The sequence below is a fragment of the Thermobia domestica genome, chromosome 7, assembly GCF_964235325.1.
Source record: "Thermobia domestica chromosome 7, izTheDome1.hap1.1, whole genome shotgun sequence".
In the NCBI taxonomy this organism is placed as follows: domain Eukaryota; kingdom Metazoa; phylum Arthropoda; class Insecta; order Zygentoma; family Lepismatidae; genus Thermobia; species Thermobia domestica.
Genome location: NC_137460.1, coordinates 186099213 through 186343005, shown reverse-complemented (window position 1 = coordinate 186343005; position 243793 = coordinate 186099213). Strand labels below are relative to the sequence as shown.

The window sequence follows — 243793 nt, the reverse complement described above, 5'->3', positions numbered from 1 at the left end:
TTTAGGGCTAAAGGAGATGTGTATATATATATATATATATATATATATATATATATATATATATATGGTGCCTTCCATTTCAATTCAGGCAGAGCATGTACCATCACCATTTCAGATATTGTTGAAACTTTTTTTTATAGTAACTAGACATGTTTTTAAGAGACCCATATTTTTTGGTTTTGTCGAAAAAAAAATTCCTGCCAAGTAATGGGCCGTCAAAGACGGGGAGTACAAATTATGAATTGTAGAAAACATGGAAAATGGTCAACTTCGGAGCCCCACCATTCAGCTATAAAGACAGGTAGAATTATAATTCTTGTTGGGGAATGTACACAGGGATATAAATAAACTATATTTTATTATAGTTTGGCTTGCGCATACGTATCTTTCTGTACATAAATTAACAAATGAACGTCAATTTATCTGAAAAGTAGAAGTTTGGGAATTTTTTTTTCGAGCACTTCCGGTTCGAATTTTAAAATTCTGTTTTTACGGTTGGTAAGACCGTGTTACCTGCTTTCCGAAAAAAAAAAATGTATCGCTTCTGTGTGCAACCATTTCGTCGCAAAAAATTCAAGAAATTTTCAAAAATCGCCAATTTCGGGCGCCATTTTCTCGAAAACACCATTTTTTATAAAATTATGAAATTTTGTCAGATGGTTCAACTTTACATGAATAGTAAACACACCAAATAACATTCTCGACCAATGCTTCATGAATTAATTAGTCTTTTGAAGTTAGCGAAGTTTCGTTAACTTTGATGTCACATTTGGCAACACTGGAAACAATAAAAGTGCAACAATTTGATGATGTTTGTGATTCACATTCACTAAATGAAGAATAAAAGTTTTTCCTGACTACATTTTATTTTGATCCATAAGGTTCTCTGAAAAAGTAAAATTAGCTTGCCTCCTACTCGCCCGTTTTCTTAAAGCGAAGTAATCTGAGGTGGACATTACGATTACGAAACACACAGATTTTAAGTTTACTTGAAACGGCCAACCAATAAATTCTGATTATCTATAAAAAGCTTGAACGATTACCTCAATGATGATTTGGAATGCTCCAAAGTCCCAATAACTGCGATGTCATTACAGTGATCGAAAATGGACAAAGAAATTTACGGACTTTTTAAACAGAACAATCCTAGTATAAGAATGGGTCACTCGGAATTTTATAGTATTCAACCAAATGGGTCCCCAACCTGCGAGGGAAGTGTGTGCAGAAGAATTCCTGAGTATAGTGCAATTACAAACTCCGGGTATTACTCTTGTTTTGTTGCCAGGAACTGAATTCGACAATTTTCGAGAGAGAGAGAAAATCCAAGAGTGGGAAAGTGTGCGATCGGTAACTGGTATTCAATGAAGTCACCTTTGGCTTTCGGAAAATGGCGAAGTTTTTATGGCAGTAACGGGTCACCATGAACTAACTTCATGCTTCCCCCAAAATCGAGCTTCTGCAATTCGAAGTGTAGATTTAAGAAATCTGCAAAAAGGAACTTTTGTTACATGCATATATGATAACCAGTGGTGGGTGGCAGAAATATTATGAATAAATCATGAATTACGTGAAGTTGAAGTGCTGTTTATGCTTCCACATGGACCTTCAACAAGGTACAGGTTTGCAGAAGAGCATAAGAGAAGTGAAAATAAGTGTTTTGTGACTATCGAGAATATGCTACGAGTTGTGAGTGCACCAACACCTATTGGAACATCTGCAAGGTTACATGCTCTTAGCGAAGAAGACACAAAGCAAGGAAATGATTCCTTCGTGTGAAAAACAAATCAGTGAAATTTTGTTTCCAAGACCATTTTAAGTGAACGTAAAATTTATGTGTTTCGTAATTTCTATCTCAGATTACTTCGGTTTAAGAAAACGGAGGAGTAGAGGGAGGCTAATTTTACTTTTTCAGAGAACCTTATGGATCAAAATAAAATGTAGTCAGGAAAAACTTTTATTCTTCATTTAGTGAATGTGAATCACAAACATCATCAAATTGTTGTACTTTTATTGTTTCCATTGTTGCCAAATGAGACATCAAAGTTAACGAAACTTCGCTAACTTCAAAAGACTGTAGTTAATTCATGAAGCATTGGTCAAGAATGATATTTGGTGTGTTTATTATTCATGTAAAGTTGAACCATCTGACAAAATTTCATAATTTTAAAAAAATGGTGTTTTCGAGAAAATGGCGCCCGAAAGTGGCGATTTTTGAAAATTTGACAATTTCTCGAATTTTTTGCGACGAAATGGTTGCACACAGAAGCGATACAAAAATTTTTTTCAGAAAGCAGGTAACACGGTCTTACCAACCGTGAAAACAGAATTTTAAAATTCGAACCGGAAGTGCTCGAAAAAATTCGCAAACTTCAACTTTTCAGATAAATTGACGTTCATTTGTTAATTTATGTACAGAAAGATACGTATGCGTAAGCCAAACTATAATAAAATATAGTTTATTTTATATGCCTGTGTACATTCCACAACAAGAATTATAATTCTACCTGTCTTCATAGCTGAATGGTGGGGCTCCGAAGTTGACCATTTTCCATGTTTTCTACAATTCATAATTTGTACTCCCCGTCTTTGACGGCCCATTACTTGGCAGGATTTTTTTTTCGACAAAACCAAAAATTATGGGTCTCTTATAAACATGTCTAGTTGCTATAGAAAAAGTTTCAACAATATCTGATATGGTGATGGTATAATTTTATTTTGTTTTGTTTTATTTTATTATTATTATTATTATTATTATTATTTTGCCTGAGTTGAAATGGAAGGCACCATATATATATATAGTTGAGCAAGGACTGAGAAGCAAGATAATCTTACCAAGTTTTTGACTTCCCCTCTCTAGCTAACTGTCTGCATTTCCGTTAAGTTCATCTGTCTTAAGTGAAGGAACACGTGGTTCCGAACCGAAAATAGGTACAATAAATTCCAATCGTCACCCTATCTGTAAGACTAGTATTGGAGCTCCTACTCCTACTAATTCTTCTACTCTACACTATCAATATACAGAGATAGGTGTCGAAATAACGGTATCTAAAACCCTAACAATTATATATCGTTTCATTTGTCTTTATTGAACTGAGTATCAAAATAAGGTATTACGTTCAACCGACATCCTGAAAAAAAAGTGACAAAGTTCTTAAAAGTGTCACAAGGTCTAACTTTGTAAACAGAGTTAACAATATGATTCCAACAAGTCATCCACATATTCATTTCAAAAATAACGTCGTTTGAAGATAGATTTGGCTTTTCCTGGTCCCCGACTGTCCTGTGGAAGATGCATCCAACGCTTAGGTACCTCTTCATTTAGGAGGTCAAATGTCATTGTCAAGTTTGGATAAGTACTCCTCCAAAAATATTGGAAGGTAAAATATTTTTGGCAACTATGTATTGACCCAAGTCAAGCCGCTTTTCTCGAACTGCTTCGTGAATTGATATTTCTACTACTTCCAACGTACTTAATAGTCATTAACAAAAGCACTTATGAAAACTGTAATACCACATACTTATTCAATAGTAAGTGTTGTTTAGCTTTTAGTTTAGAAATCTAATATGTCATATCTAACACTATACACACAAATAAAACTTTTCCATATTCTCAGATATTACTCAAATTTATTATTATCATAAATGTAGTAATGCCCAATCTGGCCGTCACCTTGCGAAGTAGCATGCAAATCCCAGATTTGCTATTTGGGAGAAGCTCACCTAAAAACAAACTCCTATATTCGCAAAAGACTCTTGTTTTTTTTTAAATGAAATTATCCTTATAGGAATTTCATGTACAAATAGTGGAAACAGATATGCTTTATCCTTCAATACCATCCTTCCCCTCTAGATGCAGCTTTGACTAAAATTTATCCTAACAATTAAACATTCATTATTAAAAAAAAAAATTAAAAATCTTAATTGTTAATGGATGTGTTTCAACTAACTTCCTCTTTACCTTTTCCCCAAATCTCAATTTCGTATTTTAAACCATCCATATGAATACCTCAGAATAAAGAAATAAATATTAGTGATATTCAAAACGAAACGCATCCAATGAAACAAATATGCATCAGATCATTTTACCAAATTTTTACTAAATCTTATACACAAAAGAACTAAAATTGAGAGACATGCAATATCGTAAACATTCTGGGATCCCAATATAAACATTTCTAGATAAAGATGGTTATCAAAATAGACACAGCGTTGGACTACCTTCAGAACAGCTCCAGTGCGACGTGAAACGGATTCACAGAGGGCGTAAGTGGTAGTATGTAGAAAGTTACAAGCTCAGCGTGCAGTGCATCACTCACGTCGGTACGAGAGAATGAAAGGAGAAATCTGCACCGGATTTGGGACCGGGATTAGACGGAGTCACAGGGGGTATTCGACTTCATCCCCTTGTTCCTCAAACCACAGGTCAACAGCCCAAACTATGTGAATGGACGTATTATCAACCTGGGATCTGACGTCATTGCCTGGAAACAACATCTGGACCATGTCCCTTATAATGGCGATATAATCACAAGCTATGACGCGGCTGGTTAGGTGTCAGCGCAGTACCCCGCAGGATATTGGGGCCCATAGAATTACAGACACACTGCCATGTTTCATTGTTGAGCGGAGACATTGCTGATCATACGCTTCATTCGGCATCCGCCACATACAAACACGGCCCGTGGTTCCAAATAAGGTTAACGATGATCCATCTGACTACATCACACATATCCAGGCATCAGAGTCCATGTCATATGTTCATGGCACCATTGGCGTCGTGCTAAATCGTGACAGTTCCTCATCACCGGTTACACCCTACATCTATGTCATGTAACTCGCGGTAAACTGATTGCTGACACATGCTGTGGGAAATGCTGTTTGAGTTCCTTCGTCACTCTCATCACAGTCACTCGACGGTTCTAAGTAGCACTCCGCATTAATGCTTGGCAGGACCTTTACCGAAGGTTTTCTTCCTACTACTGTTCCTCTTCGTTGATGTGGTATTGTCGTAAGTTTTATAGGCCATCATCATCTTGGACACTGTCGCTTGAGACACACCCAACACACCTGCGACTGTCGTCACGCTCGCACCACATACCGAACGCCAACAATTTGTCTTCTTTGGAAATCTGCACATTGTCATTCTATTGCTTTTCACGTAGTAGTGCGTTGTCCTAACACTCCACCACCCACATTCAGGCACCGTGGTCACCGCCTGACAGTTGTCGACTCAGACATCTGACATCTTTCCACCTCGAGGTGCTTCTATTATTTTGATAATCATTTGTATATTGGTATTTTCTTTCATTAAATTAGTAAAACGCTTACAAAGTGCGATACTCTTCAGGGAAAACATTGGATTTGGTATGAATTATGTTTAAACGAATTTTCTCATTGTTAAATTTTCACCTCCATGTGTGTATCTATTGCGCAAATTATGAACTATGTCGAAAAAGTGGCTAGTTTACGTTTGATAAGTTTAGAGAAGAAACCAATCAAAGATTATTTTAGAGCAGAATAACTCCCAATCTTTGAATGAAATTATTAAGATATGACACTATGTGTGTCTGCAATATAGTACAAGGGAAATAATATGGAAGCCTGGAAACCGTGAAAGTGGAAATATTTTAAATGATGAAAGAAAATAAGTTTACAAAATTGGAAGTCTTACTATTAGAGTCCAGATTTTTATGTAATATCAACCCCCTAAATCTATATTATAAAATTGAAAGCGACTATGTTCATGACTCTTAATCTCTTGAACCGCTCGACCGATCTCGATCAAATTTCCCATGTAGATGCGGTTCTGGCCTCGGAGTGTTTTTAGCTATTTACTTTGACAGTAGCACTTAGGGGAGGGGGAGGAGGGGACATAGAAAAAATTAATAAAACTTAATAACTCTTGAACCACCAGACGATCTTGATCAAATTTTCAATGTAGATGAGCTTTGGGACTGGGATGATTTTTATCATTTCATTTTGACGGAGCAATGTAGGGGAGGGGTGAATATATAAAAAATCAATAAAAATAAAAATAAAAGTGACTATGTTTGTGAAGGGGAAATATATAAAAAACAATAAAAATAAAAATAAAAGTGACTATGTTTGTGAATTCATAACTCTTGAACCATCCGATTGATCTCAATCAAATTTTCAACATCTATGAAGTTCAAACTTGAGAAGTTTTTTTATCATTTCATTTTGACAGTAGATTTTAGGGGAGGGGCTGGGGAAAAAAGGAAATATATGAAAATGAATAAAACTTAATAACTCTTGAACCACCCTACCGATCTCCATCTAATTTTCAACATAGATAAGGTTTGGGCCTGGCATGCTTTCTTCATTTCACTTTTACAGTACACCGAAGGGGAGGAGAGGGGGGAGATATATGTCAAAAAAGTAAAAATTAAAGTGACTGGTTTTGTGACTTTATCACGCTTAAACCACCCGACCGATCTTTAAAAAATCAACATAGATGAGGTTCGGACCTGAGGTGGTGTTTATCATAATCACTTTAACGGAAGAACTTAGGGGAGGGGAGAAACCCACAAAAAATAAATTAAACTTAATAACTCTTGAACCACCAGACCTATCTTGATCAAACTTTCAACATAGATAGGATTCGGGCCTGGGATGTTTTCGTCATTTCACTTTTACGGTGTAACCTAGGGGAGGGGGAGATAGGAGATATACAAAAATCAATTTATATAAGACTGAAAGTGACTATTTTTGTAACTTTCAGACTATCCGACCGATCTCAATCAAATTTTCAAGATACATGAGGTTCGGATCTGAAAACATATTTGCAATTTTACTTTAACGGTAGATTCTAGGGGAGGGGGACGTATAAATAAAAACTAATAAAACCTAATAACTTTTGAACCACCCAACCAATCTCTATCAAATTTTCAACATATATGAGGGCCGGGCCTTGGGAGTTTTTTATCGTTTCACTTTGACGAGCCAACATAGCGGAGGGGAAGAGGAAGATACATATATATATATCTTTAAAAAATAAAATAAAATGACTGCCTTTGTGATTTCATCACTCTTGAACTACCCGACCGATCTCAATCAAATTTTCAACATACATGAGTTTAGGGGCAGGAATAGCTTTAGGCTATTCAGTTTGACGATACAACGTAGGGGAGGAGGAGGGGGAGAGAAATTTCAAAATGATCAAAAATGACCGATATTTGTGTTTAATCCATATTTTTCGGGGTCGATGTGAGAAATAGTGACACTTCTGATGCTGTTTTGAATACAAGTGCAGCCCTGATAGTTGGGGAGGGGGATAAACATTTGAAATTGATCGAAAATGACTAATATTTTTGTCGAATCCATAGTTTCAGGAGTAACTATGGAGATTAACAGTGACAATTCTGATGCCGTGTGTCGCAGCAAGGAGGAGGGGGATGGGGAGCTATATATAATAATAATCGAAAATGACCTATATTAGTATCTAATCCATAGTTTTCGGGATCATTCAGATGAACAGAGACATTTCCGATCCGGTTTAAATCTAAAATCATCCCCGCCATTTGGAGGAGGGAAAGATATATATATATATATATGAAGAATGAGTCAGATAAAACTTGGCCGCTTTCCTCCCACCATATTTTCTAGTATATAAGATGAACATTGGCAGCACTGTACATATGCAAGGACAAACTGCCGATCTTACTCACGAATAGAGTGTCAGTTGTGAAGTGCGCGTGGTGTGGTAAAGAACGATGAGTCAGTTAGAAAAACGAAAACTAATTGTGAACAAATACCTCGAAAATCCAGGTTTGTCCTTAAATAAATTAAGCAAACTCGTAAAGTACCCTCGGTCTACTGTGCAAAATATAATTAAAAAGTACACACAAGATTTAACTGTTGAAAGAAAACCTGGCTCAGGTAGAAAACCGGGGACTAGCCAACCGAAGCTGGAGAAAAGGGTTACTGCATTGCTGCGTCAGAATCCGAATTTATCGGAAAGAGCAGTTGCTGGTGTGGTCAAAGCGTCACAATTTACAGTGCACATAATTAAAGCAAAGAAAGGTTTACGATCTTTCAAAGTGCACAAGGTACCTAACCGAGACGAAAACAACAACTGACGGCAAAATCCCAAGCAAGAAAACTCTATGATCAGTACCTTACTCAATATGAATGTTGCATTATGGACGACGAAACCTTTGGTGTCGCTGATTTCAGTCAAATTTCCGGAAAGGAGTACTACGTGGCACTGAAGAGAGGAGATGTGCAGGATAAATTTAAACAACGGAAGGCATCCAAATACCCTAAAAAAAATATTTGATTTGGCAAGCTATTTGTTCATGCGGTATATATATATATATATAAAAAAAAAAAAAAAAAAAAAAAAAGCAAGGCGTTCATCACAACACGGACAATTAACAGCGAAATTTATACAAAGGAATGTTTACAAAAACGCTTGTATCCATTTGTGATGTCACACAGTAACTCTGTTTTCTTTTGGCGAGATCTTGCTACCTCTCACTACCCTAAAGCAGCCACTGATTGTTATAAAGAAAAGGGTATCGTCGCAGTTCGAAGAGAAGCAAATCAACCAAATTGCCCTGAACTTAGGCCAATTGAAAAATATTGGGCCCACATTAAAAGAACATTGAAAACATCAAAAGGGAAGGCGACTGACTTGAAAACTTTTCGTCGCAAGTGGACTGCAGCTGCCAATCAAATAACAGAAGAAGATGTGCAAACTCTTATGAAGCGGATTAAAACTAATGTACGAGCATTTTTCCATAATTAGTTCTTTATGATATCTTTTGTGTTTAATTTTTTTTTTTTTTACTTTATAGTCAACTAAGTATTAAAACGACCTTTCTTCTTTTCATTTCTTACCTACTTTTTTGGTCAAAGTTACTGGCCAAGTTTTTTCTGACTCATTCTTTATATATATATATTATCGAAAATGACCACTATCAGTGTCGAATGTATAGTTTTTTTGATCCCTTAGATGAACAGTGGTAGCTTCGATCCCGTTTAAATCCAAACCCACAACTTGGGGGAGGGGGAGGAAGAGATATTTAAAAATCATCGAAAATAACTTATATTAGTGCTGAATCCACATTTTTAGATCGCTGAGATGAACGGTGACATTTCCGTTGCCATGGCCCGCAACATGGGGGTGGGGGATATATATATAAATAAATGGTCAAAAAAGACAGATACTACTGTTGAATCTATAGCTCTTGCGGTCGCCGAAATGAACAGTGACACTTCTGATGCTATTTAAGTCCATTTTCAGCCCTGACACTTAGTGGATGAGGAGGGATGACATTCATTAAAATGATCCAAAATGAGCAATATCAGTGTGTATTTAAATTATTTATTTCAACTCAGCGAAGCGGGTAATATATGCTAATATGTACATAAATATGTAATAAAAATTGCTTAAAAATGTAAGAAATATGTAACATTATATAAGAATATGTAATATTACATATGTTACATATTTATGAAAATGTAATATTAACACGCGTATGAGTATGCAATATTTAAACGAATTATTAAAATAAAAAGGAAAATCTACTACACTTTATCCTGCTTAATGCAAGTCCCCCAATGAAGTGAAATGCTTGAACAGCTGAGACAGCCATACGTCACTGACGTGACTGATTGCAGGATAATGAAAATGAAAATAATGAAAATGACGCGAATGAAGGAAAATGTGAATCGGCTCGAGAGAAACAGGAACGCCCCGAGAAAAGCAATGCATACGGCATTTGTACGTCAGAAATCTCATGTGGTTCGGTGTGGTCCCGTTTCAAATCTAGAATCTTTTACACTAAATGCGCATCCACCACGGCCCAATCTTGAAATGAATTATACGCAATATACAAATTTAAATACTAAAAGCAACTTAAGAAGAAATGTATTGTTTTATATGTATTTATTTCATGAAGGAAAAAGCAGTCCTATATCTTTTAAACAAGCTGAACTAAGATTGAAGAATATTTCCACTAATGAACACTTTTAATTTGAAATAAAGTACTTACAAATGATGTGTCTGAAGTTCAATTGTGTTGTTGCACAATGGGTTACAGGGTACATTTCCAAATGATCAGAAGTTAAATTTTGTCGGCGATCGGATAAACTATTCTTGTATGCAGAGAATGATCTCTCCACATCACACGAGGTAACAGGAGAATGTAGTTGGGGGAAATATCTTCAGGGGGGGTTCTTGTTTCACCACTGAGAATCTCGCACGCTGCCAATAGGCTGTCGTAGGCCGGGTTTCTTTCCAGCACTTTATTTAGTTTCTTTCGAACTTTTTCTCCTACATCTCCACACATACCGTGCAGCAGTCTCTTTGCATCCTCTATGATTTTCATGGATTCCGAAGAGGCCACCCAACAGTCTCTAGCTTTTTAATGCTTGTAGGTAGCCAACCAAAATTGCTGTCTATGTATGCGATATCACACGCTACTTTTGAGTCTTTAAACAGTTTCTGAGCAATGGCAACTGACTCAGCAGACTCCGATGGAAATGAATGAATAACAGGCTTAATTTTTTGAAAATGTTCATTGTGGAAATGTACTGTCTATATCCAAGTGCCCCATCGCGTTAGCACAGGCTCCGGAGGAAGTGGCACGTCTGGCAGTTGATCTCTGTAAACTTGAACACATTGTGGCGCCTTAACAAACATTTTTTTCGTGGAAGAAACTAGTTGATTTACTTCGCAAAAGTTGTCTCTCACCTCTTCAGCAACACGCTGAAGAGCATGGGCCATACAGGTGAAATGAATTAAGTGAGAATAAAAAACTGTAAGTGCTGTAGCCGCTTTTAACATGTACGCTGCACTGTCTATATAGAGAACAAGGACTTTTTCTTCCTGAACTCCTCCCTGCCACAACACTTTAAGACCATCGTTTACAAAGCGAGAAATCGAGGAATGATTCGTGCGTTCCAGCAATTTACCCGCAATAAGATAGGATTTAGATGGAGTCTTCACTTAACTTTCCAATCACTAAATTTGCTACATAACGTCCCAAAAACGTCTGCTGTTTCGTCCACAGAAATCCAAATATATGAACTACCTATTTCTGCCCTAATGGTATCTATAGCTTCCCTATAACAAACTTTGAGATAACACTTTCGAAGAGTGGATTCGTCAGGAATTCGATGCCCGCAGTACTTCTCCAGAAAAGCACGGTATTTTAGCACTTGAACTTTGTTCCAAGGAATGTTTGCTGTTATCATTGCTTGGCACAAGTCTTTGAAAAACTCACTCACTGAAGTATCTTGCATTTGTGTCAAGAGTATTTTTTTTTTTTTTTTCAGTTCGCAAATTTTTATTTCTTGCATGGAGTGCACTTCGTACTTGTTGTTCTAACTGAGATTTTATTGAACATCCAATTTTTTTTATCACACACTTGGCACAACACCACTTTACCGTCCGTAGTAAACGCATCATCGATAGTTACCCACGATCGCAATTTTGCGGATAAAGTTGAGGCAACCGGAGCCATTTCTAACTTCGACGGTCAATACAGAACACGTGCGTTTTGCAACTTCCATACTACAGTACTGTCCTCCTGTCATTCAGTTGAACAAGTGAAGTTCTTTGAAAGCTTAGGTTACCTGCTATGATATTGCCATTGTCGCCAGCTTCTTGGAACGAACTCTTGCAGTAAATTCCTAGAAGCACACTAGCATACAGTTTTAACTTGAATTGCAGGATTTGCTTTCATCTTTTTTCCCGTCCGACCGACCTCCGATAACAATCAAATAGACTTCATTTTAGAAATTTCCTGGCCAGTCGCCTGTCAGGCACGTCATCTGTCTTCCTCCATAGTTGAGAATAAAGGGCGCTGCTAATGTACCCCGGAGGGAGGATTTTTACTTGTTTCCTCTTATATTTCTTTTATTATCGGCGAAAATTCTGCGAAACATGGTTTGACAAATAAAAACAAATAAAAAAAGAAAAAGAGACAGAGAGATATTTCTCTTTCGGTAAATAAACGAAAAGATAGACACGACAAAATTGAATCTAGATGCAAGCCTTGCACAGTTGGAGAGTTTATTTTTTTTATTTTGAATTAAAATTTCAGTAAACGCAAAATTTTAAGACAGTTTTATGTAAAAAAAAAAAAAAATCTAGAAACCATAGAAATATGTAATATTGGTCAAAATATGTAAAAATATGTAATATGAAACTTGAGTTGAAGCACCCTACAGGTGTGAATCACAAACATTTAAGGATTTGATGAACCTACATATGAAGGAAAAAATATGTAATTACACACAAATCCGGACATTACTTATTATAGACAAATTCTTATACAGATTTTAACTATATTTTTATTACAGACGCCTTTAATGCATATACTGATCAGAGTATGCACATATGACATTGAAAACGAAAGGAATTAACCTTTTGAACTGGAAAAAAGTACCCTGCGATTTAGATACAGTACGCCTGACAAAACACAATAAAAATATGCAACTTGAGTCACTGAATCTGTCATCTATGTTCACTGGAACTTTGAAGCAAGGTTCCCATTAAACTACGTGGAAAGATAACATTCTCCTAGAAATTAGAATTAACCTTCCTACTCATATTGGATGCTGCTACTATGGTATAGATCCTCCTCCCACCAAGATAGGAAGAATTGAGTTATTCTGCTACTTTCTAATAACTAAAGTAACAAAGTTGAACCTTTCTCAAAAAAAAAAAAAAAAAAAAAAAAAAAGTGAATGCGAACAGTAGATGGTGTAAGTATCTAAAGAAGTTCCAAGACTGAAATATACTTACTTGATTTAAGTTTGGATAGTGTCCTCTTTAAAATATTCTCACTATACAGTAATACAGAATGGTTCAAAAATGTGGAAACACCCTAATAACATTGCAAAATATAACAACGTAGGTAAGAAATAGCGGTAGGGGAAAATGAACACATATCAGTGTGGCATCCACCATCTTGAGTTTTATGCAACTGTCTTGAATTGAAATCATAGCATGTGATAAGTCGTTTTTAATCGCAAATTTTCGTAGAAATTGATGGCACTGTTATTTTTGCTCTGCGCTCACTGTTACGAAGTTATGACTGTTTCTTTGTTGTGTCCTGTCATACGGCAAGGACCACTTACTGTTCAGAACATGTTCAATGTGTTCTCCATTCCAGTCGACTGTCAGATACATTCTGTTTTCAGTCACGCAAAACCTTGCGCAAAGTGTCAGCTGCAATGTTAAAACATGCTTACATAATTCGATCCTTGAGATGCTAAACATACCTAACTTGCATCGCATACACAACAAACTTTACATCCGCATAAGTAGTAATCCACTGGGGTTAGATCAGGGGAACAAAGTGGTCATTCCACATTATCTCGCCGACCAGTCCACGTATTAGGAAACTGCTAATCGAGGTACTCACGGACACAGCTACCGCAATGGGATAGGGCGCCATCGTGCTAAAAAAAGTTAAGGACGACCCATCATCCGACAGTAGTGATGAAAAAATGTCTTCTAACATGCACCGAAAACCCATCGCCGTTTAAGTTCTGTTGATGAAGAATGGATCCACAACACGAGTCCCCACCCGCTACACCATATTATCTTGTCGGGAACACCTGCAGATGTGTGAAACCAATCCGGATTACTATGCGACCACTATCCCACGTTCTGTTTAACCTCGCCCGGCATGTAAAAGCTTGCTTGATCAGTAAAAAATACGTCAGAGGCGAATGTGGGGTTTTGTCGTGGATGCTCTGTACCCACTGAGCAAATTCCAGACGAGGATCTTAATCAACTTCTGTAAGGTGTTGGTAAAGTTACAGCTTATAAGGGTGCAACTTATTCCCTGACGTAACACGCATGATTGAGGTGCGACTAACACAACTTTCACGGGCTAAAAATGCACGTGCTTCTCTTGGGACTTTACTGAATGATGTTAACACTGCTCGAGTTGTTCCCTGGTCTGTTATTGTGCGTAGTCTACCTGTTTTGGGTCGATGTGCCAGTTTTGGAATTTCTTCAACACTTCGATCACAGTACAATTGCTGATGAGAGTCCTTTCCAGATGACGGTGATTAAAATCATCTGCAGTCACTCTGGTTGTTCGTTCTCCAGTGATCAACACAGTCTCAATGTGCTCTCCATGCTTCAAGGCCATCTTCTGCTAGTAACTCGCCTGTAACGATACAAAAAATGAAACATAACTTAGTTATGGTTAGCACTAGAACAAAAATAATAGCGCCATTAAATTTCCAGGAAAATTTGCTATTAAAATGACGTATCACATGGTATGGTTTCCATTTAAGACAACTCTGGGACATTAAAGATGGTGAACATCACTGCGATGTGTCCTCAAACATTTCCCTCATCCCTATTCTCCATCGACATTGTCACTTTGGTTATATTTTGCAGCGTTTACCACTTATTAGGATGTTTCCACACCTTTGGATCACCTTGTACACCGATCCTAGCTCGCTGGAACATGTTATAGAGATTCTGTTCTTGAAGTGTAACATAGGACTTATGATTCCCGCTGAATCTTGTTCACGTTCCCTTTAGCTGCAGCTTTATCTTCGGGGAAAGGAAGAAGTCGTAAGCCAAATCTGGCGAGTAATGATGTTGATGTGGGCACGAAGCTCCCTTGTTGCAAAAGCCCAATAAGAGGATGCATTGTCATCATGGAGCAGACAATTCCACGTGCCAGAGCTCAGATCATTTTCACTGGATATTCTCCATCAGGCATCAAGAACACTGCAACAGAACTTGGCGGACACGGTCTTGTTTTCGGAAGCGAATCTATGGGGGTACAATTCGTCGAATGTAAAGCCCGTGGCGTTTGGTCGCGCTGCAGAAGTACAATTTATTAAACTTTGGTATTACTTTTAACATAGATTCATTATTATTTTGCTTTTACTAATTACACTTCCTTTCGCAGACATTATTTTCCATAATGCCGAATATACTGGAAATAGTACTGTCCATATTTATTTGTGTACTTCTAAATGTTTTTTTAAGGACTTAGATCTTTTAAAATCCTTACTACATAGGTGACATAGAAATGGCTTCTCAAGTGAGTGTATGACAATATGACTTTTGAGAGCGGTTGCCTGTGCAAATGACTTAAAGCAAAAGGAACAGCGATATGGTCTTTCACCAGTATGAGTTCTCAGATGTCTTTTAAAACTGCCTCTGTCTACGAAAGATTTTGCACAATGATCACAGCTAAAAGGTCTCTCACCTGTATGAGTTCTTAAGTGATTCTCTAAATTAAACTTCTGAGAAAATGATTTTGTACAAAACGTACACGTATATGGTCTTTCACCAGTGTGTATCCGAATGTGTTTCTTCAGGTGTTCTGATCTTGAAAAGGATTGGAAACATTGCTGGCAAGTATATGGCTTTTCGCCAGTATGGATTCTAAGATGTATTTGCAGAGATACTCTCTGAGAAAATTCCTTTTTACACACTTCACATGTATATAGTTTCTCCCCAGTGTGAGTCCTTAAATGTGTTGTCAAGTAACCTTTCCTGGAGAAGGCTTTTGTACAGTAAGGACATGCATGTGGTCTCTCGCCTGTATGTGATCGTATATGATAATTAAGATGACTCTTCGCTGTATAAGCGTTATTACAAAATTCACATACAAATGGTCTTTCACCTGTATGAACTCTTAAATGAACTTTCAGGTCATATCTTTTGGCAAACCCTTTATTACAGTACTCACAAAATATTTTAAACTTTTTACAAGCGGGCGTATTATGCTTATATTTACCATCAGATTTTAAAGGATGTCCATGAATATTAGAGTAATCGTTTGATGTAAGTTTCTCCACGCTGCAAGAAGGAAGAAAAAGAAAGATACACTTACAAATGTTAATTCACAATTAATAATAATCATGCACCACGTGATTTCCAACTTCACCACAGAATAGTACCACAATTTATAAATATAGTCAAGCACAAAAAAATAGCATCACTGAGAACAATTCTGATATGCATTGTATTGAATTTGTGTATAGTAAGGTCATTTAATGTATAAAACTTAGGGTTTTCTTTTAATGTTCATATGTGTACTATAGTATAAGCACAAGGGGTCACTATTAGAAGAATATATATATATATATATATATATATATATATATATATATATATATATATAGAGAGAGAGAGAGAGAGAGAGAGAGAGATGGACAGATAGATCGATCGTCGGAAGCGTTAAAGACCACCAACTCCTTGGTTTCTCGTGTTGGTAATAACATCTTTTGTATATGTTTATTCATCTTTCCAGTACCAGACAAATTCCACTTTATTTCAATTTTAAGGGAGGATACCATTGTAGTGATTTTTAAACACATTAAAAGACTTACCTATTACACTTTTATATAATTGTATGGCTTAAGAATGTGTAACTATTTGGGATGGAGTGTCTTACAGCGAATTAAAAAAAAATATCTAAGAAACTTTTGTGTGAGAAAATTATGACATGTAACGTGGGAGTTCTTGAGTTTCCAAATTACCATTTTAGTAAATAATATCTATTTTTAAAAAGGCAAGAAAAAACGAAATAACTAAAATTGAAATCTACTTGGTATGGTCTAAAGATGATTTTTCTTCTTCTTGTAAACTTGGTTGCTTCCACACTAAGCTACAAAGCCACAACTTAAAACTGCAAAGTGCCATTGCTTTATGCTACACAAAAGATCGGAAAGCGTTATTGCTGTACATCTTGTATCATTTTAGCGGAACCCTTATTTCCCGTAAGATTTGTATTAGTTAATGTTTGGCCATATATATGTAACTAATGCGTGTAACGAAGGATATGCAGGCTTCATTTGGGTTTGTTCGTGAATATATTGAAGTGATGATATCGATAAGTTCACTTACGAAGTGCTGGTTGCAACATATTAATACAATCCTGTTAGATAAACGATAGAACCTGTTCCTCGGACACTGATTCATTATCAAAAAGCCATTACTATCCCTTACTCTTTTCATTCTATGGTGATAAAACCTGAAACCAAAAATCGTTAATTTGAACCACTTCCAGCTTGAAAAGACGGTTAGGAAAGGAAATAGAACCTACTGTTGGGAAGCTGAATCGATTGCAAAAAATCGCTTCTCGGTATCTCTTACAATTTTTGCTCCACGGAAATCAGTGTTGAAACCGAAAGTAATAATAAATTAAAACCGCTCCGCTTTCGGTGGAGTGTTGTGGGTTGTCATGATATGGAAATGGCTAATTTGAACTACTTCCGGTTTATAGAGGGTTGACGGAGGAGGTGTAACCCATTGTTGGACGCTGAATCGAATGCAGAAAACTGCTTCTCGATCTCTCTTATCGTATTTGCTCTGATACCTGTCAATGGACAGACAATGTTATTTTATGAGAGCTCTAACACTTCTGCTCAGCATTTTTTGGAAATCTAAAAAAGTAGAATTGATCAGATTAATATGACATTGGATTACCTTTCGCCCTCAAAACAGCTCTGATGCGACATGGAATGGAGTCATTGAGGTCGTGAGTAATAGCATGTGAAATATTACCTAGGTATACCATTCTACGTCAGTTATTCAGTACCATGATAGAGGGTGGAAGCGGGAATTTGCGGAGGATTTATGTTATAAACAGATTATAGATGTTCAATTATGTTAAGATCCGGAGATTGGGCAGACTACTGAAAGTGTTCAACATCATTCCTATATTTAAATCACCCTGCATCAGCTCCAATTGTGTGAATGAGACCATTATCATCATGACATGCACATGGTACATTAAAATAGCGGCATAATCAAGGACAAAAATCCGACCGGTTAACACCCGCACAGGACCCACTCAAAACCCAGAAAACCCACAGCTTAACGCCCTACGCTTATGATCTTTAGACTAAAGGAGACACATGATTACTGAAAGTTAATGATTGTGAGATTAATTTTTTGTGCTCTCCCACCGGAAATCGAACAAGGGACCATGTGCACCAAAGGAACACGAGCTAGGCATTAGATCACGAGGAAGGGCTTCTTTTCCTTCGAGACATTATTTACTAAATATTAGTATTTTGAATAATCTGTCAGTTTTCAATCAATGGAAATTACCGTGAATTGGAAAACTATTAATATACTACTATTAAATTCTTAATTATTAAAAAAAAATGGTAGATCAAGAATTTACGTTAAAAGATTTTACACTGATACTTTTTAAAGTTACACTGATACATACCTGAATTCCTCTCGTTTATCTCCCTTTATGCATAGTTCATTTTCTACGCGTAAGAATTCAGTTGAATACGTCATTTGATTTTCATCTTTGAAACAGAAACTTGTAGGTGCAGTTTGGCAGGTAGAAGATTCCAAAGAATCATGTTCCTCGTTTTTTATATCTTCATCGTAATTGTACTCATGAATTTTCACTTCTGGTTCGACAATAAAGTTATACTGATCCTCATCCTCGTCACTTTCAGCTTGTTCTGTGTCCTCGTGTTTCAATTCCGATGACCAGTAATCAGGATGACAGTTAACGCTGGAATCATCATCTTGGCCATCTACTACCTCCTCCTCCAGTACTTCACACTTTACAACCACCTCCTCCATGGTAATATTTTCCTTTAATATCACGTAATATTCTTGGAAATCATACAAATGAATTTCTGTAACTGAAGAAAATAATAAAATCCGTTAAAACTCATATTTGAACGAAGACTATTAACGATGGGTATGTTTTTGTTTGGAAAAATGGAAACAGACATTTATTTTAAAAACAACAGACCACCAAAATACCTACGAGAGAGAGAGAGAGAGAGAGAGAGAGAGAGTGAGTGAGTGAGTGAGTGAGTGAGTGTGTGTGTGTGTGTGTGAGAAAAGAGAGAGAGAGAGAGAGAGAGAGAGAGAGAGAGAGAGAGAGAAAGAGGCCCCTGTCGTACATGGGGTCCCTGGTTGAATTCTAGCTGAGCCAGGTGGACTTGCGGAGGCTCGTTTCCTTACACTTCCTTCATTCTACTCATCATCCATTAAATCATAATTTTCTCACTTAAACCTTGGAATATTAACATGGAAGGTATACATAGACAGACAGATAGATATAGATATTCCTAGTAAGTTTGACTGCATGAGTTAACTTGCAATAAGTTATACTGTACTAGCATTTTTAAAGAAGCCGCACAAATGAAGTTTCATCTAAACGCTCACGTCTAGCATGTCCCCGTTTTTATGTTGACTCTATAAGAAATAAAAGTACAACTTTTCACAGAACCAACCTCTCAGTTTAAGTTTCCTAGTTGAACTTGGAATAAAGTAAACTGTGGTAATACCTTCAGCGGATTTGAGGAAGGAAGACTTCACAATATATAACAATATTGTTGGTTGATTGGATTAGAATTTGACGATCGAGACTATAGGAGATGCGAGCCTACAGTTTAAGAAAGAATCTGAATGACGGCAATGCGTTCATACTTCAAGGCTCTTCCACCTGGAATCGAACCCGAGACCGCATACTAGTCACTAGACCATTGGGGAGGGCAAAACAACATTGTTATAGTATTACCTGGAGAGGATAGCAGTGCGGTTTCTGGCGGAGGGCGCTGCAGTTGTGTTTGTTTCTAGGCAGGCATGGTGAGACAGAGGAAGGGAGGGTGTCACTCTGCAGTGTATCCAACGGCTTTTTAAAAGTTGCAGTTTAGATGTTATAAGTAGCCTAATCTGTTTGCGCTAATAACGAACGCCATAAATTATATCATTTTTATTGAATGCAGGAGTAATGCTGATGTATTGTGGGTAGTGACTAGAGATGCAAAAAACCCGGCTTTTTTGAATCGATGTTTTTTTTTCACATAAAAAGCTGTCTTTTTTGGGGGAAAAAACGAGAATTTTGGAAATTTTGGATTTTTTCATTTTCATGATTTTTCTATCTAAATAGCTTTCTTATAGTATATTCTATAGTTAGATAAGAATTCCATAGCCTAGATGCCATATTTCGCTCTAAAATTCACCATCAAGATGGATGGAGCACATGTTTTACGAATTAAAGCGAACATGAAGAATGAAGTATTTGAGGGCAATTTTAGAGGCTATTTAACTTTATTTTAACTTTTGAGTTATCAACATTTTTTCTTCTCTAAATCATTTTAGTTTGTCATCCGTGTTTCATTTCTAAGAGCTGAGTACTCTAGCTTCTAGCGCAAAACCGTACTTTCACATTTCTGTTATACTGTAACTGTGCAATGATTTAGCAATAATTTTCCGGATACAATCTTGAATACTAATTTATACAAATAATCAGTAGTGGATTGAGAAAAGTACTTTGGGAGGGGTTTCTCTGATTGTTTCGTTTTCTAAAATGTCCTAATTTTATTTGGGAGGAGCTTGAAGTTTATGAGTACAGGCATAATATTTCGTTTCGTTGATATATTTAGCGATAATCTTCCGAATACAACCTTGAAGATCATTTTATACTGAGAATCAGTGGCGGATTTAGAAAAGTATTTTGTGAGGGTTTTTTTTCTTACTAATGTTTAGTTTAATTTTTATTTGATGGGAGCTTAAAGTTTGAGTAAAGGCATAACTAATAGATAGGAGAAGGTGTTGTACCTTTGAAACAATGTACCTTTGAACACTTGTGCTTTTCTCGAATTCAGAGCTATCTAGGTGCAGTGATTAAAATTCGTTTGAAAGAGTAAATGAAAAAAAAAAAAAAAAACTCTACAAACGCGTTTGGCTGTTGTTTACTGAGTGTTGTGCCGAGTGATGTTCCTTTTAATTTTTTCACCCCCAAAGCGAAGATTTTTTGTAGTTACCTTTTGAGTTTTGTGCTTTTCGGTTTTCGTAACTTGTGATATTTATTTGTCCAAACTTGGGGTAGAATCATTGGTGAATACAGCAATATTTTGTTTTAACTTCTGTTCGATATTTAAGCTAGTGGAGAACTTTTTTTCGTAATGGTGACCCTCTTGTACCTTTAAACGATAAATAATACTGTTTAAAGCTACACAATGTAAGTAGTTAAAACATTCCGTTAAAACATGTCGTTTGTTTTAGACATTCCGTAATTTTGGGGAACAGGCTTCAGTCCGAAAGACCGTCCCCCTAACCTTCGCAAAACCGTCACTGCTTGTAATTAGTAATAATAACGATTTAAAAACAATATGAAATGAAGTTGGCCAACTCACAGTACACGCACTATTTCTACTTCACAGATGGAATGAAGAAAAGCTTTCTCAGAATGGTCGAATGCTGAGTTGAATCCCGGACTTCCCGATAGAAGCGCAAAAGCTCCAGTCAATCATGTTTGTTGTGCAGTTGTATTTATCTTAACTTAAATATATTCTGTAGTTCTTTTTTTTTTTTTTTTTTTTTTGTGGAGGTGGGGTGGGGAGAGTTCCATAATGATATGAAAGGTGTGAGCCAAGAACATGGTAACTAACAAATTTTCAATTGCTGAGTTACGCAACACCAGATAGATAGCAACGCATACCGCTTCGTTTAATCCTTCATGTATAGTCTTATGTGAAAAATAAGCTTTCCGACTTTCAAAATGGATTGTGCAGCAGAAAATTTCTAATTTCTTAAAATAGTAAAATTGTGGGTTACCATGTTCTTACCTCACACCCTTCATATGTTGAATCCCTCTTGTTAAAAATACAGAAAACTTGAGGACTGAGTAAACCGTGATGGTGCTTATATAAAACTGTAGAATTTCAAGAATATACAAAACCAAAAGCTCTAGATGGGCAGCCTTTAAGTGTATCATATAAATCTAAGTATTTTCCTTATGTTTTATTTTAATTTTATTTTATTCCAAAAAGAGGGTATGGAATATTTTGAAGTAAAAATACTACATAGAATTTTGCTACTTATTTGAGTATTTTTTTAAAGAAGTATTTACTTTTAGGGTTGGCTGGTTTAAACCAAAATAAATAAATAAATAAAAAATAAAAAGAACGAAAAATGCAAATCGTGTGAACTTCACTTCATGGTGACGTTTCCACACATCAAACCATCTGCATTAGTTTTATTTCCTTTTCACCTTTTAATCAAGGCGTCCCATGTTCAATTCTCGGTCGAACAACAACCCTTCTTTCATGCGTAAACAAAGTAGCGGTTCGGATGTAATTGTAAGCGAAAGTCTTCTCCTTGATAACCTCGGTATTACGTAAGGATGTTAAGCCTGAACATACGAAACGAAACTAAATTTTATATTTCAGCATGCCTGAATGCCTGTTGTTTTATAAAGAAGCCAAGGTTGCTTAAATATATTGATAGAAATTGGCAAAATTTATCGATTGCCTACGTAGCTTCTAACATTAACTTGGATTGTACTTTCAATGATATGTACGTACTAAATTTGTAATTTAATACCTCAGTTTTAGCGTACTAATTATGATACGTTGACCTTTAAATTTTACATGCAAAGCAGTAACAGGATTTTTCCGTTATTGTTTTACATTTAGAATAATGACGGGATTTTCCCGATGGCTAGGGCGGGAGTTCTCCAATTTAAGAGATTTACTGACCGGACTTCTTTAAGTTTATGTGACCTCTTCCAGCATAACCCCGTTGTTGTATAATAACACCAAGGCGAAACAAGCTTATTTCTGTCAATATGTAATATAAATACATAAAGCAAAATATCTAAACCCAAAATACCTGGTTTAAACCAAAAAACTTAGTTTAAACTCCCCCCAAAAAACGGGTTTTTGGCATTTTCAAAAACAACCATGGTTCTTGCCAAGCCTGCTTACTTTTGTATGTAGGAGGTTAAAAAAAATCTTATTATATACGTTCGTTAATCCTTCGGAATTCATAATGTAAATATGTTGAGAAGTAAAATTGTTTGAAATATCTTTTCGAAATTCATGTTTTTTTTTTTTTTCGAGGTTTTATATTATTATCGGCATCAACCACTAATTAAATGACTTTTTGTGTTATAGAGAAGCGAAACAAAGTCTGGTTTATCAATTTAAAGCAGAATTTTCAAAAAAGCCCAAAATTTCCCAAGCAAAAAAGCGAAGCAGAAAAAACCGAGTTTTTTTCCAAAAAAGCCGGTTTTTTTCCGAGCCCTTGCATCTCTAGTAGTGACACATGCATGGAAATTACCAATTTAAGAACAACATGGCACAATTGACAATTCAATGAGCTTCTATCGTGCATTAAGCAGACTGTATTAAAATTGATTACGTTCTTTCGACTTAACTATAAAACAGGAGCAACCTGTAAAACGCAGGAATGACGATGTCAATGACTAAAAGATCAATTAAAGGTTGATAGCTTAGAGGCTTGCGCATTACCTTACAACTGTAAATTTAAATTAAGTTAAGACTTACGATGCTTGTGTTTGTTTTAAGTGTATGTTTATCGGTTGACAAATAAATTATTTTCTTGAGTTTTAACCAGGAAAGAATTCCGATATGTTTCCACTCGAGCACTGTGAAAGTCCTATCCGTTTGTCTATTGGCTAGCGCATGTACCTTTGCTGTACGTGGTTTTGGTTCGATTCCGAGTGAGGCCAAAACTTAATTTTACAATCCTTCACTTTCATTAATTACCTGTCTCCCATACTTTAAAGGGTATTATCATGGGACGTTAAACTAGAGAAATTTCATTTCATTTTTTTCGAGGAACGTGAACCTTTTGGGGGAAAAGGAGGTAAAGAAGAATTTTTTCCCTCGTTTTTTAAAGGACTATGAAATTGGATAGATTGCCTTTCGGGATTAATTGTGAAATTTGATGCAGTGCATCTTGCTTTAGGGATATTATTGAAGTATATGCCTTTAGTAGAGTTGAAATAAAAGTATTGATAAAACAGTGTACGGGTAGTGTAAGCGTAACTACCACTGCTTCAGTAAGAATAAGTTCACAACTTTTATTTACTAGGACAGAAAATTCCTCTGGCTCCCTTTGAATTTCTCTTTTTCACACACAATATAATTCTGAAACTTGGGGGCCTAGTGTTATCTTTGTGCCTGTAATATATAATAACGCTGATGCTTTATTCTAGTTAACATCTTAATGATATTTGTTGATTGACTTCAGAGGATTAAACTTGATACTTTTAAAAATCTTATGCAAGTCATTTTGTTATTGAAATACATACTCACTCTAACCAGTTTCAGAAACAGAATTAATCTTATAATAACATAATGCATGTAAGTTACCCTGAAAATGTATTTTGTATATTTTATTTTTTAAAACGTAATTCAGAGATTTTTTTTTCTGAATTTCACTGGAGTTATAAGGAACCTTCAATTGCAGGGCCCTCTGCAATAACAAGGTAAGTCGAGTTACCACGATTCCTGGTAAAACATAGATAAAGAAGACGTGTGGATTTTCCTTTTCTGTCACCTCTAGTGCATATTCGAAGCGTCTGAGAAAAACACAATTCATCTGCATCGAGTCGCCGTTTCCCGATGCGGATAACAGAGGGCGCCGCTGTTTGCGGCTAGTGAAGCAAGCACTGGTAGATGTGAGGAAGTGACGCGACGTGTCTATAACTTTGTTTCCAAGGTCAGTTCAATTGAAAGCACTGGTACGGAGACATAGTTGACCATTTTGTTTCGAAATGGACAAAATCGAAGCAGTCGAATCAGAATGACAGAAGCGGAAGAGATGAAAGAGAAAGATAAATCGTGAACTCTGCCAAAAAAGTATAGCAAAATCAGGGCGAAATGCAGTGTTTTGTTCCTTTCCTCGATGTTAATATGAAAGTTCAAACAGTGCTGTCAAAAATCAGGATATTGGAATATTCGAATTTTGAAAAATTCGAATTCCGGACATCCGAATTCAAATTTAAATCCGGATTTCATATGTCGGATTTGAAAATCGAAAGTAATGATTTGTAATTCGGGTATCATATCCGAATCCGGTTTTCGGATTTACTAGTAAATCGGGCAAGGGAGTGGAGATGAAAACCCCCCACATGTCAGTTTCGGAAACATATAGTGGTATAGAAGAAAAGGCTTATTCCATACAGACATCACTACTAGACACCATTCTGTTCTTCCTCAAGAAACCAGCCAAACCGTGAAATGAAAAATTCAAAGGAGTATGTGGAAGTTCTGCTAAGATTTGTCACTTTTGCAAAGCAGCAGTTTACAAGAACATGAAGGTTTTATTATTATTATTATTATTATTATTATTATTATTATTATTATTATTATTATCTGTACACCCAGATTCTGAATCTGAAATGGACGTATCAGATTTGGAGTTTTAAACAAGGCTCACGACAATTCAGTTTCCAGATTTTGTTGCCTACAACACTCAGTTTATTGATTTTTTTGTATCTTCTGTCTTGCAATACATAAACGTTGTCACACACGTTGTTATGTGTCCCTACTGTCCTTTTTCTTTTCACCATTGGTTCAAATTATGCAATAACCAGGGACGTAGTGTCCATTAAGGCTATAAGGCTTAGAATATCCATTTATTTATACATCAGCCTGAAATGTTGCTTTTGGACATTGATATAATTAATTTTATTAAAATGGATTTATTTTATGATGCATTGTTTAAACATCACGCAAGAATAGATTGAAGCTTCTGGAAGAACGCATTGTAGGCTATGGGACGCTAGCCTTCCTCTTTTCTCATATAATCTTGAGAATGGGGCGGTGCCAATCGCTTTCCCGTCAACCTCAGCAGACGAAAACCATGAGCAATACACAAATTCAACACGATGCAACGAAAGTGGATGAATGTTGACTAAAGGTTAGCCTTTCGGGTGTTTGGGAAACAAAAGTGACAGGACGCGGTCTTGTAAGAAAGTATAAAACAGAGAGACTATGAAAAATTTAGGAGCTCGCATTCAGTCACAAGTTCTGACAAAGAAAAAAAAAGAGAAAGAGAATAAAAATCTTATTATGAATAGTACTAAAACATCAGGAACCTTACTGCGTACCGGTTTGTGTTATCGCAGCGTAAATTTTACATTTTAGTTGGCGATAATTGACATAGCAATTATAACTGCTTGTTGCGACCCGCAAGTTTTGCGAAGATCGATACTGAATGAGGTCTCAGGTGAGGTATAGTTTCTTTTTTTTTTTTTTTTTTTTTGTACTTTCAATTTAAAAATAGTTTTTTTCTGTAAAAAAACATCAATTGACTGTGAGCTGCAGCACTACTGTTTTCCATTAGTATGCTGATATGTGTTGTTGTGGGTAATGAGCTTAAGTTTGTGTCTATGATTTGGGGAATTTAAAATGAAGATATCCCTATATCCGTTTTTATTTGTTTCTTTGAAATAGTAATACAGTGTATGTGTGATATGCGAGTATCGAATATGTAAGGAAACCGTATATGTAAGGGAAATATGAAGCAGAACCGCTGTTATACTTTTTCTTGCATTGTATGAAAAATATATTGCATGAATTAGCATTTTTCTATCAAGCAATACTTTTCCTTGCATTGTATGAAAAATATATTGCATGAATTCGCATTTTTCTATCAAGCATTACAGCCAGGTCCGTGGTCAGAACAAGGGCGGGATAGTTTTTTTTTTTGGGGGGGAGGGGGCAACTTGAATTCATTTTATACTCATATATACATACAACAAACAATTGCAAGTTTCAGGGGACTGGGCCCCTCCTAGTCACCCTCTAGCTACGAATCTAATTTCAGCCTACTTATTTCAAAGCTTCACGCTACGTTACTGGCAATAACAAGGTAAATGCTCACTTTTCCATCTTTGTTTTTTTAATTATTCTGCATTTTTGGTATTCGCCATTTTATGCACCAAAGCACAGACCAGGTGCTGCACCACTTTTCCAAACAGGCATATATACACAGATTTGCTCCTGTTAATTAGCACGTTGCACTTTAAGATTATAAGCTTTGTAACTGAAAACCGACATTTTTCTCTTACCCTGTTACTGCAGATCTTTCAATTCTAAATCACCCCACTTGAAACTTTAATCAGTCTACCTCCGCCCCAATGCAATATTGGGTATATTTCTTTTAAATAAAATTTTCAAAATATGGCAGAAATAATGGACTTTTTTTTATTACCAAACCAAGCTAAATAATGAAGGTTAGATATGAGAAAGTTATCTGTATGTACCATCTCAATCAGGGGTGGATTCAGGACTCCTAGGGAGCCGGATAGGAGTGTATGGTGAAAGATCATTAGTTTTCTCTCTTATCAGACGTTTGTAGCACATCCGAATATGATCTCAATACAAAAGAATTTTGTTACTCAAGACACCGTTTAGGAGATCACATGATCCGACATGGTCGTCATTTTGGAGACGTCTTATCTCAAAACTACACAATAGAACTTGCATTAAACAATGAAAGCGCAGTTGCCAAGTGTATAACTTTGATTCACAAAGATGAACTTCGAAGTTTTGGTATTAGGAGTAGAAATTCATTACATTCGAATGCTACTCGGGTTTCGATAATGCACCATAACATACCATTCAAGAAAATAAATTTCCTTCTCCCAGTTCGGGAAAAGAAATTCAGTAGTGGCTCCGGAAAAATGTTCCATTACATTTGATGACCAAATGATTAGAAGAGAACTCTTAGAAATTGTACGACAAAACAGACCACAATCTGTATAATCAGCTGATAAAATGTTGAAAAAAAATGGATTTACTGTTCTCAGGCTCCCTCCTTATCTTTGTGACCTGAACCCAATAGAATTAATCACAGAAGATCACAGCTGTGAATACGTCTAATATTCCAATAAGTAAGCTCAAAGAGGTTATTCGAAAAGCGATCAACGTAAATTTATGAAAAATCGACAAGATGAACATTGGTGCAGAGATGAACTAATGGAGGAAGAAATCGAAAGGATTGTAATTAATATTAGGATTGTCAGTAGTGACGAAGAGAGTGATATGGAATGCTGTTCTTCAGAAGGTAGCAACAGTGAAACCGAGACGGCCAGTAAAGGGAGAATTGATAGTTCAACAGATACGGCAGAAGAAAGACTATCAAGTGGGAGGTGTCTTTCGGATTAGCTTATATTTTGTAGTTTCTTTATCATGTTTTTTCTTTCTTCCTTCAGACGTATGTATCATTTCTTACTGACTTGTATCAAGCTAATACAGTTATTACTTAGATGGTGCAGCTTAAAGGAATCATGATCGTGGTTGTTTGATTTCTACTCGCTTGCTCATAGAGTTGCCCACAAGAAAAGATGAGAATTCGGGTTTTCTCGTCTCGTGTTGTAAATGTTTGCAGAAGTCTCGTCTCGAATCAAAATTTTCTCGTTTCGTTTTGAAAATTTATCTACAAAATGTGTCCTGATTTTCATCTTTCAAAATCCTTCCATGTTACGACGAGTTCACGAAGGGTGTGATAGAACAACATTTAAACCATATTTATTATTGAAGTATATTGTGTACTAGCTCGAGTATCTTTAATCGTTCATAGATGCTCTTCATTGTGTTCGTACTATCACTTTATCAATTATTATTATTATTATTATTATTATTATTATTATTATTAATCACCTAACACTAAACAGTGCATGAGAATGGGATCTAATACTTGGTGAATTAAACTTACCGTCAAGACTCGAGAGTCTTTTCGCTTCACTTTACATTTACGAAAGAAGGAGCGTCTACAGGGACCAGCATACCCTATATTTTTGAAAATGGCTGATCGTCTATCTACCAAAAGTTCTAGTATTACTTCATTTCATATAAGTGAATTCAGGCATTTTCATTATGGATGTATGCAATCCTTCGAAACAAGGAGACATTTTTCTTGTAACTACTCTTCAAGTTTTTTCTCCCCTGAGCTTCTCTTGAAATTGTCCCTATGCATATTTTATAGACTTAAAAATACTACGGAGAGTCACCAGAAAATAATGAGTACACATCTTACATGTCCTCTCGTCAATAACTTCGGAACGAATCGAATCAACCTATTTTAATTCAGTTTTTTTTTTTCTGTCTTTTTTTTTTTTCACAGAGAGCATCTGATTCTTTGTACAACACTGAGATTAGTTTATTCGCAAGTTATTGCCAAATTAATATGGAGGGTGTACGTACTCTTTTTGCGGGCTACTTAGAATGTTCTGGAAATATCTTTCATAACTTTTGAAATTGTTTTTTAACTTGAACATATGCGTGAAATGGTATTACGAACAGGACAAAAAAAAAAAAAAAAAAAAAAACTGTGATCCGGTTAGAAACACTGCTGCTTGCATTTTAGTTACAAAACCTGGTTATCGCATTCGTTTGTCGGTCAGGATATACAAGTTACAGTCATAAAGTAAAATGAAAACAATGCACTACACATATTTGGAAATGAAATGAAATCTTTGAGTTTTACGTCCCACCGCTAAGCTAAAGGAGATGGTGATGATGAGAAATGAATTAAATGGTGAAATAGAGAAAGTGGAAAGAAACGGGAGAACTCCGAGGAAACCCACGCACACCGCGAGCTGGGATCGAGCCAGAGACCCCAAGAACCAGATATGAACGCCAAATCACGGATTCACCGCACCCCCTTACATATACTTGGGACAATAAAGGTTTGATGAGTTAAATGTCCCGTTCAGCAGCGAGGCTATATGAGATGTGGACCTACTGATTAACGTGGAATCCGAACCACATGTGGTCCCACTGGGAAGGAACGTAAAACTCATGTGGTTCATTTTAAGCTCTAGGTAACAAGATTTGCTTCTATGTTCATGACCCAAAGAACGTTGAAATATACATATGAAATGTATTCCTTCCTAATATAAAAGTAACCAAGAAAGTTCTGTCGCTTTTTGAAGAGGTCTGTGTTCAATTGACCCTCACACCGTGTGTTGAATGCGAATGGGGATAAGACGAAGGTCAGTTGTTGGTGTGGGCATATCCAACACACTATGAAATGAAATGAAATTTTTGAGTTTTACGTTCCTCGGTTATGCCGGCTAGTCTAAAGGAGACCGTGATGATGAGACATGAATGAAATGGTGGAATGAAGAAAGTGGAAGGAAACGGGAGAACCCGAGGAAACCCACGCACACGATGTTTATCCACCACAAAGTTCACTTGGCGGAGACTGGGATTGAACCCGGGGCTTCTAGCACACATCCAACACACTATCTGGTTGTAGAAGTTCAGTAACACCGTGAACTTGCGTAAGGACACAGAACATGGAACCTCCACAGAGCGTCATAACGGCGTGTATGCTGTACGAGTTCAAACTGGGGTTAAATGCCGCTGCAACGGGACGGAACATATGCCAGACTTTTGGTGTGGGTGTTGTCACTACGTAGACAGTGCAGCGGTGGATTAACAAGATTAAGGACGGTGAGGAAACACTCGAAGACGCACCACGTGCCGGAAGACCAATACATGTACAAAATGAAGATCTTCAGGCAGTAATTGAGACAAACAGTGGCCAGGTATGTGAGGAACTGGAACTACAATTCAGTGTGAGTGGAGAAACCATTCGCCAGCAACTCCATCAACTTGGGAGGTACTACAAGTTGGATCGATGACTCGCACATGAATTGACTCCGAGCCAGAAGGTAACGCGAGTAGACACCTGTTTCTTTACTGTCTCGTCTGATGAAGGAGCCATTTCTGGACAGGGTGCTAACATGTGATGTGAAGTAGGTACTGTACGAAGCTCTACAGCACCGTTGCCAGTGGTTAGCATCCCATGAACCGGTTCCAAAACAGCCGAAACCAGCACTGCACCAGAAGAAGGTTCTCCTATCTGTTTGGTGAACTGCTCGCGACATCGTACATCGGAAACTGCTACCAGCTGGTCAGAGCATCAATGCAACTGTGTACTGTCACCAGTTGAGTCGTGTTCAAGACAAAATTCTGGAGCCAAAGGGATCCTGTCTGATGAATCGCAAAGGGGTCCTCCTGTTACAGGACAACGCTAAGCCCCACATGGCTAGGATGACCCGGGACACTATTCTACGCACGGTTTGAACAAACCCAACCCACCGTGGCCTATATGGGTTTTTTCGGGTATTTTCTGGTTTAATTGGGTATTTTCGAAATATTTCAATGTCTTTGGGGTAAAAGTGTTAAAATGTTATTTATATTTCAAGATTGTCATTGTCGCAACTTGCAAGAATTTTCTGTTCACTACTGTTTTGAAAAAAGTGGCCGCTAGTTTGAAATTTTATATTGGATCGACAAGAAAATCTATATAGCAAATTTAGAATGTCTCTTGATTCTACCCTCAAAATTTCAACTTAGAAGTCCGAAAATTGCAATCTGTAGCGTGGATATACGCTAGTTGAAAAATGACCTCCATTTTGAAATTTTATGTTGGTATGCTGTCAAAATCTATGCAGGAAATTTAGTGTGTCTCCTGTACCTTGAAATTTTAAACTTATAAAACCGAAAGTTGTATCTTGTAATATGTGTGTGGTACAGGCAGTCAAACGAACAACTGTAGATCGAATCATTCCAGGAGTCTCAGTAACGTTCGCCAAACACAGTATGAATACCAAATATATTAATTTAAAACAAAAATATAATTCATATATTACAAAATAAATGTTTCAAAATATCTTATATAGCAAATATTTTCCAACGTAAAATAAATAGTATTATTGTTGAAGTTCACTTTCGATACTTTGTGCGTTCAATTACTGGAATTTTTCGAGCACTTTTTGCAAGACGGTTCTTTCCCAAAAATTAATTTAAAACAATTAACAAAGATATAATTCATATTTTACAAAGTAAGTGTTTCAAAATGTCTTAAATGAAATTAAATATCTTCCAGCTTAAAATAAATAGCTTTATTGTTGAAGTATTCACTTACGATGCTTTGTGCGTTCAATTGCGCGAATTTCCTGAGCACTTTTTTCATGACGGGTTTTCCCCGAAAATGCAACTTTCTTTACTGTACATCGACACTTCCACTAGTACGGAAGTTTAAATTCAGTACCTGAAATAGTAGGGTTAGATAGTCTTCGGAACTCCGAGCATTAAGCTTCTTAAATTTGACAAGAATTTTACGCTATTGCTGGTGTTGATTCTACAGAATGCTTATTTGAAGAGTAGCAACTAATGACGGAACTAAACTGTTGTTGTTGGAAAGCCAAATTTTACTGAAGAATACTTGTGTTACCATCTAATATATGAAATAATACTAATAGCTTTACTAATGTATTTACATATTTACTGTTGGTACAGGCACGTATGGCCTTAAACTCGTCAAATGTATGAGGGATAACGTCCCACGGCGTCGCCGAGCACACTATTCACAGAAAGTATTTTCTAAAATATAAAACTGCATATTTTACTTCAACTAGGCTATAAGCACAATTCATACATTAATTTGTTCTATAATTATCTCAAGCTGAGGTTAGCTTTTTTTATTCATTCAGTGCATTCAGAACTTTATATAGGTCTAACATTGAATGTTGTTGTATACTCGAATATGAAAGCATCTAATTCGTCCAATGGAAGTCCAAGACACTTTCAATGTGATCACCTTAGTTGTACTGATAATATACTAACAAAAAGCTTAAAAACTCAAGAGGGTTTTAATTTTTTTTAGGTGGGTCCAACCCGAAAAAACCCGGTGGGTTTTCTCGAGGTGGCCCACTTGGGCAAACCCTAATTCTATGCCTTAGATGAGAAACATTATTGCATCTGCCATACTCCCCGGACATTGTACCGTTCGATCAATTGTTCCATTCTTTGGACAATCCCCATAGAGTACGCCAGTTCAAATCCTTAGTAGAAGTGCAAAACGCACTTGATATATTCTCCACTTCACGGCCCACGAAGTTCTATCGCGATGGCCTTCCAGAACATTGGCAGAAGGTCGTTGATGCTGATGGGGACTATTTTTGATCTTCCAGGTACTTCGTAGGTAACATATCGATGTTCGAAGGTAGTGGGTGAAGAAGCGAACAGAACTTTTTTGGTTATCTTTATATATGGCATTTTGGTCAATTTTATCACGTACTTATACGGTAATATGAAGTTAAACCTTGTTACTTAACGAGAATTCTTGTTCTCTCTCTCTCTCTCTCTAAAAAACAATGAAATGCTATCGAAGTATCCCTAGTAATCGTTCTGAATATTAAAGAAAATTTAAGTGATGAACTAATTACAATTAGGACCTACTTAAATTTTCTATGGAAAGCGTAGATTGGTAAGCAACATTAATTTCCTGTATAATAATTTATCTTTGGTGCACCTGAAGCTTAATCTGAAGTTTTAATTTACTTACGTACAGCATTTCACGTGAATATATTTCAATGAATATTTACATGTTACCAAATGAACACATTACTGGAATTAAAATCATTATCGCTGAAATCCATAGAATTTGCTAGTTTTTGGTGGAATTTGAACAGGAAATTTAATGATCATAGGGGAAAATCAACAATAGTAAGAAGTATTAATGAATTAACATTTTTTGAGAATCTCAAATATTGAAAAAACTGAGTTATTTAAATTTTTGCTTCATTTGCTATATATTTACAGTAATTTTCAAATAAATGGGCAGCTCCTCTTCTAACACAGTAAAGTAAGTATAAGGCAATTATTCATTACCTCCTCAAGGTTCCTTCTGCATGTCTGACTTCAAAGTAAAACAAAATAAAACAGATGTTTCCAATGCAATGCGATCATTATGATCATTTTTCTGGCACTTCTTTCTCTTCATTGGCTTCTGCATAATTTCACCAATTAGGGTTACTCTTCCTTCGAAACCTAATAAAAAACACACTTTACTTGAGATCTTATAAGACAAATTTGTTTTGAGAATCAATAACAGGTCTATAAAAAATACGCACGATTTCATACATACTTCAAAGCTTGCATGATTAGCATGGCTTACCAAATTACATTATACACCAGGTTATATATTACACACTCATACGCTTCTTATGCTGTTCGTACATGCTCAAAGAAAGCTTAAACAAGACTCTTATTCACGACCACTCTAAACAATTTAATATTAAAAATGCCATTTTTGTCATGAATTCAATTTGTTCAAGAGATTTTGTTTCCGGCCTGTTCTAAACAATTCAAGCCAAGAGCATTCAATAGCCAATTAGCGCCCTGGTTGATTACAGGAAAATACAAAACAACTATGTTGGCGTCAAGGGACAGAGCGGCACTTGTTGAATTAATATATTTTTATGAATCTTTTCTATGTTTATATGATGTTCAACTTTAAAGTGTGCATTATCATAATAAACACAAACAAAATCCGCGTTGGAAGATATTGCGAGTATATATATACACAGGGTGTTCATGAACTATGTCGACAAACTGTAAGAGGTGATTCCTCACATCACAATAAGAGAAAAAGTTCATATGGATCTATGGCGAAAAGTGCCTAGGTTCAGAGCTAGGGCTGTCCAAAATCGCGAAAAAGCAAATTTCAGTGGACCCTATTTCGAATTCCAGAAACTGTATATAATGGTTCTTATCAACATAAAGGAAGCCACTCATACACAATCCAAAAATGCATATGTTATCAATTGTCAAATAGGTGGAGAGGGTATTCCCTACAGAGTGTAAATTCTCAGATATGTTTTCAATAGAGTTTTTAGATATACCCTGACTTCAAGAAGGGTCCAAAGTAGGCAGGAGATAAATCTTGACAACAATGGACACTCAATGCTTCCGAGGGAAGGCGGAAGTGTTAGGAACCGGCAGCTCCATGTTTCTTTGTGTTCGGAATAACGTGTGATGATATGCATTTCGTCACGGTATATTTCACATTTTCTTCACTTATAAGCGTGAAAGAAAACATCACACCATGCGTTTTCCCAAGTACGAGAGACCGTGCAGCTGACAAAGTATTCCGTGTTCACTGCTATCAAGGCTTATCATTGCCTACTTTGGACCAATCATAAAGTCGGAGCATATCTCAAAATTCGGTTGTTGGCATGCCTGGGAATTTCACTCTGCACGGAATAATCCGTACACATATTGAACATTAATGAAATATGCACATTTGGATTGCGTATGTATGGCTTCCTTTACGCTGATAAGGATCACCATCCACCGACTCCCGAATTCGAAATATGGCCTCTTGAAATTTGGCTTGTTCGTGATTTTGGACAATTCTAAAACTATGCACTTTTTGCCATAGGTCCATACGAACATTTTCTATTATTTTGATGTGAGGAATCACCTCTTAAAATTGGTCGTTACAGTTCATAACTCACTGTGTATATATATAACGTTTTCTCCTTTAGTAAGATGTTCTGTACTATTATTACCCTGTCGTATGACTAATTAATTGTGTATAGATTAATAATGTGCGTGCAAATTGCGTTACGATAGGATAATTGAAAATTATTACGTGATATTCTATTATATAAAGGTAACAAAGAAAGTTCTGTCGCTTTTTGTGGAGGTCTGTGTTCCAGCGTCCCTCACACCGTGAGTTGAATGTGAATGGAGATAAGGCGAAGGCCAGTTGTTGGTGGGGTAAATCCAACATAATACCTGGTTGTGGCAGCTCAGTTACAGCGTGAACTTGCGTAAAGACAGAGTAAACACAGAATCTCCACAGAGCGTCATATGTATGCTGCAAGAGTTCAAACTGCGGTCAAACAAGTTTAAGGACGGTGACGATACACTCGAGGATGCACGACGTGACGGAAGACCAACACATGTACAAAATGAAGATCTTCAAGCAGCGATTGAGGCGTACAGTGGCCAGACATGTGAGGAACTGTGACTACAATTCAGTGTGAGTGGAGAAACCATTCGCCAGCAACTCCATCAACTTGGAAAGCACTACAAGATGTGTCGATGGGTCACAAAGGATTTGACTCCGGGCCAGAAGACAACGCGAGTAGACACTTGGGTTTCTTTGCTGTTTCATTCGAGGAAGGAGCCACTTCTGGACAGAGTATTGACACGTGATGAGAAGTAGGTCCTGTATGAAGCTCCACAGTGCCACCATCACTAGTTAGCATCCCATGAACCGGTTCCAAAACAGTCGAAACCAGCACTGCACCAGAAGAAGGTCCTCCTGTGTGTTTGGTGGACTGCTTGCGGCATCGTGCAACGGAAACTGCTACCAGCTGGTCAGAGCATCAATGCAACTGTGTACTGTCAGCAGTTGAGCCGTGTTCAAGAACTCAAGAACTCCTGAATCGCAAAGGGGTCCTCCTGTTACAGGACAACCTAAGCCCCACGTGTCTAGGATGGCCCGGGACACAATTCTACGCCTTGGGTGGGAAACACTATTGCATCCGCCGTACTCCACGGACAATGTACCGTCCGATTATCACCTGTTCCATTCCTTGGACAATCACCTTAGAGGATACCAGTTCAAATCCCTAGAAGAAGTGCAAAATGCACTTGACAACTTCTTCGCTTCACGGCCTACCACCCTCTACCGCGATGGAATCCATGGCCTTTCACAACGTTGGTAGAAGTTTGTCGATGCTGATGGAGACCATTTTTGATCTTCCAGGTAGGTCGTCGGTGACATATCGATGTTGGAAGATGAAAAAGCAACAGAACTTTCTTGGTTACCTTTATAATATATGGAGATATTTCATCATAGAATTCACTTATAGTACCTTAGAAGTTGTTTCTTAAGGTAGAAATTGCATTTAATGATGCAGATTAACTTTACGAGTGCTTTCCTTTAGGCTATAAATACGCAACCAGACGTATACCACAAAAACGAGTGTGCAAAAGCACAAACCAACTAGTACTAGCTGGCCACTAAAAGCAAGAATGCTATTTAACCAAGTCAGAACAGAAGCGCAGCAGATGACCCCGCGCGGGGCGTATCATCGACGGGGGTATCCGCATAAACGAGAATAGTGTAACAAACACTTGATATCAAATTCATTCATTTTAATATTACAGAAAACGCTTGTTAACACGACTTTCTTTTTTAGCCTGAGTGCTTTTATTCCCTCAGCACAAAGAATCCTTAGAACATTTTCAGGCGAAATGTCTACACCATATTCAGCTATTGTTATGCTTAAATCTCTAGATGTTGCGTTTCTGTTTCCCAGAGCCAATCTTTTTAGTTTTTTGATATCTTAGCGATAGCTCTGGATTTCGCCCACCCTTCCCAAGCCTATTTTGCTGATACATTTGCTTCTTACTCATCGCAACGAAGATTTTACTCACAGATTTTTACGCTACCCCAACTCTAATAGCAATTTGTCGTTGTGTATATCTTCCTTCCGCCAAAAGTGTTTTGACAACTTTCATTTTAAGCGACGAAAGATCTCCGGCTCTTCAAATTATGCCACGATTACAAGACTTCATAGAATAAAAGATTAATACACAAGACATGTCAAGATCACTTTAAACTGGCCCATTCGAACTGTTGAATGCTTTAAATGTCGTAACTGCTTATGATTGCAACCACAATACTTCAGATTGTAACTTGTTAGAAACAACAATAGCTGTCTACAAATGAAAAACTACTTTCAGAACTCCCTCTCCTCTACTAATGCCATTTGCTGTCCAACGGTGATATCACCACTTCAAGTGTACAGTAAACAAATGAAGGTTCCTATATTGGTGGTTTAAACTATTAAATTATATGTTCTAGAACTCCGAAATTACGACTGCAACATGAGCTTTGCATGTTTCGAGCGTGAACCTAATAATTTGAACACGTCTGTAAGATAACGTGCATTGTTGCAGGGACCGAAATCTTGTTCATGTTGACCGAGTGTTCGGCTTAAGCGAGTTCGTGTTAAGGGGAGTTTACTGTACTATAACCGTTGAAGGAAGGAGAGGAATAGGAACAAGAAGGATGGAATACTTGATACTTTTCTGACTAAAGTATATACTTATTTATTAAAATCAAAATAAGTCGTAATAGCTTCAAGAACTAAGAACGTTTCTTCATCAGACGTTAACTGCCAGAAATATCTTCATAACATTCTATCTATGAAGATATTTCTGCTATACTCTGGTCAGAAAAATATTAAATATTTATTTAATATAAAATACCAATTTCCAACATCGTGTTGAAGTGCTCCAACAGTAGAAATTACTATCGCAGACAATTTTCTTTCATATGCACTCATTTTAACCGTAAAATTGCCATTTTTGTAAGGGAATATCGGCTAAGTTTGTAACGAAAGTCTGATGCAGATGTAAGCCCAAAAGGTAGAAAAAAATAATTATGTGTCATTGTTTCGTTTGAAATCTTGTAATTTCGTTTTTTTTTTTTTTCGTTTTTTTTTCCACTCTTCGATGCGATAACATAAATAACATCAAAAGCCACTCATTGCCTCGTCGTACTGATCCACAATTTTGGGAAACTGTTCGAGAAACTTTTCTTGAGTAAGATTCTATTATATATATATATTACAAAATACTTATTTTAGGGCATAATTTTATACCTAAGCAGAATTGTACTTTTTAGAATTTTACGCTAATCTAACCTACACTTGATGTAAAAGGGCCAAAACAGACAAAATTTGGTGGCGCAGGTAGAAAATAAACTGACATGTTTTCTAAATGCTCTAGGCAAATGCCTGCACAAAGTTAGCAAAGAAACTCTAACATATTAGCTCTTCATATGCAAGTCTGAACGAAATCAATGTGCAGTTTCACTTTCGCCTGTTTGCCACTTACGATTACTTGCTTTCGACCGTCAGCTATTAACAAGTATAAAATACGATTCAATGTTTTTATAATCGTGTATAACTGGTTTCAGTTTCATTTAAGTCTCTTGTTCAAGTGCCTTGTACAGTATATCCTTGAACGTGTAAATCTGAAGAATTGAATGGTCTTGTTCGAGCCTTCCTTGTCCTGTACTTTGGCAAACGAGATATTGCAATTCGAATAATTTATATTCTCTCACTGAAATATTTTCAATCTGCACAATTTCTAAGCCATTGGAGGACATTTGTTCATGAAACATCAATTTTTGGTTATCATTAATCTACTATGATTTAACGTTAGATCTTAGTTTACATACAGAATAGAACTTACAAGATGAAAAATTATTTATTTTGGTACTGGTTTAGTTTATGGGTCTACAAATTTGTAAAGTTTACAGAAGAAATATTGTAGCATTAATTCAAAAGAGGAATAAAACAGTAATCATAAATATACGGAAAATATACTTGTCACATCCCTAATTGTGTTTTATAAAAGTAATCCAAAATATAGGGACATGTAATAATCCATAAGGAAACTAAATCCCTATATCAATGGTGTGTTATGTCATGACCCATAACGATAAAGCTACCCAAAAGCCAAGGCATCAAGTAAAATGAAGAACAGTTTCCACTATCCTCGTTTACGTGCATACATACCGTCGCTGATACGCCTGTTCTTAACGGATTCCGTGTTGCCGCGCGGGTCCTTAACTTCGCCCTATATTCAAGTAACTTGAATACAATTCTTGCCCTTTTTGGCAATATTTTAGACACGCCACTCGAAATAATTTTTGAAAAAGTATAATTCTTTTATTGATTTCCTTCCTATTGTCTCTTAAATGATTTGCACTGGGCGATATGAAAATATCCCTATATAAAATTCAACAGGGCCATCTGAAGCAATTGTTGAAAAATTAGTTGTCTTACCATTTACGTATAAATGCGGCGTCCGGATTTATGGCATAGAAACTGGAGCTAAAAACAAACTAACCTGTGCTAGGTAGCCAGTTAAATGCACCCATGCTATCTAAGTCAGGGCAAGGTGAAGCTAATGAGCTCTCACGGTAGAGCGGGATGCATCTGAAGGGAGCAGGCGCACCAGCGACGGTTGGTATACGTGTGAACGAGGTATGAAAAAGTGGGGTTTTGGCAATAATATAAGTTTTAATAACATTAGTCATGGTTTCATACTAGTAATGTGAACATAAATTACATCTTTACACTGCGCAGAAAAGTATCACCGGTAAAAAATAGTATCTAATACAGTCATCTTTCATATACACTCATTTATCCGTCGTACACTACTTGTAGTGATTTTACAGTAACCCTACATTTATGAACCTAAAATGCAGCTCTATTACCTTGTATTTACGGATGGCATTCAGTATCTCTTCCAACTCTTTAATTGGCCTATTTTATGTCGAGAACAGAACCCAACCAACCCTTGCGGGACGTCTAACCCGTTCATACTACTACTAGTAGTACCACTGTTCCTACTCCTGCTACTACTCCTACTTCCTACTAAATATCAGCTGTATTTAATTATATCGCCTGCAAATATTTGTTCTTTATAAATATGTCTTTTCATGCCAAGTATTGAATTTTACCTGTAAATCTTCCAAAAATACACTAGCACCTTTTTTGCCAAGTTGATTGGTCATTTTCGTACTGTTTTTATGATATTTGTTCGCTCGAATGGTGTGTTTATACGTACAGCAGTTAAGTCCTCTTAAAGAGAATATGCAACTCTTGCAATAAGAAACAATTTATAAAATACAAGTTGATATTAATGAAAGAAAGTACATAAGTCATGAATTCATGTATGAGACTACTAATTAGGACTACAACTTTATTCAAAAGAAACAAATAAGTACTTCTTCTCATGTGCAAGTCTAAATTAAATCTACACCATTTCCAATAACAATAATATAAACACAAAACTGTTCATTCACTGTTTGAATTCCCAATACTTTCACACTTACAATTAAAACAAATGCGGTACATTTATACAAATTAAAGTACAGAAGAGCTAGTTCCATAGAATAAAAATGCACTTTGCTAGTAACAGAGAGAAAATATTATTATTTTTTCTGTGTATCTATAGTTCATAACTGCACTGTGCACTGTACTTCATTTGGGCACTTCCAGTGTTGCGAACAGGTGACTTCAGAAAGTAGCTAAGTTATGCAGGAAATAAGCTAAAAATGCCTGAACTTACCTAAATTTATAGCTACCACAATTTAACAATATGTAAAAGTAGGTCTATGTAAAATGTTTCCGAATCTTAGCGTGTTAACTTAAACTATACTGTAATATTCATCCTAATATTCCCAAGTCAAACATTTACACTATTCACATTGTACGTACAATATGTATACGTACAATATTTTTGCTCACGCATTGACTAAATTACTGTGTCCAATAGGAATTTCTACTATTTTTTTTTTCATTTATTTTAATCAAAAAGAACAGTATGCGGAATAAATAAATAAATATTTTATATAAGCACTATTGAAGTAAATCAGTGGCGGATCCAGGGGGCGATCGCCCCTCCCAGAAGAGGAAAGTTGTTTTTTTTTTTTAATTTTATATATAAATAAAACCCATACCAGAGTTTGGAGCTCTATATTACCCTTCCCCCCAGAAGTTAGTCCTGAATCCGCGCCTGAAGTAAATGGACTTTGAGAAGTCCTTTCCGATCCGCTCACATGCTTCTTGTGTAAAATTGACGTAAGTGAATGGTATGAGATTATTAAGGGATTATCTGGATCTAGAACTAATAGTTTGATTTAGAAAAAAAATAACACTTTTTTTTTGTAAAATTGCACTATAATAATTTGCTTTCGACATTTATACCGAAGTTGGTCATCCGCCTAGTTTTTGGTTAAAAGCGTAATAGGTCCTAATTGATTCCTTTGTATACCAAAGTTTAACATTTAATTCAAATTGTATTATCGTTGGAGCGTTAGCGAGTGAAGGCATGTTAGAGCCCCGCAGGGCACTCAGATTACTGTCTTGGGAAAGAGGATCTGTGACCTAGAACCTTGCCGCCATGTTGGTTACATTGACAAGTATAACTTTCTGCAGGTTTTTTTTTTTTTAGTTATGTATTACAGCATTTTCTACAATTTATTTTTAGATTTATTTTACTTACTTTTACTAGATTTTCCTGATTATCACCAGCCATGTTTACAAAACCAATGCTCATTACATTCAGATAATCCTATTATGAGGTAACCTTGCGCCAGGGCCGTGCTGGGATACTAATGAGGGCGGTGGACAAGTCTACTAAAAGGGCGCCCATACAAACAGGAATATATATATATATATATATATATATATATATATATATTAGGCGATTAGGGGGGCAAAGGGGGGAAGTTGCCCCCCCACTTTTTTGAAGTAAACTATTAAGGCATATAGTTTCATTCGGAAATGTAAAGTTTTTGTATGTATTACTGGTTCATAGCAAAAATGGTGCCATATAATATTTGCCGTTGCGTGAGTACGTATTGGTTGTCTTCCCGTTGAGTTAAGAAAGCTACAGGAATTTGGTTTTAATTGCCACCGAAAATAACTCTAAAATTACCCTATTGGAGCACAACAATTCCAGCATACTTTCACTTCTTCTTACAAGGGCTCGATATGTTAGTCAGCCGCTTTGAAACTAATTGAGAGAACATTTTGCAAAAAAAGAAATTTTTCACAAGTTATTATTTAATTGCACAGAAATTGACAGTTCCTAAAATGTCTTTTCTTCAATTAGTAAGGAATATTGATTAAAAAGACAGTAATATGAAACAACTTGTACCTTTTCTATTATTTTGCAGTGTAATATAATAGTGAAGTGGTGTGTTTAGGGGTGTACGAGTGTATATACAATTAAATTTGTATCCGAGGATGCCTACCATCCAGCCCTACTAATCGAATATAAATATATTAACTTTAGAAATGCTAAATGTACAACGAAAAGCGAAGTAAGAGATTATAATTTTTTTAAAGCTGACTTTGATAAACTGTACCGCGAAATATCACAAACAAATTGGGAACCTATCACAGGTAGTTTGACTGTGGACGGCTCTGTGGATTGTTTCTATAATATACTCTATTCTATTTTTGACCGGTGCATTCCGAAAAAAAGAGCTAAATTCAATTATCCTATTTGGTTTTCAAGTGACATAATTAGATTAATTAAGAGCAAATCATATCACCATAAGAAATGGAAGCAGGGTTCTTGGGACGCACTGTATCACTACAACAAAGTTAAAGAATTGAGAGCTCTTTCGAAAAAAGAAATTTCCAAGGCATACAATGCATACTTAAACAACTGTGAGGCCAATATTATAAGCAATCCTAAGACTTTCTGGACGTATGTTAAGAATAAAAAGAGTAATTCGGGAAGTAATTTGTTTCACTATAACGATCAAACTTTGAGTGACGATGCTGCTATTGCAAATGCATTTATGGCAAATTTTCAAGTAACACACAATAAATCAAGTTATAATCTTATTCCTATGCAGCAATATAATAATTCGGAAATTCTGGACAAATTAAATATTAACTTTATAGACATCGAAGATGTTGAGAATGCTATTAAAAAACTTAAGCCATGGTCATCTTGTGGGCCGGATAAAATACCACCGTACATCATTAAAGGCTGCTCAGAAATACTGAAACATCCCCTACAGGCTATTTTTAACAAGTCAATAGCTTCTTCTACGTTTCCTATGAAATGGAAGATTGGTGACGTCTGTCCCATTCCCAAGACAGGTTGTCCTACTGACCAAATAAAAAATTATCGACCGGTAACACTGCTATCTGCCCCATCTAAGGTATTTGAAATTATTATATATGAAAAAATTTACTCACATGTACGGTCAGTAATATCTCCCTTTCAACATGGTTTCATGCCAAAGAGGTCAATTGTAACTAATCTCTCAGAACTTACACATTTTATGGCTAATCAAGTTGATAAAAAGGAACAAGTAGACGTAATTTATACAGATTTCTCCAAGGCGTTCGACGTAATTAATCACGATATACTTCTAAGCAAACTTGTGACATTCAATTTTTCACGAAACCTTCAACAATTTATAGCGTCCTATCTTTGCCAACGCAAACATCGCGTTCGATACAAAAATATTCTAACTGAGGAATATGTCGTAGACTCTGGTGTGCCTCAGGGATCGAACTTAGGACCTCTATTATTTATATTATTTGTTAATGATTTACCACCTGTAATAACATCCTCCCACAAACTATTGTTTGCTGACGATTTAAAAATCTATCGTAGTATCTCCACGGAGTTAGACGCTATTTCTTTCCAAGCGATATAAATTCTATTTTCCAATGGTGTGAATCAAACAAATTGCTGTTAAATATTAAAAAATGTAAAGTAGTATCATACACCAAGAAAATGAACTATGTCCGCAATGTGTATACTATTAATCAAACACCAATTGAAAGAGTGGATTATATAACTGATCTTGGAGTCACTCTGCAGTCAAACCTATCATTTGATATTCATGTCAACAGAGTAATTGGTGAGGCCTTTAGGAACCTTGGCTTTGTGATGAGATTAGGAAGTGATTTTTCTAACACCGATGTCCTCAAAACATTATACATTGCCTATGTAAGATCTAAGGTGGAATATGCAGCGATAATATGGGGTTCTGATAGTAAGAAATATACATTAAAATCGAAAACATTCAAAATAAATTTGTGCGCTTTTTAACATATAAAGAAACAGGGATATATCCGAAATTTGAGAAGTATGAAGATCTTCGAAGCAAATATTCATTACAATCACTTGAAAGCAGGAGGACTCACTTCATTTTATCTTTCTTACATAAAATAATACATAGTACAGTAGATTCAGAATATTTACTATCAGAAATCAAACTTCACGTCCCACATAGAGCAACCAGACCCCATAATAGCATATTCCATCTCTCAGCGCAAAGGACTAATGCATTGGATGTATCGCCTGTCAGAAAAATGTGTTTATTGTATAATAAGTTGTCAGAAAAGCACCCAGAGATAGACATTTTTAGCTATAGACAGAATTTTACTCAAAATAAATAAGATGTAGATCATGTTATATGTATTTTAAAGTATTTTGCAATCGTATTATTTTGTTATCATATGTGTATTTTAAATTATATTATCATGATGGAAAACTGTAATTAGGCATCCGCCTGTTGTTTTCTGAAATAAATAAATAAATAAATTTAGTGAATTCAATATAATTGTAGGTTTTAGGGTAATTTTGTGTAACTGGAGTGTGGAGTGATTCTAAGTATTGTGTTTTAATGTGATAAAAAAATAAAATAAAAAATAATAAAAAAGTGAAAACTGCAACTAATGGCAACGAACATGTTTCGGGAAGCTGCATTTTTTTTTTTAAGGGCGTTGGCACTCTACTCAGAATTACTAAAAAACGCAATTTATCGAAATGATCTGAGTATATAACATTATAGCAATATATTTAAAAGTAGTAATGATTAATTTTATGTTGATATAATCAATATGCGCTTATATAATTAATTAATAATTAATTAAAATTTGTTCCAATTTAGTGCAATAATTAATAAAAATTTCGTTCCAAAACTTGAATATGTTATTCCCTGATTATTATTGATTAGAATGAAATGGTATTAAATTTTTCTTGAAGCTTGATTTGTTTTCAATTATGTTAAGAACTAGATATTGGAATGAAAAAATGCAACTGAACTGCACACCACAGCGCAAATCCGTTTTTTGATCACTTATATTTGTCGAAAGAGGCCAGCGATCTTCAACATTTATATATCGTTCTAAACACTGAAATGTCTTCTTCCTCTCGATATTATACTTCATCATGTACTACCAACGTACTTTATGTATTTCGAGAATAAATGAACAAAGTGTTAACATTTTAAAAGGAACATCTGTACGCTAGCGCCACTCGCATTTTCGACGGGATGTTCTACAACTACAAGGTCCTACTATCACCTATTTCGCAGTGTAGCTAACGAGTTGAAGGTGTTACCAATCAGGCGTGAGCTGATATACTGCAAATACATAATGGCTCGTAAACGACCTTTATCAAAAACCAGAAAACGAAATAAGCGCTCAAAATCTGCTCGAGCCGCAGCTAAACGTCGCAAAACTGAAATTGTTGTTTCTGTTGATGATTCTTCTCCATGTTATCAAGAACAAGGAACCGCTGAAGATTCAAGACAGCATGATGAAAGGTAAGATTGTATATATATATATATATATATATATATATATATATATATATATATATATATATATAAGCTTCGTGTTACTGGAGTTTGTTAGTAGATAACTCTTTATATTCGTTTTACTTATTATTTAATGTATATTTACATTATTTTTGTCTCTGGTTTTTAATTATGTTTTGTTTTCGTTGTTTAGCATCTGTTCTCAGTACCTACCAGTTTCTATATACAATCTAATATATTGACTCACTATTTAGATTGGGACGGAATATTGTATTACATTTAATACTCTCTCACTGTGAACCAAATAAGGGTACCATTGTACTGTAAGTTATTTCAATAAATTAGAGTGCTAAGAACAGTGGCTCGCAAGGATACCCGTGAACCGTACGCCATACCAGGGGGGGTCTATCTTCGAAATCTTGGTTTACGTAGGTATAATATTTGTCAATTAGGATCGGACAGTAAGCAAGATATAAATAATGTTGACGATTAAATAATATAATAATATTCACATGTGAGAATCATTTTCGTTCTGAAATATTCCATGGTACGTATAAAATTTGTGCATGTCATTTTGTTCGATCTTTAGCGCAATATAATAATAATTTATTGTTAATGGACTAGAGATTATGTGGAATTAATTATGATGATACATATCATGACAAAGAGCGATGTATACGAATATGATGTTGATTAAAGAGAAGAAGTACGATTATAATTACATGCCACTTGGTCCTCAAACATATTTGTCAAATAAAATATTTACTTTTGCAAAACTGAGATAGGCAGCTTCATAACTGCGTAAACTGATGAGCAACTAGTTATATAATGCAGTATAACTATATGGATATTGTTCATGGGTGGACAACTTCACACTATCCCTCCTCTCTCTAAATTATTTCTAGTATAAAAGAACTCTTTCGAAAATAATAATTTTAGCAACTAACCTAAACTAACGATTTGAGGTGAAAAATCTGAAAATCGGACGGGTAAGTGTGAAGTTCCTTATTTCATTAGTTTGAATAATAATAATAATAATAATAATAATAATAAGTGTCATCTATCAGTTATGAGTACATCCTAGCTCGTAAACGATACGGAGGGGAAGAGATGAACGAAGAATTTCTCTGCTTTGCACATCACGTGACTGACTAGCTTCGGGTTAGAATTCCAAGAATTGAGAAGCAAGCAAGCAAACGAGGGGATCTGATAAGACTTTTTTTTTTTATTTGTGCTGCACAGAGGGTTTTCACATTGGAATTGGCATGTCATTTCTACTCCCCCTCCTGCCGGATTGGTTTTCCTGTCTTGTTCCGCCAAAATGTTTCTAACTTGTAAGTGTTGACTCAGCCGCGGGCATTTCAGGTGCCATAGTAGGGTATCTGTTTCGCTTTCTTTCTTTCAAGGCATGGTAAAAACGCCAGTCGGGAATCATATTCGCAAGCTCCCGCATCGTAGGCTATGACTTGAATGATTTTTTTTCTCTAGAATTTATTTACATGTTGTACTATAGCAAGCAATTTATGCAGCTATTTAATTCACTTGGGTACTGGCTACTATTTAATTCTACAGCGGAAAAAAGTTGTGTAGAAACCAAGGATGTAGCTAGGGGGAGCACGGGGTCCAAATCTTGACTTGCCTTCCAAATATTTAAACTAGTATATAAATACTAGTTTGCTATTTATACTACTAGTTTAGTATATATGCCCCCCACCCAAATCAGAGCTCTGGCTACGTTCCTGGTAGAAACTAAAAAAAAAATGTAATTGCTGAGAATTTTGAACGTCCGAAAACGTGATTCGCAAAAAAAAAAAAAAAAAAAAAAATTGACGCGCAGTTACCAGCTTTGATGATTATTGCATCACAAAAGTGGTATGATAGAAGAAAAAAATCATTCCTCAGTGAGATCCGACTTTTCCAACTTCTAAAATGTGGAATTTGCTATTTATTTTTCTATAGGAGTATTTTTTTTCATTTGCTCAGAATTTTCTGGGATGGGTTGGGTAAGACCCCCGTCCATCTGCACGTCTCTATATATATCACGTAGCTATCATTGTATCACAATGATGCCTCTGAAACTTCTGGATTAATTTTAGATTTCCAAACTATGCTATGCATAAGAAATTGAAGTCCTTTAGAACGGCTGTGTCCGTCCGTCTGTCTATCTGTCTGTCTGTCAACAGGTATCACAGCAAAAACAGTAAGAGCTATTTTCATACAATTTAAACGGCAAAAACTATCGACAAGTGGTTTTCGGGAATCGATTCAGCATCCCAGGAACAGATTCCATCTCCTTCAAAAACCTCCTACTTAAACCGAAAGTGGTCGATTTTTACCACTTCCTGTTTCAACAGTAATAGTCATAACCCAGAAACGATAATATCTAGCGTCAAACGGTTCTCAGAAATCGATTCAAGGTGTGAAGGAAACAAAACACTTCGACTTTTGTATTTCCACTAAAACCGGAAGTGGTAGAAATTCACTACTACTTCCGGTTTCAATATTGATTTTCATTGACATAAAACTGTGAGAGTTATCGACAAGCAGTTTTCAGAAATCGATTCAGCATCCTAAGAATATGTCCTATCTCCTTCACCAATCTTCAAGTTAAAACGGAAGCTATACAAATCGGCCAATTCCGGTTTCAACAGTATTTGTCATAACTCAAAAACGGTAAGAGGTATCGACAAGAGGTTTCTGAGAATCGATTCATCGTTCCAAGAATAGGTACAATCTCCTTCGACAATCTTCTATTTAAACCAAAAGTGGTAGAAATCAACTACTTCCGGTCTCTACTATTTTCAGTTTTACTATGTAATTTGTATAGTTTGGAAGTCTACCGTAGTTTCACACTGTGGAACGATACTCACTTGTTTCTTCTTTCAGAGACAATCGTCAATCGCAGAATTGATATGTCATGCTCCACTAATTGAAATCAAGCGAAATTCTTTTAAAATTCTTATAATTTATGTGTGGATGGATACACATTGAGTAAGTAGAGAAAATTACGAGAATTTCTGGGAGCCTATCAGTTTTGTGGATTCATGTAATTATAAAATATGTTTCAACTCTACTATTCCAGGTTGTCTCGAAACTTCGTTTTTACATATTTCGCAAACATATACCTCGACAAAGATAATTTTGAAGGATATGTTTAATAAACATTCCTTTTAATATTTGTAGGAAAAGTAGCTATTTGTGCTTACAATATCGCTTCACCCTGTCCTGTTTCAAGAATACTTTACATTATTTTTCCTATTAGGTCAGTTCAGATGAAAGTACTTTATTGAAGTATCCTCCCGCGGACAGCATAGGAATTCGATTTATGAACCGTCTAACGTCATCCACGTTCGGTAAAGTTGTGAAACGTAAAGATCACACTTCGTGCTTCGTAATGTGTTGGTGAAAGACATTTTACACAAGAGAAATCTATCGACACCATCAATAGAATACGGAAGAAATCATGAAGATGTTGCTCTACGAAAGTTTGCGGAGGAGAAGAATGTGACAGTAGAGAAACGAGGATTATATATTGATTCTAAGTATAGTTTCTTAGCTACTAGTCCAGATGTTAAGAAATATTTTTCAACTTCTTTGTTGATATAATATAATAATTGTTTAACTCTAATAAGTACTGTTTGTTCAGTGTGCTATAATTAGAGGTATTAACTGAATCTGAACGAAACCAAACCACTTCCTTTTTGTTTATGGAAAAGGGACAGACAGATTATTATATTACTTTAAAAAAAATCTTTTCATTCTAGTCTATCAATTAATTCCCTCCTAATCATATTTCAGGATATGTAGTAGAAGATGATGCGTTAGTGGAAGTAAAGTGTGTTCCTTCACTCAGAAATAAGGATGTCACTGAAGAGATAAAGAAAAAGAAAGGGGCATTTTTTCTTAAAGCCCTTCCAGACGGAACTATAGGACTAAATACTAACAGCGACTACTACTACCAAATTCAGGGCCAGTTGAATATTACAAAATTAGACAAATGCTTTTTAGTTGTATACATTGATGATAAGTCACCTTTACACATTGTGGAGGTAAGAAGAGATGAAGAATTATGGGAAAATGTTATGCTACCGAAACTTATACGTTTTTTTAAAGAGTGTATTCTTCCTGAGATAGTAGATTCTATGGTACAACGTGGGATGCCCTGCAGAGACCCGGAATATATCCTAAGTGCTCAAAGCAAGATCGCCAAGAAAAAAGACAATGATCGAGCAAAGATGAAATAGGTGTAATAATGTACATACTTACTGCAACGAATTTGTGTTCTAAATAATCGTGTTTAGCATGTGTATATAATTATTGTTACTATTATTGTATATTTGCAGTTCGTTAATTACTCTTGTAATGTTTTATAATACTGCTTGTATCGTCTTATTCGAAATGCTGGAAAATGCCATGATTTACTGGATCATGGTTAGGAAATATAACCATGTGTGTTTATTTGTTGTTTTTGTATTATAGTTAAGCTGTGTATGTATTTGAATTTGTTCATGTTGATGTACTTGTTAATATTGAATAAAGTAACTTAGGGTATTATTATATGATATAAAGACTCAAAATAGAGAACTAAGAATGATCTAAATAGTGTAAATAATTTATAAAATGAAAATTATCATTGCAACACTTTATTTTTACTCAAATATTCTGTTACATATTTTTTATTCACATAGACTCTTATGTACTTATGTTACTCTCAAATAACCGCTTAACATTATTTCCAAGTTCCAAGTTTTTAAATGTAGTTTATAATGTAGTAACTGTATTCTTGCGCTGAATAACCAAACAATCATACCATTATTTGTATTTTAGTATAAATAAAGAAATCGCTAGTCTGACTAGCCCCAGGTAACTGGGAAAGCAGCCAAGAAGACATTGTACCAGTGTTTCTCAAACCGTTTGGTAACAACTCCCAAAATCGGTAAAATATCAAGGAGTTTGTAAGTTTAAAAATATTCATTCGTAAATGACTTTGTGACATTAGTATTATACAAAGAGGAGACGTCGTAACTTTTACTGACTTCTAAAGCGGGTCTAGAGGTAAATTGTTTGAGAATCACTGTGTTACACATTCTTGGCGGTCACAAGCCCGGTGAATGCTGAGCGACAGTTGCCGATTGCTTTTCCTGTCATTTGTATTTTGTGTATATCTTTATGTAGAGAGGATAGAAGTGTGAAGGGGAGATCGACCAGTAGGGTCAGTGAGCGCGAAGTACGTCAGGGAAGAATGAACATGTCCGCTCTATAGGACGAGTTTTTTGGAGTGAGTGACAGCTTCTACACGGGGAGGGTTACTGATCGGATCGCGCGTTGAACAGAAGGATGGGTATACCACCATTGAAAGAACTCCCCCGCCACGGTTAGTGCTATAGATATAGACTGCTGCTACCAAACATGTTCTTCTAATTACTTGGTTCTCAAGACAAGTTTTTGGGCCATTCTTTTTCCTTGAAATCCCATCCTTTCAATTCGTATTTGATGCTTTTGTATTTCAAGGCCACAGAAGAGGTTTCTATGGCTTTTTTTTTGTTATATTGTCGTTTCAAAATTTTATTAAATTTGATAAATAATAACAAATGATATATATAAAACCAGAGTACCCAGACGACGGTGTATGGCCCTGCACCGGCCCTAACCAGGGGTTTTCCCAGAATTTTGTCTCGGGTTCTGTATTTTTGCTGGGGGAGTTTGGATATTGATGCATGGAGGAACAACATAACGTAAACGAAATTACATGTGTGATAAAATAAGGCAGAAAAAACATTTTCTAACAAGTACACCTTCTCCAAAAAATACTTTTCATGGCTTGATCGAGGGCTATTTCAGAATTGACTATCTCTACAGGGTACCCCTGGAATTTTCAATTAAAGTTTCTAACATTTCTTCATACATTTACCCAGGGACGTACGAAGAGGTTGGGTACTGGGAGCCCGGAACCCCCCTCCCCGAAATTCCGACTTTTTTCTAAATTTAGTCTAACTTTAGGGGTAATTTTACACATTTTAATATAATTTAACCTTAAATTGTTTTCGGACCTTCCGAAATGATTTGGACCCCTTCCACAATAAATTCGTGCGTACGTCTCTGAGGCAAATACAGATACTTTATCTTTAGGGGTGATATGAAAGGCTATGTATTTTTCTCTGTATCGATCGATGAATTATGGCAACAACCATTCAAACTATTGAAACAGATCAACGTGAAGCTTCCACCACAGCAAGCATATATAACAGGCACGTATCCAGGTGGGACCTGGGGGCTCATGTCCCCTCCGAAACTGAAGCACGTTTTTAATAAACATACTTTTACGTTTTTGAGATTCTTTTGTTTCAAATTACTTCGAGTCTGTCAAAATTTTGGTCAATGTGTTGTCGTCTTCTTTTAAGTCCAAGAACATACCGTGATACCATTGCCCCTTGGTGGAATAAAAAAGAACACTTTTAAATAGGATTAAAATTTCGTTTCTGTTCTGTTTACAACTTTAAATGTAATAGAAGTATACACTCAGTGTTTTCTTGTTATTCTTGTTATATGCTATCGCAGACATTTTCCTTAGTTACATATCTCTCGGAAATATTTGTTTGACTTTCTTTGTGCCACAATACAGTTCGTTCAAACTAAACTGGTTCTTATAATGAAAAGTAAGGAAAAGTTTAAGCAAGAATAGAACTGTTGCATTATATTATTATTTTGAAAACAAATTGATATTTTAAAACATTAGAATTACGTGCTTACGAGACTTCCCCTTGTCACCCCTCCGCGAAAAGAAAACCTGGATAAGTGCTTAATATATAGTGATTAAATTCCCATCAAGTCAAATAAGTTCTCATGTATCCGAACTTGATACATGTATTCAAACTACAGACCAGGAGAGCATAACGTGTTCTACAAGATAAAATTTTGAGATGACCAATTTCACATCACATCACATCAGGATTGTGAAGACAAGGGACGTACTCAGGGAATGGGTCCGGACCCCTCCCCCCCAATATCCCGACATTTTTGTAAATTTAGTCTAATTTTAGGGGCAATACAAAGTTTAATATAAGAGTCCCCATAGCCCTTGGTTATGTGCCCCCTGGGCCGCAAGGCTTGTGGGGGCGCAATTTACGCCTATGTGTGGCATATACTATTGGGAAATAAACTATTCAATAAAATGATTCTGACAAGTATTCAGTGACATAAATAGAAAATATTTTGTCCAGCAGGATAAGTGGCGTAACAAGATGAAGGACCAAGTGAGGTGCCCCTCCCTCAATTCTGATAGAGTTTGAGGGGCGTCAAAGGTACATAAGATTAATTTTGCAGCCCTCAATAAAACAAAAAGGAGGCAATATTACAAACAAAAAAGTAAGTATATTAGTTATTTCTTTTGTCGGCGCTGACTGACTACGGTCCGCCTTCGGTAGAATCTTTTTGTACATAAAGTAGTTACTATATAAATTTTCTTTGTACTGTATATGTGAAATGAACCCTCCAAACATAATGTATAAATAAACATGAATAAAAGAATAAATAATTCTATGTAATATTGCAGTCACGGGAGATGTAAACATATGCCTTACTCCCTTTATCTATCTGTTAGGGAAGCGTAATAAAATAGGTTTCCCCCGACATTTTAAACTTCCTTACTCGGCTGAGTAGTGTTTTCTTTTTTCCTCAAAATCAGCTAAACGGAACGTTTTCCTTCTTTAAAAAGTAGTATTACTGTTTTATTACAAACAGTAATAGTTTTTAGGACTATATTGAGGAATAAGAGCTCAAGATTTAAAATTATCGCACTTTTTCGTACGGTAATCGGGTTTTGATGTACATCTGCGGACAGCCAAATTACTGTACAATTTCCATCTCTAAATCGAACAAAATCTGTTTTTAAATACATTAGTATTTTATTTCGTAACAGAAGAAAAGACTTGATGGGTTGAAAATATAGAAATATTGGGAACAGAAGGAAGAAGTTAAAGGGTTACTTACAAAAATAAAAATAACGTAAGTGTATTAGCGCGATATTGCACTCATTGGTACGCGTTTTCGTGCACAGAGAAATAATAATAATAATAATAATAATAATAATAATAATAATAATAATAATAATAATAATAATAATAATAATAATAAAACGTATCAGATACTCCATAGAAACACATTATATACCAAGCAATACAGAACAAGTAATCATTTCATTTCTTCCTTTTCTCTACTTAAATGTATTTAATTTACTGGTATTTCGTATTCTGAAAATGTACAAGAATGAAGATAAAACAAGAAATTCCCATTTATCAAAAACTTTCAGTACTTTTTTTTCCTTTTTCTGAGACTTCAAGGGGGTCCGAATAATGATGAGAATCTTGAAATTATTTTCATTATTTCGATCACTGGTTCTTAACAATGGCTTAACGCCCCCACAGGCGTTTTCCTTTCTAAACGAGGCTTGGAACAAAAAGGGGCGATTGGAGGGTGTTTGAGATTTCATGACATGTTATAGACTGTTTTCTTATTATTAGACGAAAACTATGACTTATTTTACCAATACACACAAACATACACGTATAAATATACAGAAGAATTGTGTGTATATATAAAACAATTATGTTCTTTATGTTCATTATTTGTCAACTGATTTGACTGTATTTAACACTTTTTCATTATTGAGATGGCAACATCGAATTAAACAACAAACATTTTCACACACGTTTTTGCGAGCGGAGGCAAGACCGACTGCGATGCTAACTCCATCTCTGGACGGAGAAATAAAACTCGTGAAAGTCCTTGGCTGTTAATGTAGCATATGCTTGAGTATTCGCTGTCTTTCATTTTCTAAGAATAATAACATACATTTAATAGCATGTGTGGAATTAAAAATTAAGTTGTTCATTAATCACAGTTTTAATGTAACCTACGAAACAAGTTTCATTATTCATTACTATGATTAATATCATCCTTTCTGTTTATTTGTTTTGCAAATTTGTTATTAAATAATCTGATCAAAGAATTTTCTAGGCAGAATTTTAAGATATTAATGAGCAAGGAATCAAATTTCTTCTTACACTTTGTTGTTTAAGACTGCAAAGAGCTAGTACCTACACCTGTTGCTCTTGTCAATTTACTTAATAAAATATGAAATTCGATATACGGTATTTTAACTGAAAAAGATAGTATCCTATTAGTTATACAACCTTTCGTCAAACAAAGTGTTAGAAACAACCAGGAAAAATAACATTGATATACAAATATTCAGATCATGTCTTGCCCCCCCCACTTTTAACGTCCAATCGCCGCCACTATATATATATATATATATATATATATATATATATATATATATATATATAGAGAGAGAGAGAGAGAGAGAGAGAGAGACTTTGAAAGAAAGTATGAGTGCCATTTTATATCAAAATCACCACCAAATTTGTTTTAATATTAACGTAAATAGCTCACCTCGAATCGAAATCCTCTTTACTAGCGAAAAACGTTTTAGTTCCTGTAATAACATTTTTGTCAAATAAAAAGAAGCTAAACGTATCAACAATAGTACGCCAATGGACGTAGGAGGTTCATTGCCGCATTTACAAAAGCTCTCCATTGATTTCTGTCCTTAGCCAACTGAACCCAGTTTCTACTTTATATTTCAATCTCTGCGAGAACCATTTTAATATTGTCCTCCCATCTCCTCTGTGCCTCGGTCTTCCTAACGGTCATTTTCCTATTTGGATTTCTAGTTACAACTTCGAAAGCGTTTCTGATTTCTTCCATTCTGGCTACATAACCTGACCATTTGAGCCTCCTAGACTTGGTGACCCTAACAATGTTTGGTAAACGGTATAAAATTATGCAGTTCCTCGTTATGAAGTTTCCGCCTTCCCCCATTTCCGTTCCTTTTGAGGTTCAAATATTGGTTTAAGAATCTTGTTTTCAAATACTTTCAGTCTGTGATTTTCCCTCAGAGTCAGTGACCGTGTTTCGCAACCATACAGCACAACAAGCATGATTATCGTTTTATATTTTGAGCTACAAATTCGTCAACAGAATTAGCGACAACAAAAGATTTTTAACTGAATAATAGCACGAAATCCCTGCTTTCAGTTGACATCAATTTTTTTAGTGATTATGGTTTTGGTCTGTTAATAATGATCCAAGATATTTGAAAGTATCCACTTTGTCGAAAGAAAATATGATTTGGTATTTTAACGCATCCATAAAATGCAGTATTACGATCCCAACAAACTTCCATTTATTTACTTTTCTCTGCATTTACTTCTAAGCCTATATCCCTGCAAGCGTTAATTAAGATTTCTGCATTCCTTTCTATTATTCTATCATTTCCTATTAAATTTACATCATCAGCATACGCCATAACCTGGCAAATACAATTCAGCTCTAGGACCTGATTGCTGTCTTTGATTTTCCTTATAGTGTTCTCCAGAACAAAGTTAAATAATAATGACGACAACGTATCTCCTTGTTTCAGGTCATTCTCAACATGAAAGCTCGTGATCAAGAATTTCTCTACTCGAACCTTACTTTGGGATTCATTTAAACATATCTTAAGTAATCTACCTTTTTCGGTATTGCAAATTCTACGTATAAGCATGTTTTACAATGTTTCCCTCCTACCAGAGTCTAAAGGCAATAATTTTGATGTGCCAGGATGTTGTATTCTCTCATTTCTTTTCAAGTAGACCCTATTAGTCGAATGGTAAATATCTGGTCGATAGTTGATCGATTTTACCTAAATTCGGGCTGAAAATCTCCAATAATTTCCTCTGCGTATGGAGTCAATCTTGCTAATACAATGTTTAAGAGGATTTATTGGATGTTGACAGAAGAGAAATGCCTCCATAATTATTAAATCTGTTTTGTTGCTTTTATTCTGAACTGGAACAATGATTGATTCTCTTCACTCTTGTGGTAATTCCTTCTTGTCCCAGATAAGGAGAATGAGTTTGTCTATCTTGCTCTACAATTTTTCCCCTCCACCTAAAATTAAGTCAACCAGAATTTCGTCTACACCCGAAGATGTGTGTTTAATTTTTTAAAATAGCGATTTCTATTTCTGTGTGGTTAGGTTCTGGAATATACGGTTTTGTTGCATGCATTTCACTTTCTCCACGCGCATTAGTTTTTGGCTATGTGTTAAGCAAATCGTCAAAGAAATCTGTCCATCTATTTAAGATGCTATCTGTATCAGTGAGACCTGCTCCTTTAGGTTTCTTTAATATATAAGCACGAAGTTGATAGCCTTTCTTAAGTTCGTTGATGCATTTATACATGTCCCGAATGTTTTTGTTTACACTATTATCTTCAAGTTAATTAATTTTAACTTTCAAAGTCGTGTTTCTTTGTTCTAAAAGTTTTGAAGTTTTCCGCCAGATGACAATGAAATTGTATGTGGTTATTTCGTTCGGATTTTGTAGCCAACGCTGTTTCTTCTGTTTTCTCTTCTCTGCTACTTTAGTACATTCCTGGTTGAACCATGGTTTGTTCCTACGTATTTCTGTGTGACCCAATATTTCTTTTGCTGAAATTTTAATGTTATCTCTAATTTCAACCAAGTATCCTGAACACTAGTGCACTCCGAACCCTCTAAAATCGAGAATCTATTCGACACTTCAATCTGGCTCCCCTCTCACCTGATTCTCCTCTATTTAGAAAAAAATAAACTGCTCCGTTTTCAGATATTACATATTTCCTCTATTCAACGATAGTCTGTCTCTTACTATCACGATCAACTCCTCTGAATGACCGAACATCAGTTGTGCTAGACTGTTCTTTTCTATCTACTAAAACATGATCAGTTTGAATATGTGTTTTACCATCTGATGAAGTCCAAGTATATTTATGAATTTCGCAATGTTGGAATTTTGTAATCTTCACGATTAGGTTTCTGGATATTGCACAGTCTAACGCCGTTGTCACAACCTTCCTTATGCAAACATTTATTCCCCATAATCGGTTTGAAAATACCCTCTCGTTTTACCTTCGCATTGAAACCGCCTAACAGAATTTTCGTATGATATTGCAGGAGATGATCAAATACCCGTTCTATTCCTTCGTAAAAATTGTATTTTTTTTATCGCCATCGCCATTTTCTGTTGGTGCATGTGCATTTAAAACAATAATATTACACCACCGACCCTTAAGAGAAGTAAAAGAAAATATATCATTAACAAATTCAACCTATGTAATTGCTGATAATACGTATTGGTTTGTGGAAGGAAAGCCCTGTTTCTAGTTGGTAATTTTTAATTTGTTCTCCGTAAAAGAACGTAAAATTTCCCGACTTGACTCCTCCATTTCCTTCTCATCTAATTTCCTGATATCCCACTAGGTCCATCCTCTATTTCTAAAATAATTCTTACAAATTTTAACGTGCCTGCCCTATAGAGACTTCTTATATTCCATGTTCCAAATCTCATGTCGATTTTACTTTGCTGAGTTAGTGCCAAGTTATCAGTTCTGATCCGAGGATTCTGCGAACTTATCTGAACAATCCTTTTTTTACAGTATGAGGTTGTTAGCCTCACACCAAATTCTCAAGCTGGATTATCACCCCTTGTCTGTCCGCGACTGCTTACTCAGTATATTCGCAGCTAACCTCTGTATCCCAGAGGCCTTCTCCTCGATCCACAACCTGAGGATGCGCCATGCCGTGGTGACAGGAAGACTACATTTTACGGAAATTAATACAGCTATATTTCAGAAATACAACAGGTACTGATTATCTGAACACTGCTTTAAAATACACAGGAACAATCAATATGCTCGGATATATGGATGCATATTAAGACTGAAAGCTTCGATGTCGTAAAAATCGTAAATTAGAGGCTAGTGTCAGTGTGGTATTACATAAATGCATCGTATGTTTGACTATCCGAACTATTCTTGATGTATCACATTGTTTCGTTTTATAGATATATAACTTTATAATATTTTTGTAAGTGATTATACTCTTTACCTGTTCTTTGCCAATAGCAACTGTATGAATTCATAATACAAAACTGAAATAAGAAGAATAAAATAAAATAAAAAATAATGTGATATTTCGCAGGGCATCTTACGTAATGGGCGCCTTGTATTCTTCACAGGTTCTATACTACCAGTCAGTATTTGAATTTATTATACAAAGCTGGTATATAGGATAACTAAAACCACTTATCTATAATGTGATGTTTCGTAGGGCGCCTTATGTAAAGGGCGCACTGTACCTTACACGGGTTCTTTGAATAAATATACAGTAACTGTGTATATTTATTGTACAGAACTGTGCTATACAAAAGAGTAAATAAAATCGTTCATCTTTGATGTGGTCTCGGAAGGGCGCCCACTGCACCTTTCACGGGTTCTTTACCAATAAAACTGTAAAAATTTATTACTAAAAACTTGTACCTTTATTTATACTGTGATATTTCGGAGGGCGCACCGGGACACGTCCCGGTGTCCCGGTGGGCCAGCACGGGCCTGCCTTGCGCCAAGTAGTTCCCTCCGTCTGCCAAATAGTTTCACGTTTAGAACCGTTTATATAACAAAATAAACACAACTTTCGCTCTTCTTATACATTATCAAACACACAAACAAACACATTATTAATTTTTTCGCGGTAAATTTTCAAAACTTTGCTAGAAACGGATGACCAATTTTGGAACTTAACTCTTGCTTTCTACCACCCAAGTTAAAGCACAGTCAGTCTTTTGAAAATGTTAATCATAGCACCTTTTAACTGAATTGGTTATGTTTGATAAGAGTGCACTATATTCTACTAATTTTTCCAGATACAAACTATAAAGATGTCGAATCAAATGTATTATGAGTGATTTGTTTGTTACCAAATTAGCTTTGCTCTACCACAGGAAATTTTCCATGGCTTCCACTTTAAGCTCTTATTTCATGAAATATAATTGGAATCATAAAGGCCACAATTACTATTAGCATACACAGGCCCGTATGCAAGGGGGTCTAGGGGGCAGGGTCCACGTAAGTATTGGCTGCCCCCTAAAATTTTCACGGTAGGTTGTCAAATGAACCATAATATGGTTGGATCGCCTTCCCCTAACTTTAGCCGGCCCCCCTCCTACTTTGGGCTGGCTACAGGCCTGAGCATACAGGGTGATTCACTAGGAAGTGGAAATACTTTGGGTGCTGATAGTATGGATGATCTAAGCAAAAAAACAGTTCCCATGAACATAGATCCGATTCTCAACAGTTTGCGAGCCGGACGTCGGTCACCATTTTGGACACTCCTCCACAGAAAAATATTTCTTGCTCGGTACGTAATTGCCGTGCTGGAAAGTGCCAAAAAGGTAAGAAAGTTGTCTTTCGAGTAGGTTTCCTTAAAAAAAAAAAAAATCATCAACTGACACAAAATTTTCCCTTTTCTTATAAAATTTTCCCGTTTGTTGAGTGCACAATTCCTATGACAGAAGTTACGTGATACAGTTAGGGCAGATTTTCATGCAAGCGTGCATTGCGTTCGTTGCTTGCGATTTCTATGTGTAGCCAACAGAAAGTTGTTATACGTAGAACCATATTTAACCCTTTTAAATTTTGGGTTTTTAAAGGCAATTTTTAGGCTTTCGGTCAAGCAGCTACAGTACCAACACTAGTGATGGGAATTCTGATTCCTTTCTGGTATTCAATTCCTTTGGATTCGTTGAGTTCAAGGAATCATAAAAAGTAATGACTACTTTCGTTACTTTGATTACAAGGACTCATGTTTCCCTCTGAATCCCTGTACTCAGTTGCCTTTTGGGTTTCTTTCCCTCAATCAGTGTTGCCAATTAGGGGGAAAAGTCGCTAAATCTAGGGGATTCGCCTTCCAGGATAGCGACAAAAAATAATTTTTCCATTAGCGACTTTTTTGGTGATTTTGGAATGACGATTTAGCGACTTACTTACAAATCTAGCGACTTTTGTACTGCGAAAAACTTATCATAAAATAAGTACTATTAACTAGAATCAGTTCAGATATATGTTTATTTTCCTTTTGCTTACTTGAATCAGTTCAGATGTTGACGAGCTGGGAAAGTAGGATACGTAACATTTATCTGGATATTCCCGCTTTGATTGCTGTTATCTCTTACTTTCTAACGGGGACCAACTCCAGTTTTTAACGTCCTTTAGTTTACAGAGCTTCCGTTTAGAGGCACAAATAATGCATTAACGATAGCATACAGATTATCTGTAGAAGCGTGAGTAGAAGTGAAGTAAGATTTTTTTTCTAGATCTTTAATTTTGTTCGTTTCTCTAATCTCACTTTTGACTTCGTTGAAGCAAAATTGATCATAATGTTAAAATTATATAAAAGTGAAATTATTGTTAGTTATACAATGGGTCTTAGAGCATTTCATATACGTTCTTTTAGCGCAAATAGCAGGGTTGGCTGGTTTAAACCATGGCTTAAACCTTGGTTTAAACCAGCTGCTTTTTCAAAAAAACCAACTGGTTTAAACCAAATAAATAAATAAATAAATAAAAACGAAAAATGCTTTAAATCGTGTGAACTTCATGGCGACGTTTCCACATATCAAACTATCCGCATTACGTTTATCTACTTTTCACCTTTTAATCAAGGGGTCCCGTGTTCAATTCTCGGTCTAACCACAACCCATCTTTCAAGTGTAAACCAAGTAGCGATTTGAGGTGTCCCTTTAAGCGAAAGTCTTCTCCGTGATAACCTTGGTATTTCATATGGATGTTAAGCCTAAACATACGAACTGAAACCAAATTATATATTTCTACTTGAATGAATGCCTGTTGTTTTATAAAGAAGCTAAGGTTGCTTAAATATATTGATAGAAATTGGCAAAATTTATCAACTGCCTACGTAGCTTCCAACATCGACTTGGATTTGACTTTGTTTTAATTTTATTGAATGATATCTACATACCAAATTTGTAATTTAATACCTCAGTTTTAGCGTAGTAATTATGATACGTTGACCTTAAAATTTTACATACAAATACACTTGAAGTAATAACAGAATTTTCCCAATGGCTAAGGCGGGAGTTTCCGATTTTTATATATAATTCTGGTATAATGTTTTTACTTGTGTAACTGTTTATCTTTTTGTCCTTCTGAAATGACTCTGGACAATTGTATTAACAAGTAGGCCTATGTAAAGATCAGTACAACGTATTTTTATCAGGAGTCATTCGTGAGTGAGTCGGCAATCGCATTTGTAACCAATTAGTCCCGGTTTCGTGTCCAAATGGACAATTTCTCTTGGATGTAAGTCGAGAAGCGGTTTGGATTCCGGTTTAAGCTTATGTGACCCCTTCCAGCATAACCTTGTTGTTGCATAATAATACCAAGGCGAAACAAACTAATTTCTGTCCATATCTAATATAAATACATAAAGTAAATTATTTAAACCAAAAAAACCGGGTTTAAACCAAAAAAACCTGGTTTAAACCAAGAAAACGTGGTTTTTTGGTTTTTTCAATAAAAACCATGGTTTTGCCAACCCTGGTAAATAGTACTATGGCTTGAATTGATCACGTATCTTACATTATATATATAGGCTACTAGCAGCGTTCACCCCGCTTCGCTGCGGTCACCCCGGAACGCAATAAACTTTGTTACTTAGATAATTTTTACTTTTTCGCTTTCAAGTGATATGATAAAAACCATAGAAGATTGCAGTAAATCTTAACATTATATCGCCTGTCATTTATGTTAACCCGCCCCGCTTCGCTGCGGTCATCCCGGTGCTGGCATATTGTAAAAGTGTCTGTAAAAATAAGCAAATCAATTAAAAAATTTTAAACAGAAGATTCAAGCTATTTTCCGCTGTATATCGCCTGTCATTTATGTTAACCCGCCGAGTGACACGGTCATGCGGGTTGCATATAAATACGTTTATTTTTACCTATGATGAACTAACAAAGGATTTGTGGACACCTGAATGGTCAATTATCTCAAGACACTGGTAATTAAAAATTAAAGTGATATGATAAAAACCATCTAGGGTCCAAATCCTAATAACCCCCCAAAAATGAAAGAAATTGGTTCAGCCGTATTAGCGTGATGAGCGGACAAAGGATTTTGTACGTTCTCTTTTATATATATAGATATAAGAGGCAAAATTCCACGAAAATTTTTTTTAGCGACTTTTCACCCAAAATTGGAGTCACTTCGTCTCGTATTTAGCGACTTTTTGTATCAACTTGTTGGAAACACTGCCCTCAATTCTGATTATCCGCACTCAAACACGTTTTCAAAAGCTTGCTCCTCGCTTTTGCCAGTGTCTTCAGTTACAGTTTGGCTTCATAGTAATTCGTATATCTTCGACAGCATACTATTCATAAAACAATCAAGTAGATTTCTGCTTCGGGTGAATGAAAGGGGGAAAAGGAAAGAATATTTTTAGGCAACTGACTAAAAAAAAATAGCACCTCCCGCTCCATCCTCTTTAGAGGGAGTGACACCAGCGAGCGGTGCAAAATAGTTGTTTTCATTCTTCCTTCCTTAATGAACACCCGACGCAGAACTGCCATATGTTTGATAGTAAGTCTGCTATTGTGAATAACTGTGGGGCGGCTAAATAAAACAAAGAATGAAGGGCTGTATTTCACTGTATTAAATATTTTTTTTTTTTAAATCGTATTGGTTATTTACATGAATTTGAAGTGAATTAACATAATATCCTTCGAAAGTAAGAAATTATCGGGAAAATAGAATGAAATTTGAGATAAAAAATGTAGAACGCAAAACTTTCTGGCCTCCACTACAAATCAAGCCTTTACAAACAGCAGCTACAAGCAGTGTGCGGACTGCGTGGAGAATACCGGGGAATTCCTCCCCCGGAAAAATTGAAATCTCCTGTGATTAAATAGAAATTGGGTTCTGCCCTCCCTAAATAAATTAATTCGCATACTGACTATAAGTGACAAATTCGGCAAGGTTCAAAAATTTAAGGTACCAGTACTTTCTGCGCAAGAATTGTAAGAGTTTACCCGCATAGCGTAGTCGCTAACACTCTCTCGCCTTTGGTGCGAGCGGTCCCGGGTTCTATTCCCGGTGGGGACACTCGATCGAAAAAGTGTAAAATCTTTCTGAGGCCAGCCATTGTGATTGGTTTTTCCTGGTTTTTCCTCATTCACACCAGACAAATGCCGGGATGGTACCTAACATATAGGTCCTAGGCCGCTTCCTTTCTTCCCCTTCCCTCGGATAGCCAAGGACGTCATCCCTCATGACTGGCTAACTTGGCCATCCATGCTGAAAGCCCAGAAACCTAATTCCTAATCCTATAATCCTAAGGATGAAATAGAATCTTTGAGAGCCGGTAATACGTCGAACCGCCGGTAATATTTTAACATTTTTTCTTTCTTTTGTTTGTTATTTTATCAAGAATGAAAGCAAATACTGCAATGTGAATAACCATAATCACAGATAATGGTGTTATGCACCAGAAAAGATGCATAAAAGCAACAATTAGCGTTGATATCTGTAGACATTTGCAGTGTTACCACAAATTATGATTCAAAAAATCTATGTGACGAAAGCGACTAGAACAATGAATTCAACGGCATTAAATAATAAATTGTGATGTCTTTGCTGTATTTTTAAATATTACATCTACTTAATTCTAATAATTGTATTTCAAAGCGATTTTGCTTATTACAAATGTAATAAAAGCATTATTTAACAATTAGAACACAGCCGTATAAAGGATTCAAATTGAATTGGAGCTGCGCAAAATAGCAACAGATGGAGACATTTTGTTTCTGTGGCTATGAACTATCTGGTTCCTTAAGCCATAACCGGAAAGGGAGCTAGCATGTAGTTATCCCCCTACTAAATATAGCTAATATTTATGTTACTAAAGCTGATCAAATGTTAAAAATTGTTGGTCATATGTGATCAAACGATTGACATAAGAAACAGTCGAATCGGAGGTGTAGGAGGACTGGCTCCGGGGCGTAAATAAGGGCCCCGCAGACCCCACATTGCGAGCGGCCTCAATCCATCAGAGGGTCCCCAAATCGTGAACTGGGACGTAGAGTAGGGGCCCCGCTCCACGCTGTCTGCGGGAGGGCCCCCAAGCCTTTAGTTACGCCACTGACTGGCCCCAAATTTTCTAACCATTATTTCTGTGTTAGTAAAGTTGATCAATTGGCATCGAAAAATTCCGAATCTGGTGTGAAGAGGGGACTAGCGTGTAGTTTGTCCCCTACTAAATATTCCTTTATTAGTGGGCATTAATTTCTCTCTAGGCCGTCGAATAAATGAATTTCATTGTGCACTTTGGTTCGTTACAAAGATCAGGGCTAAAGTACGTAATTTGGGCTTGTAATTTCAGGTGGCCCGATAGTGTAGGGATAACGTAATGGCCTTATAAATAACACAGTTATCTAACATAGGTTCAAATCCTGTTTACCCTAAAGTGAATTTTTTACAAAGTGATTGTGAAGAATCGACTTGTCATACTGGACAAGCAACACATAAGAATGCAGAAGCAAACACCTGTGTCATGATAGAAACGATTTACGATTATTGGTTGGAAAAGGGCAAGGAAATTACCAGGACATTCCAAAGACATCATTGATCAGCAGTATACAATTTTCCTGTTATCGTTCTCAGAAAGAAACAATACACCATTAGTTAAACAAAGTTTGGCTAAAGCAATCGGTGGTGTAGTGGTAGCGTGATAGACTTCCACATGGGAAATCTTGGTTCGATTCCCCATCAGGTAGTATGATTTTTTCGCATAAAATAATGGCTGCAAACAGAGATTCATCTTCTGATGGAGAACTTATAAAGCATCACTGGCGATAATTTGAGTAAACAGTGTGTGCGTTCTACATCATACACTGCAATGATAAGTATGTTTCATATTTATATTCGTCCCCCTCCTTCTCTCTCTTTCTTGACGTTTCCTTATCCTGTCTTTGCATCTGTCACTTCCCCCCCCCCATCTCTCTCTCATGCACACACGCACTTCATGTTCCAAAGTTAAAACGGACCAAGAGCGCGATATACCTGGTCTGGAGAATCTAATTAACTGGGAACTTCGGCGTCATGTTTTTCGTGCTGTGGGGATTACATTCCCAGTCCTGGTCATCTCTGACAGAAATACTGTTTAAACGCAAGGGAATAAGTAAAATGTCTTTTTTATGCTCTGGGTTTCCGAGTCTCAGTCGAATTAACGGGTCACTGCGGATTTGAATCCTCGATCCAGTGGTGGTCTACATCATCCGACTGACACAATGATCTGTTTGAACTCTTAACGTGTTCACTCCATATGTGCAAATTACGTTATATCCGGAAGAGATTAAATCAATGCTGGGTGTTCGGAACAGATAAATCTACGGAAAAGACTAGACAATGGTAACCTCTTTGGTTATTTGAAAACAGAATTTTATTTATACTACTTCGACACAAAATTTGTTTCCATCCTATAATTCAATGTGTTTTATTCAAGTTGAAATTTGAAACATGCTACATCCAAGAGGAACATAATCTTTTGCTTTCAAACATTTGTAACTTTTCATTACGGTACAGTTTTGACTTTTAATATAGGGTATTTCTGATAGAAATTCGGCAGTAAAATAGCACTCTTCAATTTTCTCTTTCTTTCTTTCTTTTTCTTTTCTTTTCGCTTTTTTTGTTCAGTTTGCATTAGTAGTGCGAAATGGAGGATATGACCAAAGCTATCTATTGGGTATATAAGAATGTGTTTTGGATCAGCACGTCCAATGAACACTACCGAATTTGCAATCGAACCACACGTAAACAAAGCATATGTGTTAAACATTTGACATTATCCTAGATGTGTCTCGGAGATATACAGTTCTACTGGAAATTGAGTATGCTATCCATTATGAAAGTGACATAATGGATGTTTAAAGCATCCTCTATATGTTCGAATAGTTTGAAAAATATGTGAAAACAAACGTTATTTTTATATTACTGTTGGATTTCTGGAAACGGAAACTTTATAATGTTAGGTTCTTTTCTTATTATGTTTGAATTCCACGATTTTATCTGTTCTCCCTTTTCTTTTTCTTTTTCTTCTTCTTCTTTCTCTCTCTCGCTCTCTTTCTCTGCCTCATTTTTGAATCTCTGTGTAATAGACATCCATTGGTTTCAACTTTCCATTGTGTGTGTTTCAGTTTCTCCCTACATCACCCTGTGAATCTTGTTTCGTCACGGTTTTGTTATTTCATTTTACCGAAGCTAATACATGTGTAGTTTGAAATTAGAATTGCGCTCATGTTGTTAGCTAATTTTAGTATTGGGGAGAAGAAACGAGGAGAGACAGAGAAGGTCCCTTTACCTGACACGATTATGGGATAAGAAGGTGTATATTGGATGACCTAACTGCACGACGTTAGCTGTCGCATTTTTTTGATGCGGAGTGTACAATCGGGACGATTTTTTTTTAAATCAATGCTTCAAGAGTAAGCAACGAACAATCGACTTCGAGCAGGAGAACAAAACAAACTAAATCTTAAGCTTGCAATCAAACCAATTCGCCGAAACATAACTTAGCATCTTCAAAACTGGTTACCCCCAGAAGAATTTCCGAAGTCCAAAGATCAAAAGGAGTAATTTAAGAGACAGAAAGGGAGAAGTTTAATAGTAACAGACACTCCAGACAAGAAGTAATTTGCTGAGAAAAGAAAAATTAAGAAAACAAGAAACAGGAAACGAGTACAAAAGGAAAAAAGACGCTTTTTTGACTATGAAGTCGATCCAGATGAAGAAGAAGAATTGGTAAAATTAGCCTCATCAGACGGAGAAATTGAATTATTACCCGAAATTGGCCCAGATGATTTTGAATACTACAATGGAAACGTAAATCTAGATAGGAGTGGCCACAAGGAGGAACACGACGCCAATGACGTCATTAAAATTTATGATTTTTCACGGAAGTGGAAAAGGTTTATGGACGAGCTGGCAGTTGATGAAGTAATAGCTGAACCTTAAAGAAAAATTAAAGTTGATATTTACTTTAAGATAATTGACTCACTGACTGCTCAATTACTAGATTGCTTTTGAAACCAATCCTTGGCCTTAACGACCCAAATGGCTTTCTTTTCCCACGATTGACTTAACAAACTGAATGAAAAAAAATGAAAATGAAATGAAATCTTTAAGTTTTACGTCCCACGATTATGCCAGTTAGGCTAAAGGAGACGATGATGATGAGTAATGAGTGAAATTGTGAAAGTGGGAGGAAACGGGAGAACCCCGAGGAAACACACACACGGTGTTTTTATCCATCACAAAGTTCACTTGGTGGCGGCTGGGATCGAACCCGGGACCCCAAGCACCAGGTGAACGCTCTACCACTGAGTCACCGCGACCCTCAAACTGAATGCGTCTCTAGTGAAATATGATACAAGAATTGTGTGACTTGTACAATTTTGATAGTGAAGAAATGGTAGCTGAGCTAGAAAAATTTTCATTGATTATGCAAGGCCTCACATTACAACATAGATATTTCTGATTTGTTACCTAAACCAAAAAATCTAAGATTTTTCAGCAAGAAAAGGGCAATAGTAGTAAATTAGACTCATAAGATACTCAAGAAGAAGCTTTAGATAGAGAAGAAATTTATGATGAAGAGAAAGACAGCATGGAAGCAACTGTTAAGCTCTGGATTAACACTTTGCTTCCCAAAGAATGAATTTATAAAGAGAAAGAAAAAAAAACTTCAATGAAACATATGTTTATTATGATAATAAAAGAAAGAATGTTACAATGAAATTTTGGAGCAATAATTACAATATTGCCAAATGTCGTGGTTTCACTCTGAAACCACTGGGCAATAACTGCTATTATATTTTTACTATATTAAAGTAAACATATTGCTAAATATTGGATGATACTAATAGAAAAAGCAGTACCGGTAATATCACAATAATGGATATATTGGGGCAACATTTACAGAAACCAAATGTGATTGATCTTGCAAACACCAGGCTATATATATAGCATTGCACTTTCTTATGGTGGTACTCATCAAAGTAGTTCTTATGTTGGTTTTTATTATATAGAGTTCAATATTGCAGGTATTGCACTAGGGATGGTATCGAGACGAGACGAGACGAGATCAGCCTTGTACAGTCTCGGTCTCGTCTCTGTTGATAAATAGCGGTCTCGGTCCCGTCTCGAGTCAAAAATCGCCGTTTCGGTCTCGTCTCGGTCAACAGATACTTGTCTCGATCTCGGTCTCGGTTCGAGGACCAAATCTCGGTCTCGTCTCGAAAGTCTCGAAATAAATATTGTAAAATTAAAATTGTGAAAATATTATTATCGTACAGTCTGTCGCTTCCGCTTCTTGTTTTTTGCCTTCATTCTTGACAATTATGGTATGCTGTGCCTCTTCATAGCTAATTTGCTAGGGCTAATGCTTTCCATGCGTGTGTTATAAGTTCAATCATCAGTGGATATATCATATCTGGGATAAAACTCTAATAGTAACCCATATTTCACTTTTTAGTAATATACTTAGTCTCATATAGCCTCAGTACTGCCTATATAATTAAACTCTATTAAATTAACTCCCTTTTGTGGGGACAGAGCGTCTCTACTTGAAAATTTGAATCCAGGATACTTTTTAGCTCTAATGAAGTTTCTGCCGAAATTTCAATAATCACGAAGCAACCTAGGAACACAGCATTTTCTCAGTTCTTTTTTCATGACATTTAATCTTCTTGGAGAAAAAGATCGCGAACCCAAATTTGAGGCTGTGAAAAGCACGAACTATTTAAGTATTACATTTGATTCAATCCTGATTGCTTTCATGTGGAACAGCGTCACAAATTATTCGATTTCTGAAGATACAACTCAAATTTGGAGTCACGTATTGATTTCATTGATACTGAGGGTAAAACTGCAGATGGAATTTCTAAACGAAGTTCAGGGTGCTGGACTTAACATTCACAACTGCAGAGGCCACGCGATTGACAACCAGGTTACAGTGCCAGGTCAGTACTCTGGAGCTTGTATTTTGATAGAGAATGCAAATTCATTCTCTGCAACAATCATTCCATGAATCTTCTTAGTGTACACGCTGCGCACATTAACATTCTAACAGTTACTTTCTTTGGAATAACAGAACTTTTCTTTGTGTTCTCTAGATTTCGTCGGTGGAGTACATCAGATTCGATTTGAAACACGAAAGTGATACTCAGTATAGAGCTCAAAAACAGAAGCTGTGAAGGCACTTTCTAGTTAAATGAATCAGGTTATGGTGAGCTGAAGAGCTGCGTGACACCTCAATTTTTGGAAACATTTGATACCCGAGGAGGTGTAGCTGTTTTTCTTTCAAACATTCATTCATCTAACTTCTTTGCTTTGTTCTATTTCTGGTACAAGTTCTCCAATATATTGATCGGATTCAAAAATGTCTGCAACCCAAGGATATGACTTCCCATCACGCTCTATTTCAGTTGGAGAACATAGAGAACACAATTGGTATTTGGAGACTCAATCTGCTTGCATACGTGCAGCAGAAGAAAAATATAGAGAATGGACTGTGACACAGGGAGTATGCCTGAAGAAGAAGCAAGTGATGAACCTTGGACTCCACAAGCCGATGTAAAGTGCTCATCAATCAAGTTCTAGATTAAATCAGACGCCAATGTGTGACCGTTTTTCTCACATGCGAGAGTTAATAATATATTTGAATATTTCTGTTCTGCTGCTGACTTCGTCCAACCAGAGGAAAATGAAGATAAGTTGAAAGCGTGTTGTTCTGATTTGGCATTATTGTATTCCCAATTACCTCAACAGTGTAAAGTTATACCATTCATTCACTATGCACATACGATGCAAAATAGCTGCATTTTTTCTTAGAAAGCATCCTGAAATATACATCGTCCTTGGCGCGTGAAGTCTATAAGTTTAGTACCTGCACTTGAAATTTTGATTATACTGCCTATATCTGTCGCGTTGTGTGAACGATTATTCACTTAGAACAAAATCGACAGAATCGTACTTGCATTTCACTATAAGCCAGGAAAGATTTAGAAATCTGGTTGTTCTTTCTATCAAGTATAACATGTCATCGGCTTTCGATTTTGAGGGTATAATTGAAACTTTCACAGCTACCAAAGTACGAAAGGTTTCTTTCTGAATGTTAATGCAAAACTATGCTAGCGAGATAATAGTACGGTAGTTCGAAATATCATGCATCAATATAAAACTAAGTAATCTTTTATGCGAATCATACTTACTCCCTTTGTGGCGAACCAACTCCGTGTGTGGGGGTTTTCTCGGGGTTCTCCCGTTTCCTCCAACTTTCTTCATTCAACCATTTTCACTTATTTCTCATCACCGTCTCCTTTACCCTACACGGTATAACCGTGGGACGTAAAACTCGAAGATTTTTTATTTTCATGCATACTCCACATTGGCCCCATAAAACTACAGAATTGCATTTAAAAATTTTAAAAATGAAAATAAAAATTTTGGAAAATTTACTTTTCGCAAAAACGATTAGCAGTATAGCAGTACGGTAGTTGGAAATATATCATGTTACAATATAGAACCGAATAGTCATTTATGCAGTTCATCGTACTTACTGCACATAAACTGCATCGTTCTGCATAAAAATTCAAGAAAATAAATATATAAACTTTCTTTTGTCTCCTACATACCCTGTGCTGATTGCTGGATTATTATCATCACACAGATCTGTTCCTCTATCTAATAATCACTAAGTCATGACTGTCCTCAAAAGGGTGTGCAAAACGTTATGCTCATAAAGACAGCGATTCTTTCTCTATTTGGTCACTTGTTGAGTTGATTTTGATTTTAACGTCCCTTTCAGCAGCGAGGCTATATGAGACGTGGACCTACTGATTAACGTGGAATCCGAACCACATGAGCTCCTACCTGGAATCGAACCCGGATCTCCCACGCTAGAGACGCATGCGCTAACCGCTTAGCCACGAAGGAGCTCATTTGGTCACTTGTGCGTGAGTAATGTTAAGGTAGAAGTGGTGTTTTTGCAGCATTATCATCAAGCAAATCTTAAACAAAATGTATCGTTGCTAGTTTCTAATTTGTATACATAGTCACATAACGGAATAACGTTCATTAGAATAGCCTTGCAAATCAAAGAACCACAGTGAAAATGCTAGAATAGTTACTCAATTAAGCAAAACATTCCACAAACTGCGCCCAAATGGTTATTTCAAACGCACGTAATCTACCAAAGTTAAGTCATTTTCCCTTTCCAGTGCATCCGTTCTATCTCGTTGATGCATGTACATTTGATAACGCATCACCAACTATGAGATCAAGTAGGAAAGAAAGAGATATTAAAGAATAACAAAGAGCTGTGAAACATGCCGCCATGTTGGAATGGAGTCACAACATAGTATTATGAACTTGAAAGTAGAGACAATTTAGTGGAGGAAGATAAATATAATGGAAATGTTAGTCGGTAAGAATACAGAACTAAGGAAGAGAATTTATACAAACATAATTAACTAAAACAAAAGGCTTAAAAAGAAATTAACAGAAAAAAATATGGAAGAGTAATGGTAATAAAAGAACATAATACTAAGTGAAAAGTATGTAGGAAAAATAATAAAAAATAAATATAAAATAAAATGATTGATAGACGGAAATAGCTGCACGGGAAACGAGAGAAGTGATACAAAGTATAATAGGTTGCTAAAATTAGTGTGTGTTTGTAAATGAGAGGGTAACATAAATGTCTTCCCACTTCTTTCTGACGTACATGGAAAAAGCTAGGGGAAAGGTTTTAATGCTATTTATACAAGGTGCTGTCGGCTGTACCATTTTATGTTCTGGGGCATGTAAATAAGGAATTAGAGTGCTCCAGGAGTATCAGTGACTGTTCATACGGATCAATAGAGGAATTCAGCCAACATTGAAAGCTGAACAGTGAATGTATTTTAAGGTGTAAGGTTGGATTAGAGCATTCGCAACCACTGGAATGCTCGAAGATTACGTTTTCTCTGTAATGTAATGTTGTAAAGTCAAAGGATTTTCGATCCGCATAAACAGTTCCCAATACCCTTGTATCGCTTAAATTTTCCATCTATCTACCCCAAAATACCAAGTCATTCCAACAATGCATTCAATACTAGCAATACAACGCATTCAATACTAGGTATTCTCAATATCCTTCCCCATTCTCTTTCGTTCTCTCAGATAGCGATGGGAACACATCCTATCTGCAAACCGCTCTCTTGTTAACTCTCTGGTACTCCATCTCACTACATTGACTTCCTATTTCATACATACTTTTATCTTCGATCACTCCTTTTCTACTTTCTAAATATTTTTTTTCTGTGTACGTTTCATGTTGAATTCTCTCTCATTAATGATGCCGTGCATTGTAGGAGCGAGCGAAGTTTTATTGTTATTGCAGATTTTTATAGCCTTACTCTATACCAACTTGACTATAGTTTATATAAAAATATGATTCTTTTTTTAAAGGAAGTATTCGTGGAAAAAATTTCTTAAAAATCACAAGGTTGGAACTTCATTCACTCGCTCATTATTTGCTGACATTGTGGGAAAGTGTGATAAAACATATATACAATTTTCTACCAAAATATAATAATTTTTACGAAAGGTATCGTAGAACATTACCTAAATCGCTTGGAAGGAGGAGGAGGAGGGGGGGAACAAAATTAACTTCTCTTCTTCATTCTCGACTGATTTTAAGCCCAAGCACTGCGTATGACTGAAAAGTTTCAGAAACATATATCCCATTTCCCAAAAGTAACATTTTTTCTTTAAAGAAAAATTGTGAAACATGCTTTCTGAGAGAGAAAGAGAGAGAGAGAGAGAGAATAAATCCATCTCTTATTTTTCAATGATTTTAACTGCATCCAATAGCAATCACTAGAAAGCCGTATCGAAGGAAATATGTCACATTGCTTTGATATTAATAAAAAGGAAAATTATCATGGAACATACAGTATTTATTTATATATTTTTTGAAGGGTAAATTCGACCTTACATTCTTGACAGACTTTTCTTTAGTTCCAAGCAGTGGAATGACTGAGAATCCTCCAAGAAAATATACGCCGTATTGCATCAAAATCGAAACATTTTGCTGGGAGTTTTCAAAGAAACGTTTTCTTATCAAATTATTTAAATAAAAAGCTTCAAAAGTCGGCAGAATTTACCTTTTCATTTACCTATTTTTAATCAATTTTAAAATCAATGGATGGCCTAAAGAAAATACGCAATATCAAAATCGAATAACGTTTAGCTTATACCAGAAAATCGCGTTATGTATATATATATACAGTAGACTTCCGAGTCTCCGGCCTAATGTGGCCGAAGGGCAGGCCCAGATAACAAAAAAGCCGGATAGGCCGGAGTCCTATAACTATAACTGTACGTCCTTTACAGTTATAACCAGGAACAACGGCAAGCGTACTGTATTGAGGTCCATTACACACTTACAAAAAAATGAACAAGGAGCAGAACACTGCTTTTTCCCTGTCACAACTTGTATTTTGCACACGACACGTAGGAGGATCGTAGCAGACGCCCAGTTCCAATGCATTGGCAATGTTACCAATGCAACGCCTTGCCTTCCTCATTTAATTACGACAAAAGAAAACTAGGCCGGATAGTCGCAAGCCGTATACTCGGAAGTCTACTGTATGTGCAATTTTGCTCCATGGGATGAATTTTATCTCTTAATTCCTGATGGACTGCAACTCCAAACAATTGGGTTATTTCAGAAGGCAGAAGAAAGGTACATACGAAGTTTCGTTTAAATCGGATAAGTCTGAGGTTATTTAATACTTGCTTTCAATTGTTGCTTTTCTCTTTATTTTACATATACATTTCCTTCTTCATTTATTATTCTTCATCATCCCGCAGTCTTATGGACCAATCCATCGATTCCTTTCATCTTTCTCAACTAAATTTTCTACACTGTCAATATAGCAACCTTATCAAATGACTGTACTCCCAATACGTCAAGCATTGGGCACTTCACAGCTATTTTTTGTATGTTAAATATTTCTTGTCTTGTAGGTTATTCATTTTCCTGCGTGTCTCCTATAGAAATCATTCGTTTCTCTCCTCTATGTTATCCCTCTCGTTCATAAAGAATTATCTCCATCGATCGTCCTTCCAGAGCTTACAGTTCACCTTGTAATCAGAAAAAATGTCGCTATTGCTTCCAAACTTCGTAGTGTACCTTGAAAATTTTAAAGAATATTCTGAAAGCCCGATATTCTCCGTGACTTGCATTAATAAGAGGTAGGTAGTGTCTTACATACTATAAAATGAAAAGATGAATTAAAAGATCATAAGAACATTTTCTTAATGTACAACTACATACGTAAAAGATGTACATCATAGCAGAACATTAAATTAGTACATATACTTGCATCATATTAGAACATGCAACAATGTCCACACACACTACACACTGGAAACGATCTAGAACAACGTTATACCGTAATAACCTTTCAATATTAGAAAGGAAGGAACCTTCATTTGAGTAAAGCAACATCTTACCTCTTAATTAAGTTTTAGTTTAAATATACACATTATTTTAAATAAGTTCATTCCCACACAGTACATATACACCCGAAAGACGTTCAAGTGATACGATATGAACAGTCATAGGATTTCGAGATTCCAAAAAATATATACCTTGCTCGCCTTTCGGAAATCCTGTGCTATGGAGCTGATTGGTTACAACACTGGCATTCAAAAAAACTTACACTTAAAAGCTCTCCACTTCATCAAAACTATAAAAAGTATATACACACAATCCTATTCAAAGAATCGGTCATCTCTTCTTATTCCTCTTACTATTCGTGTATTCACATCATATACAGAATGAGTTAATCAATAGAAGTATAGCACAATTGAAACCGAGGGAAACAAGGCATCTCTGAACAATGTTTATTGTTTTGTAAAAGCCACTGACCATCTTTAAGACAAAAATAATTAACGTCAAATTTAAAAATATAAAGCAAGAATCCATTTTAAATAAATCTTCGTCGTAAAATACAGTCATTAGAATGAACGAATAAATATATTAAAAGACTATTGAATTCTTTTAAAAAAAATCAAAACACTGGTCACATTGGTACTTTATATACCATGAAAATTAAAGCCGTTTTAATGACATGTTGTTCGTAAGAGTGATGACTTAATAATCAATATCCTATCAATCCCTTTCTTCAACATCTCTTTTGACTAACGGAAGTAGATGCTCAAGCCTTTTCCGCTCTTAACTTTAGCATGAAAATACAAAGAATAGCAGATGGCTCACGCTGCCTTCTCCCTGAATAAAATAACATCAAAACACCTCTAATAATGTAATTTTAGTAGTAGTTTAAATCGAACTTTAGCCATTTATTTCCCATTGATATTTTGGACTTGAGCATGATTCTGCAGCTGATAAACATCTCAAGTATATTGTAAATTCCAAACATACTGACACTTTCCTGCTCTTTCTAGTATTTGAGCAAAGATTCGAATAGTTGATATTCCCATTTCCAATAGACTTAATGATATCTACCAATTGTTCCAACAGTATTACAAAAAATATAATTTTAAGAAATTAACTGACATAATTTACAGAATACCTACAAGACAATATAAGTTCTCCCTTCTTTATTTTCACGATCTGCTTCACCAGTACTGCTACTGCCACTTGCAGCCAATGAAGAGACCGTAGCATTATTTAACTGTTCATTATTAGTTGGATTCGTTGTTGGTTTTTCCAAGTTATGAGTTTTCTTCAAATGCGCTTTAAGGCTACAACTCTGAGAGAAAGCTTTCTGACAAACATGGCAAACGAAGGGCTTTTCCCCGGTATGAGTTCTTAAATGAATTTGTAAGTTCCCACTCACCGCGAATGCTTTTTCACAGAATCCACAGCTATATGGCTTTTCCCCGGTATGAAGTCGTACATGACATTTAAGTGATCCACTCTGAGAAAATGCTCTACGACAATACGGACAAACGTACATTTTCTCGCCCGTATGAACCCGCTCATGAATCTGAAGATTTGATCGGTGAGAAAAGATTTTAGTACAAAATCTGCAGTTATAAGGTTTATCGCCAGAATGAAGTGCCTTTGAGTGCCATTCAAGACTCTCTTTGTCTAAAAATATTCTATCACAATATTTACAAATGTGTGGATTCACTCCAGTGTGTGCCACCAAATGGATATTAAGATTTTTTCTTCTTTTAAATACTTTAGGACAATACCTACAAGGAAACCGGTTTAAGTCCGGGTGAGTCTTTAAGTGGATTTCAAGCTCTTCCCGACCTGGGAACTCCTGACCACAGTGTTTACAGAACAAGATCTTTTGTGGTTGGCTCTCCTTAAATTTTCTCTTAAATGGTTTAGCATTTTTTCTTCTGGGTGACGTCTTATTGCATAGATGACATGATCCATTGTTCCTGTTCTCATGGCGACGAGACTCATCTTCCCCGTTTGCTTCTTCACCACCATCGCCACGGGTGTGTTCGCAGTGATTTTCGTGGCTACAAAGAAATTTAAGAACAATTTAATCAGATATTTATCTAACAAAATTTACCTTTAAACAATCATTACACATATAAAGAAACTGAAAAATAAGTCCATACATTTGCCACTATCTAACGTTTTGAGAAAAAAATATTTTCAAATAGAAAAGCGTCATATGGCTGAGAAAAAAAATTACTTATACGTAGAATTAAGTCTGCAATTTCGCTCGTAAAGGTGGGACTCAGTCCTCACAGGACTTCCAAAAATGACATGCAGACAGAATAATATCAGCAAAAAACTATTGTTTAAACTGTGAACCATATTAAATAATTTGTGAAGTGCTAGTTTCGACTTTTATAATCTTTTCTGATAACTTATTATACAGAGCATTAACTTATAACTGGGACTTTAGTTTTTTACGGATTTCATTGAAATTTATTTATTTTTCATCGAGGTTACCTATAAACGAAATATAATGAAAGCTTAATACAATGATATTCCAATTTTGAAGAAATAATCAAGTACCAATGGGCTGGCTACGTGGTATGTTATGAAAATAGATACTATGTATGAAATAATGATAACAGGTTTATTATCCTGTAATAGCAAAAATAAATCAGTTCATTGAGATTTTACAGAGAGAGTATGATGCCTGTACTACGAAAAGGGAAACCAGATAATGCAACCAAATTTTGGGTTGGTACACAAAGCATAGATGGAATAACATACAATCATTAAACTTTGGATTTTTGTATATTTGCATGTTTTTCTCCTAATGCGATATCCATATGCCTATATATATATATATATATACACAATAGTCATTGTCAAAAGTCTGAGCACACTAACAAAATACACAGTATCCATACAAATCCCTGTTTATTGGACTTGTTTTGCAAAATAAACATCAACGAAAATATACTATCCTGTCTCCATTGAGACAAATTTATCGAGGAAGGTTTTACAAAATAAACATGATTGTTTATATAAGAAAACGAAAATAAACTACCCTGTCTCCATTGAGATACATTTATTGGGGAAGTCTGCATTCATCAAAGTGCTGATCCTTAGCTTTGAGAAGAGCTTTACAAATCCCAAGCATTTGCTTAATTTACCCAACTTTTGCGAAGCTATGAGATTCTAACAGCTTCGAAGAGTCTTTCAAAGATCTTCAGTATTCGTTCATGGACTGTAATATGAAATTCATCCCACAGGAGGTCGATGGGTGACAAATCCTGAAATTGTGACGACTAATCCATTTTTATGATGATGCGAGCCTCTTCTTTGTTTTGCAGATAATTACTCCAGAACTTGGAAGAGTGTTTGGAATGGTTATCCCATTGTAGTAGTACAGTTATTGCTCAAAATTCGCGTTCCTAATGGAATTGCGACAACCTTTCTTAAATGTTACGATACACGTTTTTCTCAATTATTTTCTTGATTTCAACTAAATCACCAACTTGATTGACTATAAAACATACCCACATAGTGACACTATTTATTCTGTGTTTTACTATTGGTATTATACATAGGAATGAAAGCGTTTTCGTAAGGTCGACGCACAAACATCTCGTGTTGGGAATCAAAAAGTTGAAATTTAGATTAGTCGGTGCAGACTATCCTCTTCTATGGTTTATTGGTCCAGTATTTATGTTATGGCACAACAGTACCTCTGCAATATTTCCTGCTAGAAGGAATGTTTTCTTTGCTCCAACCGCACCTCTAAGGCCATGAATCTGCAGGCTTCGAACCACTTTTCCATTTGATACCTACTGGGAACGACTCTTTCAGAATTATGTTGCTACTTCCCGTGCGATTAAACATCTATTCCGTTTGTATGTAGTTCTAATGAACTTGTCCTTAAGTGAAACTGCTATTTCTAGACGATTAGTTTGTTTCCATTTAATATTTACACTTGGGATGGGCAAAACCTGCTTCTAAAAAACCGAAATCCGAAAAACTGAACTTTCGATTTTCTCCAAAACCCGGTTCGGTTTCTCACTAGAGTAGAGTTTCGTTGTTCTCCGAAAACCGGAAAATAATTACTTGAGCATGTGATTCGACACTTACTTTACAGCTTTCTTAAGTTTTACGTCCGACGGTTATGCCGGCTACGCTAAAGGAGAAATTTACAGTTTTCCTTCCGCATTTTATAGTACTTGCACTTCCTTATACTAATTTACTAAGTCACGCGAGTGAAAACAGCACGACCGTATATGCAACACATTCGCACCGAACTTTACCTATATACAACACGACTGAATAGCACACACGCAACTGCTCGTCGTAATACCACTAGATGTCGTTAAAATAAAGCATCACAACACAAAATGTAACGTTAGCTGTCTGTTCGACATATACGTGTTTACTGCAAAGTAGTTTCCCTCAATAAATGTGTGTCAATGTAAGCAGGCAGGATCATGAACTGTTTTTAATGTTGTTTATGTATGTTTAGTCTTTCGTGGCAAACAAACATTATATTAAGGAATAACTGTTCTTTAAAATAAAAATAATTTAGAGTCAAGAATTGGTTATAATTACTTCGAAATTCCGTCTTCCCATAGAATTTCCTGACTTTGCCCGGTGTGTCACAACCCTGTGTCTCATACTGTTTTGGTGAAAAAAAGAGGCCAGAACTCCAATTCAACCTTGTTTATTTATTTATTTTACCAACTTATTTTACACGAAATTTTATGATGAATGCAAATATAGTTATGAAAGTTATTTATATTGTAACAATGGATGATATTTAATAAAAGGTGACGTACATTCTTAATTTAAATGGAACTTAGATACGTACAAAAATGACTTTGCCTTAACTAAATACTTCATTCCATGTAACTGGATATCTTAATTGTAGTTTTGTCATGTTCATTAAATTGTGCTATGTTCTCTATTGTACATGTGTCCTAGAGTCTGCGAAAATTCCGTTCCCCAGGGAGAAATTTCTATAATATATTTACATTTTGTATACATAAAATGGTAGATATAAGGAAATGGATGAAACGTTTAAAATGAATTTTTCAAATTGTTAGCATTTGTGATTGTACCATTATACTTTGATTGAAATGCAAATCCAAAGAGGAAAGAAAGAAGGGGGAGAGCAAGTTCCTCCCAGAAAATAATGGCTGCAAAATTTGAAATGAATTTCTGAATACATTTATCACTTAGGTGGAGCCTGATTTTTAAAATTTAATTTCGATTTAAACGGCATCTTAAAGAGGGCGGAGAGAATAAATATACCTTTCAAACATATTCCATAAACCTATTCTTCTCGTGCGAATATGGGACATACCAGCTAATAATAATAATAATAATAATAATAATAATAATAATAATAATAATAATAATAATAATAATAATAATAAAAATAAAACTGACAAAGATAAAACATATGAAAAATTCGATACGTCAAGTAAAGTACGGCATTACACACGATTAAGGTAGGCTAGTGTTTTGCTGATCGAATTGTAACGTCAGCGTCTTTTTACCTCTTTCTAAGAACATAGATGAGTCTGGATAAATATTGTGGATGTTCATACGGAAGGTATGGTCGGATGTATTGCTGTAAAGAGCTATGTTCTGGGGTAGGTATATGAGGAATCTGGGTGCTGCAGGAGTATCGGTGATTATTGATGCGAGTCGAAAGATTTACAGTCTAGGTAATACATATAGTGGTTAAATTGAAATTATAAATGAGATTGGTAGACTTGCAACTACAGAAATAGTTGAAAATGTATGATTTTTCGTGATGGGGTACTTGAAGGTCAAACGCTAATAAATATATGACAGATTTCACATCTAGGTTTCTGACTTTCTTCAGTGGACCCGCAATTTTCCAAACGATGGTTCTTGTAATGAGGATTTGAAGTTTTAAGAGGCCTTTGGTAAAAGACTTATGGCGGGAAGGCCTTTAATGGCTTCACCTGAAGTGCTGAGTAAGGGATAAACAAGATTTAGTTTCCGTAGGGGTCACAGTAGTTCTACCCATTGTAAGGAGGGTCACAGTAGTGTATCATTATTTATTTTTATTTAAACTCTTTTGCATGAGTTAATTATTTGCTAAAGCTGAGGGAGCACGCCCAGCTGGAGAATGCTGATAAGATCTTGGGTAGTTTTGGACGATGTGGTAGAACAGATAATGGGTTCCCCAAATGGATAATCTCTTCTTTATAGACTTGCAGCTAGACCGCGTGTCGGGTATTGGTGCACAATTTTGATTGGATTGGAACAAAAATGATATCTTTAAGTTTTATGTCTCATGCTTATGCCGGCTAGGCTAAAAAGGAGACGCTGATGATGAGAAATGAATGAAATTGTGGAATGAAGAAAGTGGGAAGAAACGGGAGAACCCGAGTAAACCCATGCACACGTGTTCGTAAACCACAAAGCTCACTTGCCCGAGCTGGGATCGAACCAAGCACTCCATACACCAGAGGTGAACGCTCTACCACAGAGCCACCGCGGTCCCATGATTGGATTGGAGTTGAGCCTCTCTTTCAGTAACGAGAGTATATAAAACATGGAATCCGACCAACATGAGTTTCCACCGGAAATAGAATGGAGTATAGTCATGAGGAAGCTTCCGCTGGTGCACGAGGTCCTGAGTTCGACTCCCGGTGGCTCATCAAACGCATTACATTGGTTCAGATTCCACTTCAATCTTTTGTAGTCGTCCTACATTTCCAAGTTTCTCTCAACAATCAACGATCTGAATTAATTTGTCGAATTACAGCGTTTGGTATATGTAAAGATTATTACCCTTAAGAAAAAAAAAGTGCTTGAAACACGCAAAAATGGTTTGATTGTATTATCGACTTATCTGTTCTAAATAACTACGGCATTGGAAGTGTTTCCGCAGAAACTCGCCAGGCAGTGGGACTGTGCATAGCAATTCAATATTTCGCATGTTGGCGCATTACATTGGAGAACAAGATCGAAGTTGACACTGAACAGAGAGTTTTGTCTTTGGCTTGGAAAATTTCCTACTGAAACACTGAACTCGATACAGCAGGCATTTGGTGACAGTGTATTATCCAGAACCCGTGTCTTCGTGTGGCACAAAAGATTTCGGGAGGGTAGAGAATCGGTTGTAGATGAGTAAGCCGGCGGTTAACTTTATAGAGCCGAAAATATGGATCGTGTGACGCAGTTTCTGCAACAAGACAGTCGCGTTACAGTGTGCATGATATCTGAAGAGCTTAATCTGAACAGCCTGAGATTTCGCCATCAGACTCCCTCATTTGATCGTCCTACGGCCTCGCACCTCTAGTCTTCAGGGATTTCAAGATGTGGCCATTTTATTATAATTGAGGTCCCCACTCTTTTCCTTCTCTTCTAAAGGAAACATAAAAAAAAAAAATAAATAAATAAATAAATAAAAATGAAATACGTCTTTAATTGTTTTAAATTGAAAGCCTAAATATTAATTTTCATGCCTCTAATTAAAAATTTATTCATTTCAGAGTTGCTTCTGCACATGTTAATTAGAATATTACTCTTCTCTTCTCTGAGAGTTGTTACAAAAGACACACATAAGAGAGAAAAAACTAAGAAAAAAAAATAATAATAATAATAAATAGGTATAACACGTAATTTATGCCAATGGATTCATTAGTAATCTAGATGTGCATTTGCTATTTCGATTGACGATCTCAAAGCTATGAGGGATATCATCTTCAACACCAATCCATCCACTATGGCAATTTCTTGTAGCGTTCTTTCGGTGTATTTTGGAATTGCCCCTGCTCCCTATGGCTACTGGAAGCACCTTGAATATTTTCTCATCATAGAAAATCCTTTCTCATCTTTTATATTCTTTGTCTTCGCGACATCGCTACAAACCTTCTTTGTTCTGCTTCATTTATGAAGTCGGGTTTAAATCTTTCTGCCCCAATTCTTATCATATTTTCCTTTATAATTTTATAATTCCTCCTGGTATACTCCGTTTCAATCAGATTTAGTTTCATCATGACGGTGTATTCGCTTTGGTTTATAGACAAAGCACTCACCCAGTACATGGCCCAATGTTTCTGTTAATACCGACACTTTCTACATATTAAATCAGATACTAATTAGTCCTATATAATGTAGCCTTTATGCCGAATGTTTTATCTTATTTTGAGTGCATCGATGAACCTATTGTCATTCATCAATCCATCTTCAAATAAAAATTTATTTGACATAGCAGAACTTTTGAAATAATTAACTCCTTTTTCCTGACTTTCTAGGTTAGATCGTTCTTTGACTACATCGTCCTTCTCAATTCTTCTCCTTAATTTCTCCAATGTGACGATCTATTCTAATTTCAGAACTACATTTTCGAAGTTTCACCTCAATTCCACTTCGAATGGCTACATTTCTTATTACCGCGTCTCTGTTTTCGATCAGTCTGAGATAGCTTTTAACAATTCTCCTTCGAATTATAAATCTGATACGTGGAATAGCCAAACTGCCGCCCTTTTCCTGATATAAATTATACAATTAGTAATGGAACTAGGCAGGTGTAATATATTTTTTTAACAAAACACCGTTTTCCACTTTCTTTTTCCGTATTTCAAATACTGTTCAAATATAATAGAATTTTTTGGCACAAGATAAGTTGTTAACAATTTAATTTTCTGCCTCGGTTTTAATCTTAGTCAACCTAGTCAAGTTAAAAAGAGTTCTAAATACTCTTTGGACAAAAGAGCAAATTTTCCGTTCTTTATAGTGATATACAACCCCAATATTTTAAAACCTTCATTCGCATTTAGAGATTTCATTATTTCAATTCCTATCTTAACACTTGGGTTGGCTACATACCATGATCTTCGGAATGATACTACTTGAAAACTGACATATTTTCCTGCTGAAATTTTCATTTCCAGTTTACTCATAAATTCGTCCATAACATTCAATGCTCTTTGAAAGTCTTCAAAAGTTTTATAAACTAGCAGCAAATCGTCAGCATATGCCTGAACTTCGATCTGATAGTTGTCCATCTCGAATTTCCCTGGTGTATCCTCCGGTCTCCTCCGTAATTCATTAATTACTATGTTAAGAAGTAAGGGGCTCAAAGGATCCCCTTGCTTGTTCTCTCCCTTAAGTTTAAATTCGATTTCATGATTTTCAATAACTGTTTGATTATAAGAGTAAAGATGCATAATTAATTCCACCACTCTCCCAGTCGTTCTTCTTGCCCTCAGAGTTTCAATTATAGCAGTATGGGGGATGGTATCAAGGGATTTCGAGATATGAACACATTATTCAAACAACTGTAACCCTCTTTTTGCCTTCCCTTCTAAGAGAAACATGTCTTTAATAATTTTAAATGATACGTCTAAATACCAAATTGCATGTCTCTAACCTTAACGATTTCAAGATATGGCCATCTTATTTTAATAACTGCAAACCTCAGTCTTGTTTTTCTGCCCACTTATTTCCTCCCCTTGTAGGGAAAATATCAAAATCCGCTTAAATATATGTCTTTAATTATTTTAAATGAAAAATCTAAATATCAAATTTCATGTCTCTAACCTTAACGAATTTCGAGATACAGCTACCCAATTATAACGAATATAACTCCACTCTTTTTCTTCCCTTCTAGGGCAACATCAAAAAAAGCTGAAAAACTTGTCTAATTATTTTAAATGAGAAGTGCATCAAATTTCATGTCTCTAACATTCACAGATTCCGAGATATGGACATTTTCAGATAATAATTGTCACTCCTCTTTCCCCGCCTAACGTCGTTCCAAAAATCCTTTCTTGGTGAGACCTTGTATCTCAAATCCTATGCCCTGTCAAAATTTCAAGTTTCTAGCTTAAGTACTTTGGCCTGGGCGTTGATCAATCGGTCAGGTCAGATCGAATAACTTCTTTTAGAAATTGATCGGTGTTATTGAAAGCGTAGTTTGCGAACAGAGGGGAAGAAAGTCGGTATAGAAAATAGGTTCACTGATCGCCCATGATAGCGAGAAGGGCAAGTCATGGAAAATGTTTTCTTCGATTAGGGTGAGAGAGTACGAAGAGAGGTTGAGATCTGATTTAGGATATTTGTGTTGTCAAGGTTGCGGCATAGGGTTATTGAAAATCTTTGTTTGTTATTTTGGTTTAGGAAGCTTCGTATTGGTATGTTCAATAGTGCTGCAAGAGGAGGGAAAAAGCAAAAAGGAGCAGAAACTATTCGAGAAAGAGAGACAACATGAAATTTAGTCTTCAGACAAAGTCATGAGATTCTGCAGAGGTGTTTATTGCAAAGTTCTAATAAAAGATAAGAAGATTTCAAACATGAACGTTATAAATTAACTTATCATTTTCTTCGCCCTCTCTCCCAACTAGGAGAATAGATTAACATAATAATAACTCAAAATAAAATCATTCACTCTAATAAATACACACTTGCTGATAACTTGGGGAAAGGATTTGAGAAGTCTGTTAGGATGGCTTAAATCTCCTGTAGAAAGTCTGACGATGCCACTGAGTACTAGATTTAGGAAATACAGAATACTACAGCTAATAGTTAGAAAATAAAGTTAACGAACCTGTTTGAAGCAACTGATGTTGATGGCTCGCTCTTCTCTGTCTCCGTGCGTGTAGATGATGTGCGACAATTCTTTTTCTCCTTTCCCTTCTTAGCATCAATTTCTTTCGCTCCGTATAAACTAGACACCAGCAAGAAATGCTCAAAATATTCATCTATTTTACGAGGCGATTCAACTGTTTCTTGTGGAAAGTTTGTCATGTTACTCGCATTATCTGGACGTATAACTGCACAATTATGTTCTGGCAAATATAACGGTGGGTCTTCGTTCTTGATGTAAGTATTGTTAACACAACTAGATACGCTGGTATCCGCAGAAAATGGGTTTGTATAACGTAAAGTACTATTGTCATAATAACAGCTTAAATCTTCTGCAGGTTCACTTTTGATAACAATCGGTTCAAAACTATTGGTCATTGGTGGAACATTCGTTTGTACTGATGCACTAGAACCCAAATTCAAAGAAGATGGGTTGGGGTTTGCAGCACCCCCATAATACCTACCTAAACACTGTATTTCATTGTTCACACAAGCTTTAGAAGATGATGCAGTAACACTTTTCCCACAGTAATCATTTCGTTTACAAGCTTCTTGATCTTTTGGAATTTTCACTAACGGATTTGATTCATTTTGAACTGACTCAGGATCCAATATCCAACAATATTCATAACTATCATCACTACAACACTCCACACTACGGTTTGATAGGTCATTCGAAAAAAGCTGACCTGAATTAACACGATTAGTTTTAGAACTGGCATCGAAGTATCTTAATGGATTATGACAAGTGGGGAAATTGTACCTTCCAATTAAGGAAGTGGAAAAATTAGCTCCCGCAACATTCGAAAAATTATTGAACTCCTGGGGCTCACACTTGATATTCAAAAATGCTGATGTATTATACATACTTGATTTCCAACAACATACATCCAAGATTTCCTCTTCTATATCCGTTTATACAAACTTTCAAATCTAAGATCTGTAAATAAAGAAAATTTATTTTATTAACATCATTACACAGCTACAAAAATAGGAATCTATTGCATGCTCATTGTAAGTAAAAAATACACATATATTTGGTAATAATTAAATAACTGACAGACCTAATACGACTTAGCTTCAATCAATAAAACTTGATAAAAATAATACACTATCATAGTTTCGCGACAAACATATGTTAATTTTCTGGACAATAAAACTAAAGATATATATTCAAGTTACGAAATCGATTCCCAAATATTTTAAAATTCTGATTAAGAAGAAAGAAACTTCTAGCATATTATCTGAAAAAAAAATCGTGTTCCATACATTACTAAGCATGTTAGTATGCAGCAGGTAATGAACAAGTCAGAAATATAATAGAGATTTTCAGAAATGAATATACAATAGCAGTTGTTGATTAAAGCAATAATTGGTGTTTCTGGTAATTTTTTTTTTTTTTTTTTTTTTTTTTTTTTTTTTTTACTTTACGCCCTTTGCGTGAACTGAAGAACTGAAGACAAAATAAGGAATTTATTCAATGTTTTTTCTTTTATTACATGCAAATACACAACTTTTCCGCGCTATTAGAATTCGATATTCGAAAATTCACCGTTTTCGACTCACCCTCACCCTCATACACATACACACACACACACACACACACACACACACACACACACACACACACACACACACACACACATATATATATATATATATATATATATAATACAAGATGTGACACACATACCGCCTCCCCCACACAGGATTGTGGCTGTATTACGAAAAATAATTATCTGATACATATTGGTTTCGCAGGAAAAAAAAAAAACACAATAGCTGCCCTTTCTAGCACCGTGAACTGAACTCACCTGGCTCAGCAAATGGCGAGATAAGCGTCACTGTCTAAATACGTGTGCCAGTGCGTTGCCGGAAAATGACGAGCGTGAGTAGAACAAAGAGTGAACATCAAGTTTCTCGTAAACTGCTTTGAAAATCTGCTACTGAAACATTTCACATATTAAGGAAAGTTTGTGGTGAAGTGTGCAAGTCAAGAACACAAGTTTTTGAATGGCACAGCGAGCTTTTGGAGGGCAGGGAGAGTTGTTGTTATGATAAATGACAAGACCCGCGTTCTCCTGTAACTGAAACAAATATCGAGCACGTTCGCTGTGAGAAATGATCATAAATTAGTGTTAGAACAATAATTAAGGCTGTGAACTTGGACAGGGGAGTCAGATGCATCTTAACGGAAGAACTGCATTGAGAAATAATTATGCAAATGTGGTTCCCAAAGTGTTGTCACATGATCAAAAACAGTATCGAAAGGAATTGTGTATGGACATCTTGGAAAGGATTGACGATGACTAGAATTTATTGGATTTGGTTGTAACTATCGACAAAACTTTGATTCTCACCTAAGACTCGAAACCAAAGCGAGGTCAATGCAGTGAAAGTGCCTTGGTTCTCCCCGCCGCAAAAGGCTCGAATGTCAGATTTTAAATTTAAGGCAATGTTACTACTATTCTTTGTCATTCGTGGAATAGTGATGATCGACTGGGTTCCTAACGGATAAACTATAAATCAACATTACTACTTTCAGATGTTGGGAAAACTTCGTGAAAATGTTAAAAAAAAAAAAAAAAAAATGCATCAAGGCAATGTACCCGCTCACAAGGCACTATCTGTTCAGCAATTTTTAGCTAGAAAAAAACTTGCTGTGTTAGCACACTCGCCGTGACTTTTTTTTTGTTTGTTTTTTTCGAAAATAAATTTCAAGTAAAGGGAACACATTTTACCTCCGTTAATGAGGTTAAGAAGAAATGGAAACGTACTAAAAACCCTTACAGAAGATGCTTTCCAGGGATGTTACAAACAATGACAGCAGCGGATGAAGACGTGTGTTGAAACAGAGTGGGACTACTTTGAAGCTTGCACCACCGACAGGAACCAATAATGTAAATATTTTGAGTTATTACTTCAATACCTTTTTTGTGTGTGTATGTGTGTCAAACCTTGTATATATATATATATATATATATATATATATATATAAAACTTCATATTTTGAGATAAACGTCAAATTGAACAGAAACACAAAAGTAATGTTATTTTTCTGAACGATTCTTTTTTTTTTTTTTCAACCAAAAGATATATGATCACACAAATAATACAGCAATTTCTTTCTGTCTTTGGGTAGTTCTACACATTTCGTTTCTTTAATGTTTTGTTGTATGCTAACCTGTCATAATGTTTGAAGTAAAATATGTGTAGCTCATAACTTAATTGTCGTCTACCATAACGTAATTAATTTATGGCAGAATGTGGGATTAATTAAAAGAATGAAGTTACTAGATATCATAAAAGATTTATTCATGTACTCTCAATTAGTAAGATCTTTGCGAGTGACCTAAGCTAGAGACTTAGGAATAGATCTCTATAATGATAGTTACCGCGTTGACTTTGCTCAGATGCAAACTGACTGTCGTGAAACTCAGATACAACTCAATGGTGACTAAGCATAAAGATGGAATGTCAGTATGACTGTATGACGCGCGTATCATGAATGTATGATTCCGAGTGTTCTTTTTTCTTACTTTTTGAAAAAACACCAGAATGCTTTCTGAAAGTTCTCACACACTTCGAAATTGCTCAGTAGCATTGTACATTATTGTTTTAAGGACGGTCATCGTCATCTTTTAATTTGATTTGCAATGACTGGATGAAAGAAAGGTAATGTAAGGCAACCTTACTATTTCTTTTTAAGCATCTTAATCAGTAAACAATATATACAATATAAGTCAAGTGCATTACGTTGAGCAACAGCATTTCAGTGGTTCAAAGAATTCAAAGAAGGACGAGTTTCATGCGTTAAGCAAGGTGGACCCGGTGTTTCAGCCTCTGCTGTGACAGAAAGAAACATCAATACTGCTGCTGTGATTGTCCGTGAGGATTAAAGGATTACGTTACATAAACTAAGTGAAATGTTGAGAATTTCATCGGATTACTCCCAACCTACCGATACGATAATGCTGGCACCTAGTGAGAGTATACATGAAACACAACTCTTTCAACTATCAAACGTGCCGGCATTTGGCAAAAAAGGAAACTGTGAATCAGTCTCAGTCTTGGTTGATCAGCTCTCGTATTTCTAATCAAAAATAGCCTTCCCTGTTTTTTAAAATATATTTTTCATTCTTCTGTCTACTTATTAGCAATTAGCTGAAATATCTGTTCTTAGCACCGGAAGAATGGCTTTACGGCAAATATTTGAAAGGTATATTTAAACATCTTTCTCCTTCCTTCGGATGCGTTCTTGATCGAAATGAAATGATAAAAATCCAGCTTTATTCAAGTGCTATCTATCTTCAAAATATTTCAAACGGTGCTCCCGTTATTGTTTGCGTAAAAATGACCCAGTTTTTCCTTAGAATACGAATTTCAACCAGAGAGGTCTGATGATAAAACACCCAGGCCAACCCAAGGTTAACTATGTCTAAGAATTCATTTTAGGCGGGCGGTTCAATTGTTTTCTCTCTCCATTTTATGAATACAAAATTGGAAATAAAAATATTACAGAAATATTTGTCCTGTTGAGGCGAAATTTTCGAAGTATCGTCTTCCGAACATGAGATGCTCGTGAGATATCCTATTTTGGGGATATACTTTAACCCCCCCTTTTTTGTTACCATTTTAGTGAATGTTATAGTAAAAACTAAAAACCCGTCTCGACCACGTGCTATCTATCTTCAAGAATTCATTTCAAACGGCTGGTTCAGCACGTTATACCGACCTTCCAGTTACGGTAAAAAGGCTATGATACGTACTACCATGGTATGAACGAAACAACTAACTCCATGACCTATGGAACTCAGAAGTTTAATGCCGCGTTTATAAAAGCTCTCTATTGACTTCTGTCCTTAGCCAACTGGATCCAGTTTCTACTTTGTATTATTTCTGCGAGATCCATCTTAATATTGTCCTTCCTTCTGCATCTAGGTCTTCCTAATAGTCGATTTTCGATTGAACTTCCAGTTAAAATTTTGAAAAATTTCCAACTTTCTTCCATTTTAGCTACGTGACCTGCCCATCCCACACTTTTAGACTTGATGATCCTACCAATGTTTGATAAGCAGTATAAATTATGCAGTTCCTTACGAAGTTTCTGTTATTCACCATTCCTGTTCCTCTTAATTCCGAATATTCGTCTCAGGACTTTATTCTCAAATACTTTTAGTCTAAGTTCTTCACTCAGAGTAAGCGACTATGTTTTGCAACCATACAGCACAACAGGCATGACTATCGTTTTATTAAGCTTCAATTTTCTTGACAGAATTCGCGAAGACAAAAGATTTTGAACTGAATAATAACACGAATTCTCTGCTTTCAGTTGACATTTAATTTCTTCGTGGATATGGTTTTAGACTGTTAATGTTGATCCTAGATATTTCGAAGTATCTACTTTGTCGAAAATATTTGATATATTGACGTATCCATAATTTGCAGTATTACGAACAAATTAATTTCCATGTATTTAGTTTTCTCTGCATTTACTTCCAAGCCTATGTCCCTGCAATCATTTAATGAAATCTCTGCACTTCTTTCTATCGTCCTCCTATCACCCCCTATTAAATTTTCATCATCAGCATACGCCATAACGTGACAAAGACCATTCAGCTCTAGTCCCTGGCTGTTATCTTTGATTTTCCTTATAGCGTACTCCCGAACTAAGTTAAATAATAATAGCGACAACGCATCTCCTTGTTTCAGCCATTCGTGATGTGAAAGGTCGTGGAAAAGTATTTTCCTACGCGGACTTCATTTTGGTATTTATTTAAACATATCTTAATCTAATTAGCTTTTCTCGGTATTCCAAGTTCTGTAAGAAAGTTGTACAATGTTTTCTCCTAACCGTGTCATAGGTTCTAAAATCAATAAGGAACTCATGTACCGGGGTATTGTACTCCCACTTCTTTTCTAGTTTTTGTCGAATGGTCAATATCTACTTGATAGTTCATCCATTTCGCCTAAATCCGCACTGGCAATCTCCAAAAATTTCAACTGTGTATGGGGTCAGTCTTGCTAACAGAATGTTGGAGAGTATTTTATAGGATGTTGACAGAAAAGAAATGCCTTGATAATTATTGCTATCAGTTTTGTTGCATTTCTTGTGAATTGGAACAATGATTGATTGTTTTACTCTTGTGACGTTTCCCTGTGAATTGGAACAATGATTGATTGTATTACTCTTGTGACGTTTCCCCCTTGTTCCAGATTCCAGCTAAAATTGACTCAGCCAGGATTTTGTCTACACCCGGAGATTTGTGTTCCCTTAATTCTTTATAGTGATTTCTACTTCCATTCGGTTAGGTTCTTGAATATACGGTTCAGCTGTGTGCATTTCCCTTTCTCCTCAAATATTAGTTTCTGGCTTCGTGTTAAGCAAATTGTCAAAAAAAATCTTTCCATTTATTCAAGATGCTATCTGTATCAATGAGAACTGTTTCGTCGGCTTTTCTTAATATACAAGTGCGAGTTTGATAGACTTTCTGAAATTCATTGATGCCCTTACACATATCCCAATTCAATTTTCTTTTCTTTCTTTCATTATTTTCATTAAGTTCATTAATTTTAGATTTCAGAAAATCGTGTTTCTTTATTTTGAAAGTTTTCGTTTCCCACCTGATGTCAACGAAATTTTGTGTAGTTATTTCATTCGGATTTCATAGCCAACGTAATTTTGTCTGTTTTCCCCTCTCCGCTAGTTTAGTGCATTCCTGGTCGAACCATGGTTTATTCCTATGTATTTCCACGTTGATCAATTTTTGTTTTGCTGAAATTTCAACCCAAGTATCCTTAACACTGGTGCATTCCGAACCTTCGAAAACAAAGAGTCTGTTTGATACTTCAATCTGCTATTCCCTCCCGTCTGGCCTTCTTTTTTTATTTTATTTTATTTTTTATAATAAATCTCTCCATCTTCAGATGTTGAATATTTCCTTTATTCAACGATGATTTCTCTCTTATTATCGCTGCTACCAGAAAGTGATCAGTGTCACAGCCAGCTCCTCTAAACTATCGAACTGCTAGATTGTCTTCTATCTACTAGAGCATGACATTTTAATTATATGTTTTTCCATTTGGTGGGGATCAAGTATTCATGAATGTCGCGATGTGGGAATTTTGTACTTTTCATGATAAGTTTTTGGATGTTGCAAAGTTCACGAATTTAATATCATTGTCATTACTTTCCTTATGCAGATTTTCATTCTCTATAATCAGTTTGAAAATATCCTCTCGTTCTATTTTCGCATTGAAATCCCCTAACTGAATTTTCATATGATACCATACAATACCATACGGACGATCCTGAACTAATAACTGTTAATATTGAATATTAAGTGAATTCAATCTTTCTGCTCAGATCTCCTGTACAATACGAAATGATTAAATGAAGTACAGTGTCTAAATTTTTGTCTCATTAACCAAAAAGATTAGATATTTTGTTTAAACTTGCATTATTACCATCACATAATACGTATTAATAACTTTGATTTAAATCAATCAACTCTGTTTAGGAAATATGCAACAGTTTATTACTAAAGCTGCGAAAAGTGCAAAAGTATGATATTTTTGACTCACTGTCTCACCCCCTCAAATTCTTAAAAAATCTAAAATAAATTAGGAAGTAATGCCTAAATGAGTAGGTAGTACACTGATAAAAGCAGATTCCTGGGTTTTAGTTAGTGTTGAAAGGCCTCGTTTTTTTTTACCGTTTTTTCCCCGAGCTTGGAAAAAAAACCGGAAAATTTGGGAAAAATTGAAATTTTCAAATATTTTGCTACATTATGCTTTTAAAATGAAAACTATTTTATATTTACTAGTTTACAGTTAAGATCATTGAGTAGTTATGTTTCTTGTATTAGAATAGGGAAATTTTATGGCAATAAATATATTTACACCATTCCTTTAAAGTTAGCACCGTGATATAATGGAGTTATGACTACAAAAGATACTAAAATATAATCCTAGTTAGATTAATTAATATAGACGCATTTAAATTATCTTAAATAATTTTATAAAGTTACTGTTTTATAGCAGGGAAGTGTTAAAATAACAGGGGCACAATCATTTTAGTTAATACTAGTAAGTTAAAATTAAATATATATTTTCTGGAAATACGAATCTTCCTTGTGCTGTGTAAAATTTCCGGAAATTTGGAACAGAAAAAATCTTTTGTTCGGAAATAATGGCAAAGCCCGGAAAATATAATAAAAAAGTATTTCTTCGAATGATGCTAATCTTATTTGCTGTAACGTGTCTGCAGCATATATACAACGTATTTCCCTAGCAGAAAAAATACTTAAAGCAACAGCTTTTAATTTTAGCTTTTAGTTGTCTGATTTCTGACAAAAATCACTCTCAATTATTATTTGTATGTTTTTCGAACAACTCAAAAAAGATGATCTTATTTGCATATACACACATACAAAGCACAAGTGAGTAAATTTGAGCAGGCGACAAATGTATTAAAGAATTTAACATGTAAAACGTCCGTTCGTTATTATTAAAGACTAGCAGAATATTCGTTCTTCGCACGGATAGAATACGTTTCATTTTGGGTATAAAGGGCACCAAAACTGTCAGCAATGAAGTTACGAACCCCACAAACTATGAATTCGACACTAGTATCAGTCATTTTCAATTACTTTTACATGTCACCCTCCCCCTTTTAGAGTACTAATGGGGGCTAAATTTGGATTTAAACGTCATCGGAAGTGTCATTGTTCATCTCAGCCACCCCGAAAACTATGGATTCGACACTAATATCGGCCATTTCGATCATTTTTATATACCCACCCCCTTCTCCCTCCCCAAAGTTGCGGCGCTGAATTTGGAATTAAACAGCATCGGAAGTGTTAATGTTTATCTTAGGACCCCAAAAACCATGCATTCGACATTAATATCGGTCATTTTCGATCATATATATATATATATATATATATATCCCCTCTCTCCCGCCCCCAAGTTACGAGGATGGAGATTTTGATTTAAACTGCATCGGAAGTGTTACTGTTCATTTCAGCGATCCCAAAAACTATGGATTCGACACTAATATCGGCCATTTTCGATCATATTATATATATTGCTAAAACCATTAAACTATGGGAATGAGTGCAGATATTAATTTTCAAGAATAATTACACCAGTTTTATTTTCGAATGCTTCTTTTTTAAAAATTCACAATATTGAAATTTCTCAACTTACAGTTTTCACGCGTTCGAAAAAAATCGGAGACGTTCCCCTGTCTTGGAAGTCTAATATTCTTGGACGGAAAAAGTGAAAAAGACGTCAGTTCAAGAATAGCACAGGCTAAACAACCATCCAATAGGAAAAGGAGGCTGCTATCAACAAGAAATGTGTCGTTGGACGTTCGAAAATGATTTACTACGACTCCGGTGTGGAACGTGACGCTTTACGGATCAGAGACGTGGACATTGAGAAAAACTGAAATATACAGGGTGTTTCAAAACAACACTGACGTTTGGGAGGTGATTCCTGACACCAAGATAAGGCAAAAAGCATAAACCAACCTGGGTGCACAAATGCTTCCTTTTGGAGTTATAGGCTGCCGAAAACATGAAAAAATGAACTTTGAAGGTCCATAGCTCTAAAACTATGGGACCTATCATAGTCGGGTCAAGACTTTACTTAGGAACTAATATGTACGCTATCATGTTTTAGAATCCTGTGGTACTTCCGCTACAATTTTTGTAAAATAGTTTGTGAGTACTTCAAATTATACGTTAGAGCGGTATTTTACACAACAATCACTTTAACAACGTCTACTTGCCACACACACCGTAATATGGGACCTCAGCAACTTTGAACTAACTCGTACACATCCACGGAACACACTACGTTCTTCATTTGTCTCCTGCCCACACGACACTCCAATCGTAGCAGTGTTGCCAGTTCGAGTTAAATGACTCTCGTATTAAGCGTCCCGAGAACATATTCAATCTCCACTATAATCTCAGAAATCGACCACTTATGGTTTAACTTTGATTGTTATAGAGTAAAAATGGGAACAGATTGCGAGAAGTGGTTATCTGAATCAATTAAGTGTTTCATGAATATATTCCATCTTCAACCTAATCTATGTATTAAAACCAGAAGTAGCAAAAAATCGACCCCTTCCGGTTTAACGGTAATCGTTGAAGAGTATAAACTAAAACAGATAGTTACAAGTGGTTTCCTACAATCAATTAAGCATTCCAAGAATATTTTCCGTCTCCACTTTGATCTCTCCACTAGAAATCTACTGCAACTACCAATTTCAATATTAATTGACAAATATATATATATATATCACTCCATTCAAACCAAACGCTTTCACCTGGTGTACACATGTCACTGTTACTTCTTTTATAATGTATGGCAGTACTGAGTTTAACGGGTAAGCAGGTAATTACTTCTTTATATATATATATATATATATATATATACAGGGTAGTACGAATTACTTGATTGGTGTGGAAAGTCTAAGCTAAAAAAATCTCTGAGAGGGAAACGAAATACATGATTTTTTGGAAGTACATTATTAAGAGGCCCAATAATTCAAATAGCAATAGTTAGATCGAGAGGATACCAGTGGTTAAACATTTAGGGATTATGATAGACGATAAACTGAATTTTGGAGAATATATTAATTATATTACTCAAAAGGGTCTAAAGTAACTAATAAACTCATTTCATTGGCCCAAACAAATTATAGGCTATCGAGAAAATTAATTAAGACTTATCAGGAGGTAATCCTAAGCGCCTCGATGAACTATGCTTCCAGTGTATGGGTACATAGATTATTAGAGAATAATTCCTTAAAAGCAAAAATAAATTGCCCACACACACACACACACACACACAAAAAAAAAAACTTTTAATTCGGCTCGGTGGCGCCTTCAACATAACACCGAACTGCGCACTGGGTATTTTGATGGGTTTCAAACCAATGTATTTAACAGTAATTCAAAGAGCGGCAACGTATTGGTATAAAAAAGGAAATTTAAATAAGACGAAAGAATTTTTAAAAACCAAAGCAGAAAAACTGGATGAAAAAGAAAGACAAATTCAAAAAAAATGGATACAGGACTGGCAAGTAGATAAAACATCAAGAAGATTATTCACATTTATTCCAGACTTGAGACGCGACTCAAATGAAACTACTTCAATCCCACCAAATAACTAATTCATTTCCTAACAGGACATGGTCCCAATCCAACCCATCTTTATAGAATTAATAAGAAAGAACATGATAGCTGTGAATGTGGAGAACAAGGGACACTCCGTTCTGTGGTGTTCTGTGGTGCCCGTTCCTGGAGGAGCAATTGCGAATTCGTGACCAAATTAGACAGAAAGATATTAAAGCTATCTTGGAAGATGAAGAGGATTATGGAATTCTGGGAGATGTAGCAGAATACTCAGAACTATGCAGAAAAGCATTTCACAGAAAAAACACAAACTAAATGGACATAAAATATGGAAAATAGAATGAATGAGATTCCTCCCTCCTGGACCGAAGGAAACTCCGCGCCCCCAGAAAGGAGGTTAAATGACGGCGTGTGAGTGCCTAGAGTATTCTCGGTCTTTTGACTGGTAAGGAGGGGATGCTCTGGGGGCGTGTGTGTGATGCGATGGTGATGGAATGAGTGTCAAATCTGGAGCTGTGGGAATAAATATACATTATTATGTAATAGAAACAATCACATAAAATAATATCCCAAATTGTGACATGAAGACTCGGAAATAGAGCATCATCTCGAAGCCGCTTCGCGATTTGGTTACCATAGTGTGCGACTTTCGGTCCGTGTGTACGCGGCGGCGGGACACAACTGACCAGAACCCGCACTAAATGCTCTGAGCGGGTCCTGGGCCTCATGTTGATACTCACGGTCCGTTTCTGATGTGCAGGATGAACCGAGATCAATGAATAATACAGCTATATTAACAAATATAGCCATAATTTTTTAAAAATCAGTGAACCAATTTTATCGCTATGACTTAAGTGCATTATAGAAAAGTGTAGTTCTTAGTGAAAGTGTTGTGTATAATGATTATTAACCACACAGGGGAAACCATGACACAGGAGAGGAACACAAACACAGGTGAAAATCATTGAGGTAAGAAACCAAGATTAGGTAAGAGAATCAGCAGTAAGGAGACATCGAAATTATCTGACTGGAGATCAAAGCGTAACAGGAAAATTTTTCGTGTTATTTTAATGAACCCTTAAAATCAGTAAGACGAAAATAGAAATTGTAGGTTTTGGAGAAATATTAAACAATTATCAACTTAATATTACGTGATAATTTAGGTAGTAGCTAGATAGTAATAAATTTTGTTAAATAATATGATAATAAAATTAGGTAGGAATTAGATAGTAATTAAATTTTTGTCAGTTAATATGTATGATTGATTAGGAGAGATTAGATAGCTTTTGTTTTTCTTCTAGTTTTCTTTTTATTTTTGTTTTGTTTTGTTTGTTTGTTCATTGTTGTTGGAGTTGAGTGTTGTGGTCTCGTCCTTCCTACCCTTTTCCTTGTTTCTTTCTTCCTTCCAATTATTTAAAGGATGATGAAAAAGGGTAAAGAAAAATAAAATGCCATGATGATAGCCCGTTATATATATATATATATAGTTTTCATAGATGATTCATCACACCAAAACGAGACAAAAAGTTAGACTAACCTAGGTGCTGAAATGTTTCCTTTCGGGTCTATGGTCAGTCGAAAATTTGTCGGAAAAATATAAAAAGTCATAACTCGCGAATCGAATGTTGGATCAAAGTCGGATAGAAAGGACATTCATTATTTGTAGTCGTAGATACCATTAATGGGGACCGCGCCAAGGTTGGACGACGACAAGCCTGAACACTTTTTGTGTCCAGGCTTGTCGTTGTCCAACCTTGTCGTCAGCGACCCAAAATGAGATATGTCAAAGCATCTCGGGGTCAATCCCGACAAGCCTGGACACCTTCAGGAATGTGTCCAGGCTTGTCGTTGGCCAACCTTGTCGTCAGCGATCCAAAATGAGATGTGTCCAGGCTTGTCGGGATCGGCCACGACAAGCTTGGACACCCCAGGAATGTGTCCAGGTTTGTCGTCGTCCAACCTTGTCGTCAACGACCCAAAATGAGATGTGTCCAGGCTTGTCGTCAACGACCCAATTTGAAATGTCTGTTCGAACAAACACTACCAGTTAAGGCGTTTCCAGTTCATACATACTTGCCCTTCAATATAGAGTTGCATGGCTCGCATCTATATCGCTATTGGCTGATTCTCGCCAGTCAGTTACTGCCTCTACTAGAGGATTTTCGAATTATTTTAAATTTATTTATCTTTTATTAAAAGAGACTATTATTATTTACAAAATTTTCGTTTTACTTCAATAATTTACTTAAATAATTATTAAATGAGATGTGTGCCCTTGTACATAAAATTTTCGCCGAACTGAGCTGGCGCCGATACGGTGTCGTCGAAACGTAGCGGCCCCAAAGCCTGATGGCTTGAATAGGTTTAAACCCTTATGTCTGTGGTACTTCTTATGATTTTTATGAATATCACGGTGGTATAAAAAGAACACTGCAGTATAATCAGAGAGAACAGTTGTCCTTGTACATTGATAACACTAACTGCCCTTGTACACCCGTACAAGTGAATAAACAGTTGTATTTGTCAGATCTACGTGCTTTGAATGTACCAAATCGGCCCATTGGAATGTGTCCAGGCTTGTCGTTGTCCAACTTTGTCGTCAGCGACCCAAAATTAGATGTGTCCAGGTTTGTGGGGATCGGTACGTGACGTTTGGGCGCCGCCGTTTGGACACTGGACGTTTGGGCGCGAAGCCATTTGGGCGCCAGACGTTTGGGCGCGAGTTAAATTAAAAAGTCATTATGTTACGCGCTGAGTACTAAGTTCGAATCAAGATATCAGAAAGTGTTTACTGTAGTGGAAGTCCTTGAATTATTCTGGATTTTGTTTTACATACTAGAAATACTGGAATTTCAAATTCTAAAAACTGAATTAACAATTAAATTTTGTAAATTTAAGTTTCAACCAAAGTTAACTATGCTTTTTATTTGATAACTTTTCAAGCCAAAGGTAAGTAGACCAGACTAGATATGATTGACTGCATTCAGGGTTTGAAAAAACCCGGGTTTTTCTGAAAAAACCCAACCCACCTGGGCCCATATGGGTTTTTTCGGGTTTTATTGGGTTTTTTCGGGTTTAATTGGGTTTTATCAAAATATTTCAATGTCTTTGGGGTAAAAGTGTTAAAATGTGATTTATATTTTAAGATTATCATTGTCATAACTTGCAACAATTTTCTATTCACTGCTGTTTTGAAAAAATGGCCGCCATTTTGAAATTTTACGTTGAATCATTACCAAAATATATACACAGCTAATTTAGAGTATTTCGTGCTTCTACTCTAAAAATTTCGACTTAAAAGACCGAAAATTGCGCTTTGTAGCGTGAATACCCGCTATTTTGAAAAAAAATAAATTGTCACCATTTTGAAATTTTACGTTGGTATTCCGCCAAAATCTATACAGGAAATTTAGTGTGTCTCGTGCTTGTACTCTGAAAATTTACACTTAAAAGACCGAAAGTGATTCTTTGGAGTATGTGTGGTACAAGCAGCCGAAAGAACAAATGCAGATTGAATCATCCCAGAAGCCTCAGTGACGTTTGCCAAATGTGAACACCAAATATATTAATTTAACAGCGTAAAATAAATGGTTTTTATTGTTGAAGTTCACTTTCGATACCTTGTGCGTTCAATTACGGGAATTTCCCGAGCACTTGTTGCAAGAGGGATCTTTCCAGAAAATTAATTTAAGAGCATTAAGAAAGATATAATTCATATTTTATAAAATAAACTAGCTTTTGGCTAGCTGGGGGCTCTTCCCCCCAGACCCCCGAGTTTGCTCGGCCCACGGCCTCGCATTTCTTATCTATCGCCCTTTGCATCGACAGTGAATTTCGTGAACTTGCTCTTCATATTTCCTGAATCTGCCCACCCAGGGACATCGCCCCCCACACACTATCTTTGCTCTTTTCTTCATTTCTTTTCCTATTTCATCATTTCTTTTCCTATTTCAACTATTTAAAAGATAAGATTTTGTATCCCAAGAAAGCGCCCATTTAAATAACAAGGGAACTTCTTCATCATCCTTTAGACCCCTAAACATATTAAAAATATTCACTTTTGGCTATTTTTTCCTGTCGGTTAGTCCTGGAATGCTATAATCATGACAAATTTCATCCTTCTAATCATGCCGGAAGAACCTAAACATTTTGGGCTGTAGAAGACGTCCCATATAAATAACATGGGAAAGATTTTTCAGTTCCCCATAAAACCACTCTACGGTTGGAAATTTTTATTTCTGATGTTTCACTTAGGTAACGCTTACGAAAATGTACAAGCATACCGAATTTCAAGATTTTATTCTAATTTTAAGTACCTAAAACATGAGATTATAGGTTTAAAAAAAATGCCTATTTAAATAACATGGGGAAATTCTTCATCCAATCTTTAGACCCCTCAAAATTAAAAATATTCCCTTTTGGCAATTTTCCTGTGGGTTTGTCCCGAAAAGCTACAATGATGACAAATTTAACCATTGTAGCCCTACAGGAAGTGCTCAATAATTTGGAGGTGTAAAAGGTGTTCCGCATATAAATAACATGGGAAAGATTTTTCAGTTCCCCATAAAACCACTCTAAAGTTGTATTTTTAAATGTTTACTGATTTACTTAGGTACTGCTAAGAAAACGTACAAGCATACCGAATTTCAAATTTTTATTCCAATTCTAAGTACCTAAAACATGAGATTATAGGTCCAAAAAAGGTCCATTTAAATAACATAGGGAAATTTTTCATCCCCTCTTTAGACCCCCTAAAAATTAAAAATATTCACTTTTGGCAATTTTTCTGTCGGTTAGTCCCGGAAAGCTATCATCATGCCAAATTTAATCATTGTAACCCTACAGGAAGTGCTCAATAATTTATGTCAGCTCATGTAGTTTTATATATAGTTAGGATGTTTCAGAATGTCTTAAATGAAATTAAATATCTTCCAGCATAAAATAAATAGTTTTATTGTTGAAGTATTCAGTTCCGATGCTTTGTGCGTTCAATTGGGGGAATTTCCCGAGAACTTCTTTGGGACGTGTTTTTTTTTTCTCCTCCGTTGAAAATGCAGCTCCCTTTACTGTACATCGATACTTCCACTAGTATGAAAGTTCGAATTCAGCACTTGAAATAGTAAGTGGTACGTAGTTCGGAATTCTGAGCATCGAGTTTCTTAAATTTAACGATTTTTTACGCTTTTGTTGGTGTTGATTCTATAGAATGCCTATTTGAAGAGTACCTACAAATAACTGCACTAAACTGTTCTTGATGGAAAACTAAATTTTACTGAAGAATCCTTGTGTTACCATCAAAGGTAAGGCATAAATAATACTAATAGTTTTACTAATGCACTACATGTTTACTGGTAGTACCGGCATCTATGGCTTTAAACACGTCAAATGTATGAGGAACAACGTCCCTCGGCGTCGTCGAGCACACTATTCACGGAAAGTATTCTCTAAAATATAAAATTGCATTTTTTTTCCCTTCAAATAGGCTATCAGCATAATCCATACATTAATTTGTTAGTTAATTATCTCAAGCTAAGGTAAGGTTTTTTTATTCATTCAGTGCGTTCAGAACTTTATAAAGGTCTTATGTTGAATGTTGTATACCTTAAGGGGAAAGCATTCAATTCACCCATGGAAAGTCCAAAATCTGATAAAAATCACTTTCAATGTGATCACCTTGGTTGTATCAATAATATATTAAGAAAAAGCTCAAAAACCCAAGTGGGTTTTAAGGTGGGTTTTTTCAGATGGGTCCAACCCGAAAAAACCCGGTGGGTTTTTTCGGGCTGGGCCCACTTGGGCAAACCCTGACTGCATTACGTACATAGTGAGCCTATTCCATTAAAAAACTTAAAGCAGGACTTCTACTGTAGTTATGCAATAAGTGTGAATGTCAAACACATTTCTAGTGGCTAAATGACCAATATATGTACACTTAACTATTATTTTTCACTTTGAAATCGTTCTTTTTTTCCTTTCGCCACTTTCTTTAGTGCAGATTAAATGCTTACAATGGGACGAAAAAAAAAGTGTGTTAAGTTTTGATTTTTATATTGGAATGTTAATAAAAAAAAAGTGATACCAGAAATACAGCATACTACAGTTCCTAAACTCAATGTCTTAGACACCCTGTATTAACAGCTTTCCTTCAACTCGATTAGGATTTAGGATTTTTAGATTTCTGGGCTCTCGGCATGTAAGGCCATTTAGCCCGTCACGTTTGAGGGGGCATACTATCCGGGGAAAGGAAAGGAAGAAAGGATTGGGGAAGGAAAGAAGCGGCCTGGACCTATAAATTAGGTACCACCCCGGCATTTGCCTGGTGTGAATGAGGAAAACCTCATTCAGGGTGGCCGGCCTGAAAGAGCGTGTTACACTTTTTCGACCGAGTGCCCCTACCGGGAATCGAACCCGGGACCGCTCGCACAGAAGGCGAGAGCATTAGCGACTACGCTACGCGGGGCCACTTCTCTCAACTCGAGTGCGCGGAAATCTTTTATTGGAAGTTCTTTATTGGACTTAAGGAAGAGAAGAGTTTGGCAAACGTAATACGAAAGAAAGCAAATTTTAATATTCATAAGTATGTAATTATTAACTATTTTAAAAAATACAAAAATTAAATCAATATGTTTTAATTAACATTAAGAAAATTATTAACAGTTCGTCTGATTCCTTCATTTCCTAGCTTTCTTATATAATACAAAAATTAGATCAACATTAGGTCAGAAGTAAGCGAAAAATCAATCCATGACGAGGTTAGACAACAAATGCCACAAACGCATTAAACTATTTAATTTAGATGAATAAATAAGGTAGAAAATAGATAAATGAGGTTAGATAAAGATAGAAGTGTAGGAAATGTATATATCTTGATTCGCGCTTAGTTTTCAGTGCCTAGCTTACTTTATATTTCGTAAATTGTGATTTTTACTATGTACCTCGCGCCCAAACGTCTGGCGCCTAAACGGCTTCGCGCCCAAACGTCCTGTCCCGGTGGGGATCGACCACGACAAGCTTGGACACCCCAGGAATGTGTCCAGGCTTGTCGTCGTCCAACCTTGTCGTCAACGACCCAAAATGAGATGTATCCAGGCTTGTCGGGATCGACCATGACATGCTTGGACAACTCAGGAATTCGTTCGAGTCTGGCGCAAGAGGATAAATTGAGAAGTGTCCAAGCTTGTCGTCGTCCAACCTTGTCGGGAGCGACCAAAATTAAGTGTCCAGGCTTGTCGTCGTCCAACCTTGCACAATTCGATATGGTGCAGGGCGGCGCAAGGGTAGCCTGCACAGAAATTGGGAAATTTCTTGGATATTCTACGATAGACCAAAGACAGAAAGAGCACCTCCATCCATGGGAGGCCATATGAGGCCAAAATGCTGAATACGAATAAGTTTCCACATTTAACACAGGAGAGGGTGTTCTGAGATAACACCAAAGAACTTTGGTAAATGATTCCTTACTCGAAGACAAGGAAAAAATAGGTAATGGTACACTTATGCACCAAAATCAGTCCAGCGGTCTAGCAGGAGTTAGCCACGAAAAATTTTTCCATTTCATTTTTATATATATACGTAAACCATGTAGTGTTGAGAAAATAGAGGTATATATTTTTCAAATTATGGTATTACAAAAAAAGTGCACTTGTAATTATTATATCTTGTTTCCTTTTTAATGCAAATAATTTTCGGCTTTATATGTCTAATTATTTAAATGCATTGTTGAGAAATTGGAGATAGATCCTTAGTAATTTTCTTTTCAAAGTGAAGCGTTTCCAATTTGTAATTAACTCATACATGGAGAAAGACATTTCATTATTGTCTATACTAATAAAAAATTGCGAAGCTCAATATCGTTACAGCGAATTTGATCGAGAACGAACAAAATAATTCGTTATGAATGATTCACAAACATTTTTAATGATATTCTGTTCTGGAGATTTCCTCTTGATAAATATATATTTTAAGGCAATTCTAAAACTACGCGTCTAGTAAGAAACACGATTGAAGGAAGTAATTATAATCAAGTTAAGGTTATTACTTCAATCCAATTTCTGAAGTATATTTTTGAGTGGGTTTTGTTTGGGGGGGGGGGGGGACTGTGGGATTTATCTCTTAAAAAAGGGTATCTTTAGCCTGGCGAAAATTCCAACAATTCTGATTGTCGTACGATTACTTACATTTTATATTCGGTTAATTATGGATGAATAAATATGTGAGTTATCGTACAGGGCCAAGAACCAAGCTCCCTAATCATCCTAGGGTTCCTGCAGTGGGTTGGATTCTGCTGGGCTGTGGTCATATCGTGAGATTCCGTAATTTTCAGATTTTGTACTCCAAGGGAGAAGTGAACTTGCCTCATAACGCTAGGGTGCCAACATTGCTTATTTTAGTAAGCCTCTATTCGCCAGGAAGTCTCCCTTAACAAGTAGGTATAACTGGAAGACACTAAGGCTAGTCCAGTCTGATGAGGCTAATCTATTATCCAAGCATTTTTTAATTTAACGTCTCAGGATTATGCACCGAGACTGTAGCATATGATGAGGACAAGACGGATGATAATAGTGGAATGAAGTAAGCGGAAGAACCCCAGGAAACGCACGTACACGGTGTTTGTCCATCACGAAGTTCACTTGGGGCAGAAGACATAGATGGTTTAATTCAATAGTATCTGTTAGGTGAGCGGGTGAACGAGCAATAATCAAAGTCCCGATAATCATAGTCCAGCTACAAGTAATAAGGCACGCCCGAAAAGGTAGAGATAAAACGGATAAATTGGAGTATAGTAATCACTCATGTTATTTATGTTCACCGTGCATTGTGCGATCGAGAAAAAGGTCATGAGTGGTTCTTGAGAACTTATTGCTCGGATCAATACATATCACCATTGTAAAGTTAGTTAAATTACTTAGTGCATAGTTGACATGTACATGTTTTCACAAATGTAGGATAAATTAACCATCGCAAGGTCATACAGAGTCTAATTTCCTTCCTTACTCTTTGACAACGTTTCTGTGTGACAATACCATTGCATGAATAGTTGCTGTGTTAAAGCAACTATTCTTTAAAAAGTCAGCATATTAGTATTATAGTGGTAATGATAACAGTCATATAAGATGATTCTTAATAAATAAGTAAATAAATAATAATAAATAGGCAACGTTAGGTAGAATATTCCTGACAGCAAGAAAGACAAAGAGTGTTCACTAATGCTTCCTTTCTACGCTATGACCAATAGAAAATTTGTCAGTAAAGCTAGAACAGCCCCAATTCGAGAACAACATATTGAATCAAAGTTCGGAAAAAGGGAATATTAATTATTTCATTAATGAAATATTAAAGCACAATTGAATGAGGTGCAAGAGCGGCGCAGTGATCACCCTAAAGGACTTAGAGAATTTCTAGCATATTCTTTCGAAAATCCAATAAAATAATAATAAACAATAAAAAAGTACAACATTTCAACGAATAAAAATTATAATATATTGTTCAAGTACGAAAATTAGAAGTCGAAAGAAGCGATGGACACATTTAATTAATCTAGTTCGTCTAAGTAGAGAATAAACTCTCGGAGGAACGAATGAACTGAAATAAACTCTTACATGTCCCAGGAATATAGTCTTTCGGTTAGTTACGAAATTCACGAAAGTTAATGATTATGAAAAAATCGGCGAAATGAGTGTGTCGCGGAAAAAGTGGAAGAACCTCAAGAAATCCTACAGACACGATGCTCCCTACCATAAACTCATGTTCTGGGATCGAACGAGACCTCTTGCAGTAGGAGTGAATACTCTACCATCGAACCATCGTGCTCTACTTCGTAGGATGAAATATGATTTCGACAGATGTATCCGTTCAGTAAATAATGTGTGATGTAATAATATAGAAAAAAAAGACAAACAGATCCTGGAGTTCAAAGTTTTCTTTGTTCGAAAGTGGTAAATACGCTTTAGGTTAATTGCAAGAAAACGAATATTGTGTTCATAGTATACGAATACATAATGAAGCTTGATTTTCCGAGTTTTAAGAATTATTAATTGTGCCACAGATGACGAAGTGATTTAGGTAGTTCTCTATGATAGTGGGACGGCAAACAGAAATCAACGCTCAAGGAATAAGGAAGATCTTACTTGCAAAACATTAGGTGAAAAGTACCTTAAATTCGAAATAAATTGATTCAGGAACTCACTTAAGGATTTCTAATTGTTTCATACTTTAGAGCATCGTGAGGGCTCAAGAAGTAGTAGGGCATGGCGAAAGAAACAAGTCAAGGGAACTTCAAGAGTAAGAGAAGAAGAAACACAAAAAGCAAAAAGGACAGATGATTCTTTAAACGCAAACTAGTTCAGGAACTTAAATATATTTCGAATATATTCTTTAAAAAGTGGTGAAATATTTTGTAATGTAAAAGTCATTAATAATAAGCATATTTATAAAATCTGCTGTTTCATACGCAACATACAGAGTGGTGCGGAGCAGACTGACATTGGATATGACCATCGATGATGAAGGAGCGAAAGGAAAGCCGAATATCATTGCATATTGAAGTATGCCTCTTTATTATTAACAAATTAAAAGTTTATCTTTTGAAAATTACATCAGACAGATAGTCTCCTATGGTATACGAATAAAAATCCCTTTTACCTGACTTAGATTCGACTTAAAAAAAAAAAAAAAAAAAAAAAAAATTATGGCTGTTTTCGCAACTTTCTGATAAATTTTTGGCTGGTTATACCGTCAAAAGGAAACAGATTTACGCTCAGATTGGTCCATAATTTTTGTTTTACTTTGCTGATGATGTTTCTACAAAACAATTGATATAGGCGGTATCGCATTTTGCGATGCATCTATCATAATTTCTTACTGAAGTGAAATATTTACATGAAAACAGCACGATATGCTTCTTCTTTCTTAACAGGATTCTCTTTTGATCTCATGTAGTGACAGTCTGTGCCATGTCACCTGTTTGTGTTCACGAGCTGTTTACTGCTGCTGAGCAAACAGTGACTAGAGCCTTATGGCTGTTGCGGATTCAGGGGGAACGTTGAAAGGACGACTGTATCAAACCAATCCACACGCAATCCATCACGTGAAGAAGAATACCAGGACGTGCATCAGCAGTATTTTCCTAGCGGAAATAACGCAGGTATACCTGCATTTGTTAAATCGTGCACACGAGTTTAGCTGTTGGTGGAGACCATTTTCAATATTTACTCTGAAGATTTGTACACGCATAGGTTCTTCATATCAATCTTAAGCAACTTTTTATTATAGGCAATTCGCAATTCATTAATAGAATCGATTAATGATTCGATTCCTAATAAACTAAATCCTCAGAAGTTTCCTAAATGTTACGAGGAATCATTTCGTCAGGAATCGAATCGGTTAGAAATAACAGTATTACCGGCCGTAATTCTTTCTATAATAATTTTTAACTAGACATGAAAAAAAAAAAAAAAAAAAAAAAAAAAAAAAAAAAAAAAACTTTTCAAAACTTTTTTTAATACATAAAAGGCCTGATTCTGATTTTTTTTTTATTTTTTGATTTCGTATGATTTTCTTTTCCTGTAGTGGATTCTACAATTAAAACACCTCCTTTACAACATTAATTCAGTCTGGGGCTATCTATCTTTCTTGATTTTCGAACTGGACTTTCATTACAGCTTGATACGTGAAAGTTATGCAATCATCCTACCAGAACGGTCATGTTGGTTGCCTAACCACCTTACAAAGTATCTGACAGTTTTATACTTGATATGTTTTTTACTAGTTGCTTAAACTCAAAGAAAAATTCATAAATCAAGAAACATATACAAATCTATTATTGTTTCGGTATAGAATTTGCCTTACATTTTGTTCTCCATTTGAGGAATACCTTATTGCGAGTCTCATATATTCTATCAAAATCTAATGCAAGTTCATTTTCTTATCTTTCTTTCTTTTCAGTTCTATGTTCCATGTGTATACATGTCAGCCTAAGGGAGACGAATGATTAAGGCAAGTGAATGTTGATAGAAAAAATGGTGGAATGAGAATGTGGGTTCCCGGAAAAACCCACGAACATGATGTTGTCCACAACAAACTTACGGGTACCGAACTAGGGCCCCATGCACCAGAGAAAAGCCCCCTACCCCTGAGCCATCGTTCCCCCGTCCTCATGTAAGTTTAGTTTACAAAATTAAGGGCACAAACGGCCACTTTACACACAGTGTTAGTTTAATGGTAGTAAAAGTACAATAATTACATTTTTTTCTTTCTATAGTTTGTATCATATCAATATACAGGGTGGCCCAAAAGTAGGTATACAGAGCAGCATCGTTCAAGCATGATATTTTAATTTATTAAGATAATGAATTTATTTCCTTCGATCTATTCTGCGCTACAGGCTTGAGTGGAAAAGAATTAAGAACAAATAATGAAGAAACAAAGTTAACCTGTATGGATAACAATATGTAAATGATATAAAATGTCATGAACCGATCAGTACGGGACTCTATACCTTCTTTTGGGCCATCCTGTATCTGAAATGGGAAACTTGGGTACAGCATCTTAACTTTCTCCCACTCGAATTTTAACGACCTCAATAAATGTTATGTACGTATATAGAGATAGATAGATAAATTAGTTCCGTGTAAATGCCTTTAGCTTCTAAAACACTTCTAACTTGAGTTTAATTTATGCATACATTCTAAATGACAATTGAAAGGTACACGGTAAGAAGTGACTAATCGTCACATTGCTTTTTTTTTTCACGAGAAGCAATTTAAAATGTTGATGAGCCCTTCTTTCCTTGTATGGCTTTTTTTTTTCTTTCTTGTATAAGCTTCTCTGCTACGAGTCTATTCATAGTGCCAGGTGGTATCCATATTGACTTTTCGCAAAAATCGCAATGAGCCCCTTTTTTTCCGTGTACCCTTCAACAGTGTTCCACTAAATCTAACTACTACATTTTCAAAACAGATAATGCTGACATTACGAAATTTTCACTCAAACATTTTTGTCTAAGACACTAATAGCTCTATAAACAATTCATTCGAACTACAAAAACACATTTTGTCCACAGATTTCAACTCTTTTGTTTCCCATCAAATGATTGATTACACTCGTATACAAAAATATTTTTTTCCTCTCACAAAATCAAAACAAACTGTTTCCGGAAGATAACTCGCCCTTGAATTCCAATCTGATTATAGAATTTCTCCATCAGCCTCAGTTTTCATGTGAAAATGTTTTTTGTATATATGTATTGCAGTTTACGTAAATGCATATAATAATATGTATTTTTCATTAGGACATGTAAAATAGTTCCTAAGGTAAAAATGTTTAAAAATCGGTGTTAGTACACACAGAAATCAAAGGAGAAGCGGTGACGCTCTTAGCACGTTCATTTCTGGTGCTCGCAGATTTGATCTCCGTTCGGACCGTGAGTTTCTAGAATACGATAAAACCGCGTATTTCGAAACCCATGTCCTGTCTCATATAACCTAGTTGCTAAACAGGGGGTTAAAATACAACATTAAATCAAGCAACAAAATTAACGCAATGAGCACGTAAACGTAAATAAAAGTTAAGAAACATTCCTAAAAATGTTTCCTTCCCATTTAGTTGAGAAACTTTGCTTGACGAAAGTATCGTCGTAATGCCCAGAAGTGGCCGGACAACATTGCTGCACTCCACTGGCATGGAGTTTACCATGGTAACTCTTTTTCATTTGAGAAAATATCCTGGTGAAAGCGTTCACTATATCTGTCACTAATGGCAGCAAGATTAACTGGGAAAAAGTAAAAATAGTCCAAATGATCGTTCAGGAAATGAGTTTAAGTGACATGGTACAATCCGCGGCAAAAAACCTGCAACATGAGCATATAAGTTTATTGTGAAATGACGAAGTCTTTTGCTCCAAAATAAGTGTGCACGGGAGGAGGCCGAGGTTTATCCTGGCGTGATTCGTCCCACTTAGACGTTATGTTCATTCCCTGTGCTGTTAGGCGTAGTTTCACAATAAACTTACATCCTCATGTTGCAGGTTTTTTTGCCGCGGATTGTACATCTATATGGTGGTAGGATTTCACGAGTTCATGTACAGTATCAATATAATTCTGTGCCTTACGGCTGCCTCAAAAGTTCTTGCAAATGCTTACAAAGGACAACCATGTCACGTTTTCAACACCATTCAACATGGCAATGAAACTAACTATCATCATTCATTAATTCCTTAATTTGCAGTCCTACAAATATTACTTCCTTTATTTCAACATCACTAATTTTAGGGAACTTCTGTCGCAATTATATGAATCCATGTGATGTTTGGTCCGTTGGTTTCACAAAGCTATTGATAAGATCCTATTTAAGGTGCAGTGGAGGTAGATACATGTCTAGAGTCAACAAGAGTAATGTTCATATTTTTATGTCCAGGCAACAGTTCATGCGAGACGCTTTTTTCTCACATTAGTGCTTTGTCTGTCTCTGCTGTCCCAGTCGCACAGGAAACAGCAGTACTTTGTGTACTCTGCTGTATGCCAAACAGAACTGCATTACCTTTAGATTTCCACATACATTTCATTTGTACTTTTCATATTGGATAAGTATGAGAAATATATTAAAAGTCTTCTAAGTTTCCTTAACATTACCTGCGTAAGCAATCGGAACAGAAGAGAATTTGTTCCCACTCTCGAGTACTGCTTTGAAACTAATATGAAGACGATATTCATTTACACTGTATACGTAACAAAGACTCTATAACGGATTCAATATCGATACAAAAAACAATATCACCTTCCTTCGAGAAAGAACTTCCACTCTTTTAATCACGAAGCTAAAGCTCAGACTGCTGCTTAGATAAATTTAAATCGTGAACAAGATCGTTGAAAGTCTCTTGTGTCAAAATGTGTCGGGTCTTTGATTCACAGGCCATTTCAAAAGTTAGGTCGAAATGAGTAGCTCCTCCACATCCTGTATCATCTTCATGTTCGTTACCGGATTCATCTTCACTCTGTCACATTTTCTGGAGGCTCTGGTATCGGCAATTCCTCACTCTGGCATACAGGTCTCATAGTAGGTGATACACTAGGATATTGCACACCTTTTTTGTGTTCGGTATGATTCCAGTTACTTTTGTTACACAAAAATAACAGCCCGTTGAGTGGTCTGTTGGTTTCCTTCATATCGTGGGAGCAGTGAACGGCATGTGTCAAGAACCTTTTAATACATCTATCAGGAGTCTAACCAGGGTTTGCCCAAGTGGGCCCAGCCCGAAAAAACCCACCGGACAATTTTATATTTTAGAAAATATTTTCCGTAAATAGTGTGCTCGCTCACTCGGCGAAGCCGAAGGACGTTACCCCTCATACGTCTGATAGTTTAGGGCCATAGGTGCTGGTACTACTAGTAAATATGTAGTATATTAATAAAACTATTTGTATTATCTTTTATTACCTTTGATGGTAACACAAGTATTCTTCAGTAAAGTTTGGTTTTCCAACAACAGTTTAGTTCAGTTATTTGTTGCTACTTTACAAATAATCACTCTGTAGAATCAACAGCAGCAATAGCGTAAAAATTCTTGTCAAATTTAAGAAGCTTACTGCTCGGAGTTTCGAAGAGTACGTAACGCTTAGTATTTCAAGTGCTGAATTCAAACTTCCGTACTGTGGAAGTTTCGATGTAGAGTAAAGAAAGCTCGCATTTTCGGAAATAACCTTCGCCACGAAAGAAGTGCTCGGGAAATTCCCGCAATTGAACGCACAAAGCATCGGAACTGAATACTTCATCAATAAAACATTTTGAAAAAACGAAATGAAATCTTTCAGTTTTACGTTCTACGGTTATGCCGGTTAGGCTAAAGGAGAGGATGATTATGAGAAATGAATGAAATGAAGAAAGTCGGAGGAAACGGGAGAACCGCAAGAAAACCCACGAGCACGGTGTTTGGCCACCACAAGTCCACACGGCGTGAGCTGGGATCGAACCAGGGACCCCAAACACCGGAGGTGAATGCTCTACCACTGAGCCACCGCGCTCCTAATAAAACTATTTATTTTACGCTGTAAGACATTTAGTTTCATTTAAGACGTATTGAAACATTTACTTTATGAAATATGTTATACAGGGTGTTTCAAAACAACACCGACAACGTTTGGGAGATGATTCGTGACACCAAGGTAAGACAAAAATTATAGACCAACCTGGGTGTACCAATGCTTCCTTTCGGAGTTATAGGCTGCCAAAAATATGAACTTTAAAGGTCTATAGCTCCAAAACTATGGGACCTACCGTAGTCGGGTCAGGACTTTACTTAGGAACTAAGATGTGCACTATCCAAAAATACACGTTTCAGGATCCTGCGGTACTCACGCAACAATTATTATAGAGGGAGTTTTGCTACGGGTATACAATTTGTAGTACTCACCAACTCTATAAAAATTGTTGCGGAAGTACCGCAGGATTCAGAAACATGTATTTTTGGATAGCGCATATATTAACTTCTAAGTCTTGGCCCGACTTTGGTAGGTTCCATAGTTGTGGAGCTATGTACCTGCAAAATTCATTTTTTCATGTTTTCAGCAGCTTATAACTCCGAAAGGAAGCATTTGGCATTTGGAATAATTTTCATGGAATTTAGAGACTTCGATACAGATGGAGTAGCGTGTCACAAGAAAACCTAGCCCGATAAGCAAAAGCTAATTTTATTTTCGAATTCAGCACACTCGACTTAGCTTGGAGCACTATCCACATTAATTGCGAGAAAAATGCCGTTGACCAGTGTTATCCTTGATTAATTAACTTTTCATTATTTTAAAATTATGTTTCGTGTCATAATGCACAAAGAAAGATGAACGTACTGTTATTTCTTCACTAAAGCTGAAGTGTTAAAAAAAAAAAAAAAATCCCAGGCAAAGAACTTTCCGAAGAATTACATCGTACTTTTAACATTGCTTATTTTAAGTGGTGGTTAACTTCCTCTTTCAGAATACGTAGTACTAAATTAATCAAAACTTCAAATATGCAATACTGAAAATAATAATAATAATTAAAAAAAAAAAAAAAAAAAAAACATTAAGAACCACCACATTTTCCAACTCCTGAAAAACACATACAACAAACTATAAGAACAATGAGCTATTATGTCGCAGTCTTTCTAACAGTAACTCTATTTTATTCAACATTCCACGAATACACTTTACGCTAAATGAAAGGGATAACTAATGAAAGTGAATGATCATGGATTAAACTTCATGCTCTCTCACCTGGAGCACGTGCAAGCCACTAGATCAAAGATACAAGTGTGCATTCGAAGTACGCTTATTTCCGGAACTGACGTCACCTAGTGTGCGTCAAAAGGTCCAAGTTCACAAGTCTGCGAGTGCATACTGGTAGTGTGCGAGGATGTACACTACGTTAGTACACTTGTGTGCTTAACATGGCAGTTTCTGTAAAATGAGCTAATAAAATTTTAAAAGGCATATTCTTAATATTTTTGTTGAAGTGAATTTATTTGTGACCTGATCTAATCATAATTTACTTGATAAATATACAAATTAGTGATTTTACAAGTAGAATATAAAAATGGTACACAAATAACAAACGTATTTACGTTATGTTCTATGAGTATGCAATGGAACTTAAAGTAGTGTAGGGAAAGCAACCAAATAGTTTCTTTAATAAATCTACATTTGTGCTTAAATATTACATGGTTTATGTACCTTAATTAAGATAATTGGATTATCGGTAATGCAGCTATTTGCACGTAAATGACAAATTTTAATGGCATAGGCCTATGAATTAAAATGTTAAGCTCTAGCATAGAATAATGAATACGTAGATCATTCGTTTCTCTATAGATACTGGTACGGCTGCAGCTGCAAATGTTAATTCGTAGGTAGATAGACCTAATTTTCTAGTTTTGATTCTAAACCAATTCCTTTTAACGCTACCATATTTCCTTGCACTTGTGAGAGACTATAAAATGCCAATTACCGTACACTTCACATTTTTGATAGCTGCCTACAGATCAAAAATTTCTTTCTACACATTTATCCAAGATTTCACAAATTCCTCTTGTTAAGCCTTTATTTTGGCCAAATCATTCATCTTTTTCGATTCAGTGATTTGATCTTTCAGTTCTGGTCTTGAGAATTTGCTTGTTAGCCCATATATATATATATATGTTAGTAGCTAGGTTGGTCCCTTTCTGCACCAAAGTTTAATATTTAATTCACATAGTATCACCAAGCGAGCGTTAGCGAGTGAAGGCGGGTTAGAGCCCCGCAGAGCTTTTTTCCTGTCTTCGTTACGAATCGGTTCATTGAACTATTCATTAAATGAAATGGACAAAGTAAAGACTTTCCTTCCTCTTAATTCATATACTCCTATTATGTACCAATTATGAAACGATTCTGAGCAAATAATTCCTTCCGTATAGTTGAACAATGAGAGCCATTGCATAACATACATATTGTATTTTTTCATAAAACTGTCTCTTAATTTTCATAGAATTCTTATTATATTAGTAGTAGCTTTTTATGGTAACACTTGGACGAGGGGATTTGTTTCGTAACTGAGTAACCATTTTCGCAGTGGGAAGCATGTAGGAGAGACAGTGGATGTATAACAAGAGAGATGTAGGGCGCCGAAAGAGTGGTGAACTGCACGGGACTCAATTTAAGAGGACTTATAAGATGGTATTCTTACATTTTCTGTTATTTTTATTACTTTAATTAGGGTTATCCACCTTGAGTATACGTGATCCTTATAAATTGGTATTTCTTAATGATATAATAGCTTTTTCCTGTAAATTTTGGATATCATGTTGTTCCTTTCCACCACTTCTTTCCTTGTCATCCTTGATTAAGCGCTAACTTTTGGTGTAGACTAAAACTATGGAGACACTATTTCAAAGATTTACGGGTAAAATCTATATATTCACAAAGAAAGACTAACATCTAAGGAACTTCATTATTAGAGCAATATGGTAGAAATAGTCCAATCAGTATCCCTGTAACTGAAGGAATACAGTAGAAATGAGACAACTATAGTGTCATTGCTGTGTAATTTACCGTACAGAAAACAATTATATCCAATATGAACTCTCTCTCCTAGGAGCGTCATTTCAGCTTTTGCTTTGGGGGAGGGGGGCAGACTATTTGATGTAAGTAAAATTTTGCATTTTTCACTGATTTACTACTATTTTATTGATAAAATTTTTAAAAATTTCAAACTTATGAGGGGGGGGGGGGGCATTTGCAGGTACGCCAAAGCTGAAGCTGTTGGCATACACGAAAGAAACTCTTACGTCATTTTATGGTTACCCCATATTGTCAATCTGTACGATATATTTACCTTTAATGTAACTGGAAAGTCATTCGTCTTAAAAAAAAAAAAAAAAGTCTATTTTTTCTAGTACGTGAAATTCTTCTTTTGTTATCAATGTTACATTTTCCACCACGATGTGGCACTGGGAGGAAGTACAGATCAAAAGCTTATTTGATGAAGTGTACACTATTTATTGTGCACTCCATTTGTACACTTCGAGGGTGCACTACGCACTTTTGGACACGGCCAAAGCGGAAGACAAGAGCAAGTAAAGTAATATACGAAAACTACAGTACAAAAGCACACAAAGTGGAACACTGAATGTATAACAGAAATCACACGTTAAACTATACACTTCCAGGGAGACAAGGCCCCTACCCCTCACCAACATTATCAAAATAAAAAATAAACAAGGAACATATACATGAAATTTTAAAGTGAAGAGTACAATTCATAGAAAGTTTTCTTTAGACGAGATACTTTTCAACAATTGCAGCTACCTTATAAAATTTCGTATACTGTAAATAATACGCAAATTGCAAAATCATGGACTCCGTATTATGTGTACAACTTAAGTTTATTTCCAAATGGCACCAAAGATTTTCCATATTTTGTGTACAGACCCCACAAGAATGATTTCATCCAGCGCTACTTAACCTTTCCAGCAATCAGTTATAATTTGGAACGAAGATCAACATGCCACCGTTTGCCACAGAAAAAAAAAAAAAAAAAAAAAAAAAAAAAACAGCAATACGATGCTGCGTGATAACAGACGTAACTCATGATTTAACACAAGAATCAGAATGAACCTAGCGGAGAAAATACGTTCTTATCACAAATAAATAAATAAATGAGTAAAATAAAACTACATAAATAAAAATAAATGAATATACGGAATCAAAGAATCACATGAACATATCGAAAATGAATGAAATATCTACAGTAAAGACTTACCTCAATTTTACGTACGTTGTACTGTAGATGGCTGGGTTATATTTCCTGGCCCACCTTTACCATCAATGCATAATGGAATGAAACATGCATTTTCAACATAAGGCTATGTACTATATAAATATTCTTAACATAATGCGAAAACAGAGGATATTAGAGCATAAAATGAAATTCTGCCGAAAAAATTACCTTTGTTCCGCAATACTGATACAATTTTCTACTTTTATCAAGAAATTCACTCTCAGAGCCAAAGAAAGGCTATTTTTAAGGTTGTAGTTGCATTACTGGATGTAGATTCATTTTAGGAGGGCTTATTCATTATTGGTATAAATACAGCATCTGGACACATGCCATAAAAACGACAATCGGAAAAATACTAACCAACCTATGCTACGTATTCACTGCTAAGCACGAATGCTATCTAACCTAGTCAAGAACGGAGCACGATAACCTGTGACGGTGGGTATGTGCGTCAAGAGAGTACAAATAACAATATACAGGGTGTTAATGAACTATACCGACAAAGTATAAGAGGTGATTCCTCACATCAAAATAAGAGGATGGATCTTTGGCGAAGAGTGCACGTGCTAATAGACACTAAAACCCACGAATTCTATCTAAACGAGCCATGGCAGGCACGCAGCAGAGGTAGCAAGTGGTAGCGAGGGGATGCGTCCATACGGAGCAGGTGCGTCCGTGACAGTGAGTATATGAATAAACGGGGATACCTGTAGCAGAAAAACACTTTATATGGCATACAACATTCATTGTGTAACACAGCTTTGGGACACTCCTATAAGTTTTCATCCACCTCAGATCACCACGTCTATCTTATGAGGTACTACATACTAAAATGCACACTTTTTATTCCTACTTTATATATTTAAGACTCTTATATATTTCGATTAGTACTTGCAGAATCCTGTTCTGAAATCAAGTAAAATATTTTTTCCGTGGATTTTACAAATTTATGCCTCCATAAAGCGGCATAGCACCCAAAATTTTGCCCCATTTCACCACATTTGGCTCAGATGCAATTTACGTCTTATCAACTTTCGTTCTATATTTCTGTATTTTCCCCTATCACTGTAGCACGCACACACGTTTTAACTTAGTTAATACGACAGTGGGTTTAAAATATTACCATATTATGCTCTATTACCTGTTTACCTAATATCGCATCAATACGCTCTCATATATCCAGAATTTAACTTCGAATTTCTCCCTAATTATTCACCATACACTGATAACCTGTATTGCTTTTTCGTTACTCTCATGCTTACACTTCGTCTGAATCTGCCTATTTCTCCGTAAATTATGTATTTGAGAGTCGCCATCTGCGGAAATTAATCCTATATTTAGCATCTTGAATACTTTAGTATTAAAAAAAAATCACATTTTAGTTTCACTACGTAGTTTAGAAATTGTTCTTCTAATGCATTTATCTGTTTTTTTTTTTCTTTCTTTCAGATTTGGGTTTCCTACTGCGGAACAAAAATTAATATGGGCTAAACTGCTGCAGATGGCAGCCCCGAATAAAACCCACATGAATCTGTTTTCAACGTCGTATTACAACTTACCTATTCTTACTTTTATATATCTTACCTACAATTACCCCTGTTTCATTTCTGACCTTCACTATTAATCACAAATAGTCTTATTTTCATTCTTCTTTTCCTCTTTCCTATATCCATATACATCAATATAGTATTACTGAGCAAAATTAGTACAGTAGAAACTCAATTAACCGTCACTCTCTGTTATCCGTCACTGCTCCGGACAGTACTCAAATACGCAACATTGCCACACAAAAAGCTCGACGTTCGAAGAAGCAGAAGAAGACGACAGATTATTTTTAAATGTGTGGTTATTTCACTACCAGTTCAGTGTTACTCTTGTATGTAAGTACAGTACAGTAATTTAAATACAGTATAAACATGTATTATTCACTTGTATAAGGTTATTTATTTCTTCCAGAATCTTTTAAATCTACTTACTGTAGAGGTTTATAACGATATTTCTGTTATCCGTCTATTCGCTTAACCGTCATGGTCCCAGTCCCGAGGGTGACGGTTAATCGAGTTTCTACTGTACTTTGGAACTGTTAAGTGTTGCAAACTACACCCTACTCATTAATGACTAAAACAATGCGGCCAATTAAATATTATGTCTTATCAAAGTGTGAGGTTAAATTTACACTGAAGTTGCACCATCCGAGCGTGACGTAATGTTACGTGCTATTTAGTCTACTCTGCACACATAACTTTATTGACAGAAGTTATTTACTTACGTTACGAAACAGCTAAGCGACCGAAGGGGTTAAAAGACCAGCAGGGCTCGTTTTGTTCCACCTTGACCCCCACGATAATACAGCAGCATATATATCCTACGTTAGTTAATAACACAGAGGGTTTGAAGCACTGTCGGATTATGCTCTACTGTCACCTCATTTCGTATTGCATCAATCCACTGACACATACAGTCCACAATTTATCTTACGTTTTACCCCTTATTACTCACCCTACAGGAATGACCTTTCTAATGTTAGTTACTCTCATTATTACATTTAATCTGACTCTGTTCAATTCTCCGTAAATTTTGTATTTCGGGGCCACTATCTTCGGGAGTTAACCCTTAGTATTTCACAAAAAGACACTATCTAACAAGGTTGGCAAAAACCATAGTTTTTATTTATTTATTATTATTACTATTATTTTTTTTGTTTAAACCAGGTTTTTTTTTTTGGTTTAAATAATTTGCTCTATGTATTTATATCACATATGGACAAAGTTTGATTCGCCTTGGTGTTATTATGCAACAACCGGGTTATGCTGGAAGGGGTCACATGAGCTTAAAGTGGAATCCAAACCGCTTCTCGGCTTACATCCGAGAGAAATTGTCCTCCATTTGAACTCGAAACTGGGATTAATTGGCCACAAATGCAATACGCCTGCCGACCCACTCACGAAAGACTCGTGATAAAAAAATACGTTGTACTTGTTAATATAATTGTCAAAGAGTCATTTCAGAAGAACAAAAAGATAAACAGCTGCACAAGTGAAACCATTATACAGAATTACATATAGACAATTTCAAAATACTGCAGAGTACAGAAGAACTAATTTAGTCCAAGTTAGTTCACTACGACTTTTGTCCGTCCTAGTTACAGAAATACGACTTAATTTGCACATCAGTAAGAAAAATGAATAAAGATACGAATTATTTGAGTCTACTTTGGCTTTAATCTATTTATACATAAATAGATACCAAAGATACTTTTGTTTTCAATAAATGCCTCTCATGGGGTTTGTATGACCCTTTCCCAAAAAAAAAAAAAAAAAGTACGGCATTTCGATGTGCTTTATCAATAGTAAACGTTAGTTATTACAACGAAACAATGTTTCTTTAATTGCAATTGCATAATAATAATAAAATATTTAAAAAAATTACAAAGGAAACATTCATAAACTTATATTTTAAAAAAATTGCTTTTGTAGTATAATCTCTTTGAGTAATGAATGGGGAATTTAGATCTGAATATAATATGAATAATATACGGGAGTGAAACGTGATAACCCACAGAAGTGTGTTCATCAAGATTTTACGAACACCAGCTAGCTTAAACCAAGGTTTAAACCAGCCAACCCTGCTATCTAATGAAATTATTTGTTCAGGATGCAAACCTACACATTATTATACACATCCCAACACCTTACATGCACTTACTCAAGGTATTTTAAATCGTACTGACTTCAAATATTGCCCGTCTATGGCACTCTACCTTCCTACCTTCCCACGCTAACGCCCTTACACTAGAAGTGTTACAAAATAAATTCTCTCGAGCAGCACATCTAGTAAAAATGGAAAGCCTCTAATGGAATAGGAGTTTTCGAAGCATCGGATGTAAGTTTTCCTAGAACGCACTCCGTTTGTTACAATAATATACATGCTGGAATATTCTCTATCTGCACATGGTTCCCTGCTAGGTATCATAATTGTTTATACGTATGAGACACTTTAAATAACGGGAACTATATGTGAACATAGTATACAAAGGATATAACTTCACAATAGCAGTTTACACTGATCATTTCTAATAAATATACAAGGGCAGATAACGTTCGTATCTTTTATACTGTTTGTTAAATCAATACTGGTAAACGTAGTGTTTTATTGTAGGCTGTTTCGTTTAAATGTATAGAAACATATCCCTTTAATTTCGTCCAGTTATTACGTCCTGTTTAGCACTTGATATAGTCATTACAATTACCTGTTGTTTACGAAGTACAAGGCGCAAACTGTTTGAGGACAAATTTGAACCTCACTAGCAGGAAGTGTAATTTCCAACTCTATTATGTTTACATTACACAAATGCAAACGTTTAGTTTCATAAATCTCTTATATCACTAAAAGATACACTTCTAACCTACTTACAATAAAAACTCTTCTTCCTCAGCAGTGGCTTCAGTATATTTCACAGAAATTATTAACATGATCAAATCAAGATATTCTATTATGTGTCACATACTTTGTGCAATTAAAAATACTCTTCCTATCATTGGTAATATAGCTTCTTGTCACATATATTAAAAATAAACACTTTTCATAGTATTAGCATCCACTTCGCGCTTCCATGCCTGCATATTTACGAAAAGTTTTCATTGGCAATGTTACCAGATTCGCTAGTAAACAGTAAATAAACCTTTAAAGTACCCTGGTTTAATCGGAATTCATTTCGCTCGTTTGTTTGATTTTCAGATCATAATAGCAGTGTTGAAATCTAAAAGCATTTTATACAAGAGATCATATTTGTTAGTGGTCACATTTCGCTTACAAACGTCTGAAGGAATTCGAGGTAATGCTCGTAAGAAATTTCTATATGAGATCTAAGTGAGAAAAATATGTATAAGCAAAACGGAGAAAAGGAGGAAAATAGGAATGAATATTGAACAAAAACATTTAATATTATTTCAATATTTAATATATTTTCTTCTACTTGAAAAATAAACACTAAATCTGAGAAATAATTGAGAATAAGATTTTGAGAAAATTAACACAGTAGCTTGTTTTAGCTTATTTTCATTCAGTGCCGAACTTGCTCCGATTGAATCAATTGCTCCATTGGGCTTCGCGCTAGAGCAACGTTTCCCAACCTTTTCCAACTTGCGGCACACTACTGGTGTAGCTTGAATTCTCGCGGCACACATAGACATTATTATTATTATTATTATTATTATTATTATTATTATTATTATTATTATTATTATTATTATTATTATTATTATTATTATTATTATTATTTGTAAATATAAAATATCGTGGTATTTTTGTGATTACTGGTCTCCTTCTCATGGGGCGTTTACACTTAGTCGATTTGCGTTCGACTCAGTTGAATTGACGTCACTTTCAACTTAATCGACCGTGTAAACGGGACTTCAACTTAATCGCTTGTTGATCGAAGGCGACTAATCGACTGGCAACTGAATTGAAAGACGTTCTATTTTCTGTGGTTGAAATAATTGAACACATCCATCGATCTGATTCGGCCTAGTTGCTTCGATTTTGTGGCAAATGCAGCGAGGCGATTTAGTCGTGCGACTAAATCGACCAAGTGTAAACGCCCCATCACAGAGAAGAAAGCTCGATCACTGTTTTTCCTCATGGTAAATCATTATGTTTATTTTTCATTCTAATTTAAAAATAGAAAACAATTGTAATTAAATATAGGACTTAGGTTTTCAAAAATTCACTTTCTTTTTCGAAAACTGTATCCAATCTTTCCCCCAGAAGGAAGATCACTAAATAACGAACAAACAAACAAATCTCTAGTACTTTTATGACACAAATGTAGATAATTTGCATGCATGTTTGCTTTGCCGAAAGAACTGAATGATGTTTTAAAATTTCAAGTTACGAAATAGTCTGCAACAATAAAGAAGCAATAATGATCCTAACAATAATAACAAATACTTTTTTACAACACAAAAATGTACAGAAATGTAACACATCATGAAATTTACAATTTATTAACATGGTTAATATATTTTACAACTTTTAAAATAATATATGAAGGTTAGAATTGTTCAATAATATTAGTAATGTAATAACTTTTCAATAATATCTATTGAAAGTTACAATTGTTTAATAATAATATATGAAAGTTACAAATTTTCAAAAATAAGTAAAACAAGCTGCTTCACGAAGCAAAATTAATGTTCAACTATCTGTAAACTGTGGACGAATAGTTGATAAACACACCCTCGTATCCAGGGGCGGATCCAGGGGGGAGATCGGGGCGATCGCCCCCCAGAAGAGGAAACTTTCTTATTTTATATATATAAATAAAACCCATTTCAAAGTTTGGAGCCCTTAAAAGTAGCAGTATGACAACCCACCGTCCCCCCAGAAGTTGGTCCTGGATCCGCCCCTGCTCATATCGTGTCCCGGAGTTAACAGTTGTGACCTGGTTCTTACACTTGATTGTGTTCATTGCAGAAAATCCTGTTTCACTTAAGCAGGATGTTGAAAAGAAAATGAGAACTTTTCACAGCCTTTGTAGTATTCTCCCCGGAGAGAAATCCAGCTGATGCCATGTCTTGCTGTGAGTGCTAGAGGTTCAAACCTCAGTCATTTATCACATCAACCAATTCAATTTCTTCCTAGACATTTAATTCTGCTGACTGTAGTACAGAATGCATAAAAAGGTTCCTCACAGTAATGTATGCACAATAATATATTATGATTAATTTTTCTCATAGCAATGTTAAATTCAAATTCACATTTATTCTTATGTCTTCCAATTTGGTTGACACCGGATTAATAATTTTCTTTCGATTTCCTCGCGGCACACCGGTTGGCAAACGCTGTGCTAGAGTGTAATCTACTCACGGCTTGCGAACAATGTTTCTTCCAACTTTTTTTTTTTTTAAGAGGCACTGCCTCCCCGGAGCTCTGAGAGTATCCCCGTCCCAGAGGAGACAAAAATAGCATGTCTAAAATATAATAAATAGAATAGTACCGTGTGAAAATTTTTATGTGCCCCTCCAAATACTGTGTGTGCCCCGGAACATTTTTTTTTTTTTTTTTGAAAGAAACACTGCTTGCAAAGTGCATACAATACACTGCAATATAATATAAAGCCACGATTTATGTTTCAGAGAAAACAGCAGTGATTATCGTAATAATACAGCACAACGAACGACGCTGTGTTTTTAGAACACTAGACTAGTGTTGGCCTGTGATTAAATCCAACATGACTCACGTGTCGTACAATAAAGTGACGGTTTTCTTTGAGGTTTCCAAACATTTAATTTTCTGGAGTGCATAAATAATAGGGCATTGTCGTAACTTACTGGGTTAGTTGCACACATTTAATGTAGGCATTCGGGTGCTTTCACTTTGAGACTTAATTATGATATGTTGTCTGTATACCTTGTTAATGTTACTCGAAAGCTAATGTTCTGCAAGTTGTAGTGTGTGTGCTCGGGAAAAGGGCATCATCTCTAAGCCTTTTCGCGACTCGGCCATGACAGGGTGCGACACGACTTCCGGTCCAGGCAGTGGCGTAGGGAAGGGGGGCCCGGAGGGGCCGGGCCCCCCAAAGAGGTCCGACAATGTACTTTGGTGTTTTGATGTTTGTAATTTTTTATGTATTTTTATGTTTATATATTTTTTTGTTTGTAATTTTTCTATATGTACCTATAACAGCACTTGCCCCCCCCCCCAAACACACATCCTGGCTACGCTACTGGGTCCAGGTGTACGAGACAGTAGGAAAAAACTGACCAGGGCCTGCACTAATGCTCCGAGTGGGCCCTGGACCTCAAGCCGATACATCACGTTCCGATAGATGTGCTTTAAACCCAACTGAGTACCCTGATTAATACAGCGATATACAAACAATAGTTAGTGAATAAAGTAATGTAAAGAAAACACATTAATTATAGGGAAGTGTTTTGTGTAAGTGTATTGAATGTAGCAGTTATCAACCACACAGGGGAAACCGTATCACAGGAGAGAAACACACATGGAAGAGGTGAAAAACACACAAGGTATAGAGGGATCCAGCTGTAAGGAATCTACTAAGTTGTCAAACTGGAGTTAGTGCTCAACAGTGCAGAAATAAATGCAAATTTATATAAAATGAGACGATGAGTTTATCCGGCAGGATTAATAGTCATTTAGTAATTAAAATTTCTTAATAAATATGCTTGTTTTAAAAATAGGATTTAGATAGCTCAAGTCTGTTTTTGTCAATTGCTCTTTGTTGCTTCTATTTCTATTTTTTCATTTTGTTTTCTTTTCTGGTTTTCTATGGTTTTCTCACCCTTGTAAACCTGGTCTCCCCACCTCTCGGTACCAAATTTCACAATATTAAATCCCCACGTTAAGCGGGTTTGCATATCCAGCCTCCTAACTATGAAAACATTTGCGCTCAGTCCAACCTCAATCATTTCACGAATTCAACCTGTTTTACGTATGTTATTAGGACATATTATCGATTGTGATTTATTCTAAAAACACTATTATACATTGCAAGAGCTGTAACGTCCAAATATTTACTGAGAACTCATAGTCGTATCGGAATAAACAAAAGCGAGTATGGAACAGTAAACTGCTTTCACAAAAGGCAAAAGAAGATGTGCAAAGGCATACAAAGCGGTCGAGTGGTTTGGGTCGATATACTATCAATCACATGTTTGTGTGTTCAAACCCGATAGCTAGTTGTTTCTTTTTTTTTTTTAAGTGTCTTCCTATTTTCATCCGGAGGCTGAACATATTTCTTTGAGTAACTCATTGAAAACTTCTTTCTTTCAAATTCGATTAGAACGGAAGATTATATGAATTGCGAATCTTAAATCCATACTTAAAAAAATGAAGTATACTCACTACTCCATTATCCTCTGATTTGTAACGAAAAACTATTTATAAACAGTGATGACTTCAGAAAATTATGCTCGGGGGGTATTTCAATAAGCGGATGGAGGGCAAATATTGGTAGTCCACATTGAGCACGATTGAATATATGGTCCTGAAGGCGGAAATTTCTTAGCTCGAGAGGGGTCTCAAATTCTCCCTCAGATCACGTCCTGAAAGCATCATTGCTTAAAAGCTTTTCGTAACAAATATAATATTACATTTGTTTCTCGTTCTACATTTTGAATTGGTAAAATCATAACTTATAGAGGATTATAATAAAAGCATAAAAATGATAATATTAATCATGTATAAATTATCCTGTAAGTTACCAACTTTGGGTCAGATTAAAACTCAAATATTTGTTTTCGGATTGCACTTAGAAGAAGTCCTCTCTATATAATCCTGATTGGAAAGAAATGTTTAACACTAATTAATTAATCAATATTTATACGAATATTTTTTATTTTACCTCTTTTACTATTCAATATTATATACACTTCATTTCCAAAATCAAAATCTCGAAAATGTATATTGTACGAGTGCAGATTCGCAAATAAATGATTATTTATCATATATATTGGTCTCTATTCGAAATTCCATTTAATCGAATCCGACAGGATACAGACAGATACATCGAGAACAGGTGAAAAAAAAAGAGAGAAAAGCGTTGTACCCGGCGGGGACTCGAAGTAAGATCGAATGGAGCTTTATAAGCGGAACGCCTTAGACCACTCGGCTATGGCAACAACTAGTGATTGTAGTAAAGGCTTTGAGTAGTAGTTCTTATTACAGAATAACATTTTCTATTGCCTAAAATTTAAACCTAATTTACTTTGATATAATATATCTATTAATTTGTTTCATGAACACGTTTTCGTTACTTTGATGAATGATGTATGTTGTTAATATAGATTCTATTACACGTTCTTTCGTAAATATTATAGAAAGTATCAGGGTTATTTATGATCTTTTATGGAAATTGACTGGCGCATGCGCAGTACACAGACAGTTCAATTGCAAGGCGAGGAAGGAAATGCTAACACACTGTTAGAATGTTTCCCTCGCAAGCTGTAGTTCCCAACCGAGGGACGGCGGGACGCACTTCCTCCTCCTGGGGTGGCGTGAAGAGTTTACGAAGTCCCTTCGTTGTGTTATATTTCTTGAATGGATTATACACAATATCCAGTCACATCTTCTACACATTTGGAAGTGATAAATCCTAGTATAAATAAACCGTCCTCCACACACAGTGATTGTTGCTTTTCGAAGATTATAAACTGAAACACTTTTTATTTCAATAGAATATAAAAGTTTCAATGGGAGGGGTTATAACCCCCTCAACCCCGTGGGTCTTCGATATATCACCGCCTAAACTGTAACTTTCAAGTTAGAATCGAAAAATGGAGACATGTGACGTATTAAATATATTTTTAGTTCATTATACATTTTCATAAATAAAATATCCACAATTACAATGACAGTAAATGCTAAGTAATTATTGTAAAAGAATAAAGAACGAAAGTATTTCTCTTGAAAAAATAGAATAAATAAATGAAACTTAAATAAATGTTTACACAAAAAATAACACACTAGTACTTCGTTTATTCACCTCCAGGGTCAATAACTTCTTGAAGTCTGGAGGGGATACTAGATAGCAATACGATGGTGTGTCACGAAAATGTTGCCACAGTTCCATAACATGATTTTGAAGAAACGTTTGGTCTCTGTCTTCACGTCTTTCTTCCCATTCTTGCATCATGTAGGCCCACAGATGTTCAATTGGGTTCAAATCTGGGGATAGAGGGGGCCACTCAATACAAATTAACTCTGGATGTTCACTTAGACACTCTTGTGTTTGCCGGGAAGTGTGTTGTCATGCATAAATATATATTCTTCCTGTTCGGGGCAGTTTCTTTCTAAGGACGGTAACAACGTATTTTCGAGGATATTAATGTAAACACTGCTGTTCATTCTCTCAGTCACCGCAACCAAATGTCCAGGACCAGCAGCCGTCATGTATCCCGAAAAGTGTGCTGATATTCGTCCTAAACAAGAGGTTCTGATAATAGTTTGTTTAGCATACCTGGTTCCGCGCGGTCTATACAATATAACTCTGCATTGTTGGTTAGACTTGAAAACCTTCTCGTCGGTCCAGATGACTAAGTTCCAATATGACTGAGGTTGGGTTATGTTATTCTGTGCCCATTCCATTCGTCTGGCCTTGTGAGTTTCAGTCAGGAGAGTCTTCCTAGCGGGTCTTGAACAGTGTAGACCAGCCCCCAATAATCTTCTTCTTATTGTTTCGTTAGAACAATTATATTCTCTGGATTGGCCAACAGGATTGACGTGTGGCGTAGAGGTCTGTTGATTACTTCTGTAACTAAAGCTTGATCTTGAGCTGCAGTTGTCACTTTTGGCCTTCCACTTCTTGACCGAGACCTGAACCATTCACCACCTTCTTCATGTCGCTGAACCCATTTCTTGACCGTTTTCTTGTCACATCCCAGATCTCTAGCAATCTGAGGCACAGTTTGTCCCATTTTTGCTCGGCCTATGATTTCTCCTCTCAGAGAAACAGACAGTTCTCCACAACCTTTAGAGCGAGGCATTTTGAGAACCTGTTAGAAATTTGCGTTCTGGCGTGCATGACAAATGTCGGTAAAGTGCATCTTTCTGTTTCTACTGCGCATGCACCAGTCAATTTTCATAAAAGATCATAAATAATCATGACAATTGCTGTAATATTTATGACCGAATACGTAATAGAACCTATATTAACAACATCATTCGTCAAAGTAAAGAATACCGTAAACATAAAACAATTTCAACAGACTATTACATCAGGCCAAAATAGGCCTAAACTTCAGAGAATACAAAATAAATGTCATACTGTAACAAAAGATTGAACATGAAACTCGCTTACTATATTTTAACTTGTCACATTAGCCGAGTTGACTAAGGCATTCTATTAAATACAATTTCGTAATACGCTAAAATATACGTAATATTTGAAATTCTTAACCTCCCATTTTTACACTTTTCAAGCTCAGTTGGGAAGAAAGAGGGAAAATTAAAGTACAAAGATTTACAATAATTACTTAGCATTTACTGTCATTGTAATTGTGGATATTTTATTTATGAAAATGTATAATGAACTAAAAATATATTTAATACGTTACATGTCTCCATTTTTCGATTCTAACTTGAAAGTTACAGTTTAGGCGGTGATATATTGAAGACCCACGGGGTTGAGGGGGTTATAACCCCTCCCATTGAAACTTTTATATTCTAATGAAATAAAAAGTGTTTCAGTTTATAATCTTCGAAAAGCAACAATCACTGTGTGTGGAGGACGGTTTATTTATACTAGGATTTATCACTTCCAAATGTGTAGAAGATGTGACTGGATATTGTGTATAATCCATTCAAGAAATATAACACAACGAAGGGACTTCGTAAACTCTTCACGCCACCCCAGGAGGAGGAAGTGCGTCCCGCCGTCCCTCGGTTGGGAACTACAGCTTGCGAGGGAAACATTCTAACAGTGTGTTAGCATTTCCTTCCTCGCCTTGCAATTGAACTGTCTGTGTACTGCGCATGCGCCAGTCAATTTCCATAAAAGATCATAAATAACCCTGATACTTTCTATAATATTTACGAAAGAACGTGTAACAGAATCTATATCAACAACATACATCATTCATCAAAGTAACGAAAACGTGTTCATGAAACAAATTAGTAGATATATTATATCAAAGTAAATTAGGTTTAAATTTTAGGCAATAGAAAATGTTATTCTGTAATAAGAACTACTACTCAAAGCCTTTGCTACATTCACTAGTTGTTACCATAGCCGAGTGGTCTAAGGCGTTCGGCTTATAAAGCTCCATTCGATCTTACTTCGAGTCCCCGCCGGGTACAACGCTTTTCTCTCTTTTTTTTTCACCTGTTCTCGATGTATCTGTCTGTATCCTGTCGGATTCGATTAAATGGAATTTCGAATAGAGACCAATATATATGATAAATAATCATTTATTTGCGAATCTGCACTCGTACAATATACATTTTCGAGATTTTGATTTTGGAAATGAAGTGTATATAATATTGAATAGTAAAAGAGGTAAAATAAAAAATATTCGTATAAATATTGATTAATTAATTAGTGTTAAACATTTCTTTCCAATCAGGATTATATAGAGAGGACTTCTTCTAAGTGCAATCCGAAAACAAATATTTGAGTTTTAATCTGACCCAAAGTTGATAACTTACAGGATAATTTATACATGATTAATATTATCATTTTTATGCTTTTATTATAATCCTAATGTTCAGCAGTGTGTTTATTTTTCTGATTTCATTCGCAAGACGTTGACTATGTTTGTGTGTCAATTATAATCCTCTATAAGTTATGATTTTACCAATTCAAAATGTAGAACGAGAAACAAATGTAATATTATATTTGTTACGAAAAGCTTTTAAGCAATGATGCTTTCAGGACGTGATCTGAGGGAGAATTTGAGACCCCTCTCGAGCTAAGAAATTTCCGCCTTCAGGACCATATATTCAATCGTGCTCAATGTGGACTACCAATATTTGCCCTCCATCCGCTTATTGAAATACCCCCCGAGCATAATTTTCTGAAGTCATCACTGTTTATAAATAGTTTTTCGTTACAAATCAGAGGATAATGGAGTAGTGAGTATACTTCATTTTTTAAACTATGGGTTTAAGATTCGCAATTCATATAATCTTCCGTTCTAATCGAATTTGAAAGAAAGAAGTTTTCAATGAGTTACTCAAAGAAATATGTTCAGCCTCCGGATGAAAATAGGAAGACACTTAAAAAAAAAGAAACAACTGGCTATCGGGTTTGAACACACAAACATGTGATTGATAGTATATCGACCCAAACCACTCGACCGCTTTGTATGCCTTTACACACCTTCTTTTGCCTTTTGTGAAAGCAGTTTACTGTTCCATACTCGCTTTTGTTTATTCCGATACGACTATGAGTTCTCAGTAAATATTTGGACGTTACAGCTCTTGCAATGTATAATAGTGTTTTTAGAATAAATCACAATCGATAATATGTCCTAATAACATACGTAAAACAGGTTGAATTCGTGAAATGATTGAGGTTGGACTGAGCGCAAATGTTTTCATAGTTAGGAGGCTGGATATGCAAACCCGCTTAACGTGGGGATTTAATATTGTGAAATTTGGTACAAACGATTTCCGCATATCAATAAAAAGTACTTCGTTTGTACCGGTTTGTAACGCATATATTTTTGTTTGTACTGTACTGCAGTATGAGAAATTACAAAACAAAGTGGGGGGCGGCAAGTTCACGCAGCCCCCCACAATGTCCTAGGATCGATTTAATTGGCTCATTTGAAAGATTTTCGTTTGTACCGGATTGTACCGTGGTTTGTTTCGTTTGTACCGTTCTGGATTATGAAAAATTGACGAAAACAAAATGGAGGCTCAGGTAAAGCAAGCCCTCAAATCACAACTTAATACACCGGGTACACATGACTTTTGTATGTCCTACGATCGATTTAATTGGCTCATTTGAAAGATTTTCGTTTGTACCGGATTGTACCGTAGTTTGTTTCGTTTGTACCGTTCTGGATTATGAAAAATTGACGAAAACAAAATGGAGGCTCAGGTAAAGCAAGCCCTCAAATCACAACTTAATACACCGGGTACACATGACTTTTGTATGTCATATGAAAGTACTTTGTTAGTACCGGATTGTACCACAATGACTTTTAGTTTAACCATAATTGATTATGAAAAATTAAGAAAACAAAATTGGGGGCTGCGCAAACCTGGTTCAGGACAAGCTGGCCCGGACAACACAATTTCCTTACAATTGGAATGAAAACAGGACAAAAAATATGTACCAATTATGTACTAATTTGTACCACCAAAATCGAATTAGGACCCCCAACAATAGTTAGAAGTTTGAATCCTTGATTGCGGGTCAAACTGTCACGCATAACTTACTTTTATTTCGAATAGTAATCAAAACGGTATCAAATATTTGTAGCCAATATTTACCAATTCGTAGTACCAAAATTTGAATATGTACAACCACCAATTACGAGAAGTTTGGATTTTGGTTGGCGGGTTAGACTAGTCCGCACAACTTATTTTTCATTAAAGTTCAAATTAAAACGGTATCAAACATTTTTACCCTACATGTACAAATTTCTACCGCCAAAATTAAAATTTGTACCCTCATCAATTTCGAAAAGATTGGATTTTGGATAACGGGTGGAGTAGAGCCATACAACTCTTTTTCTCTCCAATTCGAATCAAAATGGCATCATAAAGTGGTACCCCATACTTACCAAATTGTACTACCAAATTATAATTTGTACTTCCATCAACTTCGAGAAATTTGAGTTTTAGATGGCGGCCCAAACTGGATTGCACAACTTATTTTTCTTTCAAATTCAAATCCCAACGTTACCAAAGAATTGTATTCAATATGCGCCAACTTGTACCACCAAAATTAGAATTTGTACACACTACTTATTTCGACAAAATTTGAATTTTATGGAAGACCAGTATGACGTCAACCTAGCCTACACAACATATATTTTTTTCCAATTGGAATGAAAACGGTACTAAAACTTTGTACTCAATGTGTACCAATTTGTAACACCAAAATTAGAATTTGTACCCCAAGAAATTTAATGAAAGCGTGGCAGGTCATGTCAGACAGAATTTTGTTTCCGATTTGAATCAAACACTTTCTTTTCAATTTGAATCAAAAACCTTACAAAAATTTGTACCCATTATGTACCAATTTGAACTACCAAAATAAGAATTTTTTGTACCTTCACCAATTTCGAGAAATTTGAATTTTTGTTAGGAGGTCAAGCTGGCGAGCACAAAACTTTTTTCTTCCTAATTCGAATCAAAACTGTACCAAAAATTTGTAGCCAATATGTAACAACTTGTAGCACCAAAACTCGAATTTGTACACCAACCAATTTCAAGAAATATGAATTTAATGGCAGGTCAAACTGGCCGGCCAAATTATTTTTTTTTTCAAATTCGAATCAAAAGCGCACCAAAAATTTGAACCCAATATGTACCAATTTGTGTCGCCGCAATTAGATTTGTACCCCCACTAATTTCGAGAAATTATAATTTTTGGAGGCGCGTGAAACTGGCCCGCATATCTTATTTTTCTTTGCAATTCGAATGAAAACGGTACCAATAATGAGTACTCGATATGTATCAATTTCTACCACCAAAATTAGAATTTGTACGGTCACCGATTTGGAGAATTTGAATTTTCAGTACTGGAGCCAACTTAACGTCGAAACTTGGCTGGTGAAACACATTTGGTTTTTCGAATTCGGATTAAAATGTTACCAAAAATTTGTGCCAAGTAAGTACCAGTAGGACTCTCAAAATTACAATTTCCAACCCTACCAGTTTCTAGAAATTTCATTTTTCATTGCAATCTGCCTGATCACAGCGATCCATTTTTGTATTGAATCAAAATAGTATTCGATTCAAACGAGAACATGCAACCAAATTTCCCCGCAATTCATAAAAACGGAACGGAAAATTTGCTTATAACTTGCATGAGCAAAATCATGTACGAATAAAGATTAGAAATTGTTTTTCAACGAACTAAGTCACCAAGACAACTCTTCCAGGCCAAAGGCTTATTCAGAATTCATATGAAAATTGTGAAAAAAATTAGACAATTTGTAACAAAAAATATTACATTGTATCTGCACCAATTCAATAAATTTGAAATGCTTACTCAAATATGTGGATCTATTTGATCTCAAGGTAAACAACAAGAGTTGTATTATTTTTTTAAATTCGACATCATCACTTATCAAACGAATTTTTGACTATTTCCATTAAACATTTTAACTCTGGAGTGTATTATTAATGGTAACTGAACTTGTAAAAATTTGTATAAGCAAAATTAGAACTTAGACTCTATTATCGAAACGGAGATATGAGTGGATGGAGACGACTTCACAAAACTGATCCTCTGAACGAGTTCTGTAATAAAAATTAATATTGTCCATGATCATAAATGGTTGGATAAAAAATCACCCACCCATAAATAATTTGGAGTCCTCAACGTATGTAGATGTTTGACTCTCTCTCCCCAAACCAAGGTGTATATACAAATGCCAATGCTATCTATTTAATCTGCCGCTTACCCAACAAGTTTTGTGATAAAGCTTTCCTTTATTCTTTCTAACATTTGGTACACCGTAGAAAAATATTAAAGTAACTTTGTCTAAGGTGTTTATATATGGCACAAACGGATATCTATTTGGCACAAACTTTTGATAACATTTTGATTCGATTCGGTAAAAGAAATGTGTTGCGTGAGCCAAGTTTCGACGTCAAATTGGCTCGAGCATTGAGAATTCAAATTTCTCAAAATTGGTAGTTGCACAAATTCTAATTTTAGTGGTACAAATTGGTACATATTAGGTACCTACATTTGGTGCCATTTTGATTAGAATTGGAAGGAAAAAGAGTTGTTCGGCTCTGCTTCACCCGCTATATGTAAACGTTTCAATTGTTTCGAAATTAGTGAATGTACAAATTTTAATTTTGGTGGTACAAATCGGTACATATAGGGTACAGGGTTTGATACAGTTTTGATTCAAATTTTAAAGAAAATTAAATTGTGCGTATTAGTCTAACCCGCATATCTAAATTCATATTTCTCGAAATTGGTTTTGATACATATTCTAATTTTGATACTACAAATTGGTAAATATTGGCTACAATTTTTTGATACCGTTTTGATTCGAATTCGAAAGGAAAATAAGTTGTCCAAGCCAGCATGACCCTCCATAAAAAAAATCAAATTTCTAGATATTGATGAGGGTGCTAATTCTAATTTTGGTGGTATAAATTGGTACAGATCTAGTACAACTTTTGGTCCCGTTTTGACTCGAATTGTAAAGAAAAATAAGTTATGCGGGTAAGTTCGACCCGCCATCAAATATTGACAATTCTCGAAATTGGTGGGAGTACAAATCTAAATTTTGTGGTACAAATTTTTGGTACCGTTTTGATTTGAACTGCAAAGAAAAACAAGTTGTGCGGGCCAGCGTGACCTATTTAAATTTGTAAAAATTGGTGGGAGTAAAACTTCTTACAAATTTTTGATACTGTTTTCATTCGAATTGAATAGAATATTTTGTTGTGTGAGCCTGTTAGACTGGCCATCAAAAATTTAAATTTCTCGAAATTCAAAGTTAGAATTTTCGTAATACAAATTAATACATACTGGGTATAGATTTTTGGTGCCGTTTCGATTCAAATTCGAAGGAAAAATAAATTGTACAGGCCAGTTTGATCCGCCAACAAAAATGCATGTTTGTCGAAATTGGTGGTAGTACAAATTCTAACTTTGGTGATACAAATTGATATATGTTGGGTACAAATTTTGGTACTGGTTTAATTGTAATTGAGAAGAAAAATGAGTTGTGCTGTCCAGATTGACTTCCCAACAAAACTTTAATTTTCTCAAAAAATATTCGGGGTACAATTTCTAATTTTTGTGGTACAGATTGGTGCATATTGGGTACAAGTTTTTGGTAGCTTTTTGGTTCGAATTGGAAAGGAAAATAAGTTGTCCAGCCCAGGTTGACGAACCATTAAAAATTCATACTTCTCGGAATTTGTTGAGGTAGAAATTTTAATTTTGGTAGTAAAAATTGGTATATATTGGGTTGGAAAGAAAATGAAGTCGTTTCAGCTTCACCCGCCAACAAAAATGCAAACGTCTATAACAAGGTTATTTTGCTGGTACAAATTGGCATATATTGGGTGCAAATTTTTGGTACCGTTTCATTCGAATTGAAAAAAAAATGTGTTGTGATCAGTTTGAACTGCCATAAAAATTCAAATTTCTCGATACTGATGGGGGTACAAACTCTAACTTTGATGCTATAAATTGGTACATATTCGGTATAGATTTTTGGTGACGTTTTGATTAGAAATAGAAAGGAAACTAAGATGTGCGGCCCAGGTTGACCTGCCATGACAAATTCAAATTTCTCGAAACTCACATGTATTCTGTGATTTGAAACTTGATTTGAATGTTTACTTGAATTGGGCTCTCAGTTTGTTCCGTTAATTTAACATAATGTATGGCGGTACAAAAAAAAAAAAAAAAAAACTACGGTACAATCCGGTAAAAACGAAAATCTTTCAAATGAACAAAATAAATCGTTTGTTCAACATAGTGGGGGGCCAGATTAACACAGCCCCCAATTTCGTTTTCATAATTTATCATAATCTTTTATGGTTAAATTAAAACTCATTGGGGTACAATCCGGTACTAACCAAGTACTTTCATATGACACAAAAGCAGGGGCGGATCCAGGACGGACTTCTGGGGGGGGCGGTCGGCGGTAATACTGCTACTTTTAAGAGCTCCAAACTTGTTATGGATGGGTTTATTTATATATAAAATAAGAAAGTTTCCTCTTGTGGGGGGGGGCGATCGCCCCGATCGCCCCCCTCTGGATCCGCCCCTGCACAAAAGTTATGTGTACCTGGTGTATTATGTCGTGATTTGAGGGCCTGCTTGACCTGGGCCCCCATTTTGTTTCGTTAATTTTTCATAATCCAGAACGGTACAAACGAAACAAACTACGGTACAATCCGTACAAACGAAAATCTTTCAAATAAGCCAACTAAATCGTTTGTGCAACGTTGGGGAGGCAGGTTCACACAGCCCCAATTTTGTTTTCATAATTTTTCAAAATCTATTATGGTTAAACTAAAACTCATTGTTGTACAATCCGGTACTAACGAAGTACTTTCATATGACATAAAAAAGTCATGTGTACCCGGTGTGTTAAGTCGTAATTTGAGGGCGTGCTTGATCTGGGCCCCCATTTTGTTTCGTTAATTTTTCATAATCCAGAACGGTACAAACGAAACAAATTACGGTATCATCCGGTACAAACGAAAATTTTTCAAATGAGCCAATTAAATCGATCCCAGGACATTGTGGGAGGCTGCGTAAACTTGGACCCCAACTTTGTTTTCTTAATTTCTCATACTGCAGTACAGTACAAACAAAAATATTTCCGGTACAAACCGGTACAAACGAAGTACTTTATATTGATATGCGGAAATCGTTTTTACCGAGAGGTGGGGGGCCAGGTTCACAAGGGTGGTTTTGTCCCTCCTCATCCTTGTCCTTGTTCCCTTCTTTCCATTTTCCTAATTAAATATAAATGATAATGATGAAAAAGGCTGAAGAAAGAAATTGCGGTGATGACAGCTCATTTCGGTTAAATTCTCCAGGTGCCGAAACTGAAGTGGAGTGTGTGAGAAAAAAAATACATGCATTATACGAAATGTCTCCATGGTTTTGTCTATTTTCAGGCTTGAAACAATATGATGCCAAACCCAAAATATGTTTTTCGAAAAATCCACGTCTATGTATTTAAATTCGGTCACAAAGGAACTCATATAGTTCCAAACATTAATGAATGTATTGGGTAAATTAAGGTAATGCGAGCGAATATACAATACAACGTTCGTTCTGAAAACTCTGTACTGGAATTTTATACTTGGAAGATAAGGAAAGCGACGAATTTCGTTCTGTTGATGACAAAAACGAATTGAATGTGATTACTGAAGCATTTCGCGAAAAATGCTAGAGATGTTACAGAGGAAGTTGTCGTTGAGTATTCGACCATAGCAACCCATTTGGAAAAGGTGAAAAGATTATTAAATTGACCAAGCACAGGGACGCGGCGAAGGGAGGGAGGGGGAATATATCGCTTCAGATATGTAACTTAAATTTTCGTTAAGGACGAGAGTGGAAAGGGATTATAATGGTTAAAAGAGAAACTGACTGTGAGGGAAGAGATAAGAAGGGAAATAGAATGCAAAATAATAATCCTGATCAAATCTACTCTCAGATTTAGTATTTCAATACTAGAGTGGAATTTACTATCATAGGGCGAGTTTCTTCCCACTAGATTAAACTGTTACTTTGGAGTAATTAGGTACTTAATCGGAAGTAAGACACAATTGTGTTTCTTGGGGCGAGGGGGCTACTCCGAGTAAACCGACTGCCCTGCTGATAAAATTTACTTCGTCAAATTTGGGCAAGTAAATTCAAAAATCCACGAGTAAAGTGTGAATTCCTGATAGATAAGACTGATTCCAAACTATCCCTCAATAACTTCTCTTCCAAAGATACCACAGCCACATATTGCATATCATTAGAAAGGCCATTTCATCACCTTTCAAATCCGCTATGTACCTCCTCTGTAGAATAACTACAGGGTGAGCAATAATCAATATAAAGTAAAAATGGTTCACAAACTGTAGCTCTCAAACCGTTGAGATTAGGACCTATGTTCGTATGAACTTTTTTGCTTAGAATCACCCATACTACCACTTCTCAAAATATTGCCCTTTCCTCATGGGACACCCTGTATATATAGGGTTTTCATTTATTATGTAGCCAAAATTCACTGGTGAAATCCTCTCACCTAAACAAATGAAAAAGACCATATGAACATAGTGCGAAAACCGTGTTGTTTCAAAGTTATACGATGTCGAAAACGAGGAAAGTGTAACTTTGAGGCTGTCTAGCTCGAAAACTATAAAATATATTAAAGGCGGTTAAAGAAATATCAAAAGAACTAGTACACTCTCTATCTAAATATCCATGTTTCAAAGTTAGGTCGTATCGGCGCAACAAATTTTATAGAGGGAGCTGGGGTATCGGAAACCTGATTTAAACACGTAAAGGAAAAAAGAAGATATGTTTTGATAGAAAATGTTTAATTATCTGTTTATTAAGCTGTTATGTCGTGCACATGAGTATTATCATTTGTAAATTCCACATTATCACTAATTTTAATATCTGCAATTATGCAACCACACATAACACAGTTTAACATCAAAGAAAAGTGGTTGATAACACTTGCAAACCAAGTTCTAACAATTAATATCATTTGATAACGGTGGTCAAGGCAGGATAAACGTCATGTGAACAAAAAATGATAAAAAATTACAGAGATATAGAAATCCGAAATGCTGAAAACGAACATTAGGGCAAAGGATTCGAAAATTTCGGATAAAGCATGAAGTAGCTCATGTCACTCTTCTCTATGCGATTGGATGAAACAAAACTTCTTGGATTCGAGTGAAAACGAAGATCGAAAAATTTTTGGAATTAAGAATCAAGTTAATCGTCATTGAAGTGGCTTACAAAGAAAAAGATACTTACGTGTCATATTTACTCCTTCAATATAAAAACGTCTGTTTTCTATCTAGAATCTGATTAGAATTTTTTTTTTTTTATTCTTCTGGATTCCTTGGATCTTGGGTGGGTCCCAACGTGGATGTTGATGCTGAAGGACCGAAAGAACTCAGCCTCTTGCAAACTTTGTTTGAGCTCCCGAGAATCTGGATCAGGGGTGTAGCCAAGGGGGGGGGGGCATCGGGGCCAGGCCCCCCAAATGGTTTCCTGCCCCCCCCCCAAATGACCAGCTTTTAAAACCTCATAGTAAGATTATCTCGCTTCATTCATTTAAAAGCAACAAAGTTTATTGACATACGATAAAATAGTATGGAGAAATATTGTTTTTCCATACCGATCGAAAAATAGTATAGTATCTCTTCCTTATACCGATCGAAAAATAGGATACTTTTTGTGACAGCAGATTACACAATTTACTGCGATTTATATTTGACAGTTTGAAGACAAACGTTTTAACAAGGTAATACAAATACAGCCATAAAGCAAAGGTATTAAACTGATTTGTAAGTACAGTATATTTTTATATGCTTTAACAAGTGTTTTAAAAGACATAGAGGATGGAAAATTTGGTGAGGAACAATGTTTTTATTCAATTAGGATTTCATTCGCTCTCTCTTGTATTTCTACTCAGTGTAATAAAATAATTATGTTTTTTTAGTCACGAATAATAAATAAATATTTTTGTCAGGAAACCGTAAAGAAATTAAGTGAAATTTCGAAGAAAATCAATCTTGTGTAGATAGGTTCTGTATACAAGGTCTTAAATTTAAATATAAAGGTAACCAAGAAAAGTTTTGTTGCTTTTTCACCCACCACCTTCGACCATCGATATGTCACCTAAACTGGAAGATCAAAAATAGTCCCCATAAAGCATCGACGACCTTCTGAAAACGTTCTGGAAGGCCATGGAATCCATCGCGGTAGAACTTGGTGGGCTGCGAAACGAAGAAGGTATCAGGTGCATTTTGGACTTGGGGTACTAGGGATTTGAACTGGCGTCCTCTAAGGTGATTGTCCAAAGAATGAAACAGGCGATAATCGGACGGTGCAATACCCGGGGAACATAGTGGTTGCAATATTGTTTCCCATCCAAGGCGGAGAATGGTGTCCGGAGTCACCCAAGCCACGTGGGACTTAGCGTTGTCCCGAAAACGAGGACCCATTTGCAATTCAGAAGTGATGGCTCCAGAGTTTTGAGTTTTTGTTGAGCACAGCTCAACTGCTGACACTACAGTTGCATTGATACTCTGACCAGCTGGTAGCGGTTCCTGATGCACCAAACACACAGAAGGACCTTATTCTGGTACAGTGCTGGTTTCGGCTGTTTTAAAATCGGTTCATGGGATGCTAACCAATGATGACAGCGCCGTGGAGCTTCGTATAGGACCCACTTTTTATCACATGTCAACGTCCTGTCCAGAAATGGCTCCGAAACAGTAAATAAACACAGGCGACTGCCGCGTTGCCTTCTGGCCCGGAGTCAAAACATGTGAGACCCATCGACCCAACTTGTAGTGCTTCCAAAGTTGATGGATGTGCTACCGAATGGTTTCTCCACACACTGAATTGTAGTCCCAGTTCCTCTTTGTACATGTGTTGGTTTTCTGGCACGTGGTGTTTTCGGGTGTATCGTCATCGTCCTTAAACTTGTTAAACCATCGCTGCACTGTCCGCGTCGTCACGACACCCTCACCAAAGGCCTGGCATATCTTATGTCCTGCTACAGCGGAGTTTGACCTCCATTTGAACACGTTCAGCATATATGCTCTTATGACGCTCTGTGGATGTCCCATGTTCCCTCTGTCTTTACGCAAGTTCACGGTGTATCTGAATTGCCACAACCAGGTAGTATGTTGGATATACCCACACCAACAACTGACGTTCGCCTTATCTCCACTCGCATTCAACTCACGGTGTGAGGTCCAATTGAACACAGACCTCCACGAAAAGGGACAGAATTTTCTTGGTTACCTTTATAGTTATGCACGAAAGTATAGCGTTTGGTCTCGGGAAGTAGTTCTTGATTAAGCGTAATAAAAACTATCTTGAATATAATTTATGAATAATAATAATAATAATAATAATAATAATAATAATAATAATAATAATAATAATAATAATAATAATAATAATAATAATAACAATAATAATAATAATAATAATAATAAGCTAAAATAGTGTTTTTAGTTTTCTAGAAGGAAACCAAACTTTTCCTATCTTTCAGGCTTCAAAAACAGTAGCAGCAACACATTTTTTGGCTTTGTATATTGTAGCTTCCCCCCCCCCTCAAAAAGGACGGACCCCTCCTACACAAACCTGCTGGCTACACCCCTGATCTGGATATACTTTTTTCGATCTTTGCTCGGATACACGACAATTAAACACAGATACTTGAACGGTCCCTCCCCAAAATATACAGAAATCGGCTCTGATGATCTCAGACTGAGATAGATTGAGAAGTCCTGATATACATTGGGTTATTGTGAAATTAGTGTAGGATTTTGAACTGCAAATGTGAACGTATCGCAGCACAGGAGTAGTAGGGACCCCCGTTGGCCCGAATGACTCATCCTCACTCTCTTTTATGACCTGGGTGAAAGGTCAATGACCTTGGTCCGGGGTCAATGACCTAGGGGTACATAGGACCACCCCCTCTAAATTTTGGCAGGGGTACCATGGCCCACCCCCTAAATTTTGGCAGGGGTACCTAGGACCACCCCCCTTAAATTTTGGAAATTGCCAAATCTAAAATTTGGTATGGTAGCCTAGGACCATAGTATGTACCTCTATCAGTATTGGGTGTCTATGTCGTTCCCTTTCATGGGTAAAAAATTGCCAAAAATTCAAATTTCGGGGGTTTTTGACCTAATTTATCCCCTTGGATGAGGTGTTATTACCCTATATGGTTATATGGGCGTATACAGGGGTCCATTACCTTTCATAAGACATGGGTATATTAATGCACCCCTTGAAAAATTTGGGAGGGGTACCTTGGCCCACCCCTTAAATTTTGGAAATTGCCCAATTTAAACATTGGGTATTATAGTACAGGACCCTAATATGTATTATGATAAATTTGGGTGGTCCACCTCGTTCCCTTCTACGGGTACACAATTGCCAAAATATAAACGTAAGTAATACGTTGTACCACGTGTTTGGTTTCGACCTAAGTTATCCCTTTGATGAAGTGTTATTACCCTATATGGTTATATGGGCGTATACAGGGGTCCATTACCTTTCATAAGACATGGGTATATTAATGCACCCCTTGAAAAATTTGGGAGGGGTACCTTGGCCCACCCCTTCATTTTTAGAAATTGTCCAATTTAAACATTTGGTATAATAGTATAGAACCCTAGTATGTACCACTATAAATTTGGGTGGTCCACCTTGTTACCTTTCATGGGTACAAAATTACCAAATTTTAGTACAACCACGTGTTTGGTCTTTTCACCTAATTTATCGCGTTTGATGAGGTGTTATTATCCTATATGGTTATATGGGCGTATACAGGGGTTCATTACCTTTCATAAAACATGTGTATATTGGTGCACCCCTTGAAAAATTTGGGAGGGGTACCTTGGCCCACCTCTTAAATTTTGGAAATTGCCCAATTTAAACATTTGGTATAATAGTATAGAACCCTATTATGTATCACTATAAATTTGGGTGGTCCACCTCGTTCCCTTTCATGGGTACACAATTGCCAAATTTTAGTACAACCACGTGTTTGGTCTTTTGACCTAATTTATCACCTTTGATGAGTTGTTATTATCTTATATCGTTATATGGGCGTATACAGGGGTTCATTACCTTTCATAAGACATGGATATATTAATGCACCCCTTGAAAAATTTGGGAGGGGTACCTTGGCCCACCCTTTAATTTTGGAAATTGCCCAATTTAAACATTTGGTATAATAGTATAGGACCCTAATATATATTACTATAACCTCGTTCCCTTTTAGGGGTACAAAATTGCCAAAATATAAACGTAAGCAATACGTTGTACCACGTGTTTCGTTTTTTACCTAGTTTATTCCATTGGATGAGGTCCTATTACCTTATATGTTATATGGTCACGTATGGGGATTCATTTCCTATCATAAGACATAGGTACATTTGTGCACCCGGGAGGGGTACTTTGGCCCACCCCTTTCATTTTGGAAATTGTCCCTTTTATATGTTTGGTATTATAGTATAGGACCCTAATATAAATTACTATAAATTTTGGTGGTTCACCTCGTTTCCTTTCATGGGTACGAAATTGCCAAATTTTAGTACAACCACGTGTTTGGTTTTGGCTCAATTTATCCCCTTGGATGCGGTCCTATTACCTTATATGGTTATATGGTCATGTATATATTGGTCCATTTCCTATTATAAGACATGGGTACATTGATGCACCCCGGGAGGGGGATTCGCTATCATAGTGCATGCCTCAACATGTATCATGATAAATTTGGATGGTCCATCTTGTTCCCTTTCATGGGTAAAAATTGCTAAAATATAAACATAAGCAATATGTTGTACCATGTGTTTGGTTTTTCGCCCAATTTCTCCCCTTTGATGAGGTTCTATTACCTTATATGGTTATATGGTCATGTATATGGGTTCATTTCCTATCATAAGACATGGGTACATTGACGCACCCTTTAAAAATTTGGGAGGGGTATCTTGGCTCATCCACTCGGTTTTAGAAATTGTTTAATATAAGCATTTGGTATCATAGTACAGGACTTCAATATGTACCACTATAAATTTGGATGGTCCACATCGTTCCCTTTCATGGGTAAAGAACTACCAAAAATCAAATTTCGGAAGTTATAGACCCCTATTTAGCACGTTATATGGTTTATTACCTTCATATATTTATGTTCCCTTTTAAATTTGGGAATTATCAAATAACAAAATTCGGTAAACGTTTTCTAGGACCCATTGGTATTCCTCTTATGACCAAATATTCAAAATTTAAAGGTTATTGACCGGCTTTATTATTGAATAAGTACAGGATTTATTACTTTTTCATAAGACACAGGTGTATTTGTGTACCAATCTTAAATTTTGGGAGGGGGTACATTTCTTATTGTCATATCAATAATTGGTAATTGGATAGTATCTCATTCATTGAGTAAATCATTGTCAAATATGAGTATGATCACGTGATCAGTTATTAACCTATGATGGGATTAGGAGTCCAGAACATTGGTACATTGAAACTTTGTAGGATAATTTGAGAATGCGTCATTGGTTTTGATTATTCCCGCCAAATATAAACGTAAGCAAGACGTTGTACCACGTGATTGTCCTTGATGAGGTAGTGTACAGGGATTCATTTCCTTTGCTGTGGTACTTCTTAAGTTTGAGTACACACACTTTTAGAAAACAGTTGGTTCTACTCAGGTAAACAATTGACGGACATTATTGACCTTATTGAACATATAATGATATGATTAATTCTAAGACTTAGGTATATCAAGAGAAGTATTCTTTAAATTTGGGAATGGTGATAAACAGAATTTTAACATAAGGCGCGAAATTTGAAACAATACATTGAACTTTAGTCACAGCTCATAGTCTAAGATCATTGGTGGTGATTGATTTGAAATCTGATAGCTAACCTTATTGAATCTTATGACTCATAGACGAAAGGCAATACATACTACAACCGTTTAAAATTTAATCATAAGGTGATGTAATCTGACACTAGCAAAGTTATTGTTAATGCAATTTGGTTGGATGATCACTATCTTTCCTGCAATCTGATTGGTTGATCACTATCTTTCGTGCAATCTGATTGGTTGATGATTTTCAAATCTTTGCTGTATTCAGTTTTAAGTTTTGTTTAACATTTAAAAATCTTGGTTTCGTTCAACATTTTGCACTCACTGATAAATATGATCAAAACCGTTTATTTGTTAATCGAATAGTTAAAAACCGGATAAAGTTTGACGGTTAACCGTGAAACGTAAAATTTTTTGAAACTTTTTGTTTGAAAATTCTTGCTTTCAAATTTTTGTTTGAATTTTTTGTTTCAAAATTTTGTTTAAAATTTTTGTTTCAAAAATTTTTTGTTTAAAAATTTTTCGTTTGAAATTTTTTAAAATTTTTTCGTTTCAAAATTTTGTTTAAAATTTTTTGTTTGAAATTTTTCGTTTCCAAATTTTTTGTTTGAAATTTTTTGTTTCAAAATTTTGTTTAAAATTTTTTTCGCTTCAAAATTTTGTTTGAATTTTTTTCGTTTGAAATTTTTTGTTTGAATTTTTTCGTTTCAAAATTTTGTTTCAAAGATTTTTTGTTCTAAATTTTTGTTTCAAAGTTTGGTTTGACATTTTTAAAAGTTTGTGCGCTCATTAGTAAAGAACCGGAACTGTTTAGAGCAAAAACCTCTGGCAACATTGTGGTGCAATAGTACACGTCAGAATATGGGGTTGTACTTTGAAATGAAAAAACACAATTCATTGAAATGGATCATTTTATTACACTCCACATACATCCATACCAGATAGTGGTTCTGGATATTGTCGATACAATGTATTTTGAACTTCTTGCACTAGTTTGTCTTTAGCGTATAATTTTAATTCCAGTTGAAGTCTTTTAAGGTCTAATGCAATATCAATTGGTGGAAACTCAATGTCCATTTGATCACAAATAAACTGTTTATCAATACAGTTATGCACCCACGAACGATGTTGACAACCATCACAATATCTAGATACATGTTGTACAATATGCATAACACATTTTTCAAAATAGTACTTTTTCAGGAATATACTTGTTTTGTTGCACACTTCCACTGCATGTTTCGCACACTGAAATACACTGATAAATTTGTTCCATTCTGTTTCCGTTAGATACACCATGTTGCGATGGACATGAAATGTACTCTTTTTACGTAACAGCACCATCTTCTCTTCGAGGACTGTACGCAGCACCACTTCATGATTTGAGCCTAATGATTTGACTATGGTCACATTTAGCTCATCATGAAAATAATCGTTCATTTGGTCGATTCGTGAACATAATATTTGCCATTCTTCACAGCTCAGTTGTACACCAAATTGTTCTGCTTTGCCCAATCGAATCACAGGTTCAAATGTTCTAGCACTGATACCAATCATCACATGTTTTGTTTGAAATATATTTATTGGATAATAGCTTGCGAAGATGAACTCTTTATCGTTAGAAGTACACATCTTTCCTCCTGAAAAGCACTTGCTCAAATGATTTCGTGGGATGACACTGTGTTTGCTGGTTTATAGTTATTGCTGACGTCATTGGTAAGGAATGTGCTGACGTTTGAATTCATGATTTCATCACAGTTGCTGACGTCATGCCGACCAACCAAATTCATACAACTATGTCTAATGTGCTGATTCATGATTTCATCACAATGGCTGACGAATCTGGCTGTGTACTAAATTCAAGTTGATGACTTCGACCCAAGAATCCTTTGTAACATAAAGATACAGATCCAGTATTTAAGAAACGTAACAGTTCTTCTTGTTTTGATGCTTCCATGGGTAAATATCTTGCTGGTAAAATTATATTCTTATCATTTTCAAGCTTCACTACGATTCTTAATCCAAACTTTGTAGGGATCATTTGGCTAGCTAAGATTCTATAAGGTACATTCTGTTGTAAATCAGTAATCTTGGTAAATGATTTCATCACATCACGCGTGTTTAGAAACTGCAGACAAGTAGCCATGATGATGTTATCATGAATACTAACTCGAACGATACTTATATATGATGAAAAACTGATGACGTTGCATTATCATGTTCTGACGTGTACTATTGCACCACAATGTTGCCAGAGGTTTTTGCTCTAAACAGTTCCAGTTCTTTACTAATGAGTGCACAAACTTTTAAAAATGTCAAACCAAACTTTGAAACAAAAATTTAGAACAAAAAATCTTTGAAACAAAATTTTGAAACGAAAAAATTCAAACAAAAAATTTCAAACGAAAAAAATTCAAACAAAATTTTGAAGCGAAAAAAATTTTAAACAAAATTTTGAAACAAAAAATTTCAAACAAAAAATTTGGAAACGAAAAATTTCAAACAAAAAATTTTAAACAAAATTTTGAAACGAAAAAAATTTTTAAAAATTTCAAACGAAAAATTTTTAAACAAAAAATTTTTGAAACAAAAATTTTAAACAAAATTTTGAAACAAAAAATTCAAACAAAAATTTGAAAGCAAGAATTTTCAAACAAAAAGTTTCAAAAAATTTTACGTTTCACGGTTAACCGTCAAACTTTATCCGGTTTTTAACTATTCGATTAACAAATAAACGGTTTTGATCATATTTATCAGTGAGTGCAAAATGTTGAACGAAACCAAGATTTTTAAATGTTAAACAAAACTTAAAACTGAATACAGCAAAGATTTGAAAATCATCAACCAATCAGATTGCACGAAAGATAGTGATCAACCAATCAGATTGCAGGAAAGATAGTGATCATCCAACCAAATTGCATTAACAATAACTTTGCTAGTGTCAGATTACATCACCTTATGATTAAATTTTAAACTGTTGTAGTATGTATTGCCTTTCGTCTATGAGTCATAAGATTCAATAAGGTTAGCTATCAGATTTCAAATCAATCACCACCAATGATCTTAGACTATGAGCTGTGACTAAAGTTCAATGTATTGTTTCAAATTTCGCGCCTTATGTTAAAATTCTGTTTATCACCATTCCCAAATTTAAAGAATACTTCTCTTGATATACCTAAGTCTTAGAATTAATCATATCATTATATGTTCAATAAGGTCAATAATGTCCGTCAATTGTTTACCTGAGTAGAACCAACTGTTTTCTAAAAGTGTGTGTACTCAAACTTAAGAAGTACCACAGCAAAGGAAATGAATCCCTGTACACTACCTCATCAAGGACAATCACGTGGTACAACGTCTTGCTTACGTTTATATTTGGCGGGAATAATCAAAACCAATGACGCATTCTCAAATTATCCTACAAAGTTTCAATGTACCAATGTTCTGGACTCCTAATCCCATCATAGGTTAATAACTGATCACGTGATCATACTCATATTTGACAATGATTTACTCAATGAATGAGATACTATCCAATTACCAATTATTGATATGACAATAAGAAATGTACCCCCTCCCAAAATTTAAGATTGGTACACAAATACACCTGTGTCTTATGAAAAAGTAATAAATCCTGTACTTATTCAATAATAAAGCCGGTCAATAACCTTTAAATTTTGAATATTTGGTCATAAGAGGAATACCAATGGGTCCTAGAAAACGTTTACCGAATTTTGTTATTTGATAATTCCCAAATTTAAAAGGGAACATAAATATATGAAGGTAATAAACCATATAACGTGCTAAATAGGGGTCTATAACTTCCGAAATTTGATTTTTGGTAGTTCTTTACCCATGAAAGGGAACGATGTGGACCATCCAAATTTATAGTGGTACATATTGAAGTCCTGTACTATGATACCAAATGCTTATATTAAACAATTTCTAAAACCGAGTGGATGAGCCAAGATACCCCTCCCAAATTTTTAAAGGGTGCGTCAATGTACCCATGTCTTATGATAGGAAATGAACCCATATACATGACCATATAACCATATAAGGTAATAGAACCTCATCAAAGGGGAGAAATTGGGCGAAAAACCAAACACATGGTACAACATATTGCTTATGTTTATATTTTAGCAATTTTTACCCATGAAAGGGAACAAGATGGACCATCCAAATTTATCATGATACATGTTGAGGCATGCACTATGATAGCGAATCCCCCTCCCGGGGTGCATCAATGTACCCATGTCTTATAATAGGAAATGGACCAATATATACATGACCATATAACCATATAAGGTAATAGGACCGCATCCAAGGGGATAAATTGAGCCAAAACCAAACACGTGGTTGTACTAAAATTTGGCAATTTCGTACCCATGAAAGGAAACGAGGTGAACCACCAAAATTTATAGTAATTTATATTAGGGTCCTATACTATAATACCAAACATATAAAAGGGACAATTTCCAAAATGAAAGGGGTGGGCCAAAGTACCCCTCCCGGGTGCACAAATGTACCTATGTCTTATGATAGGAAATGAATCCCCATACGTGACCATATAACATATAAGGTAATAGGACCTCATCCAATGGAATAAACTAGGTAAAAAACGAAACACGTGGTACAACGTATTGCTTACGTTTATATTTTGGCAATTTTGTACCCCTAAAAGGGAACGAGGTTATAGTAATATATATTAGGGTCCTATACTATTATACCAAATGTTTAAATTGGGCAATTTCCAAAATTAAAGGGTGGGCCAAGGTACCCCTCCCAAATTTTTCAAGGGGTGCATTAATATATCCATGTCTTATGAAAGGTAATGAACCCCTGTATACGCCCATATAACGATATAAGATAATAACAACTCATCAAAGGTGATAAATTAGGTCAAAAGACCAAACACGTGGTTGTACTAAAATTTGGCAATTGTGTACCCATGAAAGGGAACGAGGTGGACCACCCAAATTTATAGTGATACATAATAGGGTTCTATACTATTATACCAAATGTTTAAATTGGGCAATTTCCAAAATTTAAGAGGTGGGCCAAGGTACCCCTCCCAAATTTTTCAAGGGGTGCACCAATATACACATGTTTTATGAAAGGTAATGAACCCCTGTATACGCCCATATAACCATATAGGATAATAACACCTCATCAAACGCGATAAATTAGGTGAAAAGACCAAACACGTGGTTGTACTAAAATTTGGTAATTTTGTACCCATGAAAGGTAACAAGGTGGACCACCCAAATTTATAGTGATACATACTAGGGTTCTATACTATTATACCAAATGTTTAAATTGGACAATTTCTAAAAATGAAGGGGTGGGCCAAGGTACCCCTCCCAAATTTTTCAAGGGGTGCATTAATATACCCATGTCTTATGAAAGGTAATGGACCCCTGTATACGCCCATATAACCATATAGGGTAATAACACTTCATCAAAGGGATAACTTAGGTCGAAACCAAACACGTGGTACAACGTATTACTTACGTTTATATTTTGGCAATTGTGTACCCCTAGAAGGGAACGAGGTGGACCACCCAAATTTATCATAATACATATTAGGGTCCTGTACTATAATACCCAATGTTTAAATTGGGCAATTTCCAAAATTTAAGGGGTGGGCCAAGGTACCCCTCCCAAATTTTTCAAGGGGTGCATTAATATACCCATGTCTTATGAAAGGTAATGGACCCCTGTATACGCCCATATAACCATATAGGGTAATAACACCTCATCCAAGGGGATAAATTAGGTCAAAAACCCCCGAAATTTGAATTTTTGGCAATTTTTTACCCATGAAAGAGAACGACATAGACACCCAATACTGATAGAGGTACATACTATGGTCCTAGGCTACCATACCAAATTTTTAGATTTGGCAATTTCCAAAATTTAAGGGGGGTGGTCCTAGGTACCCCTGCCAAAATTTAGGGGGTGGGCCATGGTACCCCTGCCAAAATTTAGAGGGGGTGGTCCTATGTACCCCTAGGTCATTGACCCCGGACCAAGGTCATTGACCTTTCACCCAGGTCATAAAAGAGAGTGAGGATGAGTCATTCGGGCCAACGGGGGTCCCTACTACTACAGGTCTATCGATTATAGAATTCCAGCAATATAAAAATTTGCGGTTCTGAGTTGGTAAAATTTTGGAGGGCATATGACCACTGACTAGGTTCTTGAAGACGTGTCTCTAAGAGAATATCTCCAGATGATGGAAAAGGTAGAAACCAGAGGGCGAGGTATGACGAGTGGTAGGCTCGGTAGGGTTTCGAATCGCAATGCATGTAATTTTTGCGGTGTTGTTTATTCATATTTTTGTAGTGTACCTTGATTAGACGTTTACTGTTGACCAATGTTCGACATAAACATTGTAGTTTTCGGTACATTCGTTAATTTCCTAAATCACTGGATTGAGTAAGCTGTAGTGGATCAGTGCAGCCAGAAAACATCTTACAGTCATTATATACTTGTTCGAATGCAAAGTCGACGCTGGAAACGTTTTAGAACCAGAAGCACGATCCAACTACTGATAGAATTGCAGGAGCAACAGGAGAGTAGAGTAGAATTAAAAACGCCAATTTCTTTGGTGTACTAGCAAAAATTCCATTTCAAGTAGAGTGCAAACAAGGACATGTAAATCATCTGAGATTGTGCAGGAACTTCCTTCATAGTCTATAGGTCTGCACGTTGCAACTGGAAAGCACACGCGCCTAAATTCATTACATTTTTATGTATTAACTACCCATCGGTGAAAAAACGAACCTCTCATTTCTCTTTAAAGTATAGAGCTTCTACATGGCTAAGCGGTTAGCGCACTCACCTTTGGCGTGAGAGACCTGGGTTCGATTTACGGCTGGAGGTCATGTGGTTCGGATTACACGTTTAGCTGTAGGTCCACGTCTCATATAGCCTCGCTGCTGAAAGGGACGCTAAACCCAAAATAAAACCGAATCTTTAAAGTATAGGCATACTCTTACTATAAAACACAATGAAAAGAATTAAGTATTACCAAAAGTGTTTCAGATACAGGAAACTAGTTATTGTATTTTCTGAAAATTAGCCCTCCTCTTGTTTAAACAATAAACTGTACTAACACACGAAATTTGTTTCTGAGTACAGATATGCGAGATTTAATACACCATTCCGCTTGTCGACCGAAAACACGTTTCTGAATATCACTGGAAATGATTTTTGATCGTATACTTAAGTTTGAACTTTCAATATTGAGTGCGAGTTCGTGATTCTTTAATTATTGTGTTATTTACTATTAACCTTTATTTTACGGCTTGTCAGTACACTGCCAGAATAGTAAATCCGTTCTTTCCCGCGTGTCACTGTACTGACACAGGCGAAAGGTCTACTTTGACCCGCCAGCACATCGGTTGAGAACCAACGTTTCTGGTTCCTTTCACTATGGACTATCTCTTCATACAATAAGGCACATCATTTAAAAAAAAATATGTGTGCTCGCGGGTCAAAGTAAACCTTTCGCCTGTGTCAGTACAGTGACACGCGGGAAAGAACGGATTTACTATTCTGGCAGTGTAGTGACAGCCGTAAAATAAAGGTTAAATATTAGATTTGGAAATACGTAAGGAGAGAAACTGCTTAGCAAAGCACCTCACACTGTGATTGCCCTTGTACTCAGTGTTAGAGACAAATAAGCAGATATTACTTACCGTTCAAACCATTCAATATTAAGTACAGTCTCGTCTGGTACATTTTGTAAAAAAATGAATGTGTTCTTAATGTGAGGTGCTTTTCTAAGTATTATCATACTTAATATTTCGAAGTGGAAAACTCAGTAACTAATAAAAATCAAAGATCACAAACTCACATTGGACATTCAAGATTCAAACTTAAATATATAAGCCTAATAAAAAATTGTCAAACCATAGAATTCCTGTTATTACAGTGAAATTGCACTAAAGAAAACAAAAAATAAATTATATGAAAGGAAAATGCTAACTTATGCTCAATGATGCTGAGTAGCCGAGTAGGTACAAGTTAGGTTACTATACTTATTTAACCAAAAATATTACAAATTCAACGTCATCGTAATTCTTAAACAAATTTGCCCTTTCTCTGACTTATATTGCTCGCCGAATTCCATCTTCACTCGAATCATATCAAACGCTCTTTTAACCTTCCTATCATTGTCTTATCTATCAGGAATTCACACTTTACTTGTGGATTTTTGAATTTATTTGCCCAAATTTGATGAAGTAAATTTTATCAGCAGGGCAGTCGGTTTACTCGGAGTAGCCCCCTCGCCCCAAGAAACACAATTGTGTCTTACTCCCGATTAAATACCTAATTACTCAAAAGTAACAGCTTAATGTAGTGTGAAGAAACTCGTCCTATGATAGTAAATTCCACTCTAGTATTGTAATACTAAATCTGAGAGTAGATTTGATCAGGATTATTATTTTGCATTCTATTTCCCTTCTTATCTCTTCCCTCACAGTCAGTTTTTCTTTTAACCCTTATAATCCCTTTCCAGTCTCGTCCTCAACGAAAATTTAAGTTACATATCTGAAGGGATATATCTCCCTCTCCCTCCCTTCGCCGCGTCCTTGTGCTTGGTCAATTTATTAATCTTTTCACCCTTTTCAAATGGGTTGCTATGATCGAATACTTAACGACAACTTCCTCTGTAATACCTCGAGCATTTTTCGCGAAACTGCTTCGGTATGTGCCATCCAATTTCTATAAATAATCTTAACTTTCTCAAATTTACCTCAATATCTTCCCTTCCGAAGATAACACTGCCACATGCTATATACCGTTAGAAAGGCCATGTCATCACCTTTCAAGTCCGCTATGTCTTACCTCTGTAAAATAGTTACAGGATGAACAATAGGCAACAGTCAAAAATGGTTCAGAGCCTGTAGCTCTCAAACCGTTGAGATTACGACCTATGTTCATATGACCTTTTTTGTTTAGAATCACTCATACTACCATTTCCCTAAATATTGCCTCTTCCTTCTGGGACACCCGATATATATATATATATATATATATATATATATATATATATATATATATATATATATATATATATATATATGGGTGATCCATAAATATCAATTTCCAGATCGGACTGGTCTCACCCCCCTAAAATGGTTCCATAGGGGGCTAAATTAAGTCAGGAGAAAAATCAACTTCATTGAATAATACTAAATGGTGCCCCAAGAGACCTAAAATTTTGAATCCGATTACAGTACATAGTATATGGGGAAAATCTGGAATAAACTCATGTAATTTAGAAACGGCTAAAGGTAATGCGAAGATACCCTAAATAATAGAAATAGAGGAAGAAACATACATAATTTTGTACAGTACTGTCATTGCGGCCATCTTGGATTCAGGTCAAAATTTTCAAATAGAAAGAGGGTCATGTGACCAGAAGCACAAATCGAAGGGTCATATCGTTTTACCAGAAGCACAAATCTGGAAATATTTTAAAGATAGCTTTAGTCGTGTAAGAATTATTACCTGTGAAAAGATTTCCCACGAGTAAAGACATGAGTTTGGTGTGAAAAGAACGAAAGGGATATGCACGGCTTCAAAAGAAAGAGGAATGCGAAAGCAAATGCACTTCTGAAAATGATTTGTTTGAACTTAATACACCAAAAGACATGGAGCAATTCAAGTAATGAAGAGGAAAACCCAGTTGAGAATATTAGAGAAAATGTAAATACGGATGCGTGTGTGCTCAGACCGTACAAGAGATGTAAAAGGGGGAGAAACTAATTTTATTACTTAAAGACTGGTGTTGCTCTTAGTCAATAAAAGGTCACTGATAGAGCATCAATACATATTCTGACAGCGACGGCAGAAGCATTAGGCCATAATGTAGAGGAAGTAGCAATAAATGGGTCTTCCATTCACCGATGCTGAGAGAAAACCCGTAGCGAAGTTGCAAAGAACCACAAGAAACAATTTTAGAGTGCAACAAGTGCGTTAGTTGTGTATTGGAACGGAAAACTACTGCCGAATTTGACTGGCAGAGAGACTGCCGACAGGTTATCAATAATCATTACAGGAGATGGTCATGAGAGGCTAATTGGTGTTCCCATTTTATTGTCATCAAGAGAAGAACATATTGCTTTTACTATAGTACATTCTCTTGAAGAATGGAACTTGGTAAAGTTCGTGCAGGCAGTTTATTGTGATACTACTTCCTGCAATATGGGCCATGTCAACGGTGCTTGCATTCTGCTACAGCAGTAACTCCTAAATAACTTTCTATACCTTCCTTGTAGACACCACATTTATGAATTAGTATTAAAATGTATATTTGATAAGTGTTGTGTTTCGTTTGCATCTGGACCGGACGTTCTCCTATTGAAGTGTTTTCAGAACGAGTGGTCTAGAATAGATTGCACTAACTTTGTTCCAGGAATTGATGATCATGTAAGGAACAATATTTCCGATGTAAGAAAAAAGTGTTGAATTTTGCTATCAAACTTGTAGAAGCAGGACACGGCAGAGAAGATTACAGGGAATTTTTAGAACTGATTATATATTCTTGGGTGGCATACCTCCTTGATGAGTTTTCTTTCGTTTGCCTGGAGCAATTCACCATGTAAGGTGGATGAGAAAAGCAAGCTACTATTTAAAATATTTCTCTTTCGCCAACAATTTCGTTTAACGGAGCAAATAGAAACGGGTTTTCGGAGAGTATGCACTTTCTGATACGACTGTATGTTCACACTTGGCTTAAATGTGATCAAGCATCCCATTTACCATTACAAGACCTACAATTTTTTAAAGGTTTGTACAGTTAAAGACAAATACATGCTGAATTATCTGAATTTTCACGGCAACTCTGGTACTTGACGGAGGAACACGTAGCATTGGGGTTTTATGATGATGGAGTTACCATACTGGGAAAACAAAAATGGTTGAAAGAATTAAAACTATAAGGGGAAACCGTGAAGCAGCGAAGAGGCTTGACGCAAAAGATGATACCATAAAAATTCTTGTGAAAAGATAAATCAGTGATTTTGTTACAACAAATACACATTTTCTTCGAGAGATTTAAAATACCCAAAGGGTTTCTTGAGTGTGATCCGACTTCGTGGCCAAATAACAATGACTGTCTTCAATGACAGACAATAGTTTAATTCATCCACGTAACAAATTGTGTGCAGAAAGGGGAGTGTAACTAATAGAAGATTACAACAACGTTCTCACGAAAAATGAGGAGCAGAAACAGTTTCTTTTGCAGATAGTGAAGACCCATGGACAATCTTTTCCTATATGCGGCAAAGTAAACTAGGTAGCAAATAAGATTCTTAACTTACCAAAAAGATACTACGTATATAAATAAGGGATATTTCAATTTGTTCCAAATTATATTTTTTTTTTCTCATAATGGTCTATGAATCATCTTGATGGAAAAACTTATTTGTAGTTCAAAGCGAAACAAGCAGTTTGTTTCAGTTTATATAAAAGACTTCCAAAATTCTTACAAATCTGTGTTCCATAACTGAAATAAAACAACATTACATGAAGCATTTTGCTTTTCACACGTAATAACTATTACATGAATATAGGTAACTTGAAACAATACCAGATTTGTGCATCTGGTGAAATGCTACATGACCCTCTTCCTATTCAAAAATTTTGACCTGAATTCAAGATGGCGGACTTCAAAATGGCCTCCATGACAACCCTATATAAGATTAGGTAGGTCTCTTCCTCTAGTTCCATTATCCAAGATATCTTTCCATTCCCTTGAGCCGTTTCTAAATTATAAGTGTTTATTCTAGCTTTTCCCCTATGCTATGTATTGTAAACGCATTCAAAATTTTAGGTCGTTTGGGGTATTATTTAAAATTATTCAATGGATCTAATTTTTCTCCTGGCTTAATTTGGTCCCATATGGAACCATTTTAGGGGGTGAGTTCAAAGAAATTCCTAAATTTATTTTTCCCCATATAAATTTGGACCACCCTAATATATATTTCGATGTTTGCATTTGTTTATATATAGAGAGAGAGGGTGAACCGTAACATACGAGGGCGTACTATAGTGATTAACACTTTTTTCTCGTTTCAGGCGCAGTGGACCACTGAAGTTGGGAATTCAGTCAGAGACGCCTAGGTCCTTCATCTACCAATTGGGACATCATTGGCAACTGGGATAACAGCAACGTTCTGTGCAGCCCATTTCTTCAATCCTTGATAATGTTACTAATGGACGACATGGAAAGTTTTCATAGAGGATAGCGCTGGACGTCCTGGTTCCTGTGGAAAGAGGATGTGGCCTCTGCTGAATACCAGATGTGATTTGTGCCAGAGTCTGAAGAACATGCACTGAACAGTATACAACTAGGTAGAAGGTTGGAAAGTGGATACACCCTTATAAAAAAGAGTAGTAGTTTTGAAAGGAAAGTGACAGTAACAACACCATGTTTCCTAGTAGGTGTTAACAGAACGTTATTATGAATATGGATTAATCTGAGAAAACTACGTTTTCCCAGTTGCGATCCACATTTGCGTATTCAAATTCAAGGCGGAAAACTATGTTCCTCTGAGAGCTTTTCATGAACAGTAATGCTTTGAGCTGTGAGCAGCAGAGTTGGCGTGGGTCAATGAAAACTTGACCCACGACCCACTGACCCACCACCCACCGTGACCCACGATCCACCATGAACCACCACCCACCGTGACCCACTCTGACCCAACACCCACCATGACCCACTGTGACCCACCATGACCCACCACCCACCGTGACCCACTGTGACCCACCACCCACCGTGATCCACCGTGACCCATCACCCACCGTGAACCACTCTCATTGACTGTGACCTATTCTGACTAACCAAAATCCATCGGTTAGTCAGTTAAATATAAGTCAGATAAATGTAAGTTAAATATAAGTTACAAATATGCATAATTTCAATTATTATGAATATTTATTCAAAGTAGTTTACCTAAAGCAAAGAAGAGACTTACTAAAAAATAGGTACAAAGTTGAATAACACAAATAAGCCATTACTAATACAAGTATACATTTTCTATGACTCGTAATTTTCCACCTTAAAACAAATCTGAAATCGCGTTTATTTCCTGTTGGCCTCCAGAACTTTTTTGTGGTAAATCATCCGCAGCGGAATGATGTCCATCCTTCACCCAAGAAATAACTAGCTCGTCTACTTTGAGCTTGTCTAGCGGTGGGCCATTAACATTGATGAACAACAAGTTAGACAATGTTTCAGCACTTAGTCTATTTCTAATATCAGTCATCTGTAAATTCATAAGGGGAAATCTCCGTTCGCACTCTGTCTTGGAAATTGATAATACTTCTACCCGATTTGTGCAACTCCTCATCGACAATCTGCTTGTTAGACTTAAGTCTGATAACGATTTTTCTTAGTTTTGAAATACTCAGCAAGAAGTATAATCTTCTATCACCATACAACATCTTTTCCATATGGACCACGTCAGTTGACAATGTCGACTCATGTAGAACAGAAACTTCATCTACCACGCCTTCGATAGGGAATCTTGTGAGTAAATTATCAATTAAAGCCTGATAAACTGATGATTTCTTATTTGTTTGTAAATTTAATTTTTGTAGTTATACATGAAGGTTTGATGCCATTACCAAATTCCCTCCCCCGTCTAGAAAGCGAAAGGGAACGAGGTTCTTGGAGTGTTCAGAGGTGATGGGAATTTCCCTCCTTCTTCCCCTTCAATTACCACACTGCTGTTTGCCATGTGCCAAATTACGATGAATTTAAATTAAATTATCATAGGATAATTATTTCCTTGTTGAATTATCAATACTTATCAGTGGAAAAAAAGAAATTTGAAAGTTCCAAATCAAGATAAGTAGACCAACGTAAAGGGAAAAGAGTGTAAAATTTTCCATATAATTATGCGTACAATCCAAACTTAAAATTTCCGTGTAATTAAGCTTACAGTACAAATTTTATGCCTATTTTAGTCACAAGTTTTTAGTTTATTGCCCTGTACTGTAAGCGCTCCATATAATAAACATAAGTTTCAGCAATTATTATAGTAGAAAGCAATGGATATATGAAGCCAAGCACTGTATTTTTTGTTTCTGATTTTTTTCTTAAATAACATCGATCGTTTTTGATCGTTTTCACAAACCAACTCACTACCAATTTTCCATATATAGAAAGTGCCTCCTGCCCCGCACACACATAAAGGAGAATTTTTAAAAATGCTAGGACACATTCTGTTTATTTTCAATAAAGAGTTAATACACTGAATTTCAGCTCCGTAAGTTTAACGGTTTGCGAGATACTCATTTTTTTCGCAAAAATTCGGATCCTCTCTATCTCCTTAGGATATTATGCATTATAATAAAAGCAATATAACATCTCAGTTTGGATTAAGGCCTAACTATGTACCAAAAGTAATTTCATTTGACTTTGCAATTTGACCGTGATGATCAGGCACACATAGTTACATTCATTTTTTATATAATAATTTGTATATTACAGTGATTCAAAAAAGTATTTTTCCAGTAGTTAGCTCCTCTAAAAACTCACAGATCTCGAAAGCCAAGTAGTAGTAGAAGTCCTATTGCTATTATTACAATTAGAAATATCAATATCCAAAAGTCCTGAAGTTCTTTTTTCACTTGGTTAGATATACTTACCTCAGGTAAGTAGACAGAAACAAATGGAAAAGGAAGGGAAATGAAGGTCTTGAAAGTAAAACGAGGACAAATTTACCAGTCTTCAGAAGATACTGTCTACAATGCAGTGAGCAGAGAGGGTCGGTAGATCATACTGAGTCGGTGGGTAGTGGGTCACAGTGGGTCATGGTGGGTGGTGGGTCACAGTGGGTCACGGTGGGTGATAGGTCACAGTGAGTCATGGTGGGTGGTGGGTCACAGTGGGTCACATGCTGTTGACCCACGACCCACTGACCCACTCAGAAAACTTGACCCACTGACCCACCAACCCACTGACCCACTCCATCTCTGGTGAGCAGCAAAAGAAAAGTAAGAGCTAGTAACTGGTATGTGATTGGTTAGTTGCGGGACACGCCCCTTATGAGGAACGATTTGATCAATTGAATTAAATTGTATTGAATTTTGTTGCGTTCAATGACCATTTACATTGGCTGATTGCCATATGGTATAGAACATGTCAATGATGTGATTATACAAATATATATTCACATTAAACTAAAAACATAACTAATTTTACAATATTTTCTAGATGGTAGAAAAATATAAAATATTGTGGTTTCCTTATACAGAAGATACAGATTTTTTTTACAAAATAGAAAAATATAATATTAACAAAAATTTCATTTAAAACTTATCAGAACCTAGCAGTGGCGGCGTAAGGCAAACTGGGGCCCGGGGCCAGTGAAGTAGGTTGGGGCACCTTTTCAAACAATCGTGATTTATACACTTCTATTTTTGACATTCATTTACATAATCATTCTTTCTGTTTGCTCCTCCCCCTTCCCCGTTAGTGTGTGTGTGTTTAGATCATTATAACCTGGGATATATTAAACAAATAGGGTTGACATTCAGCATCCCTGTCTATGTTTTAAATGCTTAGAACCGCCTTCAGGCTGGTATCTACAAATAAAACGACTACGATTATCATTGCACATTTTTTCTTTTTTATTCATTTTTAAACAAAGGGCACGATAGAAAAAGAATTAGGGATACTAGTGTAACGGAAACTACAACCCACAACAGAAATAACAAACAAAACGTAACAATCAAGAATCCAGAATTTATTCTACACGTATACTATCGTACTGTAGTATCAACGCGTACTGTATTTAGATGGAGTAGTGGAAGTAACGCTCCTAATAATACAGTTAGAGACAAATTTACTTACAAAACATAACAATGAGCTGATATTGCAAAAATTGCAAATAATAATATAACCGATGCGATTTTTAAATGTAAGCTCTATGTTTTCTAGAATATTTTTGTTCGGTTCTCGCCTTTGGTGTTTCTCCTGCGCGATTTCTCATATGGTTAAGTTTATTCATAGTTTCTCACCTGTCTGAATTTAGGTTAGATGGGTTTTATTTGATTAGATTTTTCTTCCTACAATTAGCCCCATTCACTTTAACATTCGGTTTCTCTCCAGTGATAATGTACGATCTATTTATTCCCACTGCTTTTGCCGAAATATCAATGAATAGTTAAGCACTAGAATAGTTAAGCTCTCATCATCTAGCTGCTGGACAAAGTTGGCCATAGAAAACAGGAATCCAAATTTGTCGTTTAGGTTATGCATCTGAGTAAAATGATTATTTTGTTGTCTCATCTCATCTAGAATTTCATTGATAGAGCGCTTTACTTCGGAAACTGTGCAGTCAGGTTTCATTCTTTGCTTCTCCAGGCATGTATCTTCTTCTACTGTGTGTACCCATAGTTATATTGCATGCCCTGCAACTTCTTTCAGCTGTGGATATGATTTCCTTGTCCAGCTCAAGTATCCAGATATTAATGGTGTCAACCAGGCTCTGTAACTGAATAAGAGTTTGATTGAAACTCATATCCTGAGATTGAAGGCATTTTTGGATCCGATCAATATATGAGAGATTTGCAGACCAGAAATATAGTAAAGCGATGAAGTTGCTGGATGCTTGCAAGAAGAAGACCAGCATCTTCTCTGTATTTCTGTTTACAGTTTTAATCGAAGTGTTACGCAGATCTTCAACGGATCAATTACTTCATCCAATTCACTAGAAAGTGCTTTTTGATTATTTGAACACTTGTTTTCTTATTGAACATTTTCTCCATTCTAAATTTGTGGGCTGAAATGTAAATTCATACGCCAAAAAACAAGAGCAGAAATGGGGAAACCAGCTAAGCAAAAGGGTTTCGCACACTTAAAATTCGACTTATAAAGGACAAAAGAATAAAGACAGAAGGAAAACAAGTGAATACTGTAAGACTATAGGTCTGCACCAAAGAGCTTTTAATTAGGAACAGAATGTTAGTACCCTAATAAAGCATTATACGTTGATCCCTTTATTCTACCCTTCTCTTCAACTGATAAATAAATAAATAAATAAATAAATAAACAGTGATAGTTTAGGAAGCAGGCTAGCAGACGGGGTCCCATTACTTGCATCATAAGAATTTAGAATATAAATAACACAATATACTTTGACTTTCATTATATTTTAATCTACACTCAGCTTTTCCTTTAAAACCTTTAAATTTTTCTCAGGTTATTGAACAGAGTGAAACTTTTATTTTATTCATATTTTAATCCATATACATTTTTTCTTTAAATTTCTTTGGGGCCCCAAGAGAGTAAAACCTTTATTTTATTTTTTTTCACCTACATTTAACTTTTTTTTTATTTTCTTGGTGGCCCCAATAAAGTAAAACGTCTGTTTTATTTTTTCGCGTGCATTCAGCCTTTTCCTTTAAAATTCTTTTGGGGGCCTCCCAAGAGTATGAAACATTTGCTGTATTTTTCACCTATATTCAGAGCTTTATCCTTTAAATTTCTTTGTGAGCCTCCAAGATAATGAAACTTTTATTTTATTTATTTTTAATCTACATTCAGTTTTTTCTTTAAATTTCTTTCGTGTGCCAAAGAGAGTGAGGCCCGAAGCTTATGGTTTGTTTAGCTTATACGGAAATCCAGCACTGATTAGCTTTATTAGACAGATATTTCTTTTGTTTCATCCGTTATTTGGTGCAATATTGATTGACAATTAATTGCGTTTACATTTAGTGAAGGTGCGGATTATAAACCTTGACGGCCCTTGTACGGCTCATGCTAACAAGGTTCCTTAGTAATTATTTTTACCTACCGTCGGGGGCCCCTATAAAGTGGGGCCCGGGGCGGGGGCACCGCTCGCCCCGCCCTTACGCCGCCACTGGAACCTAGAACAGTTTGCAAGTATTCCTCCACACTGTAAAAGCAGTGATTTAGCAACAGAGTACGTACTGACTTTTTGAAACTTTCATGATTGGTAAGAGACTTAACTTGATTAGGCAATAAATTTAAAAAGTTGTACACTTTTGTATGCAATTGGTTTCGAAAACAAAGTGGCATTATGAAGGGGAATTTGGAGATGTGACTTCGTTCTCTTATTATATCCATGTTTACTTGAATTCGTTTGGTAGTTCTTGTTTCTTGTGGACCAAAAGTAATATTTCGAATATATACAATGAAGGAAGTATAAGAATATTTAGGTTTCTGAATAGCGTTCTGCAAGAAGCATTCTGTATAATATGAAATATTGCTAATTACACTAGTCAACACGATTTTGGCACAGAAATGAAAATACCTGATTCTAATAGAACTTTTCATGTAGAATTCGAATCTGTAATCAGTTTTTCTCCATCACCCTCAGTTTTCCCGTGCCAGAGGAATTTTCGGAAAATTTCCCCTCAAATTACTTTTTTTTTTTTTCAATTTTGGTACCTGTAGCTCGGGTACTCATAGGTTATAAACAAACAAATTATATTGTATGTTATCGTGATTTATACTTAGTAAGCCCTCTAAGTTTTATAAGAATCGCATTATTCTTTCTACAGAAATAAACATATTTATATACAAATATGCTATGTGTACTGTTCATCTTACCATATTCATTAGTGCAGGTAAAATCACATATAACTTCCACGAAAATTACAATATAAGCACGGTTTATACCTCATTGGACTTCCAATAAAACCTATTTCCAATGATGTGTACACCATGTTGCCATTTTTTGTATGAGGGAATTTCTAGAGGGATTTTGTGGGAAATTCCCTCCAAAAAGTAGTTTATAAGATTTTTTGTCTCAACTTGCTATTTGTATATAGTGATACAGAAACAGGAACTCCACTAAAACATAGTTTTATGCCTAATTAATAAATGTTAATTTCATATGAATCGCATTATTCTTTCTAGAGATATAAACTATTGTGTCTATTTATAAGTAATAAAGAATATACTATGCAAAACTTTTACCAAACACAAAAACCTAACGTTGACGTATTATTGTCGGCACATAGATGGATACTCAAATACAAGCACAATTACACGCATGCTTTCTGTGGAAAATATGTCACTTTTTAATATTTTGATCTGGAAACAATGCATAAAAAATTGATGACTCACGTATCCTGATGTCTGTTAAATAGCATGGTGGAAGGACTACAAGGTGGATGCAATGCAGTGCTACATTCTTGTCGCTCTGGCGCATGACGTCATTTTGGTCGCAGACGTGGCCAGCGAGAGTCAGATGAACTTTTAACAAGCGTTTGCTCGCTGGTATCTTACACGCAAACTTCTATTTATAGTGATCTTCAACGAAGTAAAAATTTTAGTACAAACAATAATTATATAAAAGTAATGTAATCAGTGCTTAAGCTAAGTGAATTCAAAGGAAGATATTTACAATAACAAAAGAAACAGCAATGCCAGTTCATATTAAACAACTTTGAAGCTTGAACAAGCCAATATTACTCACCACATTTTCTGCTTTTTCTTTCTATTCTTTTCTTTCTTTCTTTTTTTTAAAACATCTGAAGTAATACACTCGAGTATGTATAGGACTGAATAATCTATAACACAATGTGTCGTTAATGCATTTCATTATTATATATTTATGTATGCTCAAGTATATTTTCGTAACACATTGATCGGTTTTGATTTACTATTATTATTATTTTGCTTGAAAGAGAATTCTTTACTGATGACCCCATATAAATTTTGAGTATATCTCAAGGGAGAATTCATGGTTTTCGTAAACAGAAATGCAACTACGTATATTTTCGTTATGCTTGGACAGTTTTTTTTTTTTTAAGAGGTTGCTCCCACGTAAGTTTCGTCAGAATCTCAGGGGAGGTTAAAAACTTTATTGAGCAGGGACGCACGTATTTAATATTTTAAACATCGTTTTTATTTTTGATTTATATAAAAAAATCATCTTATTTGAAGTCGCTGATCGCTTATTTATAGAATTTGTATTTAAACTAAAGGTTTGATGAAACTGACAGTTTTCACTATTAGTGTCAAAATTTACGCCATAACAAACTGTATTGTTAAACATTTGTACGAAATAAAACGTTACATATACTATTGTGTTCTAAAAATATATAGAAATAATATGTATATACAAAGCACCTCAAAGAAATTGCAACTTGACTATTTCAAGCAAGAAACAAAGTACTAGGCGTAGGTGAAGACAATGTAGGGGTGTTACAGCGGCTGATACCGAATTGATTCCGAAATGGACAAGTTGATTCCCATTAGCTGACAGTGGATTTACCCCTAGCGTACGAGTTGATTCCCATCTGGTGAGTGCGTATTTACCCTTAGCGTACGAGTTGACTCCCATCCGTGCGATTCAGATTTCGCATACCGTACCGATTCACGTGTGCCAACCACATCTTGGCTGCTTGTGAAGTTGTAGTTAAGCAAACTATCCTAAATAATTCCAACTTTCAACTTTTGAATAACTTACTTGACAGATGCAAGTTGCAATATAAATTTGAGAAATTTTATACAGTTTATAAAACTACAGAAAAAGAAGAAAATTACTTTTGACTCACCATTTCCGCTACTTGGAAGATGCCGGAGTAAATATGTCAACTTGATTTGCATCACTAAGTACACCACTAAAATATTTTCAATCACTGAACTCAGTCATTGACTAAGCACAGTCAGGAAACACAATTACTAGCAAAGATGCCGCGGACCACCTATTAAAAAACACTAGTTCACATGCATTACATATTTTTATTATTTTATATTGTTACTCTCATAATTTACGTGCTAAGTTGCAACTGTCAAGCGTAAGTAATGGAATTATGTACATGGGAGAAACGTGTAGCAGATTTTCCGAAGATATTCCTAACGGGTAATGGTAGACTCTGTTAATTTAATCATTTGTTCTTCTATATAGTTCTGCTTGTTCCGCTTTTTTTGGGAGTGGTCTTCTTCTCGCTTCTCATTTTAACATAAGTTTCAGTCTGAACACCTTCAATGTTTCTATCAGGTGGAAAATGTTTGGATGGGGAGAGTAAAATTGAGTGTTCAGTTTAGAGTGAAATGCTTCAGAACTACTATTAAAGTCGTCCCACATTATGAGTGGAAAGTCGCTGTTTGCGAGAATATAGGTCTCAAGTAAATAATAATAATAAAAAAAAAATCATCCAGTTTGTCCTGTGTAGGTTTGTGGGACATTATATCTTCTACGAAGCAGTCTTCAATTTGATCTGGTGCTAGAAGAGGCAGTTCAAACAAGGTTTTGAGAAGTACTTCTAGTTCAGAGTCTTTTGATTTAAAACCATTTGACAGTCCCAAGGATTGAATTTTTCTCCACCATGACTGACCGAGATGGAATCTGCAGCCCTTTATAGTTGTTTGGGGCCAAACATAAGCAATTGTTTGGTGGATTGCGGTCTCAGTCAACAGTTTTCTCTAGGGCTTCGTGCAGTTCTTTTAAGTTATTAGGCAACTTCGGAAGCTTGCGTGAGCAAGCAGTATTAATATTTTTCCTAATTCGAACTAACTCACGTGTTATGAGTGTGTCGCTATCACTATTAGCTAACTCGATGCGTATAAGTTTTGAGGGTTCTCACACAAATTTTCTTCCGCTTTCCTTTTGACTGAATTACTAAGTTTTTGCAGGTTTAATGTACCAGAGTTATCTGTTTCATGACTATGATCTAATTGCGAGCGAACAACACAATTCAAAGAGTTTAGGATTACAAAACACGTACACATTCTTCTCGTACATTTATATATTTCAAACCCACTTATGGAAACAAAATTTGTAACCATCTATCACCAACCCTTGGTTGCCCTTTTCACTTGGCATCACTTAAAACTCCATCGCTGGCACACAATGAACTGGTTTCTCGCAAGTGAGTAGCGACACCTGCAGGAACTGTGTGAAAGAAGCCCGGGAATCAACACGGACAAAGAGGGTTCGTAGTGTTTGGAATCAACTCGGATGTTATCGTTAGACAAACTTGTCGAATGCGGGAACCAATTCGTACACTACCAAAACCCCAAGGGACGCAAAACGGCAGCAGCGCAGGATACAAGATGCCGAGGAAGTGTATAAATCACCCGGACAATTTCTGTTATGTATGTGGGGAGCTGACATTTAAATCGCAACGTCGATGTTTTACTCCACTTTTGAGGAGGTGTTATTAGTTATATTTTGGTTGCTAAGTTGGAGACCAAGATAAGAATTGGGCTCCTCACTACATTTGTTGTATTTGCGTGAAACGTCTGACTGGGTGGGCAAATGGGGAACGAAACATGAACTTCGCAGTACCGATGATCTGGAGGGAATCAAAAGATCATTCTTCAGACTGCTACTTTTGTATGACACAGATAAAAGAAATAACCAGTAAATCTAAGCACACAGTACAATACCCTAATTTGCCATCAGCAATTAGGCCAGTTCCACACAGTGTAGAATTACCTGTACCAGTACCTCCTGCTCATCTTACGGTAAATGAGTATTACGTACTTGAGGCAACTACTGAAGTTCCAAATGAAGAAGATGATCCTACTTATGTAGGAAGCACATCTACATTGGATCCCCATCTGATAACTCAGGTTGAACTAAATGACCTCGTACGGGATTTAAAATTCTCCAACATACAGGCAGAACTTCTTGCTTTTAGACTTAAAGGCTGGAATCTGCTCCATCGTGACACTAAAATGTGAATTTTTCGAAACCATCACACAGTTTCAAAACTACTATTCTCAAGAAAATGATTTAGTGTATTGTAATAACGTCTGTGGTGTAATGGATACACTCGGACATGCACATATAAGTACAGAGTGGAGATTGTTTATTGACTCTTCCAAAACTAGTTTAAAGGCTGTCCTTTTGCACAATGACAACAAATTTCCTTCAGTGTCTTTGGCTTATTCAACTAATATGAAGGAAACCTATCAAAAGATCAAAATAGTGTTAGAAAGAATTCAGTATAAGAAATACAAGTGGACCGTTTGCTGTGATTTAAAAGTTATTTCTTTGTTAATGGGTTTGCAGCTTGGTTATACGAAATATTGTTGTTTCCTCTGCGAATGGGACAGCAGGAACAAGAAGGAATAGCCAAAGCGTGTATTAACTCCTGGACAGAAGAATGTTGTTTATTCCTCACTGGTGAGCCCTGATAATATAATTCTACCTCCTCTTCACGTAAAGTTAGGGCTCTTCAAAAACTTTGTTAAGGCACTGGACAAAAGTAATGCAGGGTTTTGTTTCCTCAAGGAAAAATTTCCTGGGTTAGTGACGCTAAAATCAAGAAAGGGATTTTTGTAATCCCCCAAATAAGATGTTTGATTCTTGACCAAAAATTTTAGGATCTCTTAACTCCGATTGAGAAAGCAGTTTGGTGTTTATTTAAATGTTTAACAGAGAATTTTTTAGGAAACCAGAAATCCCCAAATTACCGTGAAATTGTGAGTGATTTCCTGCAATCATTCAAAGAAATGGGTTGCAACATGTCCCTTAAAGTTCACTTTCTAGACTCCCACCTGGATTTCTTTTCTGAAAACCTTGGTGCTGTTAGTGATGAGGATGGGAAACATTTTTATCAGGACATTTCCTCCATGGAGAAGAGATGCCAGGGACAGTGGAGTTCACAAATGCTAGCTGATTACTGTTGGACACTCAAAAGATATGTTCCTGAAGCCAAACAGAGAAGAAAGTCGACAACTAAAACATTTTAATTAAGGAGAGTAAGTGTTCATTTATCAAGAAGATACCACTCACTTCTTTTATATTATTTATTAAGTAGACATAAAATTATGTTTTAGTGCAGTTTCTGTTTCTTTATCACTATATACAAATAGCAAGTTAAGACAAAAAATCTTATACAGTACTTTTTGGAGGGAATTTTTCACAAAATCCCTCTAGAAATTCCCTCATACAAAAAATGGTGACACGGTGTATACATCATTGAAAATATGTTTTATTTCAAATCCAATGAGGTATAAACCGTGCTTATATTGTAATTCTCGTGGAAGTTATATGTGATTTTATCTTCACTATGAACATGGTAAAATGAACAGTACACATAGCATATTTTTTAAATATAAATATGTTTATTTCTGTAGAAAGAATAATGTGATTCTTATGACACTTAGAGGGCTTACTAAGTATAAATCACGCTAACATACAATATAATTTTTGTGTTTATATACCTAAGGGTACCCGAGCTACAGGTATGAAAATAGTTTTAAAAAGGGAAATTTGAGGGGAAATTTCCCGAAAATCCCTTTGTCACGGGAAAACTGAGGGTGATGGAGAGAAACTGATTACAGATGCGAATTCTACGTGAAAAGTTCTATAAGAATCAGGTATTTTCTTCCGTGTGCCAGAGAAAAAATATTTTTTGTCGACTAGTGTTATTCTTATCACTTCCTTTTGGAGTATAAAACTTTCTTAAGTTCAGAGGATGAACCCCAAAAAGGCTCTTCCATATCTGATTTTACTGTGGAGCAGTGCGTGGTAAGCTGTTAGCACTGCTTTTCTGCTTAAAATGGGAACAAGTGACCTTATTAGGAAAATTAGAGAAGATAATTCATGAGGTAATTTTGCAATATGTTGAGACCAGAACAAATTATTGTCTATCAGAGGACCAAGAAACTTGACTGTTTCGGTTGGTTTTCGTTATTTTTTCCTCTAATCGAAGTATACTGGATTGAGGCACGCTATTTGCTTTTGTAATATTCACGAAAGGAATCTTAAAATGACGCAGGAAATATAATAATAACTGTTTTCATAAATGGATTTTCATACCTAAGAAAATCTGTTTTAACAAAGTGAGTTGTTATACTGCCTTTACACTAGAGACCTGCACGGGCCGAATTTTTCGGCCCGAGCCCAATCCAGCCCGAATGTACCTAGGCCCGGCCCAGCCCGGGCCCGAAAAGTTTTGAAAATTTTCGGCCCGAGCCCGGCCCGGCCCGATAAGTTTTGAAAATTTTCGGCCTGAGCCCGGCCCGATAAGTTTTTTAAAATTCTTGGCCCAAGCCCGGCCCGGGCCCGATAAATTTAAAAAGTTTTTGAAGACCCCGGCCCGATAATTTTTTTAAAAAATTAGCTCGAGCCCCGATCTTTCTCAAAATTTAGTACTAAATTTGACCCAACCCTCAGAAACATTTTCTAAACTCTGGTTCACAACCTGACGCTTGCCTCCCGAATGGTACCATTGTCTCCTAGAACTTTGCCTGTCATCGAGAGAACAAAAACTCCATTCCCTGTTACAAAAATCTAACTTAATTGATTTTTAGCATAAAGTGAAGATGACAATATTGGTTAGCGACAGGCAAAACATTCCCACCCCTTCTTGTTATGTTTTGAGTTCAGTTAAGGTCAGAGCTCAATTTACCGCATAATGCCTTCAATTCTCTACAGGGTTGATATGTTTAAAACATGTTTAAAACGAGGGCTGTTGTTTTATTCAGTTTGTTTTAAACGTTTTAAACAAAATGTTTTAAACGTATTTTTTTTCGATGGTGGTTGAACATGTTTAAAACAACTAAAATATCAAATTGAGTAAGTTAATTTAATTTTCTAACAAACAACCCATCCTCCGCAGGATTTGTGCATGGAGTAAATTACAAGCAGAGTTATATTCTTATTATAACAGCAATTACTGAACGAAATTCTGCACATCAATGTGCGTATAACTAAACCAACAGAAATTCAAATGAAGTATTTCAACATTTCTTAATTTCCAAGAATAACGGAGGTTAAACACACTATACACTATTCTAAGATCCAAATTCACAAATTCAAAACTTGGGTATTTTTTGACCACTATCATTTCCATAATAATGAAGAGTTCTCACATCATAAGCTAGAAGAAATGCTCTGACAAATACAACTCATAGAAAAGAGCAGTGACTAGCCTACAAGGAGCAAATGACATATTTTAACTAAACAGTTTTCAAGATACATCTCTATCTGCAACATGGGTAGCTAGTAATGATTAATGTCTACGGCATAACAACACAATTAACTCTAGACGCCTGCCAGGGATTTTAACAAAATAGTAGACTCTCACGTTCGGGGCTCTGGTGGCCTCCCTAATTATCACAGAGTCATGACTTACACACCATTGGAAAGCTTATAGACCACAAATTCCAATGATGTAACATTCGTGTAATTCCCGCCGTATTCATAGAAAAAGAACAGACATAAAAAAATCATTAAAAATATGAAAATATTGACTTTGCGGGGCCCTGGCAACCCTTGCAGCTACCCTACGCTGACAAAATGATGAATGTGTAGGCCACATACTTGTGACAATAATGTAAGAAATGGTAGTCATTGCCAGGGAGTAATCTACACTCCCCAACACCCCCTAACACCCCTCCAAATTTCTTTACACACACCCCTGGATGGAAAAGGAATACTCCCTCAAATCTAATTATATCAATCAGTATCATATAGGTTATTTATTACATCAAGTTAAAAAAAGGTTTAGCGTTTAGGAAAGAAGGCAATATTCTTATTTATTTTATTTCACTTCAAAATACGAAGCGACCTCGTTCTCATGTACGGCTTCGAGAACCACATGACCTCATTGTTTCGGGCGGTGTTTCGATCCAAACAATTGACAAAACAGACCGCTGATACTTACCCTTTTGGGCTCCACGGTCGTTTTCGAGAAAAGAGATTGATGGACAGATGCAGATGTCTGAAATTGGCAACGTTTTGAGCGGCCATTCACCTACCTTCTCCTCAATAAGGAAAAATGTGACAATATAGTAATAAGCCTGTACCAGATTCAGTTGGTAAGTGCTACTCTGCAACAGGCTCGCAACCAGAGGAGGGCTAGGGAGGGCCTGGCCCTCCCTAAATTTTTCATGCCCCCTCCAGACCTCAATACAAAATGCACAATTTAGATATTTGTAAGAGAATTTTTAATAACTTGGCCCCTCCTAACATATTCATGGCCCCCCAAAGCTCTTTGGCTGGTTTCGAACCTGCTCTGCAAGTGGTGTATCAACGGACGGATGCTAGAAGGGCGTAGTCAAAACGTTTTTAGAAATGAAGAGATCGGTCGAATTAAGAATTATATATGTTTTAGACTGAATTTAGTATTATACAGGAACGTATTTGGCGCTAGCTTAAATTTTTGTAATGTATATTTTTATTCACGTAAATTCATTGAACGGAACAGGGCTCATAGCGAGTCACTTTTTTAAAACTAAAATTTACTTTTTTTTACAAGTTGGTCACTAAAAGTTACTTTTTTTTCAAATTTGTCACTAAAAGTTACTTTTTTGAGAGGTAAAGTGACTTTTTCGTGTGATTTATTTTTTGCGTCGGCAGTTTTCTAAGAAAAATATAAAAACAAACGGAAAAAGGAAGAAACTTGTTACTCATTACTCTTCTGAAAGCTTCAGTGCTTGCTGCCACATGTGAAACAGTCATCTTTATTCTCACTTCAGCTTTTATTCTTTCTAAAGCACAGTGGACGGTTGGTGGATGCTTAAGCTCTCAAGGTGGGGTTAAGAACCCTTCTGTGTCTATTCTTTCTTCCATCATAATAATCTTTTAGTTTTCTCGCGTAATAGTTAACGCTCCGCTCGACGTTGTGTATGTTTGTGTAGTTCATCATGTTCGTCTTGTGTTATGCTTCTTCTATGTTCTTCTTAAGAGTAGGTAATGAATTTGAATATTTCTCGTTTTTGAGAACTCTTAATGCGAAGTTACATATAATGCCTGGGATGAAGAAATTCGGAGATAGGCCAGCACTTGTTCCACTTACTCAGAAGCTTTTTACATCTGCTGAGTCTGCTTACTGTAACTACAAAGCATATTTTGAAAACCTAAGAAAGGAGGAAGCTCAAAAAGAAGTAAAGAAGAAACAAAACAACAAACAAAGAGAAAGGTGATGGAGAAATCGACAAAGGAAAAAAAGGGTCATGATGAGATTCTGGTCACTTTTTCGTGTGCTTTTGGCCATTTTTTTTTTTATCATTTTTCAATTATTTACAAGAGACCAGACCATTATGAGCCCTGGAATTATTAAAATTAGGGTATATTAAAGAAGACAAAACAGAAAGATACAAAATATTTGTAAATTGAAAAACTGGATTTTTGGAAAAACCCAAATCAATGAATAATTTTCTTATGAAAGTTATTCAGAGCGAATAACGTAGCCAGGGAGGGGCAGGAACAGATATTAAAAGACCAAATAATATTACAACTATTAACGTTAACAACAGGGTTAAAATATTAAAATAATGAAATTGGAACTATGTACAATATTAATTACTAAACGAACACTGCGAAGAGCTGATATTATTATTATTATTATTATTATTATTATTATTATTATTATTAGTAGTAGTAGTAGTAGTAGTAGTAGTAGTAGTAGTAGTAGTAGTAATAGTAGTAGTAGTGTAGTAGTAGTAGTAGTAGTAGTAGTAGTAGTAGTAGTAGTAGTAGTAATAGTAATAGTATTGCAATAGTTGCGTAAAATTATATCACTATTCTGAGAGCACACCCCCCTTTTATTTTGAACACCCCCCCAGGTAAAAATTTCTGGCGTACTTACTGGTCATTGCTGCCATTGCGTAATGAATTCGTTTTATGTAGGAAATATTTAAAAAAAAAATATGCGCAGGAAACATCATTGAATTAGACATTCTCTCCCCTCCCCCACAAGTACCACGTCCATATGCAAATCATTTTTGCTGCACACATCATGTATACGAACAAGAATTATGCTTCTAGACCACTTCAGTGAAATATATCTTGTGTTATATGGGACCGTCCCGAAAATAAATGTAAATTAACCAAATTTGACCCCCTCTTCCTCTATAAACAACAAGTACACATACAGGTTACTATCATGTAGGGGACTACCTTATTGCTTCACATACCAATTTTTATAGATGTACCACAAAGGGTGGAGGAATACCCGCCAAAACCTGATGAAAAATTAAAAAACGAACTTCATCCTCCCTTTCTCGGACGTACATACGTACCCTCTATATACATAAAATGCAACTGACGTAAAGCTTCATCCCTCAAAAATACTTTGGTACCAAATCATCTTTCTAGCTTAATTAGAGGCTGAGCTATTGGTGCTTGTTGTAAAAATAAATGTAATTAACGTCAAAAAACTTAAACTTCAAAAAATGGCTAACTTTGCCTCCTCCCTTCTCCCCCATATAAGCAAGAAGTACAAATACACGATATTACCATGTAGTAACCTACTTCATTGCTTCACGTAACAATTTTTATGAATCTATCCCCCAAGAGGGGGAATGGCCGCCAAAAAACTGTTGAAAAAAAAACACGATATTTACCCTCCTTTCATATACATAAAATGCACACCAGCAAAGCTGCATCTTTCAGGAATGAATTGGTACCAAAACCATCTTCCAGCCTTAATTTGAGGTTTAAGACTGAGCCATTGAGGTTTAAAACCGTGACACAGCAGTTGCGTCAATGGGCGTTTAAAGATTAAGAATGCAGACGATCAGTAGAACGTAACACAAAGAAACTAAACTACATAATCCATGAACGGAGATCGGGAAATCCCGATTTCTTTCTCCGGAATTGAACATTTGGGCGGATCGAGATTAGGGAAGTTCCCGAAATTTGATCTAGCGGTTGAATATAGATGGCAAGCAATACCTAAAAGTGTAAAAATGTAATATATATATATATATATATATATATATATATATATATATATATATATATATATATATATATATGTGCCTATTTAGATTATCGTTTTAAACAAAATAAACATTTAAAACATGTTTTTTTTTAAAAAAAACAAAGTACTTTGTTTTAAACGTTTAAAACGTTTTAAACATAAAAAACGTTTTAAACAAAAAAAAACATGTTTTAAACATAAAAAACGTTCTTTTTGTTTTTTTTAAAACGTGTTTTTATCAACCCTGATTCTCTATAGTGAAAGTGGAGCCGCTAAGCAACACAAACCGTAAATAGCTATTGCATTCTTTGTAACATTTTTCACGGACACACTTCTTCAACGTTTGGCTTTATTCCAATTATCGTTTAACGAAAGTCAATAATTATTAAAGAATTGCAATTAATCGGCCCCAGCCCGGCCCGACCTGAAAAGAAATCAGTGTCAGCCAGCCCAAGCCCGGCCCGGCCCGGCCCAAACAAATAACAGTGTCGGCCCGCCCAAGCCCGGCCCGGCCCAAAGAAATAGCTTCGGGCCGGCCCGTGCAGGTCTCTACTTTACACGTATAAAAATATTCATTTTGGATTTAAACCTAGAAAGAGCATCCACAGGTTTGTTCCGTTACGAAAACAATAAATGGAAATCAATATTATTCCTTACGCAAGCAATAAGTTTGTTTCACTAATACTAACATAAGCTAATCTAATATTCATCTAAAATCACTAATGTATCATAAAATGGTCCGCTTAGCGTGACTCAATCTGGTGGTGTTTTAAAAATACAAATATTGGCCATATTTCCTTCATCATAAAAATAGCTAACCGTTAAAGCCTTTGCTTTCTAAAATAGTACCACAGAGACATAGGTTCGAGTTATGGTCCGGTAACTAGTCAATAAGATTATAATAACTGCTCTTCATTAAATGAGAAAAGTATATAATTTGCAAGCAAGCAACCAATCTGTTTTAGATATGCCTTCAAACTGAAAACTTATAAAAAGACATGGAAGGTAGTGTACAATTGGAACCACTGAATGATACTTTCGAATATCATGGCGTGAATTTTCTCACTTCAGATGCAGAGTATATTCTTTTGTACGAAGTGAATAAAGCACCCATGATTGTATAGAAACGTTTTGTAATGTGTGTAAGAAGATTACTCCATCATCGCATCAATGTTTTATGATTCCTGATCAGCAATGTTTGAAGTTAGGTGTATCCTCGATCATGCATGAGAAGAAAACAATGTTCATGTTTTACGACTTTAAAGCGATGAAGGACCAAGAAATGATTGAAGTACAACACACATCGTATAGACACATTTCATTTCCAGCAGCAAATCGTCAACTATTGCATTCAAGATATCAATGTACTTCGTCAAGCATCTACTTCTTTTTCATCTGAAACCGAAACAAAAGGAAATTCCTTCTTGGAGACCATAGCTCTTGCTAGTACCTGGAATCTTGTGTACGACCGAAATTTCCTCAAACCGAATACGATTGGAATTCTGCCGGGAAATGGTTTCCGATAGAGGAGTACCCAGTCAATTACCGCAATTCGATGGTTGGCTATATTGAGAAGGAAGGCAAGAAAATGTTACATGCAGCTCGACAAGTGTTTATTTCAAGATTCCGAGTTGATGGGTACTATCGATATCCCAAGGTGTCTGAAGAGCATGTGTTATTTCCACGGTTGGCAGATCTGTAACACTACAGTGCGTAACCAACCTCTCTACAGCAATTCTGAAGACACGATTGAATTCCGTTATGAACACACACAACGAAAAATTACAATATTGCATGAATTAGGATACATTGCTCGTAACATGTGGGGATGCGATTTGTACAAATCTTGAAGAAAGATCCAGCAATGGCGACGTACTTAAGGAAACACCCCTACATGAATCGCACACCCTTAAATCCCAGAGATAGCTATTTTTGGAAGCTGGACCAATTCTGTTAAAATGTATCATAAAACCAACGAAAATGAAGAGAAAAATAAGATATAGATAGTTAGTTTATATCCGTTTACTAACAAGTGTGGTAAATATCCTATTTCTTACCCTAAGATTTATATTCAAGGGGATGAGAATATGCCATCAATAAGTAAAGTAAATGGTCTAATAAAAATGATGATCCTCTCACGTCAAAATATTGATCTTTACTTTCTGCCATATCGATGTAACAAGAAACCACCGTTTCCATTTTTTGGTGATTGTGCTGAATAAACGAACCCAGCTCCCACGGCAACGTGCACGGACAACGATCATGAGCGATGGATTATAAGAACATGGATGCCATATGAGGTACGAAAAGCTATAGGGCTGGGATATAAACGTGTGGAAATCTTTGAAATTTGGGATTATGACATTGAACAATGTAACCCAATCACTAGAAAGGTGGCCTGTTTACCGAATAGTGCTTTGGACCCCCTCAAAATTGAATATAATCCTGCTCGACGAAATTTATCAAAGCTCAGATTAAATTCCCTATGGGGAAAAATGGCACAACGTTCCAACTTTAGTTTTGTATTATTGATAAACCAGAAGAAAGTTATGAAGAACAACCCTCCCCAGTTACAGAAGTTCATCAAATTATTCCAATCAACGATGCAATATTGTATTCGTTCTGGCAATACAATGAATACATATATACGAGTATGGTCAAAATTGTAATACCAACCTTGTACTCGGAGCTTTTACATGTTATGCATGACTGGAATTGTGCAAGTACCTGGACATGTTACTTTGACACGGATTCTGTAATATTCACGCAAAAACCAAGAAATACAACCATCAACCTGCACGTTATTTAGGTTGTATCTCAGATGAGATGTTAGTTTAAAGTGAACAGGTCTGTATCAAGACGTATGTTAGTGGTGGACCCAAAAATTATCCTTTACAAGTATTTAATCCTGACACGAACGTTATTGGTTATACATGGAAGATCCGTGGACTTACGCTAAATTATCAGGCTGGTGAACAATTAAATTTCAATATTTTAAAAGAAATTTTTCCAATCAATGCCGCAAACAAGTAACAATCAAGATTCCACACAAAATGTACCGTACGAAATACCATAGCATCATTACCAGGAAAGAAGAAAAATATACGCCATTAAATATATAAATTGGCGTTTCAGAAATACCGACTCCTATGATAGGGTTCCTTATGGATATGCTCAGTCAAAAACTAAAACAAAAAGGAGATGCTAAAAACACAAAATACCAGGTAAGGCCATTTCCCGTGTAAAATAATCATATTTTCCTTTCCTAACTTTCCTTTTTCACTTTAACATAAAGCAGCACCAGCAGCGTAAAAGAAGAAATGTATACAGCCATCTTGTACGTTTGTTAGGATCCCGCATGAACTGCTCAGAGGGCAACGACAAAAAAATCCTACACATTTGTCTTCTACGAATAAGTTTTCATCATTATATTGATCACTTTTGTGTGTTAAGATCAATGACAAAGTGTTTCTCTTCTTTTAGGAAAACAAAATCGTAATCGACATGTAAAGTAACGTTTTTCTTTTTTCCTTTTCTTACAGGGGTGCCCCTGCAAGACTGAAAGATTATACGTTTAGCTTACTCGTTCTTCAAGATTTCAAACTTACTACTTTTACAAATATACTATATATATTGTCTGGGATAAAGCGAATATTTTAATGCAATACAAACTGATCAGAGAACAATGACAAGGATTGGATCACATGTCTCTTGTAGGTGTAAGTTTCTAACATTTCATTATTTCCTTTTTTGTATGATAAGAACAGAATAATTGTTAATCAATAAATGCTTGTTTTTCTTCTCTCAGGAAAACAAATTCGTGATCAACATTTAAAGTAACATTTTGCTTCTTCTTTCTTTTCTTTACAAGATACGCCTGCGAAAACTGAAAGATTATACTTTCAGTTCTCTCGTTCTTCAAGATTCCGCACTTATCATCTTAATAACCCTACATATTGTATGAGAAAGTAAATACCTTTGGTTAAAACACACCCAGGGCCGGAGTGAGGTGGGTCAAGTCGTGCCACCGCCCAGGGCGGCAACTCCAATGGGCGGCAAAATTTGAAAAAAGAAAAGAATATTATCAAAATATAATGCTTCGTTATAGGCTCACATGCAAAAATAAAATTGTGTTCAACTGAGAATGTAATTGAACTTACTTCACTCACATTCATGAAATGCGGAACATTCCCTTCATTTTCAGTTATCAAACTACTAGCCACAGGTATTTCATTCAATATTTCCCTTGCCGTCTTTCTGCTACAGAGCAAATGACAATAATCGATCGTTGTGTACAAATTACACACAATAATGGAGAATGCCTCTTAAAAATTTGCTAAACTTTCTTAGTTTCGTACCGATAATAGACACCACTGGTCTAGGGCTGACAGAAGAAATAATTAAACAGCTAAAGGAAATGAACATTCCTACCGAAGACATGAGGGGTCAAAAATATGACAATGATTCCAATATGAAAGGCAAACATTCAGGTATTCAGAAGAGAATTTTAGAAATAAATTACCGAGTCTTCCATTTCCTTGCAGTAGTCATTCACTAAACCTTGTCGTTAACGATGCAGCCACAGCATCTTAGTACGCCGTTTCATTTTTTTGTATAGTTAAAAAGTTTATGACTTTTTTTTGCGTCAGTTCAACGTTGGGCCATACTAAAGGAGCATATTAGTAGTCTCACTTTAAAACCATTAAGCACCACAAAGCAGGAGAGCCGAATTGATGCTCTGACTCTACTTACGTTAGATATCAAATAAGGGAAGCTTATGATGCCTTACTTCAAATAAGTAACGACAATAGAACAGACAGAATAGTCACCACGATGCTCTGTGTATAGTAAACCAGCTCCGTGACTTTTACTTTCCTTTGCTCACTTGATATACGGTATTACATTTTACTCCACATAAACATAGTAAGCAAAAGTCTCCAAAGCATTCATTCTCATGTGTTGGATGCAGTCTGGTTTCTCGAAAATATATCTGAGTGCTTTGAAAGAGGCAGAAATGATGCAAAGTTTCATTCTTACTTAGTTTATGCGATGGAATTAGCATCAGCATTGTATATGGATGATGCACGGATAGGTACTACACTGTAAGCTCGAAGGCGAAAGAAGAGAGTGTTTCAGTACGAGGCAGAGGATGAAGCAATTGAAGATTCATAAACAAGATACAAGATCGATTTTTATTACAAAGTTCTAGACGGGATTGTGTTAGCTTTAAGAGAGACGTTTGAGCAACTTAAACATCACAGCGAGTATTTCGATTTTCTTTACGATATAAGTAATCTTAAAGATATTATGCTACCTGAACTTTTGTCTGAAAATTATATTAACTTTTCCAGCATTTTAACACACGAAGAATCGAAAGATATTAATCCCAGTGATTTGGAAGACGAACATAAAGCGTTCCGCTATAATTAAGCCTAAAAGTTCACCAAAATAGATTTTAAGATTAATGAAATTAAATGAAATCTTTGAGTTTTATGTCCCACGGTTATGCTGGTGCTGGGACGTAAGGGAAACGGTGAAGATGAGAAATGAATGAAATGGTGGAATGAAGAAAGTGGGAGGAAACGGGAGAACCCTGAGAAAACTCACGAGCACGGTTTGTCCACAAAGTCCACACGGCGCGAGCTGAGATCGCACCAGAGACTGCAAGCACTTGAGGTGAACGCTCTACTACTGAGTCACCGTGCCCCCTTAAGAATAATTAAGGAACACGACTTTGCTCCCAATGTCAGTGTGGCACTTAGGTTTTTGTTAACCTTACGGGTAACAGTGTCAAGTGGAGAAAGAAGTTTTTCGAAACTTAAGCTTATTAAAAACTATCTACGTTCTTTCATGTCTGAAACACGCTTGAGTGGTCTAGCGACTATATGAATAGAACACGAATTGGCTGAAACATTGAACTACTCGAATGTGATACAGAAATTTACCCATATCAAAGCAAGAAAAGTTTCTTTCAATTAAGGTATGTTAAATTTTATGTATCTCCATTGTATTCAGTAAATTATAAGGCTTAGGCTAATCACTTAGCTTGCCGTAATATCTGATTCACTATATTATCCTCATGCTCCATACTCTATTGGAAACACCTTTTTAATATAAAATAAGCTTAAAAATTAAAATTCTTAGTCGTGACATATGTTCAAATTTGCTTATGTGTGCTACTTCAAAAGGGAATTTTATATTCGTTTTTTCAAATAACGGTAATAAAGTATTAATATATTGTATGTAATTATTTACACGATGTGGATGTTCTTTTACTGGATATAAAGCAGCTAGAATGCAATACATAAAACATTCTCTGATAGGTTCAATCTGATAGATTATTAAATCTGATAGGTTCATTTCAACAATGACTAATCATACACACATACCGGTATTTTTTTTAAAAAAATAATTTTTGCACATGCTTCTGTATATCACAGATATACAGCGAAATCGAGCATATTGAATATTGCGTGACCTTTCACCTCCAAAATTTGAGAGTCTTCCTTAATGTACCGTACCCTTGTTCTATGAAAGACAATTAAGAGGTTTACTATGCTGTACATTTACCCTCCAAGGGGACATTCATGTACTTCTGTTCTCAATCATATAACGATATAAGGTTAGAAGGCCCTTATCAAAGATAAAATAGGTCAAAAACCGAAATTTTGGCAATTTTGTATCCATGAAAGATAACGAGATGGCACCTAAACTTACAAAGCTACATACCCCGATCCTATACACCTGTGAACCATGTCCCTGGTCATGTCAAATTTTGACCTTGATCTTTGATCCAAAATTAGGTACCACTGTCAAAATTTAGAGTGGTTTGTCCTAGGAACCCCTAATTCATTACCCTGGGCCATGGATCATGGTCCCTGAGGCAGGTTCCATTAATCAATACTGGGGGCCCTACTATTGAAGTCATACAAATATATTTGACTCCTTCCGTGGTATTACTCCAAAGAATCTTATTAAATTGAAAAAGAAAAATAATTAAGCTCGAAGGCGAAAGATTTCAAGAATTTGATTCACTTGTTTGTGATGATTCATGTTTAAATGTTCTGAAACTGTTTTCAATTAGATATGGCTTTAGTTGAATACTTAGCAGAATTAAGAAATATTTTTTAAATACAAAGGCCCAGTGAAAAGTTCACGGAATGTTGTTGTAGTTTTGGCATTTGTGACGCAATCACAATGAATCTTGTACACAGTGATTCCAATTTAGCCTATTTGTGGCTAAATCTAGCCTATTTGTAGAGGCGTTTAGCCATACAAATCTACGAAATGCTTATAGCCTTAATATAGCTTATTTTATGAAACTTTTCGCCATTTTTGACTTTTTATTAACCCTTAAACCAATTCAAAAAATACATTTTCTTTGAAAATAAATGTGTCCAATTTTTAATAATTAGTCTACATGTCATTATATATTATCGTATTAATTGATTTCTCTGGACAGAGAGTGTTTTATTATACAACAAACACTTGTTTTTCATTCTTCTTCTCTCTCCCTGCCCACAGATTTACAACTACATAACAATACTTACCGCAAGGATGTTGACTTACCGACTCAGAAAGAATTTTAATGTCGCTCCCATAACGTCTCCGTTTCCGACTTTTAATTATTTTAATTTTCACATTTCTTTGCAAGAATGAAAGTTTTCTAATAGAAATTTAGTAAACTGTTCACTTCTTCAAGCCACAAAGATTGTTTTATTATTATTATTATTATTATTATTATTTATTAAAGGAAACAAATAGGATATCTAATTAGCTTAAAAACTCTCATTGCAATCATGATAATCGTGTGGGTGTACGGAGAAATTAGAAGCGTTGCAAGGACTACGACCTACCAAAAAAACTATACTGACAATTGGGGCAATGGTAGTCTACACAAACACAATCAATCCACAATCCAAAGATGGTCCATCCAGTTCCAGCGCCTCCGCAAGCTGTGACGTCATTGATGATGACTTAATTCAATTCAACTGATAATATAGCTGTTGACTTATACAAATCAGGTGAGTTGTTGATGAATTTTATTGTGACTTAAAGTCATGTATGTTGCTTGCTAGTCTTTAGCGAATAAAATTCAACATTTCAAATTATCTATAATACACTTATAATCCTACACACAAAAAAAGGGTGTTAAAACCTATAATGTGGGTTATAGGTTAGCAGCTCAAAATCTAGAAATTTTTGCGTGAAAAAGCTTATTTCTGAAGGCCATCTAGCCTATTTTCTTCAGAGGTTTTTGGCAACACTGCTTGTATGGTACAGCCCCTAGATTGCCTGTTTATGAATCTAACAAGTGTCAACACGTCTTAGCAGGCAGTGTACGAATACGATGTGGTTCAACGGAGGAGTGTTTAATTATAAATTGGGGAAATGTCACATATCGAGCACGCTCAACCATCAAGTTCAAGTGCAAAAGGGGGAAAATCGGCGAAAGCTAAAAATGGGCCTCAAAGGTAATCGTCAAAGAAGAGATCAAAACGAACGCGACAGCTGAACTTGGGAAGATACCAAAAAGAACTTTTGCCGGTGTTTCCAGCAATCGCAGGACCGCTGAAAAAGTGTGTGTGTGTGTGTTCCGAAGGTACCTCCTTTGAAGGCGATTAAGTAAATGTGTACTTATATTGTGAAAATAGAGACCTGCACCAACGTCACAAATGGGGGCCGGTCCGGGATTATTGCATTTAGCTGACTTTTATACCGAATCTCACAAGGAAATTAAGAGGAAAAGCAGAGAATCAAAAAGACCCCAAAATTCAAAACCTTATATGAGTGTAGAAAACATTCCTTGTGTTAAAAGAATGTGGACGTGTAAACGTGAAATCGGGAGAGATGGTAGACCTATTGAAGTGAAAAGAGCTTGAATGAGTTTATGTGATCAAAGATTGCCTACAATTCCCATTACGATTTTAATAAAAAGGTTAATGTATTACTGGACACGGGTTCACAGATCTTAGTGTTGGCTGAATAAATGATTCCGCAAAATTTTCCAATAGCTAAGCGAATGCGTGCTACAATTCGTTTGCGAACATTAGGGGATAAGTTAACTCAACCACTTCCTGTGGTTCGGTTAAGTTTTCAGGTAGGAACATATGGTCAACCATCTTGTCGACTATGGTTAAATGTAACATTAGTTAAACAGTCTCAATTGGACGAAAAGATAGTTCTAGGGATAGACTTCAGCGTTACACGTACGGTATAGGGTTAAAATCTATCATTATCAAAGGCAGCCAAACATGAAGTTTAATGTTCAGTATTTGCCAAACTGAACAAACAGTACTGAATCTGTCACATGTTCAGTTCTATAATAAGAATGGTAACCCTTGGATAATTGGAAATGATTGTCCAACATCTGTCCCCAGTACGGAATCTAACACAAACCGAAGTTGTTTAGTGCCCAATAATGCAGGCTCTTTTTCTGAAAGTGCTCCCCTTATTCAGCACTTGGAGAGTGAATGTCCTATTCTGCGAATCAATTGTATTGAAAGTCAACCATTTAAGACTTTAATCAGAACTGCAGAGTGTATGCAAATACCGGCTCGAAAGGTTGGTTTAATAAAAGTTACCGCTGGCCACCCCATAGTTGGAAACTATTATGTAGAACCTAACGATGCCTTACATAAATTCCATAAATGTTTAGTACCATCCACATTTTATGTAGAAGATACAGGGTTAACTAAACTTCCAGTTTTCAATCTTAGTAAAAAAGATGTAATCACACCCGAATCCCAAGTTGTAGGACATTTAGAGGAATGTAGTCTTACATCAGAAGTGAGAGTAAACATGGTTAAAGCCACTCCACTTTCCTCTGGGAAAGTTGAGGAATCGAAATCTAAAATACAACATGATATGGACAAGGAAATTGATATTTCCCCTGACCTTTCGATTGAAGATCGGAAAAGGATAGTAGATCTATTAAATGAGTTTCAAGACATGGCATGGTCCATAGAAGATATGACAGTAACGCACGAATACGAGGATAGCATAGAATTGATTTCGAATATTCCTGTACCTTCTCCTCCCTATAGAGAGACTTTAGAGACTAAGAGGGTCATAAAGGAAGAAATAGATAAGTTGCTCAAACAAAACATCATTTTCCCTTGTAGATCTCCTTATACATCTCTTGTCATTTAGTCATTAAAAGAGATAATTCTAAAAGGCTCGTGGTGGATTTTAGAAAACTGAATTCTATCATATCTCCTGACTTACGCTCTTCCGTTAATCAACGACTTAATAGATTTATTCACAGACATCCGATTTGTAAGCTCAATGGATCTCAGATCTGTTTTTTTCAAATCCCTTATGGGAGGAGGATAAATTGAAAACTGTATTCATTTGTAGTGCAGGTTTGTCTGCCTTCAATGTTGTTCCTCAAGGACTTTCCACTTCCCCAGCAGCATTTCAAAGAATGATCGATAAAGTGTTTGCAGGGTTAAAATTTGATATAATGGCATGTTACATGGATGATTTGATTATTTTCGGAAAATCAATAGATGAAAAGTTAGAAATTCTTAGGAAAGTGTTCACTCGCATTTGAGAAGCCAATTTAAAATTAAATCCATCAAAATATCATTTCATGTATTCTGAGTTACCGATACTAGGCTTCATAGTAGAACGTGACGGAGTAAATATTGATCCCAAACGAATGAGGTTATCACTAAGTTTCCCGAACGCAAATCAGTTCGTGATGTACGTAGTTTCGTTGGAATGGCCAGTTACAATCGAAGGTTTATCACAAATTTTTCAGCCACCGCGAAACCTTTAATAGATTTACAAAGTCAAATGTGCCCTTTCACTTTGGATATAAGGAACGTCAAGCGTTCAGTACTCTAAGAAAAGTTGGTCACTGCTCCTGTACTAGCTATCTTTAATCCGGAAGCAGATTAAAGCTACCGAGTTGTATGTAGATGCATGCGAATACGGGATTGGTGCAGTATTAATGCAAGTTAACAAAGGAGAAAAACGTCCTATTGCTTACTATAGTAGAAAAATCTCCGTTCATGAAGCTAAATCCTTAACAATCCCAGAAAAAGAAACAATGGCTTTGGTGCAAGCTGTGTTGCATTTTCATGAATATTTAATAGGAGTACCTCATTTCACAGCATTCACTGACAGTTGCTGGCTATGTTATTTGAGAAATATGAGAAATCTAAAAGGGAAATTTTTGTGTTTGATAATTAGGTTAGAATCTTATAATTTCACAATTAAGGCGATAAAAGGTAACCCTTCGAATCGGCATAGTGATTGCATGTCAAGATATCCCACACACACCTTAAGTGAAGAAGAAAATGCGAATCGAGAAGAAGGACTTTGCATAAACATCATGAAAATTGACGTTAATGATGTAATTAAAGCTCAGAAAGAAGATTAATATTTTGGTAGAATGCATGAGTTAGTAAAAACTGATTCTACTAATACTGAAGCTCGTCCTTACGTATTGGTGGATGATGTTTTATATCGCAAATCCGGTAAGGAATTAAAGCAATGTGTTCCCTGAAGCATGGTAGAAGGCGGACATCTTGGAGAGCGCAAAGTGTTTTGTCGTGTCAATGAGCGATTTTATTGGCCCCGGATGGGAGCCGATATCAAAAATTATATAAAAACTGGCCGGGAATGTCAAGAACGAAAGGACACAACCACTAAACCATTAGGATTGCATGAACCCATCAAGCCCATTGCACCTTTTCATACCCTCAATTTAGATGTGTTCGGCCTTTTGCCCTCTTTTGGCTATAAATATATCATTACTGCTGTCAATATGTTTTCAAATTATGTAGTGGCACGACCTTTAGAAACTATAATAGCTAAGAATGTTTGCAAAGTTTCTATTAGATGATATAATTTGTTATTTTGGCCCATCGCGTAATATCCTAAGCGACCTTGGTTCAAATTTTGTAGCGGAAATGACACGTGAAGATACGTCCATATTAGGGATAAATCAGAAATTTAGTACAGCTTATCACCCCAGGACAAATTCACGAGTGGAGAGATATAATCATACTTTGGCAAACTATTTCAGTAAATATGTGTCTACTTCTTAAAAGGATTGGCTTTTATTCGTTAGATCCCCCTGTTACGCTTACAACACTGCGAGACACGAACACCATCCTTATTCTCCTTTTGAATTGGTGTTTGGTAGAAAGGCTTATTAGGTATCGAACTCGAGACACCATGTCGAACCCCGTATGGGAAACTAGTGAATAAGAAAACTGGCTCAAAAAGCCTTAATTAGTCAAAGCAAAAACAAAAGGCCAAAATCGATAAACATAGGAAGGCCTATACCTTTAAATAAAATGATTTAGTCCTCATTAGAAATTTGGCAACTAAACCTGGATTATCTCCTAAGTTAGTAAGAACTCGATATGTAGGACCCTATAGAATTATACGCGTAAATCCGAAAAAATGTGTGCGTAGTACAGAAGATAAATGGAAAAGATCAGCCTAAGAAGGTTAATGTTGAACGAATGAAATTATATTATCCAAATTCTATGGTTCCAAACCGGATCAATTTTGTTCGACCATCTCACACTACAAGGTCTACTTAAATAAGTTTTTACGATAAGTTATTTTGATAGGCGTAGGGACTTCTAACGTGAAATTCAATTAGAAAGCAGGCTTTCTGAAAGAAAATGATAGATTAATAAATAAATAAATAAATAAATAAATAATAATATAAATATATAATTAATAAATAGAAAGTGTTGTCATGACAAGTACAAGCTAGTTGTAAAATCCATTAATGGTCGGAAACCCTGCTACAAAAAACTAAGGGATATAAATATACAGCTAAGGAAGTTACTTGCTTTTCTTAAGAAGCTATTACATTCCTGGTGTAGACCTACAGACCAATAGACGGACAGACTGACAGACAAAAAAAACACCAAGTGACAAAAAAGGGCAGATAGAGAATTGTAAAGTTAAAAAGGTTAAAATCAATCTTCCGTTAGAATGATTATTAATCATGAACAGCGTTAATGAGAATGTAATTAAAATATAATACGCCTTTCGTATTTTGTAGGTCCAGATAGGGTCAATTAAATATCCGGCTACTTCCTCCGCATGTCAAAGGAGTCAACAGCGTTAGATATCCCATTAGACGCGAAGTGTAATAAGCAGTGTTTAGAAAAACATTTTCCTTCTATTTCTCCCGTAAAAAGGAGAGCGCCTAATATAAAAACTGAAGTAAAGACTGAAGTACGCTCTCAAATGGCTGGAATAACTGTAAATAATAAATTATCCTCTGTCACCATCCCCCGTTTTCTGGGAAATTACATGAGGACATATCTCAATTTCTTGACGATTGCAAAACTTGCTCAACCCTATATATGTGGAGTGACGAAGAGCAACGAAAATATTTGCCCGCGTACTTGCAAGGAAGCGCTGCCGACTGGTACCATATGAAAAAGGAGTCATTATCGACTCTGGCAAAATTCGAAGATCTGGAAGGTCAACTAATAAAGGTCTTTGCAGCCTCCGCTGAGCTTGGTGAACCATTTGCCTTATTGACAAGACGGAATAAAATAACCCATGAAAGTTTTTCCGAATATATTTATGCAGTATTAAGATTATGTAATAAAGTAGATCCTAACATGAGTGAAACTGAACGAAAACGACACATATTAAAGGGATTGCATCCCAGTGGTCTGGAATTTGTCATTATACGTGAGCCAGATAGTGTATACGAAGCCGATAGATTACTTAAACTGTATGAATCTGCAAAGGTTCAAGCACGTTTACGTGCCTTCTCTGATGCTCCCCTGGAACTCCCTAATTTAGAATTTAGTCAACCCAAGTTAGAACCTAATCGCCAGAGTGTTTCTATAAATCGTGGAGGACAGCGATATTATAATTATAGAGGACGTGGATCAAGAGGTCCCCGCCCTAACTTAATCCGAAAATTTCAAAATATGTACATCAATGACATACAATGTTTTTCCTGTGGTAAATATGGACACTATGCCCGTGAGTGTTGAAATCGACAAAATCAGCGTCAATATTGGAATCAAATCAAATCCGTCGTGGAAATCGTTACTCAAATAGAAGTAAGCCGAATAATAGAGGACCACGTTCCGGAAGACAGCCCAATAGGGAGAGGCAGATCAATAATGAAGGCAGAACTCAAAATGTAGAAACTTCAAATAATACCCAAAAATAAGTGCGTATTGGCACCCCCTCTTCTCTTATGATGATTAAGTAATTAATCATCATAATCATCATTAATTAGAAGATAAATTTAAGGCAGTAAAATTTTATTAAAAGAATTGCTATTATACCTTATTATCATTATACCTTGTATTGTATGACAACCATGAACTACTATATGATACATCCTCGTATAACAGAATTACGTACGTTTTCAAATTCCATTATATTATTAGTTGAGGATTGGGTAAAGGAAATGTTAAATCTATGTTTTGGAGATATCCCTGAGATATGTGAAGCTCATAATACCCCTTGGATTTTCAACAGTTTTAGCCACTGAAGCGTACTTAAGGTATGCACACTTACATTCAGGGTGCTTATTTAGATTTTGGTTATACAATTCAGAGACGTTTAGTTCCATAGTTCGCAAATTACGAAAAAAGTATGGAATTGCCTTCAAATTGATGTTTAGAGTTGATAAGAAAACTCAACAAATAATACTATTAGTAGTGTCACGAAAAATAACATGGCATGAATTTTTAATTGGCGAATAACTCTGTTCTTTCCAGATGGCGAAATTTCTTGTTATAGGGTCTATACCGATCATCTTAGGGTTTTCAGTAGATGCTTCATCACCATCTGCTGGTAACCAATTTACAGTATCTATTACAACTGGTGCATATTGGAATAGAATGTCGAAAGTGACTCCTTATGAGTCTACAGTTCCCTTAATCTATCATCAGCAAGTATCCACTATACCTGATGATGAAGGTCAAATAGCCTTAACACATAGGTTAACTCAGGAAGTATGCTCTCAGCACGAAAATGTAACATCTTATTGTTCAGTGATACAACACATACATGACCTCGCTGTGTTAATCGACGAACACGATCTAACACATCTAGACTATACCATACTAGATCGAATAAAACATGGCATTGACTTTATTAGATCGGCCCTCTCGTGGTGTTGCTCTGTCGCTACGGTATCGTTAGTAGACAAAGTGACAGTTCGGACCACAGAAATGGAACGGGTTATAGAAGGAATTAAGACGGAAATATACCAAAAGCATAGGAATATAGTACAATTTGTAAAGCCGGGACAAAATTTCAATTCACAACTAAAAGCCACGATATTCAAATTAGAAACACAAAATAAGTTGACTCAGAAAGCATTAAACCGCGAATTAGAAGAAGTTATTTAGGAAAAGCAATTGTAATTAATTCCTTGCCAATGGGTTGTTCATGCCGATTATTACTTCTTGGTTTGTTGATCTGAGTTTTATTTACACAACTCCATTGGAGATTCGATCTTCTTACTGTTCAGGAAGTACATAGTTGTAACTAATGCGACCTTGTCCTTAACCTACTGAAACAGCTGCGATGAGATAAACAGGGTCAAGTTCTATATATAGACTAACTGTAGTAACGTTACCTTGAGTGACATAAATGTTTAAGGTGGCAGATTTTAACTTAGTGTTTCATTACTGTTATACCGTCATCGTACCATTATTGTTTTGAATTGTAAACATCTAAGTTCAAATCATAATGAAAAAACAGTTTCATATCTGGTGCAATCTGTCTAAATTCACTATCATTTCTGCATGTGAGCTTATCGCGTATGTATCGTAGTTACTTGTTCTTGTATATGAAGATATGTTAATTGTTGAAAGTTTGTTTAAAATCTTCTATGTCAATTTCCTACATGTTGAAGACTGTAAACTAAAAATAATTAATGGCTGCCATTGCCATTGTTCTGAATGATTTTTTTTTTGCATTCTGCAGCCTATTATATTATGGCTATTTTGCTTCTTGCTCGTGAATGTATTAATGGAGTAGACATGTAATTCAGATATGTAAGATATATAAATATGTAACTTTATTAGCGATTCTGCAATTCCAACTCTGTGTTCGATTGAGTCTCAATGTGTTTTCCTTTATGTTGTGCTATATTTTATGATTGTCCTTAAGCTTTGTGGAGATATCATCATTGTTTATTCTTGTCTTGTTAATCTACGAAAATGACTATATGCAACCTTGCGACTACTAGATTTAACTATTAAATCATTTCTCTTCTATTATATAATCATATTGCCTTGCCATCATAATTCACTTTCTCTTATTCCATGGTGGTAGATGTATTGTAATAAAATTTTCTTCTACGAGGCTCACTCCATAAGTAAGTTTCTTCTACGAGGGTCACTCCATAAGTAAGTTTCTTCTACGAGGGTCACTCCATAAGTAAGTTAACCATGTTCCGAGCATGCCTCGCTCACTTCTTGGTAATTTTCAGAGTCGAAAATTATGAAGCAGTGAGAATGTGGCGATGAACTCGAAATATGGTTATCTTTGCCCTTACTTGAGCGCAGTTGAAAATTTGGATTAATAGACATTTTTCTCCTCTTGGTTGCTTTCGAGCTAGCAACAAAAGAAGGGAAATACGTAAAACGATGACGATAACTGACATTGCTATTACTGCGCAATTTTTATAGGAAGTTTACTCAGTGAAGGTTATTTATGGTAATCAAATAGGATGCCCAATACTCACTCATCACCAACGCAATAATGAGAGGAACATTAATCAGTATTTACAGATGGTTGGAAAATTCTATGATACATGACATTGAATCATCCGTACACGTGTATACGTATCATGCTTCGTATCCTGGGTGCGGCACTTGCTTAGAACCAATGAGAAGGCAAAAGGGCAATAGGTTTCCATATTTAGGGATCTGACGCAAAATATGGTCTGATTATCACAAGACTTGGGTGTGTCCCTCAAAAATACTTAAAAAGGCCTGACGGCCTCCTGCGGAGATTATTCGGAATTTAGTCATCGGGCGCTTGAAGCTGTCGAATTCACAATACGAAGTTCGTCGGAGAACAACTTATTACTCAGCTACACAAGACTCCAGTCAAGGTATGTAACAGAGATTATCACAAAACCATTTTCACTTAGAGATGTCATATCACATTTCACAATGCTTTGTCTACTTACAGTAAAGCTCTCACGATTAAGATCAGCAGTCTTATAATTGCATTTCCTCTTCTATCCTTAAAGAAATAGAATTAATAAATATGATGTTACTTACTCATTATAATAGCTGAATTAATAGTTGTATGTTGCTTCCTTAACCATGTAATAAAATTTCAATTGATGTTAACAGGAGCCTTTATTATTCCCCTAGATTAAGTTCCCATCATTCCCAAGTGTTTGTTGGTGTAAATTTTAGTTTAATCTTCTTTTGTGACAACCGCTAAGATTTAGCCTGAGCAGTTCTCTACTTATGTGGGAAGTAAACGAGCAGGATGAAAGTAGAGACCTGCACCAACGTCACTGTTCATTATGTAAGTCAAACTGTCTTCAGCACATGAAACGAATTCGCAGACAAATTACATAATAATTCTTAATAATAACATTTTATAAGTTTTTGGATCTGAATTTATGCAAAGGAATATTTTCCTTGTTTTGTTCATCTTTAAAAATTAAATTTGAAACCAAAGTTCAACACAAATAAAAGGTTTATAACTGACCAGTTACAATATTGAATAGTATATGAAAGGAAAAAGGGTGTTTTGACATGTATTCCAGGAACTGAACATCCATCGAAAATCCAGGGGATAGATCATGCCCCTTCATGTCTTCGCTGCGGGCGCTCATGGAACCAGGTAAAGCATACTTAACAATTCAGCTAAACAGGAGTTGGATACTAATAATAAATATGTAGTAGTAGTCTGTATATATAGCGAGTTATTAACGCTTTCACATCATGAAACAAGACTTTCGGTTCGTTTTTAATGTGTGAAAATTGGTGCCCTTGAAAACATCGTGCCCCCAAGAAAAATTTGTAAAGTAATAAACTGGAACACTGTTGTGTAAAGTAATAAATTTCTTCCCAAAATTTTGTAATTTTGTGGTCCTGCATTTGATCGAATAAATGTAGGAATTAATAATAGACCTCCCTATTTTCCTAGCCTCCAGGAATTGAAAATCAAAAATATTTATAACAACGCTGTCTTTAACATAGAGGGTATATCAAAGATCCCTAATACCTTTTTTTAAAATCAACACTGATGTAGTTTCATTGAATGCGAGTAGGTCGATATACATTAGAGTCAGAGGGAAACTTTTGAGAGTATGTCATGCAGACGGTCGCCCTTGTTTCTGGCATCTTGATTTCGAAATTTCTATTATGAATGGTAGCTGGGAACTTCATCCTCAGACCTCCGAATTTGCTAGGCCTACAACCGTGCAGCTCATATTTCAGGCTTTGCTTCCGTTCTTCGCAAGACAACAATTTATTTATGGCATTTTTCATTGAGAAAAATTATACCCCTTTCCCCATTTGAATACGCATTTCAATCAAAATGAAATGATAAAAATACATGATAAATGATAAAGTACTAACTTTGTTCAAAAATTAAGTTCCAATGGTTCAATTCTTCTTTTCCCCTGATAAAGAAATTAACAACCTCGAAATCATTTTTGATATATTAAAAAAATAAAATTTTCTCCTCATCCATTATTAAAAATGGAATTTCGAGAAACACTGTGACATATGCCCACTTGTTTTGAATAATGAGTCTATATACCAATTTTCATTTTTCTTACATGTCTCTACTTTCAATGGATTTCGAGGTATGACAATTTTGTTATAAGAGTTGGAACCCTTATCCTTTTTTCTCCCCTTATAAGAAAAACATTTTTAAAATGATGAAACACGTCTTTAATTATTTTAAATTAAATGAATAAATACGAATTTTCTTCTTTCTAACCTTAATGAAGCCATCTTATTACTACAAGTTTATCCTTTTTTCTTCTCAATGTGAAGATGCTGCCACGTTTGGTGTCAAATTTTTGTAAAGCCCTCAGTTAGGGAGCCAAATTTATGTGAAATGCTTTTAGATTTTGATGGAAGGTGAGTATTGAATTATATATATATATATATATATATATATATATATATATATATATATATATATATATATATATATATATATATATATATATAGGGTGGTAGGCAACTCCACCGACGAACTTTGGGAGGCGATTCCTTATATGAAATGAAAGAAAAAAGTTCTAATAAACATGGGCCGAAAAACGTCTTTCAGAGTTATGATCTATTGAAAATTCGAAAAATCACTTTTCAAAACTCCCTAACTTAGAAAATATAGGACCTATCCGAAACGGCTTAAGGAATTACACAGGAACTAGTATGTGCTCTATCGAAATATCAATCTTTTCCATCTTCCGTTATCAGTGAAAGGAACTGTAAAAAAGGAAGTTGAAGTATAGGGATACTCCTTTAAGTACTAGTGGTGCGTTCGTTTCGCTGGTACCGGTGAATTTTGAAACATGGATATTTATATAGATCGTATACCAGTTTCTGTGTAATTCCTTAAACCGTTTGGGATAGGTCCTATAGTTTTTAAGTTAGGGAGTTTTGAAAAGTGATTTTTCGAATTTTCAATGGCTCATGACTGTGAAAGGAGGCATTTTTCGACCCATGTTTATTAGAAGATTTTTCTTTCATTTCGTATAAGGAACCACCTCCTAAAGTTTGTCGGTGGAGTTACCTACCACACCCTATATATATATATATATATATATATATATATATATATATATATATATATATATATATATATATATATATATATATATATATATATATATATATATATATACACTGGGTGTCAAAAAATTCCACCGACAAACTTCGGGAGGTGGTTCCTCTCATACGAAGAAACAAAAAAGCTCAGTAAACATGGGTCCGGAAACGCGTTGTGTCGGTGATATAAGGCGCCGAAACCGTAGGAAATGAATCTTCAAAGGTGAGGTGTATATTTCAGAAACTATTCAATGTAGAGGGTGCGGTTTGAAAACTCACCAGCGAAGTCATACCTGCTCTGGTTAAACATGCATGTTTCATAATCTTGCAATGCCTGCGGAAGGGATTCCGCAAAGGAGCATAGGGATTCCCGGATAATCTGCCGAGTGAAGATGGCTCGAAAGGGGTATGAATGGATGACTTCCTCACCTGTTAACAGTACTTCCTTGTGCCAAGACGATAACTCAAACGGATACAAAATGGTGGACACTTTTACACCTGCTGTGTGTGGTTGCATAACCGCCACATACGGATGGTGCCCCATAATGAAGTTCGGAATATGAAGTACTGTGAATATGCAGTCGAAGGTTCGTAGTGAGGCACGTGCGGTGTTGCTACAGCATCACACATAAATCAGAGTGATTGAGAGCTGTTGAAACTAGATGAAAACCCGCTATCAAAATGTACAGAAATTATCGTGGACAAATGTATGTTTATATGCAGCATTGTGGAGTATAGTATTAACATACGTAAGAAGCAGCTGACAAATGACTTCCTGGGAACAGCGATAATGTGGTTCGCATATTAGTAGCATAGTTGGTGGCGTGCAATTCTGTAAAGCATAACCTCCAGGCAAACAAATAAAATACACAAAGCTCAAAGACAGAAGAAGACGAGTCAATACAGGAAATGGTGTTTGTAATTCACTTGTACCTTACAACGCCACGAAATCTACTAAAAATGTGAACCATTGACTTCAATGCACAAGAGATAGCGTCGAAGCACTTCGTCTCGCACACGAGGAAAAACGTCGTGGTTAACTCGAATTCTTGCGGAAGCCTCGACAATGCGGCCCACAAGGTCCAATTCATTCTCCATTGGCGTCTGGTAGACCAACTCCTTCATGTGTCCCCATAAGTAAAAGTCCATTGGTGTCATATCCGGTGATCTAGGAGGCCATGCTACAGGACCACCATGCCCGATCCATCGATTCCCAAACATATCAGAAAGTACATTTTGAACACCCCGCGGCCGATGGGGTGGAGCTCCGTCATGCTGCAACCACATTTGTCGCCGGACTGCAAGGGGAACATTTTCTAGCAGTTCCGGGAGTACCTCTGTAAAAAACACACTGTAATTATGCATGTTCAGTCGTGGAGGCAATATATAAGGTCCTACTAAGACATTATACACTATATCGGCCCACACATTAACTGTGAATTGTTCTTGATTACCTCGGCGAAACATTGCATGCGGATCTTTGCTGCCCACACATGCCTATTATGAGCATTGTAACATCCGTCACAAGTAAAACTACTCTCATTCGTGAACAAAACATGCCACGCGAACTGCGGATACCTCTTACACTGCCGCAGGTACCATTGGGCAAATTGCACACGTTTGGGATAGTCTGTAGGACGCAAAACTTGTACTCTTTGAGAATGATATGGATAGAGATGTTCTTCATGTAGAATGTTCCACACTTGCTGGTGCTGAACATACAACACCTGTCCAACGGCCCGCGTGCTTGTTAAGGGGTTTTGTTCAAATTGGTCCAACACATTCTCTTCGAATGCTGGTGTTCTCACTCTTCGTGGTCTTCCTACATCAGGCCGGTGAATATGTAAGGAACCTGATTCTTGCAGCTGCCGATCAATTGACGTAAATGTAGTGTGATGGGAGCACCTTCGTTCTGGAAAACGTTCTCTATACAGTCTTTGTGCCTCCCTTGCATTTCCCAAAGCTGCACCATATGCCAGATGCATATCACTTAATTCTGCCCAAGTAAACTCCATTTCCCACTACGGTGTTTTATAAAGCACAGACAGTAAGCACTGCACACAAGCACAGTCGCTTCCAGAATACACGTCAGTCTTCGGTAGACTAGCTTCTTTAGGTGCTCGTCTGTCATATGGCTTAGAGTCGAATCCCACTAATAGCATGACTCTGTTAGTCAATGTTTATTTTATCTCTTGTATCGTATTTTTGTTCCTCTGGTGTGCTAAATTGGAACAGGCGTATAGAATTGGGGCTCCAGCACTTGCATTGTAAGCAAAAATAAACATGAGAAGAGTATGACGTTATGATTATTATTTTGTAATAACGTCCCCGCCTTATAGACCTAATAAAATGGACACGAAGACAATCTTGATGTAACTTTAAATGGAGAAATAAAGACAAGGTATAAAATATGAAAGTGGTTTATTGTTCTGTTTACATATTTTGGAATCCGTTAACACGAGCGGCTTGCGTACACGAAAAGAAAACGAAACTGTAGCAGGACTTACATTTAATTTAACGAGCTAAACCAATTCATTTAGATATTACATTCGCGCACTACAGTATCATTCAATTGTGCGTTTATAACAATTGTTTATTGTTTGATTGTTTATTTGTTAAGATTTTCAACGTCCCTTTTCAGCAGCGGCGCTATATGGAGACGGGACCTAAAGTTTCAAATACGATCCGATCCATCTCTTGGTTGTTGAGTGCAAAGCTTGGACTCTTAGTGGGGATTGCCCCGTGACACGGCGCGTCAACGTGCAACCTTGCTTTCTGTTGCTTCCTTGCTTACCCACGTAACGGTGCAACAACTGAAAGGAACAAGTACCATTGAAATCAGGTAGACGGTTGCAGACTTATTAAGATAATGCATATGATTTCAAATCACAAATCTCTTATACATTTAATCAGATCATTCATGTAATGTACTTAATATTGGGTCTCGTTCATTAGTGACATTCACTCAGTTCACTAGACATAACGATATTTTTAGCCATTGCTAAATATTACTCATATCTCGAAATGTGCTGACTGTATTCGCTATCGTGCTATTTGGGGTTTTGATTTGCATTAAGTGTTATCACAATTTCAATCACTCTGCTTCGTGTGTTATGCTGTAGCAACACCGCACGTTCCTCACTACGAACCTTCGACTGCATATTCACAGTACTTCATATTCCGAACTTCATTATGGGGCACCATCCGTATGTGGCGTTTATGCAACCACACACAGCAGGTATACAAGTGTCTACCATTTTGTATCCGTTTGAGTTATCGTCTTGGTACAAGGAAGTACTGTTAACAGGTGAGGAAGTCGTCCATTCATACCCCTTTCGAGCCATCTTCACTCGGCAGATTATCCGGAAATCCCTATGCTCCTTTGGGGAATCCCATCCACAGGCGTTGCAAGGTTATGAAACATGCATGTTTAACCAGAGCAGGTATGACTTCGCTGGTGAGTTTTCAAACCGCACACTTTACGTTGAATAGTTTCTGAAATATACGCCTTTGAAGATTCATTTCCCACGGTTTCGGCGCCTTACTGTATATCTCCGACACAACGCGTTTCCGGACCCATATTTACTAAGCGTTTTTGTTTTTTCGTATGAGAGGATTTACCTCCCGACGTTTGTCGGTGGAATTTTTTTACACCCGATATATATATATACAGTATATCTGGGAAAGTGCTGTACCATGGGACACTTTTTTTTACTCTTCGATTTCTTAGAAATGATTAATCCAGGCACGTACCTGAAAGCATGGGAGAGTGGAATAGTACTTTGAGCATTTATTTAGTAAAAAATGAACATTTGCTTTTCTTACGTTGTTACTACAATACTCTACGTTCTAAGACACTGCTAAATGTCCCAAGGTATATAAGGGTAATGTACCTTGAAACAGGGGATGATGTACCTCGGGACACTTTGAAACATAAAGATAAACTAAGTACAAGTGGTTTTATTTGTTGTTAAATAACTGTACGGTATATTATAAAAAACTAACTAACTAACTAACTCTATGGCCTATGGAACCCGGAGGTTCAATGCCGCGTTCACAAAAGCTCTCCACTGACTTCTATCCTTAGCTAATTGGATCCAGTTTCTACTTTGTATTCCAATCTCTGCGAGATCCATCTTAACATTGTCCTCCCATCTGCGCCTAGGTCTTCCTAATGGTCGTTTTCCGATTGGTCTTCCAGTCAAGACTTTGAAAGCGTTTCTACTTTCTTTCATTCTAGCTACATGACCAGCCCACCTAAGCCTCCTAGACTTGATGACCCTAACAAGGTTGGGTAGACCATATAAATTATATAGTTCCTCGTTATGAAGTTTCCGCCATTCCCCATTCCCGTTCCTCTTGGTTCCGAATATTCGTCTCAGGATCTTGTTCTCAAATACTTTCAGTCTATGTTCTTCCCTCAGAGTAAGTGACCATGTTTCGCAGCCATAGGGTATACAGAAAAACAGGCATAATTATCGTTTTGTATATTTTAAGCTTCAAATTCCTCGACAGAATTCGCGACGACAAGAGATTTTGAACCGAATAGTAACACGAATTCCCTGCTTTTAGTCGACATTTAATTTCTTCGTGGATATGATTTTTCTCTGTTAATATTGATCCTAGATATTTGAAAGTATCCACTTTTTCAAAAGTATTATTTAAGATTTTAACGCATCCATAATTTGCTGTATTCCGGTCCCGACGCACTTCCATGTATTTAGTTTTCTCTGCATTTACTTCTAAACCCATGTCCCTGCAAGCGTTCAATAAGATCTCTGCATTTCTTTCTATTCTTCTCCTATCATCCCCTATTAAATTTACATCATCAGCATATGCCATAACCTGGTGAATGCCGTTCAACTCTAGGCCCTGGTTGCTATCTTTGATTTTCATTATAGCGTATTCCAGAACGAAGTTAAATAATAATGGCGACAACGCATCTCCTTGTTTCAGGCCATTTTCGATGTGAAAGCTCGTGGACAAAAATTCTCCTACCCGTACTTTACTTTGGGATTCATTTAAACAGAACTTAATTAATCTGATTAGCTTTCTCGGTATTCCAAGTTCTGTAAGAACGTTGTATAATGTTTCTCTCCTAACCGAGTCGTACGCCTTTCTAAAATCAATAAATAGTTGATGTACCGGGGTATTGTATTCCCACTTTTTTTCGAGTATTTGGCGAATGATAAATATTTGGTCGATAGTTGATCGATTTCGTCTAAATCCGCACTGATAATCTCCAATAATTTCATCTGCATATGGGGTCAGTCTTGCTAACAGAATATTTGAAAGGATTTTATAAGATGTTGACAGAAGAGAAATGCCTCGATAATTATTACAGTCAGTTTTGTCGCCCTTCTTGTGAATTGGAACAATGATTGATTCTTTCCATTCTTGTGGCAATTCTTCCTTGTTCCAGATAAGGAGAATGAGTTTGTGTATCTTGTTTCACAATTTTTCGCCTCCAGCTAAAATTAACTCAGCCGGAATTTCATCTACACCCGGAGATTTGTGTTTCTTTAATTTCTTTATAGCGGTTTCCACTTCTATTCGGTTGGGTTCTGGAATATACGGTTCTGCGGTGTGTATCACCTTTTCTCCACGCACACTAGTTTTTGGTTGCGTGTTAAGCAAATCGTCAAAGAAATCTTTCCATCTATTTAACATGCTATCCATATCAGTGAGAACTGTACCGTCAGATTCCTTTAATATATAAGCACGAGGTTGATAGCCTTTCTTAAATTCGTTGATTCCCTTATACATGTCCCGGATGTTTTTATTTTTACTATTGTCTTCAAGTTCCTTAATTTTAGCTTTCAGAAAGTCGCGTTTCTTTGTTCTAAAAGTTTTGGAAGTTTTCCATCTGATATCTGTGAAATTTTGTGTAGTTATTTCATTCGGATGTTGTAGCCAGCGTAATTTTGCCTGTTTTCTCTTCTCTGCTAGTTTTATGCATTCCTGGTCGAACCATGGTTTGTTCCTACGTATTTCCGCGTGTCCCAATTTTTCTTTTGCTGAAATTTTAATGCTATCCCTAATTTCAATCCAGGTATCCTCAACACTAGTGCACTCCGAATCTTCTAAAGCCGAGAATCTATTCGAAACTTCAATCTGGTATTTCTCTCTTACCTGGCTCTCTTCTAATTTCTTTAAATTGAATCTCTCCGTTTTCGGACAATGAATATTACCTTTATTCAACGATAACCTCTCTCGTATCATCGCTGCTACCAGGTAGTGGTCAGTGTCACAATCAGCCCCTCTAAATCACCGGACATCAATTATGCTAGATTGCCTTCTTCTATCTACTAAAACGTGATCAATTTGATTGCGTGTTTTTCCGTCTGGTGATGTCCAAGTGTATTTATGAACGTCGCGATGTGGGAATTTTGTACTCTTCACGATTAGGTTTTTGGATGTTGCAAAGTTCACGAGTCTAACACCGTTGTCATTACTTTCCTTATGCAGACTTTCGTTCCCTATAATCGGTTTGAAAATATCCTCTCGTCCTACTTTCGCATTGAAATCCCCTAATAGAATTTTCATATGGTATCGCGGGAGTTGGTCAAATATCCGTTCCACTTCTTCGTAAAAACTGTCTTTTATATCGTCATCCCTATCTTCAGTTGGGGCATGTACATTTAAAACAATAATATCACACCACCGTCCCTTAAGAGTAATAAAAGAAAGTCTATCAGTAACAAATTCAACCCGTTTAATTGCTGGTAATATACGTTTATGAACGAAAACCCCTGTTCCTAACTGGTGATTTTTATTTCCTTCCCCGTAAAAGAACGTAAAATTTTCGGAATTCTCAGATCCATTTCCTTCCCACCTAACTTCCTGAACTCCTACTACGTCCATCCTGTATTTCTCTAACTCACTCGTTACAGATTTTAACGCGCCTGCCCTATATTATACGTATATTAGTACGGTATATTATAGTATATAGTATAGTAGTATAGTACGGTATATTATACGTATACTAAAATAAAGGCACAGGGACAATGAAATTGAGACTCTGCAACATATTTATTGTATTCATCTATCTAATAATACAAATTAAGCATACGTGGATTATTTTACCTATCGAGTGGTATGAAACACAACATACTTACCTAGGGATTCTAGCTTGATCTTAAGCTACAATTACAACTTTAACAGTCAAGGACTTTCACGAGTTTTATTTCTCCGTCCAGAGATGGAGTTAGCATCGCAGTCGGTCTTGCCTCCGCTCGCAAAAACGTGTGTGAAAATGTTTGTTGTTTAATTCGATGTTGCCATCTCAATAATGAAAAAGTGTTAAATACAGTCAAATCAGTTGACAAATAATGAACATAAAGAACATAATTGTTTTATATATACACAATTCTTTTGTATATTTATACGTGTATGTTTGTGTGTATTGGTAAAATAAGTCATAGTTTTCGTCTAATAATAAGAAAACAGTCTATAACACGTCATGAAATCTCAAACACCCTCCAATCGCCCCTTTTTGTTCCAAGCCTCGTTTAGAAAGGAAAACGCCTTATTTTTATTTTTGTAAGTAACCCTTTAACTTCTTCCTTTTGTTCCCAATATTTATATATTTTCAACCCATCAAGTCTTTTCTTCTGTTACGAAATAAAGTACTAAAGTATTTAAAAACAGATTTTGTTCGATTTAGAGATGGAAATTGTACAGTAATTTGGCTGTCCGCAGATGTACATCCAAACCCGATTACCGTACGGAAAAGTGCGATAGTTTTAAATCTTGAGCTCTTATTCCTCAATATAGTTTTAAAAACTATTACTGTTTGTAATAAAACAGTAATACTACTTTTTAAAGAAGGAAAACGTTCCGTTTAGCTGATTTTGAGAAAACAAGAAAACACTTCTCAGCCGAGTAACGAAGTTTAAAATGTCGGGGGAAACCTATTTTATTACGCTTCCCTAACAGATAGATAAAGGGAGTAAGGCATATGTTTACATCTCCTGTGACTGCAATATTACATAGCATTATTTATTCTTTTATTCATGTTTATTTATACATTATGTTTGGAGGGTTCATTTCACATATACAGTACAAAGAAAATTTATATAGTAACTACTTTATGTACAAAAAGATTCTACCGAAGGCGGAAGGTAGTCAGTCAACGCCGACAAAAGAAATAACTAATATACTTATTTTCTTTGTTTGTAATATTGCCTCCTTTTTGTTTTATTGAGGGCTGCAAAATGAATCTTATGTACCTTTGACGCCCCTCAAACTCTATCAGAATTGAGGGAGGGGCACCCCTCTTGGTCTTTCATCTTGTTACGCCACTTATTCTGCTGGACAAAATATTTTCTATTTATGTCACTGAATACTTGTCAGAATCATTTTATTGAATAGTTTATTTCGCAAAAGTATATGCCACACATAGGCGTAAATTGCGCCCCCACAAGCCTTGCGGCCCAGGGGGCACATAACCTAGGGCTATGGGGACTTTGAGGCTTCAAGTTACGCTACTGTTGCCACATATATTATAACGTTTAAAATATTGTGGAATGTTTTTAGCTGAATCTAATATAATATCTTATAAATCAGAAAACAATCTTAACAAATCATGAAACTGTTATTCAAAAGAGTACGGTAATGTTAAATATGCCTATATAAAATTTTGTTTATATTATTTATTACAAAAAACCGAATTCATATATAGTCTTCACCAGAGACGTACGCCGGAATTTATTTCGGGAGGGGTCGGAAGCTTTTGGGCGGGTTCAAATACAATTTGAGGCTAAATTATATTAAGCTTTGTAAATTTGCCCCTAAAATTAGACTAAATTTACAAAAATGTCGAGATATTGGGGGGGTCCGGACCCACTCCCTGCGTACGTCCCTTGTCTTCGCAATCCTGATGTGATGTGATGTGAAATTGATCATCTCAAAATTTTATCTTGTAGAACATGTTATGCTCTCCTGGTCTGTAGTTTGAATACATGTATCCATGTATCAAGTTCGGATACATGAGAACTTATTTGATTTGATGGGAATTTAATCACTATATATTAAGCACTTATCCAGGTTTTCTTTTCGCGGGGGGTGACAAGGGGAAGTCTCGTAAGCACGTAATTCTAATGTTTTAAAATATCAATTTGTTTTCAAAATAATAATAATAATATAATGTAACAGTTCTATTCTTGCTTAAACTTTTCCTTACTTTTCATTATAAGAACCAGTTTAGTTTGAATGAACTGTATTGTGGCACAAAGAAAGTCAAATATTTCCGAGAGATATGTAACTAAGGAAACTGTCTGCGATAGCATATAACAAGAATAACAAGAAAACACTGAGTGTATAGTTCTATTACATTTAAAGTTGTAAACACAACAGAAACGAAATTTTAATCCTATTTAAAAGTGTTCTTTTTTTTTATTCCACGAAGGGGCAATGGCATCACGGTATGTTCTTGGACTTAAAAGAAGACGACAACACATTGCCCAAAATTTTGACAGACTCGAAGTAATTTGAAACAAAAGAATCTCAAAAACGTAAAAGTATGTTTATTAAAAACGTGCTTCAGTTTCGGAGGGGACATGAGCCCCCAGGTCCCCCCTGGATACGTGCCTGCTATAGAATATATGCTTGCTGTGATGGAAGCTTCACGTTGATCTGTCTCAATAGTTTGAATGGTTGTTGTCATAATTCATCGTTGGATACAGAGAAAAATGCATAGATTTTCATATCACCCCTAAAGATAAAGTATCTGTATTTGCTAATATCTGTATTTGCCTCAGAGACGTACGCAGGAATTTATTTTGGGAGGGGTCCAAACCATTTCGGGAGGTCCGAATACAACCCCAGACAGGGATAACTTTTCCCCTCTCTTACGTGTGTGATGGCTGAGTGCGTATATAAGTGAAATTCATCTGCCCTGGGAAAAATATTCAATTCGCACACTGACCCGTCCAGTTATCCAAATTTTATATAACGTAGTGAAGAATATTTTTTTGCGAAATAAAGTAATGTTTATTTTGCGAAATAAAGTATTGAGGAATCTACTTACATAGTCGTCAACAGGCCCGCAACTACGGCGAGGGTTAGGGGGCCTGGTTCCTTCTTAAATTTTTTTAGCCCCTCAAACCACAATGCATCCGTATGATATTGATACAGAGACCTAGAATTGTTACGATTGTCCCCCTAGCATATTTATGTCCCCCAAACTTCAGTGGCTGGTTGCGGGCCTGGTCAACAAGGTTTTCACAGGTATTACGTAATTTAAACAAATTTGTATAATGCAAAATAAATTTACTACTAAATCATGCTCAATTTTAAAATAAGCCAACATCATTTAGTTACAAGAGCATAAAATGTTGCATTAGCCGTTACCCAGCTTTATCAAACTTGGTTCTTTTCTGTTCGAACTCACAATGAAAGTTTGCACAAGATATTTCACACGAATTTGATCTTATACGGGTGTACTTATGCACATGATACCTAGGTAGAATCCCACAGCGTTCAGGCGCCTTGCGAAATTCATTTATTAGGAAAAAAAAAACTAAAATTAGGAAATGCTAGTGTGAACATTACATGGATCTATATTTTCTTCCTTCTGCACTTCCAGGAAAAGGGAGATGCAGATATTACACATGAGTATACGGTAATTTATAAAATATTGTATTGTCACCAGACATATGTGAGTGAATTTTTTTTTTTTAAAAAGTTATAGATCTAGATAGTATAGAAGTGGCCATGTGGACAGGCAACAAAGAACGAAAGTGATTTTTTAAAAAACAGGGCCTAGGAATTTTATCCACATACCATTTCACTTGATCATATTTCCCTCAAAAATTATTCATGTAATTATCTTTCAATTATTTCTGAAAGGGTTTTGACCTCGCTTTCAAAGGGTAAATTTGTCCTAGATTGATTCCAATATTTTTTCTATAATCTTTCCCAAAGATCACAAACTGACATCTGTGCTATGTTATTTTGCGGAAATGGTAAGCTGACAAGTGACAACTACCCTTTCCAGGAATTCGCAGAATGAAAAGAAAGAAAAAAAGAAAGAGGGAGAGAGATGAGAAAAGGTTTAGGTTGTACCGCTGTTTATTAGTCACCTGATTGGAACAACTTCAGCGAGGCAGAGAACTAAACTTGCCGCTCGACTCGGGCGGAAAGGTAAAACTAAGATTTATTCATCACTTTCAGTAAGGTTGAGTCATAGTAGCGAATGAACGTTAGGCTACAATTTGGTTTTCCCCAAATCATTAATCCCTTCATAAACATTGAAGACCTTTTTTCTGTTTTCGTCAAAATACTACGAATTTTCTCACACTAGTGACACTTGTAGTACATTCTTTATTTTAACCAAATGAACTCATTTTATTTACAGATACTTTATCAAAATGAGATAGTAGATTTTGTCACTCGCTATAGGTTAACATATACAATACATCTAATTTTAAACGCACACGCACAATATGATGCTGTCTGATTGGTTTGTGTGCATGTGTCTGGATAAATATAGAAAAAAAAAAGACTAACGGATTCAAGTTTCTCTTCAATGATAGTGAACATAGTCTTGCTCATGCAAGCAATATCTAAAATGCTGAGGAATTCTTCTAGGAGAGTAACCACTTCCAATAGATACCGTGGCCCAAACTGCTGACATATTAGCAGTTGACACTTTCGTTTTTGAGTCCAATTTCTCAGTAGAATGGCTAACTTCCCGGTTGCATGCTCGACATTTGAAGTACAAATAACTAACAAGTCCTAGTCGCCGTTCTTTTATAAAGTCCAATTTACCGCCAGTGCATATTTTTCTATGGTTATCTTGAAGTGTTAATGCCCATTGAAGAAAATGTTCCAAGTTAACAATTCGATAGCCGATTGGGACGCCATTTCGTGTCACATTTCCACGCTGTCTCAAATATGAAAGTTTCAGAATCAAAGCTGCAAAGAAGAAACAAGTGAGTATAGTTCCACAGTGTGAAACTACGGTAGACTTCCAAACTATACAAATTACATAGTAAAACTGGAAATAGTAGAGACCGGAAGTAGTTGATTTCTACCGCTTCCGGTTTAAATAGAAGATTGTTGAAGGAGATTGTACCTATTCTTGGAACGATGAATCGATTCTCAGAAACCTCTTACCGTTTTTGAGTTATGACAAATACTGTTGAAACCGGAAGTGGCCGATTTGTATAGCTTCCGGTTTAACTTAAGATTGGTGAAGGAGATAGGACATATTCTTAGGATGCTGAATCGATTTCTGAAAACTGCTTGTCGATAACTCTTACAGTTTTGTCAATGAAAATCAATATTGAAACCGGAAGTAGTAGTGAATTTCTACCACTTCCGGTTTTAGTGGAAATACAGAAGTCGAAGTGTTTTGTTTCCTTCACACCTTGAATCGATTTCTGAGAACCGTTTGACGCTAGCTACCGTTTCTGGGTTATGACTATTACTGTTGAAACAGGAAGTGGTAAAAATCGACCACTTCCGGTTTAAGTAGGAGGTTGTTGAAGGAGATGGAATCTGTTCATGGGATGCTGAATCGATTCCCGAAAACCACTTGTCGATAGATTTTACCGCTTTAATTGTATGACTAACTGAAACCGGAAGTAATAGTGAATATGTACCAGTTTCGGTTCTAGTAGAAATGCAGAAGTGGAAGTGGTTTGCTTCCTTGAGATCCTGAATCAATTTCCGAAAACCGTTTGTCGATAGCTGTTACGGTACCGTTTTATGAGTTATGAGTTAAAACCGCAAATTGCCGATTTCTACCACTTCTGGTAAGTAGGAGGTTTCTGAAGGAGATGGAATCTATTCTTAGGATGCTGGAACGACCGCTTGTCGATAGCTCTTACCGTTTTTGCTGTGATACCTGTTGACAGACAGACAGATAGACAGACGGACGGACACAGCCGTTCTAAAGAACTTCAATTTCTTATGCATAGCATAGAGGCATCATTGTGATACAATGATAGCTACGTGATATATATAGAGACGTGCAGATAAACGGGGGTCTATGGGTTCATACACACCCCTCCCAGAAAATTCTGAGCAAATGAAAAAAAATACTCCTATAGAAAAAGAAATAGCAAATTCCACATTTTAGAAGTTGGAAAAGTCGGATCTCACTGAGAAATGAATTTTTTTTCTATCATACCACTTTTGTGATGGATACCATCATCAGAGCTGGTAATTGCGCGTCAAAGTTTTTTTTTGGGGGGGGCGAATCACGTTTTCGGACGTTCAAAATGCTCAGCAATTACATTTTTTAGTTTCTACCAGGAACGTAGCCAGAGTTCTGATTTGGGTGGGGGGCATATATACTAAACTAGTAGTATAAATAGCAAACTAGTATTTATATGCTAGTTTAAATATTTGGAAGGCAAGGCAAGATTTGGACCCCGTGCTCCCCCTAGCTACATCCTTGGTTTCTACACAACTTTTTTCCGCTAGAAAGTACCCAAGTGGATTAAATAGCTGCATAAATTGCTTGCTATAGTACAACATGTAAATAAATTTTAGAAAAAAAAAATCATTCAAGTCATAGCCTACGATGCGGGGGCTTGCGAATATGATTCCCGATGTGAACACTTGGTCGACGTTGAAAAAAAAAATGGTGGATCAAGACGACTAAAACTATAAACCAGATAAGAGGGTAGAGACGCATGCTAACATGGAGAATACACTCATTTGTAGCTACAATATATGAAATGCACTACTTTTCGTAGTGACTCTGGCGTTTTTACCATGCCTTGAAAGAAAGAAAGCGACCCGCGGCTGAGTCAATACTTAGGAACAATTTTGGCGGAACAACAATGAGGAAAACCAGTCCGGCAGGAGGGGGAGTAGAAATGACATGCCAATTCCAATGTGAAAACCCTCTGTGCAGCACAAATGAAAAAAAATAGGTCTTATCAGATCCCCTCGTTTGCTTGCTTCTTCTCAATTCTTGGAATTCTAACCCGAAGCTAGTCAGTCACGTGATGTGCAAAGCAGAGAAATTCTTGGCTCATCTGCTTGTCCCACCCTACCATTTGCGAGATAGGATGTACTTATAACTGATAGATGAGACATTATTATTATTATCATTATTATTATTATTATTAATTATTATTATTATTAATCAAACTAATGAAATAAGGGGCGGGACAACTTCACACTTACCCGTCCGATTTTGAGATTTTTCTTCTCAAATCGTTAGTTCAGGTTAGTTGCTAAAATTATTATTTTCGAAAGAGTTCTTTCATACTAGAAATAAATTAGGGAGAGGAGGGATAGTGTGAAGTTGTCCACCCATGAACAATATCCATATAGTTATACTGCATTATATAACTAGTTGCTCATCAGTTTACGCAGTTCTGAAGCTGCCTATCTCAGTTTTGCAAAAATAAATATTTTATTTGACAAATATGTTTGAGGACCAAGTGGCATGTAATTATAATCGTACTTCTCTTTAATCAACATCATATTCTTATACATCGCTCTTTGTCATGATATGTATCATCATCATAATTAATTCCACATAATCTCTAGTCCATTAACATTAAATTATTATTATATTGTGCTAAAGATCGAACAAAATGACACGCACAAATTTTATACGTACCATGGAATATTTCAGAACGAAAATGATTCTCACATGTGAATATTATTATATTATTTAATCGTCAACATTATTTATATCTTGCTTACTGTCCGATCCTAATTGACAAATATTATACCTACGTAAACCAAGATTTCGAAGATAGACCCCCCCTGGTATGGCGTACGGTTCACGGGTATCCTTGCGAGCCACTGTTCTTAGCACTCTAATTTATTGAAATAACTTATAGTACACTGGTACCCTTATTTGGTTCGCAGTGAGAGAGTATTAAATGTAGTACAATATTCCGTCCCAGTCTAAATAGTGAGTCAATATATTACAGATTGTATATAGAAACTGGTAGGTACTGAGAACAGATGCTAAACAACGAAAACAAAACATAATTAAAAACCAGAGACAAAAATAATGTAAATATACATTAAATAATAAGTAAAACGAATATAAAGAGTTATCTACTAACATACTCCAGTAACACGAAGCTTATATATATCAGTTTGAATCTTGAATCTTCAGCGGTTCCTTGTTCTTGATAACATGGAGAAGAATCATCAACGGAAACAACAATTTCAGTTTTGCGACGTTTAGCGGCGGCTCGAGCAGATTTTGAGCGCTTATTTCGTTTTCTGGTTTTTGATAAAGGTCGTTTACGAGCCATTATGTATTTGCAGTATATCAGCTCACGCCTGATTGGTAACACCTTCAACTCGTTAGCTACACTGCGAAATAGGTGATAGTAGGACCTTGTAGTTGTAGAACATCCCGTCGAAAATGCGAGTGGCGCTAGCGTACAGATGTTCCTTTTAAAATGTTAACACTTTGTGCATTTATTCTCGAAATACATAAAGTACGTTGGTAATACATGATGAAGTATAATATCAAGAGGAAGAAGACATTTCAGTGTTTAGAACGATATATATGTTGAAGATCGCTGGCCTCTTTCGACAAATATAAGTGATCAAAAAACGGATTTGCGCTGTGGTGTGCAGTTTAGTTGCATTTTTTCATTCCAATATCTAGTTCTCAAGATAATTGAAAACAAATCAAGCTTCAAGAAAAATTTAATACCATTTCATTCTAATCAATAATAATCAGGGAATAACATATTCAAGTTTCGGAACGAAATTTTTCTTAATTATTGCACTAAATTGGAACAAATTTTAATTAATTATTAATTAATTATATAAGCGCATATTGATTATATCAACATAAAATCAATCATTACTACTATTAAATATATTGCTATAATGTTATATACACAGATCATTTCGATAAATTGCGTTCTTTAGTAATTCTGAGTAGAGTGCCAACGCCCTTAAGAAAAAAACTTAGAAAAAAGCAAAATGAATGTCGATCGTTAGTGCTAGTCAGTATTACAAGCTCAATGTTAGTGCTTATATGTACGGGAAATTACTAGCAATTAATATGCCGGTTCTGATTCGATGTCAACCTAGAGTCGACTTTTACAAAACACTGTTCTGGAAAGAAAAAGGTGTAATTCGTTAGATTTGTTGGTGAACGTACCAGAACACTAAAATATTATAAATTGTACTAGATCCAGGCCCGTATTTACATATTGTGCGCCGCTGTGTTCTAAATAATTTGCCGTCCGCCGCACAAAATTCCCCCCTCCCCCGAAAACGACCTATATTAGAGTTGAATTCACAGTTTTTGAGATGAATAGAGACAGTTTTAGTCCAATTCAACTTCAAGGTTATACTTCACTCCCCAGGGAGGGGGCGAGATTTTAAAAGTAATCGAAAACGACAGATATTAATGTTGAATTTATAGTTTTCGAAGTCGCAGAGTTTAACGCTATTAGTTTTCATGATGTTCAAGTTCATCCTCACCCCTTGAGCGAATTAAACATATTTTCTTGCGCCTACGTGGGACTCTCCGATTTGCTAGTTTTAAATATTACTTTATCGTGAATTTTAAAAAGAAATCCAAAATTTTGCCGCCTGTGCTCGAACACAGAATAGCACTTATCTAAACACGGGCCTGACTACATCTAGTACGAAAGTACTAGCGGTGGCCACACTGTTAGTTCTACCTTAGTGTATAAGCATAACGTTAGTACTGATACATATGAAAAAATATTAACAAAATAATGTGATAATTCTATCTAGACGTCATGCTAGAACCCTACTTTAATTTTTTAATAGCTTTTCGTACGTAGCAGCTTAAATGTTGTACACTAACAAGTTAAAGTGGCGAAAGACTCGCCGCTTTTTCAAAACAATTTCCAAACAAAAAAATCTCCAACCGTTAGTGCTACATTGATGTTGGGTAATACTACAAGAACTCTGTTAGTGCTCTTAAATGCGGGACGTTATTAAATAATTAAACCTTGGCATCAAGCTAGAATCGCGACTTTCTCAAAATTATGTACCAGCACTAACGATTGCCACTCTTTTTGTTTGTTTACCTCACATTTATTTAGAAAATCTTGCAAATTAAGCTTGACGTTAAGCCAGATTCTACACTCTTATTTGTTAATAATTTCTCGTCAGTGTGGTCAATCAGCAATGGTTGCTGTTATGCTGGAACGCAGGTCATCCAATGTGTAGTACGGAAATACCGTTGCACAGTAATCACAGAGTTGTTTATGTGATAATCACGCACACAGAAAACCAATGTCATTTGCCTTAACTGCTAGTTGCTGACTTTTAGTGGTAGAAGGTGGAAACACTGCATGGAAACTAAACTTTGAAAGTTAACCTTTCGAAGTGCATGTCTTACAATAACAAAGGATAAATTTATTAGATTCCACAGGATAAATTTCTGAAATTCGGTCCATAATTTGACTTGTCCTGTATATATTTATAATAATAACTTCGCTAACTCTTGGACCTCTACACAGACACACAAAGAAGTCCGAAGTTGAATCCAATTCGAGGGTATTATTGTGTACCACAATATGTAATCAAACAAAATATTTAATTGAATTGGAAAATGTGTATAAAATAGGCAATGTTTGGAGTGGAGGCAGTTTGAATATTCTTTAGGATTCATAATCCAATGGAAAATTTAAAGTGCCTTGACTTCACGTCTGTGAAGTTGTCCCGCCCACCTAATGAATTTTTCTTTTTCTTATCTACATCGTTAGTTTATCGTTAGTTTACGTTAGTTTTGCTAAAATTATCGTTAGTTTTGCAAAAATAACGATTTTATTCGAGAAATAAATGGGCAGGTCAACTTCACGGTTCCCCGCCCACAAACGAATTTCAAAAGTTTTTCATGTCACATCGTTAGTTTATCGTTAGTTTACGTTAGTTTTGCTAAAACTATCGTTAGTTCGCAAAAATAACGATTTTATTCGAGAAATAAAGTTTCCCGCCAACTGTGAATTAGCCCGCCCATATTGAATTCGCATAAAATTCCAACTCATATCGTTAGTTTATCGTTAGTTTATGTTAGTTTTGCTAAAACTATCGTTAGTTTCGCAAAAATAACTATTTTATTCAAGAAATAAAGTTTCCCGCCAACTGTGAATTAGCCCGCCCATATTGAATTCTCATAAAATTCCAACTCATATCGTTAGTTTACGTTAGTTTTACTAAAACTATCGTTAGTTTTGCAAAAATAACGATTTTATTCGAAAAATAAATGGGCAGGCCAACTTCACGGTTCCCCGCCCACAAACGAATTTCAAAACTTTTTCATATCACATCGTTAGTTTACGTTAGTTTTGCTAAAACTATCGTTAGTTTCGCAAAAATAACGATTTTATTCAAGAAATAAAGTTTTCCTCCAACTGTGAATTAGCCCGCCCATATTGAATTCTCATAAAATTGCAACTCACATCGTTAGTTTATCGTTAGTTTACGTTAGTTTTGCTAAAACTATCGTTAGTTTCGCAAAAATAACGATCTTATTCGAGAAATAAAGTTTCCCGCCAAGTGTGAATTAGCCCGCTCATATTGAATTCTCATAAACTTCCAACTCATATCGTTAGTTTATCGTTAGTTTACGTTAGTTTTGCTAAAATTAACGTTTATTTTGCAAAAATAACGATTTTATTCGAGAAATAAAAGATCCCGCCAAATGTAAACACAATTACATAGCAGGCTTACGCTTATCATGTTCCCTCAGATACAGTACATGAGAATGTGTCCAGTATGTGCCTTATATACTTCTTACGTATGCCTGTTATGTAAATGTGCTGTTAGTGTTTACATTTGGCGGGAACTTTTATTTGTCGAATAAAATCGTTATTTTTCCAAAACAAAGGTTAATTTTAGCAAAACTAATCTAAACTAACGTTAAACTAACGATATGAGTAGGAAGTTTAAGGGAATTCAATATGGATTGGCTAATTCACAGTTGGCGGGAAACATTATTTCTCGAATAAAATCATTATTTTTTGCGAAACTAACGATGGTTTTAGCAAAACTAAAGTAAACTAGCGATAAACTAACGATGCAATAGAAAAAATTTTGAAATTCATTTGCGGGTGGGAACCGCGAAGTTCGCCTGCCCATTTATTTCTTGAATAAAATCGTTATTTTTGCGAAACTAACGATAGTTTTAGTAAAACTAACGTAAACTAACGATTTGAGTTCGAATTTTATGATAATTCAATATGGGCGGGCTAATTCACAGTTAGCGGGAAACTTTATTTCTTGAATAAAATCGTTATTTTTGGGAAACTAACGATAGTTTTAGCAAAACTAAAGTAAACTAACGATAAACTAACGATATGAGTTGGAATTTTATGAGAATTCAATAGGGGCGGGCTAATTCACAGTTGGCGGGAAACTTTATTTCTCGAATAAAATCGTTATTTTTGCGAAACTAACGATAGTTTTAGCAAAACTAACGTAAACTAACGATAAAATAACGATGTGATATGAAAAACTTTTGAAATTCGTTTGTGGGCGGGGAACCGTGAAGTTAGCCTGCCCATTTATTTCTCGAATAAAATCGTTATTTTTGCAAAACTAACGATAGTTTTAGTAAAACTAACGTAAAGTAACGATAAACTAACGATGTGAGTTGGAATTTTATGAGAATTCAATATGGGCGGGCTAATTCACACTTGGCGGGAAACTTTATTTCTTGAATAAAATCGTTATTTTTGCGAAACTAACGATAGTTTGAGCAAAACTAACATAAGCTAACGATAAACTAACGATATGAGTTGGAATTTTATGAGAATTCAATAGGGGCGGGCTAATTCACAGTTGGCGGGAAACTTTATTTCTCGAATAAAATCGTTATTTTTGCGAAACTAAGGATAGTTTTAGCAAAACTAACGTAAACTAACGATAAACTAACGATGTGATATGAAAAACTTTTGAAATTCGTTTGTGGGCGGGGAACCGTGAAGTTAGCCTGCCCATTTATTTCTCGAATAAAATCGTTATTTTTGCAAAACTAACGATAGTTTTAGTAAAACTAACGTAAACTAACGATAAACTAACGATGTGAGTTGGAATTTTATGAGAATTCAATATGGGCGGGCTAATTCACAGTTGGCGGGAAACTTTATTTCTGGAATAAAATCGTTATTTTTGCGAAACTAACGATAGTTTTAGCAAAACTAACATAAACTAACGATAAACTAACGATATGAGTTGGAATTTTATGAGAATTCAATAGGGGCGGGCTAATTCACAGTTGGCGGGAAACTTTATTTCTCGAATAAAATCGTTATTTTTGCGAAACTAACAATAGTTTTAGCAAAACTAACGTAAACTAACGATAAAATAACGATGTGATATGAAAAACTTTTTAAATTCGTTTGTGGGCGGGGAACCGTGAAGTTGGCCTGCCCATTTATTTCTCAAATAAAATCGTTATTTTTGCAAAACTAACGATAATTTTAGCAAAACTAACGTAAACTAACGATAAACTAACGATGTAGATAAAAATAAGAAAAATTCGTTAGGTGGGCGGGACAACTTCACAGACGTCTTGACTTCTACAATGCAAATGACAGGCTATAACTTCTAGAACTAGAAAGACACACAAAGAATGTTGACATGACGGAAAAATCATATAAATACTACTGGATTCTCTTCCGGGTACTGGAAGTTCTATTTTGACATCGAGACTCTGAGTCATAGCGTTCATCATTAGTTTTTCTACTCCATCATTCTGTCCATCAGAGGTTATGCTTATCACCGTTGCCAAAGGTAAATGATTATGCATTGTCTTCTCTAGTCTTAAAGTTAAACCAGTCCATACCAAACTGTAATTATTCAATTATTCAACATCAGATCATTAAATTATTATTTTAAATTATTTCAGTTTTATTGAATTTTATCTTTGAATTTCTATTCCCATGTTTATAATCAATTATGAGCTATGTTTTCTACGCCCTCAAGACTTACATTAATTTAAATTTCTTCTAGGAGGAACTCGGTGGATGTCAACGCCATTCAGTAATTTCATATGAGAACGGTCTGGGGTTCGCAACCCAGACAAAAGGTCTCCATTTGATATGCCTCCGGGAGTTTCTAACTGCCTTTTACGTCACAAAACCGGTCACTTGTATAAAAATTTTACTGAAAGATTTTGTATCCTCTCTACCATTCAACTCTAGTTGTTCTGTAAGTTTTTTCATCTCGTAATTGCTTAAAACGATTAAATTGAATTTATTGACCTGAGAAGCCAAAAGAAATTAAGAGGAGGCAACCTCCTCTTTGGCTCCTGGTGTGGTTTGGTATAGTTTGTCCAACGAATCTTGCAGTTAACCACTCAAAAGAGATCGTTGATTAGTCAACCAATTACTTCAGAAGAATATCTGCTGTTTGCCCTCTTGTAAGCGTCACTTAGAAGGAAGTTTCGAGGAAAATAACTTAAGACCAGTCTCAAGAACTCTGTTCCACTTCTCGGAATTTCAAATTAGAAGCAATTAGCATTTTCCATCAACCTCCAGTATGCAGAATATATTAAGGGAGGAAAAAAAAAAAGCTTCGAACAGTTTTGTCAAGGTGTTATCACAGAAGGACCAGATAAAGAAACCATGGGTAAATTCAAGGTTATCAACAAAATTATTAAACAATAATTAAAACAAAACGTCCTAAAAGTAATTATAACAAGAACGGCAAAAAAATTCATTGTATTTTGTTCGATTATAATTCGCATGAAGCAAATATAGATTTACAGGGAGTAATTAATATTTGTCAAATTGGATACAAAATATGTATATCGTAAATATACTTTAGTATACAATTTATCACTTTTCAGAAGGTAAAGTGTAACAATTTATATTTTCAGTTTCGGTAGTACAGTTCATGTGGAAATCGTTCTAAAGAATAGTTTTATAAATACATTTAAGAATGAGTTCTTTTGCAAGTCTAATTCAGTGTACTCTTAAAAAAAAAAAAAAGATTAAATCGATAACAGGGTCTGACAGAAACATCTGACTACGAGTTAGTTTCATGCACCTTATCTATCAGATTTGTGGGAGCAACCATCGGTAAAATAAAATATTTGAAGGTGAAATACAACATCACCACAACAGAAATATACAACCAATTTACATTTCTGTTATGTTGGCAACCAACTACAGCTGATATTTTACTATTTAAATCTGCCGCGTGCAGAAACTTGTTCCCTATAGACGTCTTTTCAAGCAGTGTTGAATTTTAGCTGTAAATTTTACAAAATGTGGTATGTCTAAACTTGACCAGCGTCACATTTTACAATCCTACTTGTGATGTCAATTCACATAGTCTATTTCTTCCGTAGATTTACAAATTTATGCTCCCTAACTTAAGATATCACCGAGCTCCAAAGGAGCGATACGTTATGGGGCGTCGTAGAGTGATGCTAGGATCAATCAGCACTTTTCTCTCCCCTATTGCATCACAAAAACACATACACATTCCCTAGATTAGTTACTAAGACAGTGAGTTTGCAACATTGACATATTATGCTATATTGGTTATTTTACTTAATATGGCCTAAAACTTATTTTTTTCTCCGTAATTAGTCATCATACGATAATAATACCTTTTATGTTTGTTTGATGCTTAAATTTCGTATAATTCATTCAATTTACACTATATTTTTAATCTTAGCGCTCTAAATGCGAACCTTAACCCCATTCTTTGCGAACCTTAACCCCATTCTTTCATAAGTATGCTTTTTAAACATTGTTAAAGTTTCTTATTAGCATTGAAGTTTCTAATTAAACATTATTATTACTAACTTTCTCTCTACACCTAAAACTTCCATAACATGCTTGCCCTTGTGGACAATCCTGATATATCACATAAATTAAAATTCCGAAAACTTTTCTAACTATTGGATTAAAGGAATATTCGACATAAACTACTGTATTATAATTATTCTGTTGCAGTGACAACAATTGTTTTTCCTTTCGGATCATCGAATCTATCCATTGTTTTCAGATCCATAATCATGCATATACCCCAGGAGAAGATAAGAGCTAGAATTAGCGTCACAAACATACCAGATAAAATGGGAATTGTATAAAACTGTACGCAATCATAAGCATCTCTGAACCGGCTTGTAGAGTTTGTAAATGCTTGAACTTGGATACTTCCAAACTGGACAGTCACTTGGTCTGAAGAGAAACTCACACCTCGGCTACAATGATAAGAAAAGCCTACTGGAGCTTCAATTTTATAAATAGTTTTCGTTAGATTATGTGCTTCATTTAGGCAAGATAACACTTCAGGTGCAGGATTAGTCTTGGCACTTGATACACTCCAATAGCCTAATTCGGAAAGACTGAAATCCAGCGTCAGGTTCAAGCACTTGTTATTATCATTACATAAAACAAATATTGCTGTAATAGCTTCATCAACATCAACTTTAAGCACATTCATTGTAGTATTTTCTTTTTCACAAACCACAGTAATATTTGAAGGTGCATAGAACATAAAATTGCTTTCGTTGAAAATTTTACTTGTCTTTGCCAACAATGTTGGCTCATTTCGTCGAAATCTGGCAGCGGCGTGGTGTTGTGGAGAAGCTTCTCCTGTGTAAATTGTTAAAATATCCGTAGTATTTCTTTCGCGTAGCTTACCATAAACTTTCATTATTATATCATCATGTTCACGCAATGAAACTTCTCTCTCTTCTTTGCTTTGGCCATTAGTAGACTTAATTATCATTCCATTATAATTATCGTTTAAACCTATCACAGCTAACGAATGTTTAGTAACACCACTCCAAGAGTATTCTTTCAACCGAAAATCTTGTAATGCATTCATGGGATTACTCACAGAAGGAAAAAAGTCCACAGAAGCAGCATTTTCCACAACTAGTCGCTGTAACTGAGGAAACCGGCGACTCTCACCTGCATTTGTCCAACTAAAATCTTCAACACTTAGTTTTTGTTCCAGAAAAACAAGGATAAATGGTTTACTTTTGATTTTTTGTTTCAAAACACTTTCAAACTCCTCGGTAGTCAATTGTTTCAATGCTGGAATTAATTGTGAATCATTATCACTCAATGAATTTGACTTCCATAAAATTACTGGCACATTTGATTCAGCGAGCTCTGCTGCAAAAATAAAACACAAAAATAATAAAAACGGTTTCATCTTTGTTAAGAACTAACTGCATTCCTAAGGTACCAAAGAAGAAAGATTATCGTAATTGTTCACGAGTAACGGAAACGTATAGCAGAAAACGTCATCACCAGATTAGACAATCTTATCGGTGAGATAAGACTCATAGTAATTCTTGTGTTGAAAATTCGCCCCACCTTCTATCTCTTGTACAAGTACCACTTGAGATTCACGTGACACTATTAAATATGATAAAACAGAAATACTGATAACCTTATTCCTTTCAATTCAAAAAAGAAATAATAATAATAAAGATAAAGATAAAAGAGTTACGAGCTTGTTATCTATATTTTCCTATATACACATCAATATTTGGCAAAAGTTATTTCTAAACAATTCCAGTCGTGAATGTGAGGGTGGGGAGTACATACTGTACCAGACTTCGCAAAATTCGGCGCACAGAAAAGCAACGTTAAAAAACTGTATAAAGTCATTATAACGAGGGACGTCATTTGAGAAGGGCAATTGCCGCTTCTGAGTTTGAGAAACATGCCCGTAATAAGTTGTATACTAATACACTAACAAAAAGTGAAACTTCTATGTCGATGTATGGTCTTCTGCTCCCTGATAAACTCTGAAATAACTACTGATTATAATTGCTATGCAGATTATCGCAAATTAAATCGCAAACTTTTCGTTGCGTTGACGCAAACTGTTATAAATATGCATGTTGCTCACTTTTTAAATTACGCCCAAAAATTTTATTTTCTTTTTCTCTTTCCTGAATGCAAGTAGACGTTCCTTCAGCTTTTGGCTTCCTGATTACGAATCTGAAGTCAGATATGTTCTATCTGGTCTAGTTTTTGAGAAATGTAGAAATGGAATTTTGAGGGAAAACTCGTATTTTTTAAATTTATGTCGTTTGATAAAATTGTTATTTTTATGTACACTTCTGTTCACAAAACCTAGACTACCTTCCAGAGGCCAAGTTCGAGAAAACGACCCTAGATCCTTACGAACTCCCTTTAGATCTGAAGCATTGTTCCGTTATTTTTGTCACAGTCAGAGATGGAAATTGACTGACAATATTGCAGTACACATATAAAAACTTCGTTGTAGATAAACAAAATAGCTATAATGCGGGAAATAACGGTAATATTAAGTAGTAAATTTGACACATTATTTATGTTTTTAGTCTAGAACGATTGTCCGGTTACCTTCCTTGTAGTCAAAAGTAGAGAGAAATTTATGAGAAAACATCTATATCAGAAGTGTAATAGTAAGAATATTTGAAAACTTTCTTATATAACATGTGATTCATCCGACCTGTCTTTCGCACATGAGGTTTATGTTTGTAAAAGGATTAGAGATTTCAAGGATAAAAGTAAAATCACATTTTACTTGCAGTGTCAAAGCAGTAGCAGTGGCAATATTAACAATACGTGCAGTCAGTGTAATATACCATAGCAAAAAATAAACCAAAATATGAATAAATTTTGCTGCGCAAAAGGCAAGTTACTTTTCTTTCTTTCCTTTTATGATAAGTAACTTAACTAAATAAGGTCTCCTAGTTTCAGAAATCATTAGCCTTCTTGTATGACGACTAGTTTTAGTAACAATCGCCATTTACTGTTTCTAAACTTCCCATTGCGGGTATAAGTACTACTTTGCAATAACAGTGAATCGCCAGTTAACCTACTAGTATGGCCACGATTTGCTTTATTATTATTATTATGCATATTTGTCAATCCAACACTCCTCCACCAAATTTACCCCATCCATCGAATTCGTCCGGTATCAGTCTATTTTTTAGAATTGCTACTATATGAAATGCAGTGTTGCGAATTTAGCATTTCTGTAGTTTGTAGTATCCGCACAAATTAAACTTACCCAACCTCGTTTACACTAGATTTTCTTGTCATTTAAGTGAAAGGGATAGCACAGTTAGGGACAAACACTGGTCTACAGCTGTCTGTCCAAAGAGATAAGTGTTGACACACAGTGTGAAAATGTTACAAATGCTGCCTTAGTTGACCCCAAAAAGATATTCTGCCACCGCTACACATCAAACTGAGAATCATGAAGCAGTTTGTGAAGGCCTTATACAAAGATAGCCCCTGTTTTCAATATACTGCAAACAAGTTTCCACATTTATCGGACGCAAAAGTCAAGGAAGGCATTTTTGATGGAACAAAAATTACGAAACTTCTGAAACACCCAAGCTTTGAATAGACGATGAATGCCACAATGCATATTACATGGAATTCAATGAGGGAAGTCATGAAAAAAGTTCCTAGGAAATGTCAAGGATGAGCAGTATGAAACAATAGTGAAAACGATGTTGGATCACATTAAAGATTTGGGATGTAAAATGAGACTCGAACTGCACTTCCTTCATTCTCATCTCGATCATTTTGCCAAAAATCTTAGGGCTGTTAGTGAAGAGATGGGAGATTGGTTTGACTAAAACATCAAGGAAGCAGAAGATGTCAGGGAAGATGAGATGTATCCAAGATGGCCGACTACTGTTGGTGTTTTTTAAAAGAGATGACAAATAACAGTCTAATGGGCAACCAAGCGGTTATTCCAAGGAAACAACTAGGACTGTTCAAATTAGGGTGAGTTTCACAAGTTTCTCTTTTAGTAAGGTGTTATTTTCTATATAAACTAGCTGTACCTGCGCTCTCTAACAGCACATCATTCACATATGAGCATGACTCTCCTTGGTTCCCTTGCGAGAAGCTTTCATGTTCCACGGTCCTCCGCTAACCTCTTCGTCTTCACGTATGACCTTTCTGTTTTTATATAATCCATTAATTCTAGTTTCCTTCGCCCCCTCCCTCTCTTTCCCGCCACCATACCCTCTAGGATGCTCCTGATGATACAATTTCTTCTTAGACAATGTCCGAACCAGTTTCTCTTCCTCTTCTTAATAATATCTAAAATGTTCTTTTCTCCCCCACCATTTCTAACACTCTCTCATTCGTTTTCCGCTCGACCCAACTAATTCTTTCAATTCTTCTCCACACCCACATTTCTAAGGCTTCCAGTCGATTTTCATCACTTTTACGCAATGTCCATGTTTCCGCCCCATACAGTACAACATTCCACACGAAGCATTTTATGAGTCATCTCTTTATTCAAAGTCCCACAAAACAGACTTTTCTTCTTCCTGAAGGCTTCATGCGACATTCCTATCCTTGCTTTTATTTCACATTCATACTTCATGTCATTACTAAGAATGCTACCCAGATATTAAAAACTATTCACTTGCTCAATTTTCTCCCCTCCCACTTTTATATTTGTCACAGACCCCTTCGTTCAAATCACCAAGACTTTTGTCTTTCTAACATTTATTTTCATCCCATATTCTTCAAATACCTTCCTCATTTTTTCTAACATTTTATTGACTTTCTTTTCAGATTCTGCAACAAGCACCATATCGTCTGCAAATCTTATGCACCTAATCATTCTACCTCCTATCGAAGTACCGTCATCATCTAGAGGCTCTTTTTCACTATTTCTTCTAGACACACTCTAAAAACTATGACGCTTAAATAAGCGTTAAAAAACAGCGATTTTTTAACATGTAAAATGAATGTAATATTGTTATTTATAAATGGAAGGTCTCATGTTATGTATAAACTGAGCACAATGTGGCCCATAAATGAACGTAACAAACTTGATGTATGTTACATATACGTAGAAGTGACAACCGTTACACGTAAATAGAATGCACACCGTTACATATAAATAGAAGAGACCTTATGCTGATATAGGGAACAAAATTTAGGTATATTTATCGACAATGCGTATGGTAAATAACTCACATTATTAACCCCTTGGATTGAAATGAGTCTAGCTCGTCATGGCCCCCGGTGCAAAATCGCAAAATGACGAGCCACACCTCGACATAAAATTTAAACTATTGTAGCATCACGTAGGGTTACTATGTTGATGATTTGATAGTTATATAATAATAAACCATCTATAATACACTTTTATAACCTATACTTCAATTATCAGAATTCAGAAAATAAATCGTAGTGGAAGGGGTTACGTGTAATGTAAATAACCCAAATATAATATCTAATTGTCTACTTTGTTTTGTTGAAAGCTCAAAAGAGGAATCGAACTTACACTCTCAAGAAAATCGATTGGTATACCGTTCGCCCCTCCCCCCCAAAAAAACAACAAAAACGAGCGAGTGAGCGATACCGGTACCAATCGAAGGTTGATTAGATTTCTCTTAGGACTATTCCGTTTCAGCAATGTGACAGAGAAAGGTAGACACATACACAAAATTTAGATTATTTACTATTATATGTAAGAATGTTATTTCATACAGGCAGTCACTTATGAATTTCCTACTAATTTATTATTAGACGTCATAAGTAAATCTCGACAATATTGTAGGGGCCACGGTGGCTCAGTGCTAGATCGTTCACCTCTAGTGCGTGGGGTCCCTGGTTCAATCCTAGCTCCCGCCAAGTGAAGTTTGTGGTGGATGAAAACCGTGTGCGTGGATTTCCTCAGAGTTTTCCCGTTTCCTACCACTTTCTTCATTCCACTATTTCATTCATTTCTCATCATCACCGTCTCCTTTAGCCTAACCGGCACAAACGTGGGACGTAAAACTCAAAGATTTCATTTCGACCAATATCTGTGGTAATTAAGGTGTAATGCTGAACTTAAACATTTATTTTAAAATGGAAATGTGGTATTCGGGTTCTAATATTCTAATATTCAGAAAACAAAGCCTCTCATACCCCGAAGCCACTTTGTCGAACTGAATTAAACAGCAGGAAAAAAAATATCTAGCACAATGAAACAAAATTGCTGCATTGCCCATAGGAACCACTTTTACAATTTGTTGACAAAAAAAAAAAAAAAAAAAAACCTCTCGAAACTGTTTGTCATCTTCGTGGTAACAACGCAAGATACACCCATCCCTCGCGGTTACTGGTGCAAATCCCGGGGGGATGAGGGGGGACATGTCCTTTCCAACCTCGGAACTGGGGGAACTATCCCTCCCAATAATCCGATTTGAAATGTGTTTTTCGGGGAGAAACGTGACGATTTGTGCCCGATAGCCACAAAGGAAAGTGAGATGAAATTGATATCCCGCCCGCCTCCCAATGTTGAAGACAACTCTGCTCCCCTGATCCTCTACAGCATTGCTTTTCAACTTCATAATTATTTTGAACATCTCAAAAAAAAAGTCTTACCCGCCCCCCCCCCCCAAGTTGAAGACAGATTTGCACCGCTGCTCCCGGTCCAAGCAGTGACATCCCGTAGTACTGAGCGGTAGTGGGGAGGTCCATATGATCGAATCCCACCGCCAACCATCCTCACTTAAGTTTTGCAGTGTTTCCCTCAGTTTATCCAGGAGAATGCGAGGATGGTACCTTAAGAAAGGCCCTGGCCCAGTGGCGTATTTACGATTTTCTTTCGGGGGGGGCTTTGCTAACTTTCGGGGAGGGCTTTGCCTGAAAATGTGAAAATTCTGCAAGATATTTCATATACTTTACTATAGTAAGATTTCGGGGGGGGCTTAAGCCCGGAAGCCCCCCCCCTAAATACGCCACTGCCCTGGCCGATACATTTCTTGCCTTATACCTTATCCTGGCCAGAGGCACAGCTACTAAAAGGATTTAAAAATAAATTTAAGAAACTGTAAAAACCACAACTTTTCTTCCCACAACATTGTAACATCTTACAAGATCAGGTTGAAACTGCCTTGATCATTTTTACACTGGTAGACAATGTATGAACAAAATACTAAACACATAATACTAGCTGCTTCTACGAAATATAAGTTATAGAGAAAAAAAGGAAAATAGGAATCTGCTAAAATAAGCATTAACGTAAATAGCTTTTCCGTCAGTCAGTTATTCAATATTGTCGTCATATTAAGAACTACACAGGATGCCTATTTACATGAGCGATTAGAATTTACAAAATTTTTACAGTATAGTTTCGTATGAGCACTGTTTTTTTTTTTTTTTTAACCTTCAATTTAAGCATCTATCCGTGTACACGTTTTCAAGGTCAGTTTTGACCTGACTGTTAAAATTTTTCCTTGTTAAATATCGTTTAAAAAATGAGATCATTTACTGTTAGGAACAAAGAAACATATTAATCCGGTAAACATAAAAATAATACACAAGCAATAAGTGAAGCACTAAACTATAAGTGAACTATATCTTAAATTGATATTTTTATGCAAAAGAACACTTTTACAAACTTGCAGAATATCTTGAAAACTGTTTACAACTTTCGTCACGGCCTTTTTTGTACACATATGATTTCCTTCTAAACACAAATTCACAATTTTCGCACTGAGTTTGGACCCTCTAAACCCTAGGTCGAACTCATTTCTGCATTTATGATATTGACGTTAGTATCACCAGAACTATGTTAGATTCCACTAGTATTACTGTGAACGCGTGTAGGCTCAAAAATTCAATTTTTAGTGTGTCTCCATAACGAGAAACGAAATTTGAACTTAGATTTACAAGAACTACACTCATACCGCAATGCCCCTCCATGCCTCTTTACATGGCGTGACAATTTATCAAAACTGAACGTACTAAAAGTACAATGAACAGGCCGATAAATTTCATCGGTCATCAACTGCTAAGTACCTCATTACTTTCGACCTGTACACTTTATTCCTCACGGTATGCAGCTTGCTCTTCTATGTGGGGACGACTGCTCTCGGTAGATACTGTTTTCAATCGTTCGTTCTACGATAGTGTCAATCATCTAGCTGAATCAGTACCGAAATTGTGTACAGACTTCTCAGATTTAAAATTAACACTGTTAGAAAGTACAAGATGTAACTCAGATTTTGAATTTACACTTGAAAAAAAAAAAAAATAGGTCCGTATTTTATCTACGGACACAGGCTAATGCTGAAATGGTGTCACCAACTTAGGCCCTAACGACTTCGTTTGGAGGCTGATCCTCTCATCTTCATTTAAAAAGTGGTTGCTCGTGATATTTCCGAAGTTTCTGGCGATGTCACTCACTTGTGAGTGAGCTGGACTCGCAGTGAATTTGTTATTAGTCTCAAGTCTTATCCACCACCTGCTGGAGTGTAGTGCGTGTAACCGTAAAATGACCCAGAAAATTAACTTTGACGCTTTTCCAAGAAGATTTATAACATTACCAAATAGTTTTGTTTTAAATTTGAAGTTTTGTCAATTTGCCACTATGACTGAAGAGCAGGAAAAGCGGGACAAAAATTAAGAAGAAATCGATCACTGCCTTGCCATCCCAGCATTAATCTGGTAGGACTGAGGAAAACCTCTAAAATTGGACTATTGAACAACGTCTGAAATATCGCAGTCCATGTTTTTTTGAAAGGTTTAACATTTGAGGTGAATTAACTTTCATGAAATTAGTGCTGTTACTCACAAAGCCAAAAATAACAGAGCAGACGATCGAGGGGTTTGAAGCGTTAGACCACCATATGGATCTTTGTGAATATTAAAAAAATAACAACTAATAGCATCGTGACAATCCGATTGGTGGAATGCAGAAAGTGAGAAGAAACGGCAGTAACGTAAGAAAACCCACGCCTACAGTATTTATCCACCAGAAGGCCCACAGGACATGAGAGGGGATCGAACCGAGGACCCCAGGCAGCAGAGGTGAATCTCCAACTAATAAGTCCAGCCAAACCCCCAATGAACATGAGTTAACAAACTTGTAATGCTAATTTACAAAACTGCATATCGAAACATGCCTTGTTCACGTTTTCCTTGATAAAATAAGTTCGCGACGTTAAACTCTGCGGGTGGATGCTAGTCAGGGAAAGTGTTTCGGAGGGCAGAAAATTGCATAAAATTCATTTCTCATTAACCTCTTTCACATGTAATAAAAACGAGGAAAAACACTGCCAAAACAAAATACTTTCCACTACTTTGCATACCTACAATGAGTGACAGCGTAAGGCAAACTGGGGCCCGGGGCCTGTGAAATAGGTTGGGCCCCCTTTCCAAACAATCGTGATTTATACACTTCTATTTTTGACATTCATTTAGATAATCATTCTTTCTGTTTGCTCCTCCCCCTTTCCCGTTGGTATGTGTGTTTAGATCATTATAATCTGGGATATATTAAACAAATAGGGCTGACATTCAGCATCCCTGTCTATTTTTTAAATGCTTAGAACCGCCTTCAGGCTGGTATCTACAAATAAAACTGGACCACGATTATCATTGCATATTTTTCTTTTTTATTCATTTCTAAACAAAGGACATGATAGAAAAAGGATTAGGGATACAAGTGTAACGGAAACTACAACCCACAACAGAAATAACAATCTTAAGGGGGCAGACTACTAAATATTTTTCAAAAGCTAAAAATTTTTCTTTTGCCAGTTTTTCGTAAGTGAAAAGTGATAATCAAATGTAACATAGCACAGTAATAGATAATGTTATTCTACACCCGAAAATACGAATCGGAAGAATTTTCAGTGTTGCCATCCATAGAAATTACAATGTGACCAGAATTTGAATAACCCAAAAATCTAGGTTATGGCAGCGACTAGAAAAATGAATTCAACGGCAATTGATGATTTATCATGCTGTCTTTGTTCCTTGTTAACTACTTTTTAAAATATATTTGTATTTATTTTATAATAAAGAGTACAAAATAAATAACTTTTAATAAACAGTAGAATTAAAATACAAATATTATTCTTCTAGTCATCTAGTCATTATGAGTTCTTCTTTCTAGTCACTTCCATAACCTAGATTTTTTGGTAATTTAAATTCTGGTCACACTGTAATTTCCTTGCATGACAACACTGAAAATTCTTCCGATTCGTATTTTCGGGTGTAGAATAACATTATCTATTACTGTGCTAAGTTACATTTGATTATCACTTTTTACTTACGAAATACTTGCAAAAGAAAAATTTTTAGCTTTTGTAAAATATTTAGTAGTCTACCCCCTTAAAAACAAACAAACCGTAACAATCAAGAATCCAGAATTTATCCTACACCCATACTACCGTAGTTTCAACTCGTACTGTAATTAGATGGAATAGAGTAAGTAATGCTCCTAATAATACAGTTAGAGACAAATTTACGTACAAAACGTAACAGTGAGCTGATATTGCAAAAGTTGCAAATGATAATATAACCGATGCGATTTTTAAATGTAAGCTCTATGTTTTCTAGAATATTTTTGTTCGGTTCTCGCCTTTGGTGTTTCTTTTGCGCAATTTCTCATATGGTTAAGTTTATTCATAGTTTTTCACCTGTCTGAATTTACGTCAGATGGGTTTTATTTGATTAGATTTTTCTTCCTCAGTACAATTAGCCGCATTCACTTTAACATTCGGTTTGTCTCTAGTGATAATGTACGATCTATTTAGTCCCGCTGCTTTTGCAGAAATATCAATGAATAGTTAAGCACAGAATATTTCTCTCCTGCTTGACATTTTTACTATTGTTTCCAGATTTCTTACTTGTTTTATGATTATACTATTTTGTATTTAATAATTCAGTCATGTTTATATTCTATCACTTAAGACTATTATTATTACTATTTACTAACATACTTGGTATTAGAATATATTATAACAAAAAATCCTGAAAATATTGAATAATTGGGGATATTATAGATTAAATATGTGAGCACAGAATTCTACTACGGGTTATAGGTATACCATCCTACTTTTCATTACCACCTATCACCAGTCAGTTGACAAATCTTGAAAGTTTTTTATTACTCTTTTATTACTTTTGGGTGCGCGGTGGCTCAGTGGTAGAGCGTTCACCTCCGATGCTTGGGGTGCCTGGTTCGATCCCAGCTCGTGCCGTGTGGACTTTGTGATGGACAAACACCGTGCTCGTGGGTTTTCTCGGGGTTCTCCCATTTCCCCCCACTTTCTTCATTCCACCTTTTCATTCATTTCTCATCATCACCGTCCCCTTTAGCCTAATCGGCATATACGTGCGACGTAAAACAAAGATTTTATTTTCTTTTGGTACTTTTGTATTTTTATTGCCTTTACTTAAAACATGGAACTACTTTCGACGAACTACTACCATATTAGCCTATGTTCCACCAACATTCAGAATGATACCTTCCTTGCTTTGGTAGCAGTGAAAGTCTCAACTATATTATCAGAATCCAGTGGATGCTATTTCATTTTGGATAGAAAGAATGGCCAGATTCGTGAATCTTTCCTGACACATTGTGGAACGCAAGTATGATTTTATCAATTTCATTTTGGTGAAAAACCTTTAACATGATTCGACAGATACGGGCAGTGTTATCAAAATCTGAAGAGCGGTTGCCAAACTTTAGTAAATTTCAAGCCCCATTGAAGTTACATATTTTAGGATACCTTGTGGTGAAAAGTCAAGTTGTTCTTTAGCTTTCTGAGCACACCTTAGTGAACGGATTAAATCCTTACAATCTTGAAATAATTCTAAGCCATCCAGGTCATTCGGGTAGAACAAAGCCAGATCAGAGCAACATGCTTTTAGCCTTTCCTCGCTCTCATCATCTAGCTGCTGCACGAAGTTGGCCATAGAACACAGGAATCCAAACCTGTCATTCAGGTCATGCATCTCAGTAAAATCATCATACATTTGTTGTCTCATCTCACTAGAATTTCGTTGATAGAGCGCTTCACTTCAGCCTGTGCAGTCAGGTTTCATTCTTTGCTTCTCCAAGCATGCATCTCCTTCTACTCTGTGTACCCAAAGTTATGTCCTGCAACTTCTTTCAGCTGTGGATATGATTTCCTTGTCCAGCTCAAGTCTCCAGATATTAATGGTGTTAACCAGGCTCTGTAACTGAATAAGAGTTTCACTGAAACTCATATCCTGAGATTGAAGGCATTTTTGGATCCGATCAATATATGAGAGATTTGAAGACCAGAAATATAGTAAAGCGATGAAGTTAAATGACTGGATGCTTGCAAGAAGAAGACCAGCATCTCCTGTAATTTCAAGCGTTTCAATCGAAGTGTCACGCAGATCTTTCAACAGATCAATTACTTCATCCAATTGACTAGAAAGTGCCTTTAAAGCTTCTGTTTTTGATCTCCATCTAGTGTCATTTTCACCTTTCAGACCAATCTCGACAGTTTCAACGCTCCCGACAGTTTTACAGAGATTATGCTGCAACTGGGAACCTTGACTCTCTTCAGCATCACAGACAGTTACAATGAACCGTTCACAACTACCTTAAAGCTTACAAGTTGCGATGCTGGGTCAAAACATGCAATAATCTCGACTCTCTTTTACATCCTACTCAGTATTGGAAACGTTTCCAGCAACTTACAGGTCAAAATAGTCACACAATCTATTCTCTCATCGACAACAATACTTCGCTTCATACTGATACAGATAAAGCCAATGCTTTTGCCAGGTATCTCCAGGACATCTTTACACCTCTCGCACCTGAATATCCACATCGTTCTCATCCAGTCGAAAATCTCAATCTGGATTCGCTTCATCTACAAGCTAATGTTCATCACACTTTACCGGAAAACAATCCTCTTACTGCACCGATCTCGATTTCTGACATAACCTCAGTGGTAGCTCATAGACGTAACACAGCCCCTGGCATGGACTCTATTACATATCGACACATTAAAGAAAGTCCGTACGTAGTCTTATATCTCCTTTGTCTCATCTATACCTTTATTCTTCGCACTGGCTTTATACCTGCTGATTGGAAAACTTCAAAAACCTTAATGTTCCTAAAACCACATAAACCTGTTGCGTCTGTCAGCTCGTACCACCCTATTCAACTAACGTCAACCTTTAGTAAAATACTGAAACGCATTATTGTTAAACGTCTTCATTCGTACCTGGCACTACACAACATCATTCCACTCGAACAAGCTGGTTTCAGACCTTCTTTTAGCATAAATGATTAGTTGCTTCGACTTTCCAATTCCATCTATAATCACTTTAACACAGGCAATCCATCATGTTTATTCCTGTTTGACCTCGAAAAGGCATTCGACAAGGTCTGGCATCTCGCTCTCATTTATAAGCTCAAACAGCTCCGCTTCCCTCTTGCTTACATCAGATTCATTTTTAATTTTCTCTCTTGTCGACTGGCATACGTCTGTATCCACTCCAGTTTTTCATTTCCCATTTTCCTACATTCCGGAGTTCCCCAAGGATCGGCTTTGTCGCTGTTATCATATATTCTCTTTGTTTCCGACTTTCCTGCTGTTCCCGGTACAGTTAAACTCTTCCAGTTTGCCGATGATACTGCTTTCTTTGCGACAGGAAAAAACATCCATCAACTCAATCTCGCTCTACAGGATTCTATCAATGCCTTTGTTGACTTGTGCTCTCACTGGAGACTAAAAATAAACGCTGCAAAAACTCAAGCAATTCTCTTTCTTGCTCCGAAGCATCGTTCCCGTGTCCACAGAAATTTAAGACTTCTGTACCTCACAGTGCAAGATGTATTGCTTAACCCTACTCGCAGTGTCAAATATCTTGGAGTCACTTTCGATCAACATCTAACCTGGACAGCACATCTAAAAGATATCTCCAAGAAGGCTTACTCTCGTCTCAATCTCCTGAAACGTCTTGCTGAAACTACCTGGGGACTCAATATTCATACAATTCTCAACACATACAAGGTCCTTTTCCGTCCTATTCTCACGTACGGATATCTGCTCCGATCCACTACTATGAGAAATTACGCATCCTGGAACGTCATGCTTTGCGAATCGCTTTCCGTATCAAATTACCAAGTCCCACTCAAGATCTTTATGAGAAACTTACGTTTCCACACATCTTGTATCATCTTGTGTGAAGGAAAAGCGTAACTGTAAAATGAGATGAGATGAGAAGATGAAATGAAGTGCGAAACTCACTACAACACATAGGTTCTGTTAGTTGAACAAATGCAGGTTACCTTCTCGCCTAGGGACGGCGCTAGGCATCAATGAAGACAGAGGAGCCCTCTTAGTACAGAAGGTATTACTGTGCATATGATGGCCATATGTGAGGTAGATGAGCGTCTGTAGAGTATGGTTCGTAATAGGCGGTGTCAGGATGGTCTGGAGGTAGAGTGTAACGGTATAGAGTAAACAGTAATGAGAGCGGAGGGAAAAGAGCAGCAGTAGAGGAGATGCTTCGGGCATGGTCTTCAAAAGTTTTCTGGAGAAGTGGATGATTGTTGTGCAGGCGCTGGGTGATGTATTTGGTTCGGAGTGCTTCTAAATGATACAAGATGTGTGGAAACATAAGTCTGTCATAAATATCTTGAGTGGGACTTGGTAATTTGATGCGAAAAGCGATTCGCAAAGCATGACGTTCCAGGATGCGTAATTTCTCATAGTAGTGGATCGGAGCAGATATCCGTATGTGAGAATAGGACTGAGAAAGACCTTGTATGTGTTGAGAATTGTATGAGCATTGAATTCCCAGGTAGTTCCAGCAAGATGTTTCAGGAGATTGAGACGAGAGTAAGCCTTCTTGGAGATATCTTTTAGATGTGCTGTCCAGGTTAGATGCTGATCGAAAGTGACTCCAAGATATTTGCTCGCCCAATCCTGCCGAACTCAGTGTTCATCTAGTGAGTATCAACGAACAGGTACATAAACGAACAGGAAAAAAATAAACCTGATTTTTCGGCACCCTAGAATCAAGTATAGTAGAACAGAGCTCTTGCTTGCTTTACAAGCTTCTGCTCTTCTCTTCTGCATTTTGTTTAGGTTGATCAGAGAACCGTTAGTGCGAGAAAAAGATAATGAAAAAACACAATAACAATACGTGTGGAATAGCATATATTTTTATATTTTCCTTGGCAGAACATTCTTCCAAACAATTACAGGAAAGTAATATCAGTGCTGAAGCTGGAGTGATGAATAGGCGAGAAGAAGTAACGAAGCATTCCTTCCAGTTCAAATTTAACGACTGTCGTTCTCCAAAACTTTATCTTGAACTTCAACGAAAAGATTTAAGTCCTACATCACGGCAGAGAAGAATCCCTAAAACGCTTGATACGGCAAAATACGACACTAATCATGTTCAGCATCGAAAGAATATTACCGTGAAAAATACTTTGAAGCCTACGGCTTGGTCTTAAACACCATGATCTGAAGATTTTAGGACTATATTTTCTCTCTGCTGTAGGATATTTAACAGTTTATAATTAATAATACTAGTGGAAAATCTGTTCACATATCCCCAATTTTAACCTAAATGTATTCAAAGGACTACATTTTGATCTTTTAAAAGCACAGTTTAAAGATGGTTTCCTCTCTTCACCGAAGCAAAAATGATTCTTTAAACGTCATTCAAGGTGTTCAAGATCTGGTTGTCTTATTGAAATCTGAACCAAAAGAGATAAGTCATTATTTGTTTTCGGAAGTTAATAAGGTAGCAATGCTTTTCCTTACTATTCCTATCACTTCAGTGACACCAGAAAGATTATTTTCGACTCTGTGAAGAATGAAATCTTATCTCCGGAGTACCATGACACAACATAGATTAACTACTTGATGATTCTTCATTCCTACAAAGATCTCGAAGAAGTTATGAAATAACCCAGTACCGTTGCCAAGGATCTCATATTAGTTGAGGTTATTTTGAGTTTAACGTCCTTTCAGCAGCGAGGCTATATGAGACGGGAAGTACTGATTAATCGTGAAATCCAAACCACATTAGCTCTCGCCGGGAATCGAACCTGGTTCTCTCACGCCAAAGGTGCTTTCGCTAACCACTTCGCCAAGAAGCTCGGAGCTCATATTAGTAAAAAAGAAAGCATATTATGGGAATTTCAGTGCAGACAACTAAGTACGATGACTGTTAAGTGAATATTTTTATCTTGAATATATTGTGAAAATGGTCAATTTTATTTGATAATGTCATTTTTTTAAAAAAATAGTGTTTTCTTTTGTGTAACTCACTACAGTATACAAGTTAAATTTCACACAGTGTGCATTGAAGAGGGGAAGGGACTTTGCTTCTTACCCGATGAACAAAACCTTTCTTGTAAAATTCAGCCCGGGCAAAGGTTTCCATCCTCCGATACCACTGTCTACAACAACATGGTATGATTAACCTGTTGCAAAGAGCCTGTGTGATTGACTGATAGCTACACAATATATTAACAGAATGAAAGTCTTAATTTTAGTACTGAAGCTGCACTCAGGCAAGAAACAAGCTGCCCGCAGGAGTGGCTTCTGTGCCTTGTAACATTGTGTTAAAAAACAGACACAAGGTCAGTTGCTTAGTTCTTTGTAAAACATCTGATAAGGCTTTTTGTCTTTTATACAAATCATATTTGCCAAATTGTTTGAAGCCTCTTTATTCCTTATAAAAACAACATATCCAGATTCACGGAAGCCCACAGAATTGTAAAAGAAAGTTGAAAAATGCCTTTATCATTCAGATCCATTATTATTATTATTATTATTATTATTATTATTATTATTATTAGTAGTAGTAGTAGTAGTAGTAGTAGTAGTAGTAGTAGTAGTAGTAGTAGTAGTAGTAATAGAAGTAGTATTGGTATTATTATTATTATTATTATTATTATTATTATTACGTAATATTATTATTCCTCACAGCAATTAATACTTAGCAGCAGTGATAAAAGTGCGTGGGAACGCGGGAGGACGGCATCCCTACACATCCAAAAATCTGTACAGCGTCCCCCAGTTCCTAAGAAATTACAGTGGACAAAGATAGGTATGGGGGACGGCGTGACGTCATGCCGCTACCTACCGTCCCCCTACTTTTCAGATTCACTTTTACAACTGCTTAGCAGGAAATCAATACCTGAGTTAGTAGAACATCTCTTTATTGCTAAAAATCGTAATTTGGCAGTTATTAGAACAATATTTCTGTATTTAGAAATGAAAAATTGAAAACTTTGAGTTTTACGTCCCACGATTATGCCGGTTAGGCTAAAGGAGACGGTGATGATCAGTAATGAACGAAGTGGTGGAATGAAGAATGTGAGGAAACGGGAAACACCGAGGAAATTCACGCACGCGGTGTTTGTCCACCACAATTTTCACTTGGTGGGGACTGGGATCGATCCAGGGACCCCAAGCACCAGAGGTGAACGCTTTACCACTGAGCCACCGCGGCCCCTTCTGTGTTTAGAGGTAGAGGAGAGGAGACCATGGAAGTTACTATTGCCACGTATAAAAATGAAACTTGTGTTCAACACTGATTACGTATTATTCAAGGAAATTTTAAAAAACGAAATGCTTACACATTTTCAAAAGTAAAATTAATATAATTACTAAAAATACATTCATTGAAAAACTCAGGAGTAGCAAGTGCACCCTCTTAAATCCGCTTGAGAGCGGTCGAGTCTAAATTGAAATAAAGTTAAAGCATAGAAGACCCAAGTTCGATACCCGGTGGGAGTTCATGTGGTTCGAATTCGACGTTAATTAGTACGTCCATGTCTCATATAGCTGCTGAAAGGGGCGTTAAGCTCAAAATCAACTCAAGATAAGTTAAAACAATGAGAAAGTTTTCAACTGTCTTGGCGTGTGCAATTGTATGTTAAATAAAGCTACATACACTATTTGATAATGGAAACATCATCAGAAATACAGTATCCAATAAAGCAAACTTTTCGAGGAAGCTTTGTCTGAAGATACATAGACATGTTGAAAATAGTTTAAAAATTTGCGAAATGCAGAAATACCATTTTATCGCGTATGAACTTGAGGCTTCTAGAATAGCAAGTTCTGACCACACATTAACATCCTTGATCATCATAATATTGAAACACAGCCGCAGAACCAGGATATGATCAGGGGATGGACTAAACCGTAATTTCCAAATTTATCCAGTGTAAATAAAGTATCATTGAAACCCATTTTATCCAGTGAATACTTTAACGTCAAGGGAGGGGGGCTATAACCCTTATAACCTTCCCCTTGGATCCATGCCTGTTGAAAACAAATCATATTTTATAACTTCACAATCTTGCTACCTAATCATTATCGAGTGTCTGCATTTTTCTATTAAAGCTCATAGTATATTCTATCATAATATAAATTGTCACTCATGTAGTGTGTGCTAATGTAACTCGTAATAAAAATGTTGTTGTTTTAAAACAAAATGAAACGGTTGAGGTGGACTCTGCCGAGTAGAAGAAATGCAATTTATTAAATCGCCTCGCAACCCACTAGGCCAGACACTTAGGTTACACTGTTCACCTTTTTTTTCATGCTATCTAAAGTATCGGCTAAGGTAAAATTTGCATTGCCGATTCGGGTTTTCTAACAAGAATTATTATGTTGGAACTTAATTTGGATATAAAATCCTGACTTAATTAGCATTTAAGAACTTTATAGTGTGCATTAAAATGATGACAGAAATATAGTGAAATCTCAGTTTCAAATTTCATGTCTACCTTGAATCCAAAATGTGCTGTCATTTCTTTCAATGTTGGTAGGAGCCGAAAGTTGATCTCGATTTTTCGCTTACATCACCTTTAATTCCCACTATTTGTTCATTCAATTTTAAAGAAATATTAATTATTAACAAGTAACACTTCCGAAGTGTAACACTCCGATTTTGATAAAAATTTGGCAGGTAGATACTACATATGAAATAAACAAATACATGATTCTTACTTTTTGCGGCAAACGGTTTTAGGGGGCAAAAGCCCCTATCCAAAATTTTGAAAGTTGACGCCTGAAAGGCAAGAAGAAGTGAACCAAAGTGAATGAAATTGTGCACAGATATTGTAGACATAAACTGAGGGAATACGAGTTTTGTATTTTCCTAAAAAAAACGGTTATGTGGGGCACGGACCCCTCCAAAACTTTCATCACGAAATATTGAAAGTTTTAGTAACAGTATGTCAGATGTGTGTAAAGGACATGAAGAATTGCAATGAAACTATGTGTATGAATAATTCGCAAAAAATAAAGGAATACGGGTTTTTATTTTCTGTGAAAAATCGGTCTTAGGGGGCAAAAACCCCTGTCCAAAATTTTGAAAGTTGACGCCCGAAAGGCAGAGGAAGTGAACCAAAGTAAATCAAATTGTGCACAGATATTGTAGACATGAAATGAGGGAATACGGGTTTCTTATTTTCCTGAAAAAATAATAAAACCATTTAGGTGGGACATAGACTCCTCCAAAACTTTAATCGCGAAATATCAAAAGTGCTAATAACAGTATGTCAGAAGTGCTTGAAGAACATGAAAACTTGGAACGACACATTATGTAGGGACAATACCTAAAAAATAAACGAATACGGTTTTTTCTGCGGAAAAACGGTTTTAGGAGGCAGAAGCCTCCACCCAAAATTTGAGGCCCAAAAGACAAGAAGAAGAAGTGCACCGAATTGAATGACATTACGCATAGATATTGTAGACGTAAAATGAGATAATTGGGTTTCATATTTTCCTCGAAAAAAGCGGTTGAGTGTGGCACGGACCTTCCAAAGCGTTGATTACGAAATATCAGAAGTGCAAATAAGCATACGTCAGAAGTTCGTAAAAGATAAGGAGAATTGCAACGAAACTTCGTATAGGGACAATTTGCAAAACAATAAATGAAACCTGTTTTAATTTTGCGGAAAAAGAGTTTTAGTGCCTGGCCCCCATCGAAAAAAAGTAAATATTACCGTAATAGCGTTGGAAGAAGTTGTCCGAAGCAAAGTAAATTGTGTATAGATATTATATAGACCCTACATAAAATAAGGCTTTCGTGTTTCTCAAGTGTCATCCGTTTTGCTTCAAATTTGTTAGATCAACAGCATATGGAAATAAATCGACATGTGTTTTTGTTTATGCGCAAAAATATTGTAAGGGCTAATGGTGCCTCCTGAAATACTATAAAATACGCTATACTGTTTGTGCTTGTAGTTGATCTGCCAAATTTGAAGAAATAGGATGGAGACACGACACTTGTGACACACGAAAGGCCATATTTTACATATCCAATATATACATACAATTTCATTTTCTTCGGTCCACTCCTCCCGCCACTGAACGCCTCGGTCCACTCAACAGTTTTTTTTTCTTTTCAGGAAAATACAAAACCCGTATTCCCTCATTTTATGTCTCCAATATCTGTGCACAATTTGATTAACTTCGGTTCACTTCTTTTTGCCTTTCGGGCGTCAACTTTCAAAATTCGCAGTGGGATCTTTTGCCCCCTAAAACCGTTTTCCGCAGAAAATTAAAAACCCGTATTCGTTTGTTTTTTTGCGTTTGTCCATACACAAAGTTATGTTGCAATTCTTCATGTCCTTTACACACATCTGACATACTGTCACTAGCACTTTTGATATTTCGTGACCAAATGTTTGGAGAATTCCGTGCCCCACCAAACAATTTTTTCCAGGAAAATACGAAACCCGTATTCCCTCATTTTACGTCTACAATATCTGTGCACCGTTTAATTCACTTCGGTTTACTTCTTTTTGCCTTTCAGGCGTCAACCTTCAAAATTTGGGGAGGGAGTAGTGAAAAAATTCCCGATCTGGCACAGTGTGGCGTTTTTGCATTTTTTCAAAGTGATACCTGAGAGTATGTACTCGATTTTTCAGTGTCGCACGATACGCCATAACCAACGTACTTTCCAACCATGGAAAATTGAACACCCCGAAAATTCGTTCTATTTTGTGACCACTTTTTAGGGGTGTATTCGTTTCCTTTTATGACCACCTTTTTAACCCCTATTTTAACATAGTAGAAATTACACAGAGACTACAAATACAACTATGTAACTTAACAGAGCTGATAAAAGAATATGGCTTCTTTTTCAACCCCTATATAACATACCACATATTACATAAGATTATGATCGTTCTCTTTTATAACCACTTTTTCAACCCCTATACATAATATATCAGAGATTAGACAAACATTGTATATAACATAGCATATGACAACCTTTCGCAAAGCCTATGTAACATAACAGATCTGATAAAAGAGTATGACTTATCTTTCAACCTTTACTTAACATAGCACATATTACATAAGACTATGAGCATATATTCCAACCATATGTAACATAGCAGAGCTAATAAAAGACTATAAACACATTTTTCAACACCTATGTAACAGCAGACTACGAACGTAGCAGAGCTAATAAGAGTTTGGCTTGTTTTTCCACCCCTATTTTAACATAGCATAGACTACGAACGCATATTTCAGCAACACTCCTATGTAACTTACCAAACAGGGAGTAATCTACACCCTCCCAACACCCCCTAACACCCCTCCAAATTTCTTTACACACACCCCTGGATGAAAAAGGAATACTCTCCCAAATCCAATTGTATCAATCAGTATCATATAGGTTATTTATTACATCAAGTTAAAAAAGGTTTAGCGTTTAGGAAAGAAGACAATATTCTTATTTATTTCACTTCAAAATACGAAGCGACCTCGTTCTCATGTACGGCTTCGAGAACCACATGACCTCATTGTTTCGGGCGGTGTTTCGATCAAAACAATTGACAAAACAAACCCGCTCATACCTACCCTCCTGGGCTCCGCGGTCGTTTCCGAGAAAAGAGATTGATGGACTGATGCAGATGGCTGAAATTGGCAACGTCTTGAGCGGTCATTCACCTACCTCCTCCTCAATAAGGAAAAATGTGACAATATAGTAATAAGCCTATACCAGATTCAGTTAGTAAGTGCTAATCTGGAACAGGCTCGCAACCAGAGGAGGGCTAGGGAGGGCCTGGCCCTCCATTAATTTTTCATGTCCCTTCCAGACCCCAATACAAAATGCACAATTTAGATATTTGTAAGATATTTTTAATGACTTGGACTTTCCTAACATATTCATGGCCCTCCAAAGCTCTGTGGCTGGTTTCGAGCCTGCTCTGCAAGTGGTGTATCAACGGATGGACGTTAGAACGGTGTAGTTAAAACGTTTTTAGAAATGAAGAGATCGGTCGAAGTAAGAATTATATATATTTTAGACTGAGTCTAATGTTATGCAGGGACGCATTTGGCGCTAGCTTAATTTTTTGTAAAGTATATTTTTATTCACGTAAATTCATTGAGCGGAACAGGGCTCATAGCGAGTCACTTTTTTAACTAAAATTTACTTTTTTTCAAGTTGATCACTAAAAGTTACTTTTTTTCAAGTTTGTCATTAAAAGTTACTTTTTTGAGAGGTAAAGTGACTTTTTCGTGTGATTTATGTTTTGCATTGTCAGTTTTCTAAGAAAAATATGAAAACAAATGGAAAAAGGCCGAAACTTGTTACTCATTCCTCTTCTGAAAGCTTCAGTACTTGCTGCTACTTGTGAAAAAGTCAGGTTTATTCTCACTTCAGCTTTTATTCTTTCTAAAGCACAGTAGATGGTTTGTGGATGCTTAAGCTCTCAAGGTGGGGTTGAGAACCCTTCTTTGTCTATTCTTTCTTCTATCATAATAATCTTTTAGTTTTCTCTCGTAATAGTTAACGCTCCGTTCAACGTTATGTGTGTATGTTTGTGTAATTCATCATGTTCGGCTTGTGTTATGTTCTTCTTAAGGTGATGAATTTGAATATTTCACGTTTTTGAGAACTCTTAATGCGAAGTTAAATATAATGTTTGGGGTGAAGAAATTCGGAAATAGGCCAGAACTGGTTCAACTTACTCAGAAGCTTTTTACATCTGCTAAGTCTGCCTACCGTAACTACAAAGCATACTTTGGAAGCCTAAGAAAAGAGGAAGCTCGGAAAGAAGAAGTAAAGAAGAAAACAAAACAACAAACAAAGAGAGATGTGATGGAGAAATTGACAAAGGAAAAAAGGGGCATGATGAGATTATGGTCACTTTTTCGTATGATTTTGGCCATTTTTGGTCACTTTTCAACTATTTACAAGAGACCAGACTACTATGAGCCCTGGGATTATTTAAATTAGGGTATATTAAAGAAGACAAAACAGAAAGATACAAAATATTTGTAAATTGAAAAAACTGGATTTTTGGAAAACAACTAAATCAATGAATAATGTTTTAATGAAATATATTCAGAGCGAATAACATAGCCAGGAAGGGGCAGGAACGGAGATTAAGAGATCAAATAAAATTACAACAATTAACGTTAACAACAGGGTTAGAATATTAAAATAATGAAATTGTAACTATGTACAGTATTAATTACTAAACGAATGTGATTTCAGCATGGGACGAGGGAATTTTTTCCAAATTAATATTTTGGAAAAAAAATCACCCACTAAAACTTGCTGTGTGTGAATAAATTGAAATAATAGCAAAATTTTGCAAAATAATTACAATAATTCGTACGTAATCAATTCACATGTAATTACTGGGTAAAATAGTGGAGGTTAATTCCTAATACAGTGAAACCTCTCTTAACGGGCATTTCTCAATAATAGACATCTTCATAAGAGGACAAACTTTCTTATTCCTCCATGCCATTAATATTTGTGGTGTGGTGTTATGAGAGAAAACCCTTCCTTTTAGGAATACCTGTCATTTACGGACAAATAATCGGTTCCACCGATGTCCGTTTTGAGAGGTTTCACTGTATTACTTAGTTTAATAATAATAATAAATGCTCAAATGTGTAAACTTACTTTATTGAACCTACCACTGCGAAGAGCTGAATTATTATTATTATTATTATTATTATTATTATTATTATTATTATTATTAGTAGTAGTAGTAGTAGTAGTAGTAGTAGTAGTAGTAGTAGTAGTAATTTGTTTAAAAATTATATCACTATTCTGAGAGCACACCCCCTTTGATTTTGAACACCCCCCCAAGTAAAAATTTCTGGCGTACTTACTGTTACCACAGACTACTAACATAACAGAATAATGGAGGGTGTATTCGTTTTCCTTTATGGCCACTTTTTCAATCCCTATTCTAACATAGGAGAAATTACGTAAACAATGAACACATAATCCATTCAGAAATTACACAGAGACTACGAACACCTATTTTCGCTACCCTCTATGTACAGAGGTATAAAAGAGTATGACCTATTTTTAACCACTACACGACATAGCACAGATTAGAACTCCTATTTAATACAGCAGAACTAATAAAAGAGTATGGCTTATTTTTCAACCCGTATTTAACACAGCATATATTATATAAGACTATGAATCAATAGCAGGGGTGAATTCGTTCCCTTTTATCAACCCCTTTGTAATATAGCAGATATTACAAAGCATTCATGTAGTACTACATGTCTCAAATGTGATAAAAATCGAGGTCAAAGGTGAAATATTTAAGCCCGAATAACTCGTAAACGGAGCCACATATGAGGTCTGTTTCCACATTTAACAATGGGTCATCAACTACTACATGTCCCAAAAGTACTGACCATCGAAGTCAGAGGTCAAATATGTAAACGCGAATAACTCGTAAACGGAGCAACGTATTGAGGTGCTATTTCCACATTTAGTAATAGGTCATCAACTACTAGATGACCCAAATGTGCTGAAAATCGAGATCAAAGGTAAAATATTTAAACCCGAATAATTCGTAAACGGAGTCAGATATTGAATAGCTGTTACCAAATTTAGTAATGGGTTACCAAGTACTACCCGTCCCAAAAGTGCTGACTTCGAGGTCAAAGGTCAAATATTTAGACGTAAATAACTCGTAAATGGAGCAACGTATTGGCGTGCTGTTTCCAGATGTAGTAACAGGTCATCAACTTCTACATGCCCCAAAAGTACTGACCATCGAGGTCAAAGATCAAAAATGTAAACAAAAATAAATCGTAAACGGAGCAATGTATTGAGGTACTGTTCCCACATTTAGTAACAGTTCACCAAGTACTACACCAGGGGTGCCCACAAGGGGGGCTATGACGCAAACTGCGTCATTGAAATATTTGGGGGGGGGGTAAAAATCTATATAAATATGTTTGAGGGGGGTGTAAAACTTAATCGAAAAGTTTTTTTCATGGAAGAACACCTACGGATAGACAATTGAGGGGGGTGCGTCATGGACATGAGGGGGGGTGGGCACCACTGACTACACGTCCCAAAAGCACTGAACATCGAAGTCAAAGGTCAAGTATTTAAACGTAAATAACTTATAAATGGTGAGACGTATTGACGTACTGTTTCCAGATTTAACAATAGGTAATTAAATACTACATGTCCCAAAAGTACAGATCATCGAATTCAAAGGTCAAATATTTAAACCCGAATAACTCGTAAACGGAGTCATATATTGAGGTGCTGTTTCCACAGTTGCAAAGGTCAACAACTACAATATGTCCCAAAAGTACCGACCATCGAGGTTTACAATCAAATATTTAAACCCGAATAACTCGTAATCGGCGCCACATATTGAGGTGCTGTTTCCACATTTGGTGATAGGTTATCAACTATTACATGTCCCAAAAGTACTGACCATCGAGGTCAAAGGTCAAATATTTAAACCCCAATACCTTGTAAATGGAGCGACGGATAAATTTGTGTGATCTATTCAATTTTGTACCTAGCAGAAGAAAGTAAAGAAGGAATAAATTTGAGCGGATTATTTACTTTGGTATTGACGAGAAAAAAGCCAAGAAAGACCACTTTAACTAGTTCAGTGTTTTGTACCTTTTTGGTTTATTCAAATAAACGAAAAAATAAAGTTGGATGGAGTATTTATTTTTGTACCAACCAGAGAAAACAGATATGCAATTTTAACTAGCTCAGAATTATACATCATCCTGTACTATTTAAACAAAGGGATAAATTTGTGTGACCCATTCAATTTTGTACCAACGAGAAATGCTATTTTAATTAGCTCAAAATTTATATATCTTTTTCTACTATTCAAATAAACGAAAGAATAAATTATACCAACCAGAAAAGCGAAGAAAAACCATTTTAACTAGCTCAGAATTTTATATCATCCTGTACTACTCAAATAAATGAAGTAATAAATTTGAGTGGAATATTTAGTTTTGTACCAACCAGAAAAATGCAGAAAGACCATTTTAACTTGCTGAGTACTTTATACCATTTTGTACTATTTAAATAAACGAAGGAATAAATTTGTACTAACCAGAAAAAGCGAGAAAGATCTATTTTAACTAGCTCAGAATTTCTGTATCTTTTTGCGCTATTCTAATAAATGAAGAAATAAATTTAGTGTTGTACTTAGTTTTGTAACAACCAGAGAAACCTGAGGGGGGACCATTTTATCTAGCTGAGTATTTTATACCATTTTGTACTATTTAAATAAACGGAGGGATAAATTTGTACTAACCAGAAAAACGGAGAAGGAATAACTCAGAATTTCATATCATTCTGTACTACTCAACTAAGCAAAGAAATAAATTTGAGTGGGTTATTTCATTTTTAACAACCAGTGAAAAACAGAAGAATATATAT

General features: G+C 35.9%; 2 protein-coding genes across 2 annotated transcripts; both read right to left on the bottom strand.

Moving 5' to 3' along the window:
* Window positions 1-8470: 8470 nt before the first annotated feature.
* On the bottom strand, window positions 8471-121899 carry LOC145689442 (uncharacterized). Its single transcript, XM_081763597.1, has 6 exons — window positions 121610-121899; window positions 85726-86703; window positions 76316-77218; window positions 71287-71306; window positions 18198-18630; window positions 8471-15814 (listed from the first exon to the last, which is right to left on the bottom strand). Exons 2-6 carry the CDS (start codon window positions 86628-86630, stop codon window positions 14965-14967), a joined length of 3111 nt encoding a protein of 1036 aa, XP_081619723.1. The 5' UTR covers window positions 86631-86703; window positions 121610-121899; the 3' UTR covers window positions 8471-14964.
* A 94069-nt stretch (window positions 121900-215968) lies between these two features.
* Window positions 215969-218582, bottom strand: LOC145690614 (V-type proton ATPase subunit S1-like). The gene has a single exon (XM_081765675.1). It carries the CDS (start codon window positions 218511-218513, stop codon window positions 217287-217289), a length of 1227 nt encoding a protein of 408 aa, XP_081621801.1. The 5' UTR covers window positions 218514-218582; the 3' UTR covers window positions 215969-217286.
* Between the last annotated feature and the right edge of the window lie 25211 nt (window positions 218583-243793).

Coding starts and splice junctions, on each gene's coding strand:
- LOC145689442 (XM_081763597.1), bottom strand. CDS start 86,630: ATGTATAATACATCAGCATTTTTGAATATCAAGTGTGAGCCCCAGGAG. Junction 77,219..85,725: donor ACATCAGTTGCTTCAAACAG/GTTCGTTAACTT, acceptor ATTTCTTTGTAG/CCACGAAAATCACTGCGAAC. Junction 18,631..71,286: donor AACGATGCAGTTTATGTGCA/GTAAGTACGATG, acceptor TATTTTCTTCAG/TTACAGAAATTCATTTGTAT.
- LOC145690614 (XM_081765675.1), bottom strand. CDS start 218,513: ATGAAACCGTTTTTATTATTTTTGTGTTTTATTTTTGCAGCAGAGCTC.